At 44.2% G+C, this 278,668-nt stretch overlaps 2 protein-coding genes and 2 long non-coding RNA genes across 9 annotated transcripts in view; 2 read left to right on the top strand and 2 right to left on the bottom strand.

The window, feature by feature from the left end:
* CAPN6 (calpain 6) overlaps positions 1 to 23,146 on the bottom strand; it is a 66,648-nt gene extending 43,502 nt beyond the window's left edge. The window contains exons 1-3 of one of the 3 annotated variants that reach the window (XM_081179320.1): positions 23,036 to 23,146; positions 16,186 to 16,247; positions 9,599 to 9,772 (exon numbers count right to left, since the gene is read on the bottom strand). In XM_081179320.1, the coding sequence (XP_081035446.1) occupies positions 9,599 to 9,766 (168 nt within the window). In that variant the 5' untranslated portion in view covers positions 9,767 to 9,772; positions 16,186 to 16,247; positions 23,036 to 23,146. Of the gene's footprint in view, positions 1 to 9,598; positions 9,773 to 16,185; positions 16,248 to 17,360; positions 17,710 to 18,896; positions 19,986 to 23,035 lie in introns of those variants that run through there. The other 2 variants (XM_081179319.1, XM_081179318.1) reach the window with 2 other exon arrangements.
* Positions 23,147 to 39,880: 16,734 nt separating this feature from the next.
* On the bottom strand, positions 39,881 to 161,198 carry LOC308578779 (neuronal migration protein doublecortin). 4 transcript variants are annotated; one of them, XM_081179336.1, is made up of 7 exons: positions 161,062 to 161,198; positions 159,051 to 159,441; positions 139,135 to 139,475; positions 80,795 to 80,897; positions 65,268 to 65,405; positions 58,837 to 58,934; positions 39,881 to 53,747 (listed from the first exon to the last, which is right to left on the bottom strand). In XM_081179336.1, the coding sequence occupies exons 2-7, from the start codon at positions 159,412 to 159,414 to the stop codon at positions 53,691 to 53,693; spliced, it is 1,101 nt and encodes a 366-aa protein (XP_081035462.1). In that variant the 5' UTR covers positions 159,415 to 159,441; positions 161,062 to 161,198; the 3' UTR covers positions 39,881 to 53,690. The 4 variants fall into 4 exon arrangements, with proteins under 4 accessions (XP_081035462.1, XP_081035463.1, XP_081035464.1 ...); XM_081179337.1 differs by having other exon boundaries at positions 58,840 to 58,934; XM_081179338.1 differs by having other exon boundaries at positions 65,283 to 65,405.
* Positions 65,359 to 92,544, top strand: LOC308578821. Its single transcript, XR_014004140.1, has 4 exons — positions 65,359 to 65,430; positions 76,575 to 76,777; positions 87,332 to 87,522; positions 92,228 to 92,544. It is a non-coding gene; the product is annotated as an uncharacterized lncRNA (long non-coding RNA).
* Positions 129,213 to 141,845, top strand: LOC308578817. Its single transcript, XR_014004137.1, has 2 exons — positions 129,213 to 129,279; positions 141,582 to 141,845. It is a non-coding gene; the product is annotated as an uncharacterized lncRNA (long non-coding RNA).
* Positions 161,199 to 278,668: the final 117,470 nt, after the last annotated feature.

Here is a 278,668-nt window from a genome sequence, read left to right as displayed (position 1 = left end):
ACAGCTTCCAACTTCTATTAATATCTTCCTATACATATAAAGGGATGCGGGTGGCGCTGTGGGTTAAACCACAGAGCCTAGGGCTTGCCGATCAGAAGGTCGGCGGTTCGAATCCCTGTGACGGGGTGAGCTCCCGTTGCTCGGTCCCTGCTCCTGCCAACCTAGCAGTTCGACAGCACGTCAAAGTGCAAGTAGACAAACAGGTACCACTCCGGCGGGAAGGTAAACGGCGTTTCCGTGCGCTGCTCTGGTTTCGCCAGAAGTGGCTTAGTCATGCTGGCCACATGACCCGGAAAAACTGTCTGTGGCCTGTAAAGCGAGATGAGCGCCGCAACCCCATAGTTGTTCGTGACTGGACTCAACTGTCAGGGGTCCTTTACCTTTTTGTACATGTAAATGGGTAAGGCTTTCATCACACAGTCTCCGTGGGAGGCTCTGTAGTAGTAAATCATAATCCTGGATTCACATGAAGTCAGAGTTGGGCAGGGATGCAAAAGAGAAAACAGGTTGTACAACTTCACTGGCTATGGCATGGGAGCTAAAAGGGCAAGAAGACAGAGATTAGAAAGCTGTGGGAGTGGTCTGAATAGATTGGGAAGTTGTGTTGTTGCTGCTGCTTTTGTTTTAACAAAGAGAAATAGCAAATATGGGTACAACACAGAAGACAACACCAAAAAGCCAACACAACAGAGCCTGCCCCGACTCCTTTCTGTACTGAAACTTTGTCACTTCCGGGTTTGCCGCGTGCGTAACCTGAAGGATACGCAACCAGAGGTGTGCGTATCCAGAGGTACCACTGTACTTTAAACTGCTATTTCTCCATCAGTACTTCTCTGCTGCTGACCACAGCTGAGCTTGAATAGAAGGATGTGAATGAAGTCAGAAGAGCAGGAACATACCTTGCATTCACAGGAGCCTTAAATTCAGAGATCAGTGACCTTTTCAACTCTGAGGGCCACATTCCCATCTGGGCAACCTTCTGAGGGCCAAATGCCAGCAGTGGGTGAGGCCGGAGGCAAAACTGGGCAAAGCAACAACTGTGAATTTTACCTTTATACAGCATGTGCTCACACAAAACACTCGCACAGCTCTCTAGCCTTTATCCAGGCAGGCAAGAGCCATGATCAGGACCAATGAGGTGTACAGCCTGGAGAGGGGAATGTTCTGAGGATTAGGCTTGAAGGTTCCTCCCCTTTGCTTTAGTCATTTTATTTATTTCCCACAAAATGCAGATTCTTTTTTGTGGCATACAATTTTGTACATACAAAATACAATTTTGGCATACAATTTTGTACTCTTTGCTTTAAATGATATTGAGACTACTAAGGTTAAAGCTATGTTTGGTAGGAGGTAAGGCTGTGATTGCTTTGTTACACCCCCCTCCCATCCCATCCATATATATATATATATATATATATATATATATATATAACACACGTGCGTGTGTGTGCGCGCGCATGTATATATATATGTATATATATGTATATGTATACACACACCCCGCATACACACGCACACACATGCACACACACACAGCTAGCAATTTGACTACATTACAGCTGCATATTTGTGGCCTGCTGCTGCCACTGAAGATGCAGTTGCTACGGCAACGTGTCTTAACAGCTTCCTTTTGTATGCCATATGCATCTCTGGAAGATAAGCCAACCTTCCTGGTTTATTTTTAAGCCACCACATGCGTTTAACACCTTCCTGTCTAGGGACAGCCTATCCAAGTGTAAGAGCAACCTGGAATATCTGTTTCAGCATAGCAGCAATACAGAGCTAAGGATCAATGAAGATTGATGATTATGAGGAAGAAGAAAATAATATTGTTGTATGATGACAGAGGACTCTTCCATGTCTGATTGTACCATTAAAAGTCTTTTTAAAAGATTTTATAGAAATGTGTCACTTGCTCTGTGAGAGGCTAATAATCTCACATACTACTAATTTTCTAATAATAATTTATTACTATTTATTTGAGTGATGGCATTTGAGAATCAGACATTATCTCTGAAGAAATGGGAGAAGTTTTAGAGCAGAACAGGGTTATTTTATCTACAGTGGTACCTCGGTTTAAGAACAGTCCAGTTTAAGAACGATTTGGTTTACAAACTTCGCAAAACCGGAAATAGTGTCTTGGTTTGAAAACTTTACCTCGGTCTAAGAACAGAATCGAAACGGTGGAAGGACACTAGCGGCAGGAGGACTCATTAGGGAAAGCGCGCCTCGGTTTAAGAACAGTTTTGGTTTAAGAACGGACGTCTGGAACCAATGAAGTTCGTAAACCAAGTACCACTTCATTAGCAATTGACTTAGTCGCTGCAAGTTGATTTAGTCGCCAACTGAGGTATTTGTGTTTAGTCGCTGCAATTGATTTAGTCGCCAACTGAGGTATTTGTGTCTATTTTGGGGTTATTATAATAAATAACAACAACAACAACAACTTATTACTTATACCCACCCATCTGGCCAGGCCTCCCCAGCCGCTCTGGGCAGCTTCCAACAGGATTTTAAAAAACGCAGTAAAAGATCAAACATTAAAAACTTCCCTAAACATGATTTTAAAGATATGAATGGCAGAAGGTTTTAGATAGATCTCTTCCGTTCATAAAACTATTTAGCAATTCAATGACTGAGAGCCAGTTCTACTCCAGCACTTGAAAGGCATTTCAAATTGGAACACACCCATGTTCAAAAAGATGTTTCCAGAATTCAGAGGCTGGAACAACATGACAATATTTGATTCATAATTTGCAAAATGCTGTTTCCATTCTCCCAGATTGCAGGTTCACATTAACAAAATAATAATAATAATCTAGCAAGTATCTCCCAGTGTTGAAAGGAAACTGGCCTGAGATCCATATTAATAAGATTCCTGAACTCTCTCCAATGCCTCAACAGAGGCTTGCCCTTCATTTAGAAACAGGTACTCTGTTCAAGTTGCTTCAAGCTCCCTGCCACATGAACACTTTGCTTCTTCATTCTAAAACATGTTCACTTCCTTGAGTAATGAGAAGACTTGGTCAAACCCTACAGAATTTAGCTTCCTCTGTGTGAGAGAGCACTGGAATATAGTTTATGTATACAGTGATGTTACACCCAACCCAATCTCTGAGCAGTGATAGATTCCAGGGGTTCCAGGCTTCCTTGGAATGAGGGGCAACAGAAACTGTGGTGCCTTTAGGGCATATGGTTTATATATGCATATATACAACCTGAGCCTAACAGCATTAGCACCCTAACAGATCTTGCTTCCCCATTAGGTTTCCAGGGGAGCCCCAAACATGTCTCTGACTCTCTAGATTCTGCCCACTCTTCTCACTCAGCTCACAAACACTGCTTTCTGCCTATTGTCCTTCTACGTACCAGCCAGGTGAGGAGGTTGGAAGATCCACCCATTAGCCAGAAGGGCACCATCGGTTGTAGCTCTGGCAACCCAACTCATTCTTTTGGGATGCCAATAAGAACACTTAAGTGGTCAGCTACAGGTTATCTCACAAAGGAACTTGTCTGATTAGTTCAACAATAGAATCCTCCATTAGACTTTAATACAGGACCCCAAGAACTGGAAGGGACTCAGATTGACCCCCTAAACCTCTTTCTTTTTTCCTTTCTCCTCCTGTGATGAGGCTGCATTTTAATGTTTTATTTTAATCTTGTTTTTTTAAGTTGTATTTCAAACAACTTGTTTTTATTATTGGTTGTTAGCTGCCCTGAGCCTGGCCTTGGCTGGGGAGGGCGATGTATAAATAAAATTATTTATTTATTTACTTAATAATAATAATAATAAAAAATATGCAAGCAGAGCATAGTGGAAGCAAACAACCTCCAACAGTAGACAGCAGAACTGCAGGTTCTGCAAGATTCCCACCCCATGAAAAGCAACAGGATGGGTCCCCAAGGCTCCCTACTCCAAGCTGCTTCTACTTCAGGCAAACTCACAGCTAAAAACCTTGCCATTCTCTGTCTGAATTTCTCTGCCTCCCAATTCAAACTTGCATGTTCTCATTCAGCCCACATCGAGGAGGAGAAGAACACAAAGCAGAACAACAGCATGGAAAACAAAGGAGTGGAAATCTTGGGTGGGGGGACTGCTTGCCCTGATTTCCTAGTTCCTATTCTCAAGATAGCTTTAACAATCATATGTTTTGCCTGAACGCCATAACAAAACTAAATGAGAATATAAACAACCCAGCACGCAACTAAAATCCTAACACAGTAACATCTAAACAAAATACAGATGATGATGATTATATCAAGAGAGATCCTTTTGCATTTTAATAAAATGAAATGAAAGACATCCTCTGAGCAACCCCCCATTTAAAAATTTGTCTCTGGAGGCGCTGTGGGTTAAACCACAGAACCTAGGACTTGCCAATCAGAAGGTCGGCAGTTCGAATCCCCGCGACAGGGTGAGCTCCCGTTGCACGGTTCCTCCTCCTGCCAACCTAGCAGTTCGAAAGCACATCAAAATGCAAGTAGATAAATAGGTACCACCCTGGCTGGAAGGTAAATGGCGTTTCCGTGTGCTGCTCTGGTTCGCCAGAAGCTGCTTAGTAATGCTGGCCACATGACCCAGAAGCTGTATGCCGGCTCCCTCGGCCAATAAAGCGAAATGAGCGCGCCCGCGACTGGACCTAATGGTTAGGGGTCCCTTTACCTTTACTTTAATCACAGCAAAGAAAAAAGAAGAGTCTCTCAGTAGCCATCTCAGAACCTCACTTGAAAGGGGGGGTGTCAGTTTAAGTCCTTGAGGCCAAAGGCAGCCCTCCATCTTTCTTTCTGTCTGGTCTTGGGACTCTCTGCACATCCCCCTCTTCACTAGCCCTGCTTCAGATCTTCCTCAAGTGCTTTTGCCTGGCTAGAATTTGTCCTTGAACTGTGATAGTGATGCCTCTTGCTTACGTGGGTGGAGATGTATGTGTTTGTGCATAGAGGGAAGTGGGGCAGATTGATGCAGAAAAATTTCATCTCCTATTTTATGTACCAAAATGAGTCAAATAAAAAAAATTGCTTTATGCACGGCATAACTAATCAATATTATAATAGCAATCAAAAGAAGTTAGAAGATAATGGAAATATAATGACTTGAGTAAAAAAAAATGGGTTTTGTATCATTCTGCCCCACCTACAGGGCACTTTGATATAGTGGATGGGGCACTTTGATACAAAACATAAATTGTATGAGAATGGTAATTATTTAGAAAAAAATAATGAAAAAACCAATTTTTATCTAGAGATCATAATCAGCCTTACAATTTGTTACTTAAAATCTAAATTACGTATCAAAACTAACAGTCACATATATAGACTTTATGGCAGGTTTTCTTAACAAAACATCAAAACTTTTATTAATCTTTCCTCAAACACCTATCCAATTTAATAAAAAAAAACTTTGGAAAAACTTTAGAAAGTACAAGAACTCATGTTAGGTAGTAAAAAAATAGTAATTTAAACAAAATGCTTATAAAAATAAGATAATTACTTAATGTTTAGCTTCTATTGCACATTATATCCACTGAAGTCAAAAGAAAAAGTTTAAAGAGATAATGTTCGAGATGTGCCCTTTGAGAAATTTGGTTTTGGCAACTGCAAAACAACATCCTTGAAATCAATGCTTGCCTTATCTTCTACAATGGGGAAGACAAACATACAAGATCCTGTTTTCCCCCGGAGATATGACACTTGATAATCAGATATTTAGAAATGACTTTGGCCATGTAGTAAACAACGGTTTTTTTTCTTTTCAAATTTCATGAGTAGGAAATCAGTTTAGAGACTCCATGTAAACTTGTATATTGGGGCACTATTGTACACTAGCGGGGCACTTTTATACGTATCAATGTGCCCTGTGTCTTAGTGTATCAAAGTGCCCCAACAGACATTTTCAGAAAACTAACAGCTATTAATAAAACCACTGAACTTACTTACACTTACATGTAATCCTGATTACTGAGTGGGATAACCTACCTTTGGTATTTTTAAATCTTAACAAAACAACGTAAAACAGCATTGGAACACTTTTACATTTCACGTAATTTTTCAGTTAGCTGCACTAAAAACACACCTACTCCCGTCAAATGCCAACAGGGAACTGGCGGGTGGCGTGGTCGCAACTGTTGTACTCACACATGTATAGACACGTTTTATTGATGTCATGACACGAATAACGTTTCTCGATATTGAAATATTGTTGGTGTATCAATGTGTCCCTTGCATCAATGTGTCCCGCCTCCCCCTAGTTTGTTTTCATGGCTGAAATGAGTCTGTTTCTACAAAGATATGAGTTACGTTTGTTTCCTTGCTGTTTTTGGCTTTGGCCCTCTCCACCCCTGGGCATGAAGCCCCAAGTAGGCTTCCCTTGAGGCAATGTGACTTTTGAGCTAAGAAAGATGCCACACTCCTGAAGCAGACCAATAATGAATCTGAGGCATAGCTGTCAACTTTTCCCTTTTCTTGTGAGGAATCCTATTCAGAATAAGGGAATTTCCCTTAAAAAAGGAAAACGTTGACAGCTATGTTCTGAGGAGGGAACTGAGAGGAAGGCAGCCTGGGAGAAAAGGAGGGGGAACAGAACCATAGTAAATGAATACACGCAGACTGTTTTAACAACATCCATCCTGCGCAGTCAAAGACATTTGCTAAATAAGTGCAAAAATGTTCCCCTTATCAGAAATATTAGGATGCTGCTCTTTGTTTTCAGCTTCTGCTAAAGAAAAAGTTGTTTAAGCAAGTTATGTAAATTTCACATGCAATATTATTTTAGAACGTGCTTTTTTTTAAGTGCTGGTTTTATTTATATGCATTTTTTAAGTGACCTTGTATTTAACATCTGATCGTACCAGTAATTAGAGTATATGTTATGCAAACCACTTACAAGTAAATAACATGTTAAGTAGCATATTAATTCTATTAAATAAATATAAATAAATAAATGTCAAACTAGAGCTGAGCCAAAATGAGAAGAGCGACAGAATGGAAACAGTACGGAGTGTGACAAATACAGATCGGAATTGAAATCAATGTCATTTTACATCCAAGTTTAAATACAGTTTTGGTCCGTGATAAAAGAGAGTCATGCAATCCCTGATTTTGTCTTGTCAAACCAGATTGGCTTAACAAACCAATACATTATTAACATCAGCAACATCGCTACAGCTTGGACTCGAAATTCGCTGCCTGGTTTGTGGTTTGAAGTTTCAAAAAGGAATATGTGAAAATAGTTTTTAATTTGAATTCTGAAACACGGCCCAATTTTAACCTGTGTGTGAAATTGTATTTCACCTACATCAAAATATACTGGGATCAGTCCATGATCTATGCTAGTGGTTCCCCAACTTTTTCAGGACACTGTCCCACTTGGTTATATAAACTCATCCCAAGCAGCCGCTACGCTATAAAAAGCATTATTCAGAACAGCGGTTTGCACAACCCACGAAGGACACAATAAAATTCAAAACAGTAATTGCACATTTATTCAAAAGATAAATGTATGCAAAAATAAATATATGTTCTGATCTAATCTTGTAGCTAAAAAAGAAAAGAATATACGGGAAAAGAATATTGCATGAAAAATATTTTTAGGCATTCTTACTACCGAAAATACAAGGGTGAAGGAATTTCATAGTATAAATTGTTTATATATAGATACCTCCAAAATATGCAAAAACCTTCAACTACCACAGATGTACAGTAACTAATTTATAAGACAATCAATATTACCAATAATTGGCTATATTGTGGTTTGTTACAACTAAGAATCATAAATACAAACAAATGTGACTAAAGCAAACAACTTTGGAAGCGACAAGAGCATTAAAACTTTAAATATAAAACAAGTAAGGTGTTTCGCTTTAGGCTCTTGCCTAGTCAATTCTAAATAAGAAATCAGTGCACTCAGAAAAGCCCACCTACAGCACCCCACTGCTGCCCCCTTGCCTTTTAATAAGGGGGGGGATGTAACCACCTCCACAACTTAATGCTTAGTGGGGCAGTGTAGGGGTGGCTCGGAGGCTTTGTAGATACCAGAGGTAGCCATCAATAATAATAATAATAATAATAATAATAATAATAAATTTTATTTATATCCCGCCCTCCCCAGCTGAGCCGGGCTCAGGGCGGCTAACAACAATCAAATAAACAATCAAATAATAACACATTCTAAAAATATTTCATTATAAAAATTAGTTAAAATCACATTGATGGCAACCGATTAAACAAAATTCTGTACAGGTTGCCAGAGGAGGGGGTCAGGCTGCGCCCTGACTAAAGGCCTGGCGGAACAACTCTGTCTTGCAGGCCCTGCGGAAAGATGTCAAGTCCCGCAGGGCCCTGGTCTCTTGTGACAGAGCATTCCACCAGGTTGGAGCTGCAGCCGAGAAGGCCCTGGCTCAAGGGCACCATTGCATGTATAGGCACTATGCCAATGAGCCTTGCCTTTGGATTACAGCACAATTGCCCTTCTAGGGTGACGGCAGCAGTAGTAATAATAAATTATCCAGTTAAAACAAACATACCCTCTAAAAATTGAGCGGCAGTAATTAATACAAGGGCAATGAATAAAAGCATTTAATAAAAAGCTTCAGCATTTAAAAGTGGACAGAAATAAAAAATATCTAAAGCTTTTTCCCTTAAACATTTTCAAGATTAGGGCTACATCATTTGTTTCCTGGAGGAGAAAGTTGTGCAATCACAGGGGGCACAATTTGCACACATGATGTATCTCAATCATTTAAGATGATTAATTGAATCGTACTGATTTGCTGAATCCTGATGTAATTTCCCCATGAATAACTCCCCGCTCTCAAACAAAAACAACCCCACACACTATTAAAGCAACATTGGCCATGCGGGTCAATGATGCCAACTTTAAAAATGAAGATGAAACATTTTTATTATTTGTTTCAGCTGAGGATTGTTGAGTAGATAGTTTTATACAGGCATCCCCAAGGCTAGTGTCTCAGGTCAGGTCCTGGTGGAGAACAATAAAAGGCGCTCTGCACATGGTCAAAATCAGCCCTCCTTTACCAGCACCTAACATATCCCTGCAGTGACTCCAATCATGAAAAACTGTTCCTGACTCAAATCTGGCTTGAATTAATCCATACTCTCTTCCACCTCTTGGAAAAGAAGAACAAACATTTATTGGCCCTGTGCAGATCTAACATATCTCATCCTATTAAGCCACAATATGCCCAAGCCTTGTCCACACAGTCCCTCTCTTTCCTCCTCCTGTCACAGCATGCCACAGTTGAAGACTTCATGGGTTAATTAATCATGGATTCCTGCTTCATTAGAACTGGGAAACTGAGGTTACTGGGATTGGGGAAACTTATATCTGAATGCAATTTCACCCAACGTGATCCTGGTAACCATAGATTCCTGTTTCAGACATAACAGGGGACAACTGTTGGTTAACCCAGGAAATCTGGTGCACACCAAGAGGGAGCAAGGAAGAGGTGGTAAACAAGGCTTGGGCACAGCTTGTCTCAATAAACTGAGATACATTATGCCAAAGCCAGGCCTTTAAGAGGTGAGAATTCAGCCAAACAATAGAGATAATCAGACTCAAGTAGAATAGGTACTTCACAAATACCTGTGGGCGTTTCCATTCCACTCTCCCCTGTGGAGGAGTGTTGTAGAAGAGAGATGCATCGCAAGCTGGAAATTCAGGGTCTTCAAAGAGCTTGCCTTCTTCAAGGCATTGCCGCTTGAGTTCGAAGTAATTTTGGTCCTTGAAGGGTTTTGCCGTTGTAGAACGCATGGCGATCTGTCCAAAGCCAGATGAAGACAAATCGTTTTGTAAAAACTGTTTAACCAACATATCAGTCTAAGACATGAGCAGCAAGAAGCAAATCCAGGGCAAGGCCGATAATCTTTACAAATGATGGATTGCAAATTAAAAGAAGGGTACGGGTACAGCAGAATTGATGGGCTGAAGAGTAATAAAGAGCTATGTGCCTAAATACTTGTGGCATTCTCTCTCTTTCATGAAGGATGCCAGTGGGGACTGGTCCATTGGGGCAAATGTTGAGGTGCTGCCCACCAACTTCATTCTGCTCTGAGCCAGTATAGTCTACTCTGATTCTTCACAAATATAATCTGAAGTCTCTCCCCGTCATTTTCTGCCTTGTCCCTTTAAACAGAGATTGTAGCGATATGAACACTGCTTCTCTGGAGAAGAATTCAGCATAACCGCTGGCTCTTTGTGAATAATGCAGTACTTTTTTTGGACCATGCAACTGGGTGCCCATGGGCCTTTCTAATGGGATTGACACCCTCCCAGAAAAGCAGCTGGCCCTGAACCTTATTATTGCATCATTCACATGCAACCCACAACTTTTTAGGATCACACCATGGTGAAATGATTTCCGTGCCACGATTACCTTGTTCAATGTATAATTAATGTTAATATTAGGCAGGCATCTTCATTGTTTTCTGTTGTTGTTTAGGCCAGCTGAATCATAGAATCAGAGAATTGAATAGTTGGAAGGGACCCTGAAGATCTTCTAGTCCAACTCCCTGGAATGCAGGAATATACAGTTGTCCCATACGGGGCTCAAACCCACAACACTGGAATTATCAGCACCATGCTTTAACCAACTGAGCTGTCCAACTAAGCCAGGCATATAATTTTATTGTTCATATTTGTTTCTAAAACAGTTGATTTTAAGTATTTTTTTTTAATAGTGTTGTCTAGTTTTGGTTTTTTTGGTTATTTTTAATAAAGGTATTAAACTCATGTAAGCTATTTTGCTAAACGAAATTTAAAACAAAATTCATCCTTCGGAACACATTACAAGAACAGAAAGCAGAAGGGCCTGGCATGCCGAAAGTCCCTAGTTTGATCCCCGGCAGTTTCAGGTAGGGTTGGACAATACTCCTGCCTGAAACCCTGGAGAGCTGTTGCCAGTCAGTGTAAACAATATTGCGCTAGATGGAGCAATGGTCTGACTCAGTATGAAGCAGCTTGCCTCACTGAAGATCTCACTTCATGAATCTTACGATAACCACAAAGCTTACACTATAACAAATAGATTAATTTAAGGTTCCACAAGATTCTTTTTGTCCTCTCTCACACACAGAAGCACTGCAAATTTGAGGTGGGGGTATAAAGACTGTACGTGGACCAAAAATACATTGTCTTCTTGGGTAGGATGGAGATTGTTAGTTTGTGATACAACTCATTGGCATATTCTGATTTAAAAAAAAAACCAAAATACTGCAGTGGATAAACTGCAAATGCATTTTATGAACATGTCCCAGCCTAAATCAGCTCAAGGGAAATATTCTCTCCATATGTCTGCAAACTGCTGTGCCGCAATTCACACAGGTAGGATTTTAATGGTCATCACCCCACACCCCCTTTTCTGCTTTCAGTACACAACACTGACTAGGAATCTCCTGAGGTTTTCCGACAACATCATGGTTCAGTGCATATTATAAAAATGTGATCTAATAAGTTAAGGCTGCAGGGAAAAATAAGGTGTGACTTTGTGGGGTGGCGGTTGGGGGGGAGGGAGGAGAGGATGTGATTCTGTATGAGTTAATCACCACCACAGCTATCACAATGGGAGAGGGGCTCTTCCTTCGATAATTAGAGTAGAAATGTAATCAACAGAAGCATCTGCTGCTCACAAACGTTTATCACAAGGTTATAACCTTGTACTAATCTTCTGTGCTGTGTAAAAAGATCTACCCTGTTTATCTTATTCTACCTCCGCAGAACCTTTGCAAGACAATGCATTAATGAAACACGGCTTTACAGATATCCGCTGCACGGATCTGAAGGCCTCACTTAGAGTGGCCCATCAGCCAGCTCATTCATACGCGTAACGGCATATAGGAGCACATTACTGTCCTGAGCCGTGTAATGTCACCCAGAGGAGGGACTGGTACAACATTTGGGGCTTTTTAAACCTGGAGGTTGGAGGAGATGAGTAAGGGGGAAAGATGGATGCTTATAAAATTATGCATCCTATAGTACAGCAGGAATGGAGAAGCTGCAGCCCTCAAAATATTGCTGGAATAGAGCTTCCATCTTTCCGTGCTATTGGTCATGCTGGCTGTGGCTGATGCGAGTTGTAGTTCCACAACATTTGGAAGGACCCCACTCTCCCCCATTCCTAGTTCAGAGAAAGCGGGTGTGGAGAAGTTTCTCACTCTCTCACACAGAACCAGGGTTGGGGACCTAATTGTTAACGAACATATTGGTCAACATAATGCTCTCACGCACACTCAAACACACACATTACGAAATGTTGGTTGTTCAGTTGTGAGTGCTGCAATGATATTATCATATTTATTATATATTATGATCGTCATACAATTGCATTTAAGTGGGTTTCCCCCCTGTGCACTGCTTTGAGTCCAAATGGTATCTGGAGTAAATGTGGTATATAAATAAACTCACCATGACTAATGCCATCAAAAACATATAATCTGCTGGTTTTTAATTTTGGTCTTCAGTTTAATGGAAGATGCATTTTAAAAAGATCTCTACAGGCTGCGTTTTAATCTAAGTATAGTTACGGCTTGATGAAATCAGTCAGTAATGCTGTTTGTTTTTAATTGCTGTGTATCTGTGATTTATGGACTTTATTTTTTGTAGCCCCCTGAAGGAGGCTTTTAAACCAAGATTTGCTGGAACACGCTGAGTTGCCATAAAATGAAATCCCCCCCCCCAACCTTTTGGCAAACACTCTAGGTTTGGGGCAGATTCAGGGCAGATAAAAGGATGTACTTCTTTACACAATGTGTAGTTAAAGCGATAAAATTTGCTACCGCAAAATGTGGTGATGCTGGCTACCTACTTAGAGCTTTAAAATAAATTAAGGACAGAATGGTCAGTTGCAATCATGGTTATTATGCTACCTCTGCGATTAGAGCCACTATGCCTCTTCATAGCAGTCAATGGGGAACAACAGTAGGAGACAGGGCTATTGCATTCGAGTGCTGCTGGTGGGTTTCTATAGGCTTTGGGCAGGCTGTTGTAGGAAACTGGCTGGTCCTTTTCCCCCATTCACACACACATGCGAGTGGCCCCAGCTAGTCCAGCTCTACAGCAACTGCCCCATTCATCTATATATGATCCTATTTTTAGTTATGTAATTTATTTTTAGTTATGCAGTAAGTAACCCTGTTAAATGGCACATAATGTATGATGGAAGTTGTTTGTTTTTGCGTAATGCCTTCAGAACTCTCCATCCAGCTGTTTACAACCCTGAGAACTCTTCCATCCACAAAATTGACTCCAGGGGATTGCAGTTCATACACTGTGCACAGTGTATGAACCACAAGGAACTATGATTTCTAAGGTTGCCAACTTTTCGACTTGTTCACATAGCTCAGCCTTTAATAGCAGCTTAGTATGCAGGAATTAGCAGGTGATAGTATTTAAATCCATGCAATGAAAGATAATCATGGGCTAATCCTTGCATACTGAGCACTTTTCTGAATGGCAAAGTTATAGTGGCCAGTTGAAAAATTGGCAACCCTTGTATCTTCTGAATGACTCAGACTTGCTTTGGAATCAAGAGCATACCTGACACCTTGGCATGACTTAATTTTGAATTGTGTGAAAACATGCAGAGTTAATCCCCATGAATAGAATTGGCTAAGTGAATCAAACTATGGTTCAGCAGTTGCCCTGGGAAGCTACTTTCCCCCATTCAGTTTTGCAAAATGCCTGGCCCATCAAGGTGCATGGACCTCTCACCAGGAACGTAGGAGGAGAGCCAATTTCCTGATATTGTCACCTGCTTGGGACTCGCAAAACAAAGTAGATACGCTCCAACTATTTCAATTTACCAGGGGCAGCCTCTCAAAATACAGAAAGGCCAAAAAGTGTCTTGGTGTGTAGGTCACTGTTGCTTACTGGGAGGCAGATGGGGAGGGCAGAGGTGGTGGTGTGTTCCGTTAAGTGTAAATGCATCTGCTGGGATTGCCTGATGGGTGTGGTGCATATGTGCTGGTGAAACCAATCTCCCCACCATTTTGCCTGTTTCCTGCCCGGTAAGCAAGGGTGTCCTACCTGCCATGAAGCTCATGTAGAAGTTCTGTTCACTTTGTTTGGTTGTCCCAGGTAGGCAGCCAAGTCAGGAAATACAACAGTCAGGTGATTTTATACTCTCTTACAGCCCCCACACCATTTAGATGGTAATGTGCATTACTTCACTTACTGCAGAATGTGATGAGCCAGCTCTGCTATATTTATTAGCTCTTCTGCTCATTCTGCCGAGCGGGGCTTGGACATTTGCCCCAGAGTCCTGCCCTGACAGTGCCACTGCCCAAATTGACGTGTCCCTAAATTGTCTTTTGGAGAGAGGCAGGAAAGGGACCTTTAAAAAATGCCGGTTCTGCAAGTTTCAGCTTTCGTGTGGCCGGACCTAAAAGGGATCGGCATCTTCAAACCTTGCTCAGAAACGAAGGTTTCAGCAGGCGTGCCTTGTATGTCGAGCTATATCTGCTGAAACCCTAATTTTTACACAGCTAACTGATGTAAAGAAACCCTGTTCTGTTTAGCACTGCCCACCCTTGGTCAGCACTGCCATCCGGTTAGGACTTTGGAGAGGACATCCGTAACCCCACTCAGCAACAAGACCAGAAGGCTGCCCAAATGCAGCGGAACTGGCTCAACAATATTTTGCCCTTAAGTGAATTAATACGCAGTACCATCTAAACAGAGGGGTGACGTAAGACCCATTAAGGCTCCTAGTTCAACTTAACTGAGAGTAAGCCCTCAATAGGGCTTACTTCTGAATAGACCTTGTTAGCTCTGCACTACAAGCCCAGAGTTTAGAATGGTCTAATTGTACCTATGTGGGTATATTGACTCTGCATAGGCATACTGAAAATGGTCATGGAATTATAGAATTGTAGAGATGGAAGGGACCCTGAGGATCTAACCCCCAGCAATGCCTGAATATGCAGCTGTTCCGTATGGGGATCAAACCTGCAACCTTCGCATTATCAGCACCATGCTCTAATCAACTGAGCTATCCAGTAATCCAGTTTTGTTTGCATTTTAATTAGAAACTGCCTAATTTTCCAACCCATATGTGAAATGAAACCCATCAGTCCTTCAAAATTTGCACTTCTCTAAATGTTGTGGCACAGTTGTTCAACCAAACAATATGCACGAAAAGGTATATATTAGGTGTTCTTAACAGCTTAGTTGGCTAGAGTGTGGTGCTGATAACACCAAGGTTGCAGGTTGGTCCCTGTATGTGACAGCTGCATTTTTCTGCCTTGCAAGGGGGGTTGGACTAGATGATCCTCAGGGTCCCTTCCATCTCTACAATTCTATGATTCCATGACCATTTTCAGTATGCCAATGCAGAGTCAATATACCCACATAGGTACAATTAGACCATTCTAAACTCTGGGCTTGTAGTGCAGACCTAACAAGGTCCACTCAGAAGTAAGCCCTATTGAATTCAGTGATTGAATAACTCTATGATTCTACCATATTTTTCACTCCATAAGACACACTTTTTCCCTCCTAAAAAGTAAGGGGAAATGTGTGTGCGGCTTATGGAGCGAATGCAGGGGGGAGGCAGGCGGGAAAAGCCCCCAAGAGCCGCACACAAGCTCCGCACGGCTCTTGCAGGCTTTTCCCCAGGAGGGAGAAGGGACTGACTGGCCACGTCAGTCCCTTCTCCCTCCTCGTAGAAAAGCCTGCAGCTCCTGTGGGCTTTTGCGGGAGGTGGGGAATACTCCCAGGGCTGCTCTTTGGGGCTTGGGGGGGGACCCAGGCTTCCCCCGCCAGCCCCAACAAGCTCCTGAGCAGCTCTGGGGTAGCCCGCAAAGCCTCTGCAGGGCAGCGGGATGACTACCCCAGAAGTCAGAACAGCTAGAGAAAGTGCTGCGCAGCGCTCCCTCTAGCTGTTTTAGCTTCTGCCTTAGTGGCGCCAAAAGTCCCCAAGAGCCACACACACACTCCACGTGGCTCATTAAAGAGAGCGCTGAGCAGAGCCTGGGATGCATACAGGTTCTGCTCAGCGCTCCCTTTAAATAATATTTTTTTTCTTGAATTCCCCCTCTGAAAACTAGGTGCGCCCTATGGTGAGGTGCACCTTATGAAGCGAAAAATACGGTATATTAGTGAAAACAACATACAAAAGGCATTCTATTAGAGAAAACTGCTTGCAAAAAATGTGTATATTAATCAAAACTACATACCTGAATGTGTTTATCAGGAGAAATTTGGCTGGATTGCTGATCGATTCCTGTTAAATTTCTTTCTAAAAATAAAACATAAAAATTGTCAATAGTTGCAGAGATGTATAGGTCTTAAAGTAATATTGGGGGGAAAGGAGCTGAGAGAACCAAACTGACAGAAATGTCTATCGCTGGTCATAGATGGATAGACAGATCAATCTATTTCTGCTTTGCGTCCCTTTCACCTGTGTCCACTCACATAGGAGTCCATTCTGTCCTGTTTCTGTATCTGTATTAAAAATGCACTCCTAATGATCTCTATTCATGTGTAAGTCTCACTAAATTCAACTGGGCTTACTCCCAGGCACGTTGGGGGCTATGACTGCAGCCTAATCTGTGATGGTCATGATCAGTGCTTTTTTATATATATAAAAAACGTTTAGGGGTACAGTACTCTCATTTTCCTACTCATATTGAAAGACTGCCCCTCAGTGAGGCTGAACTTAGATTCACAGAATGTTTAGGGGTATGCGTACCCGTGTCTCCCCAGAAAAAAAGCACTGGTGATGATGATTAAAAGCAGCATGAAAACTAACTTTTAAATGCATATGCTGAATTCCTGAAGCACCCCAAGTGCAATAGGGCAGAGAAGGGAGTCAGAACACGATCCTGAGTGTGAAAGCAGGTATGGAAGTTTGCTTCCAAACTATCATTTCTATGTTAGAAGCACAGAAGTGTCTCTAGTTTTATCTGTGAAATGCTTCAAGGTATGGAGACGGGAAGTTCTACAAGCCCGCCATGAATTCCAAGGAATCTGAACCTTATCTCTACCTTTCCGGGGCAAATGTGCAGATCAGAATGCAATTATCTTTGAATTTTGTCCTCCTCCAACTTTTGCAAAGTAGTTTTCAGCTACAAAAAACCCCCAATGATAATACTGCTATTCACTTTAAAGTACATATTTTAGGGTAAAATGTATTTGGAATTGTACACACCACAACAAAATACGCATTTATGTTTTCTGATAAAATATTCATTTAACTATGAATTTTATGTTGATTTTTTTTTATGTATGGTTTCATGCAGAAATGAGATGGAACTTTTGAATGAGTACATGCAAAATTAACCTGGATGAAAACAGATTGATGCCTCTCTTTCTATTAAACACTCAGTTTCATCTCTAACTGGGCACCTACCTTTCAACATTTTGCGGACAGAAATAGGGACATGCTTGTAGCACTCATTTCAAAGATTACAGCTCCAATGCTCATTCCAAGGATTACACTGCCACTGTTACACTGAATTGTGGCTCCACTCTGTCTACCCTGTCTTCTCCCAATTTTAAACCATGGGGAATGTTTGTTGTTTTGATTACCAATATATGCAAGGGGAAATCCTATTGCCCTGCAATAGATTACCAATGGCTCAAAACATGTATCTGCAACTGCAGTCTATGAAACAGCAGGCAATGCACTGCACAGTGTCTCTTAAATTGCTGAGGTGCCACTGCTACAGAACTAATAAATCAGCTGCAACACTGAGGCTTCATTCACTTATTCATCATATAGCCTGACATGTGGCATACATAACCTGTAAGAAGTGCCTTTCTGCTTTCTGCTTAGGGCACACAGGACAGTCCCTATGGAAAAGAATCAATAGACACACAAATCTGACATAAGAAATGACAAGAGTCAGAAAACAGTAGGACAATATTTTGAATAATTCAGTCTACCAGGACACTGTAAGGATCATCCTTGAACCAAGGAATTTCAAAGGGAGCCGCAAATGTGATACTGCTGGATTACAAGTAAATCAAGATATTCAGCTCAACTGAGTTTCCAGACAATAGTTTCCAATTGCATTTTAGATGTTAACTAGTCTCTGCATTACCTGGCTGATTGTTTTATCACACACCACTTCTGTTGTAAAGGGCCACTGTGCTTATTCTGGCTCAAACTGAATTGCTGCTATCTGTACCTTTTGCATTTCATTTCCCTCTAAGCTCAGGATTTGCCACCTGTCCCCTCTGCGGTGCATATATTTACAAAAACACTTTGTGACTCCAATGCAAGTTCATGCCATAATAAATTTGTTGGCCTTCGAGGTGAGTCTTAAGGTTCATGCACATGCCTTGACACCAGAGGTGGCGGACTCCACTTTCCACTATGAGAAACAACTTCAGGAGAGAGAGATGACCCTGAAGAACAACAGCTCCCTATTGTTCACACTAAGCACGTGAAAAATGCCCTCTTCACTGGCACGTGCTTTATAAGCACAGGTACAGAAAAACAGCAACAGCTGGTGTATAAGAAAAATACAGCACACAGTGACCCTCAGATCTTGATCATAGATATTTTTACAACGGCACAAGCAAAGAATACTTCTCTATTCGTAACATGTGTAGCTGGCATTGAGTGTGAGCTTTCCAAAACATTGCTCAGTCTTCGCTTGTTGTGCATGTCTGTTTCTATTTCTGCCTGCTAAATCAAACAGATTTTGTGCAAACGTATCCTCCGGGAAAATATACATGTGACTCTGTTTTGGAAGTCATTCTTGCATTGGGCCTAAATCTTGCACACTAAAATCCAGTCATTTGCCCCACTGACAAAACAAAATCCTTTTGTATTCCTGTACTCAGCTCAGTGACCGCTGCATACTCTTTAACAGTAACAGGAAGATATTGACAAATGAATCCTGTAAATATTGTCGTTGCAGTTAAACTAGTCACTTACCTGGATCGAACCAAGTGTGCACCACGAGTTCCTGAGCTGACAGGCAAACGCACACAGAAACTCCGAATTTTCTACTGCAAACAGAACTCCCGGCTTCTTAACCTGAAAACTTTTTGGACTGTACCAAGATCTAATGAGTCGAGGGGGAGGTTCATAGTAACTTTTGTCTACTTTTCCCTCCTTCTCTCTTGTGGGAAAATAAAACACAGCTGGAAAGGAGTTTTCTTTGGTTCATTCCTGGGACACATATGCTAAAGAGTATTACCGTTAACTTCCGGTTTTTTTAACAAACAAGGACATATTAGGAAGGAGGATACCAGGCAGTTTGTGGAGGAATTCCTTTGCAATAAACTGGACAGGCGTTGGCATGCTTGTTATTATAGATGGAGAATAAAAAAATGAGTGGGCTTGTTTGTGAAGTTGTCTTGCGATCTCCACATGGGTAAAAATGCACAAGACACGTTCCCTGCCTATTTTATGCTGTTTCTCTTTGGCAGCAAACGTCAACAGATTTCGAGCTGGTAAGAGATAAACTGTGAATGTCAGCTTTGTCACCAAGCAGCCAGTTAAGGCTGGTCCATTACAGAGACTGGAGCACCAGCTCACCACCTCAGACAGCCCCCACCTGCCTGCATGCCTTCTTCCTAATATCCAATCTGGTGTGTGGCACTGGTTCTTGGCTTCCTCCTCTTCCTCACTTTGATTTGCGTTTTAGAACTTAGAAGGGAGAAGGGTGAGGACAAAATCAGTGGGCCCTTACAGTCATTAGCAGCTCTTGCTCCACCAACTGCTGGCCTCCCTGCCTTCCACCTTGACTGTCCCAGTGGACACAGGCTGCCACTGTAGCCAGTGGTGCAGTGGAAAGGGGCACAAGTCTACAGTTTTGTTCCGAGCAGAAGCAAAGATGCCATCTGCCAGAGAACCAGGTTAACTGATGGGCCTTCCTTACCCTGGTGAGCAAATGAGGTGATAATGAGGCTTTCAAGTTTCTTTGTGACAGATTATCATCAGAGGAAGTCAGAGAATGAGGGAAACAATCAAGCAGAGGCTAGATACTTCTTTCCTTCTCTTTCATGGGGTTCCTACTTCATGCTGATCATTTAAATGTAATGCATTTGCAAGATTGCTTGCATTTCTAATTAAAAACTGCATGCAAACTATTATTATTATTTATTATTATTATTATTACAGTTATATCCCAACTTGAAGGAAAGGAGCTCAAAGTGGTGTAGATAGTTCTCCTTCTCCCCACATTATGCTCACAACAACCCTGTGAGAGGGGGTAGGATTCATGGCAGTGATTGGCCCAAGTTTCATGGGTTAGTGGGCATTTGAACCTTGGTCACCCAAGGCCTAGTACAACACTCTAACCACCACTGTCTCCTCAGAAGGGGTGGCTGTTTGCTATGATCAGCCAGTTAGTGTAACCCTTGGTGGCAGTGTAGTGGTTAGAGTGTCAGACCAAGTCCTGGGAGACCTGTGTTGAAATTCCCTCACAGCCACATAAAAGCTCACCTGGGTGACGTTGGGCAAGTCTCTCAGTGTAAGCCCAACCTGTCTCACAAGTGATAAAATGGTGTGAGGATAAAATGGTGTGGAGGCAAAGAACCATGTGTATCACCTTGAGCTCCATGAAGGAGAAAGGGTAAAGGGATCCCTGACCATTAGGTCCAGTCGTGGCCAACTCTGAGGTTGCGGCGCTCATCTCGCTTTATTGGCCAAGGGAGCCAGCGTACAGCTTCCGGGTCATGTGGCCAGCATGACTAAGCCGCTTCTGGTGAACCAGAGCAGCGCACGGAAACGCTGTTTACCTTCCCACCGGAGCGGTACCTGTTTATCTATTTGCACTTTGACGTGCTTTTGAACTGCTAGGTTGGCAGGAGCAGGGACTGAGCAACGGGAGCTCACCCCATCACGGGGATTCGAACCGCCGACCTTCTGATCAGCAAGTCCTAGGCTCTGTGGTTTAACCCACAGCGCCACCCGCATCCCGTAATGGTGGAAAGGTGGGAGAGAAATGCAATAAATAAACAAACAGTGCAGGAAGTCATCCCCTTTGAAGATCTTAGTGGGGGAAGAAAATACCTGGCCCACCAAGTGGATCCAGTTGCCCACTCTTGCTTTGGAAAAAGAAGAAGCTTTGGGCTGCTCATCTGTCCTGGTGGTATGGCGACAACTTTCAAAACTGGGGCAGAAAGGGTCAAATCTTTAATAAGGATTTGCTGTGACTTTCCCGTTTTGTATTACCTCTGCCTTCATTCTTAGAAAATTACATTTCGCCTTTCTTGAATTTCAAAGTGCTGGTTCCCTGACTTTCAGCATAATCAGATCAGAGATGGTTCCATTGTTCTCACAAGTTCATTTTGGGGTTGCTTATTTGATGCTTCAAATCCCATTGATCCTGGTGGAACATGAGCAAGCATTCTGGGATCAAGCTTTGCACCCTGCTTCCTGCTCCCCTCCATCAGTGGAACATGCAAACTATTGTGTATTTTATTTCTGGGTGCCAACGGCAAGCCCCCGACTTTTGCAAACACACAGCAAACACTGTTAGTTAACCTCTTTTCAGCAACGGCTGTGCTCGGCATAAATTATTAATAAAATTGCCCTGTGCGAATTGCTTAATAAAAAATGAGTTCGTTTCCAGCAGGGATTCTCCCCAAGGCAACATGTTTATTTTATTTTTTCTAATCTAAGCAGTTTTGTTCAGAGAAGGGACCCAAGAGGGGAAGCGTTTGGATCCACAACACAATCTGGAAAAGGGTTTGCTACCTGTTTACATGGCAAGATGGATCAAGTCAAGAATACTGCATCAACATGGGGGAGCCAAAATCCTGCCAAAACATCTGCTACAATTTTAGCTATATCAAAACAGGACATTTCTTAGATAGAACCATCTAAATGGAACATTTTTTAGATAGCACCATCTAAACGGGACATTTTTTAGATAGAACATTTTTGTTTTTGTTTTCCTTTTATCTGACAGATAGTAGCTTAAGTACAGCTGCATGTAAACATTAGTGTTGTGCACAGCATTTGTCCTGTACAGTGGTACCTTGGTTCTCAAACACCTTGGTTCTCAAACGCCTTGGCTCCGAAATGCCGAAAACCCAGAAGTGTTCTGGTTTTTGAATATTTTTTGGAAGCCGAACATCTGATGCGGTTTTTGGCTATGGTTTCTGGGACACCTGTACCAATCAGAAGCTGTGCCTTGGTTTTTGAACATTTTGGAAGTCAAACAGAATGGATTAAGTTTGGCACTTTTGTTTTTGCTATTTATTTTTGTTTTTGAGGCTTTTTCGGTTAATTTCTTTTTCTGACTGTGTGGAACCCAGTTCAGCTACTGATTGATTGATTGTGTGACTGCAGAAATGGATACCCCCTCCCCATCCAAACAATGACTATCATCAGTGCACATAAGAAAAAATAATAATTTTAATTTTTATCATCTACAATACTGTCTTATTTATTTTATAGTACAGGACATTGATTATTGCTTTCATTTTATGGATCAATGGTCTTGCTGGATAGTAAAATACATGTTAAATTGCTGTTTTAGGGGTTGTTTTTAAAAGTCTGGAACAGATTAATCCATTCTGCATTACTTCCTATGGGAAAGCGTGCCTTGGTTTTGGAAAGGACTTCCAGAAAGGATGAAGTTTGAGAACCAAGGTACCACTGTATTATTTCTTTCTATCATCCTCCATCAATTAATGAGAAAAGAAATTGGACTCCATAATTATCAAAGGACAGGGAAAACCTTTGGTGAATACCTGTTGAAGCAGAGTCAAAATAAAAAAATTCCTTCCAGTAGCACCTTAAAGACCAACTAAGTTAGTTCTTGGTATGAGCTTTCGTGTGCATGCACACTTCTTCAGATACACTGAAACAGAAGTTGCCAGATCCTTCTATATAGTGAGAAGGTGGGGAGGGGTATTACTCAGAAGGGTGGTGGGAATGGGAGATTGGCAGATAGCTGAGATGAGCCTGTTGACGACTCTTAACGACTGTAATAGGTCTTACAGGAAAAGGCAAGGGGTGAGAAGGTGTTGAAGCAGAGGAGAGTGCCCCTGCTTAATTTTGAGGTGGATGAAGGGTACCTGTGAGTGCCCTTTCTTTGGTTCTGGAAATCATCTTACCTGTGGTTCACACTCTGCATCCTTCCTAGATGTCCACACTTCAGTCAAAGCCCAGGGGAAGACATCATGAGCTTTTTTCAGATCAGGAACCACAAGCAGCCGGGGGGTGGGGGGTGGGGAGAGGTGCAGAGCACTGCAGAAATGTTCACACTGGAAAGAAAAAAGCACACGCCATCCTTGGCCACCTTGCCATCAGTGCTCAAAGCCCCACACCCTTGGAATCTTTGAATCAGAGAGCTGTATGACTGGAAGGGACCCCGAGGGTCATCTAGTCCAACCCCCACAATGAATGAATCTCAACTATAGCATCCATAAATTCTAAACAGATTTGCAAGTGCTCTGAGAATGAGGCAGGGTGGGTGGGGGGAGACAGACTCTTTTGTAGAGGAAACCTTGTAAGAAACAGGAGGCCAGATTTTGGCAAAATAATACTACTAGCACTAGCATCAATGCCAATTCTTGTTAGGTATTCAGAAAGAGATTGGGAAGGGAACAAAAGAGTCATCTAGTCCATGGATAGGCAAACTAATGCATCTCTGGGTTATTTGTGGGGCATAGGAATTAATTCATCACCGCCATCAGGCTCAGCTCCAGAAACTTGGTCCAGCTGCTCAAGCTGGGTGGTGCAGTCTTACCTGAGCGAGTCCTGGTAACTGTAGGACTCTGGGACAGTGCTTGGAGAGAACTATTTTCAATTAACAAAGTCCGCATAATTGGTTAAAGGGTTTTTTTGTGTGGTTTTTTTTTTTTACACCACCTGAAAGCAATTCCCATAGTTGCTAGGTGAATGGAACATAAATTAAATTTCTTTTGAGGTAGAACGCGAAGGATTTCTACTTCTACCTCGACTACAAAGCGGTCTATGTAGGGATGGTCTTGGCTCTGCTTCAGAAGCTGCAGCTGGAGCGGAATGCGGGGCCAGATTGTTGGTGGGAGCTTCTGGTCAAGAGCATGAGACTCTCTTCTTGAAACAGCTGCGCTAGCCGCCCATCCGCTACCAAGCCAAGTTCAAGGATCTTTTGATAATTTGCAAAGCCCTGGAAAACTTAGGTCCAAGATCACGCAGGAAATGTCTGAATCCTGATAGTCCCAGATTGATCACCAGGTTCATCTGCAGTAGCATCCTTGGTCATTCCGTGAATCGGTGAGGCTCATTTGACAGCAATATGAAACTGAGCCTTTATAATAATACAGTAGTACCTTGGTTCTCGAACGGCTTACAGTGGTACCTCTGGTTGCAAACTTAACTTCGTTCCGGAGGTCTGTTCTTAACCTGAGGTGCCACTTTAGCTAATGGGGTCTCCCGCTGCTGCTGTGCCGCCGGTGCGCGATTTCTGTTCTCATCCTGAGGTAAAGTTCTTAACCCGAGGTACTTTCAGGTTAGCGGAGTCTGTAGCCCGAAGTGTTTGTAACCCGAGGTACCACTGTAGTTGTCAAACAAATCGGCTCCTGAATGCCGCAAACCCGGAAGTAAGTGTTCCGGTTTACGAACGTTTTTTGGAAGCCAAATGTCCAACGCGGCTTCCACTTGATGAGTGCAGGAAGCTCCTGTAGCCAATCAGAAGCTGCCCCTTGGTTTTCAATCGATTTCGGGAGTCAAACTGACTCCCGGAACGGATTAAGTTTGAGAACAAAGGTACCACTGTAATAATAATAATTTATTATTTATACCCCGCCCATCTGGCTGGGTTTCTCCAGCCACTCTTTCGTGTCATTGGCCTAGTCCTGTGGAACACTTTGCCACTAGAGATCCCAGGCGCCTTCTGTGCCAGCTTTTAAATGCCTGCTGAAAACTTTTCTATTCCTCCAGGCCTATGCAGGCAATAAAGAACACATTATTCCAAAATGGTTAACTGATGCCTGTTTCTTATTTTTTTATACGTTTTTTATTATATGGTTTTATGTTTTATTGCTGTGAACCACTTTGATATATTTTTTATGACACAGCAGTATACACATATCTTTATAAATAAATAAAATCTCACATGTGCTTTTTTACTAGTTATACTCTGTGGGTCTTTAAGCTTAAAGATCAGAATTGTTGGGGGAAATGAATTAAACAATTCACCTTCAACAGCCTCTGCATTTAGATGTATACTTAGTGTTCTTAAACATCCTCTATGCTTCAGCACAACAGCCTGTAATATTCGGAATGTGGGGTGGGGAGTTTGGATGAAATTGAATTGAGAACTGAAAGTGAACCAGACTGGCCTATCTGGTGAAAAGATGAACTTAAAGAGCAATTGGTTCCCTTTTTTTGGACATGTGGAGCTTGAACAAGAATAAATACCTTGGAAAAAATGAACTTTCCAAATTCTGTTCCTGAAGGGCCTCAGGTGCCATCTGCCAGAGAACCAGATTAATTGATGGGCCGTCATTACTCTAGTGAGCAAATGAGGTGATAATGAGGCTTTCACGTTGTGTGAGGCTTTCAAGTTGTGTGCATGGCAGCAGCAGGAGGCCCCATCAGCTAAAGTGGTGCTTCAGGTTAAGAACAGTTTCAGGTTAAGAGCGGACCTCAAGAACAAATTAAGTACTTAACCCACGGTACTACTGTATACACCACCTTTCCTCCAACAAGCTCATGGTATCGGTTCTCCCCCTCCTTGTTTTATCTTCACAACAAGCCTGTAAAGTAGGCAAGGCTGGGAAGGCTGTAACTGGCCCCCAAGGTCACCCAGTGAGCTTCATAGCCCAGTGGGGATTGGAACCTTGGTTCCCCATGTCCAATGCTATAACCACTACACCACATGTTGATTTATACAGTGAACGGCTGGGAATTCTGGGACCTGTAGTCCTTCCTCTTGCTTTGAATAATAAACAAACAATTATTATTATTATTATTATTATTATTATTATTATTATTATTATTATTATTATTATTATTCAACTCTCTTGCAAGCCTGAGCTTATTCTCAGTTTTAGCCTGCCTGACCTCTCTGCAGTGTTGGCTTCTCGTGCATACTCTTCCTTTGTGATTTCCCCCTTCTTTCGTTTCTTACCGTGCCTTTCTTCAGCTCACCTGTAAGCTCCTTAGGCAGCCACGCTGGTTGCTTTCAGTTCCTCTTTTCTTTCGTGTTGGAATTGTTGCTTGAATGCTGATGGTTCCTTATTTTTAAAGCGAACTTGGCTTGGGCAGCTCTCAGATAGAGAATAGCCCTCTGTAGACACACAGCCACCATAATAAGAGGGCATGGCTATTACCACCATGGTCTACCTGAGAAATTCTCTGAGGTATTTCACAGCCCCCTGCCCGGAGACAGAACGCTAAGCCAGGTGCGTGATATTACTGACCCAGAAGGGAAATTTTCTTAGGTCATAACAACAGAGTTCACAGTTCTACGGCATCGCAGTGAAATGTTTTTGCGAAACCTGCCCTGGACCTCCGCCATTTAGTTGCTCTACAAGTGGAAGAGCTGTATTTGCATTAGGAGTTGTTGGAAACCGAAATTGCTCACTAGGTGGCAGCATTGCTCAACACTGACCTAATCTCCCTCTTAACCTTGCTGCTTTGTAAGGTATTGAATTTTTCAGGCAAATCACTGCAGCTGGCATCAAATAGGATCCTTCCGTTCGACAGGCTCCCTGCTCTGTCCCCCTCACAATTCTTCCATTAAGCATGTGCAAAGGGCACAGATTAGAAAAGTAATGTGTGTTTGTGGGGCAGGGATTAGAAATGTAAGAAGGCATTTTTGTTCCCTTCCCCCTGTCTTCGTTGAATGCAGCAATGCTTCCATTCCACTGTGGTTTGCCGTTCACCAAAACCTACGTTGTCCATCTTGCTGTCCTCTGTGGCTGAATTATGTAATTTATGTAAATTACGTTGTAATTATGTTGTCATTATGGGCTAGATGAGCCTTTGGCCCAATCCAGAAGGATCTTCGTTTATTCTTTATGCCTCCCTTATGATGACAATCCCCATAGCCACCCCCTGAGAGGAATCCATGCCCACTAATGGGGGCTGTGTGACTTCTGTAAATAGAAGGGACCCCAGTCAGGATCATGACCACAGCACAGAGATGTGATTGTAACCATTTTTCTTTTACCGCTCTCCTGACAGAAGTTTCCTCTCTCCCCACCACTGTCAAAGCTACCAGTTGACACAGGACAAACATTTCTTCATATATGCATACTTAAACTATAGATTTTGCTTACCCAAGATGTAATGGCAAGTCACCAATTTGGATGGCTTTAAGAGAGATTAGGGACATTCATGGAGGATAAAGCTATCAATGCCTATTAGCCATGATGGTTATGTTCTACCTCCACGGACAGACACAACATGCCTCTTAAACTCCATTATTGGGAACTGCAGGAGAGGAGAACACTGTCATGTTTGGTTTCTGTTTGCAAGCTTCCCATGGGCATCCGGTTGGCCACTGTGAGGACAGTGTTCTGGGCTAGATGGGCCAGCAGGGCTCTTATGTTCTAGTTGGTGCCAAGAAGCCTGTGGCATGCCAGGCATTGCTTGACTACAGCTCCCACCATCCAGGACCATTGACCGTGCTGGCTAGGGCTCATGGGAGCTAGAGTCCAGCCAAACCTCTAGAGAGCCCCAAGTTCTCCAGGGACTCAAGGAGAAAGGTAGTCCTATAGGTGCAGTGGTTCCCAATTAGCAAAGTATTACAGACCTCTGTTTTTCAAAAGCCAAGCCATGAACCCAGGGGTGTAGGAAGAAGGGTGGAGCGGTTCGCCCCGGGTTCCATCATGGAGGGGGGTGACAAATTATCAAGGAACAATTACAGTGGTACCTCGGGTTACATACACTTCAGGTTACATATGCTTCAGGTTACAGACTCCGCTAACCCAGAAATAGTACCTTGGGTTAAGAACTTTGCTTCAGGATGAGAACAGAAATTAGGCGGTGGTGGTGTGGCAGCAGTGGGAGGCCCCATTAGCTAAAGTGGTGCTTCAGGTTAAGAACAGTTTCAGGTTAAGAATGGACCTCCGGAACGAATTAAGTTCTTAACCTGAGGTACCACTGTACTGCCCAGCTAGGGCGGTTCATAAAAAACTTTTTTTAAAAAATGCCTGCTCCAAAGGTCTTAACTTACTACATTAGAGATTATATAGCTATATACGAAATTTCATGCATATCAGTTAATATCTTGACCCTCCTCCACGAAAATAGCTGTTTGACCTTGGCCGTTTCCCTATGTTGTGAAGGCTGAAATTTCAATTCAGTGGAGCGGGGTCAAGATATTAACTAAATTAATTAATTATTAATTAATTAATTAATTAATTAAAGATAAGACCTTTGGAGCAGGCATTTTCAAAAATAAGTTTTTTATGAACCACTCTATTGCCCTACCCTCCGCTGGGCTTCCCAGATCCTGGAAAATCGGCCTATGTGAAGAAAATGAGACTAGGCCAAGTAGATTTTGCCTTGCCTTGCCTTTGCCCTGCCCCCTGCCCGCAGCCGATTGGCCAGCTGGGTTGGGGCGGGGCAAGGGCAAGGCAAGGCCAAATCTACTTGGCCTAGTCTCATTTTCTTCACATAGGCCCACTTTCTGGGCTGCTGGGGAAGCCTGCCAAGGCTGCTGCCTGACCTGCGCACCCCTCTGGCCCCAATCCCCCTCCGGAAAGCCTCTGCTGCCCCCAAAAGTGGAGCATGTGGGACAATGGCAGCGCTGCCGCCCCGTTTTGCCCGCGTGTGGCGCCGGGAGGAGCAGCTCAGCGCCGCCCTGGGCACTCGGCAGGCCAGCCTCCCCTTTGCCCCCCAGCCTCCCCTGGATGAAGGTAGGACCACCCAAAAGCAGCTGTCTAATTAAAAGAAGATGAGGAAAAAATCACCAAGGCAATTCTGTGGGTAATTGACCAATTCCTTTAAACAGGGTCTATTAATGAAGATCACACTTTTGACAACCAGTCTCATGTTTTTGCAGGAAAATATTCCTAGTCACAAGACTTTTATTTTTTAAAGCCTTTTCGGTCTCCCATCTCGAGGCTAAGTACAGTAAACTGTAAATTCCCACCAAGGCCAACACTCTCCCCAAGGCCGGATTATCTGTGTCTCCCTTGTATCTATTAAGGACTATTCTCTTGCCTTTCCTTTGATATCTATGCTACTGATTACTTCTACCGTATTAATTTTAGAGAAAGTATTTAATTTAAAAAGGATCTGTACTGTAGAATAACAGTGGTAACAATACATTGAAGACAAGTAAATGTTTTGGGGAGGGTGGTCCCAGAGCCCTAGTGCCACCATCCCAAAGAGGATAAAATGGGAGGACTTTGGTACTCTTGCCCTCCCCTCCCCCAATCTCTCTCTCTCTCTCTCTCTCTCTCTCTCTCTCTCTCTCTCTCTCTCTCTCTCTCTCTCTTTGAGCTGGCTCCCTGCCTGTTAACGTTACATGTGAGGAAACCCGTGTGGGGTTCCTCGTTGTGTAATGTCTTCAAGCTGTTCCTGTGTGTGCCTGACAAATCTGCCCCATTGTCAAAATTTATCTTTCCCCCCACCTCCAGTCTCTGTTGTTGTGTGTCCTGGCTGAGGGGAAAAACAGAAGACAGGTGGACATCGGTCAGGGATGGTCTAGTTGAGATTCCTGCATTGCCCCAGGGGTTTGGCTAGATGACCCTCAGGGGTCCCTTCCAACTCTACAATTTTCTGGTGCAGGCTTGTGCAGAGTTTTAGGTACAAGTTGGATGCAAGGGGTGCATAGGATTGCTGCCCATCTTATGCACCGTCAGCTCAGGAATAAATCCGACTGATCATGATGAGACTAAATTGCTGCTGTGCAGTCCTCTTTTTTAAATAAATGTTTTCCTTTTCAGATAACACAGAGCATGGTTAAATCACAATAAATAAAACATCCCCTTCAGTAGTTTCAAGCACTACTATAGTTTCCACATAATATCTGTACTGCGTTGTTTACTGTGACAGCACTTTCACTTTGGAACTCCCCGCCTATTGCAACAAAGCACGTGCCTTTGCTAGACTCTTTTCGGGCACCTGCTAAAAGCATTCTTCTTTAGGCAAGCATACCTAGATGCTTAGGAAGTTGAAGTAATTTTAATCTTAATATTTTAGCTTTTGTATGTTTTAAAGTAGGATTGTTAATTTCTTACTGCTGTGGGTTTTTTTGTTTTTTGTTTTGGTAAACCACTTTGCAGGTTTTTAAAAATAAATTTTATTAAATAAATAAACAATAAATATAAATAAAATAACACAAGCCAACCTGTAGATTTAAGTATCTGTCCACAGTCGCCTACTTGTTATAGGAGGCCCAGAATCCGCATTCCTTTGTAAGAAAATACAAAATAAAATAAAACCATTTTTGCAGGATTTTTTTTTAAAAAAAATCAATGTGTGTGGGGGGGGGGTGACAAGAAATTTTCTGCACCAAGTACCACCTGACCTTCCTACGCCTCTGTATGAACCCCATACTTTTGAAAATGTTGATAGCTCTATGATAGTTTTTGTTATGTAAATGGGGCTACAGACACCTTGGGTGGGTTACAAGAAGCCTCTGGGATTCCCAGGCAAACAATTGGGAACCACTGCTATAAGGTTTTAACTGGCTGCAGGGTTTGTAAGGCTTCAGCTGGTTTTAAGTTGGTTTATTACGCTGTTTTGATTAGGCTGTTTATTATAGCTGGTTTTATTATCTTTATGTTTGCATTGTATAAGATACACATGTTATTGTGTGTACTTAGTTTCTTACTGCTCCATATTTTAATAGTACATGGAGGCTGCTTTCAGAGGTAGATACCATAAAAGACAATCTACACATCTTTAGAAATTAGAAGGGGGGGAGGACCTTCCAGCAGCTATGGTCCTTGCAGCCAAATAGTCATAGAAATAAATTGGAAATGAGAGAAATCAGTTGACATCTTGCAATGGGATAAAGGCATAGGGGGCATAACATCATTGACAGTATGCACATATTATAAATATATATAGAAGAAAGTGCACCAAACAAATTTATTGGAAAAACGAAGTCAATTTGTCTTGGAATTTTACATTCCAACAATGAACAATGTTCAACTGTACATATTATTTTCACTCATGTAAACTGACATTCTGCTTAAAATATCATAGTATCCGGAGATATCTACACTCTTTAAACCATGATTACATTTTGTATATGGATACATCATGATATTTTGATAGTTATATAAATGTTGCCTATATAAATGAAACATTTCTTTTGCAATTTTTTCCTTAATAGAGGGGAGAAAGGAAGAGGAGATTATAATATTAGGTTTGGCCATTGACCATACAGCAATATCAATAATGGCAGCCTCCCTTCCTCTGAACTCTTTCCCTTCATCTCATTCCAAGGGAATCTGTTCAACTACCATTTGTAGATGAAAACATCCTGTAACCGTCAAAAAAAGAAGCAGGATGTCTTTGGAACACCCCCCACCCCAACTGTGATGCCATGGCCAAAGAATATTCTAACTCAGGGTCAACAGAAAGATACTGGAATTAGTGGGGTTTTAATGACTGTGTTCTCATCTGAAAGGCAGGGGGATGAATACTTTCTCCAGCAATTTCCTCTTGCAGTCGTGCTTTGAGGAAGCACCCTCCAGTCATAAATTCTGAGCAGTGCAGGACCTTCTGTGTCCCTAATGAAAAGCTAATATAATTGATGAGATCTGGCTGGATTATGCACTTCTGTGACAGGCAATCTGCATTTATTTTCTCACTTGTTATGACATTAGTGGCATTCTCGGGAGTCAGGAGTTCACATCTGGCTCACATTTATTATGGGGTTCACCTTGAGTATTTTGCCATATAAGGGCTTTTATTTTTTGGTCGGGTTTCACAATTGAGGCAGCAGGCTGTAGAATGCATGCCCACCAGAGGGTGGACTGTGTCTTAGGATTTGTTAAACACACTGCATATTCATTCAAAACATTGATTTTTCAAGCTATGTCCTGTGGAAGCCTTGGGTTGTTTTGGAATCCAGTATGGATTGTCCATAAGAAAATTAGTGCTGCGGCAAAAAAATAAAAACCCCGTGTTGTTCCTCCTCACCCAGCCACTTTCTATCAATTAATGACAAAGAAATTGCATATAACATTTACCTAAGGGGAAACAGAATTTCGTTTCTTTTGCTGTTGCCACACTTTCCATACTGTTATAAACACAACTGGAATATAATAAATAACAACAATAGCAGCTAGTCTGTCATTAATGGGAAAAGGTGTATCACCAGCTTAAGGGCTGGAACCACTACTTAGAACCAGTTTATAGTTCATATTAAAGACTCTAATCTAATAGGTCTCTCCAGATGTTTCCATGGGTCTAGGGAGGTTGTCTCAATTCATTAAGCGCATCTCATATGGAAGGTAAATGGATGCTGGGTGTTGTAGAAGTATAAAGGACTCAACGTGCCTCTGGTCTGGCCGGTCAGTTTCTCAGCCAGAGCAACAGACCACACCTGAGCATACCACAAGTCTACTGACAGGCCTGTTGCAGGATGCTATATTATCATTATCATTTTCATCATCTTATTATTATTATTATTGGGTTTTATAAACGGGGATCATAGGAATAATAAGTGATACAAATAAAGAAGGCCAAGTCTTCTAATGTCATTTGTATATCACAAATTTAGAGTAATATCTACAACATACGGTTCTTTATTAGTGGTCAATGTACAAATTCTAGGTTCATGGAGTGGTTTAAATAAAACAATAACGAAGGGGAAACAGGGTAGAGTTAATAGACAACATTCAACATCACATAAATGCGTAATCAAGAGCCTTTGTGGTTGTACTTAGAACGCCCCTGGTTCCTACCCCCCCCGCCCCACTTGTTGTTGTTGTTTAGTCATTTAGTCGTGTCCAACTCTTCATGACCCATGGACCAGACCACGCCAGGCACTCCTGTCTTCCACTGCCTCCCGCAGTTTGGTCAGACTCATGTTGGTACCTTTGAGAACACTGTCCAACCATCTCTTGTACTCTGTCGTCCCCTTCTCCTTGTGCCCTCCATCTTTCCCAGCATCAGGGTCTTTTCCAGGGAGTCTTCTCTTCTCATGAGGTTGCCAAAGTACTGGAGCCTCAGCTTCACGATCTGTCCTTCCAGTGAGCCCTCAGGGCTGATTTCCTTCAGAATGGATAGGTTTGATCTTCTTGCAGTCAATGGGACTCTCAAGAGTCTCCTCCAGCACCATAATTCAAAAGCATCAATTCTTCGGCGATCAGCCTTTTTTATGGTGTACTTAGAACAGTGTTTCCCAACCACTGTTCCGCGGCACACTAGTGTGCCGCGAGATGTTGCCTGGTGTGCCGCGAGATGTTGCCTGGAGGGAGACGGGCGAGTCGGGCGGCGAGAGGCGGGGCGGCGGCGGCGAGGAGAGGCTGCCCAGCGCAGGGCTCTCGCCGTCTGCCTGCCTGGCTGCCTGCGAGCTCGGCGGGCAGCGCCTCCGTCCGCAGCGCCCACCTCGCGGCTCTCATTCCCTGCCCCTGCCAAAGCTCACCCAGCCAAGCCGCGCTCTCCTTCCTGCCTCACTTTGCTGCCTCCTCCCCCCCCACCCCCAAAGCTTGGAGGTTCCCCGGCAAGGGGGAGGGAAAAAAATTGAAACTTACACTTTCGTGCGTCCCTCCCGGCGTGACGCTGCGCGCTGACGTCAGGGGCTGTAATGGTGGTGTGCCTCGAGATTTTTTTCATCAAACAAGTGTGCCTTTGCCCAAAAAAGGTTGGGAAACACTGACTTAGAATAAGTATGAGTAATAGTAATTTTTCCTCTTATGTTACCAATGAGACTATACTGATGAGCGTGGGAGGGGGGTTCAAAGTGAAGATAGTAATTTAAATTTAAATTTAGATCAACCAGATTGAGCCAAATGCTGTTACAGGGATTGTTCATTTTCTGGAATACTGGCATGTATGTGAAATTAAGACACACCAAGGTAAAGCCATCTTTCTTTAACTATGTGTCAGCCATAGCCTATTTGTCAATCTTTCAAGGAGAGCAGTTTCCCAAACTGTTTTGTACCAATTGTCAATCGTTGTGCCAGAAAGGTCTTTCCAGTGTCTGGTTATGTTGTGTCTCTTGTAATAAAGGCCTCATTAATTATTTATTATGTAAATCCAGATAGTTATGTCTTTAAGAAATATGGTTTATTTTTTACATATTTATACCAGAAGCTTTCAATGGAGGGAGTACAGAGTTGACAGCATTCAAGATCTCAAGAGGGGCTGTTCCCCACAGCAGTGAAGCATCAGATTCCAAGACACCTCCATGTCTTTGACCCAGCCTGCCTTCAGCCAGCCCACCAAGATTGTTCTGACCTTCAGCCCCCTCATGACGTTCTACCTGTTTCCTGCTTCTCCTTCCCAACAAACCCTTTGCCAAACAACTCATCCCCTTCTTTCCGCTATTCCAAAACTAGCTTTAAAAGGTGACAATTTTCCTGTGTGACACCATGCCCAAATTGCCCTGGCAACTTTCCCCTCAGTTACCTGTAGGCTCTTTTGTCTTGTAGATGGCTTAGTGGCAGGGCCATCATTTCCCTCTGCCCCTCTGTTTGGAAGAAAACCTATCTCGGCCTCTCATTTCTGCTTAAACCCCAGCATCCAAGAATCTGGAGAGGAAATCTGGCACCCAAGGATCTAGGATCCATCCCCCCCTCCAACCCATAACAGTGTATATCTGGCTTCCACCTTCAAAACTACAAACCACAGAATCCTGGAATTGTGACAGTCCTAACTGGGAGTGAGTGGAGAGGAAATGAATGGTTTATTTGATTCGGACCATATCTGTTCAACAAGCAACAGCTGGAGTGGAGCAGAAGTTAAAAATAGCAATTGAGCACTTTCCAGAGAGGGAGGGAGGGAAGTTCATTTCAATCCTTTGATACCAGTCTGCATGTACAGCTATTAGAGTTTTAGGAAATCATTTTCTAGTGTATATTCGCATACCTCAATTTGTTTAAACTTTCATTTGTGCTTTCATCTGGTATTTCTGTAGTTTTCTTCGCTGCTGATACAGTAATATTTACATATATTGTAGCACATGATAGGCATGCATATCTCAGACATCAAAAGATATTTATAGATGAAATACTTTTCCTAAGTGTTTTACTTTTCACTGTTAATGAAGTTTCATAGGTGTAGCTTTGTCAGTTTATTACAGAAAAAACAACAGAGTATTGTAACGCCGTAAAGACAAAGTAAGTGAAATCTTTTGGCCGCCCACCTAGCAATCATAGAACCATAGAATTGTATGATTGGAAGTGACCCTGAGGATCATCTAGTTCAACCTCTTGCAATGCAGGAATCTCAACTAAAATATATATGACAGATGACCATCCAACCTCTGCTTAAAAACTTCCAAGGAAGGAGAGTGCACCACCTTTCAGGGGAGTCCATTTCAATGTCACACAGCTCTGACCATCAGAAAGTTCTTCCTGATGTTTAGCCTGAGTCTCCTTTCTTGTAATTTGAAGCCATTGGTTTGGGTCCTACTCTCCAGAACAAGAGAAAGCAAGCTTGCTCCACCTTCCATGTGACAGCCCTTGAGATATGTGAAGATGGCTATCATATCTTCTCTCCTCTTATCCAAGCTAAACATACCCAACTCCTCCTAAGGCTTGGTTTCCAGACCCTTGATAATCGTGGTTGCCCTCCTCTGCACACGTTCCAGCTTGTCAATATTCTTCTTAAATTACGGTATCCACAACTAGGCACAGTATTCCCGGTGTGGTCTGACCGAGGCAGAATAGAGTGGTACTATTACTTTCCTTGATCAGGACGCTATACTTCTGTTGATGCAGCACAGAGTAGCATTGCCTTTTTTGCTGCTGCATCACACTGTTGGCTCATGTTAAGCTTGTGGTCTACTACTGGCAAGCCAGGTGTCACCCATCTTACCTTTGTGCTGCTGGTTCTTCCTGACTAAGTGCAGAACCTGACATTTGTATGTAAAGTGTATAAAGACTTAATTCTAACCCTAGGAAGCTGCAGAAACTGGTGAGGCAGATTTAAACAATTGAAAAGTGACTTCAGGTGACATCACATAATTGTTGGGTCGACAAGGGTTTGATAGAAATGAGCTCCTGGGATGTATGGAAGAATCTGGGAGGCCAAATTTGACAAGCTGAAACTTTACTCACAGTTGGTGCAGGGAATGATGAGCCAATAGAAGGCGGCTTCCTAATTCAGTTGCTTCAAAAAAGAGGTGCTGGTTGCTCGTGATATCTCCCCATTGAAATCAAAGGTTCCCCATCAATTGTCAAATTCACAGCGAAACATACAGTGAAGGCTGATTTTCATAATAGGCTTGTTGTGCTTTATTATTCTTAAAATAACCTATTTCATTTTCATGGTGTAGTGAAGAGCCTGCTGAGTCCACCCCCTACTCAGAATAAATGCAGATGAAATGTTAATGAAGAGAATCTAATGGTGTAGGGGGCTCTTTTGTTCCAACCCTATTCATGTCAAGAACCTTCATTCATTTTAGAAAATTGGCTAAGCATTGTGGGGTGGAGGGTCACGGAAGGCAAAGGAAGAGCTGACTGTGTTTGAAATTTCCTCTCCAACTCTGGTTCCCATCTTGCCTCCACACTCTTATTGTTATCATCACTATGCAAATACAAGAGAATGCTTTATTGGCAAGTTCCACCCGGGGATTGCATTTTCAAAAGAGTCACTGATTTTTATGGAATTATGGAAAAGGGTTTAATCTAACCCCATATTTGCTGGACCTACAAATCGCAAAATATAGGCGGGCGTTTACCCTTACCAGATTTGACGTATTGCCATCTGCCTTACTAAAGGGCAGATACGAGGGCACACCCTATGCTGAACGAGTTTGCCCATGTGGCCTGAAGGAGGTGGAAACGGCTTCACATGTGTTGTTACACTGCGACCTTTACGGGGATATCAGGTTACTGTTTATCTCCCCTATCGTTCAGAAATTTCCAGGTCGATCTGAATCTCAGCGGCTGAAAATCCTACTAGGAGATAAAAACCCAGAAGTAACACTGAAAGTGGCCAAGTTTTCTGCGGCCGCGATCAAGCGGAGGGCATCAGCTGTAAAAAAGTAAAAGATCTGACCCCTGGACAAGCCCCCCCCCTTTTTTTTAAGCCCATACATATACTGTAGTGCATATATGAGTATGTATATGGGTGTGTGTGTGTGAGTGTATATGTGTATTGTTTTTATGTATAATTTTACAACTTTTAATTGACACCATCATTCCCTCGTAAATTATTGCTGCCTTTTATGTTTTTTCTTTTCTTTCTGGTCTATGACCGTAATAAATTCATTCATTCATTCATTCATTAAGGTCATATTTCACAACAAAGCATTAGAACACTGTACATTCTGCCCTCTGTTTTTTCTAGGCGGACCAGATGATATCTGGCGTTTGGGTGCCAATATATGCCAACAACTGATGTGTTGCAGGACTGTCTCCATTATGCATTAATGGGATGGGGATAATTGCTGCCTAGAGAGCTGAGTAAGCTGCCTTTCGGGTACGGTGACCACAAAGGGGATGGGGAGAGAGAAAGGAAAGAAGATGGACAAAAGGCTGCTTTTGACCATGAAATATTAGCCAACAGAATCAGAGTTTTCCATGGACTGATGTTTATGTTTCCAACAACTAATGATGAGATGCAAAACGGACCTCATGTTGAATCTTTGGTGATGGCCCTCATTCAAAGGTAGCAAAAAAAAAAAAAAAGTATTGAAATAGGTGCATAGGAACATAGGAAACTGCCTTGCACTGAATCAGACCATTGGTCCATTTAATTCAGTATTGTCTACACTGGCAGGGGTCCCGCCTGCCAACCCTACCTGGAGATGCTGAGGATTGAACTTGGAACCTTCTGCATACAAAGCAGATACTCTGCCAGTGAGCAAAGGCCCTTCTCCAATGATTGCTGAAAAGAAAGCAAGAAGAAAGAGCAACATTCAACCACTGTATCTCCAGAGCAATGGAATTGAACTGGTCTCTTAATCCATATGTGGGCCAAATTAATGCTGGAGGGTTGCTGTAATCAAAAAATGGAATAATGGAGCAAGCTGTCATATACTGAGTCAGAGCATTGTCTGTTTTGCTCTGTATTGTCAACAATGACAGGCAGTGCTTCTCCAGGATTTCAGGCAGGAAACCTTCCCAACCATGAAGCTCATTGGGTTTACTTGGGTCAGTACGTCAGTGACGGAGTACATGAGCTGCTGTGCAGAAAGTCCTGAGTTCAGTCACCAGCATTTCCAGTTAAAAGGATCCCATGTGAAGCCCTCTCTCTGCCTGACAGCCTGGAGAGGTGCTGCTAGTCAGATTAGGCAATCCTGGGCTAGGTGGTGTAAGGAAGCCAGATATGCTAATCCTTACAAGCCTGCTGATCCCTGCCTCTTGGATCTAGATGGGTCAACATGCATAAAGAATATTGCTACATTCTGCCATTTTCTGTGCCCAGATTAATTTTAGCCTATCAGGAACTGATACTGTGGACAAGTTTAGAATGGCTGCTGATATTTTAAGGGGCAAATCCAGAGTTCTCACACCTTAGATTGAGGGGAGAGATAACTGTTTAAGTGCTTACTACATGCTTTGTATGATGATGATGATAATGATAATGATAATGATAATGATAATAATAATAATAATAATAATAATAATAATAATAATACTACAGTGGTACCTCAGGTTGCATACGCTTCAGGATACAGACTCCGCTAACCCAGAAATAGTGCAGGTTAAGAACTTTGCTTCAGGATGAGAACAGAAATCGTGCTCCGGCAGCGCAGCCGCAGCAGGAGACCCCATTAGCTAAAGTGGTGCTTCAGGTTAAGAACAGTTTCAGGTTAAGTATGGCCCTCCGGAACAAATTAAGTACTTAACCTGAGGTACCACTGTAATCCCGGGTTCCATATCCCTGGCATCTGCAGGTAGAGTGAGCAGGTAGGAAGTAGGAATGGCCAGACCTTGGAGAGCTAGTGACAGAATAGACCAGGGTACAGGACTTGGCTGGTGGACTGGATCCTGACCTCCTACTCCCATTGGTAGGCCTGTCCTCCATGAATTTGACTAATCTTCTTTTAAAGTCATCCAATTTGATGGCCACCACTGCCTCTTGGGGGAGCAAGTTCCATAGTTTGGCTGTGTGCTGTGTGAAGTACGTTCTTTTATCTGTCCTAAATCTTTGCATCACCGGCTTCTGTTTAAGCTAATGATGAAAACGAATATCTGCATTTGCAACAAGCCCTGGCGAGCACAGCAAGCCAACTTGAGCAGGTATTGGCTGCACTGTGGGGTTCCCCATCAGCTGTTCACTGTTTACAGGAATCCCACTGGGATCAACTGCACTACAGAGTTTACAATGTACAAACCAACTCTACCTGCCACACACCTGCTGCCACATGGGTGATGGGGGGAAAGGAGGGTGTGGCTTAGGGAGCCAAACTGCAACCTATGCTGGGTCTGATTACGCGAGGCATAGGCAAACTCGGCCCTCCAGATGTTTTGGGACTACAACTCTCATCATCCCTAGCAAACAGGACCAGTGGTCAGGGATGATGGGAGTTGTAGTCCCAAAACATCTGGAGGGCCGAGTTTGCCTATACCTGGATTACGCCCATGGGCTCAAGGTTTCCTCACCCCCTGGAGTAGACATTACTCTGCCAGTCAGAGCAAGCTACACTGGGAAATACTTGGAGCTAGGAATAAGCAATTTCCTGTGTTGCAGTCCCTCAGCGTAGCCTACCTTACAACCTTGTGGTGAGGATGAAATGTACGCTACCTTGAGTTCCTTGGAGGAAAGACAAAAAGAGTCTCTGTGTGTAACACATACGTGTGTGAATCTTCATTGACTGATGGTTTTCTCAGTTTTAAAAACAACAAAATGCAACGGGAAAGATAGTAATCCACAGGCCTGGCTTTGCTTAGGTATTGAAACCAAATTTTATTTTGGAAAATGACATCACACGCACCTTGCAAATGTACACTTAGATGAGAAAAAATGCATAACAAATACTGAGAGCAAAAGCTACAGAGTGAACAGGTCCCTCCGCTGCATGGTATCCAACCACAGAAACAATCCAAGAGAGGTGAGGAATGGGTTAGGTGGAGTATAACAAGCAATAAAAACAGTTCACAACACTTCACAGGGTTGGGGTTCTAATGAAATGAAAAGTGGCTTTGTAACATCAAACCTCCTAAGAAAGACTCCTACAGGGGAGGAGGCATAAGACGCATGGATCCAGGGTACATCCGTTTGGGTTTGTCTTCTGTGCAAGTCCCATAAAAGCCACTAGTTAGTGGGCAGAACCACAGGTTCTAAGTCTTTGCTTCTTAGGTTCTTTATCGACACAGGAACCACATTAACTAGACACATGAAATAATAAGCCCTCTTTGATCACAGAAAACTGTTGAGGGAACAACTTTATAACTCATAGCGTTCCTAAACTGCACTGTTACATTGGATTCTCCCTACTCCAGAATTGGCGTATGAAGATCTGCTAGATTATTTACATTATTATTATTAATTATTATTATTTTAAAAAATAACCTCACCAAGACAACAATCCTGAATTGCACTGGGTATAATGCTCTGGTGCCATGAAGAGATAAAATCATAGCAGGCGGCTCTTGGGAGGGGTTAACGGTACAATACAGAAAGGCAGCTGACTGAACAGCGTCTGTATGTCACAAACGTTCACAATCAGTAATGGTTTAGGTTTTGCTCTGTCATTTTCTCCATGCCCTTATCTTTAACTTAAAACCACGAGAGACTGAGGGAAAGCAAGGGAAAGTGATTTAAAACCATGAGATGTCAGTACCATGCATTTACTCTCAAAAGCTTGTTCGATAGCAAGCTAAAATGTCTACAACTACCACCACTAATTGACATCTGCCAACTAATTATCCTAGTTCTACCTCTACCCATGGAGCTGAAGCTTTTTTTATAATAAAAAAGGAATCCCCTCCCACAAAAACGTCCATCAGTAAAATTGTTTTCTGTACAAGTTGAATGGCACATTTTTTAAAAATGGACAGAATGCTAAGCAACCCACCACAAATGTAGAATGCAGAATCCGTTCAAAACATGCACTGTAAGAAAGGAAAGAAGAATCATTGGTTTAAAGCTGCAATATATTACAAGAAGATGTGGGTGAGGTGACTTGATGTGGAACCTAAAATGATAATTTGCCATGTGGAAAACTTTTCTAGATCCCCAAGTGGTATGTCAAGCGTGAGAGTAGATTTACCTGACTGAGACCAAGGCGCTTAGAAAAGGTGAAGAATAGAATTGCCTCCTGCTGGGGTCCTTACTGAACTCCAGAAGAGTTCATTTCCATGAAGAGTGGTCCAATGGCCACAGGAACAAGGAGGTTGTTGCCCATAAGCCCAAAGTTTTATGTAGTTTCCCGGTGGTGAACTGCCTGAGCACAGGGGGTAGGGATCATGCCACTGCACTCATGCAAAACCACTCCTGGAAGCTACTTCCTTCATGTGGTTACAAGAGTGGATGACTTTGCATGGGGAATGTAGCCACTGTCACTCAGGTGATATTCCACTCATAATAGAACAAACATGCACAGCATCAGGCTACAAGCTTCATAAATGGATGGAAGGTGTGACATCAAAGCAAGTGGAATCCTATTTGATCTTAAGTGATAAAAGATATTCACAATTGCTGTCAATGGAAAACTTTAGCCCACTGGCAAATGCTTGACCACCTCCATGCTCATTGCTGGCTTCAGGTTTGGGGGGCTCCTCAAGAAAAATGGTTTCAATACACACCTCTTTCTGAGTGGGCCCATTTCCTCCTTGGCCGTGTCCTTATTACTCATCAGCTCACCTTTCTCCTCTGGATACAATCCACACAATCAGCAACATAGAGTAAGAGAATGTAAGGTAGGCATTACCCCAGAATGGAGGTAAATGGACAATGATGGCGAGGAGGAGGAGGAACAGCAGGGTCAAAGAGCCCCTTGCTGAGGTGTGGACCTTCACAAATGCCTGATGAAGCCAACCCCTGACAACAGCCCTGTCCCTAAAAAATGGTTGGTGTCACACACAAGCTCTCTTGATCATAAAATGTATTGAAGGTTCCCCCTTTATTGTGCAAAAAGTGATGTGATCTACATTTAGGTCAGGCGTGGGGACTTTTTCTTCAGCCTGAGGGCTGCATTCTGGAGGTAGCATGCCAGTAGTGGACAGAACTAGAGACAGATGTGGATGGGACAACAAATCTTCTCTCACACACGCAGACACACACAACTCCGCATCCTCCATCCCAGCAAGTGGCACTATTGTAGTTCACAGACACATTCCAGCCAGGTGAAGACACTGAAGTAGAGAGCAGAACAGGGCTGGTGAGGAGATGTGGTCTGGGGAGAACAGTGTGGCCTGAGGTTCCCCATCCCAAATTGAGGTCATTTAACTTTCCTATTTTCTCAGGTTGCCTATCTACTAAAATGAGTGGCTTTCATTGGGATAGTGTTTTGGCAAACCGGATTTGTGAGGCTTGGGGAAACTGATTTCATGACACGGTCTCAACATGTGTTGCTTTCTTTCTATGATGCAGTTCCATGTGGATGTTCCTCAGAGGTGATTGGAGGGGAGGCATCTTAATGAGATGAAAAACATCTTGAAGATCTGCTAAAAGGGATGTGATCTTTGTTGGACCAAAAGGGAAAAAAGGGAAATGCAACCCAGTTTCCAGCTACATATAAACCATGAAAATCCTTCCTCAAATATATCATATTACTCTGCATAGGCTTATGAAAACCTATTACACCTGCTAAAGAGAGACAAAAAAACCCCCCACCCTTAATTTAATTTAATTCATCCTTTTTACAAACACTCATTTATTAAATATGTCATTTAAACGAAACAAAAACTGCCTGACCCTGTAAAATAGAACAGCTTGCACAAAGGAGATGACCTTCAAGGTTCTGTACAGGGAGTTTAAAGTATGCCAGCTAAACTTTAAACCCCACCTTGATTTATTAACCCTTTAAAATTCCCATGCTCTTTTATTCTAACCCCACCCAACATAAGAACAACTATAGAAGAAAATACATTATGACCTCTTGGTTATATTATATTGCAGCTTTTAATTTTTTCATGAATGAGAAGAATCATACGAAATCAGCTCAGAAGCTCAAGCCATCGGGATTTGTTTTAGCAGACTACTTCCCTGGACACAGTCCACTTCTCAAAAGAGCTATAGATCAGATTCCAGAAAGCCATATGTGTCCCATGCAGATAGTACTGTGAGATTGCTACTACAGCTATTTCTGTCAATGTGCAGCATGCTTATGGTTAAGAACACTGGTGGTGAGCAGCACCAATGAATCCATATTGGACCTCTCCCCCTCCCCACCTGTGCTTCTCAAAACTCTAATCGGTAAGGCCATGGTTCTCAAAGGGTGTGGCAGGAGAGGATGGCAAGTACGGCAGGAAGATTCAAGGACAATCAATACTATACTTTGGGAATGATGCATGTTCATATGTAGCTGCATTGTTTTATACTGTCTGGATGTCCCATGATCATATTATAGTGTTCTATGTTACAAATCAAGCACTGGTGGGAGTTTTTTCTTTTTGTTTTCCAATGTATTTCTTATCCGGTGTAGCACGAGCAAATTTTTATTCTGAAAGTGTGGCCCAGAGGAAAGTAGAAATGAGAACCCCTGCTGTAAGGCAGACTTTCGGTATCTGGCAGAAAGAATTCTGTTGCATGCCATATATTTAGGTGTGCACTGTTAATGATTTTTATAGCATTGTATTTTTTTGCCTTGGACTTTATTGCATCTTTTTGCAAACCACTTTGATTTTCATTTTTTTTACAATCAAGTGGTATATAAATTTTATGAAATAAATAAAATTGCTTGTTCTGTTGCAAATCCACTTTAAAATAAAAAAAGTTTTTTGCAGTTAGGAAAGTGACAGGGAAATCACTAGAAAGCATAGGATAAAAGACTAATGATATAAGCACCCAGCAAGCAAATCAGGATGAATGCTCATTATGGTATAACTCTTCCCTACAAACAAATCAGAACACATGCTCAGTAAAGACTGGGCATTCTAATCTCCTTGTAAGTTTTGTGCAAGCAAATCATGTTGAATTCTCAATAAAGAGATCATCTGGAGGACCCATAAGATAAGAGGATGCCTACACAAGGAGGGAGAAGTGGGAAGTTGACCTGGCTACCAGAAGGAGTTCTCCAGGTGGGGCAGAGCTGCTATGCTGTCTTCGCAGCAGTGGGTTTCTGTTGCTTACTGGTAGGGGATGAAGTGGTGGGAAGGTTGACACAATGCAAAACCACCGGTGGAGCCAATCTGGTGCTCCCACTTGCATGTCAGCACTCCATCAAAGCCCCCACCACCTTGGCCATCCCGCTCTTAGTAAGCAGCAGTGAACCACCTCCTGGGAAGGTAGCATAGTGGTTCTACTCCATCCAGTGAGCTGCTTCTCCTTGCTATCTTCCAGATCTTACCATCATTTTGCAGAATTGGGGAACCATTAATCTTGAAAACTTTTTTTCATAAGAGCTCACTCTTATCTGTCTGTCATCTATAGATTGCATCAAGCTACATTCTACTCGGAATAGACCCACTGAAATGTATGATCCTAAATTATCCATGCCAATGCGTCTACCCTGAGTAAGATTGGCATTGCATAAAACTCAGTCCATCTTCTAAGCTGACAACATAAGCTGTAATGTCAATAGCTGGGATGATCTGCAGTTTAAATGAGAATTGTCTAACAAGTTATTTCTGCTTTAGAATATGACCTGTTTTGTGGTTACTTGTGAATATGAATGGGGGAGAAAATTGGTTCACATTTTAATGCAGACCTACCTAATTTGCCCTCTCCTCACCCCCACAAAAGGTGAATTGTACAGTCAGGCAAACAGGCAAAATATGGTCCGAGGCAGGTTCCACGTTTGGCAGCAGGAGGGAAATGAAAATGAGCTCTGCTGGATAAGACTATAGTTTCACCCACTCTGGCATCTTGTTTCCTATACTACCCAATCATATGCCTTTTGGAAGCCAATTAGCTGGGCATGAAGGCTACAGCCCTCTCTCACTGTTGTCTCTGAGTAGCTGGCATTCAGTTGCATACTGCCTCTGAACCATAGGGGTTCCATATACACCTCATGGCTAATAGCCACCAGCAATCCTATTCTTCTGATGATTTTGTCTAGTCCTCTTTTAAAGCCATCTAAACTGCTGGCTGTCACCATGGGTAATGACTGTGAATTCCATAAATGAATTGGGTATCTTGTGAAGAGATGTTTCATTTGTCCTGAACTAGGAGCACCGATTTTGTTAACTCAGTCATCTGAGCTTCTTGTTTCTGCACAGAGGATTCTTGGGTGGACTCACTGCTCTTTTTGAAAGCATCTTTGCTTTGCCCCCCAACCAACTCAAATAGTCAAAATAAAGATCATGAGAAGGTTTGGCACTGCCAATCTGATAAATAGTTGACAATACTTTTTCTCTTTTAAAACATTTCAGTGATGCAGTTTTTGCTGTATACAAGTTGTGTGGCCGCTGTGGGAACTTTATGTGTGATACCCCAGTTGGTTTGACAGGATGTGGAAGCATCCAGGCTGAGGGTACATGAGGGAAATTCTCTTATGGATGTCACCATGCATGCAAAGCCACTGCAGAAAATGCAATATCTGGACGCTTTATAGCTATATCCTATCAGGGAGAATATGGTTGAGAGGACAGCTGAGATGGATGTGAAGAGAACAAGTAAACCCCAAGAAAGGATTTTGCTAAGGAGGAGGAAAGAGGTATAGACTGCAGGAAGGGAATGAAAGAAGGAGGTTCTCTTTACCTCATCAAGGACTGAGGAACTGGTATGGAAAGAAAGGAGAAAAAGAGGGAAGATTTAGGGTTTTAAGCTGCAGTGGCAAGCCAAGAGAAGATGCTAGAACTTGGGGAAACTCTACAGATACATAGAAAGAGATCCTGAAATGAAACGTGGTAGCCAAACTTGCTGAGCAAGAGTCTCACCGGAAGATAAGAAACCATCCAGAGTTCTAAATCCTAGGTGTTAATGCCACCCTCTTATTGAATTTTCCTTTTGAAAGATGGCTGAACACTAGACATCTGCAGCTGGTGTGTGCATGTGTGTTAAAACGGAAAGCAAAATGTGACAGCTGCATGGTGAGCAAAACTTCTCTGGGTGTGTTTTTTTAACAAAAAACTTTTAAGTAGAGAGCTCCAGTTTCTTACATATGCCCTTTCACCATATATACAGATGTTAGGCACTCAAATAGCTTTAGGGCAGATGGTCATCTCACACTTCTAGCTGCACTCTCACGGAAACGTGCCAAGTCTTAACAGATTTAACTTTAAATATTTACAACTGATTTTGGGTCACCGTAAAACAAAAGCAGAGATGAATGTCCTAAGAGCCAAACTTTATGGGATGGGAGCATTCCATGTTGAGGTTGTGGGATCTGGATCAGGGTTGTAATGGGGCAGGAGTGGGGATAGAATCCATTTCCCTAACGCCATGGCCTAAATATGAATCTCCCAAATAAAGGAAAATCCCTCCCCCTCTGCAGTTAATGGCAGCATTAGGGAAAATGATTTAAGTTGGTGAATTAGTATGGGGGGCTATGTCTGCCTGTCTGTCTGTCTGTATATAGAGACACTCCAGATGTCCTTTTCATTGTGCATTTATGACGATTTGTGCTCATGATGGTATTGGGGCAAAGATACCCAGTCCTGCTTCCAATACTGTTTGTGCCTGCAAAAGCTTTGGGTGAACATACTATTTTGTTTCCAATCAGTGCATGTCCTGTAACTTCCTGCTGAAATCCTTCCTGCTGAAATCCTTTTTATACCACAAATGTTGGAAGGTATGTATGTGTTCCATTTTTGTTATAGCCCCCTTCCAGATGGCAATAACGTTGGGGAAGCATCACAAAACAACTTACAAAGTAGAATGATGTGTGAATGGCCCAGCATAAATCCATCACTAATGCCCTATTATTGCACCCGATCTGTTGCATAGTACACCTGCAAAACAACCACTAGTCTTAAGCATTTCAGTATCTATTATTTCAACTTCTAGCCCATCCTTCAGAGAGTTCATAGAATTTTAGAGCTGGGAGGGACGGGAAGGCCATCTTGTCCAACCCTTGCAATGCAGGAATCTCATCCATGATAGATGGCCATCCAACCTCTGCTTAAAAACCTCCATGGAAGGATAGCCCACCACCTTCCAAGAGGGTCAATTCTACTGTTCTGTTTTTAGCACACCCTTCAGTCAGTTTTGTTCCCAGGGTGGGTTAAATATACAAGGCATAACTATCAGTAGCATAGCAGACTTAGACTGTCCCTTATCCCCAATCCTGTAGATTCCAAACCCAAGGTTTCATCTAGTCCAGGCATGGCCAAACTTGGCCTTCCAGCTGTTTTGGAACTACAATTCCCATCATCCCTGACCACTGGTCCTGTTAGCTAGGGATGATAGGAGTTGTAGTCCCAAAACAGCTGGAGGGCCAAGTTTGGCCATGCCTGATAGTCCAACCTCCTGCAATGAATCAGTTAAAGAATCCCTGACAGATGTCTGAGACTATGTCTGAGAATATAAATGGACTTGATTTTGGATTACAGCATCCTTTGAATGATTCCAGTTAATCCCTGGTTCAAAGGCACACCTCCTCCAAGGGAAATTTAGCAGTGACTTTTTGCAGCAGAATCAGTGCAGTAGCCTTGTCGTACAGAATTCTGTGTGGAAAATTTAAACAAATTTTAAGAGAGGGAGGAGGAGATGGCAGACTGTTGTTTGAACCCTGATATATTAGGCCAAAAGCCCTGCTATATTAGGCCAAAGGCCCATCTGGTCCAGCCTCTGTTCTCACAGAAGACAACCAGATGTTCCACTGGGAAGCCACAACACAACAGAGCACAACAGCACCCTCTCCACTCTTGATACCCAGAAACTGGCAATCAGAGACATATTGCCTCTGACACTGGTTACAGGGCTTGCCTTACCACAGGTCTCTCAGGCACCTCTTAAACCAACCTGCTTCAGGTGTGGTGGAGAGCAATGTCACATTGTTGTCAGTATTTCAGTAAGATTCATCTGCCAGTGCAGTCAGCTTCTACACTGAATGGGATGGTGGGGGGTGGTACTTCCTTGTCCTTTGCCTCAGGCCAGCCTTGTGTTTGGCAATGGTTTATAATTAATTTTACATAAGAACCTGATACTGGGGGAATAGGGAGCTGATGAACAACCCCAGCAACTACCTAGAACTATTTCACCCTTTATGTACACAGGCAGCTCCACTTACAGGGCAAAAATGGGAAACCACTAAAAACAGAAGAACAGAAGTCCTGTACCTGGATCAGGTCAGTGACCCATCTAGTCCAGCATCCTGTTCTCACAGTGGCCAGCCAGGTGCCTGTGGGGAATCTGAAAGCAGGACATGAGCACAAGAGCACACCCTCCTCCTGTGGTTTCCAACAATTGCGATTCAGAGGCATGCTGCCAGTGACAGTGATTAGATCAGAGGTTTCTGAGCTGTGTTCCAGGAACTTCTGGAGGTCCTTTAGAACTTAGTCACAGTTGTTCAGTGAGAAAATAAGTAATAGCAGCCAGGCATTTCCTAGAGCTTGCCATCTGTTCCCAATCTTCTGGCATTTTCTCTAACTGCAGAGGAATGTTGTGTGTGCTCTAGGGAGCCCATGGCTCAGCTTGGGGTAGTCTCAACAACATGCCCAATGGTGGTGCCAGCAGGTGCCTGCGCAAGCCACTCAATAAATGCTAGACAGCCATTATAATGTCACTTGTGGGCCTAATGTAGCATCAGTCAGAGGTATTGTGGGAAACGAAACATTCAATTCAAAGTAAAACAGGCCTTCAGGACTCCCAATGCTCAGCATTTATCAGAGCACCACTGCTGCCCAGCATAAAACCATCAAATAAGCCTGCTACAGGAGCATTGGCAGTCCATCAGCAAACACTTTGCCAAACATGAAGCTAGCCCCAGTTCCAAAGTTTACTTTCAGTTCACATGGGATGATAGTGAGGCCCCACAGACCTGTCCAGTTGTTGTTTTTTGTGTGTACAATATTTGCACCCTAGAACACGCACAGCATCCTCTGAAATGTAGAGGTTCCTCAAGAGATTAGCCAATGTAGAATTGGTTCTCCCCAGAGATATGGAAAACCACCCTCCTAGACAGTCACTGCTGGGTTAGTGTTAGTGTTGAGACCACCCACCTCATGTGCTTGCATCAATGAATCAGGTATAAGAGAAGTGCCCTGTAATCCTTCTTTCTTTCTTTTCAAATAACCTTTCCAAGAGTTAAGAGCTGAACACACCTAGCATTGTACACACTGCTATTCTGCATGCATTTTTTATTTTTATTTTTGTATAAAGACTCATGCAACATCAACTATACAGGCAGTTTTACATCCGACATGGTCACTGATTTCTACCTACAGTTCAAGAACGTTTACCTGAAGAATTGCTTCTAAAACCTGGGAGTCTGGCCCTTTACCCTGTTTCACTTTTGCAGGTCTGAATGGCTTTTCTTTTCCTTGTGGGAAAAAAAGATCTACCTTCTCTTTCCACTAGGCTGCTGTATATTTGCTTGCTGATGCAATGCGTGGCAACACAAACTATTACAAAAGCCTCATCTTGCCAGGCCCTTATTCAGAAGAGTGATGTGCATTATTGGAGCACATCAGGCAAGGGAGTCCATATTGGTCCAGGCTCTCAGATATGCCACTATTAAGTGCAATCAAAGAAAAATGCCTATATCTGTATAACTTGTTTAAATAAACACATTGTTGTTGTTGGTAAATGGGAAACATACTCCATGTAAACAATGTTCTACTTAAGAATATAAGAAAAGCCCTGCTGGATTGGACCAAAAGCCCAACATTCTGTCTACCAACAGGGGCCAGCATCTGGAAAGCTTACAAACGGGATGAAGTCAACAGCTTTTCCCAACTGTTTGCCTCCAGCATTTGACATTGAGAGGTTTATTGCCTCTGGAGTTACATGTAGCTATTGTGGCTAATAGCATTAGCCATCTAGCTTTGTCTCCTGTGGACATGATGAAGAGGGGAGAACAGAGTATAACATTCAAAAGACTACAGTATTCCTGCCAATCATAGGCTCAGTTTTTGGGCCTTGCACAAAACCAGCAATCAAATGGACTGTACCCAGTTGTGTGTAGGATCTGTTTTGGGGGGTAGGGGACAGGAAAAGGAGAGGTGGTGTGTGTTCTGTATTGCGGATCATTTTCTTCCTGCTTATTGAAATAGTGAAGATTGGATTATACATTATTACAAAGACCTTTAGTTCCTGGATGGAGCAATATTTGCATTATTCCTCCATGTTACTAAGGAACAGTGCTATGGTGGAGTACTGCTTCCCTATCATATTATAACAGAAACAATTCCTCAGTTCCACATTCATCCAGTGCATGCTCCCGGTCATACTCTGAGGGGCAGTTGGGAGCAGCCTATCAAGACTGAGAGGAGAGAGAACAGGAGATCAAACATCACAAGCAAAACACATCTCCAAGTAGACTGGAGTGTGGCCTTAAGCAGTTCACAATCTATGCTATGCTCATGCCCAGGATTCAGAGCCTCATATGGTACACAGTGCCCCTCTGTGAGGGGTGAGGTCAGTGAGCATACAGAGTTTGCTGCTTCTGGTGCTGACAACTGTGGGTATGAACTGGCTCTGTGTCAGGGCCACTTGGCAGCTTTAGCAAGCAACAGTGCCTTCTAAGTTAACCCCAAGAAGCCATCACTGGAATTGACCAAAGAAACCTGACAATCTTTCCAAAGTCTTCCTCAATACTAGTCCCTAAGAGGTCACAGACAGCACTTTCCCACCAGATGATCCAAAAATATTTAACGGCATCAACGAAAGGACTCACTGGCCAACCCTCCCAATCCCTCCCCATGAGGTAGAGAAAGTATTACTGTCCTTATTTGACAGATACGGTAAATTGAGGCACAGAGAAATTAAGAGACCTGCTCCAATTCATACACCAGATCTGCCAGATATCAAACACACACTGGAATTTTTTTTCCTGTAGGCCTTCCCTATGCTTTGTCCTCAAAGCCAGCCTTCTCCACAGTGATCTGACCATTGAACTTACATGAATGCTGAATCTTCTGAACCAAAGTTTAGATAGCTTTGGCCAAACAATGGCATAGAGATAAGGAAACCCTAGGTTTTAACTGCTTGGTTCAACAAAGGGTAGATCCTCACTTGCCCTTGTGATGCAGGGTCTCGACTAAAACTGCAGCCATTGGGTAGTCTGAAACCTATTTTAAAAATAATTTAAACAAAACTGCAAGCTTGGCTTATCCACATTGCCACATGAATCACAAAGATGCCAGTGGTAAGGAATGCAAAAGCTAACCACCAAATACCAACTTTGGGCCAAGCATTGTCTTCCTCTAATAGCCAAAAGTTGTTGTAGAGTTAAGTACCCAGTGTGAAGTATTATTTATTATTAGAAATTTCCATATGCCTTTCAACTTTATGCAAATTGCCCAAGGTGGCTCACAAAATGAAATTGCAAAATGAAAACATAACTTTATCAAAAGTACAATTGCTGCAATACATTCTAAACTCACAACAGTTTGCAAATGAATCTAAAGGAGAGTGGGGAAAGCAATCCCCAAGGTTGGTTATATGGGTATTGCTCTGATAACTTTTGCAATATTATGTAGAGCTTATTCCTACAAATAAGGAATAATGCAATGCACAATATTATCTGGTACGTGTATCCAGACCCAGTAAATAAAATGGCCAGGTCTGTATAAAACTGTGAACTTTGCATCAATGATTATTTTTTAAAAATTGAATGGATTCCTTTTCTTCCCATTTCACTATAATGCACTGCTTCAAGATAAAAGTTTATAATACCGTATCATGAACATCCTAACAGTTCTACAGTCTGAGCATCTGGCCATAGTTAGAATTATTGAAATACAGAAAATTAAAAACATAACCTTAAGCATGTTACAAACACTCTCAAAATATTAACCATTTTGAATTAATTGCGATATCCCCCACCCCATGCAGACCCCTCCCATTTTATGAACCTCTGATGTCAGTTTGGCAGTGACTTCAAAACACTTACTGTGTTGAACTTTTTTTTTGTATATTTTAAAATTTTGTTTCTTTTTTAAAGCAAAAGAAAGTCACCAGTTTTCTTTTTTTAAAAAAAGGATATTGAAGAGCTGACTCTAAGACACAGCTAACATTATTTGTTTTCCTCTATAAAAGTTGTATGGATTTCTTGTTATTAAAAATTAATAATAAGCTGAAGGTGTTAGACCTGAAAACAATTTTTTTTCACAGTGTTTTCAGTGTTGGCTGTTTGCAAGGCATTGATAGTCTCCACAGAGATAGAGAGATACCATTTCAGTAACTTCATATCAACCAGACCATGTTTATTGCTGGTCATATGTATGTATATATAAATGTACGTATATGTGTGACCAATGGCCTCAAAGCAGAGGGCATTGAGGGGCAGTGGAGCCATCATCTCTGCAGCCATGGAGTGCCTCAGGACCAGGGCTGGTTCCATCTGATCAAAAATGTGAGGATGGGCAGGTGGTAGGACTTGAGTATAGGTGGAAGACAAAGGATTTGAGGATAGGGCCAAGGTGCTCAGGTGAAAGGAAGCAAAGACAGGGCTGAGAGCATGGATATGGTGGGGTGTTGAGGTGAAGTGCAGAAGGAAAAGATGGGGCTTATGTGATTTGGAGGGAGACCAGACAAAGAAGGAAGAAAAAGGCTGAGCACATTGGAAGGGTTGAAGTGAGACAGAAGGGGAGGAAAAGATGGGGCTGAGGTGATTTGGGGCAATTGAAGAGAATATGGTAGGGTGAGGGGATGAGGCCAAGGTGAGTTTTGCTCAGCTGAGGTGGGTTGGGAGATTGAGGTACAACTGAGGAAGAGGAAAAGATGGAGAGCAGAGTTGGCAAGCAGAGCCAGCAGGGTGGCTTCCGAAATCCCACCCCGCTAAAGCAACTTTGTGTGTTTATTAGAACATATCCCTGTGTCCTACTTGAGGAGAAAATCACAATATGTAGCTCTTTATTTCTTAGCATTGTCCAGTCACCCTTGTACTTATATGGATGTTCACAAAGAGACAAGAGTTGCCTCCCACTGGCTGTGAGTTAACATCAGACAATATGCAGGTGTTAAACTCAGAGACCCAGCATTGGAAACAGGTCTGCTTTTGCAGAGTTGCTGGTATTCATTGGTATTTTTTGGGGGGGGGAGGTGCTGGTGGATAGACCTGTTTCCACTCTTGGGCTTTGGACAGAGTTGCTAATGGAACATTTGCAAAAGAAAGTTGTCACCTGACCGGCAGCCAAATAAATAAAGCCAGTACATTATAGGGGTTTTTTTTTAAGAAAAGGAAACGCTTGGGCTAAAATGTGTGAGAAGAGCATGAGGATTCAAGCCTTCTGACTTCAAGCTGCCAATAATAGCCACTTATCTTTCCTATGAAGTTACTCAGGTGATCGGTATCCCTTTATCTCTGTGGATTCATAGGTGTTGGTTTTGTGGCACAGAGGAGAAATATAGGAAAGGAAAAGAAAAGAAAAGACATAACTTTTGTATCCTTGGATTTGCACCAGTGACCTCTCTGCTCCTTTTGGCAGAAGTGTGGTGCTATATCTAAAATGGAGTGTGGACACAGGGAAGGGGGCTTCTTTACATGGAGTCTCCAAGGGAATCAGAGTCGTCCAAGGATAGAGGCAGGTACAAGTCCTGTAAGGAGAAAGGGAAAATGTGTTAACTCCCACAATTAGCCTCTTCTGCATCAATGAGGAACTGCTTCAGTGACTCAGTGCACAAATAATCATTGCAGACTTAGGCCCAATCTGCAATATACATTTAAAGCAGTGTCATACCACTTTAAACATGGTTTCCCCCAAATAATCCTGGGAACTGTAGTTTGCTAAGGGTACCGAGACCTCTGTTCCCCTTACAGAGTTACAATTCTCAGAGTGGTTTAAAATCTATTCCTCTTTCCAGGGGATTCTTATTTTAACCCAAATCTTTTTTTAAACTGCTGCTTCCCCTCCCTTCATTGCCATCTCCTGATCACTGTACTCAAACCTCTTCCACTGTTTAAAAATGCTACTTTTCTCTCACACTTTTGCTCCATTCTTACTTTATTCAAACCTCTGCCATTGTTTGAAACTGCCATTTTCCCTCTGTGTCTTTCCATCTCCACTTTACTCAAACTTCTGTCATTGTTTAGAACAGCCACTTCTTCCCCTTTCAGTGTACCATCCATCTCACTATACTGAACCTTCTCTATTCCATTCCTCAGCTGCCTCATGGGAGAGAGATAAAGGATGCAGGGCCCTCAAATATTCCGTTGTATTAAGGTACTTTACTCAAAGCTTTGCTGTTGTTTAAAACCATTATATTCCTCTCAGCTTTCTCTATCCTTGCTGTATTCAAGCATCTTCTGTTGCTCTAAACTACCACTTTTCCCTTCTCACTTTATCCCACCCTCATTTCATACAAAATCAGGATTGTGATGTGGCACTACAAATCCTGAGCTACGTGATGACAGCCTTACATTTTTCTGTATATAGGAAGATATCTGCCTCTGTTGGTGAACTATTTTTTCACATGATCCACCTGTCACTGCAAATGAGAACAACGCCATCACTCTATGTTTGTAGATGAGTTTGCATGCAATACCATGATCCATCATAGGAGCATGGGAGGGAGCATGGGATGGAAAATTAGAAGACCCTAGAGCTGCTACAAGCAGTCCTGTCCCAGAAGGCTACTGTGACAGCACTAGCAAAATATAATTATACAGTACTTTGCAGCTGGCAGAATAAAGCATTAATCTCAACATTTTTTAAAAGTGTCCTTATAAGGGAATAGCAAAATGCCTGCTAAAGCTTTGTAATTATCTGCATGTCTTTCATTGCTTAATGGAGTAGAATTGCCAGTATTTGAGCATTTTGATGAACAAAAAAGATACAGTGGGGTGCTTGGTATGCCCAGTTTCCACTTGCTTGTGGACAGTGACCCGCACCTCCCCCCCCCCCAGTTCCAGTAAGTAGTGATGTTGCCAAAGACCAGAGTTTCTGGCTCCATAGTAGGAATTTGGGTGGCAAGTACAGTTTGATCCAAACACAGCCTCAAAAAGTTCTTTTCTGTCTAGGACTTTAATGGTTTTCCTGTGTTTCAGACACGAACTTTTTATAGTGCCAGGGATTGAATTTGGGATCTTTTGCATACAAAGCATATGCTCTACTGCTGAGCATGTTTCCAGAAGTTCCCCAAATTTTGATGAAGCTTTTCTCTATATTTCACTTTAAATTTTAAGCACAAAGGAAGAGGTCTGCTGGAGTCATGACCTTCTAAGAAGTCCTGTCAATCTTACATTCGGACATTTAGCCCAGTGTTGCAAGACACAAGTATCTCTCAGATTGTTAACTGGAACAAGAAGGTGTGAACATATAGCACCAGTTCTGGATTAACACCAGTTTAGGATGCTTTTCCTGACCCCTAGCCCACTTTCTGATCTGCTCTTCATCTTCCTAGGGACTAAGTGGTTGTGAGTGCTGTTACAAGGGCATCTTTAGCAGTGTTAGGGAATTTGTCACTCCAATGCCCATCTGTCCCAGTCAGCATAGAGAGTAGTCAGGAATGACAGTTAGCAAATGGGGCTGCCTTTGAAGACTGTGTGGAAACTACAGCTACTGAAGATGTGGCAGCTAGATGATTAACTAGGAAAAGAAGGCATGAGCATATAACACCTATTCTGTCCTAACAGCACTGGTTGCCAGTTGGTTTCTGTGTTCCAGTCATAGTGCTATTTTTGACCTTCAAAGCTTTATGACTCAGGACTACTATACCTAAAGGACTGCCTTTCCCCATATATTACTGTCAAGAATCTGAGATCATTATCTGAGGCTCTTCACTGCATGCCACCCTCCAATGGAGTGTGGGGAAAAGAAAATAAGCCTTCTCTCTAGTAGTCTCCTGTTTATGGAATATTCTCCTCAGGGAGGACCACCTGGCACAAACCTTAAAATTGTTTTAGTGCCAGGATTTTTTATTTTAATTTACTGACATGTTCTGCACTTTGTATATTTGCATTTTCAATTCTCTGTACTTTGAGGTTTCGAAAGCTGCTTTTGACGCAGCTCATTGAGCAAAAAGCGGTATACAAGTAAACTCAGTCATAGAAGCATAGAATCTTAGAGTTGGAAGGGACCCCAAGGGCCATCTCGTCCCACCCCCTGCAATGCAGAAATCTCAACTAAAGCATCCATGACAGATGGCCATCCAACATCTGCTTTAAAACCTCCATGCAAAGAGAGTCCACAACCTCCTGACCATTCAGGTGTGAAGGGGCTCTGACAGGGTCCTAGAGTCCTCCTTCCTCCTTCCCAAAGCTGGGCAAGCACTTAAACTGGTGTTGTAAGGGCTGTGGGGACAGCATCAATTGGCCTCCTGCAGGGCTTCATATAACTAAGGTCTGCCCCTGATACTGTATTGTTAAATCTTCAATGAATGCATTTAAAGAACCCAAACCTCATCCCAGCTACCCAAAGCCTTCTGTAAGCTGGTAACAGCACCTGCTCCACCATGGTCCATTAGAGCCTACAGGTAACATAGTTGGAGTACCTCCCTTTTTCATAGCCTTTCTGATGCTGATCTTTCCTTGAAAATCTACACCTTCCAGAAAGTGAAACAGACAGGTGAAAAAATGAAATGCTATGTGAACGGAATGCTGATGAAATGTGGGGAATGAATAGGTTTAGGACCTAAAACCTTTACTTTTGGTTTCATTGGTGAGCAGACGGAGCTTGTGGTACTGTGTTTCAGAACATATTTCTGCTACAGTTTCAATCAAAACCACCATTCAAATGAAGCCCCAGGAACGTTGAACAAAATCATCATTAGTGATGGATGCAGTTAATACATAGAGCCATCACATTCATTTCAGTTCCTTTAGATTCATGTATAAGCATCACTTGCTCAAAGGAACTTTTATTGCCCCTGAACTGTCGTCCTTTTCACTGATCTTAAGAAGACATTGTAGAAGTTCACCAGGGTCTCACTTGGCTGTATCTCATTATGATGGCAGCAGAAAGTTCCTATAGAAAATATACAGTGGGAAAAATCTGAGCAGAGGAAACACACACAATTAGGATTTGAATTTTTTTTTGATGTAAACTACCATCTCTGAAAGTTCCTGCTGACTGACTGTCCTTATTAAGGGCTGGTTTGCACAATACTTTTTCAGTCCCTGCAAGCATTCACGTGGAGAAATAGAGTGTTAACGAGTCAGAGAAAGAGAAGTCAGGAAATTGCAACAAACCTATAATTAAAGCCTGTATTTAGGGAATCTACCCTCATGGATCCATTTCACTTCTGGTCAACTACGAAACGTATCCAGATTAGCTATTTAGAATAATATAAATAGGTCCAGAGGTCTGGAGAGGATGTTTGGAAATTGATCAAGTTTATTAATCTGGATAATTTATGAAGGAGATTTCCTGAGGTGGGATGTTTGCTCATCCCAAATCAATGGAAATCATTTGCAGTAATGTATAACTGGCAGCAGTTTCCATGGTTTGGGCGCTTGGGGGGCGGAATGCCACAACAATAATGAGGGTATTCTTAGGCCATTGTCTGGAGTAGAAAGTGACTATGATCACAATATACAAAATCTCCATTCTTAATCAACCAACACTTTCCATTCATTTCAGCTTTCATGATACAATATGCCTTATTTCCTGCTCACCCAAGAAATACAACAGATGACTATATCTGCTGTACATATAAATGAAGATGAAAGAATGTACTCTCCAGAATGAGAATCATTTTTATAAGTATCTCTGTCTGTATAGATATTTGAAAACATTAGATATCATGCACAAACACATGTATGTGTATGCGTACACACACACACACACACACAAACACACACACACACACACACACACACACACACACACACTGTATGTTTGTTTTCAAAGGATTTCAGTAAGCCTTACATTTTACAACAATCCTGGAAGGTCAATACACTATTCTTGCTAAAATGTAGATGGACAGCTGAGACTAATGACTCATTCAGACTTCCTTTTGTGTTGCATTTCTAGGCACAGCCCCAGGCTTCAAAGCTCCATGTCCAAACAGTTTTGTTTTGGTTTTTTGTCCCAGCACTTTCCCTGAGAGAATCCATGTTTTGCCACCGAATCGAAGCAAACTGCAATTGGGTTTTCTATGCATTGCCATTTGCTCCAATTCAATGGTAAAACACAGAGTCTGGACAAAAAACCCACACTTGGACACAGAGGTTTAAAGAGTGGGTCTGTGCCTGGAAAGCATGGCGCAATAGGAATTCTGTATGAGGGCTCATCCACTTCCACTTTCCTCATGCCTAGAAAGCACAAGTCTGAGCTGTTTCCCTCTTGTCCTGTGCTTTCTAGGCATGGCTTCAAGTGGTTCTGCCTTTTCCTTGCTGCTTTCCCCCAGAGAACTCACTCTTGAGTGCTAAATTGGAGCAAACATCAATCTGCAGAAAACCCAATTCAGCGCTGAAGATCAGATTTCCCCGGGGGAAACCAGCACAGAAGAGTGGGTGAGCCCTAACAGTTGATTGCACCACCAACCAAAATGTCAGCCCCATGCAGAATCAAGCATAGAGATCCTTTATAGTTACTAGACTGCAGCTGAACCAGTGACTGCCTTACCACCACCTGGCTATTTCCAGTGGAGCAGTCCAGGTACTCCTCCCGCCCTCCCAAACTCTTTCAGTGGTGCAGGCAGGTAATAATCATGTAGGAGGTTTAGTAAGGTATAAGAAACGTAATACCTTGTGCTTACGGAGGCTCCCTGGGCTGGTGGGTGTGGAGATTGGAGACTGCTTCGATTTGGGTGTGGACAGTTGGCTGCTTGATGTTCCATTGGCTGTACAAAGCAAAGGAGAAATCAGCAATGAACAAAGACAATATATATATTTTAATGCCTATTCAGTTTCCCATTGAAATGTTCCAGTTTATGAAGCATAATTCCAAAATAAAACTTTTAAATCATGATTTGCTGGTTCAGATGAAGTTTCTTTTCCAACCTCACAGTTGAGGTATCTGTCTGTCTGTCTACACATCTTTTGCTTTGCAAGTAACAGGTCGTGTTTTTGAAAACATGACTTAGGTGCTGCAAGAAGGATGGGAAATGCTGAGCTTGAAACAGTTTTGATTGAATTATTTTTATTTATTGAATTTAAATCCTTCCTTTCCTTCCAAAGAAAGATAAGATTGGAGCTGAAAATTGTGCACTTTAAATTTGCACTTTAACACTTCTTTAACTTTCATCAGCACAATGCCCTTTTGCAAAGTCACAAAAAGGTATTTTTCCACAAAAGGGTAAAAAATCCAGGCCAGTAGATCTTCCAAAGAAAATCTTTTTATGTCATTAGCAGATAACCTTAGCATTTTTCCCTCCCCTTTTTACCTATCTATAACTTTGTGAACACATCGATGTATTTTGTCCCACCTGGAGTTGAACAGCAATTCTTTCTCTTTGTCCCCAATTCTTGCCAACATATCTTGTCCTCAGTAAGATGGTAAACCTGTATCCTAGTGGTACCTCTTTAGGTGGCAACTCAGCAGCACATACAAATCAATAGTCCTGTATACAGTCATACCTTGGAAGTTGAAAGGAATCTGTTCTGGAAGTCTGTTTGACTTCCAAAACATTCGAAAACCAAATTGTGGCTTCTGATTGGCTACAGGAAGCTCCTACAGCCAATCAGAAGCCACAGAAGCCCCATCAGATGTTCGGGTTCCAAAAGAACATTCACAAACCAGAACAATCACTTCCGGGTTTGCCGCGTTCGGGAGCCAAAACGTCTGAGTTCCAGGGTGTTTGACAACCAGGGTACGACTGTACCAAAAAATAAATATATTTTAAAAAATCCCTCCATACTGAAAGCTCGGTGTCAGGCAAAGCATTCTGCCCTAGCTAGTTTTCTATGTGCATGGATTTATTTATACAGTGGTCCCTCTGGTTAAGTACTTAATTCGTTCCGGAGGTCCGTTCTTAACCTGAAACTGTTCTTAATCTGAAGCACCACTTTAGCTAATGGGGCCTCCTGCTGCCGCTCTGCCGCTGGAGCACGATTTCTGTTCCCATCCTGAAGCAAAGTTTTTAACCCGAGGTACTATTTCTGGGTTAGCGGAGTCTGTAACCTGAAGCATATTTAACCCGAGGTACCACTGTATATGCATTTGTACAGAGAAGTATTCAATCATGTAAGGTACTATCTATAGATAAAGTCTGCTCAGTGGCAGAGCACGTGCTTTACACACAGAAGGCCTCAGTTTCAATCCTTGATATACCTATGCTGAGTTGGGAAAAACTGTTACCTGAAACCCTAAACTGCTCTTGCCAGTCAGTGTAGATACAATATTGAGCTGGGCGGACCAAAGGTCTGACTTGAGTCACATCCACATCACACATTCAAAGTGCATGGCTTCACCCAAAGAATCCGGGGAACTCATAAGAGCTAAAGCTCCCATCATCCTTAACAAACAATAGTTCCTATTTTTCTTTGGAGTGAGGTGCTATGTGCTCTGAATGTACTGGTTCAAGGAAAACTCCCCAACATGTTCTCATCTTGGCTTCCTAAACTATAAATACAGGTTTACCAGCTCTGAGAGAAGTAGGCTTAAGTCTACGAAGAAACTCTTCTTTCTATCACATGTGCTATAACAGCAATGTACAGTATATGTATGGACTGCCTATATTAATACATATACTTAAATTAGGATTGGTGGATTATTCTTATTGTTAATGTGAGTGGATCTTTCATTCTTTCTTTCCTTTCTGTCTGTTATATTTGCAATAAGAAGCTCACCTGCTGATCTTGGGTCAAAAACGCTCATGTTAACCTGCCTCATAGACTTGTTGTAGAGAACATAAAATGGGGGGCGGGGAGGCAAATATGGGATGAGGGCAGGAAAACAATGCAACATTTGCTACATTATATACAGACCAGAGCATTAAGTAATAATCTAGAAGTCTCCTTTGCAGACTATCCAGACCGCAGTAGATCCACTTGTAATAAGGATTCTTGGTAAACATTCAAAAGATCAAGCCAGGCTGGCATTCTGTGGATGTTTTGCTAGAGCTTGTAGTCTTGTGAAAATGCATCCCTTTCTCTGCAGGCCTTTAGGGAAGCAATGAATGAGAAGTGCCCAGCCAGATTCTCATTGGCTAGAAGATCGTGCCTTCCCCATTCAGGCTCAGCCTGCTAGACACTAGCATGAGAAGGTCATGTTTTAATTTAAAATCAATGTCCTATGGATCTTCCCCCTGGTACTTGCAAAGGGCATGGGAATGTTAATTGGCCTTAAAGCAACATGGAATCCTCTCCACATCACACAACGAAGGTTTGATATAGCTAGGAAGCTGAGGTTGGAAAGTCAACTGGCAAAGACCAATTAGTACAAACTAGTGCTGAGCTAAAAAAAACACCCCTAATTTTTGTAAAATTCTCTGCCCACCACGAAAGAGGAATTATTTATTCCTGCTTTGGACGTGCTATGAGGTGCTTGATGATGTGTGTGTGTTTTCTTTATATTTGCCCTCATTCCCTGAACTCCACAATCTCCCTGACTGTCCTTTCTGGAAAGCCGATGAGGATTTTATACAATGACATGGGCTTTCCCAGAAATGAGGAAACCAAACCTGTGGTATGCAGACCAGTAAAATCTCTCACCGCTTGGAGATGAAAGTGTATGTATGTAGCAATATTTTACAGAAGTGTTCGAATATGGATCAAATAAGAAAGTGTATTATTTGTAGTATTTGGAACAATTTACATATTTTATTGAAAGGAGAATAGAATTCAGTTTATATTTTGGTTTCGTCTTGGTTGCAAAATGATTCCACTGTTTTTGAAAGTAGTTCTAGGGTCTTTTTGCCTCCCCTACGTCTAATTAGATACATTAGCTTCATTAAAAGTAGGGCGTTTGAGGCCTTCCTTTGTATTGAACTTCATTATAGAAAATGATTAATTTTCCTAATGGTGTCATTTTGGTTACACTTGGGGAGTCTTTGCTCTCTCTCTTTTTTTATTTGGGGGTGCCTCTTACAACACCTTTGAGAACACCTGATCTAGGTTGAGCCTTGAAAGAAATCTCCTTTTGCCACGGTATAGTTACAATTCTTGATTGGTTTGTTATTTGCTGTAATGAAAATCTGCACGGGCATTTTAAAAAAAATGTTTTTGATAGACCCATTGAAATTAATAGACATGACCAACATAGGACCATTCATTTTAAAGGGTCTGATCTGATTACATCCTAGTAGGATGCAACACTCTGCCACCAATAAATCATACATTTAAACTTCTCTGTAAAATCTTTTAGTACTGATATATATTGGGATGAAAAATACATCTAACTGAAAGATGCTCCGTTTGTTTTTTGCAGGGCTGGCTAAGAAACAAGCTTTGGTCATATCTGGGTATGATTTCAGACTGATGCATGAAATAATAGCAGAATGAATAGGTCATTATGGTTCAAATAAAACTTGGAAGTGGGAATAAATAACACTGCTTGAAAGCAAACTTATGAAATCTCATTTTAAAGACTCCAAGCTTTTCTATTAAAAACAGAACATTTCCCTGTTTCTCAAAATCCACAGTGCAGCTGATCACTTGTGAATGCTTTGGGTCAAGTAATTGCTTCTTACATTAGGTCCGTGTGTACTTTTAAAAGGGGTTGGAGCCCACTAAAAGCACAAGAGGGGAGGGGCCAGATTAATGGAATGGAGTCTCCAGGAAAGGGATATGTAGTAGCTCTGCAGCAATCCATGCTATAACATGATGTTGCAGGTAACACTTGTTTCAGTCTATTGGGGTCTTTGTTGATTTATTGTTACAGTAGAGATTGTGGATTGATATACTGTGGTCAAGTGGCTTACTTTAAAGAGGGCAGCCCTCTATTGGAAGGACTGCCAGGTTCAAGCCTGGATTAAAAAGAAAGAAGGGAAAGAAGAGGGGAGGGGCCTTGAAGTTGCCCATCCACAGTAAGCAACTGGACAGCAGACTAATCAGGTGGACAAGCCACCAGGTCACACTCTGCCCCCACTGTGGTGAAATGGATTGCATCTTTACATCTGTACATATTATATTCAATTATATCTTTACATTTTACGTTTGCATCTTTGTATAAATGAACCTGTGCAAATTCAATGCAGATCCTTCTTCCCCTCTGTTTTATTTAAAAAGATTTATAAATCACTTAATATCTAAGTGTTGTACAATATAAATTTAGCAATGCATTACTGACTACCCTAGCATTTTTTTTTGCTGTTTTGTGATGCATTTTTGTTTTAGTAGGCTGTGAACAGCCATTGGAGGGCTAGCCCTGAAAAGGCAGCATGCAAATGCTGAAAGGTTGATGGTGGTGGTGGTAGTAATAATAATAATAACAACTGACAGCATCCATGTACAATGCAAAACTATCATACAAGCTGCAAAACTGGATAGAAGCTGAGGGGCTTTTTTCTACTGCAGGTGAAGAAACAGCTGTGACTTCTCTATAAATAATATGTCGAATGTCATCACCAGTCTTAAAATTTCCGTCAGTGGCATGAATATAGCAAGTATCACTAGTGCTGGTATAGATTATCATGAGGGTAGCAGAAACATTGAACGAATAAATTCACCTAGACACTCTGTTTCTTATACAACCAAAACCCAGGAAAGATATGCAAAGATTCAGATGTTTTGCACTCATCAAGCTGATCTTATTTCTAGCCTAATATTCTTTTTTCGTTAGGTTTTGGAAAACACGTCTGGGTCAAACAAAAGACCAAATGACTGTAACATGTAAGGATGAGGAATAAGTTGTCAAGGCATGTCACAGATGAAAAGTTTCAGGAATATGCTGTTTCAACCAAATAAAATAGATAAGCATCACACAAAAATCAGGCCAGGTAATGTTTTATTCATGGTGTCCTTATTCAGCACCATTTTTTCTCTTCTCATGTGTCTCTTCCAATTTGTTACAAATCAAAACTTACTTAGCTATTTGTCATTCACGTAAAAAAGAAAAGAAAAAAGCAAACCCCCAAACCAAACATTGCTGTTTCATACGAACTAACAGAATGCTAGTGCCTTGAAGGGAGCAGATTCAAGACAGAAAAAAAGTTGTCTTTCCCACAGGGCATTCACTACCACAAGAGGTAGTGGATGGCTTAAAAACGGATTAGGCGGATTCATGGCCGATAAGACTGTCAATGCCTTCAAGCAACAATGGCTATGTTCTCCTTCCACGGTCAGAAGCAGCAGCATGCCTCTAAAACCAGTTGCTGAGAAGAGAGAGCACTCTTTGCACTCAGATCCTGCCTGTGGACTTCCTACAGAGACGACTGGTTGGCCACTGTGAGAAAAGGATGGTTAGTTGGGTCTTTGGCCTGAATCAGCAGCCAGGGTCTTCTTATGGTCTTAGATTCTGTGTTTATGTGTAGGTTAAATTGTAGGGCACTGAAGTGATCTATGATCTTAGGGCTAATCAACTGCCCTGATGAATTTGTGGAACTCTTTTATTTTAAAAAGATACTTTTTTTTAGTGTATATGAGCCACTAAAGACATCCATAGGGTGAAACATGTTGGGCAAGTCATAATGGATGTTCTGGCTAATGAAGACTTGATTTTATTTGTAAGCATTGTTAGTCAAGAAATGGGCCATTCATAGATCTGAGTTTGAATTTATATATTTTTAGTAATATGCTTTACTCTCAAATTTCCGCATCTTTTTATTTTTGCATGTTACTGTTTTGCTGGATTTTTATTATATTTTATTTTATTTCTGTTAGGTATCGTGTCTCACAAACCTAGTAGAGTTCTTTGAAGAATGTCAACAAGTAAACAGAAAAAGATGATTCAGTTGATAAAGTGTGCTCAAATTTTCAATGAGCTTTCAACAAGCGTTCCTAAGTAAACTTGGAAAAATGAGAAACATGCATCCCTACTCTGAGTTGGCGATGAAGAGTCAGGATTGGGCAAAAGACAGCCAAGTGACTGTGGTGAGGAGGAGGAGCAACAACAGGTAGGCAGGGCCAGTTCTCTAGAGAATCTCTGCCAGGTGCCTAAAGACACAAAGCTCCTGTTGCCAGCCCTGTGTGACAGATGAGTGAGAAATGTATGAATCAATGACCCTGATGCTAACTTATCACCCAGATCCAGGTGGAGCCAACATTTATCTGCTGGGAAAAGAAGTGTCACTCACCATCCTGATGGTTACCTGAATCAGCTGGGGATTTGCTCCGGCGCACAGGAGCTGGACTCTTTGCAGAGCTCTTCTGAGGTGTTGGGGAGGACTTGCTGCCTGGAGTAGTTGGAGGGTTGCTTTTCATTACCCGGCACTCTGATAAACAACACACAAAACCAAAGTAAGTGATTGCATTGATCCTTTAAGTGTCTTACATATCTGCAGCACCTAGAACAGGCTTCCTCAAACTCGGCCCTCCAGATGTTTTGAGACTACAATTCTCATCATCACTGACCACTGGTCCTGCTAGCTAGGGATCATGGGAGTTGTAGGCCAGAAACATCTGGAGGGCAGAGTTTGAGCAAGCCTGACCTAGAGAGATGGTAGTATGCTGTTGTTGTTTTTAAGCATGGCATTACAATTAAACATCGAGGGAGGCCTATATAGCTCAGCAGTAGTGCACATGATCTGCATTTGAAAGGTCCCTGGAATCCTCAGGTAGGAAAGATTTCTGCCTGAAACCTTAGAGAGCCAATGTCAATTACAGTAAATCAACCTGAATTCTCCTCTTCTTTCCCCAATCTCTTGTTTCTGCTCTCTTCCATCTCCCTGGACTCCTGGAGAGTTCTGGAGTTGATTCTTCTTGACCAGTGCTTACTTAGTTAATGGACAGCAGCTACAGGTTTAACAGGAACTTCTAGCCCTCTGACACATCCAGACTTCCTTGCAGGAAAGGAAGTATATCCATCCTGGTGATGGTGGAGCCATGCCTCCCCCACCTCTTAGCAAGCCTTGTCTAATGGCTTGACCATACTTCCACTTGTCTTAGAAAGCACAGGCTCAAGTGGTTTCCCACTTGTCTCATACTTGCTAGGGCCCAAGCAGTTTTCCCTTTGCTCCAACACTTACTCCTGGAAAACCTGGTCTAATTACTATGAGATCATTTCTGGCACTATCTAATCCCAAACAACATATTGCATATAACTATGCAGATATTTAACCTACAGATTCTGCAGCAAACCCACAATTCAGATCGAAAGGTCAGAGCTGGGAACAAAGTAATCTTATACACCCAAGGGGTGTGTGTGATGATATCATCAGATAAAATGGTGGTTTAGATTATCTAATCCCACTCACACCACCAAATTAAAATACTTTTCAACCTTAATCAGCCCTCAGTGTGCTATTGCAGATTTAGCATAAGAAAACAATGCTTCAGAGCCTTGGAGATGAGAAAGAGAAAAAAGTCCTATTTCCCATTGTGATCAGCTAATCTAAAAATTTCAGGCCAGCAGTGAATGGAGAGTGGCCTGCAATAGCATGAAAATCAAACCACGCCTGAGAAGGAATTAGCTCCAACAGTTGAGTTTTTACAGCAATTTTTAAAAGGAATTTAGCGAGGAGTGGCAGAATGTAGCTACTGCTTTGAGAGTAGAGGCCTCACTATAGCAATGAAGGAAATAATTAAAACTGCAAGTGGGGCTGTAGATCACAAGGCCGTAATTTCTTCCCTTAAGAAACACCAGTAGATGTTCATAATAGCATTGATTGATTGGGATAATAGAAATTGCATAACTAATTTAAGACTCAAGGGGTGGGTGGGTGAGTCAGTGTGTATATGTGAGGGTGGGATCTCCATTTATTTATTTTATGGGTAAAGGAGACTGCCAATCAAGGGCAGCCACTGGGAGAGCTGAGAAGCAGAGCTGCGACAGGCCAGCTCCGTTAGGCCTTCTCTCCCTCCACTGTCATCTGAGGGCAGCCATTTTGTCAGGCTGCCTCAGTGGGAGAGATAGGAACACCTGTCTAAACAAGGGGGCTTGAGGGTTTTTTTGCTTTTATTCTCTTTTTTTTTTAAAAAAAATATTTATTGCAGATTTTAAACAAAAAACAAACCACCAAACATATACAATACCATCACCATACAACATAACAAACAAAAAAGCAAAGAAAATTTAGAGAATAGACATAGATTGAAAAAAAGAAGAGTACAACAAAATCAATTATCCATAAATCGTATTTCCATAATCTTTGGACTTCCTCACATCACCCTTTCCTGCGTTCTCAATCATATAATTATAAGCAGCAAATTATTACCTTATTTCAATTCTTATTTTATAGTTCTCGAATATTATGTCCCAAACTTTAAATATTTTTATCATATACTGAACTGCTTAATTTAAACATAATATTACTTCAAGTTTCATCATTTTCTTAAACATCACTTATTCATATATCTTACAACTAAATTACTGATGCCTTGTTGTTTTATATCATGCATTCTTTTAACATTCATATAGCTTATAATGTTTTTGTAAATAGTCTTTAAATTTTTTCCAGTCCTCTTCCACCGCCTCTTTTCCCAGGTCTCGAATTCTGCCAGTCATTTCAGCCAGTTCCATGTAGTCTATCAGTTGTGTCTGCCATTCTTCCAGTGTGGGCAAATCCTGTGTCTTCCAGTGCTTTGCGATGAGTATTCTTGTTGCTGTTGTTGCATACATAAAGAAAGTTCTATCCTTCTTTAACACCCCTTGGCCGACAATGCCCAAAAGGAAGGCCTCTTGTTTCTTAAGGAAGGTATACTTAAATACCTTTTTTAATTCATTATAGATCATTTCCCAGAAGGCCTTAACCCTTGGGCATGTCCACCAGAGGTGAAAGAATGTTCCTTCAGTTCCTTTGCATTTCCAACATTTATTGTCGGGCAGGTGATATATTTTTGCAAGCGTGACTGGGGTCATGTACCACCTATATATCATTTTCATAATGTTTTCTTTCAAGGCATTACATGCCGTGAACCTCACTCCGGTGGTCCATAACTTTTCCCAGTCAGCAAACATAATATTATACCCAATGTCCTGTGCCCATTTTATCATAGCTGATTTGACCGTTTCATCCTGAGTGTTCCATTTCAACAGCAAGTTATACATTTTTGAAAGTACCTTGGTCTTCGATTCTAACAGTTCTGTTTCTAATTTCGATTTTTCCACCTGGAAACCTGTTTTTTTATCCAAGTTAAAGACCTCCCTGATTTGAGCATAATGTAACCAATCTCGCACTTTATCCTTTAATTTCTCAAAACTCTGCAGGGTTTTTTGCTTTTATTCTCTTCCCTCCTTGCCCCTTTTCCCTTGTGTGATGTATTTTTATTTATTTGTTTGTTTATTAGAATGTAAGCCTGTGGGCATTGGCAGAGGAAGGGGGGGTGCGGTGGGTGCGGTCCACCCCAGGTGTCATCCCCCCTGCCCCCCTGAGACGCTCGCCAAAATGGAATGATGAATAATAATGCCCAAATGAAATGATGATGTTTGTTGCTGCTGTTTGAGGTAGCTGGGATTTTTTCTTTCTTTCTTTCTCTTGTGGAGGGTGTGTTTTCTGCTAACTCCCTTCCAATGCACTTTATATAAAAAAAGAAGAATCCTACAGAATATTTCTGCTAGAAAAAGAATTTTGATGCCCTGATCAAATCCATAATTATTATTAAAAAACAAACAAACAGAATTTAACTCAATTAACTTTAAACAGCAAAGCAAAAAAACAAGGTGGCAGAATCCAATTTAAATAAATCAACACATATGGGAAGACTTGGGACCCCAAATTTATTATGGTCATGATCCTGCACATGTAATAATGAAAAAATAATCTGTTTTAATAAAAATAGAGCTGAGACCTTACCCTATTTAACTTACAAGTCTATTGTCCTCAACAATATACTGAGTCCCTTTTCTTTAGCAGACCTAAAAGTTTGAACCTTAAGATCCAAAAATTTGGCCCCAGTAATGTGTACAATTATTCGTTTTGTAACAGTTTTAGAGAAACACATTTCAAAGGCTGGAACCAAAAGGGACTACACACAAAAAGAGACCTCTATAAGGGAATGAAACCTCTTACTGGAGTACAGAAAATGATACAATTTGGTGACCTTGAAATCAGTTCGCTGTCCATACATCAAATTATACATTTCCTTGCTAACCCAGCAGTATTATCTCAAGCTACCAGACCCTTAAATACAGTGGTGCCTCGCAAGACGAAATTAATTCGTTCCGCAAGTCTCTTCGTCTTGCGGTTTTTTCGTCTTGCGATGCACGGTTTCCCATAGGAATGCATTGAAAATCAATTAATGCGTTCCTAGGGAAACCGCCTTCGGACCAGGTCCGGGGACAGTCTGCCCCCGGACCTCTTCTGAAGGCTGGGGGGGGGACAAGGGCTTTTCTTCCCACCCCCAGCATTTTAAAAAACCCTGGGACAGCGGAGGACTTCTCCGCTGTCCGGGGCGATCTTAAAATGCTGGCGGGCGGCATTTTAAAATCGCCCCGGACAGCGGAGGACTTCTCCGCTGTCCGGGGCGATTTAAAAGCCCCTGGGAAGGCAGGCAGGGGGGACAAAGACTTTCGCCCCCTGCCCGCCTTCAGAAGGTGTTCCCGCCCCCCGCCCCACTTCGGAACAGCTTTCCGAAGTGGGGCGGCTGGGGCAGGTGTCCCCACCCCCCCTCCCCACTTCGGAACAGCTTTCCGAAGTGGGGCGGCGGGGGCAGGTGTCCCCGCCCCCCTCCCCACTTCGGAACAGCTTTCCGAAGTGGGGCGGCGGGGGCAGGTGTCCCCGCCCCCCCTCCCCACTTCGGAACAGCTTTCCGAAGTGGGGCGGCTGGGGCAGGTGTCCCCGCCCCCCCTCCCCACTTCGGAACAGCTTTCCGAAGTGGGGCGGCTGGGGCAGGTGTCCCCGCCCCCCCTCCCCACTTCGGAACAGCTTTCCGAAGTGGGGCGGCTGGGGCAGGTGTCCCCGCCCCCCCTCCCCACTTCGGAACAGCTTTCCGAAGTGGGGCCGCAGGGGCAGGTGTCCCCGCCCCCCCTCCCCACTTCGGAACAGCTTTCCGAAGTGGGGCGGCTGGGGCAGGTGTCCCCGCCCCCCCGCCCCACTTCGGAACAGCTTTCCGAAGTGGGGCCGCGGGGGCAGGTGTCCCCGCCCCCCCTCCCCACTTCGGAACAGCTTTCCGAAGTGGGGCGGCTGGGGCAGGTGTCCCCGCCCCCCCGCCCCACTTCGGAACAGCTTTCCGAAGTGGGGCGGCGGGGGCAGGTGTCCCCGCCCCCCCGCCCCACTTCGGAACAGCTTTCCGAAGTGGGGCGGCTGGGGCAGGTGTCCCCGCCCCCCCTCCCCACTTCGGAACAGCTTTCCGAAGTGGGGCGGCGGGGGCAGGTGTCCCCGCCCCCCCTCCCCACTTCGGAACAGCTTTCCGAAGTGGGGCGGCTGGGGCAGGTGTCCCCGCCCCCCCTTCGGAACAGCGTTTTAAAATGCTGGGGTTCGGCAGCGCTTCGCTCCCGACCCCCAGCATTTTAAAACCTCCCCGGGACACGGGGAGATTTTAAAATGCTGGGGGTCGGCAGCGCTTCGCTCCCAACCCCCAGCATTTTAAAATCTCCCCGGGACAGGGGGAGATTTTAAAATGCTGGGGGTCGGCAGCTAACGCTTCGCTCCCGACCCCCAGCATTTTAAAATCTCCCCGGGACAGAGACTTCTCTGCTGTCCCTTGGAGATTTTAAAATGCTGGGGGTCGGCAGCGAACGCTTCGCTCCCGCCCGCCAGCTTTTTAAGATCGCCCGGGGCAGGCGGGGGGGGGAAGGCCGGCGGGGGGGAGCAAAGACTTTTGCCCCCCCGCCGGCCTTCAGAAGAGGTCCTCTTCTGAAGGCCGGCTGTGGGCGAAAGTCTTTGCTCCCGACCGCCAGCATTTCCCTATGGGCTTTCGTCTTGCGATGCAAGCCCATAGGGAAATTCGTCTTGCGAAGCGCCTCCAAAACAGAAAACCCTTTCGTCTTGCGGGTTTTCCGTCTTGCGAGGCATTCGTCTTGCGGGGTACCACTGTACTATTGAACAACTGACTTTAAATTATACATAGAATCAAAAAAGTTGCTATCCAATATCTAAAAGATTACCTGTGATGTAATGACAGGGGATCTAATTTCATAAAAATCTATTTGTCAATCAGATCTATATTGTGAAATTGATAACACAGTATGGCAAAAACGGGGGGGGGGGAGCTTTTAGGTCAGATTTAGCTAAAATGAGAGAAAATAATTTTAAAACAATTCACAGATGACACTACACATCTGTCTCCACCAATGTTGTTCAGCCGGGACATTGAGGTCCAGCTCCGAGGGTCTTCTGGCAGTTCCCTCACTGCGAGAAGTGAGGTTGTGGGGAACCAGGCAGAGGGCCTTCTCAATAGTAGTACCCGCCTTGTGGAATGCCCTCTCATCAGATGTCAAGGAAATAAACAACTACTGTACAGTGGTACCTCGGGTTACAAACGCTTTGGGTTACAAACACTTTGGGTTACAAACTCCACTAACCTGCAAGTAGTACCTCAGGTTGTAAACTTTGCCCCAGGATGAGAACGGAAATTGCACGCTGGCAGTAGCAGGAGGCCCCATTAGTGAAAGCCCGCCTCAGGTTAAGAATGGTTTCGGGTTAAGAACAGACCTCTGGAACGAATTAAGTTTGTAACCCGAAGTACCACTGTATTTGACTTTTAGAAGGCAGCCCTGTTTAGGGAAGTTCTTAAAGTTTGATGTTTTACCGTGTTTTTAATACTCTGTTGGGAACTGCCCAGAGTGGCTGGGGAAACCCAGTCAGATGGGTGGCATACAATTATTATTATTATTTTTATTAAGCATTATGTTGGAGAGGATGTCAGCAGATAGGCTAATACATCCATATGTGGTGGCAATGCAAACCTGTACAATTATTTTGGAAATTAGTCTTTGAAGAAATTCCTTCTGTTACAAGACAAGTGGTACAACCTGTTCTGAGGCTAGCTTTATTAAATCTGTTTACAGATGACCGTATTAATTTATTGTTTAAGGACTTACTAATCATTTTCATGTCTGCAGCTGGAAACATAATTACACCCAAAAGTAAAAATCCAGACAGGGAGGCACAAGTGTCTGTGCACGTTCAATGCGAGCCTACAATGCTTCTCCTGCACACCAGCTCCTGGCACACTCACACCTACCCACAGCCTGTCAGCAGAGGAGGAGGAGGAAGCTTGGCCAGTGAGGTAGTTAGTGGAGGGGGTTACTGCTCCCCGCTAAAACACACACCTCTCTATAGCAATATGCAAGGACTTCTATGTTGTTGGTGGTGGGGCGCCGGTGATTTGCACCCTAGAGCTGCGAGGGGAGACAGTGGCTGCTGGAAAGGTGGCCCTGGCCCTCCTGCAGGGTCCTCCCAGCCTTCACTGCTGGCTGTGAGGTCCGCTTGGAAACCTCTCCTTAGCAGGCACTGGAGGGATGATGAGGGAGAGCATCCACTACTCCTCTGGCCAAAGCTGCATCTGTGTGCTGGAGGAAGGGATGCTGCTGATTCTGATGCTTTCTCCAGAAAAGAAAGCTGCTGCAGTCATTTGGATCATATGCTGCTGTTATTATGAGAAACATTATATTGGTTGAGGCTGTTTGGGGGCTTTTTTTGGATTTTAAAATCATTTTTTTAAAAAATAAATTGTCCTACTTGCCATACGTTAGCGTTTTCCTGGACATTTTGCCGATTCTGCAAAAATCCGCCCGGACGCCATTTTGTCAGTCCGATTCCCACATGTCTCTGGGAAAACCCAGACATATGGCACTCCTAACAGTACTGGAAAACAGCAGCTAACTTAGCTCTGGTGGAACACAAAGACCAAAGACAATCTTGAAACTATATGGCACATGCTTATTCACTACACTGGAAAGGATAATGTTGTCCCTCCCGCCCACCAGCTACCAATGGTTCAGTCTGGGGCAGTGTGTTAAGATGAAGAGTAGAAGACCCTTAACTACTATAATTAATAATAAGCTGCTTGATACAGTCTTCATTTACTTTGTATATGCATGGAATGTTCCTTGGGTGGTGAGGGTATATGGAGACTGTTTGTTACATGTATTTTTTTTAACTGAAAAATAGAGAAGATACACACACACACACACACACACACACAGTCAGAACAGAGGTTGGCAATAAAATTCCCCAAGTTTCCTTACAATTAGTGTGGAGGGACGACAACAATATGGCGTCTTCTGAGATGGCATTATAATGTAATGTCACCATGGAAAATGCCAATATATGCAGAACCGCACCATCAGAGCTAGGCATGGGGGTTGGAGAGGCAGAAAGCAAGATTATAACAGTCTCCAAGAGTCAGGCTTGCTGGGGAGCCCTAAGACACTGCCAAGATGAATAGATTTAAAAGAGATGGAATAACCTTTTTTCAAAGGCGCTCAGAGGCACAGAAGCAGAGAGGTGAATGCAGGAGAGGAATATGAGATAGAGAATACTTTGCCTTGTCAAGCATCAGGACATCACATCAGGCAGCAGCCGATGTCCCTCACATTGTCAGCTATCCTCCAGTCAGGCAAGCAGAATTACTCATGTCATCATGACAAAAGCCATCACAGTAAGAGACATGCATCTGCAGGACATCAGGCACCACAGACATATCAACTCTAGCTGCTGAGCTGTGAAATAAAGCCTGAGAAAGGAGGATGGCAAGGGCATGGTCCAATTCAGAGACTCTAATGCCTGTATAGGAGCTTGGATGCATATTATAGCCCTATCTGCACTATACATCAAAAGCACAATCCTATCACTTTAGACAGTCATTGTTTTCCCAAAGGGTCCAGTGAACTGTAGTTTGTTCATTATGCTGAAAGTCATTAGGAGACCCTTATCCCACTCACACAGCCCCAATTCCCAGATACTTTGGAAGGAAGCAGTGACTGCTTAATGTGGAATGATACTGTCTTAAATGTATAGTGCAGATGGGCCCTATCAAACACCTGGGCAACACTGGGGCAACCCAATTCTTGCAGAACTCCAGTATGTACTTCAGAATGCTGGGGACCAAGACCAGTTAGCCATCACTACTGAACCTCTCAAAACAGCATTTATCTATCTGTTCATCTGCCTATCCACCCAATCCATCCAAAATGGAAGTATCGTTTCTTTGTGCCCAATATGAATTTGTAACACAGAGCATCTTCTCCTCACCCAAAGACCTTACTGTACTCATTTTGAAGAATGGGAAGATGAAAAGATGTCCTTTAGTTTCTAAAGTCTTTATGTTTCTATCAGATAATGGAGGCAAATAATTTGGATAAGAAAATTGGCTTCCAGGTGGAAAAATCAAAATTAGAAACAGAACTGTTAGAACCTAAAACTAAGACTTTGTCAAAGATGTATAACTTGCTGTTGAAATGGAATACTCAGGATGAAACGGTGAAATCTGCTATGATTAAATGGGCACAAGATGTTGGACATAATATTATGTTTGCTGACTGGGAACAGTTGTGGACCACAGGTATGAAATTTACAGCATGTAATGCACTAAGAGAGAATATTATGAAAATGATATACAGGTGGTACATGACACCAGTCAAGCTTGCAAAAATCTATCATTTGCCCGATAATAAATGTTGGAAATGTAAAGAAACTGAAGGTACATTCTTTCACCTTTGGTGGACGTGCCCAAGGATTAAGGCTTTCTGGGAGATGATTTATAATGAAATGAAAAAGGTACTTAAATATACCTTCCTGAAGAAACCAGAGGCCTTTCTCCTGGGCATGGTCAGCCAATTGGTGCCAAAGAAGGATAGAACTTTCTTTATGTATGCCACAACAGCAGCAAGAATACTCATCGCAAAGTACTGAAAGACACAAGATCTACCCACCCTGGAAGAATGGCAGATGAAGGTGATGGACTATATGGAACTGGCAGAAATGACTGGTAGAATCCGAGACCAGGGAGAAGAGTCGGTGGAAGAAGATTGGAAAAAGTTCAAAGATTATTTACAGAAACATTGTAAAATTAATGAATGTTAGAATGATGTTGGATAGAAACTAAGTGGTCTTTTGCTGTAATGCTATAAGGGAATATGAGAAAATGGTTATTAATAGGTAAAAAAAATTAATGTTATAATATTTAAAAATTGAAGATTAAGATGAATGAAGAGGGGAGGGATTTGCTGAATTAACAATTGGAACTGGAATACAGAAAAGGAAGGCGTGAGGAGGTCCCGGAAATAAGCAAATGAAAAATATGTGATAGAAAGATTGAATTGTTTTTTTTAACTATTTTTATTTTGTATTTTTCTTTTTCTTTTTTTCTTGTTTCCTTTTATTTTGTAATTTTTCTGAAAATCTTAATAAATATCTTATAAAAAAATAAAGTCTTTATGTTTCTAAATGCCTGATTTGCATTTATATACCAAAATTGGATGGAATGGCATGAATATTAATTATATATGATACACTAACAATAAATGTTAGGCACTAGGGGTTCAAGTGCCCAACCTTACTAATTAAAAACATGTAGAGTCTTGTATATTTTAATTGTATTTCTGGTGGGGGTTTAGCAGCCTTAGGAATTTATTTGAAGGGGGGAACTCCAAACAAACAACTAAGCAAGCAACTGAAAAGGAAAGCTTGGACTGAAATAAGGATTGAAATTTTCTTGAAATCTTGATGTTGAGCCTATCCATACAGATGTGGATTTTCTCCCCCTAATACTCATCCTGCTCTTTGATTTTTACTCTTTCTGCTAAAAGAATACAAACAATGCTCACATTATTATATGCATATTATATTAATATATTTCCAAAGTAACCAGCACAAAAACAGATACAGACAACAATGTATAAAAATACTCATGTATTCATTCTTATGAAATTATACTGCAGAAATATAGTACTGTGGGGGGCTTGACTCTTTTCATATGCATAGCTTTTGCTTGTGTAACTTTGCATATAATTAGTTGGGCTTTTTCATAAACATGCACAAGAAGCTTGATGCAAGAAGCCGTAACATGTGGGCAAAGCTTGATCAGTCAGAACCACCAAATTCTGGGTATAAACCCATTTAAAACAGATTCTTCCTCCATTCTTACCCATGACTCTCTTTATTCATTTAAGCTTTTAATCTACTGTGAACAATGTGTGTGTGGCTGGCAAAGGTCTAAGAGGACACAGTCTCGATGCTTTTACACATGAGTAGATGGTGCCTGGTGCTTCTCTTTTCTATTGTTAACACATGGACTGAAGCTCACATCAGCAGCAGCACCTCAAGGCTGCAGCTACCTCTCCCTGTGCCATAGGTCTGCCCCTGAAGATGGCAGGGTTTGGTTTAAGGAAGTTATTCATTCACTGCTGTAATTCTGGGTGCAGCTGCAAGGTATCCTGCTCTGGCTTTTGCTACCACATCTGACCCTATCATTAGACAGAGTTTTTTAGGTGTCAGGAAAGCAAATTGTTAGTTGTTGAATCTGTTATTACTGACTTTTCTTTTCTTTTTTAATGCCAGGTCTAGAGAGAGATGCATTTTGTTGCTGCAGGTGCCTTGAATACAGTCCACATTGCCTTGGGAGGGGGAAGCATGACTTAGAACAGCCAAATCAGTGGCTGCAGAGACTTTCAACTGTTTGGTCTCTCTGCTGTGGTGATAGAAGAGAAGATGCCTGGGAGCCTGAAGCCCTTTTGGTCCACACAAGTCAGACTGCAGAGCTGGTATGGTGTGTGAGGGCGTGCATGTGCCAAAGATGATGTGGTTTCTAACAGTCATGTTCTCATGTATACTGCTGCCAGTTACCTACCAGGCTGCAAACAAGGTGCTGCATCTGGTGTATAAAGCCCTCTGTAGCATGTAATCAGGATATCTGTAAGATAATCTCACATCTTATATACTCAATCAGTCATTGAAGTCTGCAGATGAGGGCCTCTTGTAGATACCACCTCATCAGGAGGTCCGTATAGTACAACATAGGAATCAGGCCTTTAGTGTGACAGCATCTACCATTCTCTTCCCTTGGGTATCAGAAAGGCAGCACCTCTGTCATCTTTTGGGTACCCACAGAAGACCTTTCTCTTTCAGCAAGCCTTTTAAGCAGAGATCTTTCCCAGTCTGCAGCTGCATTGGAATTGTTTTTTAGATGTTTTAACTGTTTTATGGCTTGTCTGTTTGCTGCCCTGGGCTCTTTTGTAAGGAAGGGAAAGATATATATCTAATTAATTAATAATAAAAGCTAATACACTGGAATTTTAATGGGGCTCTCACTAGCAACACATAATGCACAATAAACAGCTTCTAGTTTTTGCATCTCCCAAGAACCTAAAAAGAGATGTGGGAGCTCTGAGCACCTGCAAGCAAAATGTTCCGCTGGTTGGCAGAATGCCCAGTCTTCTTTGGGTTCAGACACCTCAGGCTGGGCTTCCTGTCAAGTTGCCCTGTCAGGATTTCTTTTCCAAATTGTCTTGAGAGAGACAGAGAGAGAGCTTCCCTGGAGCTGTGAGAACTGCTAAAATATACATAAGACTCTTGGGTCCAAGCCAACGTGTAAGTTTCACGAAGACTTTCTGATTCCATAAACGATGACTGAGACTTTTGTGTGTGTAGGGGTGGGAGGAAAACCAAGGGCTGCCACCCACCAAAAAACCATCTCAGTCAAGTGGAAATGATGGGTAAACTAGCAAAGACTTTAGATTGGGAGGCAGCGAGGAAGGGGCAAGTCAGTTTTCTTGGGATGCATTTTGGAGCTTGCATAATAAGCATGCATTATGACTTGAGACCCTTGGACCCTGTTATGGTCCTGGTGGCTTGCACATTTCCTGCTCAGGTTCCTAGCTGGTTGATAATTAACTGAGGGCTGAGAAGCCAGCAACATTGGATCTGCCCACTGAAGGGCTCAATGCAATCAGGGCCGGTACCTGAGGTGAACCACAAAATAGTGCCCCCCATCCATGCCAGGGAAGAAGGGGTGATTGAAGATCTATGTCAGGAAAAGGGGGGGTGACAGATGAAATCCTTTGCCATTCATCTCTCAGCCAAGTTTGCTGAATGCTGCAAGCAGTATTAATTATGCAACTTAAGCTAAACTTGCATAGATTTGCTTGTTCTACATAGCATTATTTGCTTTTCAATTTGGAAGATGGATAAGGAGCCATATAGGGCCTTCTACTGAGTTTAAGAGATTGCATTCAACAGAGCATTGGTTTACAAAAAAGAAAGAGAGGGAGGGAGGGAGTTCTTGGGGTGCTGCATCCTGCATTTGAAGCACTTGACAAATCAACATTTTAAAAAATTAATGGGAGTGATTAAGTATCTTATACAAAATGCATCCATATGGCTATAATGAGATGACATTTCCTGGCAGATCCTGCCGCTCCTGTGAAGTGTATAATGTTGGCACCATTAATGAGACCACCTATTCTGCCTTGTGGCAAATCTGTCATTGCCCATTAGATGCTAACATGCGTAAACTGCTCAATCAGTGGGAAACCCAGACATCTACATTCATGGACTGCATTTCCAGATATCTATGCATTTATGAAGACACTAGGGTTTCATCAATGATGGTAGCAGCACATTTCCCCACAAGAGAATTTGAAATTTGGTGCTTAGTTACATAGGCAAGTACATCCCAGTTAGTAGCATATTCTGAAAGGAGGTTATTTTATCCTCTTACTTGAAATACAGGCATCAAGTCTGCCTCCTAACAGTGGCTTGAGGCCAGCACAGAGTGAGCCATGGCACAAATAAGACAGAAAATTGGGCTGTCAGAATTTCCCGTCTCAAATGCTACCGTCACAACCTTTCCAAAAGTACAATTCAGAGTCAATGTTGGGCCTCAGCTTTAATAAAACAAGATTTTTAAGAGGAGCAGAGGAGCTTTAGCAATATTTCTCAAGGAAGAGGTGAGGTTGCCGATTATTAGGCTGTCAATGGATTTTGGCTAAAGCAACATTTGGAGAGGCAGTTTGGATAAGACATGTACAATTTCTCTGGAGGAGATCACTTGTCTCAGTTCTTCACGCATTTCAAAGTGGACAAGGCAGATATGCTGTGAAGTTTAAAAGTGAGACAAGCCACACCCAAGTGGACAATTCATAAGCTTTAACTAACACTGGGCAGACAGACTTGGTGTTGGTGGGGAGGGGATATTGAAAACTCACAGACAGCAAAACAACCACTTGTGCGTATAAAATTCAAGCTGCCTTTTCTAGAGGTGTGCACTCACCACCATATTTGAATATATTTCTAACTTTGGGAAGCAGCCTAGTCTGTTTCAGAGCTATTTAGCATCCCTCCAAGTTGACTTGTTATTCAGGACCAAATTTTTAGGTCTGTTAAAAACAAAGATGTGTCTGTTCCCTGCCCCCACCCCCTATAACAGGGAATCTAAACATGGCTATAGCCTTTTATTTTCTCAGAAGTGGATGAAATTTGTAGGCACAGCAGAACCTCGAGAATGGATTGAGACTGCCAAAGTATAAGCAAATGTATTCAATATTTTCATATAGGGCACCTTTATATTTTGATTATTATTATTTTATAAAAGCTATAACTTTCAATTTTCTCATGGAGCAGAATGCCATTTGCAGGCATTGTCACTCCTCCTGAGCAGAGGAAGCCTGTCCAATTTTTAAATGGTAGCTGCAGTTCTTATTCAGCAAAGGAAGACTTTACCTTTTGGGTATTAGTACAATAGGAATAATGGGGGGGGGGGGAATGAACACCTCCCCATGGTAGGAAAAATGTCACAAACCAAAATGACCTTATTACTCCAATAGGGTTTCTGGATGTGGGTTTCTGTCCACCAAACCTTAGATTTTTGGGGATATAATGAAGAATTTGTCATTGATTTGCAGAATGAGAGGCATAGATCCATGTGAAAAATAAACATACAGTGGTTTTTACTCAGAGTAGACCCACTTAAATTAATGAACATGACTAAGTTAGGCCAAGTAATTTCAGTAGCTCTGCTCTGAGTAAAACTTCATTGACTGCCAGCCATTGTTTTCACCCACTACCAAAAATCAAAATGAAATTGTCACTGTTATTCGAATGCTCCAGGAAAACAAATGTGATTAAAAGTTAGACCTGTGCATCAAAATGAAGCTCCCACCACATTCACCCCTAGCCCTCTTGAGCTCTAGGACTTTTCCCAGTCAGCTTGGGGTTGTATTCAATGCAGCACCAAGGGGAAGATCCCATCAGGGCAAGGATTTATCCTTGTGCAACATAATCTTCTCCCCTTCTCCTCCAGCCACACGTTCACCTAAATCTATTATGCGGTTTCCCTCAACCCTCTGAAGCAGATTTGTGTAGGGTGCTATGGAAGGGGGGGGGGGGAGAAGTCCCTCTGTTCAAGCAAAACGAGTTCTACTGCCATAATTATTTGGTTGAATACCATCCTTTGTTCCAGGTGGGTTTTGGTTGTGCACTTTTTTCAACTGCCAGGGTCACTCTTAGCTTAGGGAGTGCCTGCTACACCTCAAAATGCCTTGTTAACTGCACGATCCAACTCAGAAATAGGAGTGTTCCCCAAATCACCTTGGTTTACCTTGTCACAGAAGTGACACACACCCTTAGTATTTACTGGTACATGCATTCATGCCCACACATCTAAAATAAAAAGCCCTATGGCAATCCAACTTCAAGCTGATAAAGGTATAAAAAGATTTTACCCCTGCCTCCTACAACACACAAATTTATTGATAGTACAACAACAGTGTGATTGATATTACCATTTTCATCCAGAGAAAAGTCATCCTGTGCATAGCGGAATTTCTCTGGACCACAGGCAATAAACACATCATCGTCACCGAAGAAATCGTGGAGACAGGTCACCTATTGAGAGAACAAAGTCATTCATTGTAGTTTTAATTCATACCACACACTTACAGAACAGTCTTCATGCAAGCATAAAGCAACTTTTACCCCTTCTCTCCATTGCTATTTCTTCATTTCCCAAAAGCCTGCTGCTTAACGTCATATATTCTCAGAAAAACAAGGATAAACTATTGGTTTTTTGTAAAGAAGAAGACAACGACCAGGCACCTTAATACCTTACAACATTTTTTTCTGATGAAAATAGGGACATCCCATTCCATAATGATAATTTTACTATTTATCCCCCACCCATCTTACTGGGTTGCCCCAGCCTCTCTGGGCAGCTTCCAACATATATAATAATATAATAAGACATTAAACATTTTTAAAAACCTTCCCTATACAGGATTGCCTTCAGATGGCTTGGGGGTTGGATAACTCCATACCTTCTAACATTTCTCCAGTGAAAATAGGGACATCCAACCACAGCCTTCAAAATTTATCTAATGAAAATATGGACGTCCTAAGGAAAAGCAGGACATTTCAGGATCAAATCAGAAACTGGGACAGCTTCTCTAAATCAGGGACACCCCTGAAAAATAGGAACATTTGGAGGGACTGCACCTTGCACAATGCAAAATGGTAGTGGCAACAGGATTTCCCCCTCAGCAAAAAGAGACTAGCAACCTTTGGGCCCTTCTCTCCTTCTGCTGTGTTCTGTTCCATCTGGTTCTTGCAAGAGCTCTGTAACTAAGAACTAGTCCCTGAGTTGGCTTTGCACCTCTTCCCTCCCAATCCCCTTTATGTTTAAATTATGACCTTTAGATTATAAACCAGAGAGCAGTGTCTTCCACTTATATTAGTAAGCCTCACTGGGTCCCTCCACCTTTCTCCAGTTAAACAAGCAGGGCAAAAATGTTTTCAATGATAAATATGAACACATTGATTTGAGTGGGCTTAGCCTCTAGTCTACATTTCACAAGCCAAATTTTATTTGTGACATCTACAGGCATCCAGGCAGGTTTCCCAGTCCTGCACCCCTTTCAGTTAAGGATAGGGGATAAATTTGTTTGGTTTGCCTGCTAATGGAGAATCAAGACAGGATCCCATGTGCCCACCAGCACTCTTTCCTTCTTTAGATGATGGTTACATAAGAGCAATGGGGATGCTTGACTATGCTGCCATGTCACAGGGCGCCAAGAACAATGGAGGCAACACAAATAATAAGCAAGGTGTCAGAAAAAGCTCCCATATGCTCCTCAGTAGCTTCAGTCATGACAGCTTAATTATACCTTACATGTGAAATATCAGTTACGATTACACAGTAACAAGAAGATAACTAAGTTCTTCATTAATCTACTGGAAACAGCAATAATTTCACAGTAACTTGTGTCACCTAATCTTTGGAGAGCTCAGATTTAAGGTGAGTCAGAACAACAGAACCACCAGGATGGGAAACAATAGCCTCTGCACAAAAAGTTTCTTTAAAGAGTGTTTCAGAAAACCCATCTTGCTCAATATGCATTTGATTAGTAACTTGGGATAAATGCTTTGGAATTCTGTACAGTGGTGCCTCGCAAGACGAAAATAATCCGTTCCACGAGTCTCTTCATCTAGCGTTTTTTTCGTCTTGCGAAGCAACCCTATTAGCGGCTTAGCGCTATTAGCGGTTTAGTGGCTATTAAAGGCTTAGCGGCTAAAAGGCTATTAGCGGCTTAGCGGCTTAGAAAAAGGGGGGGGGAGCAAAAAAAATCACAAGACTCGCAAGATGTTTTCGTCTTGCGAAGCAAGCCCATAGGGAAATTCATCTTGCGAAGCGCATCGAAAAACGGAAAACCCTTTCGTCTAGCGGGTTTTTCTTCTTGCGAGGCATTTGTCTTGCGGGGCACCACTGTATTTGTTACATCTATTTTCTGACATGTCAGTAATGATTTTATTGCATTAGCCAAGCGGCCATAGCATAATATACATAGAAATAACAACATAAAATGGGGGTGGGGAGATAAAAGTGTATGCCGTTCTGGGCGAATACTTTGAGAAAATGGGGATAACAAAGGTAACGGGAGATTTAAAACATTGAGTGACAGAGAATACAAAAAACAGGTTCGATTGTGCGGCGTATCGACTACATCTGTGGAATTGAGGAAGGAGTTGGTGCCGCTTTCCTCTTCATCACACTAAGCAGGAAATTAGCTGTCATCTCGGTAATCCAACGGTCAGAATCCTGCAGAAGAAGGGACACTATCCAAGGCTGGATTGGGAGATGAAGCTTGTTCACGAGAGGAGTTAGGAACCGAGATCTTTCATCTGTCCAGTTGGGACAGAAGAGCATTACATGTTCCATAGTCTCCAGAACCGTGTCATTGCAGGAGCATGTTCTATTTGCGCTGGGAACTCTGGAGTAACGACCCGACAGAACTGCTGTAGGAAAACAGTTGAGACGGGCACAGGTAAAGGCCCTTCGTTTAGCCTCCGAAGGAATTGTAAAGCAGTATAGAGGGATCCCTTCAGGGGGTGGAATAGCTAGGGCTAAGCCTGAACACGGCCCTCTTGCATGGGAAGCTGTGTTAGAGAAGTCAAGTTGCTGCAGCTTCTTTTTGATTAGAGGTAGGGCTGCCGGGCTTATACACTCTAAATTAAAAATAGTTTTGCGGTTCAAATTGAGAAGAGAGCGGAATTTGAGATTAATTGTAGTTTTCCAAGGAGAATTATGAGTATCTCTTAGGATCAGATTGGAGAAACCACCTCTAATTCGAGCATCCGATGGTAGTAGGTGGGAGCTGTAGGAAATGGCTCGACTCCATGCTCGTTTTACAATTGAGGGCTGGGCGAACTCAAGACGTAAGGCTGCACCTGAGACACATCTTGGGACGCCGGAAAGAGATCTCAGAAACATGTGAAGTGGGCGATCCAAGTTACCTGATATTGCTGTAGTCCATACTTCGCAGCCATATAATAGTTTAGGGACAACTTTGGCATTAAACATTTGAATTGCTGCTGGAAGGTGTTTGCCGCCCTTCTGGTGATAAAATCGGACAATGGCATTAGAGGTTGTAGTTGCAGCAAGAGAGGCAGATTGTAGATGGGTGGTGTTTTCTGACATGGTGATAACCTATATTCCTGACATGGTGATAACCTATATTCCTGACATGGTAATAATAATAATAATAATTTTATTACGGCCGTAGGCCCATACAGATAAAAACAAGACATAAATAACAGCTTGTGCACGTGGGAAAAAACAGCCACTAAAACACTACTATAACAATAAAATACTATGAGATGGAATGGCATACTACGCCTTAATTAGCTTGTGGTGCTCCTTGGCAACGCTTTTGGGTAAGGACAGCGACCAGGAACCTAGCCACTTTCAGGGTCGTATGGGTATCCTTATCCTGCAAGATTTGGGCAAGGTGGAATTTTGGTGGGGTACCCTCTAGTTTCTGTATAATTGATCCCAACAAATTTGCCCGTGGCACATTGAATAAGGGGCAAGTGAACATAATGTGCTGAAGCGACTCCGGCGTCTCCTTATCACATTCGCACATGGTGGAGGCTTGGCCCTTTGAGAATCTATGTCTCAGGACATTGGAGGGAAAAACGTTAAACCTCGTTTTGGTGAAGGCCAGCCTATGGGCAACAGTCGAAAGGGAGGAGACATGGTGATAACCACTCTGTTTTTGGGTCAAAGAGTGTCTTGTTGCTAGTCAAAGTTGAGCTTTGATTTAGTGGAAACAAAAAAAAAACCCAAACATGAATTGCAATCCTATTGGCATGTACAGATTAGACAGACGTGCATAAGATTTAGTTGTAATGCTGCAGATCTATACACACCAGGAAGTAAGTCTCATTGAACTCAATGGGACTTACTTCAGCACAGACATGCACAGAATTGTCCTGTAAAATTACATAAACGAACATAAGAGCATAGGAAGAACGCGCTGAATCAGGCCAATGGCCCATCCAGTCCAGCATCCTGTTCCTATAACAGCAAACCAGATATCTCTAGGAAACCCCCAAGCACAACCTGAGCACTGGAGCTACAACTCCCACCATACCTGACCATTGGCCATGATCCCTGGGGCTGATGGGATCTGGAGCTGAATAACATCTAGAGGGCCATAGGTTAGCCAACCACTATGTACAGATTGTTTAGAATGCCTCTCCTAAAACACTGGGTACTCACAATCCATTCCCATCTTTCAAGATCAGGGCATGCCCTCAAGATGGATTTGGACTTCAAACCTTCCTCCATTGCACAAATTAAGTACCAGGCATGCCCTACACAAGCTATGTTGTAGCATTCACAGTTTGCCTGTGTATTTGCAGAGAGTGCCATGCCTAGTGGGTATACTGTGCACATCAGCTTACTGCCTACTGAGCTAGAAGTAGTTCATCTTCATTGCCACAGACTGATCTGAATTGGACTGTGATTAAATTAATTTCAGGCTATAATAAATCAGACACAAAGCTTTCCATTACCTCAATGGGTCTCAGCATTTCAGATGGGTGACTATTATTGCAGATTAAAACCAGACAGACAGATAAAACTACAGAATAGTTGCCATTACAATTCTTTGGTTTTCACACATCTTTCATTTTCCAAGCCAGGAACTTTGGGGAAGTCCCCCCCCCCCATCCACCTACATGGTGAAAACAATGAGACCCAGTTTATAGCTGATATGGGCAACATACCCACATAAGTGTTTCATGCAGCCTCTCTCCTTCAAATTTGCTAAAGGGAGAATGTCTGAGTTCTTCCCACTGAAAGATCTTCCCGGAGATTCGAGTTCTAAATGGCTTGATGTTCTCTTTCAAGAGAAACTGATAAGTCAGGACTCCCCCACACCTCCATTTTTTAACATTTCAGAATTTCAGAAAAAACATGCTGGATCAGTCAATGGGCCACCTAGTCCGGCATCCTGCTCTCAAAGTGGCCACTCAGTTGCCTTCTAGGAAACCCACAAGCAAGACCGGAGCACTCTCCCTCTGTGGTTTCCAGCAACTAGCATTAAGAGGCACACTGTCTCCAACTGCAAAGACAGAACATGTCCATCATGGCTAGTAGCCATAGATAGCCTTCTCCTCCATGGATTTGTCCAATCCTCTTTTAAAGCCATCCAAGTTGATGGCCATCACTGCCTCCTTGTGGGAGCGAGTGAAACAAGTGGTATGTGAAGCAGTACTTCCTTCTGTAGGTCATGAATTTTCCATCCTTCAGCTTCACTGGGTGTCCACGAGTTCTAGTGATATGAGAAAAGGAGAAGCCCTGTTCTTTCTCCACGCCATGTATAATTTGATAAACTTAAAAGAGCAATAGGCATAAACACAAGGAGTAGTGGACACGTGCAATTACAAAATGGTCTGGGGCTTTGTGGGAGAAAGAATCCTGCATGCATGGAGAAGGTCCTAGGTTCAATCCTCAATATCTCCAGGTAGAGCTGGGAATGTACTCTTCCTGAAACACTGCTGCTCAGTGTAGATAACACTGTGCTAGATGGATCCATGATCTGAATCTGTTTAAGGCAGTTTCCTATGCTTTGGCTTCTTTATGTCTCCTCCCACCCTCACATTTCCAATTCACATGTGGACACAGACAGATAAAAGTTGGGGGGGGGGAGAGAGAAGCAAACTTTATGTTATCTGCACTAACAGTCATCTTGATTATCAATGGTTATGGAGAAACTGGAGAAATCCAGTTCCCCTCCATCTTAGAAGCAAAGCATTGCCTCTTCCCATATATGTAGTATGTGCACTTCTCATTTTTCTCAGTTCATCTGCATGCAGTGTTTATTATTTAAAACATTGGCTAGGGGCTGCTTCTTATGTTGAAGGTGGCTTACACATGACATACCTTATGGTTGCTGGGAGACTTATATTCCAAACCTGAAAGAATAAACATCTGCCAACAATTAACACTTGCCAACGTGCAATGGTCTGAGGACTTCACTGCCCTAGCTAAACTTGAACATGATTCTTCTAAATGGCAATTTTGTGTAGATACTTATCTGGACAGTTGGATGGCTTATATCAACTTGTATGTTTAAATTAAGATAGGTGCATTGCTGATGGTTGTGTTCTCTCTGTTTTATATATGGGTTGGTCATGTGCACAGCTGGTGTGCTATACTAATATATGTGTTGTAACAAAATCTAGTGCACATGGTGTGCATTTAAATCTGATGGGAGCCACATGGGAAACTTAACACTGGTGATGTCCTCTGCCGACTCTAAACTGAGGCTAATGAATACTTTACCTCTAAGTAAGCCTGACACACTTTAAAAGACTGGTTGCTACTTGGGTTCCCCCCCTCAATCAGCTGTTCTAATTAAGTTCAATAATTAGCCAGAGAAGCAGAGGCATCCCAGGAGAAAGGGCATGTCAATGCAAATATATCCAAGCAGATATCCGGCACATCATTAATTGTTCTAAATGCTTCTTTATGCTCCTAGCAATGAATTTATTAAGTCAAAGAACAGGAAATATGAAAGCAGCTTGTTTGCAAAGGTAGCAAGCTGTTGAAGCTAGAATAAGCACAGCACTGGCAATAATGTCATCACAACAGCTTTCAAGCCAACAGCAACAAAGAAAAGCTGCAAGATTTCATTGTTTGAAGACCTCTGCTCCCTTTGTTTTGTACACAGTGAGTAAACAATGAAACTGCAATGGATGAAATGGGTAATAGCAGGACATTTAATATGGTACCTTTATGCAATTGGTCCATCCTGAGAAATGGGAATACTGAGCAGAGGCGGAGCTAGCTGCTCCAGCACCCGGAGCAGCACACATGCTGTGCACCCAGGGGCGGGGCTAGCTGCCCGCAGGGGCACGGCAAGCATCCCAGGGGGGTGGTGCAGCGATGTCACCCCCCCCCCCATGGATGACACCTGGGGCGGACTGCACCCACCACACACCCCTTCCTGCACCAGTGACACTGAGGACTGGTTGAATGGTTGTAGGTCATACTGATGCAGCAGAGGGGAAGGAGAAGACTGAAGTTGGACAAAATTAGGCATGTCCTTCAGTAGCACAAAAGGAAGAACAGATACGTGGACTGGCTGGGGTAGGGAATTGTGGGGCAAATAAGTCAATGGGACAGTGAGGCAATGGAGTAAAAGGCTAGCATTTGGGAGAAGTTGAAAGTGGAATTGACTGAGCTTTTCCATACAGCATCCAGAATAAGTTGCACAGGCAGTAAAACGTGGCTTAGGTACAGTGGTGAAAGTTCCTAAATTACTGGTAGAGAAATTGAAGAATGGCTTGTAAGAGCAAATCAGCCAAGTAGAAGCAACCAGATTACGTTTCCGAGTACAATTCAAAGTGTTGGTGCTGACCTTTAAAGCCCTAAATGGCCTCGGTCCAGTATACCTGAAGGAATATCTCCACCCCCATTGTTCTGCCCGGACACTGAGGTCCAGCGCCGAGGGCCTTCTGGTGGTTCCCTCACTGCGAGAAGCCAAGTTACGGGGAACCAGGCAGAGGGCCTTCTCAGTAGTGGCACCCGCCCTGTGGAACGCCCTCCCACCAGATGTCAAAGAGAACAACAACTACCAGACTTTTAGAAGACATCTGAAGGCAGCCTTGTTTAGGAAGCTTTTAATGTTTGATGCATTACTGTATTTTAATATTTTGTTGGAAGCCTCCCAGGGTGGCTGGGGAAGCCCAGCCAGATGGGCGGGGTATAAATAAATAAATTATTATTATTATTATTATTATTATTATTATTATTATTATTATTATTATTCTCTAGGCTTGATTACCTTCCTTCCAAGGTGAGGGTGAGTGATCTACCTAAGCCCGGCAGGATAGCTTAGATAGCTTACTCTATGGCATTAACCCATTTATGCAATAATTAGAATTAAGCATGTTGGCTATGTGAGGCTGGTTATCCCACAAAATCCTGGAGAACCACTGACAGCCAATGTTGATAGTACTGAGCTAGACGGACCAATGGTCAAAGTCAATGCAAGGTAGTTGTGTTATGTTACCTAGTATCCTCCAAATGTTTTGGACTACAATTCCCATCAGGCCCAGGCGGCATGGCTATTGTATGTTATGTTATTGTATGTTATTGTATTGCTAATTTATGTATTTTTTAATGAAACACTTTACCTCAGTATATGCATCATTGAATACATTATTTGGCTAGAGAACTACACAGCAATTTTTAGGGATGGCTGTGTTTAACTTTGCGTATTGTTTCAGAGACCATGGATTAGGTAGGGTCACTGAATCAAATTTCTCCCACATATGTATGTGCAGTGCTATTATCTCACAGGATTAAAAAATAATAATAATGGGAGGCTGAAATCTGGAGCCTAAGACCAACAGGGATATGACTAGTAATCTCTCACCCTCTTTGCCTTCTTTTCTCAAGATCCGCTCTCTGCACCCCCCAAAATCACAATTCCTCTTCTTCTGAATAAAAGGATTACAAAGTGGGATTCCAACTTTTCCATAAAGTTCAGGAAACAAAAGTATTCTCCACAAATATTACAATGACTTTTGCAAAACAAAAACAAACCTCTCTTAAATGAGTAGTGACCTCTCCAAAGCAATAGCAGAATTTGGCACGGTAAACAGGATACTCTCCCAAATTAGGTGCAGATTATACCAGCATGCTCACTGCATGCCTGGGGACATGATATATGAGGTGGATGGGGAGAAGCTTGTGCAGATATGCATTTATGTGCACATGTTCTATAGGGGATTTTCAGACCATTGTGGAATACAAAGAGAAACGGCAAGTGATCTTGTCATTTCATAGACCTGTAGAGCTAGAAGGGATGACAAGGGTCATCTAGTTCAACCCCCTGTAATGCCATTTTAACCTGCATTGAAGGGGCCATTAGAATATTGTTCTCTATATGATCCAAAAGAACAAAAGAAAGAAAACTGTTTAAGGCATTTTCTTCTCTCTCATAGGTTTTTCCAAAGGGGTGAGGTAAGAACAAGGCTTTCTCGCCTAAATGTTACAGGGCCCCTTGGAATGTCTAGCCTCGGCAGTAAAGAGCAAGGTTGAATAGGCTCCAGTTGGGGGGAGACTGAAGACAAGAAGGCGAGGGGGATAATAATGCAGGAAACAAAGCCCCATTTTATTGCCACTAGTATAAATCACATGTTTTACATTTGAGCACGTGTTGAGGTTCATGGCGTGGAGAGGTGGTGCAGGAAGGAGAAGGGGCGCAAGCAAGCCCATATAAGGTCAGCCCATATAAGGACATAGGAAGTTGGTAAAATTACGATTTCCCAGAAATCAGGTGGCAATATTTTGCAATGTATAAAAAGGGCTGGCAAGCCCAGAGAAGGCGGGCAAACATTGGGTAATGTGTGTCTGTACCATTACTTTGTCATGACAAAATAAAAAAGTAAATGTTTTACTGCTGTCTGATTGACTCTTTGAAGCGAATTCTGATACTCCAAAGGAAAGGTCTATCAGCAGGTGGTGTTTTGTAGAAATGCTTTCCTAAATCCAAATTTCAGTTTATCTTTTGGCTACTACATTTTGAATCATCATCCTTTGCATGTATTGCAATTCCTTCCTACTTTCCTTTCTCCCCCACCCTTTTAGAGTTGTATTTCTCTACACCTAACTATAACTTTAAGCTAGAGATTCTTGGAGACCATGAGAGTTTCCCTAAAGGCACATTACAGATCACAATCTCCTGAGTTTAATGTGTGGAATTCGTATGATTAACAGAAAGCATGGGAACCTGGACAATCTAGTTCCTTCCTGGCATATGCAGAATATAGGAGACAGAAATATTCTAAATGTATATTTTGCCTGCTTTAAAGATGCAATTCTAATCTTAAAATCACAGCTGAGCTGAAATGGCTCTCAGAAGACCTTTGGAGGGCGGTGGACTTGAGATTCTCTGCCCCCCTCCCCTTTATTAGAACAAAAGGAAAAAGAATGAGGAAAAGGAACAGTCAGCTAATAATCAATAAACATGTAAGAATAATCCATCAATTTAATGATATACATTAAATTTAACATAAGCCTATGGCTCAGAATGTAACAGAAAAAATATTTTTCTTTTTTCTCAACCCCTGAAAAAAGGACGATTTTGCAGAATCATATCTGAATATTCTCTGTGTGCGTGTCTGTGTGGGCTGCCATTTTCCCTGGAATGACACTATGGATGATGCAAAATGGTGGCTAGGCTGTCAGCACAGTTGCTGCTGCTGTCATTTGCAGCAGCAGCAGCAGACCCCACCCCAACAAAACTCGTTAGGAAAAGTCAAAGAAGCTGTGCTATGACCATTGCTAATGCTTTGCCCCCTCCCTTCCAAGAAACGGCTGGAGAATGTCTTGTTCCCCTGGAGAAGGCCTTTCCAATTTATCTTCATATATTAGGAGAGGTCAGTTGCTTATAGCTCTCCCTAAAAGACAAATCTTTTTACAGAGCCTTCAGTCCTTTTTGCTATTTCTTATCTGTATAAGGTGTGGATCTCTCCTGTAAAACATTTGGCTAGCTCAAAAAGCAAACCCAGCCTCTTGCAGTTTTTGCATATTTTTAAGCTAACCCATCTCTTTTTTTATTTTGCATTTTAAATGCAAAATCCAACCATACTTCAGAGTTGGGGGACCTTGTGCTGGGAGGGAGTAAATGCTGCCCTCTAGGCCTCTCTAACTGGGCCTTAGATTTCTCCCCAGACCACGTCTCCTCATTGGTCCTACTTTAAACCCAAACATGTTTCTTGGGTTTCTTGAAGGTGTCCTTGAATTCTGATAATGCCTCTTTATCAGGATGGAGGACTGAGAGGGGTTGTGAGTCTATGTAGAAACTAGTCTACTGTACAAAGGTGAAGTTTACATTAATTGCTCTGCCCCCCTTTTGCCTCTGCCTTTGCCACCACTGACATAGGACTCTCGGAATGTTGTCCAGAAGGAAATGTGGCCCACAGTATCATAAAGATTCCCCATTCCTGCTCTGCTTGAATTCTTTAGTCATTCTCCGACTTGTTGATTATTTAACATTAACTTTTATTCTATTTGCCTCTTTTAGTTGTTCCTGGTTAGTACAGGCACAGGAAGCTTCCTTAAATTGGGTCAGGCCATTGGCTCCATCTGGCTCAACAATGTCATTTGGTGTTTACAGGCACGATAGATATTTTGCCCAATTCTAAGAGTACTTGAAGGTTTCTCTTCAAGCAAAAGTGAGGGATTTGGAAGGAAGACAAAGACGTTTCACCAGGGCTAGTGAAAGTTCTGAAGGCGTAGGTGTGTGTTGCAGCGACTTGTGGCACTGCCACTATTAGTATTGCAGTTTCAAATGTTTTTTGTAACACATGATATTGTGCACTATGCCATCTGTGCTGCCAAAATATAACAGTTGTTTCTTTAGCAATGTTGAAGAGCTGGAGTAGAAGAAGGAAGTCAGCAGATGGAGAATGTTGAGGAAAAGACCACACCGAGTTGTAGACTATTTCATGAAGCAAATTCCTTCTAAAATCTCATGGATTTCATTTTAAGCAGCAGAATCTAGCTCATTTAGATTTGCTACAGCTTGCCAAGTTTATTTTTGAGACTGAGTTAAATAAACAAATTCAAAACAATCCACTTGCTCTTAACAGTGACAATGTCAGATAGTCATTCAAGTATGTGATGATGTCACTGAGGGTAAACAAAATGAATTCAGAGCGAGGTCATTGCCCTCACTCCAAACTAGCTTCACAAATGATATTACACACAGTCAGAATGGGCTGGCAGCCCGATTATGCCATAACTGATTATATTTAAATAATAAACAGTGCCAAAAATGCAGTTGATTAGAATTCCAAGCATCAGCAAAATGGTGTGATAAAGGTAAGCTTTTGGAAATCTTTCAGGAAACAGTTTGGACCTATCATTTTTGTGCAGATTTTTTTTTCTTGCGGGGTGTATTCATTTCAGCCCTCTCACATGAATAAATAAGTGCTGCTCTATTTAAAGGCTATATAATAAGCTTGCTCACCCCCAACTGTGTGCCACTTTGAAATAAAGCCGAATGTAACTTGGCCAATTGCCAAGTTGCCCAATATAAACATTAAAAGGGAATTGAACATGTCTGGTGAACTTTTGGTGCCTCCAAAACATGAGAAATCCAATTAGTCCCAAGCTGAGATGCTATTTTCCCCCATATAAACATTGTATTTACAGCCAATGGTGTCAGAGGTTGGATTATCGACCTGTGTTGGAAAAGAGATTCATTGGTCTACAGTCAACATTTCTGGCGACGGGTCAGTGCTGCAAACATGTTGAAGCATTAATACAAAAATAGTTGTAGATTCCAATTCTGGTCGATGGCAAACAAGCATTAATTTCTCCTATTCCTCCACATTGTATGGGTAAAGTCCACATACATGTTTGAAACTCCTGGGTTTCTCTGTCCACTAATGAGACTTCCCTCCTTCCACCACTTGTAAGGAGTTGCAGAGACAGCATACAATAGGAAGTAAAGCTTTCTTTGTTTAGGAAATTTTTTAATATTTGTTGTTTTATTCTGTTTTTAATCTGTTGGGAGCCGCCCAGAGTGGCTGGGGAAACACAGCTGGATGTGCAGGGTATTATTATTATTATTATTATTATTATTATTATTATTATTATTATTTATTTGTTTCTAGAAAGTATACACCACCACCCCTACCATTAACTCTCCCACACACTCCATGAACATTGTAAACACAAGGAGCAAGAGAAGTGGAGACCCAGTTAGCTTAGAAGGAAGATTCCAGTGGCAAGCTGGTTCTTCAAACATTAGATGCAAAGTAAGTAATCACCACTTCATTCCCTTCATTGACTGGAACTCTGCCTTGTCTGGAGGCACCTAAGAGCATCATCTACCTTACCTACCCAGCATGCTCTGCTTCTTCCACCAGTGCATGCTCCATCAGGAGAAGCAGAACCTTTTCATTCCAGTGACCCTTACAGGTGTTAAAAGTTCACAGGAACCCACTTCATAAAAGGAGGTACAAAGCTACATATAATAACATTCATTGGCTTCACTGGATATTACCGTTACACCTGTCGAGGCATTTTTCTTAGGCTAAGGATGCTCAAGGAATGTAATCTTAGTGAATTCTGATACGAACTGACAGGCCTGGTCCACCATTTCCAGACTAATGTGTGGATTAGGAAGTTGTTCTACCTTGGGCTTTTGCACTTAACAAATGTTCCCAAAGACGCCATTAGAAATGAGCATCTAGAGAGAGAGAAATATCTGTTTAGATGTGATTTTTCATGTGGGTTTTTAAAAATACAGGCAGCTCCCCATTTGCACACGTTTGGCATGTGTGCGACAGCTGGTGCACATGCCGTTTTCAACACCAAAAGGGGGCAGAGCAGGCTTATGCTCACCCTGCTGATGTATGCGGTGCCTCAAAATGCAACCCCTGTGCAAATGGGGCATTGTCTGTACAAAAACAAATGGCAGATTACTGTGGAAATAGAATGGAACAGGTTTGTGAGCAAAAATGGCACTAACCAAAAATAGACTGATTTGCACATTCATGATTGTCTGTGAAGATGAGTTTACAACTGTGATATCAATGCTAACACAGGTAACACAGGGTTCACTTCCTGGGACGTCGCCACACAATAGGAGGCAAGAACATGAAATCTGGTCTGCTGACTCCATAGCAACAAAGATCCCAGCATTACTCTTTCACCCTGTCCCCACTGACTCTACCATCCCCTACTGATGCCTTCCCATACATTTTCTGCTTCCTACAATGCAAAAACAACCCTGTGTTGAGGGAGAGGGAGAGGCTCACAAAGAGGCAAGGAACAAAGCTTGGTTTTGCTCAGGGATGTGAAACTGTTGCTCTCCAGACATGCCTGGACTCCCACAGTCACTGCAGACCACTGGCCATGCTAACTAGAGCTAGTAGAAGATGGAGCCTAAAAGCACCTGGAGGTCCACAAGTTCCCCATCCCACATTTAGCATCAAGAGCACCACAGGCTTTTATTTGGTCCTGTTTTTCAGCATTCTCATTTGGCTATTTCTGTGCAAATTAAAGGGTCTCTCCCAAATCCACACCCCTCTTCACAGCTCTCTAGTGTGTAACCATAGAAACAATCAGTGCAGAACACATTCTCCAATACACGCCAGATTTGGAGTGCACTTCTCTCTCTCTTCCTCTCTCTCTCTTCAAAATCCCAGGCATACCCATCAATGTTAATGTGTGAAGCAGATGGGATGGAGGGAGGAGAGGAAGAGAGAGTATGAAGCCCTGCATCATCTCACAGACGTGATTTAAGGGCAAAGGGACTCATTGACTGATGGGGTGGCCTTTTAACAGAAGTCTTTGGTGTCTCAGGAAAAACCCCAAAGCAGGAAGAGGAAACTGTATGAAACGTGAATGTGTTTTTGGTATCTGACAGCTCCGTAGGAACATTTCACTCAGCATGCCCGCCTCTCATTAAATTCTATAGCTGTTGCACATAGAGGCCTTTCCTGCTGATATCAATAGCTCCCTGCTGGAATAAATGCTGAAGGAAATCAATGTCAGCCTTGGTGTTATTGTTGTTATTATGGTATCAAGTCTACAGCCTGGTCTTGCCTCTGTCAGAGCTCATGTTTGTGTGTGTCTGTTAGGGAACGGGGGGCGGGGGCGGGGAGGAGAGAGAAATGGAATTCAGTTTGCATTAAAAGGTGAATTTACCAGGTTTGCACTTTCTGAAACAATACAAGAAGTGAAATGAAACCGTCCCTCAAAATCTGCACGTATCCGAATTTTGCAATGCAGTTCTCCAATCAATCAGTGTTTACAAAAAGATGCATATTAGGAGAAAGTGTATTACTGGGTTGATTACTTGCAAAAATGCAGTCAAAACTGCATACAGTATGGTGTTTATTAGGAGAAATTCCAAATTGCACCTGAGACACAAATAACATTGGGAAAAGGAGAAAGACAGAACTAAAATTGACAGATCTTTCCATCCGCAGTGTGAATTAGGGGTGGAGGTGTTACTGACTTTGGTGTGAAGAACTAGCTCTCGTACTACAATAATTTGACAGCTATCTGGGTTTCCAAATATGGTGCTTACAGCAAGAATCTTAAGAAATAATTTATAGATAAATTTTCCAACCACGCTATGCTCCCACAATGGATGAATGACTCTATCCTGCAGGTCAGCTTTACCCAGTTTCCCCCACCCTTTGAATGCCTGTGCTTGCATTTATTATCTTTTCTCAGTATTAATGTATCCAATACATGTTTAAGGGGATCTTTTTTTGCTCAGCAGACACTGAAAGGTGCAAGCAATGTGTTAAGCTAAATCTTCACACCGAGTGCTCTCGGTCTGATATGCATTTATAATGAGTGGTTCATAGCTCCACCACCCAGAGCCCATGATTGTGAAAACTGGGTTGATTAATGTTCAGAAATCTGCTTATTACCATGTATAATCACAAAGTATATAGGCTGTGTGGTATGCAAATTAAGGGCATTAATATTATTACTAGTGGGTTTCAACAAGCTAATTATGCCCTCTTCCAAAATATTCCATTATAAACACATGCACACACACTTTTCCTCCTATTCACTCTTCCTAGGGTTGCCATACTTCAAAAAGTAAAAACCAGGACACCTTGAAAGCTGTTGAGCGCATATATATATATGATTTTTCTATTGACTTGTCTAAGATACAGGACAAAGGGCAGCCCTACCTCTTCTACAACAGGTATAACCACTGAACTTGGCACTTTTGTAAGGAAGTTCTGGACCTGAATGCAGCTGCCATATGTGGTGAATGGCTGAACTGTATCTCACAACCTTCCCACTGAAGAACTTTCCATCACTGAACTGATTCCATCCACTCAAGCAATCCATTGGATCCCCCTGGAGAGGAAGGTGTAAAAGAGGCTCCCTGTTTCAGCTGAGCAAACATAATTTGGTATGTTAGAAAAAAGGTTCACTAACACGTGGATGAATTCAATTGTTGGAATAACCAGGCCAGCTTCTTGATGATCGTCCCTATGTATGAGATATTAAGGTAACAGAGGAAGTGGTAACAAATGGGTCCTGCCCCCAATAGTCTGGTCCATGAGTAGGCAAACTAAGGTCCGGGGGCTGAATCCGGCCCAATCGCCTTCTAAATCTGGCCTGTGGACGGTCCAGAAATCAGCGTGTTTTTACATGAGTAGAATGTGTCCTTTTATTTAAAATGCATCTCTGGGATATTTGCAGGGCATAGGAATTCATTCTTTTCTTTCTTTTCAAAAATATAGTCCTGCCCCCCACAAGGTCTGAGGGACAGTGGACCGCCCCCCTGCTGCAAAAGTTTGCTGGCCCCTGGTCTGGTCCTTATGAGGTCAAAAGCCAGTGCAGAATTGTGTGAAAGGGCTGGGCTAGAAGTAGGCAGCAACTGCAGAGACAGAGCCATGACATATTTCTGCTGGGATCCAAGGCTGTGGCTATGGGAGAAGTAAGACCGGATTGTGTGAATGCTATGAGCCTCTCCATCAGACGCTCAGGTTGTATATATGTGTAAACAAACCATACTGTATATCCTAAAGATGCCACAGTCTCTGCTGTACCTCATTCTGAGGAAATTGAACCCTGGCTAAGTGCCTGGAACCCCTGGAATCTTGCATTGGTCAGAGATTGGGGTGGCCAATATCTATTGAACCCTCAGTCTTCCTTTGCTGTAAGAAATCTAACTGGTGGTTTTGCATTCAGCTTGTCCTCCAAAGAAGTACTTGATGCAAAAAAGACTTGCTGTTTTACATCTGTGACAATCAACCCTGAAAGAATTTGCATACGAGGAAATATTATATTCTTAATGAAGATTATCTGAAATTAAAGACTTTAATTACAAATTAAGCTGCCCTTAGCTACTGCAGAGACAGTGTACAGATGTTCTTAACCTCTGTGCAAATCAGATTTGTACTTTGTCATGGCAAAGCTGATGGCAATTATTGGTTAAGCACTGAGGTTGTAAGTGCTGACACAGGAAAAAGGGGTTTCATGCTGCTTACATCACCCTTTTGATTGGAAACCAAAACTTTCCTTCAGATTCTGACTTATTTTTTATTCTGGCAAATATTATTTACGGTATTTACAAGTTGGGCTCTTTTAAGCTGTGAGTCTCCAGCATGCGGTGCAATTCAAAGTTTACAGAGTAGGGAGAGGGAGCTCATGGAGGGTTGGTGGGCAGTTTACTACCTTAGTAGCTGGCACACAGCCACTCTGTTTGGCATTAGAGGGAACAAGGGGGAACCAGCAACAAAATGTTGTACCGCTTTCCCAGTCCCTAGCCAGAGAGCTCTGGCTTTCAGGGTTCCAGCCAGCCTGAAACAGGGGCCATGGAGGAGGCCCAGAAGAAAGCCACTGTTGGGGGCACCCTACCAGAGAGATCTGCAGAAACTCCATTAGAGGAAAATTTATTCTCTAATGTGCATTATGCAGAACTGCTTGCAGAATCGTGTGTACTAACTTCAAGAACTTTACAATCCATTGTAAAGATGTTGGATTCCTTGAATATACTGGTATCTCTGGCCTCCCAGAGAAGCCCAGGCTCTGCCACCATGAAGGACCAGCCTAAAATTCTCCCCTTGGAGCAGCACCTTTAATTCCTTCACAATGCAAAAGGAAGTTTTAATCACACCCACCCTCCACAGCTGACCAAAGGCTAGGCTGCAATCCAGCACCAATTTAATTGGATGGCTTTCAAAGGGGACTGGACAAATTCATGGAAAACGGGGCTATCACTGGCTTCTAGTTACAATGGCTTTGCTCTTCCTCCCTTCTGACTTCCAGTTGCTGGAAACCACAGGACGGAAGAGCGCTCTTGTGTTCAAATTCTGCTTGCAGGTTTCCTACAGTCATCTGTTTGACCACTGTGAGATCAGCATGGTGGGCTAGATGTACCATTGCCCTGATCCAGCAGGCTCTTATGTTCTTTTGTTCTTAATGCCGTCAACAATTTCTGCCCAGTAATGTGACAACACAGGACATACCTACATCATGGTTGCTTAAAATTGCATGATACTGCTTTAAATATGTAGCACAGATGGAGGCAAAATCACTAGTCCATTCAAGCATCCACTTTAAAACATTGCAATATGCATTTATAAAAATTAATTCCCTCTGACAATTTAGGAAATGCCTGAGCACTGAGAGCTGATTTACCACAGAAAGGTGCAGTAATTGAAAACACATACTCAGCATTTGCAGGGAGGTGCAATAAAAACAGCAATGACAAGAATCTTCTATCCAATCCTGTTAACTAATATAATGTATAAATCCCACTATCAGCTCATTTCTTCTACAAAAAGGACTGCCTCTCTATCTTATACATCATAAACCTAGCACAAGCATATGCTTCAGAATATGACAGACAGAAAATATTTTTCTTTTTTCTCAACCCCTGAAAAAAGGACGATTTTGCAGAATCATATCTGAATATTCTCTGTGTGCGTGTCTGTGTGGGCTGCCATTTTCCCTGGAATGACACTATGGATGATGCAAAATGGTGGCTAGGCTGTCAACACAGTTGCTGCTGCTGTCATTTGCAGCAGCAGCAGCAGACCCCACCCCAACAAAACTCGTTAGGAAAAGTCAAAGAAGCTGTGCTATGACCATTGCTAATGCTTTGCCCCCTCCCTTCCAAGAAACGGCTGGAGAATGTCTTGTTCCCCTGGAGAAGGCCTTTCCAATTTATCTTCATATATTAGGAGAGGTCAGTTGCTTATAGCTCTCCCTACAAGATAAATCTTCTTACGGAGCCTTCAGTCCTTTTTGCTATTTCTTATACAGTACTATCATTTTAGTCACCCGTAATTTGTGGGTCTCTCCTGCATAGCTGGCAATAGCTTTTCCCTTTTCTTGCGAGGAATCCTATTCGGAATAAGGGAATTTCCCTTTAAAAAAGGGAAACATTGACAGCTATGCTCTCCTGTAAAACATTTGGCTAGCTTAATAAAGAAACAAACCCATCCTCTTGTAGTTTTTGCAGTATTTGTAAGGTAAGCCATCTCTTCTTTTATTTTGCATTTTAAATGCAAAACCCAACCGTACTTCAGGTTTGGGTGACCCTCTAGGCCTCTCTAACTTAGAATTCTCCCCAGACCATGTCTCCTCATTGGTCCTGCTTTAAACCCAAGCATTTTTCTTTGACCTGAAGGTGTCCTTGAACTCTGGTATAATAATAATAATAATAATAATAATAATAATAATAATAATAATAATAATAATAATAATAATTGTGTACCCCGCCCATCTGGCTGGGTTTCCCCCACCACACTGGGTGGCTTCCAACAAAGATTAAAAAGACATTAAAATGTCACACATTAAAAACTTCCCTGAACAGGGCTGCCTTCAGATGTCTTCTAAATGTCAGGTAGTTGTTTATCTCTTTGACATCTGATGGGAGGGCGCCACTACCGAGAAGGCCCTCTGCCTGGTTCCCTGTAGCTTTGCTTCTTGCAGTGAGGGTACTGCCAGAAGGCCCTCGGCCAGAACGATGGGAGTGGAGACGCTCCTTCAGGGATACTGGGCCTGATAATGCCTCTTTGTCAGGATGGAGGACTGAGAGGGGTTGTGAGTCTATATAGAAACTAGTCCACTGTACAAAGGTGAAGTTTACGTTCATTGCTCTGCCCCCCTTTTGCCTCTGCCCTTGCCACTTGTCCCATGATTTCTACGCACGAGCCTGACAGGTTCTTTTCTCACACTGCCTCCTCTGGGAAAACCCACTGTTTACTGCTTTGAAGCAGAAGTCAATTGGTATATAAGGAGAAAGGTACACCAACATGGTAATGAATTTCCATGAGGACTTAAAAAGAAATCACAAACTGATGTGGTAATATCATCACCAAATAATTTTACTGTGACCATTATCAAATATTTTAATTAAACGAAGACCATTAAAATTTCATTTCAATTTGCCAAAATGCAAACCATGCCCGACTGCATAAGATGATTACATAATAAAAGGCATCAAGGGTTTAAAGAGAGGACAGCAGAGTTCATAAGTATCACCTGCTAACTCATACCGATCTTAACTTCCATTAGAACTCCAAATCTCTTGTGCAACTTGTGATATCGTCTCTCTCTTTCTTATCTTTCTTGCAGCCAGAACATAAAGTGCCACTTTATGTGCAACAATTCTGTTAGTGTCACTCAAAGGAAAGGGAACCGTTTCTGCTATAGTAATTCTGCTTCCAGGAATTAGCAAAGGTTTCGGGAATCAGTCTGTTGGATTCCTATATAAAGGGCACATTAACAAGAAATGGGAACTTTGGAATGCCTAATTAAATGCAAATGCCTTCTTGAATCATTCCCAAAGTTGTCTCTTATTCATTTTAAGTGTAGAATTCAACTATGAGAAGTAATAACTATCTATAAGGTTTTGTCTTATAAACTTCCATTATTGGTTATTACCCCATTCCAAATAACACAAAGCAGGAAAACGTTTGGCTGACAGGCTTGCAGTTCAGCTGGGTGCTGTCAGCTCTTGCCTTGATTGTTGGCTACCCCAGTTCTGTACATAAGAGAGCTCCAGAGGTTCCTGAAGGGAGGGACTAAAAGTTTCTGAAGAAATTTATTCTGCACTACTGTATTTCTGAAGTTTCTGAAAGACGTTTCTGAAAGAAATTTCTGAAAGAAAAGTTTCTGAAGAAATTTATTCTGCACTACTGTATTTCATTGCGGGACGCGGGTGGCGCTGTGGGTAAAACATCAGTGCCTAGGGCTTGCCAATCATATGGTCAGCGGTTCGAATCCCCGCAGCGGGGTGAGCTCCCGTCTTTCGGTCCCAGCTCCTGCCCGCCTAGCAGTTCGAAAACACCCTTAAGTGCAAGTAGATAAATAGGTACCGCTTTATAGCGGGAAGGTAAACGTCGTTTCCGTGTGCTGCACTGGTGCTGGCTCGCCAGAGCAGCTTCGTCACGCTGGCTACGTGACCCGGAAGTGTCTTCGGACAGCGCTGGCCCCCGGCCTCTTAAGTGGGATGGGCGCACAACCCTAGAGTCGGACACAACTGGCCCGTACAGGCAGGGGTACCTTTACCTTTACTGTATTTCTAAGGCTTTGATGGAATTAGAACCTGAGCCCCAAATGTGATGTGCAAATGTGGAGAGCTGAAATTAAGACTGGAAATATAAGGAACCGAGAAACTGAAATTGTCATATTTGTCCCTCTCTATTCAGAACTCCAGTGTTGCTCCAGTGGAATTTACAGGTAGATAATGGTGACTGTTGCTTTTCATATGTAAGCTGAAAGAGAACTAAGTGTAGGGCTTTTATAAGAAAGGAACAAGTTAATTCCCAAACTTTTAATCTTCCTGAATTTTAACCTAGGCTATAAATATCCTTGAATTCACCACCTCCTGTCAGCAAGTCTTTAAATATGAGATAAAGATTCAGCCAGCAGAGCACCCTAATTAAGACATTCTGGTTTCACTGCCTTCCTCCCAAACCTCCTTAGCTGCAAGGTATTAGGGAGAAAGTCACTTGCCAAGCTATTCTGAAAGGGGCTGAGAAGAGTCTTTGACTGGCTAAATCTCAGTTTTCACACAGGTCTGTATTAGACTATCAGTTTTAGAGATTAGCAAAAGGCTAAAAACAGAGTTGCTTAACAACTAAATTGCACCAGAGGCTATACTGAAAAACAGGAATGGCAGCTATTGCCTTACAATGATGCTTTAAGGTTTCAGCAAATGTAAGTAGCTTCCTTAAAGATACGAAAACCTTCATTGTTTTGTAAAGTGGCACAGCATTTAAGCGTTGTGTTGCCTTGTTTCCCCTTGATTTCTCTTAAACCACACATACATCAAGTAAAAGCACTTTAAACTGAAATGCTTGTTTGCATGGTATCACAAGTAGGGATAGTTGTGGAATCTTCCTCAACCAGATTCAATCCTCTGTTTTGCAGTTGTGTTTTCAATATCTGCCCCAATCAACCAATGTGTTCTACCAGCACAAATATCTTTGCACAGGAGAACTCCTGGTCTTGGCTCCTGTCTCAAAAACTACAGCAGCAGCTCTTACATCTGAAGAAAGAAATACTGATTTATTTGAGGCTTTCAACGGTACAGGTCAGGCTACAGGTGCAGATCGCCAAAGGCATGACTAGAGAGTTCCAGAGCAAAATCAGGAGTCCAAAACCAGATTAAAGCTGAGAAGATATCTCAACAAACCATCATGCCCCTCCCGCCAGCTTTAAAGGTGTGATGTGGCATGCTCATTCTCAATACTCTTTCTCCTCATGAGACTGGTGTGCTTGGAGGTAAGTGCTTTCCTGGGGGTGGGGAATAAGTCTGTTCCCAACAGCATAGATGGCATCAAGTTCTCAGTGACATGATGGAGAACAGCTCCTCTGGCTGTTTTTAGGTGCACCCCTTAGAAAGTGAAGTGTGTAGAGGCCCACAGCCCAATTTAAATACATATATAACATACTGTATATACACCCTGATACCTCCATTGGACCAGAAACAAGCTCCAATCTAGTCTCTGGTTACTACATGAATTGAGTAAGTGATGCAGTAAGACTGAAATAGATGGAGTGTTAAAATAGGAGGCTGCATAATTGGAGTGAGTACAAATATTTCTACAGTGAGAGAGAGTCCTGATTTATAATCCTATCATGTTCACTTGCTCCTGGGAATCAGGAAAAATTCATTTGAAGAGGATCCGAACATCCAACTAACAGCCCAGGGGGAAACAGTGGAGGCAGATGGTTTTAAGAATGGATCTACTGCTTCTCTTATCCCAAGGATGGCACAGGGCAAGGAGAAATGTGATGCAATATTTAGTATAATTCATGTTTCTTCCCCCCCCCCCAGGATCTCAAAAACACCAATGGTTTTTAGTTTTTTTAGCAAATGAAAATTTTTTGGGATTGCTACTAAGACACAAGTCAAATTTCAGGCAGTTAATCTACACTTTCTGACTTCATACTTTTTTTTATTTACAAATGTGCAACTTGAGCAAGGTGTGGGAGAAATAGCAAATTCGCAGATAGGCAGCGTTAAATCTTAAACAGCAATTCCCCATCTCCCCAAAGGCACACAATTGCACTTTCTCAAGGCTACTTATTGTCTAACAGTTCCAGAAACTCAATTTTTTTTCATCTCAACCGAGATTCAAAATCGCAAGATAAATAATTACTAATTTATTATTAATTATGGAAATTAAAGTATTACTATCAACACCACCACCAAAAGCTTTTAGCCTGATCCTAAGATGAAGTCTCCATTCCAAATTCCAGTGACATTGACAGATCATTAGTCTCACACAGGGGTAGTCAACCTTTTCATAGCGCCCACCCACTAATGCATCTTTCTTGATGGTAATATTTCCTTAGCACCCACCAGTGCCCGATGGAAGGAGGATTCAGCTTGTGCTGTAGAAGCCCTTACCGCCCACCTAGAATCCTGAAACACCCACTAGTGGGTGGTAGGAATCAGGTTGACAACCCCTGGTCTCAGTTAACAATGCACCTTACCTCTCTCACCAGCAAAAGAATCCAAGCGAATAGTAAAGAGTACCCACAGAAGTGACACTGACACAAAACCCCACACATACACTAAGTAGAATAGAAGTATTGCCACCCAACTGCACCCCACTCACCACTCCCCCCATCACCTCTTTCTCCCTCTCCCCCCTTTCTTCCTAATGTAACACTAATGTCTCAACAAATGAAACTGATCTGTAGAAAATTAACTTGAAATAAGAGACATTGCACATACTTTTGTAAACCAAGAAATCTTTGATAGGGGAATAAATAAATAATCCTGGTTATAATACTCAAAACAACAATAACAACAATGCACCTTTATCTGTCATAATTAGGGTTGATTCAGTTCACACTTAAAGGTGAAGCTACTTTCCAAAACAATACACAAAGTGAAACATAGCTACCCTTCAAAATTCACATGTTCTAAATTTTGTGATGCAGATTTCTGGCCAAGTAATGTGTACAAAACTGCATTTATTGGGGTTAAATATGCAAAATATTGATGAACATATAATACAAAAATGCACTGTGTTGGGGGAAATCACTTTACTTTGCAAATAGTGTATTTGCAAGGCTATCAAAGGCTAGGCTATTGCCATTGTGGCTATGTAGCTGAAACCTAATAATGAGTTTAGCTCTAAGATGCCAGTCCTTCAAGGGAAAAGATGTCAAGTTATACATAGGATGGGATGGGATACTGGCCTTTGAGAATTCAATTGGCCTTTACTATAATATACATTCCAATTAAAAATGAAGGACCAGTACAAAAATATTTGCATGTGCAGCCTATGCCCAAGTGATCATCATGAAAAGTACAAGGAAATTTATCACATGAACCAGCCTCACACCAATCCTTTTGTTTTCATCGCAATAACTGTAGACATTTCTTTATTATCGAAACACTTCATACCAAGTCTTGGCTTTATCTCCTCCTTGACACCCAAATCCTACACATGAATAACAGTTCCCTAAGAAATGTATTATGTGAGTTGATATGGAATCCACGAGCATCTACTCAGCTCTTACTTTGTCAGCTTGGATAGCTCAGTTGGTTAGAGTGGTGCTGCTAGTGCCAAGGTTGAAGGTTTGATCCCCATATGGAACAGCTGCATATTCTTGCATTATGGAGGGTTGGACTAGATGGTCCTTGGGTCCCTTCCAATACTGAAGTTCTATGGTTCTATACTCAGCTCTTTATAGTTATCATGGTCTAGGCATTTTTATTTTTTTTACATAATATAGCAGGTTTCCGCTGTTGCTAGGCTGAGATTATATGGATCTCACAGCCCTTCCTCACATTTACAGTTGTGTTCTTTTTTTCTTTTCTTACAATGTTCTGGGCTTTGTAAAGCCACAGGTTTTACTGGAATTACTTTTAAGTTGCAAAGTCCAGATTGATTGAACACTCAGAAGACTGGTACCATCAACTGTGCACACAGGCTTATGGCAAAATCAGGCATACTAATCTTCTGTTCTGGGGGGTAGGGGGGAATTGGGGGAAACGTAATGTTCTGTCCATGTTTGGTTAAAAATCAAGAAAAATCTCACACACACACTATTGTTTTGGCAAAAGCTGTAATATTTCACATAACATGATGACACAAGAGTCTTTCTCTGACATTCAGAACATGAGTTGGGTGGGGAAAATGGATAAAGTCAGCAGACCCCAGTCTTATTCCTAACCTTCCCTCTGCATGTGGACACTTTTATCCATGTAGTCAGGCATCTCAGAAAAGGCAAGGTCCCAGTTTTTAAGGAGACAACCCTCCACAGATATCTGTTGCACACGTGTAAACTCTATGCAGATGTTCAAGTGAATTGGCATCAATTGGGGGCAAGCACAGCACACAGAAACCTGCTGCCCATTCACGCTCCACGCTCACTGAAGTTCTGAAAGCAGCTAAGGTGATTGTCCAACCTATACCTTAAAGGTATTCTTTCCACATCAACTGACCTGTTGATGGGCTCCTGAGTGCATCCGCTGACTCCAGCTTGCTACAGAGGATTCTGAGGCTTGTTGTGCATGGGAACCTAAGAAGAACCCTACTGGATCACATTCATAAAATAATAATAATAATAATGTCCTCACAATTACATGCAAGTATGCCCTATGCCTATGACATGGAATACACTATAATATCAGCACACTAGAATGATTTAACAAGTGTTTTCCATTTGCTACATTACCCTGGACTCAGGCATGCAGAATTAATTGCAAAGGCGCACCACTTATTTCAGCTGCACATATCTTGTTGCTGCCTACCAGTAAGTTCTCCGTTAGTTTATTTCATTGAAATCACTTCTAAAATGAAAGAGACCTTTTCCTAGAACTGTCAGCTAATTAAAAGTTGCTGTTTTTATCTACCTTAACTAATTACACACACAAAGAAAATATTACACCTATCCGATGATGATGATTTATTAACGTTATATAATTTGATTAAAGTCAACCAATGGCCTTAATTTGAACTGATTAATGGAGGAAGCCTATGCATGTTTACTCAGGAGCAGGCCTGTGCTGAGTTTGTTTGAGGCCCTGGGAGGGAGCGTTGTTAGAATAAACTTATAAATTCTAACAAAAATGCAGCAGGTCCCTGGTGGGGGCCTGGGCCAGCTCAGCCCTCTGAGGCCTGGGGCAAGTGCACCTGCTTGCCCCCCACCTGCAGGGGCCTGCTCAGAAATATTTTCCATTGTGTTCAATGGAGGTTACTCTCTAGTGCATAAATGGACTAGCAGCCATCTTGATTAAACAACTGAAAGAAACAGGATACAAACTCAGCACAAGTGCTATGATAATAATAACTGCACAGGGATGTCATATTTCAAGAAGTGAAAATCCGAACACAAAGGTTGTTGAGCTTTTCTTGGCAAAGTTTTAAAGCTATTTTTCGTTTGTTTGTTTTTTGGAAATTTGCCAAAACTTTAAACTTCCAACATGGGTTGCCATATGCCCGGATTTTCCCAGACATTTTAACCGGTTTCCAAAAATTCTGCCCAGGCGCCATTTCTGAAGGACGAATCCCAGCTATGTTCAGAAAATTCCAGACATATGAAATCAAACTGTAGGCAAAGGCATAGCACTGAACTTGCAACGCTTTGTGCATGGAGCTAGTAGCCTTTGTATTTGTCCACTCCTCTTTTAAAGCTATCCAAGTTGATGGCCATTACACATTTTAAAATATATAGTAAATAATGAAATAACTCTGGCTAACACATTTGACTCAGAGGAAATGGAGACATTATCAGTGTTGAATAAAACACACTTCAAATCATTGCTGGCAAACTTTCCCCAATGTAATCCATTCAGATCATTGTGCATAGTTGAGCGTGAAATTTTCACCACTCTCCTAACGCACTCTTGTACTAAAAATTTCATGCTTTGCCGACACTTTGTATGAATGCCTTGCAATATACACATTTCATTTGTTTGCAGGGATCACTGTCCGAAATCAGGATGCAGCACGCTGCATTTGAGAGAGTGAAAGATGGAAAACATTCATACTCAAGCTTTAAACAGGATTAGGAAAAGATAATACCTTTGTCAAGGATACCATGGCAGCACTGTCTATACCGATATGTTTTTTTTAAAACAGCAAGTCATTATCTTTTAAACTATCCACCGGATTGGAACATTAATGGCTGACTTAACAGACTTGTGGTGAATATAAATGAAAAATGGCTGCTCCGCCTGCCTGCCTTCTATGGTAGGGGTGGGGAACTGAAGCAGGCTGATAGAAATGGGTAAATATGACGATTCCAGTTATTCCAGTTTCTCATTTCCCCCCCATCTTAAATTCAATTCCTCACATTAGTTCAGTTTTAAAAAATCACATGAAAATGTAGCAGCATTTCAGTGTGAATCTTTCCTAATATGCATGTGCTTGTCAAGGCTGCGCCATATATAACTATTCGTTAGGTTTACAGATCTTCCCTAAAAATATGGAGTAGAGTTGTTGACCTTTCCATAAAGAGGGATTTAACACATCTTAATTATCCAGTCAAAAAGCCCCATTATTCATACTGTAAATGTGTGAATATGCTTTTGTGAGTTGGGCAGGAGTTAGGCTGTATGTCTGAGTCCCGTCACATTCCTGGATCCAGCAAGGATTCAGTTGCTGGAATAACCAGCCCAGCTTCTTGCTAATGGCCCCAAAGTATGAGATGTTAAGGTAACAGAGGAAGTGGTAACAGAGGACAAATGGGTCCCGCCCTCAATAGTCCGGTCCTTATGAGGTCAAAAGCCAGTGCAGAATTGTGTGAAAGGGCTGGGCTAGAAGTAGGCAGCGACTGCAGAGACAGAGCCATGACATATTTCTGCTGGGATCCAAGGCTGTGGCTATGGGAGAAGTAAGACCTTATTGTGTGAATGCTATGAGCCTCTCCATCAGACGCTAAGGTTTTATATGTGTGTAAGCAAACCATATATCCTAAAGATGCCACAGTTTCTGCTGTGCCTCATTCTGAGGAAATTGAACCCTGGCTAAGTGCCTGGAACCCCTGGAATCCTGCACTGGTCAGAGATTGGGGTGGTGTGCAACAATACCTACTGAACTCTCAGTCTTCCTTTGCTGTAAGAAATCTAACTGGTGGTTTTGCATTCAGCTTGTCCTCCAAAGAAGTACTTGATGCAAAAAAAGACTTGCTGTTTTACATCTGTGACAATCAACCCTGAAAGAATTTGGATACGAGGAAATATTATATTCTTAATGAAGATTATCTGAAATTAAAGACTTTAATTACAAATTAAGCTGCCCTTAGCTGCTGCAGAGACAGTGTACAGATGCTCTTAACCTCTGTGCAAAACAGATTTGTACTTTGTCATGGCAAAGCTGATGGCAATTATTGGTTAAGCACTGAGGTTGTAAGTGCTGACACAGGAAAAAGGGGTTTCATGCTGCTTACATCACCCTTTTGACAGATTGGAGACCAAATATTTCCTTCAGATCGTGAGTTATTTTTTATTCTGGCAAATATTATCTATTTACAAGTAGGGCTCTTTTAAGCTGTGAGTCTCCAGCATGCGGTGCAATTCAAAGTTTACAGAGTAGGGAGAGGGAGCTCATGGAGGGTTGGTGGGCAGTTTACTACCTTAGTAGCTGGCACACAGCCACTCTGTTTGGCATTAGAGGGAACAAGGGGGAACCAGAAACAAAATGTTGCACCGCTTTCCCAGTCCCTAGCCAGAGAGCTCTGGCTTGCAGGGTTCCAGCCAGCCTGAAACGGGCCATGGGGAAGATTTCAGGAAACCATGTTCTGCTGTGGAATAAAGGCCTCAGGTTTTGAATTGCCTCTCAGCTCTGTGCAGTACAGCCAAGTCTCTACAGGCCCCTCCCCTTAAGTTTTGTGTCAACACTGGACAGAAATTTTTCAGGACTCTGGTGAACCAGACGACATAAAACACAAACTGAATTCCAGGAACATTACAGTGTACTTGCTTTTAGATTATGTTGGTTGAATCTGTATTTTTGATGGTTTTATCCTGTGTACTTCTTTTTTGATCTTATTTTATCTCAATTTTTACATTTCTTTTGGGGTAAATTGCTGAGAGAGTTTTCTTTTTGGATTGAGCATTCCACAAAAACAGTTAAAACACATCAATGATCTTACTATCATTTGTACCTCTGTTAACTGGGAGCATATGGGTGAAGAGAGGGCTCTAGGTACAAATAATAAATACAGGTGGCGACCATTTTGCGTGGGCCAACTGATGCCCAGGTCCTTTTGGGCCCAGAACAGGGCAGAAAGGGGATGGGGTGGAGCAGAGCAGGTTTATATGTATGCCGCCAACATGCTTGGGATCCAGGAACAGAACTCCCACGCAAAATGATCGCTGTCATAACTAACTCAACAGACAAAGGCTGACAGCAAATGCATTTGGTAGCAATCCAGCACAACAGTACTGGAAACTAAACTAAACCTTTTAACATTCTTTTAGTTGTATTTTATGGTTTATATATTAACGATTGTGGTTTTTATAGTTGTATGGCCTATTTGGTCTTATTCTGTACTCTGCCCCAATATCCAATTGCTGAAGGATAGTTTAAAAATATTTCGAGAAATAAATAATAAATGCACACCACCTTTTAAAAGATAGCCAAAATTATTCCAATGGGCCCAGAAACTGCAGTATTAGTTCATCTGAAAGCATTTCCATTCAAATAGGAAACTGAGTTTATTTATAATTTATTGGCAGCTGTTAGGATTTTATAATAACAATAATAATAATTTATTATTTCTACCCCGCCCATCTGACTGGGTTTCCCCAGCCACTCTGGGTGGCTTCCATAGAAACCAAAAATACACTAAAATATCACACATTAAAAACTTCCCTGAACAGGGCTGCCTTAAGATGTCTTCTGAATGTCAGGTAGTTATTTATTGCTTTGACATCTGCTGGAAGGGCGTTCCACGGAGGGTGCCACTACCGAGAAGGCCCTCTGCCTGGTTCCCTGTAACTTTGCTTCTCGCAATGAGGGAACTGCCAGAAGGCCCTCGGTGCTGGACCTCAGTGTCTGGGTAGAACGATGGGGGTGGAGACGCTCCTTCAGGTATACTGGACCGAGGCCGTTTAGGGCTTTAAAGGTCAACACCAGCACTTTGAATTGTGCTCAGAAACGTACTGGGAGCCAATGTAGGTCTTTCAAGACCGGTGTTATGTGGTCTCGGCGGCTGCCCCCAGTCACCAGTCTAGCTGCCGCATTCTGGATTAGTTGTAGTTTCCGAGTCACCTTCAAAGGTAGCCCCACGTAGAGTGCATTGCAGTAGTCCAAGCGTGAGATAACCAGAGCATGCACCACTCTGGCGAGGCAGTCCGCGGGCAGGTAGGGTCTCAGCCTGCGTACCAGGTGGAGTTAGTAGACAGCTGCCCTGGATACAGAATTGACCTGCGCCTCCATGGACAGCTGTGAGTCCAAAATGACTCCCAGGCTGCACACCTGGTCCTTCAGGGGCACAGTTACCCCATTCAGGACCAGGGAGTCCTCCACACCAGCCTGCCCCCTGTGTCCCAAAAAACAGTACTTCTGTCTTGTCAGGATTCAACTTCAATTTCAGGGCTTCAAGTAGGGTGGGGCAAGGAGACTCTGAGAATGAGGCAATGGGAAAATAAACTCTGGATAGCGATGAGGAGTCCAAAATTTACATACATGTAGCAGTGCTGTGGAAGGACAGAAATTAAATGTAATGAAATCTCTTTGGTGTCTCCTTTGCTTACTGGGAAAGAAGTAACAGGAGTGGGAAATTTGCCTGGAGTTGCATATAGTTATAGACAATTGTATGGTTTAATTATAGCTATGTCAAATTAACTCTAGCTCCACTCACCATTGACATACACCCTCAAGTTCCCCAGGAGGGAATGTGGCCCCTAGTCAGGAAAAAGATCCCCAACTATTGCAGCAAAGGTATATCCAAGCCATTGAGCTTATTATCTGCCTTCCTGTTTCTATTTATATTAAATGAATGCAGTGATTGAGAGATGCCACCCCAGGATAATGATCAGAGTAATGATATTTCATGGATAGCATGGCTCTGTGTCTTTGCAGGGTGGGGACAGAATGGCAACCACTGGGAATTCCAGTGATGGCAGTGAACCCCTCCCTTGGTTGTTTTTTTACCCATCTCTGGTGCCCCCAAACTGAAGCTTAATCTTCATCACTAGTGGTGACGGTATTTTTCAAGCTCCCCATCCTCAATGAATGCTTTCTGCACTGTGATTTGTCTTCTAAAACACCCTGATGTATCTACCATTAAATCACTATGCATTGTAGATAAATTTATCAGTCATGCCTAGACTACCACTGAACATCTCCAGTGTTCTCTCTGGAGCACAGTTGGGAAACATCTGTAGAAATGAATGGAGTCAGAGACAGTGAGCTCTTTTCCCACCAAGGGTCAGGTTTACAGTTGTAGAATCCAACCCAATACATATTTAATTCTTCTGATGCATATTTCATTCTGTTTGCACTTTGTGCTGATTGCTTCTGCATTTCACTACCCTCTCCAGTGGTGCATAATGAGTGGCAGAATTTGGAAAGCACATGGAAAGGAGGTTTTCTTGGTGTGGATGGAGCAGTCTATTTCTGCTTCATATCTGCTCCACCTCTGGATTAATCCCTATAAACACATCCACCCACCCACCCACCAATATTTTAGATGCATATATTAATCTGTACTTTTGAACCCCCTTTTTAAAAAATAAATGAATGAATACACATTTCTAAATGACTTCTCTAACAAAAGTCAGAGAAGTGTGAAATCCAAAGAACCAATATATTCTGATCTGCGCTTTGGTCCAGGAGGTTCACATCAGATCAGTTTGCATCAGAATCCCCAAAAATAAATTACTCAGGCATCCCTAGCTTGGGCAGGAATTGGATAATTCACTAGTGTGAAAGCAACACATGACAGATCCTTCACTTCATGATCTTCCACTTCCTCCTCACCCCACATTAGCCATGAGCCTTGCTTTCTTATTTAGTAATGGCACATGAAGCTGTTTTATTCATTGTCAAACTGCTGATCCATCCAGCCACTCAACTACTAATATAAAAATTGTGCAAGCAATTAATCTATAAGGATGGCAACAAAGCCTCATATGGCCAACACTGTGTTAACTTTTGCAGGATGGGTATAAAACACGGGGAAATGTACACCAGTGCTCAATCAACAAATTATGTGTGTATTATTGTGACTGACTGAGACTGTGATCCATGCAAATTTATCATCCTACATGGCAGGGATAAATCTTGCATAAACATCCGAATCAAAGTCCCAAAATGATAGAAACACAATGAAATGGTATACAAAAACTGAATCAGTGGCTTGGGTGTTAGGTGTTGTTTTTTTGTCTGTTACTATGGTATGTATTTTTGTGCCTTTATATTGTAAACTGCCCTATGAGCCTCAGTTGAAGGGCAGTGTAGAAATTTAATATATAATAATAGTATGCTTTTTGCCAGGGTACCATTTGGTCTAGGGCAGCATTTCCCAAAGTTGGGTCTCCAGTTGTTTTTGGACTACAATTCCCATCATCCCTGACCATCTGTGGCCCTTCAGATGTTGCTGTACTCCAGTTCCCATCAGCCCCAGTCAGGCTTGTCCACACTTCCGGTTGTCCTCTGATTTCTAGGCATGGGTCTGAGAGGTTTTTCTTCTGTCTCGTCACTTTCCCTGAGAAAACCTGCTGTTTACTGCTGAATCAGAACTAATGTCAACCTGCAGAAAACCCAATTGATGTTTGTTCCAATTCCAATCAGGTTTTCTGTGGTTGATGTTTGTTCCAATTCAGCAGTAAACAGTGGGTTTTCTTAGGGAAAGAAAAACCTCTCAGAACCGTGCCTAGAAATCCCAGAACACATGGAAATGTGGACGAGTCCTCAGTTGGGCCAGTAGTCAGGAACAATGGGAGCTGCAGTCCAATGACATATGGAGAGTCATGGGTTCCCCATCCCTTGTCTACTATGACTGACAGCAGCTCTCCAGATATTTCTACAGCCTTCATACCAAACACCCTTTAAGTAAAGTCTCAGGAGACTAAAACAGGGACCTTTTATATGCAAAGGATGTGTTACTGAGCTGTGGTAAAATGGAAGGGCATACCCAGGAAATAAGCAACCAACAAGTTTTCCAACACATGATTTATTGAGCTCTGCTTAAATCATCTATCACAGCCGTTTCAATATCAAATTAGCTGAGTTTGTGATTGTCTGGAGAAATCATCATTGGTATCCAAGACTCATGTTATGTTTTAAAGAGCTCTGGAGAAGTGCCAAACCCGAGGGATATTTTTAAAAGAATAAATTATTTTTTATTTATGCTCCTGTAATTATTTATCAGATGAAATTTATCCTTCCCCCCTGCCTCCTATGATGCATTATTTTGTGGCATCAGATTTTCCCAGATAAAAGAATCATGTTGAAAAAATGTGTATCTTGAATATCTATATTTTAGCTTTACATATCTATCTTACCCTATAGCAGATGCACTTTTAACTACATTATAATGGATTTTTTAAAAAGTGCACTGAGGAAGCATCAGCTTGTAACCAATGATATTCCTTTTCATAGCAGACCTATTGAAAATAATGAACATTACTAACTTAGATCTATGAATTTCAGTGTCTTATTGGATATAACCCACCAGCATTTTTCTTTGGCTACACTTTTGCTAACCAAGTTTGGGGCCAGACCTCCAGCTATGAGATTCTGGAAATGACATTTGAGTAGAGAGATTTTATATAATAATATCCACCAGCTCTCATCCAGTTTCTCCTTCTGGACCGCTTGGCTGGTGCAGGTGGAAGAGGTATCACCTGGGAGCTTACATCAAAAGCAGCAGAGGCAGAGGGAAAGGAAGAGAAGGGAAATTGCAGCTAATATTCATCCACCCATTCATAACCTACCTTTATCACTATATTTCCATGCGTATCCCTACCATGCAAGTGACATCATAGGAATGTAAGCCAAAATATAAGAATATAAGAAGACCCTGCTGGATCAGGCTGGTCACCCATCTAGTCCTGCATCATGTTCTCACAATGGCCAACTAGATGCCCATGGGAAGCTAGCAAGCTTAAGCACAACAACATTCTCCTCTCCTGGTTTCCAGCAACTGATGTTCAGAAGCATTCCTACCTCTGACTGGAGGCAAAGTTAAGCCATCACGGCTAGTAGACTTTGATAGCCTTATCATCCATTAATTTGTTTAATCTTCTTTTAAAGTCAACCAGGTTGGTGGCTATCACTCCTTCCTGTAGGAGTGAGTTCCATAGTTTTAACAGCGCACTGACTGACGTTCTTTCTTTTGTCTGGTCTGAATATCCCAACAGTTTCAAAGGTTGGGGTTGGGGGAGATAGGCTTGAGGTCACCCCAATTTACCTTTTACACCACCATCACTATCATCACCTGTTGCATGGGAGTGTTGCTTTTCCTGATTGCCACTGGCTAGCTGCCCACCTTCAAAGGAGCTCACTCTACCTCTGACCCAAATGCTACTAAAGGGAGCCCCTTTGAAGTCATCACCTGGCCTCCTAATTGTGCAAAGTGACTGACAGGTGGATGGCCCCAAACACCTGTCAAAGTTGACCTGTGGGGAGTTGAGGGAGGTAAGGATCTGGCCCACAAGCTGGATCCATTGGTGCTTTAAATGATACATTGTGAAGCACATTTTGGAGGAAGCATTAGACACTATGAAGTAGGGATATTAGGTTTTTTGCCGGAAGTGGAAATGGGAGGGGAAATGGCGGTTGAGCACTTATTTGTCCCATGTCTGGAACAAAAATCAATCCAGCAAATATTATCAGTATTTGCTGTTACTTTCAGTCTGGAGATGATACTTAATTGATTATCCTCCCCACAATTGTTTTGCATTTGCTTTGCATTGAAATGGGTTGGATTAGAAGTTGTCATTTTATCATATTGCAGGATAATATTGCAGTTTTAGTAAGCATATCATTCTCTCTATGTTGTTTTATATTTGCATCATTATGGGGCTGCTGTTTCTTTTTTTAAGCAACTGTAAGTTGCTTTGAGACAAGTTATGTAGTAAGTGGTGAATAATGGTTAATAATAGTAATAATAATTTATTTTAAAATAATTTTCAAAAAGAAATTAAAACTCAGGTATCTTCTTCATACTACTGGTCTTTTCTGCACCCCACTGCATAAGTTCCAAATGTGCCAATCCAGGATTTTGCTTACCTCGTCCCTTCACTCTGCTTTTGCTTCATTTATCTACTTACACACCTTGCCAGGCAGTAATAGAAAATGTTCAGATGGCCTATGACAGTGATTTCTGCATCAAAGATAATCCGTCCACTTTTGCACCTGTGATTATGGTATTTGAGACCTCTTCAAGGCCCTAGCTATTTGGACATGTCACATTCCTTCTGCCACATGGCCGAACCATATGCAAAGGCTCATCAGCTCCCTGCTGCCTTCTATGTCCATAGAAAATCCCTTTGCAGTCTTCAGGGAAATGATTTAGACCCCTTCTGCTCTCATTTGGCTAGGTCAGGCTAAGGGCTGGATTTGGTAACTCAATATAAATATAGTCCTCAGATTTTCTGGGGTCCTGGACCTTCTCTGCATATAGGCAGAAGCAAATCAACAGAGCTATGTTTTGACAAAATGTAGAACTTGAAGAGTCTTCACTTTTATTTGGCAGGCAAACGAGAAAGATGCAAATAAAAACATTTGTATCTTGAAGGTGCTACAGCAAAAAATGGAATGCATTAGGTACTCAAGAGCCAAAGGGTAAAATTCTATCCATGTCAATCTAGAATCAATCTGTCATCATTACCCACCATCTGCCATGTTCCTCATACCATTTCAATGCAGCTCTTCTTTCCTTATGAGTGTGGGGTGGTGGGTGGGTGTGAATGTGTGTTTACTTCTCAGTGGTCATTCAGCAATTGGAGTAAAGTAGTTGAGAGGGTTAAAGAGCAGCCCATGTTAGAGAGAGCTGAGCCCCCACCTCCAGCTTTAGAAAAAAATAGGTAATTTTGGCGCAGTTTATTCTGAGCCATTCCAAACCAATACGGACTTGTCAGGGGAGCAACATTGTTCAGCCTCTTCCTCAACCCTTAACCAATCCTGAAACCTTTCTCATTCAATCCAAATCAATCCCTACTATTGCCATTGATTCCCCTACCCTCAGCTATGGAAGGTGGGTTTGAGAAGCACTGGCGGGTTGGTGGAGCTTGGGGTTTGGTTGGTTGGTTGGATGAATGGATGCATGAGAGGGTATTTAGGAGCTGACTGAATGGATGGGGGTGGGAAAATAAGTATTCTCTGACTTTGGTCTGAATCTAAGCCGTGGAGCAATCTGGTTGTCATTATATTTCCTTTATTTGCAATACGTGTTATAAGCCCCCAAGATTCATATTTCTGGCCTGCAAAACCAGAGACTTGCTGATATTGCTAGCCCATGGCTCACAAATGTACCTTCAAGAGTTGTAAAATGGGGGTGGGGGATATGCCAAGTGTGGCTACTTCCTTCATTTCATCAGTATGACAGGAAATACAGAGCTGGTGATATTCTCCCATCTGTTTAACTCATACAAGAATGAAGATCCCAATGGAATTTGACAATGGCCATCCTAAGGAGCCAGAGTGATCCAAGAGGCAGAGGTAAGGAGGTAGAGCAATCCCTGACTAGGGGGAGAAGGGCTTAAGCTCAGTGATAAGAGCATCTGCTTTGCATGCAGAAGGCCCCAGCTTCAGTCCCTGGCATCACCAGGTGGGGCTGTCTGGAATTTTGAATCACTGCTCCTAGTCAGGGTGGACAGTGCTGAGCTAAATTGGCCAATGGCAACTTTCTATGTAAAGGCAACTTCATATGTAAAGTCATTGTGATAAGAGTGCAATAAATTGGCATGCTGGTTGTGCAGGTAGTGCTTGGGTTGCTTTGGCAATGCAGAGAGTAGAATGGCAAGATGCAAATAAACTACAAGGACTGGAAGCTGCAGCACCACGCTTTGAAGAAAATTTAATTTGGAAAAAAAAATCATGGCATGGTGGAGAATTCATAATACGTTCACTCCACTGTGGACTAAGTAATTCAGAGCTTTGAAATCCAGTGAGACATTAAGGGGAGGAGAATTTCAGAAGCACTGCTAGCAGTGTAGATTTGCTGCTGATCAGTAGCTCCCCAGGATTGCTGATACTATTTAAATTTGTACCATGAATGTTTGAAACCACGGATTGCTGCCAAGCAACAAGGAAATAAATTATTTTTTAAATGAAAAGATGGGGGTCTTTCTCACCTTACAAAACAAATAAGCAAAGCGAAGGGAAGGCCATATTGACAAACGTTTTCCCTTTGGACATCTTTCCCTATTAACAAATCCAGAAGGTTGGCTGCAGACCAGCCTGTTCTGCTTTTTTTTCTGCACTGCAGCAGTTGCCGAAACAAAGAGTTTATGGGCAACTTGGTTATGGCAGCAGCAGCAGCAGCAGCAGCTCAGGCTCACAGCTGGAAAAGATGTTCCATTACCATTCCAACACAATTGCTGAACGTCTCCTTGCAGGCAACAAACAGCTGCTTTGGGAAGGAAACTGGTTCAGGACCATCACGGTGCTCTTTAAATGGAGCATAAGAACATAGGAAGAGCCCTGCTGGGTCAAGCCAAAGGCCCATCCAGTCCTGCATCCTGTTCTCACAGTGGCCACCCAGATGCCCCAATGGGAAGCCTACAAGCAGGACTTTAGTGCAACAGTGCTCTCCCCACTTATGATACCCAGCAACTGGTAGTCAGGGACATACTGCTTCCAACAATGGAAGCAGCATAAAGCCATCATAGCTAGTAGCCATCAATAGGTTAATCACCCATGAATTTGTCTAATTCTTTTTTTTAAAGTCATCCAAAATTGAGGCCATTACTACCACTTGTGGGAGCAAATTCCACAGTTTTAACTATGCACTGCTCTTCTTTTTTCTGCCCTAATTCTTCCAACTTCCAGCTTCATTTGAATCATCAATTCATATGCTGAGGAAGGCAATTATAGCGTTGAGATTTAAAACTATGCCCACAGCATATTTGGATGGGAGATATGCCAGGATACCTGCAAAATGTCATTTGCATACCTGTTCCATGAAGAGGTGGGAAATATTGTTCATTATGTGCTGCGTTGCTCCTTGTATTAATTCTCCAAGGAATATGTAGCTGCTACTTGCTGATGGATGGGAATAAATGCGGTACACCTACAGTTCACCTTAGCAGCCCAACAGCCCAAAATTTCATTGCACAACATAGGGTCCCATGTGCTGGGGACCACCTATTCTAAAATAAATTTCTATACTGTTTGCATTGTGATGGCCAATGGTTTCTAACAAATAAATTTGCCTGGTAGCCACTGATAACCTTCATAGTTACTAACTCCAGATGCCAGAATATATGTGTATACCAGCACATAGGAGCATTTAATATACAATTAAAGGTAAAGGTACCCCTGACCATTAGGTCCAGTTGTGGACAACTCTGGAGTTGCGCGCTCATCTCGCTCTATAGACCAAGGGAGCTGGCGATTGTCCGCAGACAGCTTCTGGGTCATGAGGACAGCATGACGAAGCCGCTTCTGGCAAGCCAGAGCAGCACACGGAAATGCCATTTACCTTCCCGCCAGAGCGGTAGCTATTTATCTATTGCACTTGACATGCTTTTGAACTGCTAGGATCCCATGGTTCATCCCCCTCATGGCAACCATGTGAAGTAGGTTAGGCTGAGAGACAGAGACTGCCAGAGGTCACCCAGGGAGCTTCATGGCTGAGTGGGGATTTGAACCCTGATCTTCCAGGTGCCAATCTGGCAATCTAACCACTACATCACATTGGCTCATCCATGCATTTACCTGGCCCCTTTAAAAGACATCTATGCTGGTGCGGCAGAATCTTTACAGCTTTAGATCATGGTTCCTCTCCTCTCATCCTTTCTTCCAACCTCAGCAATACTGGGTGGCAGCATTTTCATTGGGCAGCAGCAGAATCACTACATACTTTCACCAGAAAATAATGGAGTACCTAAGTGGATACAATGCACTCTCTTTTTTATCCTACCAAAAGAAAAGGATAATGGCTGAAACAAATCAAACAATGCTCCTATTATCAGTATGAGGATAAAAATTCCCTGAAGCCCTGTGTCTAAATGAATTTGAAAGTGTAAGTACTTAAGCAGTGGAGATAAGCAGAAGACGCAATGGGACGGGTCTATGGAGAATGTTTTTGAGGGTGTTTTCAGAGAGCCTTTGGGGCTCTGGCAATAATTTGATAAGGAGCCATGAACTGGCTCTCTAAACCAACTCCTGCAACAGAATCAGGAGAAGCCCTTTCAACTTATGTGAACGGAAGTGTAAAAATATGAAAACCACAATGGGGATATTTGGGTCAAACATACTGCAGAACTGCAAAGGCTGAAGCTAAAGAGAATTAAGTCAGAAGGATTGCATCGCTAGATGCTAATAACTAACAGATGCTTAGTATAGATTTGACTCTGTATTCTTTGCAGCTTATATCCTAGTCACTTCCGATTGGCCTGGCTTCCATAGCACAGGGCCTCATTGTGCCCAGTGCCAAGAGGGAAGGAGTGGCAAGCACTCCTGGCTATGGTGTTGCTGGCTATGGTCCCACACAAGGTGTGACATGGTGGGTGGCCATGTCACCTTCCTTGAATGTCCTATCCCTCAGCCAGCACTGCATGCTTGTTGGAGGGGTGGAGCTTGCCTGAATTGGACTAGGGAAGAGAGTCCAATCCACCACAGAGAAAGGATTAGTGGCAGAGCCTCAGTCATTGACATCCCTTCCTGTCTGCCCACATTTGCCCACATTATTTGTTCTACCACTTAACCTCATTGGCAAACCACCAAGGTCAGCTACGGAATGACTGAGCCAGACACCTTGGGAGCTTCAGCCATAGAGGAGGAATCCTGAGCCACCAGAGAGCCCAATGCTGGTAAAAAATCTTTCTCTGGATCATAGGAAGCAGCTGCTAGAGAACTATGTTCTGCAGAGATCTCTGCCAGAGGTTACTGAGAAGAACTTCCATGGATTGTGCTTCCCACATCATTCATTTTTGAAAATGTTTCCCTGCTGACATCCTCTGATGCCAATGATTCAGCCCCAGAGATTCCCTCAGCTCCTGGCATCATTGTCTCTTTATCACTTCATTTCCAGAGAGTACCTGAGAACCATGCTCCTGCCTATACCCACCTAGCCCAGGGCAGGGCCTGACAGGCTTCATAAGGATTGCTGCTGTTGCCGCCCTGCCCTCGTGCCTCTATCCACCTGGCCCAGGTAGTCCCTGATGCTGTTGCACAGCGGGGACCACCCTGCCGAGAGCCTGGGGGCCATCCTTGTGCCTCTATCCACCTGGCCCAGGGCAGGGCCTGACAGGCTTCATAAGGACTGCTGCTGTTGCACATTGGGGACCGCCCTGCTGGGGACCGTCCTCGTGCCTCTATCCACCTGGCCCAGGTAGTCCCTGCTGCTGTTGCACAGCGGGGACCACCCTGCCGAGAGCCTGGGGGCCATCCTTGTGCCTCTATCCACCTGGCCCAGGACAGGGCCTGACAGGCTTCATAAGGACTGCTGCTGTTGCACATTGGGGACCACCCTGCTGGGGACCGTCCTCGTGCCTCTATCCACCTAGCCCAGGTAGTCCCTGCTGCTGTTGCACAGCGGGGACCACCCTGCCGAGAGCCTGGGGGCCATCCTTGTGCCTCTATCCACCTGGCCCAGGGCAGGGCCTGACAGGCTTCATAAGGACTGCTGCTGTTGCACTTGGGGACCGCCCTGCTGGGGACCGTCCTCGTGCCTCTATCCACCTGGCCCAGGTAGTCCCTGCTGCTGTTGCACAGCGGGGACCACCCTGCCGAGAGCCTGGGGGCCATCCTTGTGCCTCTATCCACCTGGCCCAGGACAGGGCCTGACAGGCTTCATAAGGACTGCTGCTGTTGCACATTGGGGACCACCCTGCTGGGGACCGTCCTCGTGCCTCTATCCACCTGGCCCAGGTAGTCCCTGCTGCTGTTGCACAGCGGGGACCACCCTGCCGAGAGCCTGGGGGCCATCCTTGTGCCTCTATCCACCTGGCCCAGGGCAGGGCCTGACAGGCTTCATAAGGACTGCTGCTGTTGCACATTGGGGACCGCCCTGCTGGGGACCGTCCTCGTGCCTCTATCCACCTGGCCCAGGTAGTCCCTGCTGCTGTTGCACAGCGGGGACCACCCTGCCGAGAGCCTGGGGGCCATCCTTGTGCCTCTATCCACCTGGCCCAGGGCAGGGCCTGACAGGCTTCATAAGGACTGCTGCTGTTGCACATTGGGGACCGCCCTGCTGGGGACCGTCCTCGTGCCTCTATCCACCTGGCCCAGGTAGTCCCTGCTGCTGTTGCACAGCGGGGACCACCCTGCCGAGAGCCTGGGGGCCATCCTTGTGCCTCTATCCACCTGGCCCAGGACAGGGCCTGACAGGCTTCATAAGGACTGCTGCTGTTGCACATTGGGGACCACCCTGCTGGGGACCGTCCTCGTGCCTCTGTCCACCTGGCCCAGGTAGTCCTTGCTGCTGTTGCACAGCGGGGACCACCCTGCCGAGAGCCTGGGGGCCATCCTTGTGCCTCTATCCACCTGGCCCAGGACAGGGCCTGACAGGCTTCATAAGGACTGCTGCCGTTGCACAGCAGGGACCACCTGCTGGGGGCCACCTGGCCCAGGTGGTCCCTGCTGCTGTTGCACAGCAAGGACCACCCTGCTGAGAGCCTGGGGGGGCATACTCCTGCCTCTATCCACTTGGTCAGTTAGATATGTAAGGGCATTTGGTGGGATGTTCCTGGAGGAAAGGAGCGGGGGAGAGCAGGGGGAGGCACAATTACAGTGGTTCTAGGGAGGGGGAGGTCTTGCATGGGAGGAGGGGCAGGCTGAGTAAGGGGCATATGGCCCAGGTAGTTAGTGACTGTGCTGTGTGCCAGCTCCTACTCCAACCTGGGGCATTGTGGTTGTCATATCAGCCATCCCTCAGGTCTGCGACTGTTGCTGTTGAATGCCAAGTCAGCCCAGAATAAAATCTCCCTCATCCATGATCTGATTTTGGATGAGGAGGTTGATCTGGCATGTATCACTGAAACCTGGCCTGGGGAGGGGGTGAACAGGGTGGAGCTGGTCTTAACCAGCTGTGCCCACCTGGGTACTCAGTGCAGCATCAGGTCAGGCCAGACTTGAGGGTCGGGGAGGGAGAGTTGCTGTGGTTTATAGAGATTCTTTCTCTTATCTTCAGGCTCTCTGTACAGTTGGGGGGGGGTCTAGAGTGTTTTCTGGCATTGGGCAATCAGGACAGATTAGGGATTCTGCTGGTTTACTGCCCGCCCCGCTGCCCAGCAGTCTCCCTGCCTGAGCTGACAGAGGAGGTATTGAGGACTGCTGGTTCTGGGAGACTTCAACATCCATGCCAAGGCAGCGGGCTAGCTCAGTACTTCATGGTTGTCAAGGCAACCATGGGGCTGTCCCAAAATGTCACCAGCCCAATGCACATGGCAGGGCACAATCTGGACCTTGTTTTCTCGAGTAGGCAGGAAGCGGGTGATTTGAAGTTGGGGGACATCAACATTAGTCCCTTGTCATGGGCAGATCACTTCCTGTTGAGATTTAGGCTGTCAGACCTTTTCCTATTAGGAAGGTCTGCTCTTGGAGGCTGATGGATCCAGTGGGATTCCAAATGGCTGTGGGTTCAGCTGATGCCCATGTCGAAGCCCTAGCTGACCTCTGGAACACCCAAATGGGTTCGGGTATTGACACAATCACCCGAGTGTCCTCTTCCACGTTGTGGAGCCCCTTTGGCCCACTTCAAAGTGCTGGTTTTGACCTATAAAGCCTTAAATGGCTCAGGACCGCAATACCTCAAGGACTGCCTCTTTCCATATGAACCTACCCGCACTGGCGTATTAAGGGGGGCAGGGGAGCGCGCCGCACTGGGTACCATTTGGGGAAATGGTGCCATCACAGCTGCACCCCCAGCACATGCAACCCTGGGACACGTGCCACACCCACGTGGGCAATGCGCCATGCCCCCAGGACGTGTGCCATGCCCACACGGGCGATGCGTCATGCCCCTGGGACACGTGACAACCATGCCCCCGTGTGTTCTCCACTCCGGGGTCTGCAGCATGTTGCTCTGCCACTGCCTCCCCGGACCCTGAGATCATCTTCTGAGGCCCTTCTTTGTGTGCCTCCTCTTCTAGAGGTCCGGAGGGCGGCAACACGAGAACGGGTCTTCTCTGCTGTGGCTCCCTGTCTGTGGAATGCTCTCCCCAGGGAAGTTCACCTGGCACCTTCATTATGCACCTTTAGGCACCAGGCAAAAATATTCCTTTTTAACCAAGCCTTTGGTTGATTTGATTGACATCCTGTGCCCTTTTAAAATGTGGCTCTTGGGGGGGGCATTGGGTTGTTGTTGTTATTTTGATTATATATGTGGCTTTATATTTTGTTTTTGTCCTGTGAACTGTCCTGAGACCTCCGGGTATAGGGCGATATATAAATTCAATAAATAAGAATGGATGCAAGAGGATGTGATATCAAGGGTCTTCCTAGTTTATTTCCCTTTCCATTGCCCAGAGTTGTTTTGATAATGGAACCTGCATTCAGCACCATGAACAGATTTTCTCAGATAAAAAGTGTTTTGTAGAACCATAGAACTGCACAGTTGGTAGGGACCCTGAGGATCATCTAGTCGCAAAACCCTGGAATGCAGGAATATGCAGCTGTCCCATACAGGGATTGAACCTGCAACCTTGGTGTTATCTGCATCATGCTCTAACCAAATGAGCTGCTCCCTGATCGCTGAACATAAGGGTAAGGGCTCATTCACACTTTGGTTTGTTGTGTGATTACTAGGCATAAGTCTGAGAGCTTTTTAATTTGTCTCACCGCTTTCCCCAGGAAAACCTACTGTTTACTGCTGAATCAGAACAAACATTAATCTTCGGAAAAGACAGTAATGTCCCTATAAAAATGTACTGTTAAATGCTATTTCTGAAAGGAAAGTAATATCAAAATTCTCTAAGAGGGCAGCTGCTTTTTGGTTCACATGCAAATCCTCTGTTTCTTCTGAGTCTGATAGGAGTGGGATGGAGTCTTGAGCCATGGTTTCATGCATGGGAGAAAGCTAGGTTGAACTTCCATCTCTGCCATGCTAGTTCGCTATAGACAGAAAGGGGTGGGTGGGTGTATGTATGGGTGTATACGTAAAGCATTTAGGTATGTAACTCTAGGAAAAGCATGCATCCTTTGATTCTGCTGAATGTATCATTCAGGGCATGTTCAGTCACACTCAGATGGTTTTTAAATTACAGTTTTCAGAATGTGGATGTGCCAGCCCCCACTCCACAGGACTTTATGACATAGCAGTATAATTCCTAAGGAAAACCACAACTGTTTCTGAGAACTCTAGTTCATTTTTTAAAGGTCAAAACAAGCATTTGTAACAGTTTGGTGACCCACCTTTCCCCCTCTGTATGCACGCACGCACGTGTGTATACACACACACAGAGAGAGAGAGAGAGAGAGAGAGAGAGAGAGAGAGAGAGACAGAACTGCCAGCTGGCTCTGGTGAGCCCAGCTTATGTTTTGCTGATTCTTTTGTCTCTTTTACATGAGTTGAGTCAATGCACGGGAGTATTTGGATCCAAGAAAGGCACAGGTCACATGAACTTGGGAGAAAAAGAGAGAAAGGACCAACTTTGCTAATAGTCTGGACGTGCATGTTGGGGAGATGCAGTTCCAGGCTGAAAATGGAGTAACAATGGGGTGAGCAAGAAGCAGCCAAGAGGAACTGAAGCTCCAGTGAGAGGAGGGGGCTGGGAATCAAAAGAGCTCTGCGGTGAGAAATAAGCTACAACAAAAGGCCAGCTTGGGAAAAGACTTGGCAGCGGAATTAATAAGCCACATGCATCCAGCATTCCTTCCAAAGGACCAGCCAGCCACAGAGACTGGCAAAGCTACGTTGACGGGATGTACCAGTTCAGAGGAAAAGCCTCAGTCCTGTCTTTGTAGATGCGGCTTAGCACATACAAAAAGGAACCACATGTAATGTGCCTCCAGTTTAGGCTTTAGAGGGTACATGTTCTGATCATCATCCATACCCCGTGTGGTCTATAAATACTACAGTGGTACCTCTTGTGAACGGGATCCGTTCCAGAGGCCCGTTCATGACATGAAAAGAGCGCAACCTGCAACAGAACATCTGCGCACACGTGAATTGTGATTTGCTGCTTCTGCGCATGCGTGTGACATCATTTTGCGTGTCTGCGCATGCGCGAGCGGCGAAACCCAGAAGTAGCCCTTTCTGGTACTTCCGGGTTGCCATGGGACGTAACCTGAAAGAACGTAACATGAGGTATGACTGTATTTGGAACGTGACACATATGACCCTAGAGTCTGAATACTCTGGTAAGCTACTGGACTTGGCTGGGGCAAGATCCCTACCTGAAACCCAGGGGGTCACTGCCAGTCATTGCAGACAGTACTCAGCTAGATGGAACAGTGACCCCTCTCAGTATAATGAAACTTCATGTGTTTGTGCTCAAGGCAGGGGTGGGAAAGCTTCAGCTAGCCAGATGCAGACAAACTACTTGCCCCCCTCCTAAGTGGCTTGTACTACATCAAACCAACGACCCATCTTGCTCAGTGTTATCTATGCTGATAGTACTCCAAGGCTTCAGGCAGAGGATGTTCCTACCCTTTCCACCTTTTAACTGGAGATACTTGGGATGTGGTACCATAACCCCAGATAAAGTTTCCTTGGAGACAGAGTTCTTTGGCAACTGAAGCTTGGATGGATCCATGCTCTGTGGATCTGCTGGCAACAGAGCTCTAGTCCCCTGGGCCCTCAGGAGACACTTCAGCTGCCAGACTCTGATGGCTGGTCTACTGACTCTTCAGTGCCCCAAGGGAACCCTAAGCAGACATCCCCACAGCTGCCACAAAGAAGTTATTGTTTACAGACGAAGGAACTGGCAACTGCCCTCTGACTAATAATCATCTAGTACTGCTTTGAAACTCAGTCAGATGCTCCAGAACTTAGGCGAGACAACTTGGATGTCCAGCCTCAGTGGCAGGAACACTGCGCTTGGTCCTGAACCAATACCTTGAACTCTCTCCACCTTGAACTCCCTCTGACCTTTACCTTGCCTCATCTTGGCTACCACCCCTCCTTGTTGGTGGCCTTCCCCTTGGATCATGAATGCTATACATGCAAAATATATGCTCTATTACTGTGCTATGGCCTCTTCCATTAAAACAGATTCTGAGTTTAAGCCCCTGCAAAAGCTAAGGTCTGAGCAAGCATACGGCATCTTGATTAGCACTGGTGCATCTGAGCTGTTGCACTGCCTGATAGGAAATCAAAAAGAGGCAGAAACCTCAGTGGGCCCTGTGGTCTTATCTGCTGTGTCAAATCCTATGCTAATTGAAGGATTTAATCTTCTTACTTCTAGCAGAGCCAGATACACAAATCCTTCCTCCCAATGCACAGACGGGCAAGAATGCAGCACCGCTGTGACTACTCTGTTTTTGTGATGTGGGTGGCATTTGACAAGTAGGCCAAAACCCACAATTAAGAGATGTTTCCTCCTCTCCAGTAGCGGAGCAACACAACTTCATCTGCCCCACTTGCAATAAGACATATTGGTCTCTACAGCCACAGCAGGTGCTGTAACTCTCCAACCATTTGACTTCACCCCCAAAGGCACACTCTTCTATTGTCTCCAGAGACAGACATATGTCAACCTGTGTTCCAAATTGATGTCTGGAGGGGAGGGATTTCCAAAAGGCAGTGCTTTGTCCTGGATCCTAGGAAAGTCAACCGAAAAGTCACTTTTTTCCAGCTCAACAATTTTGGGTGTTTCCTTTAAAAAAAACTTTCGGGGTGTCCTGTTTTTTACTTTTTGAAATATGGGAACCCTACTGTTAAGGAGACAAAAGCCCAGCAGATCCAGCTGTAGTCTGTATCTAGCCAATGAACTCATTTCCTAGAAATTCAGTCAAGGTGTGTGAGCATTATAATAATAGATGGAACAGGGTTAGCTGAGTGAAAGAGGATTAGAATGAAGATCATCCTAGTTCCAAATGGCCCACCCACTCATGTGCTCATGTTCAGGTACCATCTGTTTATCTATCTCCATTTGCAATTTCATTCAACTCTGAAAATCAACATTTGATGATCAGGGTTCCACCTTCCCCTGCTCCCTGCCCATAGAAGATAAGACTTTTCACTCTCTGTAGTCATCACACTTACAGACACACAGCCATTGAATCCCATTGATTCAGTGGGTCTACTTTGAGTAGGACTAACATTGATTACAATGATGCCATCTAAGGAATTTGGATCTGATCTTCTAGCAGCGCACAGAGACAAAATATGTCTCTGGAATGGCTCTCAACTTTGCATGCTGGCGAACTCTGTTTCAATTAGAGCAGTCATCTCCTCCACCTTCCCAAGAACCTGCCTAGGAATGGCCTTCTATACCAGGTGCAAGGAACATTCGGCCCTCCGGATGTTGCTGAACTACAACTCCCATTAGCCCCAGGCAATGGGAGTGATGCAAGTTCCAGTTCAGCAACATCTGGAGGGCCAAAGGTTCTTCAATTACAAAGGGAACACCCTTGGATTACTGAGGTCAGCCAACTGGCTCCCTGAAGTGGCAGAAAAGCTTTTTTCCCTATTAACAAAGAAAAGGAAGTTAAGTTCATAGCCCCCTTGCAGAAATACAGAAAGTTGCCTTTTATAGAGTCAGACCACTGGCCCATACAGCGCAATAACTGTTCACTAACCAGCAGAAGCTGTCCAGGATCTCAGGCAGGGGACATTCCCAGCCCAAACTAGAGATTCTGGGCATCAAACCAAGTACTCTGCCACTGAGCTACAGGCTACAGCTCTTTCTCCTTCAAAGGTAATCTTACCCCACCTGTTATTTGATTTTGCCTGTCCACAATGAGTAATCCAATCTTTTGAGTGTATTTACACACACACACACACACACACACACACACACACACGTGCACACACCCTAAATGCCAAAAAAATACTCTGGCCTGACATTAATTTTTAACCCCACTGCTCTGGCTCTAGTCAAAGACAAGCCTACCCATGTGCAACCTCTTTTCACCAAAGAAGTGTTTTTAAAGAAGCATAAAGCAATGAGAATAAGTGCAGCCCTTTAATCTCCATTAGATGTTTTATGCCGATTCGGCGCCCTGTGATTTAGCGACAGTGAGAGAAAGGCAAATAGAAATTATGCACAGCTGTCTGAAAATGGCAGGACTGACCAGCGCTTTGTGCTGCAGAGGCTGTCACCTAGCAACTGGTCCTTGCAGCTGCCAGACTACACAATGGGAGGTTGGGGGAATAGGAATACACACACCAGTCAAAGCCATGAGTTATGGGAAGGAAGCACATGAAGAAGGGAAGGTGGGAGACATTGAATCAAGAAGGTTTTTGTCCTATGGCCTAAATATTGCCCTTGGATAGCCTCTCGTGCTGAGGGTGGGCCTTCAAAACACTTGTGGCTTTGCAGGATGAGACTCTGGGTTTTTATTATTATTTATTTATTAGCTCTAGCACAAATTCGGCTGTCAAAGGAGGCTAACCCATAAAGGCAAATGGAGCACTGCCTCACTAAACAGCCTGCCCTTAGCAAGCTCCCACCTGCTTATCTTCTTACAGTGGTACCTCGGGTTAAGTACTTAATTCGTTCCGGAGGTCCGTTCTTAACCTGAAACTGTTCTTAACCTGAAGCACCACTTTAGCTAATGGGGCCTCCCACTGCCGCTGTGCTGCCGGAGCACAATTTCTGTTTTCATCCTGAAGCAAAGTTCTTAACCCGAGGTACTATTTCTGGGTTAGCAAAGTCTGTAACCTGAAGCGTCTCTAACCTGAAGCGTATGTAACCTGAGGTACCACTGTATTTACAAGCAGTCCAGTGATTGTCCAAGACAGGGGCAGAGGAACTAAAATTGGTTGGTGCTGAATGCTATTTTGCTCTGGCTTTGCCTGTCAAGGGCTTTGTCTCCACTTACTGTTGGGCTCCTTGCCTTCCCCCTTATCATTCCCAATGGGCAATAGGTTGAGTTTTGTCACCATCCTTTTCCTTACTGAGTTCTACAAAGGCAGCACTGAGACCAAGACCCTGAGGAAGACATTATGGTTGGAATTCTTTATGAGAGCTGTGCAATATTTTCTCCAGTCAGTTGTACTGTCTTGGTACTCATGTTTGCCTATAGATTATATATATATTTGCAGTTGTTTACGGCAGTGGTGGCAGCAAAGTGGGCACTGTCAGCTCTTGACCAACACCCATCAGATCAGGAATGATGAAAGTTGTATTCCAATAAAGATCTGGAGGACACCACACTGACTGCATGAATACAGTTTCTAAAACAGGCATCTTGGACCTCATAGCGCTTATAGTCTATATTGTGCCCATCTCTTCCTTGGACCGTGACACTAATTAGCATGCAATGAGGATGATTTGCCAATTGAATACTTAACATTAGTAATTAAGAGGTATCCAAATCCTTGCTATTATGCACAGCTGAGAGTTTGCTTTGCTGCTTAAAAAACTATGCAGAGAACATGCAATCATTGGTGATTATGGGTGATTTGATGGCAAGTCCCTAATCACACCGAAAAACAAGGATTAAAGATCTAGGCTAGCAGCATCAGCAAAACTCCATTTCAAATTTTGAAAAACAAATGATGCCAAAAAGTTAAAAATAAAAATTCCCTACACAGGCAATGAAGCAGTTTGTTGACTGGCATGTTTGGCTATAATAGTCTCATTGCTTTCATTTCATCCTGACATATGCTTGTCCAGATGTAAACCTCAGTGACTGCAGTTGTCTAAAATAATAGAAAATCCATAGTATCATAGAAAGTAATAACACCATATTAAAATTCAGTGAAAACAGTGCCTTAAACTTTCAGCAAGAATTAAGAGATGTAGGCTAGGATGCTTTTAATCCACTGTGAAGCCCACTTGAGCATGCAAAAGTCATATTCATCATAGCTAATATTCTAATTCTAGCCTTTGATACTTCATTTACATGTAATCCTGCAGTCTGCCAGCAGTTGATAAGGTTTCTGATATGGCTGCATTAGGAAGGCGAGAGGAAGTGTTTCAGTCCCATTACAGCTGAGTTGTCCAGAAATGAACTCTCCAGGAAAGCTTTTCAGGTTTAAGAAGTTCACAAATCTTTCAGTATATACTCAAGTAATTTTTAATCTGGGTCAGGATCAGCACCTGGTGTCCCAGGGCAGTTGCCGTCACCCAGCATCCTGGTATGGCCCAGGGCAGCTGCCTGACATGGCCCCTTTTAAGTCTACTGCAATTTAAATTTCCCATAATGGGAAAGTGGGACATTGTCTCAGGACACCATGTGAAATTAAAATGGCAGCTAAGCCATCTTGTAACACACAGTGGACTGTTGCTCTCTTTCTCTAGGTAAGCCCCCCAGGGCCCATTGATGGAGAAAGAGACCCACCAGAGGACACTTTGCTCAGGGCCCCCTCAGGCCTGGAAACCTCAAGCTTGGAGAAAGTGGACAGAGAGAGGTCCCCCGCCCCCATCTCTCATAATATTAGAATCTGATGGGGTTACCCAATGAAACTGAATTCCGGAAGAATCAGAACAGATAAAAGGAGGCACTTCTTCACACAGCACATAGTTAAACCTTGGAATTAGCTCCCACAAGAGTTAGTGATGGCTACACATTTGGGTAGCTTTAAAGAGGGTTGGAGAAATTCATGGAAGGTAAGTAGGATAATAGTTACTAGCAAAGATGATGGACGTTTTAAAAACTGGTTGCTTCAAGACCATTTATGGTGAAAAGCAGTCTGTAAATATTGGAAGTAAATAAATAATTGACCCCACCCTCATTTACTGTTCCAACCAGGTTTTTTGTTTGGTTGATTGGCTTTTCATTTTTTGCGCATGTCTTGATTTTTTGACAAACAGCCAACAAAGCAACCTAGAGCATGCAGTAAATCAAAATATAAAAAGATCAGATCAGTAGAAGCTTCCATAAGTTCTTAGACCAAGATCAAGAAAGCCTAATGCAAAAAAGTTTGGCAGAAAAGTAAAAGAATGTGCATCCCAGAAATTCACCAAGTGCATAAGAATCCTCTTCGTGGAGCCATGAAATGTTGGAGGACAGTACGACTACATTTATTTGTATTCACATAGCTTAGAAATAGGGAACATAGAATTACACCAAGCATTCCAGCCAGATTTTTTTTAAAAAGATGCATATTTCACTGTCCAAGCAAATACTTTTATTTACATAAGTTAGTCAAAAAGGAGAAGGGATGGAAAGACTGTGCCATTTGCCCTTCTACCAGACATGGTATCTGAGGTCAAGTCCCTCTACCAGGCTCTTGAGCCTTCAAGCCCATCAGCACATGGTAGGGACTGATGTCTGTAGATTGCCAAGAGAAGAACAAGCTTTTTCAGGCCCTGCCAGTGGACCAGATATCAGCTAAGTGGCAGAGAACAGATGGCGAGGGATGGGGATGGAAACGAAGGACCTCACCGTCCTGTTCTCCCCTGCTGCCCTGCAGGCAGACTGGCTGCATAATTATTCCTGTGGAGTCAATACCACTTATTATTTCCATTGTTCTTCATGGAGCAGAGCTGCAAAAGCTGTGACCTTCTGCACTGCTCCAGCTGCTGTATATTTGCACTCCGTGTGTGTGTGTGTGTGTGTGTGTGTGTGTGTATTCCTCTGTGTATGTAATATAAACTATCCCCCCTCAAACTGGTTTTAAATTATCTTCCATTTTGCAAAGTAGGATATAATAGAAAAGTCATGATTCATTGAAAAAGATCTGCTCCCTGGTGGTGCCATTTTAAATCTCTAACCATTTTACAATCGATATTATCCCTGATATCAGTGGCTTGAGCTGAAAAACAACAGACTCCTAATATATTAGATACCAAACCTGGCCAATCCAACCTTCCTTATGATCCCTATGATCCTCTGGCCAAGCCCATATTTCTCTCTGGATTTGGGGACCTTGCCTACTTTCAAGGATGCAACATTTGGTCCCCTCATCAGTATGAGCTAGCAGGAATGGCCATCATCCCTGACCATTGGTTATGCTAGTGGAGGCTTATGGGAGTTGTTGTCCAACAACATCTTGAGGGGACCAGGTTAGCTGCCCCTGAACTACTGAATACCCGCATGTCAATGTGTAGCCAATGTTATGGGTCTGAAGCAATCATGTTAGGCATTGTTTCTTGAAGAATGGCACCACCATAATTCTTGAAACAATGGTTTCATTTGTATTTGTACTTTCTGTGGAAATGGCTGTTCACTAACTTTTCTTCTTCTTCCACTGCTTGAACTATCTCACTTCACACATCATCTAAGCAAAGGTGGCAAATTCACAGAGTTCTGCAGAATCTAGCAGTGACCTAGCCTTGGTACACATTTGCATCTGCTTCTCTAGCAGGTATCTGGAGTTCACCTATCACCTGCCACATTACATCCTTGTAGAGGCAAAGACTGCTAGAGGGAAACATTCTAACAGGGCTAGGAATTCTCTGGTGTGTAAAACCACAAATGTCCTGACACATGAATATAACTTCATTGGAAAAGACAGTTAACATTTAGAAGCAGCAGCAGCACTTAGCTAAAGACTTGGGAAAATAAAAGCTATGGAACAACAGGCCAATGTTCCTCCTCCCCCTTTTGTTTTTGTGCATATGATAACCCCAAATATGGATCTTATATGTGCAGAAGGAGCAAATAACCTGTCCATTAAGAGAGAATTAAGCACGTTTCACAGATGAAAAGAGCCTGCTAGACCAGGCTGATGGCCTATCTAGTCCAGCATTCTGTTCTCACAGTGACCACCTAGATGTGCATGGGAAACCCTCAAGTAGGAATCAAGCATCTTCCTCTCCTGTGGTGTCAAACAGTCGGTATTCAGAAGTGTTACTGCATCTGACCATGACCTTGGGGAATGTGGATATATATGTGGAATTTTGTCCAGTCTCTGGTTATTATGCATAATCTCCAGCAGGCCCTGCACAACATGCAGATCCTGAGTGCATGCTGTACATTCTCAAGCCATTACTTATAACCCAATGGAACCATTCAATTGATGAGCAAGTCAAGAACTTGAGATGTTCAGGCTGTCAGAGGTTAGGAAAAAGAATGCAACTTTAGGGAGATTTCTTGAAGCTAATAATAATAATAATAATAATAATAATAATAATAATAATAATAATAATGATGATGATGATGATTTTTTCATACCCCGCCCATCTGGCTGGGTTTCCCCAGCCACTCTGGGCGGCTTCCAACAAAATATAAAAAATACCATAAAACATCAGACATTAAAGACTTCCCTAAGCAGGGCTGCCTTCAGATGTCTTCTAAAAGTCAGATAGTTGTTTATTTCCTTGACATCTGACAGGAAGGCATTCCACTGGGCGGGCACCACTACCGAGAAGGCCCTCTGCCTGGTTCCCTGTTACTTCACTTCCTGCAGTGAGGGAACCACCAGAAGGCCCTTGGAGCTGGATCTCAGTGTCTGGGCTGAACGAAGGGGTTGGAGACGCTCCTTCAGGTCTCCAATGATGCCAGTAAACCAGTTGGTTATGTGGAACTCTTTTGATGCCCTTTAAAAAAAATTCCACGTCAGGCCTGCTCACTAATGTGAGCAATTAGTACATTGGCTCTGTGAGCTTTATGTCACTTTAGTCCCTAGTTGACTCCCCTTGCCCTCCGTTGCACACAAGTCGGAACAAAGCTGTAAAAATATTTGTACTCCAAAGTCTGTGAGGGAAGGCAACATTGTCAGTTTGGCTGAGCAGAAGTTTTGTGGGCAGGGGAAGTTTTGTCGGAAGGAGAAGTTTTGTGGAACAGATGTGGACGGGGAAGAGGACCTAGGACAGGGGTCTGCAACCCGCGGCTCCGGAGCCGCATGTGGCTCTTTTACACCTTTGCCGCGGCTCCGGGGCGGATACTAGCGAGGGGAGGAGGTGCATTGTGTGCACGACACTCCCCACTGTGGCGGGTGCTGTACTGGCTGTGACGTTGCATAGGGACGGTGCGTGCATTAGTCACGCACCGTCCCAACGTCACCTTCCCGCCCGCCCGCTACATTGAAAGGGGCATGTACGCTGGTCACTGCATTGAAAGGGGGCATGTACGCTGGTCACTGTTTTGAAGGGGAGTAAAGAACACACACACAAAAATAGGTAACTTGTTAATTTAACGTTTAAAGAACGTTAAAGAAATAATAAAAAGTGACAAAAAAGTTATTTTTATAATGACGAGTTTTGCGGCTCCCAGGTTTTTTTTCTTCGGAAACGGGTCCAAGTGGCTCTTTTTGTCTTAAAGGTTGCAGACCCCTGACCTAGGAGGTAGGGAAGTCAAAGGGCAGGGAGTCCAGAGGGTCCTAGATCAACTCACCTCGAAGTCCTTTTCCTCATTTTGAAAACTATCCTAAAGAAAGGCGCATTTTATTTGAATGCATGTATATAGCTAGCTAGAGAGAGAGTTTGGCATTCGCATTATGGAGAAGGGCCACAGTTCAGCACTAGAGATTCCACTTTGAAAGCAGAAAACCCCAGGTTCAAACCCTGGCATCGCCAGGTAGGGCTGAAAAAGATTCCAGCAGTACTGGAGTACTGCTGTCAGTCAGCGTAGACAATACTGACCTAGATGGACCAATGGTATGAGTCAATATAAGGCAGCTTCCTATGCTCTGTTTTAAAATTTTATTTCTGGACTTCATTCAGATTGCTGGACATGTGCGTTCTCAGTCCCTTGTGTGTGTTCAGTCTAAGGGCTCATCCACACATCAGCTTGTTGCCCTCTGCTTTCCAAGGAAAAATCTGCTCTTTAGTGATAGATTGGAATAAATGGCAACCCGGGTGAAACTGGATTGAACACTAAAGAGCAGTTATCCCCAGGGGAAAGCAGTGGGACCAGAGGAAGTGTGGATTAGCCTTCAGTTACCAATGAAGTACAGTGCAAAAGGAATTGCATCCACATTCCTTTTCGCACTCTAATTTATCTGCACGCACTAGAAGCAGCAGGGTGGGGCTGAGGAGAGTGAGAGAGTGAGTGAGAGAGAGTGAGAGAGAGAGAGAGATAACCAATGAACAGCAGGACACTTTAAACCTTCAGGAAACTGTCCATGTGCCAATTCCAGACGTACTTTTGGAAAATATCAGTAATAAACCCAAAGGAAAGAGGAGCATGACATTTTCAGCTGACTCCTCCACAGCAATAATGGGATGCAATATGCCGGGGAATCTGTTCACCCCAAATGATCTCTACCCATTCCTCCAACTCACTTTGTTTCTAGACAGACAGCAACCTATTTTGCTTTAAAACGTTCTGACTAGTGTGAAGCCTGAGAACTGTTGAGACTGTACCCTAAAGCCAAAATAATACTCTGGTACAATCTGCCTGCATTGTTTATTTCAAAGTGTGTGGTGGCAGCAGCAGCAGCAGCAGCAGCAGAGGGAGAATCCTTTGGAGAATATTCACAGTTCAGTGGTGCTCAGGACAGTGGTGTTGGTGCATCTGTTTTCCTCCAATGGTTGGCTGCATTCTCCCGCCTGATACTAATACCAGTGACAATTTAGTAACATAACCACTGGCATGAAAAATCTGGCTTCTATAGGAACAGATGGTGGCCACTTTGGCAGGTTAATTTTAGGCTTCAGTAGATGTTCACTTAGTCAGCATGGCTTTAGTATCAGAGAAGGAATATGGAAAAACATGGGTAAGGGAAACGAGAAGAGGATATTGCAACAGATTATAAAATTGTAGAGTGTGAAGGGGCTAAGGCTGCAATCCTGTGCCTGCTGACTAGGGAATAATTCTGATGAAACATAGCGAGAGTTACTTCTGAGGAAATATGCTTAGGATTGCACTCTGCAGCTTTCAAATATCTGAAGGATGTTCAGCTAAGGATTCCCTGTTTTTCATCAACTACATTTAAATGTAGTTGAACCATGGGCATAGCCAGGCTTTGTATTTGGGGGTGGCTTTATGTTGGGGGTGCAGAATCTCAGTTAGTTAAATATTTTTATTGATTTACTTGATTTAGGGGGGGGGGCAGCTGCCCCTACCCCACCCCCCTTAGCTGCCCATATATTGAACATACTCGGTTGACGGGTATATCTACATACTAGATTCACTCATTCTTTTTCCCAGGGACAAATAAGGAGGTTTCAAAAGGAGGTTAATGTGATTTTCTGACAGCTTTCTCCAACATGGTACCCTTTGGGTGAAGAACAGTTTTCTTTCAGCATCAGCCAGCATGTTCAGGCATAAGGTGGGGAAGGCTGAATATGTATGTGGGAGAAAGGAAGGAAGTTTTATACTGATTCAGACCACTGTTCACCTAGGTCAGTATTATGCTGTCTCACAACCAGTGGCGGAGCTTCAAGCTCTGGCGTGGGGGGGGGCGGAGAGCAGGCGGAGGTGTGGCTGGCACGCTTCCTGGGGGCATGGCTTGCTGCTCACAGGGGCGTGGCACACATCCTGGGGTGTGATGCACTGCCTGCAGGGGCATGGCACGCATCCTGGGAGTGTGGCACGCTGCCCAAAGGGGCGTGGCACATGTCCTGGGGGCATGGCACGCTGCCTGAGGGTGTGGTGCCCAGCATGGGGGGGCAGGTGCGATGGCACCCCACCGGGATTGTGCTGCCGGGGGTGGTACGCACCCCCCGCACCCCTGTTCCTCCGCCAGTGCTCACAACAGTGATTTCAGACAGGGATGGATCCCATATCTAACTGGTGATTGAAGCTGGGACCTGATTTGCTTGCACAGGATGTAATGATGACTACTAGTGTGGATGACTTTAAGGAGAATTAGATAAATTCGGAGTGGAGAAGTCTGTCAATATGCCTCTAAAAACCAGCTGATTGGAATCACAAGTTGGAAGAACACTGTTGCACTTAGGTCCCACTTGCAGGTTTCCTATGGGCATCTGCTTGGCCTCTGTGAGAATAGGATGCTGGACTAGATATTCCTTTGGCTTGATCCCGCAGAGCTCTCCTTATGTTCTTATGCCAAGCAGGTACTCTACCAGTGAGCTAGGACCCTTCCCTAGAGCCACCTGTGACGCAGTTGTGAAGGAAGCTAACTTATGCCAACTTATGCCAGACTGTGTACACGTGGCATTTTATTCTAGAACAAATTGGAGACTCAGTACTTGCTTTTTCGATATAGTCTACACACAATCTAGATATATTGCATAATTTTATTTATTTATTTGCTGAATTGCGCCTGAAAAGCAGTTCAAGAAACTGGTTTCATTTAAAAAACAAAACTTCTTGCAAACTGATTCTGCATTATGCTGCACTGTAATTTGAAAACAGATGTAGGATGTCCCGACAAAGTGTGTGTGTGCACAAGAGTATATCCAATGACACTGGGTGGTTGTACACCAATACTACAAACCCCACTTCCTACTTCATTCACCTGGGAGATGTGCAGGGTGCAAAAGGCAAGGATAACTTAATCAAGGGGCGAGTTTTCAAACAAGTGACAAGTAGCCACACCCATCCTTGAAGATGGCAGGACCTAGAATCAATCTAGATTGAAAGCAGCATGTTAAAGAAAAACATGAATTATTTTGGACTGATATTACACAGCTTCAGTGTAGACACGAGCATCATGTGACCAAGGCAGCTTACCTGCACACCCATCATGTGAGTAGGGCTTGCTTATGATCAAGTGGCAGGAGTGGATGTGGGATAGGAAATGAGACCTTCCAAACAGGACACTGTCTCAATTTAGGAAGGAGTTCCAATCCTGGCTTCTAAACTGACTGAAGACTCCAGATAGCATGTGGGAGAGGAGAAGACACCAGTGTTGTAACAGGTCTCCCATTCTGAGGCTCGCTGGTTAAGAATTTGATGGTGTTTTTAAGTACCGTATTTTTTGCTCTATAAGACTCACTTTTTCCCTCCTAAAAAGTAAGGGGAAATGTGTGTGCGTCTTATGGAGCGAATGCAGGCTGCGCAGCTATCCCAGAAGCCAGAACAGCAAGAGGGATTGCTGCTTTCACTGCGTAGCGATCCCTCTTGCTGTTCTGGCTTCTGAGATTCAGAATATTTTTTTTCTTGTTTTCCTCCTCCAAAAACTAGGTGCGTCTTGTGGTCTGGTGCATCTTATAGAGCGAAAAATATTTGGAGCAAATGCCACACAATTCTACGTGTGTATTTCCTTCCACTCTTTGTACTGTTGTGAAACTTTGGAGGTCTTGGGGGCATTTGAACAAAATGGTCTTACCTGCTTTCCATCCAGCGTGTACAGCTTTTTGACGACTCCTGTTTCCAGCTTTATGGCTTCTGTGATATCGGTGAGAACTTGCTCAAAGGAATGTGCCGTCTTCTTATTCAGCAGCACACGGACAGCCTTCCTGGGTTTCACCCCACTCCGAATGATGGTCACCAGCTTGGGGCGCACAAAATCCTTGTTCTCCCTGGCCTGGCCACTGTTGCTACTGGCCAGGGACTGAGGCGCTTTCATGTTGGCGGAGGTTTTCACATTGACAGACCAGTTGGGGTTGACATTCTTGGTATACTCCACTTTCTTAAAAAAGTTGTCAGATGAACATACGTAACTTTCGCCTTTTGAGAACGGAAAAGAGAGAAGGGGTTAGAAAACAACAGTGACAATATAGCAATGGGGTATTTCAAATAAAATTAGAGCCAGAGGAAGAGAAGTTCCTCCTGTAATCACATTTCTTAAACACAGATGGATTTCTAAAACAGTGGGAAGTGCCCACTGGGCATTATCAATTTATCAACCTTCCTGATACAGCAACAGTTATTCCAGGAGAGGGCCCAGTATTTATGTAATTTTAAAGGCTGTAGTAGCAGGAGCAGAGGTGGGCAAAATTCACCCTCCCCTTCAGCAGTACCAGAAATACCTCCCTCCTTCCTCTCTCTCACACATTCTATTCCAGAGGTGGGGAATGTTTGGCCCATGGATGAAATTTGGCTGACCAGCCCACCCTCCCTCCCTTGCAATTGCTGCTGTGATGGCCCACACCAGAATTCAGATTCCTCTGTTGAGGCACCAAGAGAGGAGTGATTTTTGCACCCCACCCCCCACCAGCTTAGCCAACCCCTAGGTACAACAACAATGAATGTCATTTTCACTGCTCCCCAACAACCCATTCTGCACATGGGTGCTTCTGTGCCCTCATGATTCCGCCATGAAAACTGCAGGAAAGATCTGCACGCTGGCATACCGCTCCAGATTTGTTCACTTTACTTCTGTGATTTTCCAGGTAAAGAGGGCTGCAACCTTCCTGCAAACACATTCCACCCACCCCCTTGGAATCAAATAACATGGAAATGAGCTTTGAGTATGCTCTGTGTTCCATTAGTTTTCCAGAAGTGGCTCTTAGGTGATGTGAAAGCTCAAAAATAATGTGGAAATGAACAGAGAAGCATCAGGGAAATGGAATAAACTGCCAAGTGAATGCAGCCCAGGTGTGGAGCAGCAGGTAAGAGCAGGGCTCTGATACACCATCCATTCCCTCCCCCTCATTCTGCCTTTTCACTTTATTTCCTTTCCCCTCTCTTCACCCCTCTTTGTCCCCTCCCTAGTCTCCCCATTTGGACTTAGAAGACAGTTTCCAATGGGACATACGTAAAAATATATAAAACTAATAGTTGTTCAGTGGATGCTGTGTGTGTGTGTGTGTGTGTGTGTGTGTGTGTGTGTGTATTAAGAAGATTAACACTTTCCTTCCCAACTGCAACCCCCACCATAGCTGTCAACGTTTCCCTTTTTTAAAGGGAAATTCCCTTATTCCGAATAGGATTTTCCCTTAAAAAAAGGGGAAAGTTGACAGCTATGACCCCCACACTCACCCAAAATTGCTTCCAGATTATAATTAGGTTTAACAAACAACTTTCATTGACACCAATTTAAACTTAATGCACACTTGACCATTTTAAGCACAATATAACACTGATTAAGCAGCCATTAAACACTGAAACAGCAGCGCGAGAAAGGTTTTAAAAATGCAGCAACCAAAAAAAAAAGTTAACTACAGCAATTAAAAGCAGTTCCAAAAGGGAGCAACCATTTATGCAAAAAAAAACCTTCCCCCAAAGAACAAGTTTAGAATACTATTAGAGTTAAGGTGATATGAGACATGCAGTCTCATACACAATGGGACAAACAGTCAAGACCAGGGGAGGAACATTGTTTGATTGTCTGAGGTGGTTGTGATGTCACGGAACATTCATAAACATCTGAAGTGCTAAGGAAAAGGCTTTTATTTAAACACACATCTTTACAGAATAAAAGAGTTATAGAGCTGGAAGGACCCCGAGGGTCATATAATCCAACCCCCTGCAATGCAAGAATCTCAATTAGATCATATATGACAGATGGCCAGCCAACCTCTGCTTAAAAGCCTCCGAGGAAGAAGAGTCCATCACCTCTTGTGGGGGTCTGTTCCAGACTCATTTTCCTAATTGCTGAGTGCATTTAATGTAACTATAAAGAGGAACAGTATTTCAACAAAAAAGGAGCTGTTATCCATATTTTAGTAAGAAACTACTTTCAAAACATTCCTCAAAGGATTACAACCAACAGAATAGTTGCCAAGAGGATACTATCCCAGATCAAAAATGAGACACTTGTTATCATGTACAATAAGAAATTCTTATATACATAAAGGGAGAGAATCTGTCTCTCTGATTTGCTTCTTGCAGGAACAGCTATTCTGATGAAAACTGGAGCCATAGAAAGATGTCTCTGCTACACTGTTGAATCTACTGAAAGAGATATGACCTTGAGGCAACTGCAATCAAACAACCTGTCAACTAATACTACGGCTGTCAATGATATAATTACTTCTCTACATTGCAACATATCTAACAAACCAACACCTTATGCTCACTCATCACATGGGAAAAATTAGACCATGCCCAAAGTCAACAGACAAGCTAGAATAAAAATCAATAATTTAAAATTAATTTCAGCCTTCCAGTTTAAGAGCTGTGATCATATCACTGACTATAGCAACAATCCTATGCACATTAATTTATTTCGGCCTACTTCTGAGTAAACAAACACCAGATTAGGATGCCTAGTATGTTTTGCATCACTGCTGAATTTTGTTCTCAGAAGAATCCCAAATGATTTTTCACATGCATAACCAGGCACGGTTTCCACTGGTGCCTTCCAGATGTTGCTGGATTGCAACCCTAAATCTGGAGGACACAATGCAGGAATATATAGAGGCCAAAGCACAGAAACACCCTGGTTGAAGGAAGACTTCAACCAAAACTCTTTCTGCCCCTACCATTGGTAACCAGGAGTCAGAGTCTTCTCCAGATCATAGAGCCACAGTCTGAACCAGAAGGATAAAGGCATGCTGCTACAGGATAAGCCTCTGGGGTCTGTCCCTCCAGCCCAAGAATGTGGCACTAATGGCCTCAGACTTGGATTACTCCATTAGAGACAAGCCACCAGGACCAGAGACCCCTACATTTCTGCCTTAGTAGGAGACTACAGGAGAGGGCTAGGCCCCTTTAATTAAAGGAGAACCTTCTAGTGCAAGTGGGGAAACAATTGGGATTTTTTTTGCTGAAGCAATGTCAGAACTCTGTGCTCCTTGAATCTTGCATCTAGAATGAACCTTGCCCTGCCCTGGCCCCTGGCTCTCCTCATCACAGAGCCAGTGGCCTACATTCAAGTATTATTGTCATAGAGAAGGGTAGGGAACATCAGTCCCAGGGGGTGTATGTAGACCTCTATTCATCCCTTAGGGCTCTTCCCCATGCCACCTCCCTCAATCTTCTCTGCTCTGTGCTCTACTTAAGTGAGAGCTTTTGCCTGGCTGGAATCTGTCACTGAACCTTTGTAATGCCTCCTGCTTGCTGGGATAAAGAGATGTGAGTGTGCAGAACCTCTGCCTTTTGCCTGGCTGTACAGAGGTAAGTGCCTACATTGCTCTGCCTACTTTTCCCTCTGGCCCCACCCACCTTAGGCAGGACCTCAGGTTTTTCCCACTCCTGTCATACACAACTGGTGGATTAAGGCAAGAATCTATTTCATAGAATATTAAGAGTTGAAGGGAGGCTTCTAGGCTGTCCAGATTAACCTCCTGGAGCCACTGCTGGAATTGTAGCTAAAGATGGATTTGTGATGGACCTTTAGCCAGTTCATTAACTTTGTATTTCAGGTGTCACAAGACTCTTTGGAGGGTTTTTTGCAATAGCAGACCAGCAGGGAATTTCAGACCTCTGGAATCTCATTAACTTTGAAAGGGAACATCTAGGGAATGTAACTGATATCTTAATATCTGTTGATGGCTGAGATCTGCAGGTCCAGGACATCTTTTCAGCTGGAACTTGCTGGAACTCAATTCCGGCCCCTCTCAGGTGGGCACCATTATCATTCTAAAAGAACAAGGGAGGTGTTCATGATGAGTTCCAGCACCTCTTTTTCTAGAAAAATAGCACCATGCAGGTCTATTGTGTGCTAAGAAATACTGGTGCATTAAAAGAATATGTATGTTTTCACATCAGCAGAGGATGAAACAGAAGACAACTTGTGTAAAATAAACCAATTGCAGCAGAAAGGAAAATATCAGATGAAAACCTGAGTGAATGTCAGAATCAATTAAGGCCCTTTTGTACATCCCTTCTGTGAACCCCAAAAGCTGATTCGCATCATGATCTTCAGAAGGAAAAAGAAGTCCATCTTCTACAGCAAAAGATGAGCAGGTGTCACTGGATAAGGATATTTTGGACTACAATTCTCCTTATTGAGGGTCACTAATTAATGCTGACTTCTTTTTTCTTCACTGTTTCCTCAAAGCACCCTCCCCAAGAGCCTGTGTCCTTGCATGTCCTTAGGTGTTTACAGAAAGCTCAGGATGCTGAGTAGGGGAAGCTTATTTCACTCAGCATATGGCAAGGTTTATAGCACAAGGAAGCCTCTAATAAGCTTAAAGCAAATGAATGAATAGCACTTACTTATTCTATTGTTTCTACAGCAAGCTTCCACAAGCTCATACAACAGCATAGGTGAGCTGGTGTGGAGGAAATGCATTTATATATTTAGTCATGTTCGTGTGTGTGTTTTACTCCATCTTCAGTCAAGCAAACCTTCCTTCTCCCTTTCTCCTTGGAGGGTGTAAAATCTGTTCAACATCTCTGCCAAGCTGCTAGGCTTTCCATAATGAACATTTTATTGTTGCTTTAATTGAGTCACTGTTGTTTCTGCTTGGATTTTACAAATGGAATTTTATGGAACTAAATTGCATATATTTTAAATCACTTCTGCTTGTAAATTTTCTTGAACAGGGAGTCGATGGATCAAGGCAATCATTCAATCAATCAGCACATGGTACTAGAATACCCTAATGGTATGCAAATTATCAGTTCAGGAGAACTGGGAATCAAGTGGATTGGTGAGAATGAGTGACAAAAATACCCTTGAAGGGGAGTGGGAAATATGTGTCAACTTTCCCCCGCCCACCCAATGATATTTACAGCAGAGACGTAATCCTATCCACGGACCATATGCAACACCATTCAAGATGCTGAAATTCTTTTACTACTCAGTGCAATACCAGAAGTGTAACAGGCAAGTCTGGCTTTGACAACTTTAAGTGGCTGTACCGCGATTCAAGAAACACACCCTAAATATTAATTGCAATGCCATAAACATTATGCTTCTGAGTACCAGTTGCTGAGAATCACAGGTGAGAAGAGTGCTGCTGTGTTCAGATTCTGTTTGTGGGCTTATCATGTAGGCATCTGGTTGGAAATTGTGAAAACAGGATGTTGGACTACAGTGGTACCTTGGGTTACAAACACCTCAGGTTATAAACACTTCAGGTTACAGACTCCGCTAACCCTGAAGTAGTACCTCGGGTTAAGAACTTTACTTCAGGATGAGAACAGAAATCACACGCCGGCGGTGCGGCAGCAGCAGGAGGCCCCATTAGCTAAAGTGGTACCTCAAGTTAAGAACGGTTTCAGGTTAAGAACGGACCTCCAGAATGAATGAAGTTTGTAACCAGAGGTACCACTGTATATGGACCATTGGCTGATCCAGCAGGGTTACCTATTTGCTTTGTTTTGTTCCTAGCTTGTATGTAGCTAACCACTCAGACAACCAGACTGCTTGTCTGGTGAAGAAGAAGAAGAAGGAGGAGGAGGAGGAGGAGGAGGAGGAGGAGGTTATTATTTATACCCTGTCCATCTGGCTAGGTTTCCCCAGCCACGTTAAAAACTTCCCGATACAGGGCTGCCTTCAGGTGTTTTCAAAAAGTTGTGTAGTTCTTAATCTCCTTGACATCTGATGGGAGGGTGTTCCACAGGGAGGGCGCTCCCAAGAGATATTACCAAAACTCCTCCACCCTCCACAAGCTCAGAAGTCTGAGTCTTGGGGGACTGTGACACTTACCTCCAATACAAGGCAAATGTATTTGGTTGTCTTAGATATCAACTGAAAACCAGTTCCCCACTACATGAATGATCCTACCTGACGTCTTTTTGTACATCTATGATGAGGAGAACATTTCTTAACGTTCACTTCTGCTATTATTATTATAATTATTATTATTAGTAGTAGTAGTAGTAACAAACCACCATCCCACATTACATCCAAACTTGGGAGAAGCTGCCATCAACCTGTAGTATGTTCTGAAACCACTGTTTAAGCAAATCACTTATTCCTGAGTTTGGAGGTAACGGAAAACTATGGTTTGCTTAAAAGTGGAAGTTAAAGTTTCTGATCTCCTTTTGGTGGTTTTTAAGAGAGGAGTGGGAGGGATCGTGCAAGCCATTCTATCACAGGTCCATTTGCAATATCATGGTTGCCTATTAGGTCTGAATTGGCTCTGTGACTCTGGAATGATTGTCCAGCTTGTATTTCTATTCAAGTCAGAGGAGAATTCTGTTCCTTTTTCTCTCCCGCTTGATTTTTATGTTGTGAACTGCCTGTTTGGTTGAAGGATGGTATACAAATGAATGAATGAATGGAGAAGCACCAGCTGGATGGGAAGGAAGGAGAGCAGAGCGTTAGAAGATAATGGCTGGGAGGAATTAGAGCTTATTAAATCTTGGCTGGGGAAATGGCTCATCTTAATGAAATCTGATTTGAGCCTGGCAGAACTCAAAACATTACTACTATTGGGTTGGTGCTAGACTGCCTCCAGACCACTCTCAACCTAATTCTGCCCCACGGGAGATGGAGGAGATGAAGAAAGAGCAGACCCGGGGTCTGCATCTTTTCTTAGGATTTTCGAGCTTTTGAAAGGGAAAAGCACACTCTGATTATGACATAGTTATGACATAGTTGCATACTTCCCTTTTAAACACTGATAGCACCTGTGCTCTATAACCAGATGTCTTCGTTGTGTTGTTTTTGATGCTTGCTAAAAATGCTTTTGTTTAGGCAAGGCAGACATTCTTAAACTCTCTTGATTTTATATATGCAGTAGAACCTCGGTTGTCGAACGTAATCTGTTCCGGAAGACCTTTCGACTTCCGAAACATTCGACAACTGAGTTGCAATGGGCGGTTGGCAATTTCAATGGAGAAAATTGAGAAGTGTGCCTCAGAAGCTGGTTGGCATCCAAGACGCATTCGAAAACGGAAGCATTCACTTCCAGGTTTTCGGCATGATTTCGTGTTCCAAATCATTCAGCTTCAGAGACGCTTCAGAGACCGAGGTTCCACAGTATACTGAGAGTTTTATTATGTTTGCTCACCTGCTTGTTTTGATAGTCTGTAAATCCTATTGGTATTTTCCTGTAAACATTTTTTACTATTTTATATAAACCCGGTCCTTTTCTTTCTGGGGATACTGAACCTCCCCCCACCCACATATTAAAAGTGTGGTGCTTACTGTAACAACTTCATGGTGAGTGCCGTGTAAACCAATTGCAGACTTTTGTTTTATTTTATTAAGTAGCCTATAAATTTTGTTACATATGTAAAAGCGCTGAAAGTTCAAGAGTTTTTCAAAAAAGACTGAGAGACCACAGTTGCAGACTAACATTTCATGATAGCAAACCCATATTTCCCATGATGTATTACAGAGGTGGGAATCCAAGGCTCAGCTTTCACTTTACAGGAATTTACTATTTGAATGTGCTCCTCCAGGGCTCTTTATAGAAGCTGAGGCTGCTGAAGAGGCCAAAGATTATTCTTGCTGTGAATCCTGGAAAACCTGCTCCCTGACTTGCAGGACTTTTCCCACCTGATCAGGGAAGGGAAGGCCTGGACTGACTCCAGCTACAAAAGCTGAGGCTGCTAAACAGACTCTTGGGCTGAGGTTTGGGTGGGGGTGGGGATTGCTGCTGTAATTGATATTAAATTTTTGTATCTTTATTTTAGATGTTATGATTTATAAGGAAAAAAATCAATTTGGTTGTGTAATTTTTGATGTTTTACTCATTGGTTATGACTACTTTTGTTATATTTCTAATTATGTATTTTTTCATGTGGTAAGCTGCATTGAGCATGGCTTTAACCATGGAAAAGCAGCATACCTATAAAATTATGTATGTATATATCCGGTGCTATTTTTCTAGAAAAATAGGTACTGGAACTCACCATGAACACCCCACACCGCATTCTGAGAGGTGCCAGAACTTAGTTCCAACTCAGCCAACTCCTAGGGGACTAAGTCCCTTTGCCCCCACCCCCCAGTAAAATATTTGAGGGCCCCAAAAGTTTATAGGTATTGCCATTCAAATGGTGCATGTGCCACACCTTGTGATCAATTATGCGGGACGGGGCTTACCTGCCCCCCTCCAACATTTTATTCAAACTGGCATCCTTCGTTCCGGTGAGTTCTGTTCAAAAAGAAACCTGTATACAGTGGTACCCCGCAAGACGAACGCCTCGCGAGACAAAAACTCGCAAAACGAAAGGTTTTTTCGTTTTCGAGTTGCCTCGCAAGACGAATTTCCCTATGGGCTTGCTTCGCAAAACGAAGCTTGCCCCGGGGACAGCGGGTCTTTTCTTTTGAAGCAAGGGGCGGCCGGGAGATCGCTTCTCCCCACCGCCCCTTGCTTCAAAAGAGGTCCGGGGGCAGCGGGAAGCGCTCCCGCTGCCCCCGGACCTCTTTTGAAGCAAGCGGCTGCGCTTCTCCCCGCAGCCGCTTGCTTCAAAAGAGGTCCCGGACCTCTTTTGAAGCAAGCGGCTGCGGGGAGATCGCTTCTCTCCGCAGCCGCTTGCTTCAAAAGAGGTCCGGGGGCAGCAGGAGCGCTTCCCGCTGGCCCCGGACCTCTTTTGAAGCAAGGGGCGGTGGGGAGAAGCGATCTCCCCGTGCTCCGAAGCCGGGCGGGGGGGTGGGAACACCTGCCCCAGCCACCCCGCTTCGGAACGCTGCTCCGAAGCGGGGTGGGGGGGCGGGAGCACCTGCCCCAGCCGCCGGGCTTCGTAGCGCTGCTGCGAAGCCGGGCGGGGGGGTGGGAACACCTGCCCCAGCCACCCCGCTTCGGAACGCTGCTCCGAAGCGGGGTGGGGGGGCGGGAGCACCTGCCCCAGCCGCCGGGCTTCGTAGCGCTGCTGCGAAGCCGGGCGGGGGGTGGGAACACCTGCCCCAGCCACCCCGCTTCGGAACGCTGCTCCGAAGCGGGGGGGGCAGGAGCACCTGCCCCAGCCGCCGGGCTTCGTAGCGCTGCTGCGAAGCCGGGCGGGGGGGGGTGGGAACACCTTCTGAAGGCGGGCGGGGGGCGAAAGTCTTTGTCCCCCCCCCTGCCTGCCTTCCCAGGGGCTTTTAAATCGCCCCGGACAGCGGAGAAGTCCTCCGCTGTCCGGGGCGATTTTAAAATGCCGCCCGCCAGCATTTTAAGATCGCCCGGACAGCGGAAAAGTCCTCCGCTGTCCCAGGGTTTTTTAAAATGCTGGGGGTGAGAAGAAAAGCCCTTGTCCCCCCCCCCAGCCTTCAGAAGAGGTCCGGGGACAGACTGTCCCCGGACCTGGTCTGAAGGCGGTTTCCCTAGGAACGCATTAATTGATTTTCAATGCATTCCTATGGGAAACCGTGCATCGCAAGACGAAAAAACCGCAAGACGAAGAGACTTGCGGAACGAATTAATTTCGTCTTGCGAGGCACCACTGTATATATGGCCCCCCAGACTCTCCCTGGGCCACACCCCTCATCAGTCCTGCTTTGTGCCCTCCTCACACACTTTTGCACACCTATAGTGTGTCCGAGAACCGTAGTGATACCTCTTTCTTTCCTGGATGGAGCGATGTGTGTGACTGTAGAAGCCTGTGGTTTGTGGGTAGGCTTAGAAAAATAAGAGCCACCATGGGTACTTGCCCCTCAAAATGGCTGCCTATGAGGGAAAGAAGCCCTCTGGAGGAAAAGGTGTTAGTAGAGTCACTTAAATAACAGAAACAGAGTCAAAAGAGAGAAAGAAACACTGATAACACTTTGCTGAGGAAAACCGAACATAAACTATATAACTGGAGGAGACATATAGAGAGGGCTTTTGTCTTTCTTACTTCAGGCCTCATACATAGCAGGGAGAAACTCAACCAAACATACAGATCAAGAACTCATTCATCAATCAGAGCACATGCTACCTCAGCAGCAAACATAATGGTACTCTGCTTGGTTGCTAAGCAACACCTCTACCTGCCCCCCTCTTCACTTGTGAATACTAACAGAATTAACCCTTTAGTTGTATATGGAATGATCTCTGCTGATGCAGCTCCAACAAAAGGCAGACATCAGGGAGCTACAGACAATCTCACCTCATGACACATATAACTGCAAGCGTGTGTGTTTGCCTCATGCACAGATTACTTTCACCTCCTGTAATAAAAATACATTTTTACACCTCAAAACTTCAAAAAAGCAAACTTCAAAAAAGCATCAGGTTCTGCATTGGCAATCAGTTGGATATGAACACTTCGTGTTGAGGCCATTTTGAAATTCAGCCATGAAAACTCATTTGAATGAATACTTTCCAGAGGGCAACGGCCAATTTCTCTGACTGTCAGCTGAGCTCTCTCCCATCATCCATTATGTGCCATATTTGGATTGCATTTCTCAGCTTTCCACTTTATAGGGATTTACAATTTGAGTGGGAATTACACATGTTTAGAACCCATTTGGAATTTCTCTACATCTGCCCTTTCCTCTGTCACCTGAACTTTAAATCAACCCACATAAGAAGGCTCTGAAAACCCCTAAAATATTGAGGTTTGAAATATTTCAAGCTTTGTCTTTCCTAGAGCCTCTGTCCTTGTTTGTACAAATCAATCAGACCCTCCAGGGACAGCTGCTAGCATAACAAATAATATAATATCTGCACAGCAGGGAGGGCATCCCCCCTGAGGGGGCATGGCTGTATCCTTTTCAGAATGACGCAAGCTGTTAGAAAGGGGGCACCATACCACGCTGAAGCTAATTCAGCTAATATTTCTGGATTCTAGAAGTGTGTCTAGATAGAAAAGGGAATGTTTTGTGAATATGCTGGCTTTTAGAAAAGAGGTGTCCCTAATAATATACTATAGAAACAAAGGAGTACAGAAGTCAGATTCTGTGATATTTTGGAGAGACCACCAGCACTGCTTCCTATATAGACAATGCCACATGTGACTATAATTGCATCAATGCAATTAGGATGTATGCTTTTGTTATGTAAATGGCATGTGTGGGGAAGCCTCTGGACTGTGGGGATGAGCAGTTTCAGTCTCTCTCTCTCTCTCTCTCTCTCTCTCTCTCTCTGCCATGATCCAAACAAAAATACCTCTCTATTTGCGTTTCAAGGGAAGTCTGCAAACAACAGCTTTGGGGAGCTGCACAAGTCCATGAAAGGATGAGAAGAAGTTGAACGCCCCACCTCTGATGGACCTGGGGCTGTTCAGGTTATGCTATTTGCATAACCAAACAAATGTGCATCCACACAAAATTAACATCAGATCAAATTGAGCCCTAAGCTACAGACCTATTTACATGCCTGCCTTGTTTGTCCATCAAAGGGGAAATGCATGGGAACAATGTGCCTAAAGTCCATACAATTTACATCTGAATTTTCACGTGCATGTTTTTCCCCCCTTTAAATTAATCAAAACCAAGATGGAATAGACCTATGATTGAAGACATGCAAAATTGACAGATAATAGAAATTGGCTGGTCCACCCATCCCTACTGGTTGGCTACAGTTCAGTTTGAATTGTCTTAAGAAAAATTAACTCATCATCTTAAGGTTTCGAAGGGGAGTACTAAGCCAATGGACTTTGCTGCCTATTGGAGGGCACTTGTGGTGCACATGAGCAAACAACATATGAAGCCACTTATCCCAGTGAAGTATGACTTTATTTGGCAATACCTATGGCATATGACTTTGCTTGATTGATAGGTCCATATATTGCCCCCTTCACCAGACCCCACTTAACAGGAGTGCCAACTTGGCTCTGCCTGGGGCCATGGGTGGCATGCAGCGTGCCTGGCCCTGGCACCGAAACTTGTGGATGCCTGGCCCCTTCATGGGAAATTTTGTGGGTGCTCGGGCACTCCAGGGAGTTGGCATCTATGCTGCTTAACAAGATGACAGTCCTCCTTTTCACTGGCTTCCTTATGCCTCCCTCTCTGCTATCTGCTTACACATTGATTTTCCACAAAGCCATTCCAGTGGCTGCTTTATTGGATTTTGGGTTTTTTATTCACTGTGTTTAGCATTATTGTCGTATGATTTACTAGTTCTGTTGTCCTTTTTAAGGTTTCAGTAATAAAATGTGTCAGTCATAAAATGAATGAATGAATGGACTCTGTTCAGTTGCTACTAGACCACAACCTGTAGATCCAACATAGAGAACCTCTGGCCAACAGACCTATCACAGCCCACCAGACCTGTTAACCAAGCCCATGCATTTCGCCTGAAGCACATCCACTCCCCTCCCCCTTCTCCACTTCTCCCATTCTACAGTGAGTTGGCAAAGCAGACCACAGACCTCTTTCACTTGAGGGATCCAGTCTTCAGGAGAAAAAAAGTTCCCCAACCTTGTTGTAGATTCTGCCTACAATTTATAACGTTACAGGGTGGAGACAGATGAAGCTTCTCACTTTGTTCATCTTCATGGACAACTGCATATTCCTGCCTTGCAGGGGGTTGGACTAGATGATCTTTAGGGCCCCTTCCAACTCTACAATTCTATGATCCTTCCATACACCCTCCCACCCTGCTCATCATGAGGTGAAACTGAGATCTGGTTTGTCTACAGGAAGCAGGAGATACAAAAGGGCAAGTGGAAGAATCAGATGGGAGATGCAGCAGCTCCACCATTGCCCATTGCACTGGCATTTTGAAACCATTTAGTTTGGGACAAGGTAGCCTAATAAACCAATGTGCAAGGACAGCCAACCCTACTCTGCAAAGGACTTCGTTTTCCTTATGGAAGCCTGTTTTCTTCTAGCATTCCTGATGCATGAACCTTGCCTCAAACCATGAGCAAGAAAGTCACTCCCTGAAATGAAATGCATTGTGCTATAACTACTACATCAGGTGCAAATGCTGGCAATATATCATAGATCATAGCCCATTAATGTCTATTTTCATTTCTAGCTGGCCTTCAGCAAACTCAAGGAAGCACGGCTGCTCACTCTGCTGCCGACAGCCCTTTCAGGCATTAAATATAACATTGGCATTCACATTCCCAGAGTCATAGCAGAATTATTTCACTGAGTTCTCTATAGCTACCTATGCCATTCTAGCACCCTCCAGGTGTTTTGGAGTTGTAGTCCAGAATATCTGGAGGGCACCAGGATGACAAACGGGCCTAGTCATTCTGGGCATTCTGTAGCCCTACTGTCAAAAGTCCTATAACACCTTTTACAAAGTCTGCATGCAGAACATAAGATTTTACCTAGCAGTACAAGTGTTGAACGTACTAGATGCTATGTCAATTATGTTTCAAACTGCAGTTTTACAGAACTTTCAGAGAAAACGGATTATGCTTTACTTTGCTCCATCAAGCTCCATCTGAACTCCTCAGGAGACCAATGACTGTGAAACTGGCCAGAACATAAGAGTATTCAGAGGTTCTATTAAGGTGACCATTTTTGCACTGTCAAATGAGAGGGCAGAAAAAGCACATGTGTTTGCATAAAATTTGCATGTGCTGAATCATAATTACAGGTGTAAATTTAGAAATAGTGATTATAATTTAAGCAGAAGTACAGTACATAGGAGGGGAGATTGAGATCAGGTGACCTAATAGGCTTTCTCAGTCTGCTCTCCAGGTTTTAATGATTGATGGGTAACTTCAAAGCTCCTGTTCTCTATTCTTTGCTTCTACATATTTATTCTTAAACCTGACTTGGAGTAGGCAGTCCTTCAAATAAGGACACCTTCAGATAGAGTTGAATCTGATGCTTCACCCACTTTTGCCTCTGGCCACACCCACCACTTCCATGTGATCCCCAAAAGTTTCCCCAGGAGAGAATGTGATCCTCAGGCTAAAAAGATTTCCTTACCCTCAGAGTAAAGGCATCTGTCTCTTCCCACTCAGATGCCAACTGGGGTGCTGAACATAGAATTATTGTACTGTCGAACCTTGGATCCCAAATGCCTTGCGTGTCAAATGTTTTGGCTCCCAAACGCCGCAAACCTGGAAGTGAGTGTTCTGGTTTGCGAATGTTCTTTGGAAACTGAACGTCCGACGCGGCTTCTGCAGCTTCTGATTGGCTGCAGGAGCTTCCTGCAACCAATCAGAAGCCATGCCTTGGTTTCCAAACTTTTTGGAAGTCAAACGGACTTACAGAATGGATTCCATTTGACTTCCGAGGTACAACTGTAATCTCAACCAAAGCCAATGGTCTTCTGCTTCTGGACCAGCCCCTACTCCATATACTGCCCACCTGAAAGGTTTCTGTAATGTGGCTCTTGTTCTGAAACAGCTTCTCCACCCCTAAAACAGAGGACTGTCCCCTGTAAAGCAGGACCAAGACACCCCAAGTCTGATTTGGGCTATCCTAAAAAGTAGCTACTGATAAACTTCCCTCCTCCATTAATGTATCTAATCCCTTTTAGAGTATTATTAACTAGTGATCAGCATCACATATTTTGTAGCAGGAAATCCCACAACTTCATTATAGAATCCTTTGCCACTAGGTGCAAAACCTTGTTCAGCAACTATTGTTTTTTGGGGGTGGGGGCCATATTTGGAACCGAACATTTCTCAATATTAGCTCCACCTACTGACACACCTCCACGCATGGTGACACAAGCACAGGGCTCTAACCCTCTTTCTGCTCATGTGAACAGTAATAGAGGTTCCGGTTCCTGCATTTGAGGGGGTTGGACTAGTTGGCCCTTGGGGTCCCTTCCAACTCTACAATTCTATGAGGCTTTGACAAAGCTTTTTGTATTTCAGTAGATCCTGGCAAAGTGCTGTTAGAAAGCAGGGTGTGTGCTTAATGAAGGGCTGTGTTTTGGGACTGGATTGAATTCCTCTGGACCTGTGCCTGGAGTAACCAAGAGAGGCAAATCAGTTTGCCAGATTTCCCAAGCACATCATAGGGGTATCTGCACATTACATTCAATGAGTGTACAGTCTATGTACCTGTTCAACAAATATTTGAATTGTATATTCCTACACATGTAACATTAAGTGTATGGGCATTCTGTGTGTTACACAATAGATGAACTGTATAAATAAACAAGAATACACATTTGTACATGTGTAGAGAGGCAGCTTGTACCTGTGCACGGTATATAATGTGTGAACAACTCATTGCATTTAAATACCAGGAAAGATAAGTGAAATGTAGACATTTAAGTGGTGTTCACATGTTACATTCAACAAATGTACAGTTTGTGGACCTGTGCTCAGAATAGTTGAACTGTACAAATCAACATGCAATCATTCTTTCATACAAACCTGTGTAATCTTAGCTTGCACCTACACCCAGTGTAATATATTTGACTGATGTAACAAAATTTATATACCACTTGATTGCGGTAAAGCCACTAAGCACTTGGAAATAAATATTAAAATTATTACAAATCAGTTCAAATCAATTAAAAACAATTCAAAATAATTAAAATTAATGGGAAAAGAGATTAAAGCACACCAACATCTATATGTCTGTATAGGCTTGCCTAAACAAATGTGTGATGTATGAACAAGCCTGTCATAACCAAAGTATGGTATTCTGCATAAGCAGTACTTTTCAGGAATTGGAAATAAAAATTAGAATCATAGAATTGGAAGGAATCCTGAGGGTCATCTAGTCCAACCCCCTGCAATGCAGGAATCCTGCCCACAGCCATTCCTAGGCAGGCTCAAATCACCAGCCTCCGGTTTAGCTACACAACCTCCAGATTTCAAAAGGAGGTTATAGAAGAAGTAGTGAAGCTGCTGAAGAAAGCATATAGAGTTCTGCTAGAATGGGAAACAAAAGATGAGGAGGTCAAAGCAGTTCTGATCAAATGGGCACAAGATATAGGGCACAATATACAATTTGAGGATTGGGAAAATCTGTAGAAGGTGGACTTGAAATTTACAGATTGTTCTCTTCTGAAATAAAATTACATTAAAATGATGTATAGATGGTATATTACACCAGTACAAATGGCAAAAATGTACAAAACTGGGTCAAATATATGTTGGAAATGTAAAGAAAAAGAAGGTAACTTGTATCATATGTGGTGGGAATGTAGAGAAGTTAAAAAAATTTGGGAGATGATATATAATGAATTGAAAAAGATGTTTAAAATGACATTTGTAAAGAAGACAGAAGTGTTTTAGTTAGGGATTTTAGGACGAGACCTGCCAAGAAAAACAAAGAATGATTGATACTTGTTTTGTTAAAATGGTTTAATAAAAATATTTTTAAAAAATAAACAAAACAAAACACCAGCCTCCTGGTTACCAGCCAGATGCAGTGGCCCTTTCTGCCACAATGCCCCCTGCGTGTGTGTATGCACTCGTGCATGTGGACAAATATGAATTATATAATTACAAGGGTAAAAAACTCATCCTGAACTTGTTTGAGGGTATTGTTCCATTGTAACTCTAGCAGCAAATCCATATTGTCTCCTCCACCCACCCAAAATCCCATATGAGTTTTTAGTAGTAAATCCTTGTGGCTGTAGGATTATGATTTTGATTATCTCAGTACTGTAGTGTCTTCAGTATACATGGGACTTTACTGAGTAGCAATGCAAACACATCAGCTCCCTGCCCCAAGTAGATTCCAATTTGATTTCGCTAGAAAATATGGGCGGGGGGGGGGAGGATCAAGTGAATCATAGAATCATAAAGTTGGAAGGGAAGAGAAGAAAAGACAGATAAGGCACATGTAACAAAGATAGAGGGGAACAACTGCAGTGGCTTTGCTCCAGCTATTTTCAAACTTCATTATCCCCACTCCTCTCAAAGACACACAAATGTACATGTACAGTTGAGTTTATTCTCTTTCTTTCTTTTTCTGTAGTGCAAAGATGTTGCTTCCTAAGAGAGGAAGGCAGAGCAGGAGTCATATGTGTTAACAAAAAGCCAGGAGGCAAGGTGAATGGGGAAAACACTTGGATTTCTGCTTTAAAGATGGAACTCAGGTGCTGAAACAAAGCATGAAGACTTACAGCAGGCTCAGTACCATCAGCAGCCACCGCAACTGGATGTTGCCCCCTTCATGTTCAATGCACATCAGTTTCCTGCCCATGGCAAAATGGTAACAAAGCAGGCCTGGTTGATTGCTGACACCATGATGTCATTATTGGAAATCCTAGCTTCAGGGACAGCATTTCCATGGGATGACATCATTCAAGATGGCAACTCACTGGCTTAAAGACAAGTGGCAGAGTACCTCTGCAACTTAAGAGTACATGGAAATGTTGCCTGAGAGGGATGAGAAGCAACATGGAAATGTTGCCTGAGAGGGATGAGAAGCAACATTTAACCTTTGCATCTCCAGGCACACAATGAGCAGAAATCTATTTGTGCATCCACCTTGACAAACAAAAAAGGTAGCAGCTGTAGACACGGATATCCAGAATCTCCACCTTTAGAAAGGACTGGTACCATACAATCAAGGCTTTTAAAGATGCTTATTTAGATATACATACTAGGAAAAAACCTTTCATTTGCCTCTCAGATATACCGTGGAGAGTGGCGATCTTTTTTTTAAAAAAGGATGACTCCTCACTTTATCACAAAATATGACTCTCTGCAGGAATCTCCAAACTCGCCATGGAACGCTGTGAGAAATATTAGACATGCCAGACTCTGCTGCATCACCATGCCTGAATTCCCTCTTTTAGTCCATCTCTCTATCCATTCCTGCCTCCTTTTAACAGGCATAGCACTGCAAACATTCCTCCTCCGCCCCCTTTCATACTCCAACTGCCCCCATTGACAGATCCACACCCACATCTGCTACACCTCTCTCAATTCAGCAGACACACCTTCCCCCGGGGCATCTCCATGTAGCTTCCCTTCTGAGCTGCCACAGATGCACCTTACAGAGACACTGAACACAGTCGCCCCAAACAAAGGGACACACCCTGCAGTCACACTGAGGCACATGGATGGCAAATCCTGTGGTTTTCACCCCCTCCAACCTTGTTCCCCCCACCCCACATGAAAAAACGTTTTGTAAAGCCACAGGTACTGGAAGCATGAGAAAGCTCAACTTGTATTATAAAACATTTTTTAAAAAAATTGTTGCAGTAATGAGGAGCAATAAAAAAGCATCCTTTAGCACAAATGATAAACTAAAGATCACATCAGCAATGTGCTTTATTAAATCATCTTAAATGATCTTACAAGTTTTAAGGCAATCTACTTTGGGTTTTTTGCATGACTCACAATGTGAGGTTTGGGCATTTGGAGTTGGTGACTTTGCATGCTGCAGACACTGAGTCACATTTACAGACCGGCGACTCCGCACAACTATGCCTGTATGCTCCGCACAACTATGTATGGTTACATAAATGCATGCATATACCTTGCAGAACATAGTGCAAATTGTTCACATACACCCTACCGAGACACAGCTTCACCCAGACACACCCATGTGGAATAGTACTTTCCACAAATCCTCCAACCACATGGATACACATTCTTATTCACACTCGCTCCTACAGAAATCCTGGGCACACCCCCTTTAATACAAAGCAGAAGCACTGATGCATTGGGTACAAGGCGGCACGGAGAGTGATATTGCAGACATGGTCCTGAGGGAATACTCAGAACAGCCTTCTCCTTTCCACTCCAAATCAACACACAGACAGACATAATTCCAAATGGCATAACACAAACACCATGCTTTCTAGTAATATTTCCAGCCCAAGAACATGCATCCTGCAAATATACTGGGTATGACTACTTATGTGCACACATGCTCTAAACACATACATGGTCCTTAATGCCCCTCCATATGATGGTAGTTGCCCTGTACACATACCACCCTCAGGCAACCTCACTAATGACCCACAGAAGGACATCCCTATGGACAGACTGAACATAATACCCAAAAGCCACAAAAGACAAAACCAACATACAAATTGTTATGTACATATTTGAATACCTGGCACATTTCCCCCTCCTTCCCCAAATGAACTCGACTTCAAATGCATATACATGCAAGCACACCCAAGCACAGACATAGTACAGAAACATGCCCACAATTTGTACAGAAATCATGCAAATACACTGTGCATTGAGGACCCCCCTGCCCAGAACATCATTTAAATGATGGGGAGAAAAGTCCTTATTAAACAACCAGTGGAGAACTTCCTGCTCCTTTTAATAGGCACTGTTTTTCTTCTCAGTCCCTGTAGGAACTGAGCACATGATTTGCATGTGTGTCCAGTCTTCTGTGAAGTGGTCTCAGGAAGGGGGGCTGAAGGGAGACATCCACCTGAGACCATGGAAAGCTACCACCCATCAGATATTGGGCCAGATGATCAACAGTCTGGTATAAAGGCAGCTTCATAGGATCCATACCCAAGGTTCTGAATGAATTATATTGCCATTCATGAAAAAGAACCCATGGATTAAATGCTGCTTCTTTTAACAATCCTGTGAACCAGGCCCTTGCCATTCATATACTGGATCATGACCCATGCTCCTCTAATGAGGGCTAAAGTAGTGGGACTCCTATGCGTTGCTTTCTAAGCTGATCATGCCTCTTCCACACACCCATGCCCTCCCTGCACCAGCAAGCAAGCATTGTTTCCTACTAATTACCTTCTTCCAGCTCATCCATGCTCCCAATCTTTCTGGTGCCATCAATGGTGTAAATGTAGCGAACTCCCTGAGGCAGGTTAATGTTATCAGACAGAGACCGAGTCAGGTCAGCAAGCAAGGCGTCAAAGCTTCGGAAGCGGTCTCCGGAAACAGCGTACACAATCCCCTTGAAGTAGCGGTCCCCGTTGCGGTAGAAGCGCACCTTCTTGGCTTTCTTCTCATTGCTCAGCGCTTGCAAGGTCCTGGTCCGGTAGAAGCTACAGTGGGCACTGTGAGTGGGGCTAGGCAGGCCATTCATACGGGAGCCTCGCATGTTTCTGGACGCCTTATCTCTTTCGTCAAAGTGTCCAAAATCAAGTTCCATAGCTCGGTGAGCCCTAGAGGTGTGAAGCTGAGGCAGAGGAGGAACAGGAGAAGGGAAAGATGCAAAGGGAGGAATTAAGTGAGTCAACCCAATAACTGGCAATTGGTGGTCCTGGATGTGGAAAGAAACCCACACTTTTGCTCTTATGTTTTACTTCCCCTGGAGTAACACCATAGAAGGTTTCTTCCTTGTATGTGGGGGTGTGGTTCAAGTGCCGGGAAGGGTGGGTGTACTCTAGGCAATACAATGGAGCAGACTTAGTAATAGGCAACCAATTGCATGGAGTTGGCCCCAGGGATTCTAAGGATCCCTTGCTATATCTGGCTTAGTAGGTGAGACTGGGACAGAAATGTCCAGGGTTGCCATTTCAGAATGCAAGCCATCCACAAACTACTAAAGACCAGTGAACAGAAGTTCACTGCAGTGTAGTTGGGGCTGCAGACTGAAGGCAGAAAAAAGAACTTCGGCTGGTAGGTGGATACAAGGAAGTGACAGACTAAGCAACCCTGAGGGATTAAGCATCCCAAAGACTGAACCACCAGCTTCACTTGCATGGTTTTCAACATGCCCATTCACCGATGGGGTGACAAGCTGAATCACAGGGCTATGTCAAATGGGGGACTATAAATTGAAATGGCTGATAGACCAGGAAGACATCTAGCTAGGATCCAGACTTCTTTGTGACCAGTCCTTCATAGACCTCCTCTGATCTAGCTATCAGTTTCAGATATTAGAATCTGGGAGGCAGTGGGTGGGAATCCCTGACATTCAAATGGCATTGGAATAAGTTTATGTTAAATTGCAAGATTTCCCCCTGCACAGTTAATCTGCTGCATCATCTAATCAGGAAGAGGGGTTTTTTATCCCCTCCCCCACACGCCTTCCCTCTTAATGAAGCATTTTTTAATTGCTGAAGGTATGTGCATCACACCACTACAAGCGCACCTTTCATTGTTCAGAGGCTGCGGCGTAGTACTACTATAGGAAGAGGGAGCGGACAAGAGAGTCAATTGAATTTCTGCAGCGGAGCGGAGAGGGGGGCGGGCGGAGGAATGACAGAAATAATCCCGAGCATGAACTAAGACACAAGAGAGTGTATCCTCTTGCAATGGAAAACTCCAAACCAGAAAGAAAGCTCTGGGTGACTGGAAACCTTATACCGCTACCATTTGGCTATGCAGGGCTATTAACATGCAGCTCACATCTTCTCATCACAGATTCACACAACAGAAATGGGATTAAAGCCCTAGACTCAGCAATCAGGTACAAATCCTGGAAAAATCTGTTGCTTTCCTTCTGCCTCTCATCCGGCTAGCCAAGCCCTGTCCCTTCATTCATTCTCTTCCGTGCCAGTGACCTGTCTCTGACCCTATTGTCACTGTTGGGTAGCAAAAGGAGTTTCCATTCCCACTAGCCTATCTTCCTTTCTCCAAGTTTAAGAAAATGCTTCCCCCTGCCAGCACTTAAAGACTCTCACAGGTCTAGAAACGATGTTCTGAAAACAATGCAATCTCAGCACAACTTTTGCAGTCAAGAGATTTTTGTTGGGAGGCATTGTTCACTTGCAATGCGAGGTCTTTCTTTCTCCCTCTCTTGTGCATCTGGCATCTGTTACTTTCTGCCTGGGAAAGCGTAAGCTCTACTCACCGGTTTTTCAGCTCGCAGGGTGGAGATGCTAAGAGAGAGAAACCCAGCCACACTCTGTCTTTGTTGTCTGAGCTCCAAGCAAGAAATTCCTGCCAGTTTGGCTAGGACTCCTCCTAGGTCCTAGTGCCTTGAGTCACACACACACACACACACACACACACACACACACACACACACACACACACAGCCCCCTTCTGCAAAGTATTTTTGTGTCAGTGGGCTTGCTGCTCATGATGGATTGACTCTCTAAAATTCTCCCTCTCCAAACTTAACAGAGGAAAGAGAGCATGATTCCAGATTTCATTTCCTTAAGCAGATGAAGAGGGCTGAGTGAGCTACATCTTGACTGCATTGTTCACTATGTTCCAAGGCAAACCTCCCATTGTCTCTACTTGTCCTAATGACCTTCCAGACCCAGCTGGAATCAGCCAACATTTGATTTATGCCACAGTGCTACGAATCTGCAGATGCAATGAAGGTGTTAAGTCTTGTAAGCTGAATTTCTGATTCCTGTTGAAAATCACACATGCCTTGTGGACTAGGAGGGGGAGGTTGTGAGCAAATGATGGCATAAGCTGACACTCCCCAGCCACACTCATGAACAGAATCTGCCCACAAGGCTGGGAACAAGGAGGCACTTTGTTGGAATGATTTTTAAAGACCACAACTTCATCCATTATAAACAATAGATCTGCAATGGGATGGCCTCCCCTGATTAAAAGCAGCCCCAAGCCCACAGTACGGGTAACTATTTAGGTTGCAAAGGCATGCCTTAGGCACCTGCCAACAGCAGCACCTTTTAGAGCAGGCATAGCAGCCAACAGGGTGCCCAATCTAGTGATATTAGACTGTGACTCCCATCAGCTTTAGCGAGCATAGCCAATAGTCAGGAATGATTGGTGTGGGAGTCCACAATTTCTGAAGGGTACCAATATTGACGACCCCTGTTTTAGGACAACCCATCCCTGTTTCTGAGTTCAATCCCTTACTATCAGCTCCTCTAAGCCACACCTCATTGAGATAAGCTTGCCCTCCTTACTTACTTCCACTTAGACCAGAGGTCAGCAAACTTTTTCAGCAGGGGGCCAGTCCACTATCCCTCAGACCATGTGGGGGGCCAGACTATATTTTGAAGGGGGGAGAATGAGTGAATTCCTATGCCCCACAAATAACCCAGAGATGCATTTTAAATAAAATCACACATTCTACTCATGTAAAAACATGCTGATTCCTGGACCGTCTGCAGACCGGATTTAGAAGGTGATTAGGCCAGATCTGTACCCCGAGCCTTAGTTTGCCTACTCATGACTTAGACCCTGTGGCATTGCATGGTTGCTAAGGTAAGTCCTCCATTCACTGCTTCCACCTGCCCCGCTCCAGGCCTTCATGTCCAGCATTGAGTTCCAAGAACAGGGCCTTCTCTGTGGTAGCCTCTGTATCTCTGGAATGGCCTCTTCAGGGAAATTCACATGTTAAACTTTGGGGAAACATTCAAGAAGACCTGGATTCAGCCAGATTTATGCTTGTTTTATTTAATAACCGCTTTAGTTCCTCCTGTTATTTTATTGTTTTTGATGTTTAGTTTTTTACTGTCATCCTAAATTTTAATGTTGCACTGTAGCCTCAGCCTCAACCAGCACCACCATGCTGGCTGGAGCTGATGGGGGATGTAGTCCAAAACATCTGAAGGGCAACAGGTTGGGGCAGCTGCTGTACTGATTTCTTGAAGTCTGCTTTGAGTATATACCTTAAAACATGGGCTAGAATAATAGATTCATAAAATTGTAGAGTTGTAAGGACCCCTACAACTCCAGGGGTCCAGTTGTAAGGGCCCCTACAACTCCAGGGTCCAGGGGTCAGCAATCTTTTTCAGCAGGGGGCCGGTCCACTTTCCATGAGACCTTGTGGGGGGGGGGCTGGACTATATTTTGAAAAAAAATAAATGGATGAATTCCTATGCCCCACATGTTTGTCTGTTTTTCTTAAAAATTCTGTAAAACCAATAAAAATTTTATTAAAAAAAAAAAAAAAAAGAATTCCTATGCCCCACAAATAACCCAGAGATGCATTTTAAATAAAAGCACACATTCTACTCATGTAAAAACACGCTGATTCCTGGACCAACTGGATTTAGAAGGTGATTGGGCTGGATCCGGCCCCCCGGGCCTTAGTTTGCCTACTCATCATCTGGTCCAACAGCCTGCAATACAGGAATAATAAAATAATAATAAGAACAACCAAATTCCTTACTTTTACATCATGTTTTACATGATCTGGCAAATCCACTTGTGACCTACTAATTGCACTGAATTAATTGCAAATCTCTGAAGAAATAAACCTGTACCCCATACACTGTCTGTTGCAGGCAGAAAAACCACAAGTGTCTTGCCCAACGGTGTGCTGAAGTGGGAGGGAAATGGTTACTCAGTCCCAACAGCTGTTCAGGAACCCCCATACCATGTCTTTGTTTGGGTACATGGGAGCGAATAGGAATTGCAAATGCATCTGGGGAAAAGAGGCTGGGCTATTCTATGGGCAGTCCAGTGTACTTTCAATTGGCTCCAGCCTTCATTGTGGACCCACCTCCAGTGGTGGACCTTGAGGTCTCAATTTCAACAGTGCCTATGCGGTGCCCCCAACCTCTGTTGCTTCAGCCTAAATAATAGTTGTGGTATCCCCTGCGGTGCAACCTCTCAGTGCAACTGAACTGGGGTGGGGACACCCCTAAATCCACCTTTGCTGCCTCCCCTTAATGTCTATCAAGACAGGCCCTGTTTACAAGTGTGAATGATGTCACCTTGCTTGCTTCTGAATGGTCACAGGCACAGCTGACCAGGCGATGCTAACTACTTGTACCCCACCCCCAAAATGCTAACTTCAATTTTCAAAAACAGACGTCTAAATTTCAATTCCAAGTATACATAATTAAACAATCTTGGATTATCTTTCTCGAATACAAAAGAAAATGTTTTAGCACACAAATCACTTTTAATCATCTTGTTAATTATTCAAGGCTCTTAAAAGTTTCAATTTCAGACACACCAGAATTGCAATTTGCATGCCTTTTTCTTTGGAAATTTGGTCACCAATTCCTTCAAGCCAAGTGCTGATGCTCTGGCATGTTCAATTGATATTGTTTAGGGTTGCCATACATCTAGAATTTCCGGGACATAGCTGGTATTCAGCCCTCCTAAACAGCATCTGGGTGGATGTATGGCACGTCCGAAGTGTAGATTTTGTGTCCGGATTGCTTCACTTTTTGAAATATGGCAACCCTAATATATTTGCCAAGCCAGCAAGTCTCTTTTACTACACAGTTGAGCATATGTGAGTTTCTATAAGTTTGAGTTCTGAGAAACTGTATTCAATACTTGTCACTGACACTGGAAGTGTGAGAAAGATCCTTAGAGGAACAGAAACATTAGGCAAATTATACATGAGTTTTTGTTGAACCGTAAGCTCACAACCTACATGCATTTAGCTTGTGTGCATTCAGCTTTCCGTGCTTGGGGGGGAAAGTTAAAAAAGAAGAAGAAGTAAAAAGGGGGCATTGGAGGGGCATCAAGGGGGAAAGACTTTGGCAATCCCATCCACCATTGCAGCCAATCTGTTTTGACAATACATGATTTTGTTCCCCAGAACGTTAACCCCTGCATGTTGCAGGGTTCCTGTAGCATGAGGAGAAATTTTCCTTGTGGTAGCAGAGACTATGTCAGTCTTCAAGCTATTGCTGTAACTTCACAGCACAGATGTTCAGCATCAATATCCTATTTCCCACTGTGCATCAATGGTTTTCCTAAATTCTTGCAGGCCTTAAGTACTGTATATATTCAGTAGATTTGTTGTTGTTGATACTCTATATATCATGCAGGAGCCAAATTACATTGTAGCTGTTGGACTCTCTCTTGAACAGATTGTATGGCCCATGACTAAGACAGCATCGTAGAAACTTATATCGAATTGTGGCTTTGGAGCTTGTGGTGCGTCTTCTTGGGCCTCATTCTCAAACTGCTGTTTCTTTCTCTGTTTTCTAACTTGTTCTGTCCCAAAGTCTGATAGAATTTCGAGCTCCTTTGCAGTAGCATCTATCAAAACCCCCAACACACCTGCAGCCCACAAGGTCACTTCCAATTGGTCACTTCCAATTGGCTTGTAGCTGAATATAAATCAGTTTCCTTATTCTGTAGTAGCTTGCTTGTAAGATTGACTTCCAAAGGGAGGTTGTACCATATAACAAGGGATACCACAAACTTGAACTTACAAATTTCATCAGCAAAGGGCCTTAGCTTCAGTTTGGGAAGTATTCCCAGCTAAACCTTTTAGGCTTGTGTCATCAAAGACCTTTATTAAAGCATCACATACCAAAATGGTATCTCTGTGGTTTCAAAGCATTAATATAAAATATAATAATAAAAGTAAAATATTATTGGAAATTTATAAGATACTGTAAAAGAAAAACTAATCTGTATAAAACTGTGCTCCTCAAAGGTCTGCATCCTAGGCTGCTGCCCAGTTGGCCTAATGAGAGCAGTGGCCCTGGGGGAGAGGAGAAGAAGCAGAAGCAATATCAGCTTTTGTTCTAAACAAACATGTTATCCTTTCCATTCTATTGCAACTTATTATTTTTTTTAAAAAAAAACCTGAAATTATACCCGTTGTTGTAATAATCTTATGTAAACCACTTTGTGAGGTCCACCTGAAAAGTGGTCTATAAATGCTGTGGATATAAAATTACTGCAACAGCATCTGAGGTAGTGTAGTAGGATGGAGAGATGACTGGGTCTGTACAGGTTTCAGCTCGCACCCCGCTCAGCACCAGCAGCGCCACAGCCGCAGCCAGACAAAGCAGCCTCAGCCCGGCGCCCGCCATCGCGACCAGTGAGATGCGACGAGGAAAAGCCCCTCTTTTCGGTCGATGTGGATCATCGAGGTGCCTGGAGCGGACCATGGGTCTCCACTGAGGTGCTGGCAGCATTCATTGGTCTCCTTGTGTATTACATGGCTTTCAGTGCCAAGAGCAACATCCAAGCATAATCTGTTTCAATAAACCTATAAAAATACTGCAACTAATATTAAATAAATAATGTGCATAATGAAGTCAAGTGCTCCTGAAGATATGGCTGCTGCCCAGTAATTGGTGTTCAGAGGCATACTACCTCTGAATGTGAAATCCATCCAGCTATTACTGTACTACATTACCCATCATCCTTGACCACTGGCCATGCTCATTGAGGCTGATGGGAGCTGGCACCCAAAAGCAACTGGAAGCCAGCAGGTTCCTCAGCCCTGCTGTTGTAGCAGCCAGTGACCTGCCTCCCATAAGTTAGTCTACTCATTTCTTAATTGTCAGATGGCAATGGTGGTTGCTCGTGAGTAACCAGTCAGGACTCCGACCTGTCTTTTACAGGGTTTTCAGCGTTTGAGAACCAAGGCGGTTGAGAAGCAAGCAGTGGCAGAGCTTCATGCTCTGGCACCAGGGGGCAGAGAGCAGGCAGAGGCGGGGCTGGTGCGCATCCTGGGGGCGGGGGCACTGGCCGCAGGGGCATGGTGCGCATCCTAGGGGCATGGCACATCGCCTGTGGGGGTGTGGCGCCCAGTGCTAGCAGGGGGGCAGCAGTGATGGCACCCCACCAGGATCGTGCTGCTGGGGGTGGTGCGCTCCCCCCGCACTCCTCTTCCTCCACCAGTGGAAGCAACGTACCACTGTAATAGTTTTGCTTTGTTACAGAACTGTGGCTTTGGGGCCGAGAAACTGTCATGCCATGCTAATTTTCATTTACACCAGTGGAGGTGGTATGGCACTACAACATTGCATTGGACAACATCGCTACTCCCCAACACTTTCTGCATGTATGTGTTTCTGTTCCCCCATGATTCCCTCATGATTTCCCCATGAAAATAACTTTCACAATTGTTGTTACTTTACTCCCATGATTTTCTCAGTTAAGGGGGCTGCAAATGCATTTTTTTTTCTAGAGTCAAATATCAGAGTCAGAGTCAGCCCTGGGGCCACCAGGGTGAACCCAGCTAGTGCCTTGTTGGAGCCTCACATAAGATAATCTGATGCTTGTTGAGACACTAATGGGCCTCAGTGATGATGCTGTCCCTGATTACATCACTTTTCGCTGGGCAGAGGGAAAAGGCGGTTTTGTGAAGCCCTCATTGCTTAATGACTTCAGGCATGGCCAGTGACTGAGGCACTGGAATTGCAGCCATTTCCCTCCCATCAATAAATTCATTTAGATAAAAAGGTAGGTTAAATTTAGTTCCTTGAATCCAATTACTTGGCCTAAATGAAGGAAACGCTCTGTCCGCCAAGCAGTAGCAGAGAGTCAATGTTTACCCTGAGCAATTTAATCTGGCTAAATATATATAGCTGCCCTGTTCCTTGAGATTTCCTTCTCCCCCACCCCCACTCCTTTGTTTGGAAAAGGGCGATGAAAGAAAATATGGTTACAAGCAGCCATCATGGAAACTCCTGGTTTGAATCTCACTGCACCACATCCACAAAGTCTCTAGGTGGCCATTGACAATGTCCTGCCTTCTAGACATAACTTTATGTCTGAATTATGGAGCTGATGGATGAGATCCAACATTAGTCATACACAGAGTATAGCCATTGAAATCAACATTTACTTCAATGAGTGTGTTCTAACTAACATTAGATCTTGCTAGATTTGATTTACTAAAATAAATTGCGCAAACTGTAAACTGTACAAAGTGTTAGCATTCAAAAGTGCCGTATGAATGCCAAAGGCAGGGCCAGCCTACCCACTGGTCTACTTAATGTATGATATTTTAGTTTAATGTATGATATTTTAGTGTTTTTTGGTTTCTATGGAAGCCGCCCAGAGTGTCTGGGGAAACCCAGCCAGATGGGCGGGGTACAAATAATAAATTATTATTATTATTATTATTACTCTGAGTAGCTGAATACAACTCCTAGTTTCTACTTGAGGGGTTCTGCAGCAAAGTTCTTCAACACTGTGCCCCCAGATATTGTTGAACTACAATCCCCATAATCCTCAAACAGTTTAGCCAATAGCCAGGGGTGATAAGCATTGTTAATCCAACAGCCTCTGGAGACCCACAGTTGAATAAGGATGCTCTGGGGCACAGGCAATTAGAGTGCATTCACACATGAGCCTTGAATAGCAGTGACTTCACCTGGTCCTCCATCTGGACCAGGAATGACCAGAGATCAGAAAACAAACATGCAGTAAATGGATCAGATATATTGCTATGGACTGGCTGGATGCAAGAGTGGTGGGAGGCACCAGCTGGCAACCACCAAGGGAAGAAAGCTCAGAGCCAAGGAGTTGGTGGTGGGATGAGTGGTCAGAGGGGGACGAGGAAGCAGAAGATGTCAGAAGCTGAAAAGGTAACAGGGTTTAGTGAGCAGGAAGAAGCTGGAGCAGAGAGCAGTCCAGAACCAGAGGCAGAAGAGGAGGCTGCAGAGGAGAGGGCCAAGAGGCAGCAATGAGGCAGGCTGCTGAAGAAGCCAGAGGCTGTATATATTATTCTGTATACCCATTACATTCCAGAAAATGTAGAACATAAATGGTCTATATTGGTCATATAAACCAGGACAGCCAATATGGTGCCACTAGATGCTGCTAGACTATATGTTCCGTAACCCCTGGCCATAGCCATGCTGTCTGAGCTGATGGGAGCTATAGAGCAACAACATTCATGTTGGCATGTTATAAAAAAAATGAACTGAGTCTTTAGACTGTGGTCCAAGAAATTTCCAGCTGCTCAAAAATATTATGAGGATATTTTATCACCTCATATTAACTGTGAGATGGTGCCCAGTTATTTCATTTGTATATTCAAATCACTGTGTTGCTGCAGAACACAGATAGCTAATGGCTAATTTGTTGTAGGACATAGGACATCGCTAGCTAACTACTAGAAACAAGAACATCTGGCGTGAATGGAAACTTGGAAATGTAAGAATTCAAAAACTATGCTGATGCGTAAACAGGCTTATTTCTAACATGTATAGGAAGTTGAGAGCTATTCATCTGAGACTTTGTCAAAACAATGGATTCCATTCATAGGTTATTGGAGCAGGATTATACCTTGGACGGGGGTAATGGAAGTTTTAGCTGTCATTCAAATCTGAGTCGGAATCAATAGGACTTTTGATATATGTGATTATGATAGGAATTATTTCAATGTTTTCCTTTCTCATACTCAATTGCAGCAAGAACAGCTAACCTGATGTGCTCCACGTGTTCTGGACAAGGACTCTCATAAACCCTAGCAGCATGACCAATGGATGTTGTAGTCCATTGGATGTGAAGGGCACTACATTGGCTACCCCTGGTTTAGGACAAGTCCATCCTGGTTCACAGCTCAAGCTTCATCAGTCTTAGTGGCTGCTCACAAAGTCAAGTAGTATGGTGATGTAAGCAGATTCCAGAAACCCTCTTGGTTGTGAGGTTTTGGGGTTGATTTGTGAGCTTGTTTGGGCCCTGTGTGAGAGCCAAAAGGGTGGAGTAAGGAGGTGTGTCAGAATGAGAAGGAACTGATATCAGTAACTTGTATTAAAGGTTTTGCTGTGCATTTCCGTAACTTTTGTTGTTGGTTTAGTTAAAGACATCTGTACATTAAGTGAAATAGGAATTGTCTAAATAAAAATAATAAATGAAATATATAAATATTGCTGATTCGCTCCTCCAAGCCACACCCTCCTTGGGGGAATCCTATCCTCATCATTTGTCTCTACCCACACTCTCTTGCACTATGTGGGTGGTGAAGTCAGTTCTCCAGGGGCAAGTGCACTCAGCATCCTAGATTGCTTTTCCCCAGCAGTGCCAGGGGAAGGGTCTTCTCTGTAGTAACCCTTATATCTCTAGAATAGGTTCCATGGGAAGATCCATACTCCATCTGGAGGACACCAAGTTAGCTATCCCCCTCTTATAATATTGGTTTCATATATATATATATATATATATATATATATATATATATATATATGCAGGTTTTGGTGTCTTCGGGTGTCTTCCCGTGTAAGAGTTGGGGTGTCTAGGCGACGTTTCGACGAGGTCTCACTCGTCATCTTCAGGCTGGTGCTTTCGGCTTCTTGTTACTGGAACAGAGCAAGATCTCAGTGTTTGAGTTCCTATAAATACTGTTGAGGGGGTGTGGTGTATAGCCTCCAACGTTCTGGGCAGAGAGGAAGTTCCCAGGTTATACACCACACCCCCTCAACAGAAGAAAAGGCACACTTACCTGGGAACTTCCTCTCTGCCCAGAACGTTGGAGGCTATACACCACACCCCCTCAACAGTATTTATAGGAACTCAAACACTGAGATCTTGCTCTGTTCCAGTAACAAGAAGCCGAAAGCACCAGCCTGAAGATGACGAGTGAGACCTCGTCGAAACGTCGCCTAGACACCCCAACTCTTACACGGGAAGACACCCGAAGACACCAAAACCTGCATTCCTGTACCCGTGAAAATCTACGAAAGCAAATATATATATATATATATATATATATATATATATATATTTGCTTTCGTAGATTTCGTAGATTAATATATATATATATGCAGGTTTTGGTGTCTTCGGGTGTCTTCCCGTGTAAGAGTTGGGGTGTCTAGGCGACGTTTCGACGAGGTCTCACTCGTCATCTTCAGGCTGGTGCTTTCGGCTTCTTGTTACTGGAACAGAGCAGGATCTCAGTGTTTGAGTTCCTATAAATACTGTTGAGGGGGTGTGGTGTATAGCCTCCAACGTTCTGGGCAGAGAGGAAGTTCCCAGGTTAGTGTGTCTTTTCTTCTTTTGTTCATTAATTACTTGAGGGATATCTTGAGTGATTTCTTGAGTGATATTCTGAGTACCACTTAGGAGGGTCATTAGGTGTGGATTAGTTGCTAAAGCTTTCGTGTCTTGACCTCTTGAGCTTGTGAAGAGTTTTTTTCTGAGAAGATGGCTGTACTGCACTTAGTTGTGCTCTGGCTTGGCTTCGTGTATAGGGGCGAGCTGTGGTTTTGTGCCCTGTGCCAGCCAGATCTGTGTAGGGATTGCAGGGGGGTGCAGCATCCGGAGGTGCCACTATGGTTTGGCTACTGGATGGTGTCTGTAATTTATCTGTGGAGAGGGTCTGGGTTTGGGTCTGGTGTGGTTGATTGGAGATGGCGTTCTGTGTGCCTCTGGTTCTGGTGTCGGTTTTTGTGGGGAGGGCTATTTTCCAGATGTCTGGCAGGCGGGACGTATCGTCACGCTTGTTCATGTTGTGAGGGTGTTTCTCTATCTCGATGGCTTCCATGATTATTCTCTTGTGGTGGTGTTCCATGTTAAAGAGCAATTTGGAATCTGAAAAATTAATTTCGTGTCCTGTTTCTTTCATGTGTTGGTAAAGAGAGGAAGTTTTTTCTTCTTTTTTGACGGCATTCTTGTGTTCTGCGATACGTGCATTTATTCGTCTGTTTGTTTGTCCAATGTACGTGGCTGGGCAGACTTTGCAGGGTATTTCATAGACCCCTTGGTTTTCTAACTGGATTTTATCTTTGGGGTTTCTGAGGATATTGGCTATTTTTTGGTTGGTGCAAAAGGCTGTTTTGATATTGTGTTTATGGAGGATTTTGCTAATTTTATCTGTAGTGCCCTTGATATAAGGAAGGAGGGCCATGCCATTGTTTTCTTCTGTGTCTTGGTTTTCGGGGGGTCTTTCTTTTTGGATTAGCTTCGTAACCCTGTTTTGCTGGTATCCGTTGGCGATTAACACATTTGAAAGATTCTGTAACTCAGTTGTCAAGTGGTCTTTGTCAGCCAGGCGTTTGGTTCTGGAGATGAGAGTCTTGGCTACGGAGTTTATTTGTGCAGGGTGGTGGTGTGATTGTGCATGTAAGTAGCGGTTGGTGTGTGTTTTTTTCCGGTAGATAGTGTGTCCTAGGGAGCCATCAGGTTTTTTGTAGATTAGGACGTCAAGGAAGGGAAGTTGGTTGTTGGCTTCTATTTCCATAGTGAATTGTATTTTGGGGTGTAGGCTGTTGAGATGTGTGAGGAAGCTATCTAGTTTTTTCTTCCCGTGTGGCCAAATTACAAAGGTGTCGTCAACATACCTGAGCCAAAGTTTGGGTTTGTGTTCTGACTTGTCTAAAGCATTGGTTTCAAAGTGTTCCATGTACAGATTTGCGATGACCGGTGAGAGGGGTGATCCCATAGGTGCTCCTTCTATCTGTTTGTATCTTTGTCCATTGTGGATGAAGTACGTGTTGGTTAGGCAGTGGTTGGTCAGGTCCAGGATGTATTCGGGGGGATTGTATTTGTTTTGAATGGCTGTCAAGGCTTCATTAATGGGCACTTGTGTGAAGAGAGATACAACATCGAAGCTCACAAGTAGGTCGTCGGGATGTAGGTTTTGCTTCTTTATTGTTTCTATGAACTGGAAGGAGTTTGTAACGTGTGAAGCGATAGATTCTGCATAGGGCTGAAGTTGCTTAGCGAGAAATTTAGCGAGATTTTGTAGAGGTGAGCCTATGGAGCTGACTATTGGTCTGAGTGGTGTTCCTTCTTTGTGTATCTTGGGGAGACCGTAGAGTTTGGGGCATCTGGATGATTTTTCTCTGGGGATGATTCTTAGCTGGATTTCTTCACTGATAGGAGAGGCTTTTATTTTGGATTTGGTGGTTTTTTCCAGATAGGTGGTGGGATCTGTTTTTATAGGTTGGTAGGTGGGGTCTTGGAGTAGATTTGATAGTTTTGCTTGGTAGTCCGATGTGTTCATCACAACAGTGGCATTACCTTTGTCTGCTGGGAGAATGATTATGTTGTTGTCTTTCCTCAGGTTGGTGAGTGCTTTCTGTTCTTCTTTGTGTAAATTGCTTCTGGGTGGTTTGCTGGAGCAGAGGATGTTGGTGACTTCAAGTCTGATTTTATTGGCTTCATCTGGGTTGATTTTGGTTAGGCTAGCTTCGACTCCGCATATGATGTTTTCCGTGGGGATGCGTCTCGGGGCGACTGCAAAGTTGAAACCTTTGGAGAGTACTTTGGTTTCAGTTGAGGTGAGGATCCTGTCTGATATGTTATGTACTGTTTGTTTCATGGGTTGTTGTGGAGGGTGGCTGGGCTTCTGGCGTTTCTCTAGTTTGTGGAGTTTGTTGGTGTGTGTGTGCACATAAGACAGACACACACACCAACAAACTCCACAAACTAGAGAAACGCCAGAAGCCCAGCCACCCTCCACAACAACCCATGAAACAAACAGTACATAACATATCAGACAGGATCCTCACCTCAACTGAAACCAAAGTACTCTCCAAAGGTTTCAACTTTGCAGTCGCCCCGAGACGCATCCCCACGGAAAACATCATATGCGGAGTCGAAGCTAGCCTAACCAAAATCAACCCAGATGAAGCCAATAAAATCAGACTTGAAGTCACCAACATCCTCTGCTCCAGCAAACCACCCAGAAGCAATTTACACAAAGAAGAACAGAAAGCACTCACCAACCTGAGGAAAGACAACAACATAATCATTCTCCCAGCAGACAAAGGTAATGCCACTGTTGTGATGAACACATCGGACTACCAAGCAAAACTATCAAATCTACTCCAAGACCCCACCTACCAACCTATAAAAACAGATCCCACCACCTATCTGGAAAAAACCACCAAATCCAAAATAAAAGCCTCTCCTATCAGTGAAGAAATCCAGCTAAGAATCATCCCCAGAGAAAAATCATCCAGATGCCCCAAACTCTACGGTCTCCCCAAGATACACAAAGAAGGAACACCACTCAGACCAATAGTCAGCTCCATAGGCTCACCTCTACAAAATCTCGCTAAATTTCTCGCTAAGCAACTTCAGCCCTATGCAGAATCTATCGCTTCACACGTTACAAACTCCTTCCAGTTCATAGAAACAATAAAGAAGCAAAACCTACATCCCGACGACCTACTTGTGAGCTTCGATGTTGTATCTCTCTTCACACAAGTGCCCATTAATGAAGCCTTGACAGCCATTCAAAACAAATACAATCCCCCCGAATACATCCTGGACCTGACCAACCACTGCCTAACCAACACGTACTTCATCCACAATGGACAAAGATACAAACAGATAGAAGGAGCACCTATGGGATCACCCCTCTCACCGGTCATCGCAAATCTGTACATGGAACACTTTGAAACCAATGCTTTAGACAAGTCAGAACACAAACCCAAACTTTGGCTCAGGTATGTTGACGACACCTTTGTAATTTGGCCACACGGGAAGAAAAAACTAGATAGCTTCCTCACACATCTCAACAGCCTACACCCCAAAATACAATTCACTATGGAAATAGAAGCCAACAACCAACTTCCCTTCCTTGACGTCCTAATCTACAAAAAACCTGATGGCTCCCTAGGACACACTATCTACCGGAAAAAAACACACACCAACCGCTACTTACATGCACAATCACACCACCACCCTGCACAAATAAACTCCGTAGCCAAGACTCTCATCTCCAGAACCAAACGCCTGGCTGACAAAGACCACTTGACAACTGAGTTACAGAATCTTTCAAATGTGTTAATCGCCAACGGATACCAGCAAAACAGGGTTACGAAGCTAATCCAAAAAGAAACACCCCCCAAAAACCAAGACACAGAAGAAAACAATGGCATGGCCCTCCTTCCTTATATCAAGGGCACTACAGATAAAATTAGCAAAATCCTCCATAAACACAATATCAAAACAGCCTTTTGCACCAACCAAAAAATAGCCAATATCCTCAGAAACCCCAAAGATAAAATCCAGTTAGAAAACCAAGGGGTCTATGAAATACCCTGCAAAGTCTGCCCAGCCACGTACATTGGACAAACAAACAGACGAATAAATGCACGTATCGCAGAACACAAGAATGCCGTCAAAAAAGAAGAAAAAACTTCCTCTCTTTACCAACACATGAAAGAAACAGGACACGAAATTAATTTTTCAGATTCCAAATTGCTCTTTAACATGGAACACCACCACAAGAGAATAATCATGGAAGCCATCGAGATAGAGAAACACCCTCACAACATGAACAAGCGTGACGATACGTCCCGCCTGCCAGACATCTGGAAAATAGCCCTCCCCACAAAAACCGACACCAGAACCAGAGGCACACAGAACGCCATCTCCAATCAACCACACCAGACCCAAACCCAGACCCTCTCCACAGATAAATTACAGACACCATCCAGTAGCCAAACCATAGTGGCACCTCCGGATGCTGCACCCCCCTGCAATCCCTACACAGATCTGGCTGGCACAGGGCACAAAACCACAGCTCGCCCCTATACACGAAGCCAAGCCAGAGCACAACTAAGTGCAGTACAGCCATCTTCTCAGAAAAAAACTCTTCACAAGCTCAAGAGGTCAAGACACGAAAGCTTTAGCAACTAATCCACACCTAATGACCCTCCTAAGTGGTACTCAGAATATCACTCAAGAAATCACTCAAGATATCCCTCAAGTAATTAATGAACAAAAGAAGAAAAGACACACTAACCTGGGAACTTCCTCTCTGCCCAGAACGTTGGAGGCTATACACCACACCCCCTCAACAGTATTTATAGGAACTCAAACACTGAGATCCTGCTCTGTTCCAGTAACAAGAAGCCGAAAGCACCAGCCTGAAGATGACGAGTGAGACCTCGTCGAAACGTCGCCTAGACACCCCAACTCTTACACGGGAAGACACCCGAAGACACCAAAACCTGCATATATATATATATTAATCTACGAAATCTACGAAAGCAAATATATATATATATATATATATATATATATATATATATATATATATATATTTGCTTTCGTAGATTTTCACGGGTACAGGAATGCAGGTTTTGGTGTCTTCGGGTGTCTTCCCGTGTAAGAGTTGGGGTGTCTAGGCGACGTTTCGACGAGGTCTCACTCGTCATCTTCAGGCTGGTGCTTTCGGCTTCTTGTTACTGGAACAGAGCAAGATCTCAGTGTTTGAGTTCCTATAAATACTGTTGAGGGGGTGTGGTGTATAGCCTCCAACGTTCTGGGCAGAGAGGAAGTTCCCAGGTAAGTGTGCCTTTTCTTCTGTTGAGGGGGTGTGGTGTATAACCTGGGAACTTCCTCTCTGCCCAGAACGTTGGAGGCTATACACCACACCCCCTCAACAGTATTTATAGGAACTCAAACACTGAGATCTTGCTCTGTTCCAGTAACAAGAAGCCGAAAGCACCAGCCTGAAGATGACGAGTGAGACCTCGTCGAAACGTCGCCTAGACACCCCAACTCTTACACGGGAAGACACCCGAAGACACCAAAACCTGCATATATATATATATATATATATATATATATATATATATATATATATGAAACCAATATTATAAGAGGGGGATAGCTAACTTGGTGTCCTCCAGATGGAGTATGGATCTTCCCATGGAACCTATTCTAGAGATATAAGGGTTACTACAGAGAAGACCCTTCCCCTGGCACTGCTGGGGAAAAGCAATCTAGGATGCTGAGTGCACTTGCCCCTGGAGAACTGACTTCACCACCCACATAGTGCAAGAGAGTGTGGGTAGAGACAAATGATGAGGATAGGATTCCCCCAAGGAGGGTGTGGCTTGGAGGAGCGAATCAGCAATATTTATATATTTCATTTATTATTTTTATTTAGACAATTCCTATTTCACTTAATGTACAGATGTCTTTAACTAAACCAACAACAAAAGTTACGGAAATGCACAGCAAAACCTTTAATACAAGTTACTGATATCAGTTCCTTCTCATTCTGACACACCTCCTTACTCCACCCTTTTGGCTCTCACACAGGGCCCAAACAAGCTCACAAATCAACCCCAAAACCTCACAACCAAGAGGGTTTCTGGAATCTGCTTACATCACCATACTACTTGACTTTGTGAGCAGCCACTAAGACTGATGAAGCTTGAGCTGTGAACCAGGATGGACTTGTCCTAAACCAGGGGTAGCCAATGTAGTGCCCTTCACATCCAATGGACTACAACATCCATTGGTCATGCTGCTAGGGTTTATGAGAGTCCTTGTCCAGAACACGTGGAGCACATCAGGTTAGCTGTTCTTGCTGCAATTGAGTATGAGAAAGGAAAACATTGAAATAATTCCTATCATAATCACATATATCAAAAGTCCTATTGATTCCGACTCAGATTTGAATGACAGCTAAAACTTCCATTACCCCCGTCCAAGGTATAATCCTGCTCCAATAACCTATGAATGGAATCCATTGTTTTGACAAAGTCTCAGATGAATAGCTCTCAACTTCCTATACATGTTAGAAATAAGCCTGTTTACGCATCAGCATAGTTTTTGAATTCTTACATTTCCAAGTTTCCATTCACGCCAGATGTTCTTGTTTCTAGTAGTTAGCTAGCGATGTCCTATGTCCTACAACAAATTAGCCATTAGCTATCTGTGTTCTGCAGCAACACAGTGATTTGAATATACAAATGAAATAACTGGGCACCATCTCACAGTTAATATGAGGTGATAAAATATCCTCATAATATTTTTGAGCAGCTGGAAATTTCTTGGACCACAGTCTAAAGACTCAGTTCATTTTTTTTATAACATGCCAACATGAATGTTGTTGCTCTATAGCTCCCATCAGCTCAGACAGCATGGCTATGGCCAGGGGTTACGGAACATATAGTCTAGCAGCATCTAGTGGCACCATATTGGCTGTCCTGGTTTATATGACCAATATAGACCATTTATGTTCTACATTTTCTGGAATGTAATGGGTATACAGAATAATATATACAGCCTCTGGCTTCTTCAGCAGCCTGCCTCATTGCTGCCTCTTGGCCCTCTCCTCTGCAGCCTCCTCTTCTGCCTCTGGTTCTGGACTGCTCTCTGCTCCAGCTTCTTCCTGCTCACTAAACCCTGTTACCTTTTCAGCTTCTGACATCTTCTGCTTCCTCGTCCCCCTCTGACCACTCATCCCACCACCAACTCCTTGGCTCTGAGCTTTCTTCCCTTGGTGGTTGCCAGCTGGTGCCTCCCACCACTCTTGCATCCAGCCAGTCCATAGCAATATATCTGATCCATTTACTGCATGTTTGTTTTCTGATCTCTGGTCATTCCTGGTCCAGATGGAAGCCGAAAGCACCAGCCTGAAGATGACGAGTGAGACCTCGTCGAAACGTCGCCTAGACACCCCAACTCTTACACGGGAAGACACCCGAAGACACCAAAACCTGCATTCCTGTACCCGTGAAAACCTACGAAAGCATATATATATATATATATACACATACACACACACGTAATACAGGAAAAGTAAATTTCACACAGAACAAGAAAGCCAAACTGAAAACGTGGGTCCACCTTAGCCCACAATGGTTCATTTAGAAATTATCACTTGAAGGTGCTGGAGGCGATCCATTTTCTCAATGGCTGCAGGTAGGCTTCTGGTGCTGCCAGTGGCATGGTGCCACCATTCATATTCCCAGTTTCAGAAATATGAATTGGGTTAATTTTAAAGGTCTGTGATTTTTCTTCTCCTGCTCAAATTTTATTCCACAATAGAGAATTTATTCAACTCTATCTGCATGCCTGCCTACCTACTCCATGACCTCCAGACCTCTTTCATTTACCTTTGTTTCTGCTATGGCAGTATGGGAATAAAGGGAAGGAGGAAGGTATCCCTCCCAAACCTCCCACTACACACATGTGCTGGTGTCTCACACACTTCCGTGGCTACATATCAGGGGCCAGGAGCAATGGCAAATGCTTTCCCTTCCCAAGTGCAACTCAAGAGAGTAAAAAAACCAAAAAAACGGAGAGACAGATCTTCCTTCTGCTGCCAGCAGAACATCAACAAAGGTAATTAAGCAATGGGAGAGATGGACTGATGTGCAGGGGGGCTCGCTGGAGGGACCAGTCCCTGTTGTACTCCTAATGGCTTCATGAGGGGTGTAGCATTTACAGCTGCACTTTGGATTGGGTTCAGGAGTGAGTAGGGAATTCCCCAATGTTGCGGAAAACATTTTACATAAGAACATAAGAGCCTGCTGGATCAAGCCAGTGGCCCACCTAGTCCACCATCCTGCTCTCACAGAGATCAACCAGGTGCCCATGGAATTCAAGCAGGATTCAAGCACAAAAGCATTCTCCCCTGCTGTCCTGAATCTTCTGTTGGATTGTCTTGGGTTCTAGTATGAGAGAGAGGCAGAAAAACTTCTCTATATCCACTTTCTCCACACCAAGCATGACCTTATACACCTCTACCATGAGCTTGTTTGGAGGTTCTAGCAGGGGAGTGCAGCTATCATATACCCTTTACCAAAGAATGGTACACTCCTACCTGGGATGGTCTTCCTCTTCCACTGAGTGTGCAGCTTCGGGAGGGACACACATGGAGAAGGAAGGGAGAGAGGGGACACCCGCCTAGCCAGCCAGATTAGCCGAATCAACCCTGGTGATCAATGGGGTGACAGATGTCGCAGCCAGATCGCCCTCACATCCCTTACACACCTCTACCAAGTCCTTCTACTGTTCCCACTTCTCTTGGCCTGTTCTTTATGTCCACGGCTGGCTTTGATTCAACTGTGGAAACAAAGGGTGACACCTTCCAGCCACCCTGGGTCAGCTTAGCTTTCCCCTGTGGCCCCAGCCAAGTTAAGTGGCCAAGTCCTAGCAATGGACCTCATCAGTAAAAAAAAAGTAATGACTGAATGAGCTACATCACTGGGCTTCAACAAGATGTAACAGGAGTGCTAACACCCTGCAAATACATGGTAACCCATTAAGAAATGGGTCCACATATGCATTTTTGGGTTAAAAGTGGGTCCTGGGCCTGAAAAGGTGGAAGACACCTGAACTACTTGATACACATTTTCAGATATGCAAAGGATGATTGAGATGTGAGTAGTTGGTATTACTTGGTCTGTGTTAGTCCACTGGTGATAGTACATGTGATGATGAATGGCAGGGGTGGGAAGGAGAGATACCACAAAACTGAGCGAAGAAGGTGACCTCCTGGTTAAACACAGAACTGCTTGGGGGTGATTATGTGAAGACTGAAATCAACTTTCACCTTAATAAACATGCCAGGTGGCCTTGGGCAAAGAAAAACTGAAAGGATCTCTTCAGGGAAATTGTACACTACTATGTATTTATCAAGCAGTATACATCGTACACACAGTGTTGCATCTTACACAGAGATGTGCATGTTGTGTATTGGTTAGAGTGTTGAACAAGGATCTGGGAGACCATGGTTCAAATCCCCTCAGACGTGAAAGTCACTGGGTGACCAGTCACCATCTCACGGGGCTGTTGTGAAATAAGGTGGGGGCAGAGAACCATGAACATGACCTTGAGATGGGATATAAATTATGTATCATTACCCTTTTAGAGAAATGAAACTTGAGTCGCAATGGCTACCAAATCCAATTGACTTCATGCTTTCATGGCATTCTCCTGTTCACTACATCATACCTGACTGGATGGGATTTATCATACACTTTCAGAGAAAACAAACTCAAGTCATCAGAGCAGCTCCCAAATGGTGGCGTTAAACCAGATAATGTGTGGACAACACCAGTGTGTGATTGACAATTTGTCCTTCATTATGCATAAATTAAGATTTATGCTAAGTGTTATGGGGAAAATGCTAGTAATGGGGGAGAAATTCAGTTTGCATTATTTATTTATGAGATGTGTGTGCCACCCTTCATCAAAAGGCCGCAGACAACTTCTCATAAAAGCAGGAGGAGGAGGAAACTGTTCATAAATTATTACGGTCATAATTCCCCTCATGTTAAAGTCTGCTGGAAGAGGTGTGTCTTCATTCAGTTCTATCACTATCAAGCTCATTCTTGCAACCATAAGAGCTAAAAACATGGAGCTTTATACAAAATAAAAAAATAATATGTTGATATTTTCAGGATTATAATTATTCTTATTTATTAATTTTGTATAGTGCCCTTCATTTGTAGAACTCAGGGCGGTTCACAACATAAAAATACAAGATAAAAATACCTAATACAGTGGTACCTCGCAAGACGAATGCCTCGCAAGATGGAAAACTCACAAAACGAAAGGGTTTTTGGTTTTTTGAGTTGCTTCGCAAGATGATTTCCCCTATGGGCTTGCTTCGCAAGACGGAAACGTCTTGCAAGTTTGTTTCCTTTTTCTTAAAACCGTTAATACAGTTGCGACTTGACTTTGAGGAGCAACTCATAGCACGCGGTGTGGTAGCCTTTTTTGAGGTTTTTGAAGACTTTGGTGATTTTTGAAGCTTTTCCAAAACTTTTCCGAAACCGTGCTTCACAAGACGAAAAAAACCACAAGACAAAAAAACTCGCGGAACGAATTAATTTCGTCTTGCGAGTCACCACTGTACATAATAAAAACAAGAACAAAAAGCAAAAAAACAACAACCAAAAACCACCGTCCCCACACACATTAAGATACTAAGAACTATGTTCTGTCATTGCATGGCATGATCATAAAATGCACATTCTTGGATAAATTTCATGAACTCTCGAATGTTTTCTCAAGGAGTAACCATAGGGACACTTTAAACACAGTTATTATGTCCACATCTTAGTTTGTCATGACTTTTAAGAGATTTTGGTTTATATATAAAGCCTGCTTTCAAAAAACAATGTTAACTTGAAGCATCGCCATTCTACTACTTTGACCTGTGTAACTGCTGCTTTTACAAGACAATATTCATTCCAGATTTTCAAGGAATCAATCCTTTAGTGTTGACTTCTGATGATCTGTAGGAGTTGTGCATTATAAGATACAAGTGCAGTTGCTCAATAAGTAGAAACTAGGGATGAGGGAGGAATTTGATTCAGTTTACATTTAAAGAAAGGGACAAGGGTGGTGCTGTGGGTTAAGCCACAGAGCCTAGGACTTGCTGATCAGAAGGTCGGCAGTTCGAATCCCCGTGACAGGGTGAGCTCCCATTGCTCGGTCCCTGTTCCTGCCAACCTAGCAGTTCGAAAGCACGTCAAAGTGCAAGTAGATAAATAGGTACCACTCCGGCGGGAAGGTAAACGGCATTTCCGTGCGCTGCTCTGGTTCGCCAGAAGCGGCTTAGTCATGCTGGCCACATGACCCAGAAGCTGTACGCTGACTCCCTCGGCCAGTAAGGCAAGATGAGCGCCACAACCCCAGAGTCGGCCACGACTGGACCTAATGGTCAGGGGCCCCTTTACCTTTACATTTAAAGATGAATCTCCCTGATATTCACTTTCTAAAACAATTCATGAATCAAAACACAGCCATCCTTCTAAACTCACATATCTCAGAATTTTGCAAAACAGTTCTCCAGCCAAGTCCTAACTCCTAGCTTTTAATAGCAGTGAATTCCTTTCCCAATTCAGAGTGAGAGCAGGCAGTAAATCAGGGGTAGTCAACCTTTTTATGCCTACCGCCCACTAATGCATCTTTCTTGATGGTAAAATTTCCTTACCGTCCACTAGTGCTCAATGGAAGGAGGATTCAGCTTGTGCAGTAGAATCGCTTACCGCCCACCTAGAATCCTGAAACGCCCACTAGTGGGTGGCAGGGACCAGGTTGACAACCCCTGCTGTAAATGGTGGGATTACACAATTGAGATCAGAAGCATTAACTTCTGGAAAAGATTGCGGGGGCCTGACGCAACGTCCTGACAGCACACATGCAATGTCCTGACATCATGTGTGCAATTTCATGAGAGCCAGGGAGCGGAGCTGAACCCAGTGGCAGCACATGGCCTCAGTAGCTGGTGGCCCCGTCCTCCCCCTACCCCTCCTGTGCAAGGGAAAGACAGGGGAAGTCAGCCTTAGCCAGGGATGGCAGCAGCAGCAGCAGGAGCTGCCTACCACCAAAGCCATGTCACGCCCAGCTCTACATTCACCCTCCTCTGCTCTCTGAACAATGGGGGGTCCCCCACAAAAGGGGAGCCCCAAAGTGCCTCGGCTCCTAGGAGCTGGTGCCTATGATTGGGGTGACCCGCTCCTTCCCCAAGCCTCCACTTTCCTAACAAACTATTTAAAATTATAGCTCTCCCTTTTCTCTTCCTAGAGAAGGGTTTCCCAAATGTGGGTCTTGTTATGTATTCAGTGGTCTGTGTTTGCCTGAGCATGAGTGTGGACTAAGGATTCTGAGCTCCTGTGTTCTGATTCGATACATGTTGTCCAATCACAGAACATTTCAGGATTTGGACCTCTGCCATTGGCCCTTGAACTCTAAGTCTTGATTCACAGTTTGGAAGTGTAGACAGCCAATCAGGTTGGGAGTGGGAGTGGCCCAGGCTTTCAGAAATGTATATAAGTAGTCGCTTTGCCCTCATTTCCCAGTCATGTAGTTCAATAAAGGTCCAGCTCTTTTTGGACTCCCATCATCCCAACGTAGCCAGATCAGTGGTCAGGGATGATGGGAACTGTAGTCCTAGAGGGTACTTCCAAGAAGGGAAGGGAACTGGCAAGAAAATAAACTGAGGCTCTTCCAGTTTTTTCATAATGAAGATGAAGTCATTTAGCATAGTAGGCCATCTGGCACCTACTTTAGGGAAGTTTTTAATGTTTTATTGTGTTTTTAATATTCTGTTGGGAGTCACCCAGAGTGTCTGGGGAAACCCAGCCAGATGGGCGGGGTATAAATAAATTATTATTATTATTATTATTATTATTATTATTATTATTATTATTATTATTATTATTATTAACGGTTTGCCCTCCAAAAACTAGAAGAGTAACATGATTTCTCTTTTCCCACCCCAAACAGATTCATGCAAAAAGGGATATATTGTGTTAAAGCATACAAAACTGCATATGTATTTTCATGCTAACTTCAAAACAAAAAAAACAGAAATAGGGTGAACCTAGTGATGGAAGTTTCTGAAAATCTCAATGTCAAGTTAATCCACACAGATTTTTTTCTACTTCCCATCTCACTCATCTATCTGTATCAGAAGCAAGTTTGCTCCCCTTTGCTTTATTAAAATATGCAACATTATATTGCACACACATAATATACCCATAGGCACACATAAGCATAATGCATGTATAATTCAATGTATGCAGAAAACAAAGACTGCTGCAATAGTCAAAACACTTCCTGGTAAATTGCCTTAGCATAATCTTTTAAGTATACCTCCCCCCACCATGACTATGAATTGCCCAAGTAGGTAACTGGTTGCCATAGGAGCTAATGGTTGCAAGGAAGCAGAGAGTTTCAGCAGATGATGAATTATAACAGCACTGCAGCTATAGCTTCAAATCAGCATGCATTGGCAGTGAATGAATATGTCCTTGGAATGTAGAGGCCATACTTTCTCAATTAAAAAAAGAAATTAAGGATTTAAAATTAGACTCCTAACAATTAACATTTGAAACAGAGTTAGATTTAGGGCAGTGCAACCAGTTCTCTTGCACTGGGTACTGAGCCTAGAGTGCCACAACTATGACATAGTGAATTGAGCAGAACAGAAGGCGAGGAGTGGGGTGCTGAATTTTGGGCTCACACAGGGTGCTACTGAAATTAAACTGGTGCTCTCATATGCCTTCAGATCATCATTTCACAAGTTTCAGCCCAGCAGCCCAGGAGCATATATGGCATCAGGTATAGGGAGGTGGGCATAGCTTGAAATAAATGTCTTCACGAGCCACATGGGGAGGCCTGGTGGGTCTAATTAAACCTATGGGTTAGAGGTCTCCCATTGCTGCTGCAAACAATATGGAGCTAGACCGGCCAACGGCTTGCTATGTTTAATGCAAATTGTGTAGCCAACACATCTTGGGGGAAGAACCTGCTGATACTACTCTTAGCAATCCCCCACACACTTAGTTGGGAGAAAAGTCTGTGTTCACCCTAAGATGGGATCCTACATTCAATAAATTGCCCTTCTCCGTATTGTTTAATAGCCTTTTGCACTAGCACCAACTATAGGGGGTCCTGGGTAAAGGGACCCCTGACCCTTAGGTCCATTTGTGGCCGACTCTGGGGTTGCGACGCTCATCTCGCTTTATTGGCTGAGGGAGTCAGCGTACAGCTTCCGGGGCATGTGGCCAGCATGACTAAGCTGCTTCTGGCGAACCAGAGCAGCGCACGGAAATGCCGTTTACCTTCCCGCCGGAGTGGTACCTATTAATCTACTTGCACTTTTGAACTGCTAGGTTGGCAGGAGCAGCAGGAGCTCACCCTGTCGCGGGGATTCAAACCGCTGACCTTCTGATCAGCAAGTCCTAGGCTCTGTGGTTTAACCCACAGCACCACCCATGTCCCATGGGGGCCCTGGGGGCCCACAAAAAAATTGTGAGTGCTCAGTACTCACACCATGGGGTCTCCGATGAGACTTCTGGGCTTCATGAGGCCCTGGAAGTCACATCAGAGGTCTTGCAGGGCTCGGAGGTCGTGTCCGAGGCCTCTTGGAGCCTCCGACACAACTTCCAGGAGAAACTGGAAGTCGTGTCTGAGGCCACGCAGGGCCTCGGATGCCACTTCTGGGGTTCCGAGGTGGCATGCATGACGTAATGTGATGTCATGTCATGTTGTCACATTATGACGCCATGTTACGTCACATGCAGTACTGGGCACCCACAATCTGGAGCCCAGTTTAGCACCCCTGGCCTTTTGAACTCTAAGAATAAAACAATTTCCCAAACACTACCATGTAATTTGATAACAAAAAGAAACTCTGCCAGAAGCATGATCATACAAAACTGTTACTGAGCTACAGGACTGAATGATTATTTTATTGTTATATTTTAAATTACAGGGAAGTAAATCCCATTAAATCCATCAAAAAGGATCATGTCACATTTGCGTTGGAAATGTGAATTATTTCCCACCTAGCACAGATCCAGTGTATCATCGATCACAGTTGTGTGATTTCCTGGTGGTGTACTCTTTACAATGGGGTTGAAATGTCATTTGCAGAATCATGGAAACAGGCTATCCTACACAGGCAGCGGTTTTGCTTCAAGGAGAGCAGAGTAATTCGCACCAGATGCAGCATTTCTTGTTTGTGGAACCCCAACAAGAAATCAGCTGAGTTGTACTCCATATCCCAGGGAAATAGATTCCAGAGAAAAGAGGGAGAGGGAGAGAGGGAGTTTAAAGTAGTAAAAAAATTGGCAAGATAGAAAAAAATATCAGGAGAGGCCCATAATGGGTTGGATTTTTATAACCGGCGTTGATTCTGTTCACACTACATTGCATGCATTATCAAGAGGGCTGTCAACATATTGAATAACTTTTAGTCAATGAAACATCTGAGGAGATTTCACCCCTCCCATACCCAAGAATCTCCTGACCATTTCCTGATGGTCTCTGCTGACTCTCCACAGAGAAGAGGAGGCGTGTCCTGCCTATCTACTTATTCTGCCCAGCAACATCTCTGTGTGTGAGAGAGAGTCAGTCAGTCAGTGTATCGGAGAGAGTGAGAGTGTTAGAGATTCTAGAGATAAGATTGCTGCTAAGAGCAGCTGCAGACTCTCAGTGTAGCATTGATTTATGCTTAGAATATTCAGCTCTGTATATAGTTTTGTATCATAGTTGTAGTTACAGAATAAAAGGAAGATATTCTACAGAGCTGCTCTCCGAGTGGTTTATACTCTGCAAGACTCTGCAAAACTCTGCTGTGCAACGACTGTATTATTGAGACAGTGAATCCGGTGTTCTCAGCTCTAAGCTGTGAGTCCACAGCACTGTGACCTGTTCCTGTGAGAAGGAGGTCTCTGGCGGTGCTTCCCAGCTCGCCTAGCCCAGTCGGGGTTGAGGTGCATGAGTCCAGTTGGTACACTGGCTCAAGGGCGATGCTGACAACATCTGCCATTTAACTAACAGATTCGCCCTTAACCGAACAAAGGCAGTTTAACTTGCACCAGTAAAAGTTTTGCTAGAGTAATTTATCCCTGTTCCACCCTTTTTGCCAGCTTAAGGTCCATTGGCTTGCTAAGTCACATAAATTGGGTCCTCCCTTAAAGAGGGCACGTATTGCGGTGAGACCTGGAGACTGACCTCCTGTGTTGTGGGTGGGTATATTGGACAAGCCACAACACTCGATTGGTAGGTCCCTTGAAGCTGGGCTTAATCTGGCCAATGGGGTACAGTCTAAATGGTTCGAGGGACCAATATATGCCTATGCACGTGACCCAGAGCTTCCTCTTTTGGCTCGTCCATCGGAACACCCGCCCACCTCTCCCTATATTTAGGGTCTTTTGTGATTGCTATGCCGTCCTTGCTATGCCGTCATGTGTCATCTGTCGTTGGGACAGGGGCATGGCAGGAATTTTCCCCACTTGGCTGATTGGCTATTGCCATTTGGGTTTCGCCTGCCGCGTAGCAAATCGTCACAACTTGTAAGATTGCGGATAGGCTCTGGTTCAGGTGATAGGGATGGGAGAACACTCTCGCCATCCCTATGGGAAGGGTATTCTGTTAAAGGAATCCAGGGACTCGATGGTTTGGTCAACCCCTGAGAGGGGGTGTTGTGCCAGTGTCTGAGTCCAGGGGGACAGTTGGGTGGTGGAGTTAGCCTGTATCCAGGTGTTCACCCTTGGCTGACCTATGCTGGAACTCTGGGTCAGCACTACCTGCAAGGGTGCAGGGAGCTAGATGAACCAGAGCCTATGCAACCACGAACTTTCTGCAATCAATAAAGTTGTGGCCTACATTCTGCCAAAAACCAAAACCAAAATTTGAGTCAAGTGTGAATTTATTTAGGGGGGAGGTTTCTGGGTCTGAAGGGACGCGGGTGGTGCTGTGGGTTAAACCACAGAGCCTAGGACTTGCTGATCAGAAGGTCGGCGGTTCAAATCCCTGCCACAGGGTGAGCTCCCACTGCTCGGTCCCTGCTTCTGCCAACCTAGCAGTTCGAAAGCATGTCAAAGTGCAAGTAGATCAATAGGTACCACTCCAGCAGGAAGGTAAACGGCAGTTCCGTGCGCTGCTCTGGTTCGCCAGAAGCGGCTTAGTCATGCTGGCCACATGACCCGGAAGCTGTACTCCGGCTCCCCCGGCCAATAAAGTGGGATGAGCGCTCAACCCCAGAGTCGTCCGCGACTGGACCTAATGGTCAGGGGTCCCTTTACCTTTTTTCTGGGTCTGAACATGCAAATGACCTGAAAGTGATATGGAATAAGTTTAAGCATACCATCCAACTTTTTCAGATCAAAAACTGGGATGCGTGTCTTCCAGGATGTGCTCAAGGAGAATCACATGACCTGCGCTGTGATTTCACCTCAATAAAGCACTTGGGGGGAGGAGATAGTGCCCCCCCAAATGGCCACTGTGATCTCACATGGGGAAATGGGGTGTCACATTTTTTCCAGGGCACTTGGCACATAGGGTTTAAGTCTCTCCTTTCCTCACCCCACCAGCAGCAACCCTCCTCACCATGTCCCTACCATGACCCTAGAACTCGTCTTTTGGGGATATTCACTGGGATTAATTATGCTGGCTTGAATACCACCAGTTCAACTGGCTGAACTGGGGTGAGGGATTTACTCTTGCATAGCTCTGGTTGAGCCTGGAGAGCCCATGATCTGCCCAATCCAAACACTCTCATCTAAATTTGTATGACTGCTAGTCAGTGCTATTTTTCTAGAAAAAGAGGTGCCGGAACTCACTATGAATGCCTCTCTAGTTCTCTTATGAAGGCTATGGTGCCCATCCGAGAGGGACTAGAACCGAGTTCTGGCTGAAAAAAAAGCCCTGCTGCTAGTGATACTAAAAGGTGCTACTTATGTCAAAATGGACCAGTTTTATGGCAAGTGATCTGTAACTGACTCAGCAAAAGATTCCAGTTACAGATAGGCAGCCGTGTTGGTCTGCCATAGTCAAAATAAAAAAAATTCCTTCCAGTAGCACCTTAAAGACCAACTAAGTTAGTTCTTGGTATGAGCTTTCGTGTGCATGCACACTTCTTCAGATACACTGAAACAGAAGTTTCCAGATCCTTCTATATAGTGAGAAGGTGGGGAGGGGTATTACTCAGAAGGGTGGTGGGAATGGGAGATTGGCATATAGCTGAGATGAGCCTGTTGACGACTCTTAACGACTGCAATAGGTCTTACAGGAAAAGGCAAGGGGTGAGAAGGTGAAAAATGGCTTAGTCATGTATAATGAGATAAGAATCCAATGTCTTTGTTCATACCAGGTCTCTCCATGGTTTTAAGTTTGGTAATGAGTTGCAATTCAGCAGCTTCTCTTTACAGTCTATTTCTGAAATTCCTTTGTAGTAAAACAGCTACTTTGAGATCTTGTAAAGAATGTCCTGGGAGATTGAAGTGTTCTCCTACTGGTTTCTCTGTTTTGTGATTCTTGATGTCAGATTTATGTCCGTTTATTCTTTGGCGTAAGGTTTGGCCTGTTTGTCCAATATAGAGAGCTGAAGGACACTGTTGGCATTTGATGGCATACACAATGTTAGACGATGAGCAATTAAATAGTCCCGAGATGGTATGTGTGATGTTGTTGGGGCCAGTAATGGTGTTGTCCGGGTGTATGTGGCAGCAAAGTTGGCATCTGGGTTTATTGCAGGCTCTGGTGCCAGTGTCCGTGTTAAGTCTGGTTGTAGTATTATTGTGGGTTAGGAGTTGTTTAAGATTGGGTGGCTGTCCCAGAGCTTGAGAAAGAGAACTGTCGTTGTTCAGGAGAGGTTGTAGATCTCTGATGATGCGTTGTACTGTTTTGACTTGGGAGCTGTATGTGATGACTAGAGGTGTTCTGTTTTTTTTCTTTTTTGGGTCTGTCTTGCAGCAAGTTCTCTCTGGGTATCAGTCTGGCTCTGTTGATCAACAGAGTACTGGGCCAGACAGTCACACTGATAAAAGGTTGACAAAGAGTTCAGAAACAGGAAGGTCACCAGATAAAGTGCAAGCAGATAATTTGGTGGTAGCCTGTTGAGGGGAGAGCTAAGGAGCAAAGCAGAGCCAAAGTTCCCAACACTCCCTCAGCTTTACAGCCTGTTGGAATGGCTGCTGCTCAGTCCATCGAATGTGCCAAAATAATAATAATAAAAAACAAAGTCCATTTGCCAGCACCACAAAGCCAACATTTAACATATTTTATGCCATGCAAATTTACAACACTATGGGATCTTCCATGAAATTCACTTTTAACTATCCTTCCTTATTCTGGCTGTCCGGATCCAGATCCAGACACAAAAAGAAATTACTGGCCCAGGATTTCCCACCTACCCACCCTGCTGCAATTTCTGACAATGGCTCATTAGCTGCCATTAATTTCCAGGAGGAACTTGCAACATTTCCCCCAATTATCCCTTTTCTTAGTGATTTGTAATCAGCCTTTCAAACATTGCCTTTTCTTAGGCATTGCTGTACTGAATGATAACACAAAACGATGCATGATGGATTTGGAAATGTATAGCTCTTTTCATTAGCAACTGTAATACCTTAAGACTCATAAGCTGTTTGTAGGCTGCTGCTTGGGCAGGGCTAGCAGATTTTACTGCAAAAAGGCTTCTGTGGTTACTAGCCCCTGAATGCATATGTGTTAGGCTAAGAAAGTCATCTACATTATGCTCATAGGAATGGCAAAGAAATTCAATCCAGTTCACAAGTGAACCTAATTAATTTGCAATTTCTGAAAGAATACGTGAACTGAAACACAGCCATCCTTTGAGATTTAAACTTCTCTAAGTTTTGCAATGCAGTTCTCCAGCCAAGCGATGTGTGTGAAAATACATTTTACAGGGTAAAGTGTGCATGAAAAGGTATAGATTATACAGTGGTACCTCGGGTTACATACGCTTCAGGTTACATACACTTCAGGTTTCACACTCTGCTAACCCATAAATAGTGCTTCAGGTTAAGAACTTTGCTTCAGGTTGAGAACAGAAATCGTGTTCTGGCGGTGTGGCAGCAGCAGGAGGCCCCATTAGCTAAAGTGGTGCTTCAGGTTAAGACGTTTCAGGTTAAGAACGGACCTCCAGAACGAATTAAGTACTTAACCCGAGGTACCACTGTATATGCAGAAAGTGCATTATACCAGGGAACACTGCTTTGCAAAAAAAAGGAAAAATGAAAAAAAAAAGTCTACATTGGGCAAAATTGCATAGAAAAAATTGCATATAGGGAGATCGCATCAAGATACTGATAAATTTAGTATGAGGCCTTTTAAAATAATAATAACAATTCACACGCTGATGTGGAAATATTGAGAACTGTACTTAAGGTGGGAAAAATGAGAAACAGAAAAACTGAAAATTTCATATTTGCCCGTCACTAATCATGGAGAAGGGTAGGTAAAAAGAGGAGGCCTTTGGTCTCCCCCCCCCTTTTCTTTTTGGATAATGCTTGCGCTCCACCCCTTAGCTATTATTGACATAACAGTCATATGGCCAGTAGTGGAAAATCTGCCCTTAATTCAGAAGATCCCAGGCTCAGTCCCTAGCATCTCCAGATAGGTCTGGGAACAATATCTACCTAAAGCCCTGGAGACCTGCGGCCAGTCGGTCTAAACAGTATTGTGCTAGATAGACCAAGGTCTGGCTCAGTATAGGGTCTCCCAGTTCAATCCAAGACTGACCCAACTCAAATCCAGACCCCAGATCAATTCAGGAGCCTAGCTCTAATGTTCAGTTAGGGTTCCAAACCCTGTTAAACATGTGATCAAGAGGGAGAAGGGAGGGGGAAGAGGAAACTCCCCTGCTCCTCTACTGTAGCGCAGAGAGTAAGACTAAACCTTCTACTACCACCTGGTGAGTGCAGAGTTTGATCCTGCTGGGTGCTCTTTCACCAGTACATTTCCTTTTGACAGTGCTGTATCACTCTGGGTGGGCTGACCTGACCCAAGGCCATCTGGGGTTGTCTCAAACCAAGACTGGATCACCCTGCATTGTTTCAATTCAGTTCAGGCTCTGGACATTAGCCCTAGTACAGTATACACATGAAAATGTGTATGAGAGTTCAGGCAGACTTTCCCCCTCTTTCAAAACATATTTGCAAATGTATACAAAAATGACATGCACAGAACTTAAGTCTGGACAAATGAGAAACAGAGGGACCGAAATTGATTCAACTTGTCCATTCCTACCTATTACAAGTGTTGCTGGCGGCTCAGTTGCTGCCCACTTGGGTGAAGCTGCTATTTTTAGCACATTCTTGAGCACTAATGGCCATGATTCATCGCTAAGGGCTAATAAAAAATGACCCACCAAAATAAAGCATAAATTTCAGACCTGAGTCATAACAATTCATTTTATAGGGAACAGATGTCTCCAAAGCTGCAATAGCCCTGACATCGTACAACTTATAGGAGGGTCTTGCCATCCATTATGTGGTAGCGTACCTGGGCTTGCAACTACTGTATCCAAGTCTAGCTTCCAAAGTACTGTACCTTTATTATAAGTGTATTCAGATAGCACTTGTCACATTCATACAATGTCTGGCATATATTATTATTAGTAGTAGCAGTATCTTCTCAGTTCAATTCTGATACTAAAGGTAATAATTTCTAGTCTCAAGATTTTTTAAATTCCAAGTGTTATGTCTTTTGGAACCGGCTACAGTTGGTGGATCTTTCAAGTCTATTAAAAAAACCACCCGATTCTGCAAGCCTGAAATCTGCCCTCCACTGCTGTCAGGGCTGGAGTCAGCTGTAGGTCAGCAATAAAAAAGTAAATCACCCAAGACCATTTAACTCTTTATTCAAGGACACAAACCACAGCTCAGGCCTAATAGTCTCAGCAACTCTTTCCAAAATGTGTTGCGTCAATGAAGCAGCTGCAAAGACTGAAGGTTCCTGCCTTCCCTCCACTCTTTAAGACTTCCACCGCCCACCCCCGGTTCCTTCCCCAGTAGCTTAAGGCTTCACCTTCTTGCCTCTTGTTGCTCCACCCTCTTCACTTCTCTGTGTGTTCTGGGAGCCCAGGAGGAAGGGGAGCTGGCTGCAGCAGGAGAGGAAGACTTCCTGTCTTCTTCCACAGCCTGCCTACACTCAGCCTCGGAGTCTGCACAGCCTCTTCCTGCACACTAAACCCTGTTGCTCCTGGCACCTCCTTCTACCCAGTCTGCAACTTCTCGCTCTGACCACTCATCACTGTCCCACCACCAATCCGCTGACACTGAGCCTTCTTCCTAGGGGGTTCCCTAGAAGTTTCCCTGGCTGGTGCCTCCCACCACTCCTCTGGATTTGGCCAGTCTATGACAACTGCTCTACACTGTTCACCCTTGACTACAGGGCACCCAGTTAAGCAAGCCCATTTCCACTATAATTTTCTCCAGCAAGAGCAAATCTACAACTGAAATCCATTTATGCAACTAAGAACATAAGATAAGCCTGGATCAGGCCATAGGCCCATCTTGTCCAGCATCCTGTTCTCACAGTGGCCAGCCAGATCCCTGTGGGAAACTTGAATGCAGGACCTGAGCGCAGGAGCACTCTTCCCACTTGTGATTTCCAGCAACTGGTACTCAGAGTTATAGTGCCTCCAACAGTGGAGATAAAACACAGCCATTGTAGCTAATAGTCTGATAGCCATAGCCTTCATGAATGTGGCTAACACGTTTTTAAAAGCATCCAAGTTCATAACCACTACTACCTCCTATGGAAGCAAATTTGTTACTTTAATTATGTGCTGTGCACTTCGTTTTGCCTGCCCTCAAGATTCCAGGATTCAGCTTAACTGCATGCCCCAAAGTTCTAGTGATATATGTTCCAATCATATAATTTATTGGTTGTGAAATTTTATGAGTTCTCTTTAACTCCCATATCCCTGGTGAAACATATGCATTATCAGTTGAACTTGCACTGGAGTTTGTAATGCTGAATCAATGTGTGTCCTCAGGCTGGAGAATATGGGTGCCAGACATTCCCCAAGATAGCAGTGAGGCCCTGAGGAAACCTGTCTGTTGGCAGGAGATGAGTAATCAGTCGTGAGAGTGTGAGTGTGTGGATTCTGGTTGAGCTCAGCTGCTGTGCGCAAAACACTCCGCTGTCGAGTTACATACTAGGAATAATTGCCGTTCTGCTTCCACAGCCTATCCTCCTTTTACCGGCAAGAATAGCTGAGAAACCAAGACTGTACAAACAGCTTGAACCGATCACCAAAAACAGACTTAAGGAGGGGTGTGCAATCGGACTCCCCCTCCCATTCAAAGTGTTCTCCTTTATTTCTCATTTACAGTATGGTTACTGCCAAATGCCACCATCCATTGCAGAATTTCTCCGCCAAAATTGCAGATCACCATTGTTCTTCCGATCCCATTGTTCTCTCTCTCTCTCTCTCTCTCTCTCTCTCTCTCTCTCTCTCTCTCTCTCTCTCTCTCTCTCTCACACACACACACACACACACACACACACACACCATTTTATCAAGGAATGCAATAGCTAAACTACAATTTTCTCATGTAAATTCAAAGGTGAATTAAAGAATGACAAAGGAAACATCCTCTCAATTCTTGAAAAATCCAGGCAGGGTGTGTTCCTTTCTGCCTCTTTTTAAATTTGGCTCTTGATATGATCACACACATTGCCCTCCCTCCCCCACCCCACTATAAAGAGCATAGAAACGCATTTACAGATGAACCATGTTTAAGCAATGAATTCAGTTTGCAATCAAGAAAAACACAACCAGCAGGAAAGGGGAAGAGCACTGACTGCACATGGAAACAAAGGGGAGGGAGAGAAAATGCCCCACAAGCCCATTTGCTGATCTAATCAATAAATGAAGCAAAGCAAGCTCTGCTCAGAAAATATGGACGTTCTACCAGAACCGTCCAACCCCTTACACTAAATTGCTCCCAAATGCCCAGTTGCCATTCATCTTGACTCCAAGCTATGTACCAACACAATGTGGGGAATACATCTGGTTTTTATTCCCGTTAGATTCCATTCAATAACAGAAGAAAAATAAACTGCATGGGCCCAAAGACACAAAATCCAAGAAATTCCCACCAGGAGCCTTGAATACGGGAGTTTAAGAATCAGCTGATCCAGGGACAGGGGGCCTGAGGGCCAAATGCACCTCTCATGGTCTCTCTCTGGCCCTTGGGACTCTCCCCAGGCTGTACATCCCTCCCCAGGCACACCCTCTCTGCCCAAGCTACATCTCTCACTGTCCTGGAGTGTGTTTGCCTAGGTCAAACTTGAAATCTGATAACACTTGGGTGGGTGGGTGTTGAAACTATCCATGTTAAGTTGTGGGCGAACATAGCAGACGACACAGCGATTTCTCCAGAGCAGCTCTTCATTTGTAAGCTGGACAGAACTGAACAGCAAACATCTCAGCCGCCCTGCTTTTATAGGCAGCTGGCTGTCAACATTGTAGCAACAACAACCCAGGGTTTCCCGCCTAAAATAACTGACGTGGACCTGAGTGAAAACTACATACACAATACTCCTGGTGGCCAGGGTGAGAACTTCAATACATAACACCCCTCCCCACCGAGATAAGGTGTTAGTTACAATCGTAATGGTTTCCTTATATACAGCACTACACGTAATGGTTCAATTAGGCACAAAAGCATATCAGTTACATTTCCCATACTTAGACCAACAGTGATACATGTCCAACAACATAGTCCTTTAAATAAGTTGGGCACTTGGAAACTCTGCCAGACCGCCGGGGACTGGTAGCCAAGTCCGGGGGCCCACACAATTATTGCTGAGGCTGTGGTGCGACCCTAGGTGGTGTTGAAATCAAATCCCCTGGATCCGCTGCTGTGGGTGGAGCCTCCACAAATGGAGTGGTCTGAGTCTGTGGTAAGTCTGGCAGACCCTCTGAAGCGGCTTGGTTCGGCTCCACGCTGGCAGTTTGCGAGGGAGGTGTAGGTGGAGCCTCGCCATCTGTAAGTGTCTCTTCTGGAGCCACAAGCGCAGTTGGGGGCACCACGGTAGTGTCCAAGTCCCCAACCATGCGCCTAAGCTGGTCTATGTGCCGGTGCCACAAGCATCCGTCTTCAAGTGCCACCTGGTACGAGCGAGGTCCAGTGACTCCCACTACTGTGGCTGGCACCCAAGGGATGTCCCCCACATAGTTCCGGGCAAAGACCTGGTTTCCTGGAACAAATGACCGTGGCGCGTTGGCACAGCCTGGGGGTTCGGCCACGGCAAAGTCTGGGTGCAGCCGGTCGAGCGGTGACCTGAGGCGGCGGCCCATAAGCAGTTCAGCAGGACTCCACCCTGTGGCCGCATGAGGAGTGATGTGTTGCACGAACAAGTATTCAGCGACCCGCTCATGCCAGTCTCCCCGGTCCAGGCGCGCCAGTGCCTCTTTTGCCGAGCGCACTATTCTCTCCGCTTGCCCGTTGCTGGATGGATGAAAGGGTGCCGTTAGGGCATGGCAGATGCCCAGTCCCAAAAGATACCGCTCAAAAGTGCCTGACGTGAACTGCGGTCCGTTGTTGGAGACAAGGACATCAGGACACCCATGTGTCGCAAACAGGCCTCGCAGCACCTGGATGACGGCCTCGGTAGTGGTGGAGGGTATCAGGGCCACCTCCAGCTATTTGGAATAGGTGTCCACCACTACCATAAAGGTCCGGCCATGAAAGGGGCCAGCCAGATTGATGTGCACCCTCGACCAGGGTATCTTTGGCGTCTCCCAGGTGTGTCCCTTAGCTGCCGGTGGTGCAGGCCTCGATTCTTGGCACGCTTGACAGGCGGACACCCAGGCAGTGATGGCATCGTCCATGTTAGGCCACCAGACGTAACACCGAGCCAACGCCTTCATTTTGACAATTCCCGGGTGGCCAACGTGCAGAGCCTCCAGGACGCATTGACGGAGTCTTTGGGGAATCACAACGCGGTCTCCCCACAGCAGACAGCCGTGATGAGCCGAGAGTTCATGTTGTCTGGTTGCGAAGGGCTGAAACTCCAATGCAAAAGGCCCTTGTGGCCACCCCCTCCACACCCAGTTGAGCACACGGCTGATGGTGTGATCCTGGGCAGATGCGGAGGCCACAGTGGCAGCCGATACAGGCGCTGCCGGAAGATCCTCAATCATGAGGAGTGATGAAGCTGGAGCCGGGTCTTCCACAAACGCTGGAAGAGGGCAACGGCTGAGGGCGTCGGCATGGCCCATCGATTTCCCCGGGTGATGGACGAGCCGGTAGTGGTAGGCAGCCAGGAAAACAGTCCATCGCAGCATGCATGGCGAGAGGACCGGTGGAGTTGGACGATCACCAGCGAGGAGGCCCAGGAGCGGCTTGTGGTCAGTGATGAGGTCAAAAGTCCTGCCATAGAGGTATTCATGGAACCTCTTCGCTCCAGCCACAAGTGCCAGTGCCTCCTTGTCGAGCTGGCTGTAATTCCGTTCCGTCGGAGATAGCGTCCTGGAAAAGTAGGCGAGCAGTGCTTCTCTTCTGTCTGGAAAACGGTGACTAAGGACAGCGCTGATGCCAAAAGGTGAGGCGTCACAGGCAAGGACCAGCGGCCTGGATTCACTGTACTGTACCAGCACACGGTCCGATGAAAGGAGAGCCTTGACCGCGTTGAAGGCCGCCGTCTCCCGATGACCCCAGGACCAAGGCGTCTTTGTGCTGAGTAGTCAGTCGGTGAAGAGGCTCAGTCACCATGGCTTTGTGGGGCAGGAACATGTTATGTTCAGCAGCCCCAGGAATGCCTGCAACTCCGTCTTGTTCTTTGGGATGGGGGCCTGCTGGATAGCGCGGATCTTGGATGTGGTCAGGTGAAGGCCGGAGGCATCGATAAGATAGCCCAGGAACTCTACCTGTGGAATGGCGATCTGGCACTTCTCCCTCTTGAGCCCGGCCTCTTGGAATCTGGTCAGCACGGCACGGAGGCACTCGAACAGCTGCTGGTGTGAGTCTGCGGACACCAAGACGTCATCAAAATATGGTACCACGCCTGGAAGTCCTTGCAGGAGACGCTCCATAAGGCTTTGGAAGATGCCAGGAGCCACACTCACCCCGAACTGCAACCGGTCGCAACGGAATGCCCCTCGGTGGGTGACGATCGTCTGGGCTTCAGCATTGGCATCATCGACGGGCAGTTGTTGATAGGCTTGGGCAAGGTCCAGCTTAGCGAAGACCTTACCCTCACCCAGGGAATGCAGCAGGTGTTGGACAACAGGAACCGGATAAGCGTGCTGCTGAAGTGCCTTGTTAATCGTGCACTTGTAGTCAGCGCAGATTCTCAACGACCTGCCTGGCTTGACAGGCGTGACGATGGGGGTTTCCCACTTGGCGTGGTCAACCGGCTGCAAAACTCCTTGGGCGATCAGCTTGTTCAGTTGTTCGTCCACCTTAGCCTTGAGAGCAAAGGGAACCCAGCGTGGCTTTAGCTTGATGGGGGCGACTTGTGGATCAAGGCTAAAGGAGATGGGCGTACCTGTATATTGCCCCAAACTGCCGTCAAAAACCTCGGCAAAGTCTTTGACCATACCCTCAGTCTCTGCGTTAGAGATGCAGTTGATGCCGGTGACTTCCAGGCCGAGGGCATCAAACCAGTCTAGCCCTAGGAGGCTTGGCCGCTGACCTTCGACCACCACCAACCGGAGTAGGCCTGAAAAATCCTTGAAGGCGATCCAGAACCGGCCAACGCCTACCACGGGAATGTCGTTTCCCTGGTAGTCTCTCAGGTGTACACGGTGAGAGTCGAGTTGCCTTTTGGACACTCTGGGTACCAGTCTTTTGATGGTGCTCCAAGACACGATGGACAGGGCAGACCCGGTGTCGATTTCCATGTCACATGGAGCTCCTTCAATGAGCACCGTGACGTTCAGCATGCATCGCGTAGGCGAGTCGGTTTGGCCAATCGTGGTTCCAGACGGGCAGTGGCAGTTGGTGAGAGCGAAACAGCTTTCCTTGGCAGACTGGAGTGAAGACTTGGACTTGCGAGTCGGTGAAGGGGGGGTGTCAGACGGAGCCGATCGGCAGACCTTAGCAATGTGGCCCCTTCTGGAACACTTCCTACAGATGGCGTCTCTGAATCGACACTTGGCACGGGAATGGTTGCCTCCGCAGCCGGCACATTCCGGTTGGCCCTTGGACTTCTGTTGGAACTTCCTGCGCTCCCGCTTTGTCTGGTGCACGTCATTGTCTTCACTGGAGGATGCCTCATCACTGCTGGCCTCTTCATGATGCACTGGAACTGGCTTCCTAGCAAGACGCGGGCTGCTGGACTTGCGGATCTCCTGGGCAGAGTGTTCAGCAGCTTCTGAGGCCACAGCCTCCTCAGTGGCTTTCTGTAGTGTGAGGTCTGGCTTGGCGAGGAGACGCCATTGCAGATGGATGTCCCGGACCCCGCAGACGATTCGATCCATCAGGGCATCGTCTAAGTCTCGGAACCCGCAGTGCATTGCAGCCTGTCGCAGGGCGGTGGTGTAGTTGTTGATTGACTCCCTCTCTGCCTGGTTTCGGTGGTAGAACGCATGGCGGGCAGCAATCTTGGACGGCTTTGGTGCATAGTGGTTGCGGAGCTTCTCTTGGATCGTGTCCCACGGTGTTGCCTGGACTGCTTCAGGCGCAACCAATGCTCGGGCCGTCTCAAACACCTCAGGCCCACAGAGGAGCTTATGCTCCTGTGATACTTGCGTCAGCTCGTTGGCTTGGAGGTAGCAGTTGAACCGAGCGAGGTAGGAGTCCCATGATTCAGAGGCTGACGCAAACGGCAGTAGAGGCACAAGTGAAGCCATGATGCCGATGCCGGCGTGAAGGGCGATGGATGGAACACCGTGCTCTAGCCAGAACAGTCAGCTCTGAATTGGTTCTGTTCAGTGATTTCGCTCAGTGATTCAGCTCAGTGATTCAGCTCTGCTCAGAGGGTGGCTGCATCTGGCTGTGCTCTGATGTCCATCGATCCCACCTTCGTCGCCAGTGTTAAGTTGTGGGCGAACATAGCAGACGATACAGCGATTTCTCCAGAGCAGCTCTTTATTTGTAAGCTGGACAGAACTGAACAGCAAACAGCTCAGCCGGCCTGCTTTTATAGGCAGCCGGCTGTCAACATTGTAGCAACAACAACCCAGGGTTTCCCGCCTAAAATAACTGACGTGGACCTGAGTGAAAACTATCTACAGTATCCCCCTGCTGGCCCAGGGTGAGAACTTCAGTACATAACAATCCAACTGAAAGGTGAAAATGGCATGTGTTGCTCCACCCACTTCCGCATCTGGCCCTGCCCACCTGCTGGCATGTGGCCCCCTGCAAGTTTGCCCAGAAGGGAATGTGGCCCTCGAACTGAAAAAGTTCCCCCATACCTGTCCCATTCTGTGGACTGAGGTGAAACCACACATTATTCTAACTTAGGGGGCCAGTTAATGGTAATGTGAAGGGCACATTTGTTGAACCGTAAGCAAGGGTGCTCAACTCCTTCCCGCCCCCTGCCCAAATCTTTTGATTCCTTTCCAAAAGCCCTCCCCCAGCCCTCCCACTCTGAAACTTATTATGCTCCTCAGAGAAAGCTGTTAGTGAGAGGGGGCAGGGAAGCTGGAAATGCTGCCGAAGGGGCACCAGGCACGTAGAGGGGGAGGGATTAAGGCCAGGCGCCAGTAAACTTTTCCAGCAGGGGGCCGGTCCACTGTCCCTCAGACCTTGGGGGGGGGGCAACTATATTTTGAAAAAAAATATATGAATGAATTCCTATGGCCCACAAATAACCCAGAGATGCATTTTAAATGTAAGCACACATTCTACTCATGTAATAACACCGTGCAGGTCCCACAAATAACCCAGAGATGCATTTTAAATAAAAGGACACATTTGACTCATGTAAAAACTCGCTGATTCCCAGACCATTCGTGGGCCGGATTGAGAAGGCGATTAGGCCAGATACGGCCCCCAGACCTTAGTTTGTCTACCCTATGGATTAAGCCACCAGTCCCTCCCTCTAACAATATTCCTCTGCAAAAACTCCACACTACATCTCTTTTCAGCATGCCAGCCAATGAGTGCAAAAGCCCTGGGGTCATCCACATTTGTCACCAGGCTGCCATCTTGTGGGTTAAATGTGCAACCCTTAAGGTAGTCTGCCAATTTTCGGCAGTGCAGAGATGAATGTCCTCAAAACACCAAGTTGTGTGTGGCGGGGTGGGGAGTGCTTGAGCAATTTTGAAAATTAGGAGGAACATCAATACTGAGGATCTTTCTTGTCGCATACTGGACACATATAGGAATTTGCACATAACTTTGCACACACCTATAGATATGCTGAGGGGGCTTCATGACTGAGTTAGGATTTGAACCCTGATCTCTCAATGTCCTGGTCTGACACCCTAACTACTACCCCACACACTGGCTTCCTAGAGTACTTCTGCTATGGGGCAGCTATATAAATTAAGAAGGTAAATTGATATGGGGAAAGCAAAATGTCATTTAGAGGAGGATTTGAAGTATTTCCCTTGAAGCTTGTATTTGTTTTGTTCTGGATTGTTTTATTTGATATTTTAATGTGTTGTAAAGCGCTATGATATTTTTTATTTAAAACAGTGTTACAAAAGTCGGGTTACAAAAGAATAAGAATACAAAGCAGTCATTTCCAGTACTGCAGTGTCTTGGTGTCTCAACATATAATGCACAATTGCCTAGAAACAACATGTGTGCTGCCTCAGGTTCCATAACGGAAGGGAATTGGGATATAAAGGTAAGCAAACAAAATGTTTCAGGGGTGGAATCTGAAAATGCTTTTAAAATACATTGAATTTTCCATAAGGCTCACTATTGCCATCTAGTGTCACATTGTATTTTGCACTTAAAACGCTTTATTTGCAGCTGTATAGCTGAGTCCAGGGAGTCTCCTCCAAAGACCATGTACATGTTTGGTGGCACATTTTTAAAAGGAAAAGAAAGTCATTATAATAGATGCAGTAACCAGAGACACCCAAACAGACCCAAAGGCTAAAATTCATTTTACAGTGAATCTGCATCACAAATTAATCAATACTATTTTTTCAATGGTAACCAGAATGTACCTGCAGTGGTTACGGCCTATAGAGCAAAAAACATTTCACAACTCCTTTATGGGATTCACTTATGGATAACTGACTTGAACAACAAAGTCGAGGGTTTACAGGCATCCTTCTTCCGACAAATTCTAGGAGCTCCAAAATACACCTCCTATCTGGCTATGCACCTCCTATCTAGGGGCTGGATTATGACTTTCAAATACTGGCTAAAAATTCACTTTAACACAGATCAGGAAAGTCTACAATGGTACCTGGGGTTACATACGCTTCAGGTTACGCACTCCGCTAATCCAGAAATAGTGCTTCAGGTTAAGAACTTTGCTTCAGGATAAGAACGGAAATCGGGCCCTGGCGGCACGGCAGCAGCAGGAGGCCCCATTAGCTAAAGTGGTGCTTCAAGTTAAGAACAGTTTCAGGTTAAGAACGGACCTCCAGAACGAATTAAGTACTTAACCGGAGGTACCACTGTACTAACTTTACTGAGAGATACACATAAATTTACATGGTTTTCAGGCAAGTAGGGATTGCAGTAGATTCCCTTCTATCGGATAATAATAATAATAATAATAATAATAATAATAATAATAATAATAACAACAACAACAACAATTTTAATAATAATAATAATAATTTTTTATTATTTATACCCCGCCAATCTTCTCTCTCATCAAGCAGAGACTGCTAGACCATGAAATCCAAAAACTCTACCCCTTCCAGCCTTTTGCATGTTCACTTGCTTAGGATTGCAGCCCCACCATGGAGTAATGCCTAATTACTTTTATAATTTAGAAACTCCATCGCATTGCAGAGCTTTTATGCTAGCTCCTCTAAATGCATCCTTTCTCATCTATTTTGTAAGGAAAGTTTCAAAAAATCCCCTTCCTGCTCCTGTAGTAAGAAAACACCAGGTACAACGTATCACATAATTTTGGATTGCCTTCTTCGTTATACCCTTCATGTCCTAGTGACTCCCTTACAGTTTAAAATGTTGATTTACAAAGCGTCTGGGACACAGGTGGCGCTGTGGGTTAAACCACAGAGCCTAGGACTTGCCGATCAGAATGTCGGCGGTTCAAATCCCCACGATGGGGTGAGCTCTTATTGTTTGGTCCCAGCTCCTGCCAACCTAGCGGTTCGAAAGCACATCAAAGTGCAAGTAGATAAAAAGGTACCACTCCAGCGGGAAGGTTAACAGCGTTTCCGTGCGCTGCTCTGGTTCGCCAGAAGTGGCTTAGTCATGCTGGCCACATGACCCGGAAGCTGTACGCTGGCTCCCTTGGCCAGTAAAGTGAGGTGAGCACCGCAACCCCAGAGTCGGTCACGACTGGACCTAATGGTCAGGGGCCCCTTTACCTTTTTACACAGAGTCTGTAATCCAATATTTGTTGAGGGGTGATACTTCCGAAACTGTTTTGGGGTACTTAGCTAAGATCTTAAAAGCTAAATCTAAAGTTGCCTGATTTGTTCAATGGTGGCTATCTAGTCTTTTATTGTATATTGTATGTGTTTGAATTATCAATGTATTTGGATGACACTGTATGATTTTACGATTTAAATTTATGCCAATAAAGGCTAATAACGTTCTGGCAAGGGAGGTTTTTCTTCTTGGATGCAACTGAAATGAGTAGCAGCACAAGAGCACAGCTGCAATAATTTCAATTGTGGCTTGAGAAAGGGAGCGTCTCAATGGGCCACACCCCAAGCAAACTGTTTGTAAGCAGCAAAAGAAACTAAACTACAGAACAGGAATTTCCCACTTTAGGTATCATACCCTCCAACGTTTCTCTGATGAAAATAGGGACGTCCCATTCCATAGTGATAATTTTATTATTTATACCCCATCCATCTGACTGGGTTGCCCCAGCCACTTTGGGCAGCTTCCAACATACAGTCATACCTTGGGTTGAATGTGCTTCGGGTTGAGTGCTTTCGGGTCGTGCTCTGCGGCGCCCTGGAAGTAACGGAGCGCGTTACTTCTGGGTTTCACCGCTCGCGCATGCGAAGATGGTCAAAATAACATCGCGTACATTTGCAGAAGCAGCAAAACGCGACCCGCGCAGACACGTTGTCGCATCTTACGTTCCATTTGGGATGCGAACAGGGCTCCAGAACAGATCCCGTTTGCATCCCAAGGTACCACTGTATAGAAAAACATAAAATATATTTTTTTAAAAAAACAAAAAACTTCCCTATACAGGATTGCCTTCAGACGGCTTGGGGGTTAGATAACTCCATACCCTCCAACATTTCTCCAATGAAAATAGGGACATCTTAAGGAAAAGCGGGACATTCTGGGATCAAATCAGAAACCAGGACGGCTTCTCTAAATCAGGGATGCCCTAGAAAATAGGGACACTTAGAGGGTCTGAGGTATGTCATCATCTTGGCCTTGGTCTCTCCCCAGCCTCCCACCTGCAAAGATGTGGAATAATAATACTGACTTCCCTTACATGCTTCAACTGAAAATTTTTGTCAGGGCCCTGCCCTTGCATTTATAATCTAAAAAATACAGCATAAAAGGAAAGGTGATTGAGAGGGTAGAGGAAAAATTAAACTCTGGTGCTATTTCTTAGGCCCCCATCTGTATTATGCAGATTAAGGAAGTATTATCTTCCTTAAACAGTCATGACTTTCCTCAAAAAAAAACTGGGAACTGTAGTTTGTTAAGATACTGAGAGTTGTTAGGATACCCCTATTTCCTTCACAGAGCTACAATTTCCAGAGTGGCTTCAGAGTCAATCCCTTTTCACATGGAACTTTGGGAACTGTAGCTTGATGCCTTTGACAGCTGCTTTGTTCTCATTAGTGGCATATGAATGCATGAATCAAGTGACCCTGTTCATGAAACAAAGGAAAAGGACAGAAGTAAATTGAAATGATTATGTACCTTTTTTAATATTATAGATTTTGTTGTCATTCTTCCAAGTTGGGGGGATGGCCTTTACACTTTCAAACAGCAATGCCGGAATTTAGTACAGTAGTACCTAGTACAGTAGTACAGTAGCTTCAGGTTACATACGCTTCAGGTTACAGACTTCGCTAATTCAGAAATTGTACCTTGAGTTAAGAACTTTGCTTCAGGATGAGAACAGAAATCGTGCTTCGGCGGCGCGGCGGCAGCAGGAGGCCCCATTAGCTAAAGTGGTGCTTCAGGTTAAGAACAGTTTCAGGTTAAGAACGGACCTCCGGAATGAATTAAGTACTTAACCCGAGGTACCACTGTATTTATTTTCCTCCATCTTTACAAAGCATTTTTTAAATAAAATGAAAAGAAAAAAGAAACAAATACTCAGTGGTTTGGAGGACTCACCTTTGACACATACCTTTGTTAAGAGCTTCCAAAGTTTTTGCAACCTAAGAAGGAGTGTGGAGAAAGTGAGGAACTTGAGTTGTACTGTCTTCAGACTCTAAACCAGGGGTAGGCAACCTAAGGCCCGAGGGCCGGATGCGGCCCAATTGCCTTCTCAGTCCAGCCCATGGACGGTCCGGGAATCAGCGTGTTTTTACATGAGTAGAATGTGTCCTTTTATTTAAAATGCATCTCTGGGTTATTTGTGGGGCATAGGAATTCATTCATTCCCCCCCCAAAAAAATATAGTCCGCCCCACCACATGGTCTGAGGTGGAAAAAGATTGCTGACCCCTGCTCTAAATCTAAGGCACCTGACACCTCTAGGTTGACAATAATTTGCTGTCATGAGATCTTGCAGATAATGCAGCAGAGTATTGGATCCACAGAGAACATATTGTCAAGCAACTCTCCCAATCTCATTCGTGCTCTGATTGCCGGCCCAGGTGCGCGGGGAACACACAGGTGGCAGGGCCCTAGGAGAGGAAGATAACACATGACGAAAGGTATTGGGTTCAAATAGCCCACAGCTTTATTGATTACTGATGTAAGTAGGTTTTGGCAAAGATGTAAGGTATGTATCCTGGATAAACCAGCCTGTCTGCCGGTTAATAATTTTGGCTGGGTCACCTCGGGGTTAAGGGTCAGCCAAGGATGGACATCACATCAGGACATCTCTCCAGGACCGCCATTTTGGAAGAGTGTTATGGCCCACCCCTCGCCTCATCGCCACCTAGACTAAGGATCCACCCAATGCCTTATCCTCCACATGGGCCGGCCCTCTTTGGCAGGTCACCACCAAACCACTCACATCTGCAACCAATCTCAAAGGCCTTCAGCTAAACCCAGCGACCAGACTTCATTCCCCATTAGTGACAAATGCACCCCTTCTACTATGAATAAGATATCATCGCTGAACATAATGCTAGGGTGCCGAAGCACCCAACCTTCTGACTGTGACACTGGGTGCAACTTAGCCCTGCTCATCCCCCCCCCCAGGCCCACTTTACTTGTGTGGGCTCAGAGGTGCCTTGCCACTGTTGCTGCTCCAACAATCTCCAGCTGTTTTTGGACTACAGCTCCCATCATCCCTGACCACAGATCCTGCTGACTAGGGATGATCAGAGCTGGAAACTGAAAGCAGCTGGAGATCCAAGTTTGGGAAACCCTATCTAGACTACCCCTTATCAAGTCACTTCCAAGGACACTAATATACAAACCTAAGCCAGGTAACTGTTTCATTTATCATACATAATTACTGCTCCCCACATTAAACGGGGTGCACCCTTTGCATGGACATATGCAGCCCCTGGACCCTGTGCGGCTCCATCAGCACAGGCTTGGCTTTGCCTTCCCCCAGGTGGGATACCTGGAGGTCTCCGCCTACCTCAGTCAGTTGTCCAATCTTGCCTGGGGAAGTGTTGCCAAGGAGACCAAGCCAGGTAGGGGAGGGACTACCTGCCCACACAATAGAGGGAGGATCTTACCTGGGAATCCTCACTTGGCTCCAGAGCTTCTCCTACCCTACCCACCCTCAGTTAAGTCTTATTTTGCAGGTTAACCTTTTCTTCACAGGTATGCAGGCGCTGCTACGTCAAGGTCACTGTTGAAGGGCCGGAAAGGAATTCCCCTGCATTGGCAGGTTTTGCCTTTCCTTTAACAAAACGTCACAACTTTGGCGGTATCAGGCCTTGGGCGGACTCCTTTAGTCTATCTTCTGAATGTGAGGGGCCTGCAGCGGTGACCCATGCCCCTTCCTCTTTGTGGTGGCAATACCAGGGTTCCACCGTTAAAGGAGTTTCTGAGGGGAGGCTTTGACCGTACGCCGAGAGGTTGTCATTGCTCTCCCCTGCGACTGCGGCGTAACGGGGGCGGCTATCTCTGCTTGAACATATGTTCTCCAGAGCCGGACCATCCCCCCCCACTGGATAACCCTGATGTTCCCTAGATCTCCGGCTGGGGACTGGGGAGGGATAAACGCCCAATGCCTGAGCCAAGGTCTACCCACATCTGAAATTTAATAAAGTTGTGGCCAATTTAATCCCATAGCACGTTGTCTTGAGTCGTTATTCCACATGAAGGGGGGGCACCCAGGGTTTGGGGGACTCCGCCTGTCCACGCAATAGTGCAGAATGCTGCAGCACAATTGCTGACAGGAGTGAGACCTCCTTAGCATATAACACCTGTATTGCATTGGTTGCAGCCAGGCCAAATTCAAGGTGTTTCTATTAGTATATAAAATCCCTAACAATTTTGGGCCCGTTTCCTGCAAGATCAACTTACCCCATAAATCTCCACTCAACTACTTTGTTCTGCTGAACTAGCACCGTTACAGGTGTGACAGGTGCCATTCTGCATTTGTAAGAAATCAACCTTTTAGTGTTTCAGCACCTACACTTTGGAACTCCCAGCCTATTGACATGAGGCAGGTGCCATCACTATACTTTTTCTGGCGCTTCCTAAAAACATTTTCCAGACAAGATTATGCAGACAAGTAGAACGTTGATGTATGTTTAATCTGTTTTTGATTTATTGCTCATTTTATGTTTTGAAGGTTTTTTTTTTTTACTGATAATTTTGTTTTAGTCCCTTTGTAAAATGCTTTGAATTTTCATTTTCTTTTTTCTTTTTTACAATCAAGAGGTTTATAAAAAAATTGCAGTACAGTAAAATAAACAATAAATCAGAAATAGGCATTATATTGCATTTTTATTGTTCCTGTGCAGCATTTGACAATATATTTATAATGTGTGTTTGAATGCTATTTTTGCACACCTCCTTTGGATTTTGTTTGTTTAAGGTTCTTTTGACTCACACTAGAGTGCTGCTTTTTCTGAAGAGGTAAGAATAGTTGAAAGCTGAAAATTACTTCCTGCCCTGGTGTAACCACGGAGTAAAGATTGCTGTTAAGACTCTGAATTTAGGTAATGCTATTTTGGCAAGCCATGTCCATCTGCCAGTCACCTAATGTTGCATGATGTCTGGTGCAGAGATCTGTAATATCTGATCTAAACTCTAAGTGCTTGTTTCATTATCTTGAATAAATGAAACTCATTATGATGAGAGCATCTGCGGCCAACCAGAAAGGTCTTTATAATCAGATTTTCTGATGAGGCAGGATGATTCACAGATGAATACAAACCTTCCTTGGTGACAATGGTACCAGATGTAGACAATTTCCTATGTGATAACTGACCTACTAGGTGACTGGTCCTTTCCACCCAGATAATCTGCTACCGTTATCAACTTTGAAGAAGCAATCTCTGCTTTGATTTCATCCTTAAAAATTATTTGCTTTGAAACTTCCACAACAATGTATAGCTGGGGCTGGTGGAAGGGTGGGAAAATTTCAGAATTCTTGCCATTGTACAGCACACGTGATACAGGATGTGATCCACTGGCATTAGGATGAATGGGGCACAGCCTTCTTATAGTGGGTGGCACTGCCTGTCAACTTCCTCCTCATTAGTAGCAGTGTTGTCTCTGGTAGAAATCAGAAGGGAGGGAAGTGAAGGCAAGCTATTATATCTTAGCTTTGGCTGTCATTGGCTCTGGCTCCACCAACTGTTAAGTCTCCTGCCCTATGCCCATTTGTGTGCACCACCACTGTCCACTGGGAGGTTCTCCAGAAGAACGGCCACTATAATTAATGGGAGCTGGGGGGAAACATGACCGTACCTCTGAGCAGCTCCCATTAGTTTTAGTGAAGCTTCTGCTAGAGAACTTCCATGGGGATCATGTCCTGTATCGTGGGTGTTAAACAATGACAATCATTATGGGATGTTGCTTCTTACTTACCCATCCTAGCTTTATATCGTCAGTGATTCTAGGGTTGATGTACATCCAGGAAAACCCAGACATATCCCCCCAACAAAAATCCTGGCTACGCCCATGCAACATGCCCGTCCAGGCGGATTTTTAAATTTAAAAGGAAATGTGTGGGATTTTCGGGCTTAGGCAGCAGGGGCTCGGGCTGCTCTGCATGCCATGGCTGCTGCCAGCCTGAGCCTGGGAAAGAGGTGCACAGGTGTGTTCTGCCCGGACACTGAGGTCCAGCGCCAAGGGTCTTCTGGCAGTTCCCTCGCTGCGAGAAGCCAAGTTACGGGGAACGAGGTAGAGGGCCTTCTCGGTAGTGGCACCTGCCCTGTGGAATGCCCTCCCACCAGATGTCAAAGAGAAAAACAACTACCAGACTTTTAGAAGACATCTGAAGGCAGTCCTGTTTAGGGAAGCTTTTAATGTTTAATAGGTTATTGTATTAAACACAGCTTTATCAGGAATTAATCTGTAAAATGAATAAATGAAAGATAGTAGAACCTTGGGGAAACAGATTTAAGTGGAAGCAGGGCTCTGCATTTCAGTGGAGCAGCACCAAGATCACATTATTGGAAACCATGGCAAAGATAGGTTCAGTTTGCTTCAACGTTCCACTGTGGGTGTGGTGGAAGTAATGATAGACTGCTGCCCTTTCTCTCCACAAAAGCGAATATTGCATCCCTGCTTCACATTAGCAAAATACACACAAGAACTTGGGGTTGTCTGGTTTCCCTCCTCCTTATTAACCAACACACACACACACACACACACACACACACACACACACACAGAGAGAGAGAGAGAGAGAGAGAGAGAGAGAGGGAGGGAGAGGGAGAGGGAGAGAGAGAGAGACCCAGCATTTAACTTCATCATTTTTTCCTAGAAAAATAAAATGGAATGTGTAATTTGCCCAAATACTTTCTGTGTGATGTGAATGGAACAGGCAGACAATAGATGGCGCCAACTGATTCAATATAACAAAAGGCAGTGCTCCCCCCCCCCAGGGGTATTCAAAGGTCTCAGTGCCGGCACCTCCTCCCCTCCCAACGAAAAATGTTAAAAGTGTGGCAATTACTATAACAACTTCATGGTGAGTACTGGCACCCCTTTTCCCCAGAAAAGGCACTGGGAGAGACCCCCAACTCAAACCCTGGAAGTCACTGCCAATCAGTGTAGACTAAGGTTGCCATATTTCAAAAAGTGAAAATCCGGACACAAAAGTTCTTGAGCTTTTTTGGCAAAATCACAAAAAACCAACCTTTTTGAGCTATTTTTAAGGAAATTTGGCAAAAATGACACCGCCAACATGGGCGGCCATATGTCCGGAATTTCCTGGACATTTTTTTGCCGATTTCCACCTGGACAGTGCCTCTGGCTGCAGTGTTGCAGATATGTCCAGGAAATTCCAGACATATGGCAACCCTAGTGAGCTAAATGGACCAGAGGTCTTTCTTGGAATGAGGCAGCTCTCTGTGTCTCTGTGTTCCTCTACATTTTCTGAGCAATTTGCCAGTAAACCTATTAAAATGTTACATCTGCTGTCTGACCAAGAAGAAAAGTATCAAAGCAAAAAAGGCAAGCATACAAAGCATATTTCGTGAAACAAAATAGTTGATTGATGCCGCATTTAAAAATTAATACCGACAAAAGTATTAATTTCTTATTAATCACATTAGATGAGAACCCTGCCCTGTCTGATTAATTATGGGTTGTTTGTTTGTTTGTTTTTGCAATACTGGATTAAAAAGTAAGTTTATTTCTTTATTATTACATTTCTATTGCACATTTTCCCCGCCTCCAAGAAGCTCAAGGTGGCATATGTGATTCTCCCTCTTTCCATTTTATCCTCACAAAAAAATATGTGATGAAGGTTAGCTCAAAAGACATTATCTGGCCCAATTCAGTGCCACTGCCCCTGTTCTTCTCAATTCACTGCATAATAGTTGCACTGCACTGTGGCGCCCCCTAGGTTTGGCACCTAGTATGGCGGAACCAGTCACATTGCCCTAAACCTGACTTTGGATGCGCTATGGAAAGCAGAGTGAGCTGTTTTCATTTTTAAAAAATAGTTTATTCATTTATTCACTATTTACTATTTTACATGTAAATTTGTAAAGAGACACATTTTCCTAAGTTCTCAGCAAAAAAGAAAGAAAAAAGATATACTTTCCCTTTCCAGCATTCTACCCCCACAGCTAAAATCGCTGAGATAATTAACAGGATTTTAAAATGCTACAGAGTGCATTTCATTTTGTTCATAATAGTTTAGTTGTGTTCCTACCTCCTGAGAAAGCAGAGGGTGCAATCCCTGTACACACTCACCTGAGAGTAAGCCCCGTTAAACATAAAGAAACTTACTTCTGAGAATATATGTCTAGATCGTACAACAAAGTGTGCACCCAAAGTGTTAATTTGCATTACTTCCGGGATTATTTTGTATTGGTGTTGATAGTGTTCAGACTGCAGTGATAAAGCTGCTAGCACATTTGCAAAGCAAAGTGGGGTCCAGTATGGTTTCAAATTGGTTGGGGGAACCATGTGTTGAGATTCCTCACTGCAGGGGACTGAAGTAGATGAGCATTACATGCTCAGACATGAGCCAGAATGGCAGCTTCTCAATGTTTAAGAAAATCTTCCTATACATAAAAATGTAAGGCTGTCATCACGCAACTCCCACTGGAGGATTTGTTAATGCCTCATCAGAACCCTGAATTTTCATGAAGTCAGGGCAGAGAGAGAAAAAGAGAAGACATCCCTTAAAATGGTAGTTTTAAACCCGCAGAGCTTGGGATAAAGCTAGGAGGAACTGTGAGCAATACAGTGGTGGTTGAGGTATAAAAGCACAAGCAAGAGCAATTTTATTTTATGGTTTATATTTTGAATTAGATATATATGGGGGATTTTACAGTGCTTAGGGCCTCTAAAGGTGAGTTTGCTATACTTACAAGTCTTTGTAAAAGACGTGGACAATATTGGCTCTGTTTCTGTGTGGTGACTTTTACTGTGAGCCAGAGATCCTGCCTGCTTCTTGCCTCATGTTCCTAACAGTGCACTGCCGCCTTGTGGAAACAAGAAGCTATGGAGGGATCATGCAACTTTTTTTTTTTCTTTTCAAAGTTCGCACTTCAAAATTTATTTATTTTTTAACCTCCCCCCTTGCAAATTCAAAGCTTGCCTGTTGTTTGATAAGTTTCCCCATGTTGTGCCTTAGCATACAAGGCCATAGCAGTTCCAAACACACGCACACCAGAAAGACTCCCTTAATAATCCATCCTTTGCCAAACTCATTTTGGCACCAATGCTCTCGCTAACAGTGTATGTGCTTCACATGCACATCTCTGGTCAAAAGAATTGGGTGGGAGGTGATGCGGGGAAAGGCCCTTCCTCTTTCTGAGAGCTGTTGCTGGTCTGCATAGACAATATTGGGCTGAACAGAGAAGGAACCCAAGCTGGTATGAGGCAGATTCTTTCTTGTCACATAGGTAAAGGTAAAGGGATCCCTGACCATTAGGTCCAGTCGTGGCCGACTCTGGCCGACACATCTCGCTTTATTGGCTGAGGGAGCCGGTGGACAGCTTCCGGGTCATGTGGCCAGAATGACTAAGCCACTTCTGGCAAACCAGAGCAGCGCATGGAAACGCCATTTACCTTCCCACCGGAGCAGTACCTATTTTATCTACTTGCACTTTGACGTGCTTTCGAACTGCTACGTTGGCAGGAGCAGGGACCGGGCAATGGGAGCTCACCCCGTCACGGGGATTCGAACCACCGACCTTCTGATCAGCAAGTCCTAGACTCTGTGGTTTAACCCACAGCGCCACCCGTGTCCCCTTTCTTGTCACATACTGGGGCACAAATAGTAATTTGCATGCAACCTTGCACACACCTTTAGATGTGTGCAGTTGGGTTTGGGGTGATTTCTTGGGCTAGAGGGGCCTGATCCAGAAATAATGAAGGAACCCTTTAGCCCCTTTTCTGCTGGAGATACAAGGAAAGTGGTGTGGACAGCAGTCTACCCAGCAGTCCTTGCACCTCTTTTCAGCATGTCAGCAAATGAGTGCAAAAGCACTGGGGTCATCCACATTTGTCATGGGTAATTTTCCAAATCAAGTGATCTAACTTTTTTATCTCATGGCAGCCAGTATTCTTAATATTCTGTACACCTGTTAAATAATCAAAACTTAAGTTTAAATCTACATTTACAATTTTTTTTATCTCATTTTGTTTGTAAGTTATGACAGTTTGAAATTCAAAAAATTGTCAATTTTGGCCTTTCTGGACAACACAAAAACCTTAAAAACTCAGCCCAGAATTGAGATACATCAAAACTACATTGAGATACAGAATTGAGATACATCAAAACTAAAAACACCAATCTCTGTAGAACATCATGGGCTTTAATATGATATGTCACATGATGGACTTACATTAAATTTTACAAAATTGAAAATGTTAAAACGTGATTTTAAAAATATGATTTAAAATTTCCTTTAAAATTGTTTATTTAATATTTCTAAGAGCTACCTGCAAAATTTCAACTTGGGATCTCAATGGGATCACATTAAAATATATATTTTGTACATACATGTCTGCCTCATTGGGTTCTGTCTAGGATAAATGGGTGTTCTTGGAGTAAAATATAACAGAATGAACAAGACTTCAAACTATAATATCAGTTACTGTCAGCATCGCCCTTGTTCCAGTGCCACCAACTGGACTCATCCACTTCAGCCCCGACTGGGCTAGGCGAGCTGGGTAGCATTTCCAGAGACCACCTTCTGCACAGGAACAGGTCAAAGTGCTGTGGACTCACAGCTTAGAGTTGTGAGCACCGGATTCACTCCAACAAGAAGACAGTCGTCGCACAGCAGAGTATAGCAGAGTATAGCAGAGCATAAAAGACTCGGAGAGCAGCTCTGTAGAATATCTTCTTTATTCTAGCTACAACTATAATACACAACTATATACAGAGCTAAATGAGGTCTAAGCGAAAATGCTGAACTGCACTGAGTGTCTGCAGCTGCTCTTAGCAGCAACCTTATCTATACACACAATCTCTCTCTAACACTCAGTCTCTCTCTCTCTCTTTGATGTGAGGCTAGAGCGGAATAAGTAGAGAGCAGAAACCGCCCCCTCCTCTCTGGAGAATCAGCAGAGAACATCAGCAGATTCTTGGATATGGGAGGGGTGAAATCTCTTCAGTTACTTCAGGCTTTTTTAAAGAAAGTTATTCAACTGAAAGGTATCTGAAAAGCTTGTCATGCTTTTCTTTTAAAAATGCGTTCCAAAGCTGAGTGATAGCTTGCTATTGCATGATAGAATTAACGCTTTGAAAGAATTCTTGTTGGTATTTCATTTCATGAACATTACAACAAAATGCATATCAAACAAAATTGGGGGGGGCTTTAGTTACTTTAAATGAATTCAGGTCTCTGGGGCCTAAGGAGTTGCATCCAAGGGTACTAAAGGAACTTGTGGATGCAATCTCAGAGCCTCTGTCTATAATCTTGGAGAACAAATGAAGGTCCCTGTAGACTGGAGGCAGGTAAATGTTTCCTCAGCATCCTGGAAAAAACTAACAACATTCTGTCCTGGGCCGGTTTTTGTTCCACTTTTCAAAATACAGTGGTACCTCGAGTTACATATGCTTCAGGTTACATACGCTTCAGGTTACATACGCTTCAGGTTACATACGCTTCAGGTTACAGACTCCACTAACCCAGAAATATTACCTCGGGTTAAGAACTTTGCTTCAGGATGCAGCAGTGGGAGGCCCCATTAGCTAAAGTGGTGCTTCAGGTTAAGAACAGACCTCTGGAACAAATTAAATACTTAACCCGAGGTACCACTGTAAATATTTCAGATAACGGAATTGAGGTGATGCTCATCCAAGCTGCAGATGACACCAAGGAAAGAGGGGGTGCAGCAGAAGACAGAATAGGGATGTAAAGTGACTTTAATGTGTTAGAGAACTGGGCCAAAACTAACAATGCATAACCAACATCACAAATATAAGTTTGCAAACACCTGGCTTGCCAGCAGCACATGTGAAAAGGATCTAGCAGAGAACACAAGCTTAACATGACCACGAGCTTATAATTAGATTTGGCCCCAAATTCTACCCTTAAATCTAAATAATTAATTTTCATCCTGTTCACAACAGCTAGACTAGTTATTGCCCAATGATAGAAGGAAACTTCTAAAAACCCCATAGAGGCTTGGGTTAATAACACCTGGAGCATTGCTCTATCAGAACGCCTCACATACCATCGGCAACTATTCAAAGGCGTCTCCAAAAAGTTACCTTTGACATGATCTGGTCTCCTTTTTTCTCTTTTATTGAAGAACGGGATATTTAATGAATGAATCTTTATTTGCGTCAGTCATCGACCATAGCAGCAAAACAACAATGCGATATACAAAGAACAGAAATAAAAAGTCAATTATATAAAACACACTTTAGGGCCCTGAATCAACAGTCAAATAGTGGACCTTATTCTAATTGCCCCAGCTAAAAACCTTGCAACCTTTGCTGTCACCTGCTCATCTTGATCTGCCAAGAGAAAGGACACTGGCAGTGATTGGGCGACCCGGAATGGACAGTAAAAGAGTGGTGATAACCTCATTCCTCAAGTCTTTATAAAGAGTGCATGCCAGAAGGACATGTGCCACCAATTCGGTACTGCCATCTCCACAGGGACATAAGCATTTTTCATGTGGGATCTGTTGGAATCATCCCTCAAGTACAGCTGAGGGCAATACATTCAATCTTGCAAGGGTAAAAGCGCGCCTGTATTTTAGAATTGCTAGGTTATGCAGATAAGGTTCCTGAGAGTCGAAATGGGAAGACGGAAAATAGTCATACCATGGGCAAAATGTCCTTATTATGGCCAAGTTGTTCTGACGCTCAATATCATTTAGGCACTGACAAATTAGACTGTTTGCTTTACTAAAACAAATTATGGGATATTTTAATGCCACCATCATCACAGAGGTGTCTGTGGAGGGGAAACAGTCATATCTTTGTTGTCAAATGTTCCAGGATTCCATTCAACTCCCAGAACCATTCAACAACCAAGGTACAGCTTCTGATTGGCTGCAGGAGCTTCCTGCACTCACTCGGAAGCCGCAGAAGCTGCATCGGACGTTCTGCTTCCAAAAAATGTTCAAAGATCGGAACACTCACTTCCGGGTTTTCAGCCTTTGGGAGCCAAGACATTTGGCAACTAAGTTGTTCAACAACCAAGATACAACTGTATATTGATTGAAAATGTATTGTAACTGTATTGCAACTTTTCAATATTTTTTTATTATAAAAAACAATAACCAACAGTGCACTGCAACAGTGAAAAAAGCTAATGCTTTTCTAGGTTGCATCAACAAGTATAGTGTGCTGTTGGAGGGAAGCAGTAATCCCTCTCCTCTAGTCTGCCTTGGTGAGAACACATCTGTTGACCCAGCTGACTTTACGACTATTCAAAATAAAAAGAAATGAACACTGGGAAGGACCTTGAAAATCTAAAGATAAGCCCCCGCTTACTCAACGCCACTTCCACCTCACCCACAGACCAATTTGGCACCATTTGGCAGTTACAAGGTGTCTTGGCAGGCGACTGTGGACGGCTTCTCCTTTGAAAAAGGAAGAAATGGATAGGTAAAACTTGTGGGGGTTACTTTGCTTCTTTTTTGCTTCTATTATTTAACTCTCTTAATTAGTTTTACTTCTTTCTTGTGTTTATACCCTGCCTTTTCCTCTAACGCGCTCAAACCGGGGATCTCCCTGCCAACCCCCCGGGTATCCAACATCGCTTGTCTTTTTAGACTGGGAATCTGTTTACCAACAAAACTTATAAATTGCTGTTCCGATACTGACCCCGTAAAGAGCAAAAGAAAATGCTTTAATTTTATCACGGCAGCATAACAGCCGCAAACTAGAAAGCAGGGAGGAAAGGTTTGCTTTCACTTTTGCATCCATCCCTATGAAAGCCTTCAGCCAGCCACATTTTTATCCTTCGTTCTTCGGGACAGCCAGTGTAATTTTATTGCATCAGGGTACCATGTTTTCATGGTAATAATTCTTTCTAGGAAGTTGGATGCTGTTCCTGGGTCAGAAATCCCACAGCATTTATTGTGTGGATTGAAATAAGAAAAAACAATTAGTGGTCAGCAATTTTCCTGGATAAAGACACTTGGCAAAGCAGAATTAAAAACGTTTATGTCCAAACCATAGCTCCAACATCAAAGCTGAGTTGATGCTTTATTGAAAGTATTTTTTTTTAAAGAAACGTTAAGAAGGAATGAACTGCTTGCTAAAGAGAGATAGATGAGATGTATTTGTTTGGGGTCACTGCTAGGGGAGGAATCTGAAGAATAATGTTGAACATTCCTAGATGGTTCTAGATTAAGGTTGCAACACTGACTGGATTGAAAATATGTCCCTCATTATTGGACGTGTGTTGTTGTTGCTGATGTTAAAATCATTCTTAATACAATTGTGTAAAAAAGCACTGGGTTGCAGTCCCATCCTGGAGGAGTTTGCCCCTCAGCTTTTCATAGGAGGGGAAATGTCTACTGAGATACATGTATCTTTTAATTCATAGGTAAACTTTTCCTGTTTTCATCCAGCTTAAATCTCCAAAGCACTAAAATGTCTGTATTTTGATGAGCAACAGTGAGGATTGCTCTTATGTGAGCATTGCATGGTGGCAATGCCTTGCTTTCGTTTATACTTGTGTGACATGTCTTGTTTGCATGATGACTTCTGGGGAGTGCTGTTCTGCCCCATGGAGCCTTCAAAGGGGGTGCTCCTCAGGGTTCAATTTTATCCCAAAGCTGCTTAACACCTACGTGAAACTGCAGAATTGGGGTCATCTGTAGCTCTGCAATGCATTACCTATTTTTTAGGTGCCAGGCAAAAACATTTCTCTTCTCCCAAGCTTTTGGCTAATTACACAATGGCGGGGGGAGGGGATTATTTTTGTTTGTAACTATAGTATGTATTGTAGTAGTACTATAGTATGCATTGTACTATAGTATGTAGTGTAGTAGTAGTAGTAGCAATATTAATAACTAGTGTTTCTATATTGTAACCCCCCCCCCCCGGGATCATCAGATGATGGGAAGCATAGAAATTAAATAGATGAGGATGAGGATAATTAATTTCCTTTAATTTGTACCCTATTCTGGAATTGGCATTTGCAATGAAGAATGGGAAAGAAATGTTTTCAATAGAATAAAAACAATGGCCCCATGAGATTGGCAAGCACGGCCTCACACAGCACAGCAGAGCAAGGGTACGACCTTCCTAACCTCATCCTTAGACTAAGAAAGGAGCAACTGCAGGAAGCTTTACACTTTTCCCCGACCCACCAATAATGAAATATTCAAACTGCCATGTGCCCTGGGTAAATCCAGGAAATATGAAGGAAAGCCTTCTCTCCAACCCCATCAGGTCAATGACTGCTGGATTGTCTGTGTGCTGCTTGTTCTCTTCTAGTAGTCTGCTGTAACATACACAGAGCTGCTCTCAACCGAAATGAATATTGCCCCCCAGTAACTTAATCAACCGCAGGTTTGCTTGATCTATAAGTGATACATTGTAGTCCTAATATTTATCACTTGATTGGTCTAGGGGTTTTCAATTCAGCTATGCAGTCGTTCATTGCAATATTGACTTTATTAAATGCTTATGGCTTTATTAAATGCTTATGCCCTGTGTCTATAAAGATGTTTTTTTATATGGTTTGTTCTGACAGCCTGACTTTTTCTTTTGCGTGCAAGGGTGAGTGGCAGTTTGTTGGGCTTTAGTCATATGTATTCCAGATATGGCATGCAATGAGCTCGATCCATTTTGCATTCCTGACAAGGTGTTTCTTTTACCAGGTTATCAAAGAGAAAGAGTAGTTGCTCATCTTCTAGTCTCTAGCCCAAAAAATTACAAATCAATAAGGATAATGCAAACAAACCTCTTCTCTTGTCTTACTAGATCTCAAGCTTCCCCAACTTTTAGAATGGCAGATATTTCCCAGCAGAATCCACGTATTCATTTAAGCAGAGGTCCGATACCCATAGTAGCCATCCCCGCTAATGAGAGGCGTCTTGCAGACTTGTATCTAAGAGCAACACCACCCCAAAGGAGAACAAGTGCTCCCACTATGCAGGAGGCTCAGGAAGAGTTTGATTCAGAGGGTTTGGAACAAAGGCCAGAAACATCCGAGGAGGCTGTAAGGGGTCTAACCAGTAAGTTTCAATAACGTGAGATATGCATTACATTCTCTTTCTGTTTTACCTCCTTCCTTCCAGTATTATGGTTTCACCTTGCAGCAGAATACCTGGGAATGGGCAGCAAATTTGGGGGGTTTTGCAAGTATGCAACAGTCTGTCAATCTGAGCACGATTGCCTTAGCCCATGCTAGACCCCAGCCATGCTTAGGCAGCTGCTGACTGCTGCTACATGTATGATATAAGTGCGGTAAAAGAGCCAGGATGATTCCCTGGATGTCTGATCCTGGTCCATATTGGATATGTAACACTATTTGTGTTTCTCCTCCTGCTGCAGGTGTGAGTGTGGCTTCGGAAGAGGCTACTGGGTAAGCTTCTTCACTTAAAGTCTTTGCAAAAGAGGTGGACAATATTGACGATGCTTCTGTGCAGTCGCTTTTACTGTGAGCCCAATCGAGATGCACACTTCCACAGCCTGCAGCTTTCCTCGTGTTCCCAACAGTGCACTGCCACCTTGCGTGGACAGGCAGAGTCTCCCAGATCCCGGGCGGCCACACTGCCATCATGTGGAATAACGACTCAAGACAACGTGCTATGGGATTAAATTGGCCACAACTTTATTAAATTTCAGATGTGGCTAGACCTTGGCTCAGGCATTGGGCATTATCCCTCCCCAGTCCCCAGCCGGGGATCTAGGGAACATCAGGGTTATCCAGTGGGGGGGGGATGGGCTGGCTCTGGAGAACATATGTTCAAGCAGAGATAGCCGCCCCCGTTACGCCGGAGTCGCAGGAGAGAGCAATGACAACCTCTCGGCGTACGTTCAAAGCCTCCCTTCAGAAACCCCTTTAACTGGGAACCCTGGTATAGCCGCTGCAAGGGGAAGATAGACTAAATGATTCCGCCCAAGGCCTGATACCGCCAAAGTTGTGAAGTTTTGCTACGGGAAAGGCAAAACCTGCAAATGCAGGGGAATTCCTTTCTGGCCATTTAACAGCAACCTTGACGTAGCAGCGCCCGCATACCTGTGAAGAAAAGTTAACCTGCAAAATAAGACATTAACTGAGAGTGGCTCAATTTTTGCCCTGTGTCTTTAAAGAAATTATTTTATTTGGCTTGTTCAGACAGCCTGATTTCTTTTCTTGCATGGAAGAGTAAGTGGCGGTTTGATACACATATGTCTTCCCGACCTTGCATGCCTGACAAGATGATTCTTTTATCAGGTTGCCAGAGACATCTTCTAGTCCTCAGCCCCAAACATCTCAACTGGATCAAGCTTGTGGAATGGATGATTCAGCTTTGCATCCTGCTACATCTCAGAGGGCCTCATACTCTGGAATCCCAGATGTTCCCCACCAAGAAATAAGCACTCCTTCAACAAGAGAACCGATGCCCACTGTCGTAATCTCTGGTACTGAAAGGTCTGAGGCAGAAGTGGACATGGAGACCAATATACAGAATCTGCCTCAGGAACCAAGGCCAGAAACACCCATGCCGAGTCCGACCAGTACGTTTCAATATCGTTAGACAACCATTACATTCTCTTTCTTTCTGTTTCCCCCCTTCCTTTCTTTCAGTATTATGCAGCTCCTTGCAGCAGACTAACTAGGAATGGGCAGCAGAAATTTCTTTATTTCTTTTTGGAGTTCTTCTTCTTGAGGTTTCTTTCCGCGCCTGAAAACTTTCCATATAGCCTCTAATGCCCTACAGGGCCAAAGTAGTGATTTAAAATGGAAGTGGATGTAACTGCATAATTTTACCCCAAGCAGAGCAAGATTTGGTCTTGAAACACGCGCTCCCTATTCCCCCTCCCCTGCTCTTATTTATTATTATGAATTATGTGGTGCAAGCCTTAAATTCATGAGGGAAAACTCACCCCATCCTTAACCGCTTAGCCATGTAGACCCCAGCCATGCTTAGGCAGCTGCAGAATGATGCTCCGTGTTTGATATTAAGTGTGGTAAAAGAGCCAGGATGCTTCCCTGGATGTTTGATCATGGTCCATATTGGAGATGTAACTCTATTTGTGTTTCTCCTCCTGCTGCAGGTGTGAGTGTGGCTTCGGAAGAGGCTACTGGGTAAGTTTCTTCACTTAAAGTCTTTGCAAAAGAGGTGGACAATATTGAAGCTGCTTCTGTGCAGTCGCTTTTACTGTGAGCCCAATCGAGATGCACACTTCCACAGCCTGCAGCTTTCCTCGTGTTCCCAACAGTGCACTGCCACCTTGTGCAAACAGAAAGTTATGGAGGGACCATGCACCTTTTTTCTTTTGAAAGTTTGCAATTCAATAAAATGTTTTTTAATCCCTCCTTGCAAATTTAAAGCATGCCTGCCGTTCAATTGACATTGATAAGTTTCCCCATGTTCTGCCTCAGCATATGAGGGCATAGCAATTCCAAACACATGCACCCCAGAAAGACTCCCTTAAAAATCCATTCTTCACTACACAGTTGTCCACTGCAACACTGACTCAATAAATACTTATGGCTCAATTTTTGCTCTGTGTCTAGAAAGATATTTTTTTATTTGGTTTGTTCTGACAGCCTGACTTTTTCTTTTGTGTGCAAGGGTGAGTGGCAGTTTGTTGGGCTTAAGTCATATGTATTCCAGATATGGCATGCAATGAACTCGATCCATTTTGCTTTCCTGACAAGGTGTTTCTTTTACCAGGTTATCAAAGAGAAAGAGTAGTTGCTCATCTTCTAGTCCGTAATAATAATATTTTTTAAAAATTTATATCCCGCCCTCCCCAGCCGTAGCCGGTCTCAGAGCGGCTAACATCAAATGTATTACACATTAACATAAAATCAGACAATCAATTAAAATACATCCTCAAATCAGATCAGGATCAGAATAAAATCCAATCAGATGGCAACCTGCAGATTAGGGTTGGGGACCTTAAATGCTCACCAGGCCCAACTGTTTGTGCTGAACTTATATGGGCCAGTGAGAAAAATTGGGAGGCCACTTTCATGCAAGTTCTTATTAAAGGGGAGAGGGAGTCAGACTGAACCCAACCAAAGGCCTGGCAGAACAGCTCTGTCTTGCAGGCCCTGCGGAAAGATGTCAAGTCCCGCAGGGCCCTCGTCTCTTGTGACAGAGTGTTCCACCAGATTGGAGCCACAGCCGAAAAAGCCCTGGCTCTAGTTGAGGCCAGCCTTACCTCTATGTGGCCTGGGACCTTCAGGATGTTTTTGTTTGAAGACCGTAAGTTCCTCTGTGGGACATACCAGGAAAGGCGGTCCCGTAGCCCAAAAAATTGCAAATCAATAAGGATAATGCAAACAAACTTCTTTTCTTGTCTTACTAGATCTCAAGCTTCCCCAACTTTTAGAATGGCAGATATTTCCCAGCAGAATCCACGTATTCATTTAAGCAGAGGTCCGATACCCATAGTAGCCATCCCCGCTAATGAGAGGCGTCTTGCAGACTTGTATCTAAGAGCAACACCACCCCAAAGGAGAACAAGTGCTCCCACTATGCAGGAGGCTCAGGAAGAGTTTGATTCAGAGGGTTCGGAACAAAGGCCAGAAACATCCGAGGAGGCTGTAAGGGGTCTAACCAGTAAGTTTCAATAACGTGAGATAAGCATTACATTCTCAATCTGTTTTCCTTCCTTCCTTTCAGTATTATGGTTTCACCTCACAGCAGAATAGCTAGGAATGGGCAGCAAATTTTGGGGGTTTTGAAAGTAGGCAACAGTCTATTAATCTGAGAACAATTGCCTTAGCCCATGCTAGACCCCAGCCATGCTTAGGCAGCTGCTGACTGCTGTTACATGTATGATATTAAGTGTGGTAAAAGAGCCAGGATGCTTCCCTGGATGTTTGATCCTGGTCCATATTGGAGTTGTAACTCTATTTGTGTTTCTCCTCCTGCTGCAGGTCTGACTGTGGCTTCGGAAGAAGCTACTGGGTAAGTTTCTTCACTTAAAGTCTTTGCAAAAGAGGTGGACAATATTGACACTGCTTCTGTGCAGTCACTTTTACTGTGAGCTCAATTGAGATGCACACTTCCACAGCCTGCAGCTTTCCTCGTGTTCCAACAGTGCATTGCCACCTTGTGCAAACAGAAAGTTATGGAGGGACCATGCAACTTTTTTCTTTTGCAAGTTTGCAATCGATAAAAAGTTTTTTAATCCCTCCTAGCAAATTTAAATTGTTTGTCCTGTTCAATTGACATTGATAAGTTTCGCCATGTTGTGCCTCAGCATATGAGGGCAGAGCAATTCCAAACACATGCACCCCAGAAAGACTCCCTTAAAAATCCATTCTTCACTACACAGTTGTCCATTGCAACGCTGACTCATTAAATACTTATGGCTCAATTTTTGCCCGGTGTCTGTAAAGCATTTTTTTATTTCGTTAATTCTGACAGCCTGACTTCTTTTCTTGCATGGAAGAGTAAGTGGCGGTTTGATCCACATATGTCTTCCCCACCTTGCATGCCTGACAAGATGTTTCTTTTATCAGGTTGCCAGAGACATCTTCTAGTCCTCACCCCCAAACATCTCAACTGGATCAAGCTTGTGGAATGGATGATTCAGCTTTGCATCCTGCTACATCTCAGAGGGCCTCATACTCTGGAATCCTAGATGTTCCCCACCTGGAAATAAGCACTCCTTCAACAAGAGGACCGATGCCCACTGTCGTAATGTCTGGTACTGAAAGGTCTGAGGCAGAAGTGGACATGGAGACCAATATACAGCCTCAGGAACTAAGGCCAGAAACACCCATGCCGAGTCCGACCAGTACGTTTCAATATCGTGAGATAACCATTACATTCTCTTTCTTTCAGTTTTCCTCCTTCCTTTCTTTCAGTATTATGCAGCTCCTTGTAGCAGACTGACTGGGAATGGGCAGCAGAAGTTTCTTTCTTTTTGGAGTTCTTCTTCTTGAGGTTTCTTTCCACGCCTGAAAACTTTCCATATAGCCTCTAATGTCCTACAGGGCCAAAGTAGTGATTTAAAATGGAAGTGGATGTAGCTGCATAATTTTACCCGAAGCACAGCAAGGTTTGGTCTTGAAACACGCGCTCCCTATTCGCCCTCCCCCGCTATTATTTATTATTATGAATTATGTGGTGCAAGCCTTAAATACATGAGGGAAAACTCACCCCTATCCTTAACCACTTTGCCATGCTAGACCCCAGCCATGCTTAGGCAGCTGCAGAATGATGCTCCGTGTATGATATTAAGTGTGGTAAAAGAGCCAGGATGCTTCCATGGATGTCTGATCATGGTCCATATTGGAGTTGTAACTCTATTTGTGTTTCTCCTCCTGCTGCAGGTGTGAGTGTGGCTTCGGAAGAGGCTACTGGGTAAGTTTCTTCACTTAAAGTCTTTGCAAAAAGGTGGACAATATTGACGCTGCTTCTGTGCAGTCGCTTTTACTGTGAGCTCAATCGAGATGCACACTTCCACAGCCTGCAGCTTTCCTCGTGTTCCAACAGTGCACTGCCACCTTGTGCAAAGAGAAAGTTATGGAGGGACCATGCAACTTTTTTTCTTTTGAAAGTTTGCAATTCAATAAAATGTTTTTTAATCCCTCCTCGCAAATTTAAAGTGTGCCTGCTGTTCAATTGACATTGATAAGTTTCCCCATGTTGTGCCTCAGCATATGAGGGCATAGCAATGCCAAACACATGCACCCCAGAAAGACTCCCTTAAAAATCCATTCTTCACTACATGGTAGTCCATTGCAACACTGACTCAATAAATGCTTATGGCTCAATTTTTGCCCCGTGTCTATAAAGATATTTTTTTATTTGGTTTCTTCTGATAGCCTGACATATTTTCTTGCATGGAAGAGTAATCGACAGTTTGTTCCACATATGTCTTCCCCACCTTGCATGCCTGACAAGATGTTTCTTTTATCAGATTGCCAGAGATATCTTCTAGTCCTCAGCCCCAAACATCTCAACTGGATCAAGCTTGTGAAATGGATGATTCAACTTTGCATCCTGCTACATCTCAGAGGGCCTCATACTCTGGAATCCTAGATGTTCCCCACCTGGAAATAAGCACTCCTTCAACAAGAGGACCGATGCCCACTGTTGTCATCTCTGGTACTGAAAGGTCTGAGGCAGAAGTGGACATGGAGACCAATATACAGCCTCAGGAACCAAGGCCAGAAACACCCATGCCAAGTCCGACCAGTACGTTTCAATATCGTGAGATAACCAGTACATTCTCTTTCTTTCTGTTTTCCTCCTTCCTTTCTTTCAGTATTATGCAGCTCCTTGTAGCAGACTAACTGGGAATGGGCAGCAGAAGTTTCTTTCTTTTTGGAGTTCTTCTTCTTGAGGTTTCTTTCCACGCCTGAAAACTTTCCATATAGCCTCTAATGTCCTACAGGGCCAAAGTAGTGATTTAAAATGGAAGTGGATGTAACTACCTAATTTTACCCCAAGCACAGCAAGATTTGGTCTTGAAACACACGCTCCCTATTTGCCCTCCCCTGCTCTTATTTATTATTATGAATTATGTGGTGCAAGCCTTAAATTCATGAGGGAATACTCACCCCTATCCTTAACCGCTTAGCCATATTTTTGGTTCTTGGGACAGAAACAGGCTGCTAAGGTGTCCGATCCTTGCTGCCCATCCCCAATTCTGAGCCAAGCAGGTCTTCTGCCCCTTTGGAGCGATACATCAACTTTGATGTGATCGAGAGAAGTGAAGCTACTGTGGATCCGTTGCTCTGCCAAGTCCTCAAGGGGCGGTACATAGTTCTCCTCCCTCCCATTTATTCCCACCAGCACGCTGAGAGGCAGTGACTCGGCATTCATTGAGCTTCAAGGCCTAGTGAGGCTGTGGACCCTGGTCTGCCCAGTCTTAGTTCAAGACTCTTGCCACTACCTGTCAGAGGAATTGGCAAAAAGCCACAGAAAAAGATTTTGCAAGCATTCAACCATCTGTCAATCTGAGCACGATTGCCTTAGCCCATGCTAGACCCCAGCCATGCTTAGGCAGCTGCAGAATGCTGCTACATGTATGATATTAAGTGTGGTAAAAGAGCCAGGATGCTTCCCTGGATGTTTGGTCATGGTCCATATTGGAGATGTAACTCTATTTGTGTTTCTCCTCCTGCTGCAGGTGTGAGTGTGGCTTCGGAAGAGGCTACTGGGTAAGTTTCTTCACTTAAAGTCTTTGCAAAAGAGGTGGACAATATTGAAGCTGCTTCTGTGCAGTCGCTTTTACTGTGAGCCCAATCGAGATGCACACTTCCACAGCCTGCAGCTTTCCTCGTGTTCCCAACAGTGCACTGCCACCTTGTGCAAACAGAAAGTTATGGAGGGACCATGCAACTTTTTTTCTTTTGAAAGTTTGCAATTCAATAAAATGTTTTTTAATCCCTCCTTGCAAATTTAAAGCGTGCCTGCTGTTCAATTGACATTGATAAGTTTCCCCATGTTTTGCCTCAGCATATGAGGGCATAGCAATTCCAAACACATGCACCCCAGAAAGACTCCCTTAAAAATCCATTCTTCACTACACAGTTGTCCATTGCAACTCTGACTTAAATAAATACTTATGGCTCAATTTTTGCCCTGTGTCTAGAAAGATTTTTTTTATTTGGTTTGTTCTGACAGCCTGACTTCTTTTCTAGCATGGAGGAGTAAGTAGCGGTTTGATCCACATATGTCTTCCCCACCTTGCATGCCTGACAAGATGTTTCTTTTATCAGGTTGCCAGAGATATCTTCTAGTCCTCAGCCCCAAACATCTCAACTGGATCAGGCTTGTGGAATGGATGATTCAGCCTTGCATCCTTCTACATCTCAGAGGGCCTCATACTCTGGAATCCTAGATGTTCCCAACCAGGAAAGAAGATATTCTTTAAGAAAAATACCGATGCTCATGGTCGTAGTCCCTGGTATTGAAAAGTCTGCGGCAGATTTGGAAATGGAGAGCTATCTACGGAGTAGGTTTCAGGAACTAAGGCCAGAAACGTCCACAGAGACTTTAAATATTCCGAGCGGTAAGTTTCAATATCGTGAGATAACCATTACATTCTCTTTCTTTCTGTTTTCCTTCCTTGCTTCCTTTCAGTATTATGCAGCTCCTTGCAGCAGACTAACTTGGAATGGACAGCAGAACTTTCTTTCTTTCTTTTGGGGGTTCTTCTTCTTGAGGTTTCTTTCCACACCTGAAAACTTTCCGTATAGCCTCTAATGTCCTACACGGCCAAAGTAGTGATTTAAAATGGAATTGGATGTAAATGCATAATTTTACCCCAAGCACAGCAATATTTGGTCTTGAAACACCCGCTCCCTATTAGCCCTCCCCCGCTCTTATTTATTATAATGAATTATGTGGTGCAAGCCTTAAATGCATGAGTGAGCTTCAAGGCCTAGTGAGGCTGTGGACCCTGGTCTGAACAGTCTTAGTTCAAAACTACTGCCACTACCTGTCAGAGGAATTGGCAAAAAGCCACAGGAAAAGATTTTGCAAGCATTCAACCGTCTGTCAATCTGAGCACGATTGCCTTAGCCCATGCTAGACCCCAGCCATGCTTAGGCAGCTGCAGAATGATGCTACATGTATGATGTTAAGTGTGGTAAAAGAGCCAGGATGATTCCCTGGATGTTTGATCCTGGTCCATATTGGAGATGTAACTCTATTTGTGTTTCTCCTCCTGCTGCAGGTGTGAGTGTGGCTTCGGAAGAGGCTACTGGGTAAGTTTCTTCACTTAAAGTCTTTGCAAAAGAGGTGGACAATATTGACGCTGCTTCTGTGCAGTCGCTTTTACTGTGAGCCCAATCGAGATGCACACTTCCACAGCCTGCAGCTTTCCTCATGTTCCCAACAGTGCACTGCCACCTTGTGCAAACAGAAAGTTATGGAGGGACCATGCAACTTTTTTCTTTTGAAAGCTTGCAATTTGATAAAAAGTTTTTTAATCCCTCCTTGCAAATTTAAAGGGTGCCTGCCGTTCAATTGATATTGATAAGTTTCCCCATGTTGTGCCTCAGCATATGAGGGCATAGCAATTCCAAACACATGCACCCCAGAAGGACTCCCTTAAAAATCCATTCTTCACTACATGGTAGTCCATTGCAACACTGACTCAGTATATACTTATGGCTCAATTTTTGCCCTGTGTCTATAAAGATATTTTTTTATTTGGTTTGTTCCCACAGCCTAACTTCTTTTCTTGCATGGAAGAGTAAGTGGCAGTTTGATCCACACATATGTCTTCCCCACCTTGCATGCCTGACAAGATGTTTCTTTTACCAGGTTGCCAGAGATATCTTCTAGTCCTCAGCCCCAAACATCTCAACTGGATCAAGCTTGTGAAACAGATGATTCAGCTTTGCATCCTGCTACATCTCAGAGGGCCTCATACTCTGGAATCCTAGATGTTCCCCACCAGGAAATAAGCACTCCTTCAACAAGAGGACCGATGCCCACTGTCGTAATCTCTGGTATTGAAAGGTCTGAGGCAGAATTGAACATGGAGACTAATATGCAGCCTCAGGAATCAACGCCCATGCCGAGTCCGTCCAGTAAGTTTCAATATCGTGAGATAACCATTATATTCTCTTTCTTTCTGTTTTCCTCCTTCCTTCCTTTCAGTATTATGCAGCTCCTTGCAGCAGACTGGGAATGGGCAGCAGAAGTTTCTTTCTTTTGGGGGTTCTTCTTCTTGAGGTTTCTTTCCACGCCTGAAAACTATAGTTTCTGTCACGGGAATTGGGGTTGCTTGTGTGTAAACCTCTAGCTGTTCCAAACTGCTTAGGGGCGGTTGTGTCTTTCCCTGACTGAGCAGCTTGGGTGCTGCTGCTCAGTCGCTCGACGAATCCGTGAGTGGGCGTCTCCTAAATTTCCTCCAGCATAAGAATTCCTTAACGGACAACCTTCGCCTCGCCTCTCTGCGCGTAACCCTTCTGCGCAGAGTGGGCGTGCCTAGTGGTGCTCCTCCACCCTCCTCACTAACTTCACTGCCAGAGTCTCGGAGCCTCTCCTCCGAGATGCTTTCTCCCTCTCCGTTCTTCTCTGACGGTGATGCAGGAAACCCTCGGAAAGAATTCTCCTCTCCATCTGACGATTCAAACACCCCTCTCCATTTGCTGCTGTCTCTTCCCTCTTCCCAATCTCCTCAGTCGGATTCTTCTTCGGGCCAATCCCCTCCCTCCTCTTCGGAGGCGGGAAAACCCGCAAACTCTTCCTCCTCATCGGTGGTGCCAAATTGTTCCCCCCAGAATCTCTCTGGTGGTTTGGGCTTTCTCGGGTACCTGCTATGAAACTCCTCCTGCAGATACTCATCCCTCATCTCTTCTGCTGGGACCCATGCGTTTTCCTCTGCTGGCTCCCCCTCCCATGTCACCAAATACTCCACCCGCCCCCCTTTCCACCTGGAATCGAGAATTTCGGCTGCATGGCCACTGAGTTCCCTTTCCTGCATCTGTGGGTGCAAGGGTATTTCATTTTGCTGACCCAGAAATTCCCTCCCTTCCCTGAATGGTGAGAGTAAGGACCTGTGGAACACGGGGTGCAGTTTCATGTGAGATGGCAATTTGAGCCTAAAGGCCACCGGATTCACTTGCTGAGCTACTTCAAACGGTCCCAGTCTCTTTGGCCGTAGCTTCTTGCACCCTCCTTTGAACGGTAACCCTTTGGTGGACAACCACACCTGGTCCCCCACTCTTATGTTTTCTCCCTCCCTCCGGTGCTTGTCTGCCTGCCTCTTGTACTCTTCTTTGGCTCTCTCCAGGTTTAACTTAAGCTGTTGGTGTAAAGCCTCCATCTCTTCCACAAACTTTTCCGCTGCGGGAACACTCCAACTTCCCTCCCCTTCCCCTGGGAAAGCCCTGGGGTGACACCCGTAATTTGCCATAAACGGGCTCATCCCTGTGGACACATGTTCTGCGTTATTGTATGCAAACTCAGCCAGCGCTAATTCGTCCACCCAATCCTTCTCCCTCTCGTTGACGTAGCAGCGTAGATATTGTTGCAGCACGCTGTTCGCTCTCTCTGCCTGTCCGTTGGTCTCTGGATGCCGGGCCGTTGAGAAAACAACCTCAACGTCCAGCAGACTCATAAGCTTCCTCCAGAATCTGGACATGAATTGCCGGCCTCTGTCGGATAAAATCCTCAAGGGGACGCCATGCAACCTGAAAACATGCTCTACAAACAACTTGGCCGTTTCTTCTGCAGTCACCGCATGCGAGCACGCAATAAAATGGCACATTTTTGTCATCAAATCAACTACCACCATTACTGCCGTTTTCCCCCTGGCTTTGGGTAAATCCGTCATAAAGTCAATTGATACCACCTCCCATGGCCTCTCCGGTGTTGGTAAGGGCTCCAGTAACCCCGCAGGTGCTGTCCTCTCCCCCTTCGCTCTCTGGCAGCACTGGCACCCTCGTACATACTGCTTCACATCCTCTCTCACCCGTGGCCACCAAAACTGCCTGGTGACCAGTAGCATTGTTTTATGTTGGCCAAAATGTCCTGCCGTGGGGTTGTCATGCATCTGTTTGAGTATTCTGCTCCTCAAATCCCCCTCAGGTATGTACAATGCCCCCTTATAGTACAGTGCTCCGTCCTTTACTTCAACCCCCCCCCCGAGTTTCCCCAGTGATACCAATTTCTCGGATCTTGGTTTGTGCATACTGATCATCCCTCGTCAACCCGGCCAGCTCTTGCCTCCCTACGAACACTCCCCCACACACCCATTTGTCCTTGGGTATGACATGACGTGCTTCTGGCCCTCCCTCCCCTTCCTCGTATTCGGGCTTGCGGGAGAGGGCGTCTGCTCTTACATTTTCCTTCCCCGGCACGTACCTAATTTCAAAATTAAACTTGGAAAACTCCTGAGCCCACTGCACCTGTCGTTGGTTAAGCACTCTTGCTGTTCTCCAATATTCCAGGTTCTTGTGGTCAGTACACACCTGGACCTTGTGCTGTGCGCCTATGAGAAAATGTCTCCACCGTCGAAAAGCCTCATGAATTGCCAGCAGTTCTCGATCGTACACTATGTAGTTTTGTTCTGACTTGTTAAGCTTCCTGGAAAAGAAGGCACACGGTTTCCACTCCCCATTTGCCTGCTGGAGCAATATGCCCCCTACAGCTCTGCCTGATGCGTCCGTCTCTAGCCTCATCGGCTTCCGCAGATCCACGTGTAGGAGCTGCTCTTCCGACGCGAACGCCTTCTTAAGCTTTTCAAAGGAACGCTGGGCCTCCTCCGTCCATATGAACTTCTTCTTGCTGCTGAGACAATCCGTTATGGGTGCTGTTAGATGGGCGAAGTTCTTGATAAAAACTTCCTGTAGAAATTTGTAAACCCCAAGAACCTCTGCACGTCCTTCCGGTTCTTGGGAGGCTTCCATTCTAGCACGGCCTGCACCTTGCCTGGGTCCATTGCCAGAACTTTGTCTGACAACCTGTAGCCCAGGAACTCCACCTCTCGTGCATGGAATTGGCATTTCTCCAGTTTGACCCACAGCTGATTCTCCTGCAGCCTTTTCAGCACTTCTCTGACATCTTTCACATGCTGCTCCTCGTTCTCTGAGTAGATGAGTACGTCGTCCAGGAAAGCCACACAATTCTTGTACAGCAAAGACCCCAGCACGTGGTGCATGAAAGCTTGAAATGTGCTGGATCCCGATTGTAATCCGAAGGGCATAACTAAGTACTCGAAAGGCTCCCAGAGGGGTGAACATGGTGGTTTTCTATTCATCCCCCTCCCTCATCCTTATCAAGTTGTACCCCCCCCCGAAGATCCAGCTTGGTAAAAATCTTCCCCTTCCTTACCCTGGCCAAAATGTCATCAATTCTGGGCATTGGGAAGGTCACTGGTTCCGACACCCTGTTCAACCCGCGAAAGTCCACCACGAGCCTGGGCTCCTGGGAGTCTCACTTGTCCACAAAGAACACTGGACTACCCCCCACCACCCTCGATTCCCTTATGAACCCTCGGTTCAGGTTCTTGTCAATAAACTTCCGCAATTCCTGCATCTCCCTATCTGACATGGCGTACAGCTTACCCACTGGCAGCTGAGCGTCTGGGAGCAAGTTGATCTGGCAATCAAAGGGCCTGTGGGGTGGTAACCGATCCGCCTCCTTCTCGCTGAAGACTTCTTCCAAGTCCGCATACTGAGGTGGTACCTTCCCTCTTTCCCCTGCTGCCACCCCTGCCACCCTGGCTACTGCCATCCTCAGGCTTTCTCATCCATGGCAGTGATCTACGCAGTAGGCCGACCCAAAGGTGACTGTTCGCTGGTGCCACCCTACTACTGGGTCATGCAGTGACAGCCAACTCATTCCCAGTATGATGGGTGGTCCTGCTAAGGTGGCTACGTGAAAGGCAATTGTCTCTGTGTGTCTAGAAACTGTCATTTTCATAGGAGGGGTCTGGTGGGTCACTTCCCCTCCCAAGAGTTCTCTCCCATCAATCGTGGTTACTTGCAGGGGATGTTCTAGAGGCACCACCTGTAGCTGGTGTTCTAGCGCAAAATCCTTGCTAAAGAAGTTGCAAGAGCTGCCTGAATCCAGCAGCGCCTTCACTTTGATGGGGTGTCCGTTTGGGAGTTCTAGCACCACCTCTATGGCGATGGCTGCTCGGGGAGGGTCTGGTTTGGGCACTTCTACTGGTTGCTCGCCTGGCTGCTGTGCCCGCCTTCCTGCAGCCAAGCATTGCCGTTTCCCGGCGCCTCCTTCTTTTCCTCCTCACTCCCCACTGCCCCCACCATTCCTTGCCACGCCTTCTTCTGAGGGCATGCTCTGGCAAAATGTCCCGGCTGCTGGCATAGGAAACACCTCTTACTGGTTTTCCCCTCCTTCTTACGCACCTCGCTGGAGTTTGAAAATCCGCGCGCGCTCACTCCTCCAATCTCCATTGGCTCCTCGGGGAGCACAGTCGACGCTGGCATGTCTGGAATGCGGTTGTCATGCCAACGCTCTGCTCTCCCTTCCCGCCTTTCCAGAACGCGCGTCTCTTGCCTGACTCCCACAGCGAGCGCCAACTTGGTCAGCTGGTCCATCGATTCCGGGCGGGGTGTGCGGGAAAGTTCGTCTCTCACCCAAGGGCATAAGCCCTCCTCAAATAACATTTGTACTGGTTCCGAACTCAGATCCCACCCAAGTTTATGTATCAGCATAGCAAATCTCGACCAGTACTCTCTCACTGACTGGTTTCCTTGTTTGCACCCCATCAGTTCTTTGCACGTCACACTCAGTTCCACATTGCTCGAGAACATGTGATCCATCGCGAAAAAGAACTTTCTCAGGTCCTTCAAGGCAGCGTTCTCTGCCGCCATTAGGGGTCGAACCCAATCTCTGGCCCTCCCCTGCAGGTGCCCCACCATGAAAGCGACTCTTCCCCCATCGTCGGCAAAGTCATCATGCTGCAGATCCAGCGCATACTGCACTTCTGTCTTAAAAGCGTTATAGTCCCTGGGGTTGCCCCCAAACGACTGCACAAGTCCCGGTACCTTTCTTGCGATGGTGGTAATCTTCCCCTGGGCGTCATGTGTCCTCCTTTCATCCAGCCGCGCCGCTAGTAGAGCCAGTTGCTGCTCCAAGTCTCGGTTTCTCTCCTCCAGACTCTGTCCGCCTCTGGCTCCCTCTCCTGCGCCTGCTCCTCCGGTTTGACTCATGACTGTTCCCCAGTCCTCTTGCACACAAGCAACCTAAGGGACTCACGGATTGCTGTCACGGGAATTGGGGTTGCTTGTGTGTAAACCTCTAGCTGTTCCAAACTGCTTAGGGGCAGTTGTGTCTTTCCCTGACTGAGCAGCTTGGGTGCTGCTGCTCAGTCACTCGACGAATCCGTGAGTGGGCGTCTCCTAAATTTCCTCCAGCATAAGAATTCCTTAACGGACAATCTTTGCCTCGCCTCTCTGCACTTAACCCTTCTGCGCAGAGTGGGCGTGCCTGGTGGAGCTCCTCCACCCTCCTCACTAACTTCACTGCCAGAGTCTCGGAGCCTCTCCTCCGAGATGCTTTCTCCCTCTCCCTTCTTCCTGGTGTCACCTGGACATTCTTCCCCAGATGACGTTCTCTCTCTACCCTTACTAGTTCCCTCTCCTGCAGAGTCTGGAAGCCTCGCCTCCTCCCTCTGCTCTGATGTCAGTTCCCTGACAGTTTCTAATGTCCTACAGGGCCAAAGTAGTGATTTAAAATGGAAGTGGATGTAACTGCATAATTTTACCCCAAGCACAGCAAGATTTGGTCTTGAAACATGCGCTCCCTATTCACCAACCCCTGCTCTTATTTATTATTATGAATTATGTGGTGCAAGCCTTAAATTCATGAGGGGAAACTCACTCCATCCTTAACTGCTTAGCCATATTTCTGGTTCTTGGGACAGAAACATGCTGCTAAAGTGACCGATCCTTGCTGCCCATCCCCAATTCTGAGCCAAGAAGGTCTTCTGCCCCTTTGGAGCGATACATCAACTTTGATGTGATCAAGGGAAGTGAAGCTACCGTGGATCCGTTGCTCTGCCAAGTCCTCAAGGGGCGGTACATAGTTCTCCTCCCTCCCATTTATTCCCACCAGCACGCTGAGAGGCAGTGACTCGGCATTCATTGAGCTTCAAGGCCTAGTGAGGCTGTGGACCCTGGTCTGCCCGGTCTTAGTTCAAGACTCTTGCCACTACCTGTCAGAGGAATTGGCAAAAAGCCACAGGAAAAGATTTCGCAAGCATGCAACCGTCTGTCAATCTGAGCACGATTGCCTTAGCCCATGCTAGACCCCAGCCATGCTTAGGCAGCTGCAGAATGCTGCTACATGTATGATGTTAAGTGTGGTAAAAGAGCCAGGATGCTTCCCTGGATGTTTGATCATGATCCATATTGGAGATGTAACTCTATTTGTGTTTCTCCTCCTGCTGCAGGTGTGAGTGTGGCTTCGGAAGAGGCTACTGGGTAAGTTTCTTCACTTAAAGTCTTTGCAAAAGAGGTGGACAATATTGACGCTGCTTCTGTGCAGTCGCTTTTACTGTGAGCCCAATCGAGATGCACACTTCCACAGCCTGCAGCTTTCCTCATGTTCCCAACAGTGTACTGCCACCTTGTGCAAACAGAAAGTTATGGAGGGACCATGCAACTTTTTTTCTTTTGAAAGTTTGCAATTTGATAAAAAGTTTTTAAATCATTCCTTGCAAATTTAAAGCGTGCCTTCTGTTCAATTGACATTGATAAGTTATCCCATGTTGTGCCTCAGCATTTGAGGGCATAGCAATTCCAAACACATGCACCCCAGAAAGACTCCCTTAAAAAACCATTCTTCACTACACAGTTGTCCATTGCAACACTGACTCAATGTATACTTATGGCTCAATTTTTGCCCTGTGTCTATAAAGAAATTATTTTATTTGGTTTGTTCCCACAGCCTAACTTCTTTTCTTGCATGGAAGAGTAAGTGACAGTTTGTTCCACATATGTCTTCCCCACCTTGCATGCCTGACAAAATGGTTCTTTTATCAGATTGCCAGGGACATCTTCTAGTCCTCAGCCCCAAACATCTCAACTGGATCAAGCTTGTGAAACAGATGATTCAGCTTTGCATCCTTCTACATCTCAGAGGGCCTCATACTCTGGAATCCTAGATGTTCCCAGTTGCAACACAGTTGTCCATTGCAACACTGACTTAAATAAATACTTATGGCTCAATTTTTGCCCTGTGTCTAGAAAGATATTTTTTTATTTGGTTTGTTCTGACAGCCTGACTTTTTCTTTTGCGTGCAAGGGTGAGTGGCAGTTTGTTGGGCTTTAGTCATATGTATTCCAGATATGGCATGCAATGAACTCGATCCATTTTGCATTCCTGACAAGGTGTTTCTTTTACTAGTTTATCAAAGAGAAAGAGTAGTTGCTCATCTTATAGTCTCTAGCCCAAAAAATTACATATCAATAAGGATAATGCAAACAAACCTCTTCTCTTGCCTTACTAGATTTCAAGTTCCCCCAACTTTTAGAATCACAGATATTCCCCAGCAGAATCCACGTATTCATTTAAGCAGAGGTCCGATACCCATAGTAGCCATCCCCGCGAATGAGAGGCGTCTTGCAGACTTGTATCTAAGAGCAACACCACCCCAAAGGAGAACAAGTGCTCCCACTATGCAGGAGGCTCAGGAAGAGTTTGATTCAGAGGGTTCGGAACAAAGGCCAGAAACATCCGAGGAGGCTGTAAGGGGTCTAACCAGTAAGTTTCAATAACGTGAGATAAGCATTACGTTCTCAATCTGTTTTCCTTCCTTCCTTTCAGTATTATGGTTTCACCTTGCAGCAGAATACCTGGGAATGGGCAGCAAATTTGGGGGGTTTTGAAAGTATGCAACAGTCTATTAATCTGAGAACAATTGCCTTAGCCCATGCTAGATGCCAGCCATGCTTAGGCAGCTGCAGAATGCTGCTACATGTATGATATTAAGTGCGGTAAAAGAGCCAGGATGATTCCCTGGATGTCTGATCCTGGTCCATATTGGATATGTAACTCTATTTGTGTTTCTCCTCCTGCTGCAGGTCTCACTGTGGCTTCAGAAGAAGCTACTGGGTAAGTTTCTTCACTTAAAGTCTTTGCAAAAGAGGTGGACAATATTGACGCTGCTTCTGTGCAGTCGCTTTTACTGTGAGCTCAATTGAGATGCACACTTCCACAGCCTGCAGATTTCCTCATGTTCCAGCGGTGCATTGCCACCTTGTGCAAACAGAAAGTTATGGAGGGACCATGCACCATTTTCTTTTGGAAGTTTGCAATTCGATAAAAAGTGTTTTAATCCCTCCTAGCAAAATTAAAGAATGCCTGCTGTTCAATTGACATTGATAAGTTTCCCCATGTTTTGCCTCAGCATATGAGGGCAGAGCAATTCCAAACACATGCACCCCAGAAAGACCCCCTTTAAAAAGCCATTCTTCACTACACAGTTGTCCATTGCAACACTGACTCATTAAATACTTATGGCTCAATTTTTGCCCTGTGTCTGTAAAGAATTTTTTTATTTGGTATGTTCTGACAGCCTGACTTCTTTTCTTGCATGGAAGAGTAAGTGGCGGTTTGTTCCACATATGTCTTCCCCACCTTGCATGCCTGACAAGATGTTTCTTTTACCAGCTTGCCAGAGACAACTTCTAGTCCTCAGCCCCAAACATCTCAACTGGATCAAGCTTGTGAAATGGATGATTCAGTTTTGCATCCTGCTACATCTCAGAGGGCCTCATACTCTGGAATCCTAGATGTTCCCCACCAGGAAATAAGCACTCCTTCAACAAGAGGACCGATGCCCACTGTCGTAATGTCTGGTATTGAAAGGTCTGAGGCAGAATTGAACATGGAGACCAATATACAGCCTCAGGAATCAAGGCCAGAAACACCCATGCCGAGTCCGACCAGTAAGTTTCAATATCGTGAGATAACCATTACATTCTCTTTCTTTCTGTTTTCCTCCTTCCTTCCTTTCACTATTATGCAGCTCCTTGCAGCAGACTAACTGGGAATGGGCAGCAGAAGTTTCTTTCTTTCTTTTTGGAGTTCTTCTTCTTGAGGTTTCTTTCCACGCCTGAAAACTATAGCCTCTAATGTCCTACAGGGCCAAAGTAGTGATTTAAAATGGAAGTGGATGTAACTGCATAATTTTACCCCAAGCACAGCAAGATTTGGTCTTCAAACACGCGCTCCCTATTTGCCCTCCCCTGCTCTTATTTATTATTATGAATTATGTGGTGCAAGCCTTAAATTCATGAGGGAAAACTCACCCCATCCTTAACCGCTTAGCCATATTTTTGGTTCTTGGGACAGAAACATACTGCTAAAGTGTCCGATCCTTGCTGCCCATCCCCAATTCTGAGCCAAGCAGGTCTTCTGCCCCTTTGGAGCGATGCATCAACTTTGATGTGATCGAGAGAAGTGCAGCTACTGTGGATCCGTTACTCTGCCAAGTCCTCAAGGGGCGGTACATAGTTCTCCTCCCTCCCATTTATTCCCACCAGCACGCTGAGAGGCAGTGACTCGGCATTCAGTGAGCTTCAGGGACTAGTGAGGCTGTGGACCCTGGTCTGCCCAGAATGCTGCTACATGTATGATGTTAAGTGTGGTAAAAGAGCCAGGATGCTTCCCTGGATGTTTGATCATGATCCATATTGGAGATGTAACTCTATTTGTGTTTCTCCTCCTGCTGCAGGTGTGAGTGTGGCTTCAGAAGAGGCTACTGGGTAAGTTTCTTCACTTAAAGTCTGCCAGGGAACTGCCATTGGAAAGGGGGAGGGAGGCAGGGGGGTACAGAGGGCCTCCAGTGATTCTGAGAAGCAGCTCCTTGTCCGGCAATGCAGAAAGCCTCAACCACAAATGCCTCTTCCGTCGCTCTGCTTGCGCAGAGTGGTGAAACATAACGAGGGGAGGCAGAGATATGGGGTGGCTAAGTTCTTATGGACTACATAACAGTGGTCCTGAGAGATCTGCTTTGGCTCCCAGTATGTTTCTGAGCACATTTCAAAGTGTTGGTGCTGACTTTTAAAGCCCTAAACGGCCTTGGTCCTGTATACCTGAAGGAGCGTCTCCACCCCCATCATTCAGCCCGGACACTGAGATCCAGCGCCGAGGGCCTTCTGGCGGTTCCCTCTTTGCGAGAAGTGAGGTTACAGAGAACCAGACAGAGGGCCTTCTCAGTAGTGGCGCCTGGCCTGTGGAACACCCTCCCTTCAGATGTGAAGGAAATAAGCAGCTATCTTATCTTTAAAAGACATCCGAAGGCAGCCCTGTTTAGGGAAGTTTTTAATATTTGATGCTGTATTGTTTTTAACACTTGATTGGAAGCCGCCCAGAGTGGCTGGGAAAACTCAGCCAGATGGATGGGGTATAAATATATTATTATTATTATTATTATTATTATTATTATTATTATTATTATTATTATTATTATGCTGGGGGAGAAACCGGAAAGGGGCACTCCTGGAATCTGCAAGTGACTAAGACGGACATGAACTTTGGAGTTGAGCACTGTAAATAGCTTGCACCAATAAAACCTGAAAAAGACAGGTCGGAGTCTTGCCTGGTTACTCACGAGCAACCACCTGCACATCTGACAGCATTCCGGGAGTCTTTGCGGTTGCTCATGGGTAGCAGTGCAGATTTTTGGTGGCCCAGAGTAAGAGAGGATGTGCGGGATTATGGAAGAGGATGCGACGTGTGTCAGAGGGCAAAGAGGGAAAGGGCGGCCCCGGCAGGGTTGCTAGAACCCTTGCCAACGCCTGGGAGGCCATGGGAGGTGGTATCCATAGACTTCATGATGGACCTGCCCCTGTCCAGAGGTAAGACGGCAGTTATGGTGGTGGTGGATCTGCTGACCAAAATGTGTCACTTTGTGGCGTGCTCTCATGTAGTGACAGCAGAGTTGTTTGTGGATCACATCTTTCGGCTGCATGGGGTCCCTTCTAGGGTAAGATCCAATTGTGGAAGACAGTTCACCTCACGTTTCTGGCGCAAACTCATTAGTTCGTTGCAGGTAGAGGTGAGCTTCTCGACAGCAAGGCACCCACAAACTAATGGACAGGTGGAGGGAGTGAAGGCTATTTTGCAGCAGTACTTGCGCTGTTGTGTCAATCAGAGGCAGAATGATTGGGTGGAGAAGCCAGCACTGGCAGAGTTTGCGTACAATAATGCTGAACACGTGTCCACAGGGATGAGTCCCTTCCTTGCCAATTATGGGTGTCACCCCAGGGCCTTTCCAGGGCGGGAGGAGGAGGAATGGAGTGTACCGGCCGCAGAGCAATTTGCAGAAGAGATGGAGGCCATACACCCAACAGCTCAAGAAAACTCTGGAGAGACCCAAGGAGGCGTTCAGGAAGGAGGCAGACAAACATAGGAGACCAGGGGAGGTCACCCAGGTGGGGGACAAGGTGTGGTTGTCATCTCAGGGGTTGCCCCTGAGAGGGGGGTGCAAGAAACTGCAGTCTAGGAGGGTGGACCCCTTTGAAGTGACACAGCAGGTCAACCCAGTAGCGTTTAGGCTAAGTTGCTGGATAACATGAGGATACATCCGGTGTTTCACAGGTCACTGCTGTTTCCTTACAGGGAGGGGCACGGCTTCCCGGAGAGGGAGCAGGAGGAGCCCGCCTCACCGAGCGTAGAAGAAAGAGAACAATATAATGAAGCGACGGAGATACAGGACTCCAGGTGGAACGGAGATCAACTAGAATATCTAGTTGCTTGGGAGGATGCTCCCATTTCGGAAAACGCGTGGATTCCTGCAGAGCAGGTGACGGAGGCGTATCTCATAGAGGAGTTCCACAGTCTCTTCCCACACAAGCCCAAACCCCCGGAGATGTTTTTCGCAGAGGTGTTCGGATCTACAGATGACGAGGGGACCTTTGAGGGATTCCAATCCTCTGGGGAGGAGGAGGGAACGAGGAATGAAGTTGCTGAGACCTCTGATGTGGAGCGACGTTCCGAGGGGTCAGATACAATCTGGGGGGTTTGGGAAAAAATTTTTGAAGAAGGATATGTGCAGGAGGAGGACAATATCTTCCTCGAAGTCACACCTCCTGACGCCAGGGAGGTGGATTATGAAGCATGGGGGAATGCCTGGGATCTGCCATGGGAAAGGGTGGGAGAGGCATGGGCGTACAGAGAGCCCCCAGAGATTCTGAGAAGCAGCTCCTCATCCAGCAGTGAAGAAAGCGACAATGAAGGGAGGTGAAGGGAGGGGAGGCGGAGATTTGGGGTGTCTAAGTACTTATGGACCAAATAACACCGGTCCTGAGAGATCTGCATTGGCTTCCAGTACATCTCCCATTTATTCCCATTTAGTTTCAAGGCCTAGTGTGGCTGTAGACCCTGGTCTGCCCAGTCTTAGTTCAAGACTCTTGCCAGTACCTGTCAGAGGAATTGGCAAAACGCCACAGGAAAAGATTTTGCAAGTATGCAACCGTCTGAGCACGATTGCCTTAGCCCATGCTAGACCCCAGCCATGCTTAGGCAGCTGCAGAATGCTGCTCCGTGTATGATATTAAGTATGGTAAAAGTTTTACCATGTTGTGCCTTAGCATACAAGGCCATAGCAGTTCCAAACACACGCACACCAGAAAGACTCCCTTAATAATCCATCCTTTGCCAAACTCATTTTGGCACCAATGCTCTCGCTAACAGTGTATGTGCTTCACATGCACATCTCTGGTCAAAAGAATTGGGTGGGAGGTGATGCGGGGAAAGGCCCTTCCTCTTTCTGAGAGCTGTTGCTGGTCTGCATAGACAATATTGGGCTGAACAGAGAAGGAACCCAAGCTGGTATGAGGCAGATTCTTTCTTGTCACATAGGTAAAGGTAAAGGGATCCCTGACCATTAGGTCCAGTCGTGGCCGACTCTGGCCGACACATCTCGCTTTATTGGCTGAGGGAGCCGGTGGACAGCTTCCGGGTCATGTGGCCAGAATGACTAAGCCACTTCTGGCAAACCAGAGCAGCGCATGGAAACGCCATTTACCTTCCCACCGGAGCAGTACCTATTTTATCTACTTGCACTTTGACGTGCTTTCGAACTGCTACGTTGGCAGGAGCAGGGACCGGGCAATGGGAGCTCACCCCGTCACGGGGATTCGAACCACCGACCTTCTGATCAGCAAGTCCTAGACTCTGTGGTTTAACCCACAGCGCCACCCGTGTCCCCTTTCTTGTCACATACTGGGGCACAAATAGTAATTTGCATGCAACCTTGCACACACCTTTAGATGTGTGCAGTTGGGTTTGGGGTGATTTCTTGGGCTAGAGGGGCCTGATCCAGAAATAATGAAGGAACCCTTTAGCCCCTTTTCTGCTGGAGATACAAGGAAAGTGGTGTGGACAGCAGTCTACCCAGCAGTCCTTGCACCTCTTTTCAGCATGTCAGCAAATGAGTGCAAAAGCACTGGGGTCATCCACATTTGTCATGGGTAATTTTCCAAATCAAGTGATCTAACTTTTTTATCTCATGGCAGCCAGTATTCTTAATATTCTGTACACCTGTTAAATAATCAAAACTTAAGTTTAAATCTACATTTACAATTTTTTTTATCTCATTTTGTTTGTAAGTTATGACAGTTTGAAATTCAAAAAATTGTCAATTTTGGCCTTTCTGGACAACACAAAAACCTTAAAAACTCAGCCCAGAATTGAGATACATCAAAACTACATTGAGATACAGAATTGAGATACATCAAAACTAAAAACACCAATCTCTGTAGAACATCATGGGCTTTAATATGATATGTCACATGATGGACTTACATTAAATTTTACAAAATTGAAAATGTTAAAACGTGATTTTAAAAATATGATTTAAAATTTCCTTTAAAATTGTTTATTTAATATTTCTAAGAGCTACCTGCAAAATTTCAACTTGGGATCTCAATGGGATCACATTAAAATATATATTTTGTACATACATGTCTGCCTCATTGGGTTCTGTCTAGGATAAATGGGTGTTCTTGGAGTAAAATATAACAGAATGAACAAGACTTCAAACTATAATATCAGTTACTGTCAGCATCGCCCTTGTTCCAGTGCCACCAACTGGACTCATCCACTTCAGCCCCGACTGGGCTAGGCGAGCTGGGTAGCATTTCCAGAGACCACCTTCTGCACAGGAACAGGTCAAAGTGCTGTGGACTCACAGCTTAGAGTTGTGAGCACCGGATTCACTCCAACAAGAAGACAGTCGTCGCACAGCAGAGTATAGCAGAGTATAGCAGAGCATAAAAGACTCGGAGAGCAGCTCTGTAGAATATCTTCTTTATTCTAGCTACAACTATAATACACAACTATATACAGAGCTAAATGAGGTCTAAGCGAAAATGCTGAACTGCACTGAGTGTCTGCAGCTGCTCTTAGCAGCAACCTTATCTATACACACAATCTCTCTCTAACACTCAGTCTCTCTCTCTCTCTTTGATGTGAGGCTAGAGCGGAATAAGTAGAGAGCAGAAACCGCCCCCTCCTCTCTGGAGAATCAGCAGAGAACATCAGCAGATTCTTGGATATGGGAGGGGTGAAATCTCTTCAGTTACTTCAGGCTTTTTTAAAGAAAGTTATTCAACTGAAAGGTATCTGAAAAGCTTGTCATGCTTTTCTTTTAAAAATGCGTTCCAAAGCTGAGTGATAGCTTGCTATTGCATGATAGAATTAACGCTTTGAAAGAATTCTTGTTGGTATTTCATTTCATGAACATTACAACAAAATGCATATCAAACAAAATTGGGGGGGCTTTAGTTACTTTAAATGAATTCAGGTCTCTGGGGCCTAAGGAGTTGCATCCAAGGGTACTAAAGGAACTTGTGGATGCAATCTCAGAGCCTCTGTCTATAATCTTGGAGAACAAATGAAGGTCCCTGTAGACTGGAGGCAGGTAAATGTTTCCTCAGCATCCTGGAAAAAACTAACAACATTCTGTCCTGGGCCGGTTTTTGTTCCACTTTTCAAAATACAGTGGTACCTCGAGTTACATATGCTTCAGGTTACATACGCTTCAGGTTACATACGCTTCAGGTTACATACGCTTCAGGTTACAGACTCCACTAACCCAGAAATATTACCTCGGGTTAAGAACTTTGCTTCAGGATGCAGCAGTGGGAGGCCCCATTAGCTAAAGTGGTGCTTCAGGTTAAGAACAGACCTCTGGAACAAATTAAATACTTAACCCGAGGTACCACTGTAAATATTTCAGATAACGGAATTGAGGTGATGCTCATCCAAGCTGCAGATGACACCAAGGAAAGAGGGGGTGCAGCAGAAGACAGAATAGGGATGTAAAGTGACTTTAATGTGTTAGAGAACTGGGCCAAAACTAACAATGAATAACCAACATCACAAATATAAGTTTGCAAACACCTGGCTTGCCAGCAGCACATGTGAAAAGGATCTAGCAGAGAACACAAGCTTAACATGACCACGAGCTTATAATTAGATTTGGCCCCAAATTCTACCCTTAAATCTAAATAATTAATTTTCATCCTGTTCACAACAGCTAGACTAGTTATTGCCCAATGATAGAAGGAAACTTCTAAAAACCCCATAGAGGCTTGGGTTAATAACACCTGGAGCATTGCTCTATCAGAACGCCTCACATACCATCGGCAACTATTCAAAGGCGTCTCCAAAAAGTTACCTTTGACATGATCTGGTCTCCTTTTTTCTCTTTTATTGAAGAACGGGATATTTAATGAATGAATCTTTATTTGCGTCAGTCATCGACCATAGCAGCAAAACAACAATGCGATATACAAAGAACAGAAATAAAAAGTCAATTATATAAAACACACTTTAGGGCCCTGAATCAACAGTCAAATAGTGGACCTTATTCTAATTGCCCCAGCTAAAAACCTTGCAACCTTTGCTGTCACCTGCTCATCTTGATCTGCCAAGAGAAAGGACACTGGCAGTGATTGGGCGACCCGGAATGGACAGTAAAAGAGTGGTGATAACCTCATTCCTCAAGTCTTTATAAAGAGTGCATGCCAGAAGGACATGTGCCACCAATTCGGTACTGCCATCTCCACAGGGACATAAGCATTTTTCATGTGGGATCTGTTGGAATCATCCCTCAAGTACAGCTGAGGGCAATACATTCAATCTTGCAAGGGTAAAAGCGCGCCTGTATTTTAGAATTGCTAGGTTATGCAGATAAGGTTCCTGAGAGTCGAAATGGGAAGACGGAAAATAGTCATACCATGGGCAAAATGTCCTTATTATGGCCAAGTTGTTCTGACGCTCAATATCATTTAGGCACTGACAAATTAGACTGTTTGCTTTACTAAAACAAATTATGGGATATTTTAATGCCACCATCATCACAGAGGTGTCTTTGGAGGGGAAACAGTCATATCTTTGTTGTCAAATGTTCCAGGATTCCATTCAACTCCCAGAACCATTCAACAACCAAGGTACAGCTTCTGATTGGCTGCAGGAGCTTCCTGCACTCACTCGGAAGCCGCAGAAGCTGCATCGGACGTTCTGCTTCCAAAAAATGTTCAAAGATCGGAACACTCACTTCCGGGTTTTCAGCCTTTGGGAGCCAAGACATTTGGCAACTAAGTTGTTCAACAACCAAGATACAACTGTATATTGATTGAAAATGTATTGTAACTGTATTGCAACTTTTCAATATTTTTTTATTATAAAAAACAATAACCAACAGTGCACTGCAACAGTGAAAAAAGCTAATGCTTTTCTAGGTTGCATCAACAAGTATAGTGTGCTGTTGGAGGGAAGCAGTAATCCCTCTCCTCTAGTCTGCCTTGGTGAGAACACATCTGTTGACCCAGCTGACTTTACGACTATTCAAAATAAAAAGAAATGAACACTGGGAAGGACCTTGAAAATCTAAAGATAAGCCCCCGCTTACTCAACGCCACTTCCACCTCACCCACAGACCAATTTGGCACCATTTGGCAGTTACAAGGTGTCTTGGCAGGCGACTGTGGACGGCTTCTCCTTTGAAAAAGGAAGAAATGGATAGGTAAAACTTGTGGGGGTTACTTTGCTTCTTTTTTGCTTCTATTATTTAACTCTCTTAATTAGTTTTACTTCTTTCTTGTGTTTATACCCTGCCTTTTCCTCTAACGCGCTCAAACCGGGGATCTCCCTGCCAACCCCCCGGGTATCCAACATCGCTTGTCTTTTTAGACTGGGAATCTGTTTACCAACAAAACTTATAAATTGCTGTTCCGATACTGACCCCGTAAAGAGCAAAAGAAAATGCTTTAATTTTATCACGGCAGCATAACAGCCGCAAACTAGAAAGCAGGGAGGAAAGGTTTGCTTTCACTTTTGCATCCATCCCTATGAAAGCCTTCAGCCAGCCACATTTTTATCCTTCGTTCTTCGGGACAGCCAGTGTAATTTTATTGCATCAGGGTACCATGTTTTCATGGTAATAATTCTTTCTAGGAAGTTGGATGCTGTTCCTGGGTCAGAAATCCCACAGCATTTATTGTGTGGATTGAAATAAGAAAAAACAATTAGTGGTCAGCAATTTTCCTGGATAAAGACACTTGGCAAAGCAGAATTAAAAACGTTTATGTCCAAACCATAGCTCCAACATCAAAGCTGAGTTGATGCTTTATTGAAAGTATTTTTTTTTTAAAGAAACGTTAAGAAGGAATGAACTGCTTGCTAAAGAGAGATAGATGAGATGTATTTGTTTGGGGTCACTGCTAGGGGAGGAATCTGAAGAATAATGTTGAACATTCCTAGATGGTTCTAGATTAAGGTTGCAACACTGACTGGATTGAAAATATGTCCCTCATTATTGGACGTGTGTTGTTGTTGCTGATGTTAAAATCATTCTTAATACAATTGTGTAAAAAAGCACTGGGTTGCAGTCCCATCCTGGAGGAGTTTGCCCCTCAGCTTTTCATAGGAGGGGAAATGTCTACTGAGATACATGTATCTTTTAATTCATAGGTAAACTTTTCCTGTTTTCATCCAGCTTAAATCTCCAAAGCACTAAAATGTCTGTATTTTGATGAGCAACAGTGAGGATTGCTCTTATGTGAGCATTGCATGGTGGCAATGCCTTGCTTTCGTTTATACTTGTGTGACATGTCTTGTTTGCATGATGACTTCTGGGGAGTGCTGTTCTGCCCCATGGAGCCTTCAAAGGGGGTGCTCCTCAGGGTTCAATTTTATCCCAAAGCTGCTTAACACCTACGTGAAACTGCAGAATTGGGGTCATCTGTAGCTCTGCAATGCATTACCTATTTTTTAGGTGCCAGGCAAAAACATTTCTCTTCTCCCAAGCTTTTGGCTAATTACACAATGGCGGGGGGAGGGGATTATTTTTGTTTGTAACTATAGTATGTATTGTAGTAGTACTATAGTATGCATTGTACTATAGTATGTAGTGTAGTAGTAGTAGTAGCAATATTAATAACTAGTGTTTCTATATTGTAACCCCCCCCCCCCCGGGATCATCAGATGATGGGAAGCATAGAAATTAAATAGATGAGGATGAGGATAATTAATTTCCTTTAATTTGTACCCTATTCTGGAATTGGCATTTGCAATGAAGAATGGGAAAGAAATGTTTTCAATAGAATAAAAACAATGGCCCCATGAGATTGGCAAGCACGGCCTCACACAGCACAGCAGAGCAAGGGTACGACCTTCCTAACCTCATCCTTAGACTAAGAAAGGAGCAACTGCAGGAAGCTTTACACTTTTCCCCGACCCACCAATAATGAAATATTCAAACTGCCATGTGCCCTGGGTAAATCCAGGAAATATGAAGGAAAGCCTTCTCTCCAACCCCATCAGGTCAATGACTGCTGGATTGTCTGTGTGCTGCTTGTTCTCTTCTAGTAGTCTGCTGTAACATACACAGAGCTGCTCTCAACCGAAATGAATATTGCCCCCCAGTAACTTAATCAACCGCAGGTTTGCTTGATCTATAAGTGATACATTGTAGTCCTAATATTTATCACTTGATTGGTCTAGGGGTTTTCAATTCAGCTATGCAGTCGTTCATTGCAATATTGACTTTATTAAATGCTTATGGCTTTATTAAATGCTTATGCCCTGTGTCTATAAAGATGTTTTTTTATATGGTTTGTTCTGACAGCCTGACTTTTTCTTTTGCGTGCAAGGGTGAGTGGCAGTTTGTTGGGCTTTAGTCATATGTATTCCAGATATGGCATGCAATGAGCTCGATCCATTTTGCATTCCTGACAAGGTGTTTCTTTTACCAGGTTATCAAAGAGAAAGAGTAGTTGCTCATCTTCTAGTCTCTAGCCCAAAAAATTACAAATCAATAAGGATAATGCAAACAAACCTCTTCTCTTGTCTTACTAGATCTCAAGCTTCCCCAACTTTTAGAATGGCAGATATTTCCCAGCAGAATCCACGTATTCATTTAAGCAGAGGTCCGATACCCATAGTAGCCATCCCCGCTAATGAGAGGCGTCTTGCAGACTTGTATCTAAGAGCAACACCACCCCAAAGGAGAACAAGTGCTCCCACTATGCAGGAGGCTCAGGAAGAGTTTGATTCAGAGGGTTTGGAACAAAGGCCAGAAACATCCGAGGAGGCTGTAAGGGGTCTAACCAGTAAGTTTCAATAACGTGAGATATGCATTACATTCTCTTTCTGTTTTACCTCCTTCCTTCCAGTATTATGGTTTCACCTTGCAGCAGAATACCTGGGAATGGGCAGCAAATTTGGGGGTTTTTGCAAGTATGCAACAGTCTGTCAATCTGAGCACGATTGCCTTAGCCCATGCTAGACCCCAGCCATGTTTAGGCAGCTGCTGACTGCTGCTACATGTATGATATTAAGTGCGGTAAAAGAGCCAGGATGATTCCCTGGATGTCTGATCCTGGTCCATATTGGATATGTAACACTATTTGTGTTTCTCCTCCTGCTGCAGGTGTGAGTGTGGCTTCGGAAGAGGCTACTGGGTAAGCTTCTTCACTTAAAGTCTTTGCAAAAGAGGTGGACAATATTGACGATGCTTCTGTGCAGTCGCTTTTACTGTGAGCCCAATCGAGATGCACACTTCCACAGCCTGCAGCTTTCCTCGTGTTCCCAACAGTGCACTGCCACCTTGCGTGGACAGGCAGAGTCTCCCAGATCCCGGGCGGCCACACTGCCATCATGTGGAATAACGACTCAAGACAACGTGCTATGGGATTAAATTGGCCACAACTTTATTAAATTTCAGATGTGGCTAGACCTTGGCTCAGGCATTGGGCATTATCCCTCCCCAGTCCCCAGCCGGGGATCTAGGGAACATCAGGGTTATCCAGTGGGGGGGGGATGGGCTGGCTCTGGAGAACATATGTTCAAGCAGAGATAGCCGCCCCCGTTACGCCGGAGTCGCAGGAGAGAGCAATGACAACCTCTCGGCGTACGTTCAAAGCCTCCCTTCAGAAACCCCTTTAACTGGGAACCCTGGTATAGCCGCTGCAAGGGGAAGATAGACTAAATGATTCCGCCCAAGGCCTGATACCGCCAAAGTTGTGAAGTTTTGCTACGGGAAAGGCAAAACCTGCAAATGCAGGGGAATTCCTTTCTGGCCATTTAACAGCAACCTTGACGTAGCAGCGCCCGCATACCTGTGAAGAAAAGTTAACCTGCAAAATAAGACATTAACTGAGAGTGGCTCAATTTTTGCCCTGTGTCTTTAAAGAAATTATTTTATTTGGCTTGTTCAGACAGCCTGATTTCTTTTCTTGCATGGAAGAGTAAGTGGCGGTTTGATACACATATGTCTTCCCGACCTTGCATGCCTGACAAGATGATTCTTTTATCAGGTTGCCAGAGACATCTTCTAGTCCTCAGCCCCAAACATCTCAACTGGATCAAGCTTGTGGAATGGATGATTCAGCTTTGCATCCTGCTACATCTCAGAGGGCCTCATACTCTGGAATCCCAGATGTTCCCCACCAAGAAATAAGCACTCCTTCAACAAGAGAACCGATGCCCACTGTCGTAATCTCTGGTACTGAAAGGTCTGAGGCAGAAGTGGACATGGAGACCAATATACAGAATCTGCCTCAGGAACCAAGGCCAGAAACACCCATGCCGAGTCCGACCAGTACGTTTCAATATCGTTAGACAACCATTACATTCTCTTTCTTTCTGTTTCCCCCCTTCCTTTCTTTCAGTATTATGCAGCTCCTTGCAGCAGACTAACTAGGAATGGGCAGCAGAAATTTCTTTATTTCTTTTTGGAGTTCTTCTTCTTGAGGTTTCTTTCCGCGCCTGAAAACTTTCCATATAGCCTCTAATGCCCTACAGGGCCAAAGTAGTGATTTAAAATGGAAGTGGATGTAACTGCATAATTTTACCCCAAGCAGAGCAAGATTTGGTCTTGAAACACGCGCTCCCTATTCCCCCTCCCCTGCTCTTATTTATTATTATGAATTATGTGGTGCAAGCCTTAAATTCATGAGGGAAAACTCACCCCATCCTTAACCGCTTAGCCATGTAGACCCCAGCCATGCTTAGGCAGCTGCAGAATGATGCTCCGTGTTTGATATTAAGTGTGGTAAAAGAGCCAGGATGCTTCCCTGGATGTTTGATCATGGTCCATATTGGAGATGTAACTCTATTTGTGTTTCTCCTCCTGCTGCAGGTGTGAGTGTGGCTTCGGAAGAGGCTACTGGGTAAGTTTCTTCACTTAAAGTCTTTGCAAAAGAGGTGGACAATATTGAAGCTGCTTCTGTGCAGTCGCTTTTACTGTGAGCCCAATCGAGATGCACACTTCCACAGCCTGCAGCTTTCCTCGTGTTCCCAACAGTGCACTGCCACCTTGTGCAAACAGAAAGTTATGGAGGGACCATGCACCTTTTTTCTTTTGAAAGTTTGCAATTCAATAAAATGTTTTTTAATCCCTCCTTGCAAATTTAAAGCATGCCTGCCGTTCAATTGACATTGATAAGTTTCCCCATGTTCTGCCTCAGCATATGAGGGCATAGCAATTCCAAACACATGCACCCCAGAAAGACTCCCTTAAAAATCCATTCTTCACTACACAGTTGTCCACTGCAACACTGACTCAATAAATACTTATGGCTCAATTTTTGCTCTGTGTCTAGAAAGATATTTTTTTATTTGGTTTGTTCTGACAGCCTGACTTTTTCTTTTGTGTGCAAGGGTGAGTGGCAGTTTGTTGGGCTTAAGTCATATGTATTCCAGATATGGCATGCAATGAACTCGATCCATTTTGCTTTCCTGACAAGGTGTTTCTTTTACCAGGTTATCAAAGAGAAAGAGTAGTTGCTCATCTTCTAGTCCGTAATAATAATATTTTTTAAAAATTTATATCCCGCCCTCCCCAGCCGTAGCCGGTCTCAGAGCGGCTAACATCAAATGTATTACACATTAACATAAAATCAGACAATCAATTAAAATACATCCTCAAATCAGATCAGGATCAGAATAAAATCCAATCAGATGGCAACCTGCAGATTAGGGTTGGGGACCTTAAATGCTCACCAGGCCCAACTGTTTGTGCTGAACTTATATGGGCCAGTGAGAAAAATTGGGAGGCCACTTTCATGCAAGTTCTTATTAAAGGGGAGAGGGAGTCAGACTGAACCCAACCAAAGGCCTGGCAGAACAGCTCTGTCTTGCAGGCCCTGCGGAAAGATGTCAAGTCCCGCAGGGCCCTCGTCTCTTGTGACAGAGTGTTCCACCAGATTGGAGCCACAGCCGAAAAAGCCCTGGCTCTAGTTGAGGCCAGCCTTACCTCTATGTGGCCTGGGACCTTCAGGATGTTTTTGTTTGAAGACCGTAAGTTCCTCTGTGGGACATACCAGGAAAGGCGGTCCCGTAGCCCAAAAAATTGCAAATCAATAAGGATAATGCAAACAAACTTCTTTTCTTGTCTTACTAGATCTCAAGCTTCCCCAACTTTTAGAATGGCAGATATTCCCCAGCAGAATCCACGTATTCATTTAAGCAGAGGTCCGATACCCATAGTAGCCATCCCCGCTAATGAGAGGCGTCTTGCAGACTTGTATCTAAGAGCAACACCACCCCAAAGGAGAACAAGTGCTCCCACTATGCAGGAGGCTCAGGAAGAGTTTGATTCAGAGGGTTCGGAACAAAGGCCAGAAACATCCGAGGAGGCTGTAAGGGGTCTAACCAGTAAGTTTCAATAACGTGAGATAAGCATTACATTCTCAATCTGTTTTCCTTCCTTCCTTTCAGTATTATGGTTTCACCTCACAGCAGAATAGCTAGGAATGGGCAGCAAATTTTGGGGGTTTTGAAAGTAGGCAACAGTCTATTAATCTGAGAACAATTGCCTTAGCCCATGCTAGATCCCAGCCATGCTTAGGCAGCTGCTGACTGCTGTTACATGTATGATATTAAGTGTGGTAAAAGAGCCAGGATGCTTCCCTGGATGTTTGATCCTGGTCCATATTGGAGTTGTAACTCTATTTGTGTTTCTCCTCCTGCTGCAGGTCTGACTGTGGCTTCGGAAGAAGCTACTGGGTAAGTTTCTTCACTTAAAGTCTTTGCAAAAGAGGTGGACAATATTGACACTGCTTCTGTGCAGTCACTTTTACTGTGAGCTCAATTGAGATGCACACTTCCACAGCCTGCAGCTTTCCTCGTGTTCCAACAGTGCATTGCCACCTTGTGCAAACAGAAAGTTATGGAGGGACCATGCAACTTTTTTCTTTTGCAAGTTTGCAATCGATAAAAAGTTTTTTAATCCCTCCTAGCAAATTTAAATTGTTTGTCCTATTCAATTGACATTGATAAGTTTCCCCATGTTGTGCCTCAGCATATGAGGGCAGAGCAATTCCAAACACATGCACCCCAGAAAGACTCCCTTAAAAATCCATTCTTCACTACACAGTTGTCCATTGCAACGCTGACTCATTAAATACTTATGGCTCAATTTTTGCCCGGTGTCTGTAAAGCATTTTTTTATTTCGTTAATTCTGACAGCCTGACTTCTTTTCTTGCATGGAAGAGTAAGTGGCGGTTTGATCCACATATGTCTTCCCCACCTTGCATGCCTGACAAGATGTTTCTTTTATCAGGTTGCCAGAGACATCTTCTAGTCCTCACCCCCAAACATCTCAACTGGATCAAGCTTGTGGAATGGATGATTCAGCTTTGCATCCTGCTACATCTCAGAGGGCCTCATACTCTGGAATCCTAGATGTTCCCCACCTGGAAATAAGCACTCCTTCAACAAGAGGACCGATGCCCACTGTCGTAATGTCTGGTACTGAAAGGTCTGAGGCAGAAGTGGACATGGAGACCAATATACAGCCTCAGGAACTAAGGCCAGAAACACCCATGCCGAGTCCGACCAGTACGTTTCAATATCGTGAGATAACCATTACATTCTCTTTCTTTCAGTTTTCCTCCTTCCTTTCTTTCAGTATTATGCAGCTCCTTGTAGCAGACTGACTGGGAATGGGCAGCAGAAGTTTCTTTCTTTTTGGAGTTCTTCTTCTTGAGGTTTCTTTCCACGCCTGAAAACTTTCCATATAGCCTCTAATGTCCTACAGGGCCAAAGTAGTGATTTAAAATGGAAGTGGATGTAGCTGCATAATTTTACCCGAAGCACAGCAAGGTTTGGTCTTGAAACACGCGCTCCCTATTCGCCCTCCCCCGCTATTATTTATTATTATGAATTATGTGGTGCAAGCCTTAAATACATGAGGGAAAACTCACCCCTATCCTTAACCACTTTGCCATGCTAGACCCCAGCCATGCTTAGGCAGCTGCAGAATGATGCTCCGTGTATGATATTAAGTGTGGTAAAAGAGCCAGGATGCTTCCATGGATGTCTGATCATGGTCCATATTGGAGTTGTAACTCTATTTGTGTTTCTCCTCCTGCTGCAGGTGTGAGTGTGGCTTCGGAAGAGGCTACTGGGTAAGTTTCTTCACTTAAAGTCTTTGCAAAAAGGTGGACAATATTGACGCTGCTTCTGTGCAGTCGCTTTTACTGTGAGCTCAATCGAGATGCACACTTCCACAGCCTGCAGCTTTCCTCGTGTTCCAACAGTGCACTGCCACCTTGTGCAAAGAGAAAGTTATGGAGGGACCATGCAACTTTTTTTCTTTTGAAAGTTTGCAATTCAATAAAATGTTTTTTAATCCCTCCTCGCAAATTTAAAGTGTGCCTGCTGTTCAATTGACATTGATAAGTTTCCCCATGTTGTGCCTCAGCATATGAGGGCATAGCAATGCCAAACACATGCACCCCAGAAAGACTCCCTTAAAAATCCATTCTTCACTACATGGTAGTCCATTGCAACACTGACTCAATAAATGCTTATGGCTCAATTTTTGCCCCGTGTCTATAAAGATATTTTTTTATTTGGTTTCTTCTGATAGCCTGACATATTTTCTTGCATGGAAGAGTAATCGACAGTTTGTTCCACATATGTCTTCCCCACCTTGCATGCCTGACAAGATGTTTCTTTTATCAGATTGCCAGAGATATCTTCTAGTCCTCAGCCCCAAACATCTCAACTGGATCAAGCTTGTGAAATGGATGATTCAACTTTGCATCCTGCTACATCTCAGAGGGCCTCATACTCTGGAATCCTAGATGTTCCCCACCTGGAAATAAGCACTCCTTCAACAAGAGGACCGATGCCCACTGTTGTCATCTCTGGTACTGAAAGGTCTGAGGCAGAAGTGGACATGGAGACCAATATACAGCCTCAGGAACCAAGGCCAGAAACACCCATGCCAAGTCCGACCAGTACGTTTCAATATCGTGAGATAACCAGTACATTCTCTTTCTTTCTGTTTTCCTCCTTCCTTTCTTTCAGTATTATGCAGCTCCTTGTAGCAGACTAACTGGGAATGGGCAGCAGAAGTTTCTTTCTTTTTGGAGTTCTTCTTCTTGAGGTTTCTTTCCACGCCTGAAAACTTTCCATATAGCCTCTAATGTCCTACAGGGCCAAAGTAGTGATTTAAAATGGAAGTGGATGTAACTACCTAATTTTACCCCAAGCACAGCAAGATTTGGTCTTGAAACACACGCTCCCTATTTGCCCTCCCCTGCTCTTATTTATTATTATGAATTATGTGGTGCAAGCCTTAAATTCATGAGGGAATACTCACCCCTATCCTTAACCGCTTAGCCATATTTTTGGTTCTTGGGACAGAAACAGGCTGCTAAGGTGTCCGATCCTTGCTGCCCATCCCCAATTCTGAGCCAAGCAGGTCTTCTGCCCCTTTGGAGCGATACATCAACTTTGATGTGATCGAGAGAAGTGAAGCTACTGTGGATCCGTTGCTCTGCCAAGTCCTCAAGGGGCGGTACATAGTTCTCCTCCCTCCCATTTATTCCCACCAGCACGCTGAGAGGCAGTGACTCGGCATTCATTGAGCTTCAAGGCCTAGTGAGGCTGTGGACCCTGGTCTGCCCAGTCTTAGTTCAAGACTCTTGCCACTACCTGTCAGAGGAATTGGCAAAAAGCCACAGAAAAAGATTTTGCAAGCATTCAACCATCTGTCAATCTGAGCACGATTGCCTTAGCCCATGCTAGACCCCAGCCATGCTTAGGCAGCTGCAGAATGCTGCTACATGTATGATATTAAGTGTGGTAAAAGAGCCAGGATGCTTCCCTGGATGTTTGGTCATGGTCCATATTGGAGATGTAACTCTATTTGTGTTTCTCCTCCTGCTGCAGGTGTGAGTGTGGCTTCGGAAGAGGCTACTGGGTAAGTTTCTTCACTTAAAGTCTTTGCAAAAGAGGTGGACAATATTGAAGCTGCTTCTGTGCAGTCGCTTTTACTGTGAGCCCAATCGAGATGCACACTTCCACAGCCTGCAGCTTTCCTCGTGTTCCCAACAGTGCACTGCCACCTTGTGCAAACAGAAAGTTATGGAGGGACCATGCAACTTTTTTTCTTTTGAAAGTTTGCAATTCAATAAAAAGTTTTTTAATCCCTCCTTGCAAATTTAAAGCGTGCCTGCTGTTCAATTGACATTGATAAGTTTCCCCATGTTTTGCCTCAGCATATGAGGGCATAGCAATTCCAAACACATGCACCCCAGAAAGACTCCCTTAAAAATCCATTCTTCACTACACAGTTGTCCATTGCAACTCTGACTTAAATAAATACTTATGGCTCAATTTTTGCCCTGTGTCTAGAAAGATTTTTTTTATTTGGTTTGTTCTGACAGCCTGACTTCTTTTCTAGCATGGAGGAGTAAGTAGCGGTTTGATCCACATATGTCTTCCCCACCTTGCATGCCTGACAAGATGTTTCTTTTATCAGGTTGCCAGAGATATCTTCTAGTCCTCAGCCCCAAACATCTCAACTGGATCAGGCTTGTGGAATGGATGATTCAGCCTTGCATCCTTCTACATCTCAGAGGGCCTCATACTCTGGAATCCTAGATGTTCCCAACCAGGAAAGAAGATATTCTTTAAGAAAAATACCGATGCTCATGGTCGTAGTCCCTGGTATTGAAAAGTCTGCGGCAGATTTGGAAATGGAGAGCTATCTACGGAGTAGGTTTCAGGAACTAAGGCCAGAAACGTCCACAGAGACTTTAAATATTCCGAGCGGTAAGTTTCAATATCGTGAGATAACCATTACATTCTCTTTCTTTCTGTTTTCCTTCCTTGCTTCCTTTCAGTATTATGCAGCTTCTTGCAGCAGACTAACTTGGAATGGACAGCAGAACTTTCTTTCTTTCTTTTGGGGGTTCTTCTTCTTGAGGTTTCTTTCCACACCTGAAAACTTTCCGTATAGCCTCTAATGTCCTACACGGCCAAAGTAGTGATTTAAAATGGAATTGGATGTAAATGCATAATTTTACCCCAAGCACAGCAATATTTGGTCTTGAAACACCCGCTCCCTATTAGCCCTCCCCCGCTCTTATTTATTATAATGAATTATGTGGTGCAAGCCTTAAATGCATGAGTGAGCTTCAAGGCCTAGTGAGGCTGTGGACCCTGGTCTGAACAGTCTTAGTTCAAAACTACTGCCACTACCTGTCAGAGGAATTGGCAAAAAGCCACAGGAAAAGATTTTGCAAGCATTCAACCGTCTGTCAATCTGAGCACGATTGCCTTAGCCCATGCTAGACCCCAGCCATGCTTAGGCAGCTGCAGAATGATGCTACATGTATGATGTTAAGTGTGGTAAAAGAGCCAGGATGATTCCCTGGATGTTTGATCCTGGTCCATATTGGAGATGTAACTCTATTTGTGTTTCTCCTCCTGCTGCAGGTGTGAGTGTGGCTTCGGAAGAGGCTACTGGGTAAGTTTCTTCACTTAAAGTCTTTGCAAAAGAGGTGGACAATATTGACGCTGCTTCTGTGCAGTCGCTTTTACTGTGAGCCCAATCGAGATGCACACTTCCACAGCCTGCAGCTTTCCTCATGTTCCCAACAGTGCACTGCCACCTTGTGCAAACAGAAAGTTATGGAGGGACCATGCAACTTTTTTCTTTTGAAAGCTTGCAATTTGATAAAAAGTTTTTTAATCCCTCCTTGCAAATTTAAAGGGTGCCTGCCGTTCAATTGATATTGATAAGTTTCCCCATGTTGTGCCTCAGCATATGAGGGCATAGCAATTCCAAACACATGCACCCCAGAAGGACTCCCTTAAAAATCCATTCTTCACTACATGGTAGTCCATTGCAACACTGACTCAGTATATACTTATGGCTCAATTTTTGCCCTGTGTCTATAAAGATATTTTTTTATTTGGTTTGTTCCCACAGCCTAACTTCTTTTCTTGCATGGAAGAGTAAGTGGCAGTTTGATCCACACATATGTCTTCCCCACCTTGCATGCCTGACAAGATGTTTCTTTTACCAGGTTGCCAGAGATATCTTCTAGTCCTCAGCCCCAAACATCTCAACTGGATCAAGCTTGTGAAACAGATGATTCAGCTTTGCATCCTGCTACATCTCAGAGGGCCTCATACTCTGGAATCCTAGATGTTCCCCACCAGGAAATAAGCACTCCTTCAACAAGAGGACCGATGCCCACTGTCGTAATCTCTGGTATTGAAAGGTCTGAGGCAGAATTGAACATGGAGACTAATATGCAGCCTCAGGAATCAACGCCCATGCCGAGTCCGTCCAGTAAGTTTCAATATCGTGAGATAACCATTATATTCTCTTTCTTTCTGTTTTCCTCCTTCCTTCCTTTCAGTATTATGCAGCTCCTTGCAGCAGACTGGGAATGGGCAGCAGAAGTTTCTTTCTTTTGGGGGTTCTTCTTCTTGAGGTTTCTTTCCACGCCTGAAAACTATAGTTTCTGTCACGGGAATTGGGGTTGCTTGTGTGTAAACCTCTAGCTGTTCCAAACTGCTTAGGGGCGGTTGTGTCTTTCCCTGACTGAGCAGCTTGGGTGCTGCTGCTCAGTCGCTCGACGAATCCGTGAGTGGGCGTCTCCTAAATTTCCTCCAGCATAAGAATTCCTTAACGGACAACCTTCGCCTCGCCTCTCTGCGCGTAACCCTTCTGCGCAGAGTGGGCGTGCCTAGTGGTGCTCCTCCACCCTCCTCACTAACTTCACTGCCAGAGTCTCGGAGCCTCTCCTCCGAGATGCTTTCTCCCTCTCCGTTCTTCTCTGACGGTGATGCAGGAAACCCTCGGAAAGAATTCTCCTCTCCATCTGACGATTCAAACACCCCTCTCCATTTGCTGCTGTCTCTTCCCTGTTCCCAATCTCCTCAGTCGGATTCTTCTTCGGGCCAATCCCCTCCCTCCTCTTCGGAGGCGGGAAAACCCGCAAACTCTTCCTCCTCATCGGTGGTGCCAAATTGCTCCCCCCAGAATCTCTCTGGTGGTTTGGGCTTTCTCGGGTACCTGCTATGAAACTCCTCCTGCAGATACTCATCCCTCATCTCTTCTGCTGGGACCCATGCGTTTTCCTCTGCTGGCTCCCCCTCCCATGTCACCAAATACTCCACCCGCCCCCCTTTCCACCTGGAATCGAGAATTTCGGCTGCATGGCCACTGAGTTCCCTTTCCTGCATCTGTGGGTGCAAGGGTATTTCATTTTGCTGACCCAGAAATTCCCTCCCTTCCCTGAACGGTGAGAGTAAGGACCTGTGGAACACGGGGTGCAGTTTCATGTGAGATGGCAATTTGAGCCTAAAGGCCACCGGATTCACTTGCTGAGCTACTTCAAACGGTCCCAGTCTCTTTGGCCGTAGCTTCTTGCACCCTCCTTTGAACGGTAACCCTTTGGTGGACAACCACACCTGGTCCCCCACTCTTATGTTTTCTCCCTCCCTCCGGTGCTTGTCTGCCTGCCTCTTGTACTCTTCTTTGGCTCTCTCCAGGTTTAACTTAAGCTGTTGGTGTAAAGCCTCCATCTCTTCCACAAACTTTTCCGCTGCGGGAACACTCCAACTTCCCTTCCCTTCCCCTGGGAAAGCCCTGGGGTGACACCCGTAATTTGCCATAAACGGGCTCATCCCTGTGGACACATGTTCTGCGTTATTGTATGCAAACTCAGCCAGCGCTAATTCGTCCACCCAATCCTTCTCCCTCTCGTTGACGTAGCAGCGTAGATATTGTTGCAGCACGCTGTTCGCTCTCTCTGCCTGTCCGTTGGTCTCTGGATGCCGGGCCGTTGAGAAAACAACCTCAACGTCCAGCAGACTCATAAGCTTCCTCCAGAATCTGGACATGAATTGCCGGCCTCTGTCGGATAAAATCCTCAAGGGGACGCCATGCAACCTGAAAACATGCTCTACAAACAACTTGGCCGTTTCTTCTGCAGTCACCGCATGCGAGCACGCAATAAAATGGCACATTTTTGTCATCAAATCAACTACCACCATTACTGCCGTTTTCCCCCTGGCTTTGGGTAAATCCGTCATAAAGTCAATTGATACCACCTCCCATGGCCTCTCCGGTGTTGGTAAGGGCTCCAGTAACCCCGCAGGTGCTGTCCTCTCCCCCTTCGCTCTCTGGCAGCACTGGCACCCTCGTACATACTGCTTCACATCCTCTCTCACCCGTGGCCACCAAAACTGCCTGGTGACCAGTAGCATTGTTTTATGTTGGCCAAAATGTCCTGCCGTGGGGTTGTCATGCATCTGTTTGAGTATTCTGCTCCTCAAATCCCCCTCAGGTATGTACAATGCCCCCTTATAGTACAGTGCTCCGTCCTTTACTTCAACCCCCCCCCCCGAGTTTCCCCAGTGATACCAATTTCTCGGATCTTGGTTTGTGCATACTGATCATCCCTCGTCAACCCGGCCAGCTCTTGCCTCCCTACGAACACTCCCCCACACACCCATTTGTCCTTGGGTATGACATGACGTGCTTCTGGCCCTCCCTCCCCTTCCTCGTATTCGGGCTTGCGGGAGAGGGCGTCTGCTCTTACATTTTCCTTCCCCGGCACGTACCTAATTTCAAAATTAAACTTGGAAAACTCCTGAGCCCACTGCACCTGTCGTTGGTTAAGCACTCTTGCTGTTCTCCAATATTCCAGGTTCTTGTGGTCAGTACACACCTGGACCTTGTGCTGTGCGCCTATGAGAAAATGTCTCCACCGTCGAAAAGCCTCATGAATTGCCAGCAGTTCTCGATCGTACACTATGTAGTTTTGTTCTGACTTGTTAAGCTTCCTGGAAAAGAAGGCACACGGTTTCCACTCCCCATTTGCCTGCTGGAGCAATATGCCCCCTACAGCTCTGCCTGATGCGTCCGTCTCTAGCCTCATCGGCTTCCGCAGATCCACGTGTAGGAGCTGCTCTTCCGACGCGAACGCCTTCTTAAGCTTTTCAAAGGAACGCTGGGCCTCCTCCGTCCATATGAACTTCTTCTTGCTGCTGAGACAATCCGTTATGGGTGCTGTTAGATGGGCGAAGTTCTTGATAAAAACTTCCTGTAGAAATTTGTAAACCCCAAGAACCTCTGCACGTCCTTCCGGTTCTTGGGAGGCTTCCATTCTAGCACGGCCTGCACCTTGCCTGGGTCCATTGCCAGAACTTTGTCTGACAACCTGTAGCCCAGGAACTCCACCTCTCGTGCATGGAATTGGCATTTCTCCAGTTTGACCCACAGCTGATTCTCCTGCAGCCTTTTCAGCACTTCTCTGACATCTTTCACATGCTGCTCCTCGTTCTCTGAGTAGATGAGTACGTCGTCCAGGAAAGCCACACAATTCTTGTACAGCAAAGACCCCAGCACGTGGTGCATGAAAGCTTGAAATGTGCTGGATCCCGATTGTAATCCGAAGGGCATAACTAAGTACTCGAAAGGCTCCCAGAGGGGTGAACATGGTGGTTTTCTATTCATCCCCCTCCCTCATCCTTATCAAGTTGTACCCCCCCCCCCCGAAGATCCAGCTTGGTAAAAATCTTCCCCTTCCTTACCCTGGCCAAAATGTCATCAATTCTGGGCATTGGGAAGGTCACTGGTTCTGACACCCTGTTCAACCCGCGAAAGTCCACCACGAGCCTGGGCTCCTGGGAGTCTCACTTGTCCACAAAGAACACTGGACTACCCCCCACCACCCTCGATTCCCTTATGAACCCTCGGTTCAGGTTCTTGTCAATAAACTTCCACAATTCCTGCATCTCCCTATCTGATATGGCGTACAGCTTACCCACTGGCAGCTGAGCGTCTGGGAGCAAGTTGATCTGGCAATCAAAGGGCCTGTGGGGTGGTAACCGATCCGCCTCCTTCTCGCTGAAGACTTCTTCCAAGTCCGCATACTGAGGTGGTACCTTCCCTCTTTCCCCTGCTGCCACCCCTGCCACCCTGGCTACTGCCATCCTCGGGCTTTCTCATCCATGGCAGTGATCTACGCAGTAGGCCGACCCAAAGGTGACTGTTCGCTGGTGCCACCCTACTACTGGGTCGTGCAGTGACAGCCAACTCATTCCCAGTATGATGGGTGGTCCTGCTAAGGTGGCTACGTGAAAGGCAATTGTCTCTGTGTGTCTAGAAACTGTCATTTTCATAGGAGGGGTCTGGTGGGTCACTTCCCCTCCCAAGAGTTCTCTCCCATCAATCGTGGTTACTTGCAGGGGATGTTCTAGAGGCACCACCTGTAGCTGGTGTTCTAGCGCAAAATCCTTGCTAAAGAAGTTGCAAGAGCTGCCTGAATCCAGCAGCGCCTTCACTTTGATGGGGTGTCCGTTTGGGAGTTCTAGCACCACCTCTATGGCGATGGCTGCTCGGGGAGGGTCTGGTTTGGGCACTTCTACTGGTTGCTCGCCTGGCTGCTGTGCCCGCCTTCCTGCAGCCAAGCATTGCCGTTTCCTGGCGCCTCCTTCTTTTCCTCCTCACTCCCCACTGCCCCCACCATTCCTTGCCACGCCTTCTTCTGAGGGCATGCTCTGGCAAAATGTCCCGGCTGCTGGCATAGGAAACACCTCTTACTGGTTTTCCCCTCCTTCTTACGCACCTCGCTGGAGTTTGAAAATCCGCGCGCGCTCACTCCTCCAATCTCCATTGGCTCCTCGGGGAGCACAGTCGACGCTGGCATGTCTGGAATGCGGTTGTCATGCCAACGCTCTGCTCTCCCTTCCCGCCTTTCCAGAACGCGCGTCTCTTGCCTGACTCCCACAGCGAGCGCCAACTTGGTCAGCTGGTCCATCGATTCCGGGCGGGGTGTGCGGGAAAGTTCGTCTCTCACCCAAGGGCATAAGCCCTCCTCAAATAACATTTGTACTGGTTCCGAACTCAGATCCCACCCAAGTTTATGTATCAGCATAGCAAATCTCGACCAGTACTCTCTCACTGACTGGTTTCCTTGTTTGCACCCCATCAGTTCTTTGCACGTCACACTCAGTTCCACATTGCTCGAGAACATGTGATCCATCGCGAAAAAGAACTTTCTCAGGTCCTTCAAGGCAGCGTTCTCTGCCGCCATTAGGGGTCGAACCCAATCTCTGGCCCTCCCCTGCAGGTGCCCCACCATGAAAGCGACTCTTCCCCCATCGTCGGCAAAGTCATCATGCTGCAGATCCAGCGCATACTGCACTTCTGTCTTAAAAGCGTTATAGTCCCTGGGGTTGCCCCCAAACGACTGCACAAGTCCCGGTACCTTTCTTGCGATGGTGGTAATCTTCCCCTGGGCGTCATGTGTCCTCCTTTCATCCAGCCGCGCCGCTAGTAGAGCCAGTTGCTGCTCCAAGTCTCGGTTTCTCTCCTCCAGACTCTGTCCGCCTCTGGCTCCCTCTCCTGCGCCTGCTCCTCCGGTTTGACTCATGACTGTTCCCCAGTCCTCTTGCACACAAGCAACCTAAGGGACTCACGGATTGCTGTCACGGGAATTGGGGTTGCTTGTGTGTAAACCTCTAGCTGTTCCAAACTGCTTAGGGGCAGTTGTGTCTTTCCCTGACTGAGCAGCTTGGGTGCTGCTGCTCAGTCACTCGACGAATCCGTGAGTGGGCGTCTCCTAAATTTCCTCCAGCATAAGAATTCCTTAACGGACAATCTTTGCCTCGCCTCTCTGCACTTAACCCTTCTGCGCAGAGTGGGCGTGCCTGGTGGAGCTCCTCCACCCTCCTCACTAACTTCACTGCCAGAGTCTCGGAGCCTCTCCTCCGAGATGCTTTCTCCCTCTCCCTTCTTCCTGGTGTCACCTGGACATTCTTCCCCAGATGACGTTCTCTCTCTACCCTTACTAGTTCCCTCTCCTGCAGAGTCTGGAAGCCTCGCCTCCTCCCTCTGCTCTGATGTCAGTTCCCTGACAGTTTCTAATGTCCTACAGGGCCAAAGTAGTGATTTAAAATGGAAGTGGATGTAACTGCATAATTTTACCCCAAGCACAGCAAGATTTGGTCTTGAAACATGCGCTCCCTATTCACCAACCCCTGCTCTTATTTATTATTATGAATTATGTGGTGCAAGCCTTAAATTCATGAGGGGAAACTCACTCCATCCTTAACTGCTTAGCCATATTTCTGGTTCTTGGGACAGAAACATGCTGCTAAAGTGACCGATCCTTGCTGCCCATCCCCAATTCTGAGCCAAGAAGGTCTTCTGCCCCTTTGGAGCGATACATCAACTTTGATGTGATCAAGGGAAGTGAAGCTACCGTGGATCCGTTGCTCTGCCAAGTCCTCAAGGGGCGGTACATAGTTCTCCTCCCTCCCATTTATTCCCACCAGCACGCTGAGAGGCAGTGACTCGGCATTCATTGAGCTTCAAGGCCTAGTGAGGCTGTGGACCCTGGTCTGCCCGGTCTTAGTTCAAGACTCTTGCCACTACCTGTCAGAGGAATTGGCAAAAAGCCACAGGAAAAGATTTCGCAAGCATGCAACCGTCTGTCAATCTGAGCACGATTGCCTTAGCCCATGCTAGACCCCAGCCATGCTTAGGCAGCTGCAGAATGCTGCTACATGTATGATGTTAAGTGTGGTAAAAGAGCCAGGATGCTTCCCTGGATGTTTGATCATGATCCATATTGGAGATGTAACTCTATTTGTGTTTCTCCTCCTGCTGCAGGTGTGAGTGTGGCTTCGGAAGAGGCTACTGGGTAAGTTTCTTCACTTAAAGTCTTTGCAAAAGAGGTGGACAATATTGACGCTGCTTCTGTGCAGTCGCTTTTACTGTGAGCCCAATCGAGATGCACACTTCCACAGCCTGCAGCTTTCCTCATGTTCCCAACAGTGTACTGCCACCTTGTGCAAACAGAAAGTTATGGAGGGACCATGCAACTTTTTTTCTTTTGAAAGTTTGCAATTTGATAAAAAGTTTTTAAATCATTCCTTGCAAATTTAAAGCGTGCCTTCTGTTCAATTGACATTGATAAGTTATCCCATGTTGTGCCTCAGCATTTGAGGGCATAGCAATTCCAAACACATGCACCCCAGAAAGACTCCCTTAAAAAACCATTCTTCACTACACAGTTGTCCATTGCAACACTGACTCAATGTATACTTATGGCTCAATTTTTGCCCTGTGTCTATAAAGAAATTATTTTATTTGGTTTGTTCCCACAGCCTAACTTCTTTTCTTGCATGGAAGAGTAAGTGACAGTTTGTTCCACATATGTCTTCCCCACCTTGCATGCCTGACAAAATGGTTCTTTTATCAGATTGCCAGGGACATCTTCTAGTCCTCAGCCCCAAACATCTCAACTGGATCAAGCTTGTGAAACAGATGATTCAGCTTTGCATCCTTCTACATCTCAGAGGGCCTCATACTCTGGAATCCTAGATGTTCCCAGTTGCAACACAGTTGTCCATTGCAACACTGACTTAAATAAATACTTATGGCTCAATTTTTGCCCTGTGTCTAGAAAGATATTTTTTTATTTGGTTTGTTCTGACAGCCTGACTTTTTCTTTTGCGTGCAAGGGTGAGTGGCAGTTTGTTGGGCTTTAGTCATATGTATTCCAGATATGGCATGCAATGAACTCGATCCATTTTGCATTCCTGACAAGGTGTTTCTTTTACTAGTTTATCAAAGAGAAAGAGTAGTTGCTCATCTTATAGTCTCTAGCCCAAAAAATTACATATCAATAAGGATAATGCAAACAAACCTCTTCTCTTGCCTTACTAGATTTCAAGTTCCCCCAACTTTTAGAATCACAGATATTCCCCAGCAGAATCCACGTATTCATTTAAGCAGAGGTCCGATACCCATAGTAGCCATCCCCGCGAATGAGAGGCGTCTTGCAGACTTGTATCTAAGAGCAACACCACCCCAAAGGAGAACAAGTGCTCCCACTATGCAGGAGGCTCAGGAAGAGTTTGATTCAGAGGGTTCGGAACAAAGGCCAGAAACATCCGAGGAGGCTGTAAGGGGTCTAACCAGTAAGTTTCAATAACGTGAGATAAGCATTACGTTCTCAATCTGTTTTCCTTCCTTCCTTTCAGTATTATGGTTTCACCTTGCAGCAGAATACCTGGGAATGGGCAGCAAATTTGGGGGGTTTTGAAAGTATGCAACAGTCTATTAATCTGAGAACAATTGCCTTAGCCCATGCTAGATGCCAGCCATGCTTAGGCAGCTGCAGAATGCTGCTACATGTATGATATTAAGTGCGGTAAAAGAGCCAGGATGATTCCCTGGATGTCTGATCCTGGTCCATATTGGATATGTAACTCTATTTGTGTTTCTCCTCCTGCTGCAGGTCTCACTGTGGCTTCAGAAGAAGCTACTGGGTAAGTTTCTTCACTTAAAGTCTTTGCAAAAGAGGTGGACAATATTGACGCTGCTTCTGTGCAGTCGCTTTTACTGTGAGCTCAATTGAGATGCACACTTCCACAGCCTGCAGATTTCCTCATGTTCCAGCGGTGCATTGCCACCTTGTGCAAACAGAAAGTTATGGAGGGACCATGCACCATTTTCTTTTGGAAGTTTGCAATTCGATAAAAAGTGTTTTAATCCCTCCTAGCAAAATTAAAGAATGCCTGCTGTTCAATTGACATTGATAAGTTTCCCCATGTTTTGCCTCAGCATATGAGGGCAGAGCAATTCCAAACACATGCACCCCAGAAAGACCCCCTTTAAAAAGCCATTCTTCACTACACAGTTGTCCATTGCAACACTGACTCATTAAATACTTATGGCTCAATTTTTGCCCTGTGTCTGTAAAGAATTTTTTTATTTGGTATGTTCTGACAGCCTGACTTCTTTTCTTGCATGGAAGAGTAAGTGGCGGTTTGTTCCACATATGTCTTCCCCACCTTGCATGCCTGACAAGATGTTTCTTTTACCAGCTTGCCAGAGACAACTTCTAGTCCTCAGCCCCAAACATCTCAACTGGATCAAGCTTGTGAAATGGATGATTCAGTTTTGCATCCTGCTACATCTCAGAGGGCCTCATACTCTGGAATCCTAGATGTTCCCCACCAGGAAATAAGCACTCCTTCAACAAGAGGACCGATGCCCACTGTCGTAATGTCTGGTATTGAAAGGTCTGAGGCAGAATTGAACATGGAGACCAATATACAGCCTCAGGAATCAAGGCCAGAAACACCCATGCCGAGTCCGACCAGTAAGTTTCAATATCGTGAGATAACCATTACATTCTCTTTCTTTCTGTTTTCCTCCTTCCTTCCTTTCACTATTATGCAGCTCCTTGCAGCAGACTAACTGGGAATGGGCAGCAGAAGTTTCTTTCTTTCTTTTTGGAGTTCTTCTTCTTGAGGTTTCTTTCCACGCCTGAAAACTATAGTTTCTAATGTCCTACAGGGCCAAAGTAGTGATTTAAAATGGAAGTGGATGTAACTGCATAATTTTACCCCAAGCACAGCAAGATTTGGTCTTGAAACATGCGCTCCCTATTCACCAACCCCTGCTCTTATTTATTATTATGAATTATGTGGTGCAAGCCTTAAATTCATGAGGGGAAACTCACTCCATCCTTAACTGCTTAGCCATATTTCTGGTTCTTGGGACAGAAACATGCTGCTAAAGTGACCGATCCTTGCTGCCCATCCCCAATTCTGAGCCAAGAAGGTCTTCTGCCCCTTTGGAGCGATACATCAACTTTGATGTGATCAAGGGAAGTGAAGCTACCGTGGATCCGTTGCTCTGCCAAGTCCTCAAGGGGCGGTACATAGTTCTCCTCCCTCCCATTTATTCCCACCAGCACGCTGAGAGGCAGTGACTCGGCATTCATTGAGCTTCAAGGCCTAGTGAGGCTGTGGACCCTGGTCTGCCCGGTCTTAGTTCAAGACTCTTGCCACTACCTGTCAGAGGAATTGGCAAAAAGCCACAGGAAAAGATTTCGCAAGCATGCAACCGTCTGTCAATCTGAGCACGATTGCCTTAGCCCATGCTAGACCCCAGCCATGCTTAGGCAGCTGCAGAATGCTGCTACATGTATGATGTTAAGTGTGGTAAAAGAGCCAGGATGCTTCCCTGGATGTTTGATCATGATCCATATTGGAGATGTAACTCTATTTGTGTTTCTCCTCCTGCTGCAGGTGTGAGTGTGGCTTCAGAAGAGGCTACTGGGTAAGTTTCTTCACTTAAAGTCTGCCAGGGAACTGCCATTGGAAAGGGGGAGGGAGGCAGGGGGGTACAGAGGGCCTCCAGTGATTCTGAGAAGCAGCTCCTTGTCCGGCAATGCAGAAAGCCTCAACCACAAATGCCTCTTCCGTCGCTCTGCTTGCGCAGAGTGGTGAAACATAACGAGGGGAGGCAGAGATATGGGGTGGCTAAGTTCTTATGGACTACATAACAGTGGTCCTGAGAGATCTGCTTTGGCTCCCAGTATGTTTCTGAGCACATTTCAAAGTGTTGGTGCTGACTTTTAAAGCCCTAAACGGCCTTGGTCCTGTATACCTGAAGGAGCGTCTCCACCCCCATCATTCAGCCCGGACACTGAGATCCAGCGCCGAGGGCCTTCTGGCGGTTCCCTCTTTGCGAGAAGTGAGGTTACAGAGAACCAGACAGAGGGCCTTCTCAGTAGTGGCGCCTGGCCTGTGGAACACCCTCCCTTCAGATGTGAAGGAAATAAGCAGCTATCTTATCTTTAAAAGACATCCGAAGGCAGCCCTGTTTAGGGAAGTTTTTAATATTTGATGCTGTATTGTTTTTAACACTTGATTGGAAGCCGCCCAGAGTGGCTGGGAAAACTCAGCCAGATGGATGGGGTATAAATATATTATTATTATTATTATTATTATTATTATTATTATTATTATTATTATGCTGGGGGAGAAACCGGAAAGGGGCACTCCTGGAATCTGCAAGTGACTAAGACGGACATGAACTTTGGAGTTGAGCACTGTAAATAGCTTGCACCAATAAAACCTGAAAAAGACAGGTCGGAGTCTTGCCTGGTTACTCACGAGCAACCACCTGCACATCTGACAGCATTCCGGGAGTCTTTGCGGTTGCTCATGGGTAGCAGTGCAGATTTTTGGTGGCCCAGAGTAAGAGAGGATGTGCGGGATTATGGAAGAGGATGCGACGTGTGTCAGAGGGCAAAGAGGGAAAGGGCGGCCCCGGCAGGGTTGCTAGAACCCTTGCCAACGCCTGGGAGGCCATGGGAGGTGGTATCCATAGACTTCATGATGGACCTGCCCCTGTCCAGAGGTAAGACGGCAGTTATGGTGGTGGTGGATCTGCTGACCAAAATGTGTCACTTTGTGGCGTGCTCTCATGTAGTGACAGCAGAGTTGTTTGTGGATCACATCTTTCGGCTGCATGGGGTCCCTTCTAGGGTAAGATCCAATTGTGGAAGACAGTTCACTTCACGTTTCTGGTGCAAACTCATTAGTTCGTTGCAGGTAGAGGTGAGCTTCTCGACAGCAAGGCACCCACAAACTAATGGACAGGTGGAGGGAGTGAAGGCTATTTTGCAGCAGTACTTGCGCTGTTGTGTCAATCAGAGGCAGAATGATTGGGTGGAGAAGCCAGCACTGGCAGAGTTTGCGTACAATAATGCTGAACACGTGTCCACAGGGATGAGTCCCTTCCTTGCCAATTATGGGTGTCACCCCAGGGCCTTTCCAGGGCGGGAGGAGGAGGAATGGAGTGTACCGGCCGCAGAGCAATTTGATGGAGATGGAGGCCATACACCCAACAGCTCAAGAAAACTCTGGAGAGACCCAAGGAGGCGTTCAGGAAGGAGGCAGACAAACATAGGAGACCAGGGGAGGTCACCCAGGTGGGGGACAAGGTGTGGTTGTCATCTCAGGGGTTGCCCCTGAGAGGGGGGTGCAAGAAACTGCAGTCTAGGAGGGTGGACCCCTTTGAAGTGACACAGCAGGTCAACCCAGTAGCGTTTAGGCTAAGTTGCTGGATAACATGAGGATACATCCGGTGTTTCACAGGTCACTGCTGTTTCCTTACAGGGAGGGGCACGGCTTCCCGGAGAGGGAGCAGGAGGAGCCCGCCTCACCGAGCGTAGAAGAAAGAGAACAATATAATGAAGCGACGGAGATACAGGACTCCAGGTGGAACGGAGATCAACTAGAATATCTAGTTGCTTGGGAGGATGCTCCCATTTCGGAAAACGCGTGGATTCCTGCAGAGCAGGTGACGGAGGCGTATCTCATAGAGGAGTTCCACAGTCTCTTCCCACACAAGCCCAAACCCCCGGAGATGTTTTTCGCAGAGGTGTTCGGATCTACAGATGACGAGGGGACCTTTGAGGGATTCCAATCCTCTGGGGAGGAGGAGGGAACGAGGAATGAAGTTGCTGAGACCTCTGATGTGGAGCGACGTTCCGAGGGGTCAGATACAATCTGGGGGGTTTGGGAAAAAATTTTTGAAGAAGGATATGTGCAGGAGGAGGACAATATCTTCCTCGAAGTCACACCTCCTGACGCCAGGGAGGTGGATTATGAAGCATGGGGGAATGCCTGGGATCTGCCATGGGAAAGGGTGGGAGAGGCATGGGCGTACAGAGAGCCCCCAGAGATTCTGAGAAGCAGCTCCTCATCCAGCAGTGAAGAAAGCGACAATGAAGGGAGGTGAAGGGAGGGGAGGCGGAGATTTGGGGTGTCTAAGTACTTATGGACCACATAACACCGGTCCTGAGAGATCTGCATTGGCTTCCAGTACATCTCCCATTTATTCCCATTTAGTTTCAAGGCCTAGTGTGGCTGTAGACCCTGGTCTGCCCAGTCTTAGTTCAAGACTCTTGCCAGTACCTGTCAGAGGAATTGGCAAAACGCCACAGGAAAAGATTTTGCAAGTATGCAACCGTCTGAGCACGATTGCCTTAGCCCATGCTAGACCCCAGCCATGCTTAGGCAGCTGCAGAATGCTGCTCCGTGTATGATATTAAGTATGGTAAAAGAGCCAGAATGCTTCCCTGGATGTTTGATCATAGTCCATATCGGAGATGTAACTATTTGTGTTTCTCCTCCAGCTGTAGGTTGGAACAAACACCAGAAACATTCAAGGAGGTTTTAAAGTATTTCTGAATATCAAAATTAGCTGAATTTGCTAATTAAGTATATACAGTGGACACTCGGATTGCGAACGTGATTTGTGTGGGATGCATATTCGCAACCCGCAGCATTCGCAACCCGCGTCTGCGCATGTGCAGGTTGTGATTCGGCGCTTCTGTGCATGCCTGACCGCCGAAACCTAGAAGTAACCCATTCCGGTACTTCTGGGTTTCGGCAGTCCGTTACCCAAAAAAACGCAACCTGAAGGGGCTGTAACCCGAGGTATGACTGTACTTTAAATATATATTGTTATAAAACTTCTGGTTAATTCAATCATCCTGCCAGTGATCTTATTTGTTTATAGTTTATTTTTTATACAATAAACAATTTCCATTCATTTATTATAAGTTTCTTATCTTGATTTCTTATTTTTCCAGCAAGTTTCACCATTTCTGCATATTCCATAATTTTTTGTATCCGTTCTTCCTTTGCTGGGACTTCTTCATTCCATTTTCGGACAAGTAACATTCTTACCGCTGTAGCTGCATACATGAATAAATTTCTATACAGTGGGTAGTTTTACCTTGCAGCAGGTAAAAAGGTAAAGGTAAAAAACGCCTGGATGGTTAAGTCCTGTGAAAGGCGACTATGGGGTTGCGGTGCTCATCTTGCTTCAGGCCAAGGGAGCTGGCATTTGTCCGCATGACAGCTTTCTGGGTCACGTGGCCAGCATGACTAAACTGCTACTGGCGCATGAAGAACCGTGACAAGTGCCAGAGCACACGGAAACACCATTCACCTTCCTGCCACAGCGGTACCTATTTATCTATTTGCACTGGTATGCTTTCAAACTGCTAGGTGTGCAGGACCTGGGACCAAGCAAAGGGAGCTCACCCCATCAGGTGGATTCTAACCGCTGACCTTCTGATCCACAAGCCCAAGAGGCTCAGTGGTTTAGAGCACAGTACCACTTACTCCTTTGCAGCAGACTAGTTGGGAAATGGATAGTAGAAGTTTTGGGGTTCTTTTGCTTGAGGAGTCTTTCCACTCTCTCCTGAAAACTTTCTGCATAGCTTCTAATGTCCTTCAAGGCCAAAGTACAGTGGTACCTCAGGTTACAGATGCTTCAGGTTACAGATGCTTCAGGTTACAGACTCCGCTAACCCAGAAATAGTACCTCGAGTTAAGAACTTTGCTTCAGGATGAGAACAGAAATTGCGCCACAGGGGCAGCGGGAGGCCCAATTAGCTAAAGTGGTACCTCAGGTTAAGAACAGTTTCAGGTTAAGAATGAATTAAGTTCTTAACCCAAGGTACCACTGTAAAGTGTTTTAAAATGGAAGCAGATGTATTGGATTAATTTTACTCTAAGCACAGCGTGACTTGGTCTTGAAACGTCTGCTTCCTATTCTTTCCTATTGAAATTCACTTCGTTAGTTGGGGCCCAGTTCTCCAATCTGTTAAGGTCACTTTGCATCCCAGCATCAGCTACTCCTCCCAGTTTTGTGTCACTGGTAAACTGGATGAACATCCCCTCAATTCCTTCGTCCAAGTCATGTATAAAGACATTGAACAACAGTGGGCCCAGGACAGAACCCTGCAGTACCCTACTTATTACCTTTTATCAGGATGACGAGGAAGCGTTTGGGTTTGGTCAGCCAGCCAGCTACTAATCCACCTAACAGAATCCTTATTCAGTCCACCAGCTTCTATGCAAGAATATCATGGGTGTTGTTATTTTTCAAAAGCCTTACTGAAATCAAGATATATCATTTACCAACTATATGGAAGTTAATAATGGGACAACAAAAATACATTTTATGCGCTCTAATGGTAGCCAAGAGGCTGATATATTTTTTTATATCTTAATATAATGTTTTTACCATTTACACAGTTGTGTGTTGTGTTCTTTGTTCTTTCTCTTTATATCATTTTACAGTGGAATGGTTCCACTAGAACCTTGGTTCCCAAACTTAATCCGTTCTGGGAGTCTGTTCAATTCCTGAAACAGTCTGGGAACCAAGGCAAGGCTTATGATTGGCTGCAGCAGCTTCCTGCAGCCAATCAGAAGCTGCGGAAGCCGTGCTGGGCATTTGACTTCCAAAGAACATTCCAAAGAACCGGAACAATTACTACTGGTTTTCGTTTGTTCGGGAGCCAGAACATTCAGCTCCCAAGGCGTTCGGGAGTCACGGTTCCACTATATTACTTTATAAATGAAAAAACTAATAAAAGATAAAAAAATTTTAATTAAAAGATATACTATGTTTGATGGGTGTGATATTGGGTGGGATGAAGTGAATATTGTTTTTATATAGCAGACAGATGAAAATTTGGAAGTTCTTTACTTTCTGAATCTTAATTTTCTATCTTTCTCTTTTAATTTCTTTCTTTCCTTCTTTCTTTCTTTCTTTCTTTCTTTCTTTCTTTCTTTCTTTCCTTCTTTCTTTCTCCTCCTCAGTTTCTCCACACACCCTACCACTTTGCATGTTTTTATTGTATCTAGATAAAATTAATAGGTAGTTTAAAAATAGATAAAATATATTAAATTTTTCATTATAAACCTTAATAAAATTTATTTTAATAAATCAAGATATAATATGTCAACAGCATCCCTCCAATTCCCTACCCCTGGGCTATGGCCTGAGAGACTCAGCTGTGCCAGACTGGGTTATCAGTGGTACAATTGGAGAAACTGCTTTGACAGAAAACCTCTCTCCCCCAACTTGGTGTTTTGATGTTGTTCTTCTTCGTACTGCCAAGAATCGGCATACTCCTTTATGGGTTGCACATCTAACCCACAAGACAGCAGTCTGGTGACAAATGTGGATGACCCCAGTGCTTTTGCACTCCTTGGCTGACACACTGAAAAGAGGTGCAGGGGCAGTTGCGTAGACCAAGTGGTCTACACCACTACGTTTACACCTTCATTGGAAAAGGGACTAAAGAGTCTTTCCTTCCTTTTTTATTTTCTATGAGAGCTAAATATTCTGTGAAAGGACTATGGTAATTTACCATTTATCTTTTTTATGGACTCTCTGGACGTCCTTATTTAATATTCACAACTATTTTCAATCCTGCTATCATTAGCATTTGCTTCTGCAAATGTTTTGGGGCTCATGTACTCCTTTGTTTCCAGCTCATGCATGTCCTGCAACTTCCGTTTAAATCCTGTAAATTTTCATCTCACAAGTTTTCTGAGGCTCTTTAGGGGGGTTCCCACTTTTGTTGTGTCCCTCCATATGGCAATAATGTGGTAAGACTGGGGAAACATCACAGAACAATTAGTAAAGCAGAAGGATGCATGGGCAGTCAAAAACAAATTCACCACTAATGCACTGTTGTGCCAATGACACGTTGTGGAATTGCATCATTCTGGAGGGACCCTTTCTATTTGTCAGAGATGGATGTTCAGAGAACGAATTAGGGACACTTCCAGGTTGTTATTATTATATTACCTATGGGATTCAGTCACATACTCACAAATTCAGGTCGCAAAATTAAAGGGAATTGGGCATTAAGATAATATCCTGCCAATTCTCCTTCTCTTTCATTTTTTCTTTTTCTGGGTGTGTGGGACTTTGCCCAAGCCAGGCAGGACTACCACTGAAGAAACAAAATGGCGGTCCTGTTACACTGCCCCACCAGGCTTAGGTTTGTATAGCACTTTTGTGCGAACTGAGATTTTGGCTCTGCTTTGCACATTAAAACTCTGTTTTAAAGTTGTAGCCCTCATTGATTATTATTATATTTTTTTGGAATTGTCCCCTTGTGCACCATCTACTTTGACTGCTGTTCCTATCAACAGCACCTGTGTAATATCACAGATGTAAATGTACATGTGTAAAGAGAGATAAGATGGGCCTCTGCAAGAGTTGCAAGCCAATTCTTCTTTGCAAAGCACAACCTCTGCTTCTCTTCTCCCTCCTGTGATAGCTGATGCTTCTTATCCAATGCTTCTCTGTCCTTGTGAAAAGGGCTCCACAAGTGTTATGGCTTGAAATTCTAGAAAGCAAAGCCCTCAGGATAAAGGCCAGTCCCTCTGCGCTGAAGAGAACACCTCTGAGTTGCTTACCTGGACAGCCATGCTCTCTTGCTCTGGGATCCCTTTTGACTCAGAGCATCAGCCTCTGGAGTCTTGGTTAGCTGCATAGCGACCTTGTGTGTAACTCACAGTTACCATTCCCAAGGCAGCCAACTAGTCAGCGGTCTTTGCATTTGGGTTCTGGCTCAAAAACTGTTCAGCAATACCAACAAGAGTCATTTGGCACACTTTTTAGAAAATATTTTAAAATTATTTTCTCAAGTTACAATACAAGAAACTGTAGTAGAACAAAAAAACACCCTCCCACCTTTTGCAAAGATGTGAGGTAAGATTACTTTGGAGTGTACATTCCTTAAACTGCTGTATTTGCAACCGTGTGGCAGTTCCAGTTACCGCATGCAATCCTAGCTACCAAAAAGTTTTTGGTTTTGTGGTTAATTTTTCTATCAGTGCTAATTGCATGCCCAGGCAGAGACCCCCTGACCCCCGAGAGACCACCCGAAGGAATGAATAACTCATGAAGTGTTATGGGATTTACATTGGCCACAACTTTATTAACACTTTCAGGAAGACCGTGGCTTAGGCATTGAGTGTGTGTCCCTCCCAGCCGGGGGACTGAGGCACATCAGGGTTAATTGGATCCGGGGAGGGGGCACTGTAAGACGTTTGTTTACGCAGCAGCCAGGGCCCTTTTCTGTGCAACCCAGGGGAGTTAACTGACAACCTTTCAGTTTATAGCCAGTGACTCCCTTCACACAAACCCCTTTAACAGGGAACCTTGGAATCACCGCCGCACAGGGTGGGGGGTGAGTCACCACTTCACACCACCCCCCATTTAGGGAAGATAGACTAAAGGATTTCGCCCAACGCCTAAAACCACCAAAGTTGTGACAATTGCTATGGGGAAGGCAAAAAAAAGGAGCAGGGGGAAATTCCTTTCTGGTATTTTTAACAACAACCATCATAACCACATAAGACGTGCCCAGTTGCATCAGTTTAGAGGTCCATCTGGCCCGGTATTCTGTTTCCTACCGTGACCAGCCAGATGTCCCGATCAGAGGCCTGCAAACAAGACATGATCGCAATAGTCCTTTCACACCCATGTTCTTGCAACTGGCATTCCAAGGCATACCATTATCGCTTCTCTGGAACCCTCAAGTGGGAGTCCAGCAAGGACAAGTTAAAAATAGACCATAATTTAATTGCCATTAAAGGAAGACCATCCACACAGCCCATAATATAGAAAGTTTGAGGTGGCTGTGGCACAAGACACCAACCCTGCACCCAAGAAAGCAGGGAGACAATTTTGGATGTTGTACAATAGCCAGTCATTCTCTGCTTTTGCATTGTGGTCACACGTCCAACACACATTGGCACTGGAAAGAGAAACTGCTTTCTCTCATATGTGTGCAGTTTGTCACAATGCCCATGTCAGTGCAAAAGGGGGACACGTTTTAAAGAAAATAGTGTCTGGGGCAGAGAACCAGAAGCGCACAACCATGGGCTCTGGAGACAACTTGAATTTTACTCAAGGCATGGCTGGAGACTGAAGGTGTGGAGGTGAAAGAGATTAAAGAGGAATGCCATACAATGTGCCACAAGGGAAAGTGTGTGTTTCTCTGTTCCAGAGCCCCAAAAAGGATCAGATAGGAAGGGGAACAAATTTCTTTTCAAGTTTTAAGGTGCTTGTGTTTGTTCATTCTGATATAGTAGTAAAAAAGCATTTTTGTGTGTCTGTGTGTTTCTGTATTGAAATATAAATGAAAAACGTTTGGTTCAGTGCTACTGATGTGATACAAGTGCTAAGAAAGTGCAGGACGAATTGAAGTGTGGACAGAACCTGAGTCTCCTGGGCTAGAACTGACTGTTGAAGCAGCCGCAGCATTCAGAGAAGCCGCTATTGACACACACGACCTAAACAAGCCTCTATGGCGCATTAACGCCTGGATACCCCAGGTCAGCCCTGGAGATCTGGCAACCCTGGATATAAGGAAACTTAGATGGTAAAGTCTTGTCATACAACAACTCCTTATTTCTGCTCAATGACTCCCATTTGTTCTGTAATAAATCTAGTTTTATTCACAAGTCCACCCAAGTCTAAGGTTACCAGACGTCCCCATTTCCTGGGGACAGTCCCCGGATTTACAAATCAATCCATCAATTTAGTAGGAAGTTGAAAAGCGTCCCCGGATTCATTGAAGAAAATCTGGTAGCCTTGCCCTAGTCTCTTCTTTAAAAACCATGTTTCTCTGTGCATACACGGCTGTGCAACCTTCCCTTTTTGCTTATTGATTCCCCCCCACCCATTTTTTATTTTATGGACGCAAGCTGCCTTTGCGACCTCAGCCTGTCTGATGTATAGCATTTCTTTACGTTTGCTGACTACCAGTTCTTCTCACTTTATTGTGCAAAGGTGGTTCGAGTTCCTGTCCACTTTAATCTCTCTCTCTCTCTCTCTCTCTCTCTCTCTCTCTCTCTCTCTCTCTCTCTCTCTCTCACACACACACACACACACACACACACACACATTAAACAAAGGTTTCTTCTCTTTCCCCTCACTATACTTTGGGAAACATTGCTGTTGCTGTTTCCCCCGTTCAAAAGTATACCGTTGAGTATCTTTTAAATGTTATTCCCATTTAGTGCCTCATAACTGAACTTCTAAGTGACACTCTTTCCTGCCTGACTTGCCTTAGCAATGGGATTGCTGCAACAAGGAGGGCAGGGTCAGATGGGAATTATAGTTGCCGAGCGGACCTGAGTGAAGCCTGCCTCTCTCGGGTCCGTTCATCAGCCTTAAGGCTGCTGTGGATTGGCTCATTTAAATTAGCAGATTTGGCGGGAACCCCTGAGCCCCCACGGCAGCTGAGGGAGACGTGCTGTGCTCAAACTGGTGTGTTGCGTCTGAGCAGTGAGGGAGGCCCCAAGTCGGGCCGCAACCACCACTCACCGAGGAGATACAATAAGTGGCCCAGGTGGCCACTTGGGGGGGGGAGGGTTTACATGAAAACCTTGTGAACATTTTCAAAATAAAATTCTCTCCCCGACTTTCGCTGAGTTTCTATGTTTTGTTCTTTAGACAATTTATTTGTGTCACTCTGCTTTGGACTGTTATTATTACCAATGCTATTTTTCTAGAAATTGAGGTGCCTGAACTCACCATGAACACCTCCCTTGTTCTCTTATAATGGCAATGGCGCCCACTGGAGAGGGGCCAGAACTGAGATGGGACCTCAGTTGGCTTAGCTTCCTCTAAGCCTTAGGGGTTAACTTTATTAGTCTTCCTCCTTATGAAGCCCTGGAGTTGCCTGGATCTGGAACAGATCAGGAGGAGGAAAGGAGGCCTTTAATCAGAAATACCAGAAATGTTATTGTTTGTGTGTGGGTGGGTGGGTGGGTGTTAAAGAAGACAGGGACTCATTCATACGAGTCAACTCTTAGGGGCCGTGGTCCCTTCAGCCCCCACCTTCCAGAAAATATTTAAGGAGTCCAGACCCCCCCACCCCAAATTGATAGGCATTGCCATTCAAATGATACCATTTGCATGCATGTGATCGATTGTGCAGGATGGGACTTAGGTAAAGGTAAAGGGACCCCTGACCATCACGTCCAGTCGTGGCCGACTCTGGGGTTGCGGAGATTGACACAAACACATGCTTAATACTGTTTTAGCTGTGTCTTGGTGTAGTACAACAGAAGTATTATCTCACCCCACATGCCCTGTGTAGCTATAACCAAATAAAACGATACAAGGATAGTCATCTGGGTTTCTCCAGCTCAGTAGGTGGTGGAGACAGTCACTCTGCTGACCACAAAAGGGAGTTTGGACTCAGCAAAGGAGTGGAGCACTAGGCTTTGTGACCTCCAAGAGGGCCAAGGATGTATGGGAGGCTCCAGGCCCTCATCCCAGAATATTCATAGATGCAAACTAAATTCTACTTGCATTTTTAACATTGTGAAAATTGTCTCTACTAAGATACCTTAGAAACAACAACAACCTGCATACTCTACCTACCTAAATACCCACCTAAGCAGGGCCGACAGATGACATTTTGCCGCCTGAGGCAAAATGGAAAATGGCACCCACATCCTCCTCCTCCACATGAAGTGACTGGAGGCGGCCTGGGGAAA

Source organism: Podarcis bocagei, assembly GCF_964188305.1.
Source record: "Podarcis bocagei genome assembly, chromosome: Z".
In the NCBI taxonomy this organism is placed as follows: domain Eukaryota; kingdom Metazoa; phylum Chordata; class Lepidosauria; order Squamata; family Lacertidae; genus Podarcis; species Podarcis bocagei.
This window is presented reverse-complemented; position numbering and strand designations above follow the sequence as displayed.

Bases quoted from the DNA above. Each gene is read 5' to 3' on its own strand.
- LOC308578779 (XM_081179336.1), bottom strand. From the start codon at position 159,414: ATGGAACTTGATTTTGGACACTTTGACGAAAGAGATAAGGCGTCCAGA. The intron at 139,476-159,050 runs GTAATTAGTAGG...CGTTCTCAAAAG, and splicing joins CATGGATGAGCTGGAAGAAG to GCGAAAGTTACGTATGTTCA. The intron at 80,898-139,134 runs GTAAGACCATTT...TTCTCTCAATAG, and splicing joins ACACGCTGGATGGAAAGCAG to GTGACCTGTCTCCACGATTT.